General features: G+C 43.1%; 5 protein-coding genes across 7 annotated transcripts; 3 read left to right on the top strand and 2 right to left on the bottom strand.

The window, feature by feature from the left end:
• The first annotated feature begins 659 nt into the window (after nt 1-659).
• etnk2 (ethanolamine kinase 2) lies at nt 660-24,940 on the top strand. Its single transcript, XM_054783499.1, has 9 exons — nt 660-1,047; nt 4,847-4,984; nt 5,053-5,174; nt 5,633-5,773; nt 6,570-6,712; nt 7,798-7,881; nt 9,553-9,713; nt 9,782-9,855; nt 12,127-24,940. Exons 1-9 carry the CDS (start codon nt 901-903, stop codon nt 12,197-12,199), a joined length of 1,083 nt encoding a protein of 360 aa, XP_054639474.1. The 5' UTR covers nt 660-900; the 3' UTR covers nt 12,200-24,940.
• Nucleotides 18,999-60,637, bottom strand: LOC129185881 (transcription factor SOX-13-like). Of its 2 annotated transcripts, none has more exons than XM_054783492.1 (13): nt 60,319-60,637; nt 37,921-38,141; nt 37,027-37,129; nt 34,698-34,870; nt 34,391-34,459; nt 34,193-34,307; nt 33,511-33,575; nt 32,747-32,912; nt 31,061-31,206; nt 28,398-28,503; nt 26,262-26,426; nt 24,330-24,546; nt 18,999-22,420 (listed from the first exon to the last, which is right to left on the bottom strand). In XM_054783492.1, the coding sequence occupies exons 2-13, from the start codon at nt 38,137-38,139 to the stop codon at nt 22,132-22,134; spliced, it is 1,833 nt and encodes a 610-aa protein (XP_054639467.1). In that variant the 5' UTR covers nt 38,140-38,141; nt 60,319-60,637; the 3' UTR covers nt 18,999-22,131. The 2 variants fall into 2 exon arrangements, with proteins under 2 accessions (XP_054639467.1, XP_054639468.1); XM_054783493.1 differs by having other exon boundaries at nt 34,193-34,304.
• Nucleotides 60,638-76,504: 15,867 nt separating this feature from the next.
• snrpe (small nuclear ribonucleoprotein polypeptide E) lies at nt 76,505-80,832 on the top strand. The gene is made up of 5 exons (XM_054784226.1): nt 76,505-76,845; nt 77,138-77,164; nt 77,243-77,305; nt 79,637-79,715; nt 80,613-80,832. The coding sequence occupies exons 1-5, from the start codon at nt 76,792-76,794 to the stop codon at nt 80,666-80,668; spliced, it is 279 nt and encodes a 92-aa protein (XP_054640201.1). The 5' UTR covers nt 76,505-76,791; the 3' UTR covers nt 80,669-80,832.
• A 383-nt stretch (nt 80,833-81,215) lies between these two features.
• Nucleotides 81,216-96,759, top strand: cdc42 (cell division cycle 42). Of its 2 annotated transcripts, none has more exons than XM_054784223.1 (6): nt 81,216-81,347; nt 86,692-86,832; nt 87,005-87,077; nt 88,559-88,668; nt 89,706-89,903; nt 93,284-96,759. In XM_054784223.1, the coding sequence occupies exons 2-6, from the start codon at nt 86,728-86,730 to the stop codon at nt 93,371-93,373; spliced, it is 576 nt and encodes a 191-aa protein (XP_054640198.1). In that variant the 5' UTR covers nt 81,216-81,347; nt 86,692-86,727; the 3' UTR covers nt 93,374-96,759. The 2 variants fall into 2 exon arrangements, with proteins under 2 accessions (XP_054640198.1, XP_054640199.1); XM_054784224.1 differs by lacking the exon at nt 93,284-96,759 and adding an exon at nt 90,653-91,376.
• A 9,180-nt stretch (nt 96,760-105,939) lies between these two features.
• Nucleotides 105,940-135,881, bottom strand: wnt4 (wingless-type MMTV integration site family, member 4). The gene is made up of 6 exons (XM_054784964.1): nt 135,382-135,881; nt 114,817-114,898; nt 113,829-113,982; nt 113,616-113,747; nt 113,058-113,200; nt 105,940-112,817 (listed from the first exon to the last, which is right to left on the bottom strand). The coding sequence occupies exons 1-6, from the start codon at nt 135,456-135,458 to the stop codon at nt 112,347-112,349; spliced, it is 1,059 nt and encodes a 352-aa protein (XP_054640939.1). The 5' UTR covers nt 135,459-135,881; the 3' UTR covers nt 105,940-112,346.
• Between the last annotated feature and the right edge of the window lie 72,319 nt (nt 135,882-208,200).

The raw sequence follows: 208,200 nt of genomic DNA, 5'->3' as shown, positions 1-208,200 counted from the left end.
CACAATTAGCATTTATAAATGCAATAAATTTGACAATTTGATTTCATCTTGCTTAGGTTAATTGAAGACTCTAAATTGCCCATAGGTATGAATGTGAGTGTGAATGGTTGTTTGTCTATATGTGCCTGAGTGGACATAGGACAAGGACAAGTGTGGACATAGGACAAGGACAAGTGTGGACATAGGACAAGGACAAGTGGAATAGAAAATAGATAGATAGATAGATGGATTTCATCTTGTTAGAAATTTCTTCATAGGATAAAATCTTGTCGATTAAAACAAGGGTGTCCACCCAGGGTTGCGTAGTGAAAAATCAATGGCTGCAGGGGGCCACTTTGATAATTAAAAATACATATATATTTTGTAAAAAGGCTAAAAAAAAAAGTTACACTGTATATACTGTACAATGTACTGCACTGCATATTAAAAACATTGTGTTATTAGTTATTCGTATCACCATTTATGCATTTTCACTTTACTTTCGTTTTTTCTTTTTCCCCCTACAGTGTGAAATAAAAAACAAGTTGCGGCCCGCACTTCGGACCGTTTTAAAACTTCGGCAGAAATCGGGTACCTTCGGAAATACACGGAAACAATGGGCGTGCTCAGCCTGTGTCGTTTCAAATGGCGGTACAATCGGATGATCCCGAATGGGCGGAGCCAAGTAGGAGGAAGCGGTTACAGTTGCCTGACAGCTTCTAGGAACCTGGGTCGAAACCTTTCAGCACTTTCTTCATTGCTGCTCACCTTATCACCGAAGAAGACACTGCTCGGTGAAAATTGTCACTGTCAAATATATCGGTAAACCAACGTACGTGCAGACCAGGCGACACTTGTATGTGATAGTTTCTACTAATATCTGTGAAGGGCCCGGGGACTTAACGGGTAAACGACGGAGGGATGGAGACGCAGATCCATGTGCCTGTCGGCTCGCCGGTTATACGAAGAATTCCCATTTTTGTAGACGAGCACGACGTGACGGAAGGGGCAATGAAGCTCATTAAAGAGCTGCGACCGGCGTGGGACAAGGACCATGTCAAGACCAAGGTACGCCTACCGGGAAGCTAGCTGTGCGGTGTATGCTAGGCTAAGCTACCACTTAGAGACTTTAGCATCACAAGGCGCCACAGAGAGTAAAGGAGGAGGCTCAGAGAAAATGCACTTTAGTGTGGCTTCGTCATTGATTGCAATATTTAAATGGGGATGGATGCGTAAAAGCTCAAGTGGTTTTGGATGGGATCGCTGTCAGTATGCTGCAAACAATTAGAGTCATTAACAACTCTTGAAAGACTACACAATTGACCAGACGAAGACCAATTATGCCTGCAGTTATAAATAATGCATCATAGTTCATGGGAATTATATTTAATGGGTGATGACAAATAAGTCAGTGTCAGTCGAGGGTGCATTCACACTAGTCATTTTTAGTGTGAACACACTCCAGGACCAAAAGGACCGAATCAAACAGGGGGACCAGGACCAGGGGACCACCCCTCAGGCGGCTGAGGGGTGGGTCTTAGACTTCGGTCCTGAATGAGACAAGTGTGATCGCCCACCGCACCAACAGACCAAAACTCAAATATGAGGTCACCAAATGTGACTATAATGAGTTATTTGTTATAACTCCAGACATACAGGTCCTTAGATTTATTTACTGTATTGTTATTTTGAAAACTGTACCCTTCATTATTGCATACTGTTTGTGTGTCGTCTTGCAACAGCGAGTACCATCGCACCAAAGCCAGGCAAAAGACCTCATATTTGGACGCCAGTTTTTGACTAGGACAGCTGCCAGCTGAAATGCTGTGAGGCGTCTCAAACAAGATATTTGTTTTCTTGCACAGTTGCACATGAGGTCCTCCCACTTGTTTTTTTCTCCTTAGTCATTTTGTGTTGCGCTCTGAAGGTCGTACTTTAGTTAGCAACAGCATGGTAAGGATTTTTAGGGTCCTCGCAATTTCTCACACTGACCAGCCTTCCTTTTCTAAGCCGCAGACTAATGGGTCTCTAAATTCAGTTAAATTCTGTCTATCTGGTAGGGTTGGGCATTGATGGCAACCAGGACTAACGTTCCTGGGTTCGTTCAAATTTTTAAATTTTGATTCCTATTTTTGATGCCCAGTTCGACCACAAGAGTAGCCTCGAACACTAACAAAGAAGAAGCCAGCGAGCACCAATGAAGAAGCAGCTACAAAGTTTGGGCTAAAGGGGACTTATTATGTTTTTCCTCTTTTCTGACCAATAAATGTTGTTACAGTGTTGTATTCCGGTGTTAAACAATGCCAAGGTTTGCGTATTTGGAAGCGAGACCTGAAAGGCGTTTTGGACGGCGGCACGCTGTGTTTTACAGAGTTCCACTGACGTCAACGCAACCCGGACTTCCTTATATGGGCATCCCCAGCACCTTCGCTCTGTTCACGGTGTTAGCACGTGGAGCAATGGCTCCCAGGAAATGTTTGTTGGGGTGTGCTGAAAGAGGCAAGCATCAGGTAGAAGTGGTTGGAGTTGCTGATTCCCGGCCAGCGAGAGAACAATCTGCTCATCTGTGAACGGCACTTTACGCGGGATTGTTTTGTAACATGGGCCCTCGTTTAAACCACGCAAACTTTTTTGACGCTGCCTCTTAAAACATCAGAATCGAAAATCGTTAGGAGCCGGAATTGAAACGAGGAATCCGAATCGGAACCGGACTCATTAAAATTCAAGCGATGCCCAACCCTACTCTCTGGCCATTTTGAGTCTGTAAACAAACAACTTCTTATGCTTCAGACAAGGGTTGGGCGATAATTTTGATATGCCGATACACCGATATAAATCCTTCCAATGATAAGAAAATGACGAATACCGTCAGGAATGATCTTTTCAAACACAGAGCTGATGTGTTTTTTTCTGGGTGTGCCGCGGCGCACTGTACTGACACGTTGGCGCATCACGTCTACCACAGAATGGTCCAGCGATGGCGGAGAAAGCAGAGCAGACAACAAAACAACCAAAAGAGAGGAAATGAGCATGGCTGTAAACGGAGACTCTAGACTTGGAGAAATTGTTGGTAAACGTGGAGGTACCTCTGTAATGTGGAAGTGGTTTGGTTTCCATGTAGTGCAGACGTGAAGTAGCCCAGCTACTCAACCATATATTAGCCTTACGGTCCACTACATAACCAGCGACTGGGCTTTGAAGTCTTCCTGTCTCCAGACAAGGAACACACAGGTGAAAACATCGCAAGTGAGTTGAAGGAGTTTCTTCAGGAATGGGACTTAGATGAGAAGTGTGTGCAAGTGGGGCAGGGAAACAATAGTTATGTAAGGTCTACATTCTTGAGTCTTTCAACCAACATGCTGAAAACTGAATGAGTTTGCTCGTATGTTGAGCAATCTCTGATGTCTGTTAAAATATCGGGGTCGGGGTCTTGTCGTGACCTCACCATGTACTATGATGTATATTAACTGTTCTGCTCATGTGACAGTTTAGCCCCACCTGCAGCAACTGGATCTCTGTGGACGACACCGATTCCCCACACTTGCAGCTGGCGTTTTACGTGTTTAGCGCCACCTCCATTCTCGACCAGGTCACACGCGCACAGCGTTTCTGAATGACAGCCATCACACTGGATCCTTTTGTGTGGCCACGGTCAGGTCTGGCTCTGTCACAGCAGGAAATATCACTCTAGTGCAGTCTGTTTTTACCTCCTTGTTATTGATTTTTTTCTGTTTCATTGTTAATAAATAAATACATGCTTTTATTGACCCGTACAGATGTATGGTGTTACTGTCCTCAAGAGCTTACACCATCTCAGCCCCGCACATGAACCTTGGCTCAATGTTTACGTCCGTCTGGGTACAAACATTTTGCTGTCTGTGGATGCATTGGTCACCGGTTTTAGCGGTGTATTGTGTGGCAGGCGGGGGGGGATCAGTCATGTAGTAGACAACTGTGTTTTTGCCAGTGTGTCTATGGTCATAACAGGGATGACTGCACGGCCACCTTTGTGGTCAGCCATGCGCGGAATGCCAGATATGTGTGAGGGAGCGTCTGTGATGAGAGATATAGGCCATGTGCGTCTGTTGTGTTGACTGTGGTGAGATGTGTTGCCCTACAGGTTTCCACTGGCATGTTTCCATCTCTTAGACGTTTGCACATTTTGCTTACCTTGGTACTTTTGAGTAATTGTACACTGCCCAATAACTAGAGCCGCCACTCCCTACATGCAGAACACGCGCGGAGTGTAGGGCCCCAAGACCCATGAGGGCCCCATTTCTCGGGGGTTGCATTTTCTGCAAATGCGCACAGGATGTGCAAGGCTGCCGTGAGGCAAAGCGCATCAAGTCGGGTCGCTCGGAAATTCCCCTGCTGGTGGTGTAATGGTGCAGGTGCTGCCTTTCAACGCAGAGGGTGCACATTCGATCCCAGCCCTGAGCAGTTTTTCACATTCTGTTAAGTTATTTTGTACCAAAAATACGTTATTGAACAATTTAACAAATAAAATTCTGCTTAGGGCACCAATTTGGCCAGGGGCACCCCTGCCAATAACTGAGTTATTGCGTGCCAGTCATTTCATAACCTTTATACGAGTGCTTTACTTGCATATTGGCCATTTTAATAACCTTCATTTACTTAATTTGCTGTCATTTCCCTTCAACTGATATTCTTAAGGCAGATGAATGCAATATCTGTTTAACTTTATGATAAATATGCAAACTGCACCAGTTTACAGCAGTGTTTCTGTGGTTCAGAACTCTACAAAAGCGTCATTTGTGCCCTGAGCTTTGCAAACCCTCAAGTATCTCTCACTCCAATTTCAATCATCTACATGAAGGTTGCTCATTTTATATCTTCCCTCCTTCAGTTCTTCACCGACGGTACAACCAACAAACTGGTGGGCTGCTATATGGAGGACAGCCCAGAAGACGTGGTCCTGGTCAGAGTGTACGGGAACAAGACTGAGCTAATTGTTGACCGAGACAACGAGCTTAAAAGCTTTCAGGTAGAAGTTTCATTTTTTTAAAGTGTCCAACTGGTTTCCAAATCTTTTGCATGTTTGTGTCCCACCAGGTGCTGCATGCAAATGGTTGTGCTCCTCGTCTGTACTGCACCTTTCAAAATGGCATCTGTTACGAATTCATGCAGGGGGATGCTCTCGGGACACAGGACGTCAGGGATCCTGCTTTGCTCAGGTTGGGGATTTTCACTCTTCAGTGCGCAGCGGTTCAAGAGTAGGAGAGTTAGCTTACACAAACAAAGACGATAATGTCCAATTTTTCCAAATGGCTGTAGAATCTACAGTTCTCCTTTGCAGATCTTCACTGAGTTCCTTGAACTTTCCAGTTCGAGTGTTAGCCAATCCAGTGGGTGCTCTCAAACAAATCATTTTTATGCTCTCAAAGAAACTCAGCTTCAGTCAATCATGATCACCCACGACAAGCTAATAGGGCATTCTGGCATCTTCACCTCCGCTTATTGAAGGGATTTTGCTGAATTTACAGATGTATTTGAGCCTGTGTATAATACAGTAATTTTAAACATGGGCAAAGTAATGCACGTATGTATATTAGGAATATTGAATGTAATTTGTGTTGTGCTTTTACTTGAATGGGAACCATATTAATATTTCCACGCACACGTCTTCCTACAGACTGATAGCCAAAGAGATGGCTCGTATCCACGCAATCCATGCACACAATGGATGCATCCCTAAACCCAACCTCTGGATTAAAATGAGAAAATACTTCTCACTTGTGGCCACAGAGTTCACAGACCAAGCCTCCAACATCAGGTGAGATGTTGCAGTGATTGTCAACCATTGTGTTAATACGGTGTCATTATCCTGTTCTTTTTAAAAGAATATATGCTGATAGCCGACCAAGCAAATCCAGACTAACCTTTTTCCATCGCCTCGATGTAGAAATGACCCAGTACAGGCAGGCTCTTGCTAAATTTGGATGGTTAAATGTAGGTGTTTTGTATATTCGGTTGTGTTGTTTGGGTTGTAGGCAGGAAAATGCATCTCTTGACTCGGAACTGCTAGATAGACAAGGTTAAGGCAGATATCTTGATAGTAGTGGCCCTTGCATTAAGCCTAGCTTGATGCTTGTGTAATTGTGACAATCAAACCAATCTGGAATCGGACGGCAGGGCAGCAGATGTTTGCTTAGCTTAGCCTATAAAATCACTTTATTGTTTTCCTTAGTAACGGGAACAGCTTGTTTCCTGGATGCACAAGGAGCAGACGCTTGCTGCACAGCTGCCTGAAGCTGAAAAATATGTAACCCCATGCAAAGTAAGGTGTATCAGGTGCCTAATCAAGACATGCGTGAGTTTCAGTCCCCCTGGGAGTTCATAGAGCACGCCACAGGTGGGGAGAAAGAACCTGCTTAGAAGGGATGCCGTTGTGAATAGGTGTGGCTGACTGTATGATTAACTCCCACAATCCCATTACAATTAGCTCAAGTCTCGACTCAACATTCTGTGTATCCATGGTAGTTATCCTTTGCTGAATTGACACTCATTCATTCCATAACAAGATTTTATTGACTGTCGTCCATTTTGCTGTCGCTGCGTCCCCAATCTAGAATCCAGAAGGAAGTACCTAGCAAGGCGGTGCTGGAGCAGGAGATGGTGTGGATGAAAGAGCATCTGTCCACGCTGGGTTCGCCTGTGGTGCTCTGCCACAATGATCTGCTCTGCAAGAACATCATTCACAACAGCAAAGAGGGTATGTACGGTTGTGGGTATGTGCTGCAGCTTTGAGTTGGAAACACCCAAAAACACAAACAAAAAAACAACAAAAAATGCTGGAGAATAAACGAATGTTCCTGCGTTGGATAAGATGCATGTGTTCTAAATACATATATTTTGTTTGAATCACACAATTTATCAGTAATTTCCGTATATAAATTGAGTTATTGGTGATAATAAATACATTAAATGTGCTTCTTTATATTGTTGAATTTGACATAGTCTGTATTATTGTGGAGTTATGGTTTGTGATTGTTGACTTCCAGCTGCGTCTGTCTCTGAGAGGATGTCATCTTCAATGTTTGTCCAGTTTCTTGATGTGCTTGACAACAAGTACTTTGGCTTCCCCCGGGCCTCCATTTAACCTGATGTAGTATTTTGCAGCTGGCGCTCCAAGTGCCTCAAATCCTCCACTGCTTCCTTCAGCCTTTTTGCGGACGTCAGCGTTGCGTACTGTTAGATGCTCAAGACATAAAATTGTTTGCTCATAACGGCCTGAAGCAGCCTTTTAGTATTGCTACATTATCACCTGTGGAGTTTTATATATGAAGTCGTATGACGCTTGGCTGGCACTTGGACGAGTAATCGCCGCCACAGACTCTGATTACAAGCGCTTGATTATATTACATGAGGTTCATTAGCTGATTAACTGGGCCTCTTTTTTTTTTTTTTGCTACATGGAATGTCTCCTTGAGCTGGAGGTGAAATGAAATCTGATTAGTCCACCTTTATTTATACCACTGTTTGTGAAGATGGGGGCTGCGCTGCAAAGTGTGCTTGAAAAGAGGTCACTGATCAAGGCTACTGGTTTGCTGTAGCAAACGCAGTGCGACACGACTGAAAATCCTTTTGCACAAGCCGAAGGTGAAATAAGACGTGCCAGTCATTTTTCTTATTTCATTTTCAAATGAGCATGTCGCACAAGGACACGAAAACCAGCTCAGAACCAGCCAATGACCCACAGCTCACCGAAACTCCAAAATGTACTTTGTGCTGCTCTGTCGCTGATTGGAGGTTGTCGCATCCGAAACACACTGACCGCCTCCTTGTTTTGTGTTTCAGCTCATGTTCGCTTTATAGACTACGAATACTCCAGTTACAACTACCAGGCGTTTGACATTGGCAACCACTTCAATGAATTTGCAGGTTTGCAAGCCTTTTTTTTTTCCCCCCACTGGATTCAGTGTGGAAGTGTCTAAAAAATATATAAAAAATATATTAATGTTTTGGGGTTGAATATGACTTATTAGTGAAAAACATGCTAGTTGAAGCAAACTTTCCAGATATTTGCCGAAATTAAAGCATTTTCAAGCATAAAAATGGCTAAATGAACTAAAATACAAAGTCATCCCTCGCTGCATCACGGTTCGAACATTGCTCCGTCACACTATTGCGGTTTTTCAAAAATGTTTTAATAAATGATAGCCGTTTCACGGTTGAATACAGCCTATTATGCATATTTAAGCAAATTGTACTTATTCTTCGCCTAAATTAAGCATTTTTAATCATAAAAATGGCTACATGAACAAACTAAATGAATTAAATACAAACACAAGGCAGAAGCATTCGACTTGTGAATGTAGTACTGTGTTCTACATTGGCCACTAGGTGTCAGTAATTGTTCGGTGAGACAGGTGCCAGATTCGTCGCTAAGGTTCCCTCGGGAACATATTTTATTGTGACACTGCTCCAACAGGAATTTTAATTACGTCGTAAATGGCTTATTTACTCTAGTTTTGTCGACTGTATCGGGTCAAAGCCATTTAAAGCCTCCATTACAATACATTGATGTATTTTAATGGCGGACGTACGTTGGACGTACGCTGTCCAGTAAGAAAACAAGGGACTGCTAATATGTGAGTCTATGTCTAATATGTCTTGTTTTATCTGATTATATCTACTATATTGGGGTCATACAAATGTAAGGTAACTATATAGGTGTTAAGGGTCTGATCTTGAACCAATTAACCGCGATAAACGAGGGACAACTGCATAAGGCATCCAGAAGACTCATTCAAAGACGCTGTGAATAAGTAATACTCTACACTGGTCATTAGGTGTCAGTAATGTTACAAATGTTGAATGAATGAATGTTCAGTGAGACACACAAGCACCAGACTTGACGGCTGGAACAGCAGGCTGTTACTTCAGGTTTGAATGATCTCACAACAAAGTAAAATGATGAAAATACTGTACCTAATGAAAACACGGTTTACTGTTAAGAGCTGTAACCCATGCCAAGCTAAAACTCAACTCAACCACAGACGTCACTTCCTGTCCACCTGCCACTCTGCCCTCCTAGCACTGGAACACATTTACAGCAACACACACAAGCATTAGTTTTATTTACATCTTAATTGCTTGTTTTCTGTTACTATGTCAACTATACTGGGTAATACGAGTGCAAAGGTGACTCTACAGGACTCTAATCATGTTAAAAACCATATTTAGAAAGTCGTAAACACGTTTTCTATGCTAACTACAAAAATATTCCAATTATAAATAAGGAATCCTATTTTGCAGAAATTGACTTACGTATCCCAGTCCAATCAACCGTGATAAAGGAGGGATTATTGTTTGTCAGTGAGTTAATGGAGCCAAAAGCAGGCGTATTCTAGCTGAGCAATGTTACAAGCAATGTGGCAATCTCCCAATGTGGCATTACTAAGCCCTATAACATGCCTGATCAATGCAATGTTGATACAAAATTTCATTTTACCAGATTTTTGATTCAGCTTAACTCTTGTGCTTGGTTTTCATTCGGTTGGGATGCGGCAGCTTCTTATAGACTTGATTCAACTGAGTGTGTGTGAATAGGCATGGCAGAGCTGGACTATGGGCTGTATCCAAGTCGGGAGATGCAAATGGGCTGGCTGAAATTCTACCTGCAAGCATACAAACTTTTCACCAAGAAAACCGAGGAGGTCAGCGTCCAAGAGCTGGAGACTCTCTATGTGCAGGTCAACAAGTTTGCTTTGGTAAGGAAGACTACTGTGGCATACGCACTATTATGCACACGGAACTGAAATCTCATTTCTCTTTTAAGGCTTCTCACTTCTTTTGGGGTTTCTGGGCCCTCATTCAGGCGAAATACTCCTCCATTGACTTTGACTTCCTTGGGTAAGCGGATGTCTGTGTGTGTGTGCGTGTGTGTGTGCTCGAAAAAAAGATGCGTGTCGCGATACAGGAAAAACAGTGTTCTGTGTGGACTATTTGTTTTGTCTTCTGATTATCAGTATTGCATGCTTGCAAGGTATTTTTTGTGATCCAACCTGCCTAACTTGCTTGGTTGACTCCACTTTATGTAACACAAACTTAAAGAGGTTACACATGACACAATCCAATATATAAAAATAAATCAGTAATTTTCTCTTTCAAAAGACTATCATTTGCATTTAATTCCAACAGCAGATGGCTAGCTGGGCTAGGAGCGTTGTTGTTGTCAATTTTTCCTTTTTTGTTTTCAATTGGTGCCCCCTCGGGATGGAAATAATATGGTAAACAAACCAACAAAGTCGTATGTAAAGATTACAGGCATCAGAAGCGAGCCATAAAGAATTACACACATTCCGCCTGGTACAGAGTGTCCGTGGAGACGACGTGTCAATGTAATGTATGTGACGAGAGGGCATTTGCTGTTAAATTAAATAAACGTCGGACAAAAATCAGCCACAATATAGTAGTATGTTTATTATTGTATAATTTTATGAATGACTATCTTAGCACTAACTTTTTCCAAAGTCACTATTTGAATGATGATTATTCCACATGCAAGAACAGCGCACAACAGCGCTCTTACGTCACGTCGAGCTACGAATATGCTTGTTTGATGTGACGACGTTTGAAACCCAGCAATAACAAATCTATTAGACCTTTTTTAATTGATCTTATTTATTGTAAAAATGTGATGTTTTAATTTTTTTTGATCTTGTATTTGATCACATCCACCAAAACACATTGAATTAGTTTTGTAATGAATACCATTAGAGATTTGAACGATATACAGTCGCCCCCCCGTGGCTTCACTCAAAAATATATTCATTAATAACTCGTGCTGTTTTATGTGGTTGAATGCAACCTATTAGTCAAAACATTTGCATACTTCAGCTAATGTTCCATATTCTTGGCCTAAATAAAGCACTTTCAAGCATAAAAATGGCTAAATGAACTACAATACAAATATAAGGCATTCAGAAGACGCAAAGACGTGGGCGTAGTATTCTCCACTGGTCACTAGGTGTCAGTAATGTTACTGTAATGTTCCGTGAGAGGTTCAATCACAGGAACAACAGGCTTTTATTGCAGGTTTGAGTTAGTCGTCCCACGATTATAGGGGTTCATTGGTTCCAGACCCGACTGCGTTAAATTAACTTCCCCGACATAGGATTCAATGTTAATAAATAGAATATTTTCATAGTTAGAGCATAAAAAGCCTGTTTATGACTTTCCAAATAAATTCTTTAACATTAGAGCCCTGCAGGAATGAATTAACACCCACGTAATCCCCTTTACACTCCGATTATTCATTGTTTACACCCCATTGCAACTCTTATGTTGCAGGGACTCGGCCCGTAGCCTCGCATTTATTTCTTCTCAACTTACAAAGCCAAAAACTTACCACCTCCACACATGATTGGAGGAGAATGGCTGACTTCATGCAGTGTTCAAGCTAATGTCTCCGTGTTGTGAGCATTACTGCCGCCTAGTGACCACAATCCTACATATCACTTGTATTTCATTCTGTTTTGACTAACAATAGACCATAGTCTACCACGAAACAGACATCATTTATTAATGAATTTCTGAAAACCCTGCGATATAGTGAGGAGGCAATAACTGAACCACGACATTGGGAGGGATGACTATCGCACAATAATCCCTAATAAAAACACGGACTACTGTTGCGGCCGTAACCCACGGCAAGATGTCACTTCCTGTCCACCTCTTTCAGGTCCCTCAGCAACACAAACAGGCACCAGTCTTATTTATGTCTTAAATGGCTTATTTACTCTTATTATGTCTCCTATATTGGGTAATAGGCGTGTAAAGGTGACTATAGGGGTGTTATTTCATGCCGAGAGGGCTCTAATAAGGTTTTCTATGCCCTAACTACAAACATATTCCGCTTATCAGTATGGTTCATTCCAAATGTACACCACTGCAATCTACAATCACAGTAATAAAAATATTGTTAAATGAATACCTCTCTGGCCCTGTCAATTAAAAGTGACCATCACAGTCCCTCTCCTAGGTTTACTCACAACTTTGTGATCGCTTTTCGGCAGTTACATACTGTATATTAACCCTGACCTTTTATCAACAAAATCAACAGACAAAATAATCCATCTTGCATGTGTTGATGTGAGACCTTGTTGCATTGGTGTCTGACAGGTACGCTGTGTTGCGTTTCAACCAATACTTCAAGATCAAGCCTGAGGTGATGGCCTTACAGATTCCAGAGTGACCAGACAGAAGGGCGTGCACGCTCTTCTCTTGGGGCCACAGCACATATTCGGACCACCACTTGTTCTACACGGCACTTTTCTCTTCAGCAAGCCTTAAAATCTCTTCATTCCTCCTGAGTGTAGCTCAACATCTGTCACAAGACTAGCTCAAGAACTGTTGGAACTCCCTGAGATGAGCGTGGATGTTTGTGTGAGTTCTTGCTCGTGTGTGTTTGTCCTACAACACTGGATTGTCTTGCTTCCAGGCAACTGAGCCTGAGTCTGGAGTTTGGGAGCGATCTCGCCGGCTATAAAGCATCGTAAATCGGTAGTGAGCGCCACAGGAGAAGCTCGCTTAGTCGCTTTGATGCTAATCCTAACAAGCACCATCCGAAAACTGCGGAGGTATTGTACTGTGTAGTGGAAAAGAAGCATCTCTGTGTTCTGTAGCGTCTTCAGTGCTCAGTGCTCTATGAATCAGTGCCTCTCCAGCCGTTGGGAAGTAGTGAAAAATAACAACAGATGCTTTTTGTGCGAGAATCTTTCAATCAACAATACCACGGAGTGTGTGGTGACACCGTTCCTCCTTTTAATCGTGTCGTCCTATCACTTCCTCTCTGGTGCTTTTCGCAGTTTTAGCTGCTACTTCTCAGTGTGTCAGCGTTCCTTTAGAAAGGCTTGCCATGTTTGGGGATTCTGCAGAACACAAACGCTTCCACCGCCTCGTAGCCGTCGGTGGAAGACAGTAGTGTGTGTGCTTGCGTATTTATTTCAGGACTAAATGGATTGTTCAACATCTCAGGTTCGGTTTTGGGATGCACTATATTCGATGGGACTTACCTGACCTTCCCTACTTGACTTTTATGCTTGCTTCGAGCTGCTTTGTTGAACTTTCCATCTGAAGTTTCCAGACCTCATGGAAAATCACCTCACCACCTCAGCCTCACGCCTCTGTGTCCTTCTCGAAAAGGACACTTTCCATTCTCAGACAAACCCCCAAAACATTCCTGCTTTATCACACGCACACGTTTTATCAGGAAAACAATCAATACAAATCACCTTGGATTTGGACGCGATCGCCAGGAAGACAAAGAGAAATGCTAGATTGCCCGGCTTAATGCATCTTAAAACCACATTTAGTTATGTTTGCTTATTTAATTTCATTCCAAACCTGAAACGGTGAAAGTGAGTCACGAGGCCAGTTGATGATCCGATTGGTTGAATCTAGGGTTGCACGATCACTTTCGGGCCGATATGAGGGGAGTTATGACATCATACCGATAAATCCAACATTAAAAATAGCTCCGATAACTGATCATTGGTGCGGTACAGCACGGGTGAGCAAATCAAGCGCTCTTTTTTTCCTCCTGTCGTAACGTCCCCTGAGCATACATCCACTTTCCGACTAAGTGTGCGTGCCAGTTGTTCCAAATGCCAAACAAACCCATCGAACACACAAAAAACCTTATCAGACACCTGAAACGCCAGCGCCGCAGCGTTTGAAAAGTGTAAAAGGTTTTACCTCCGTGGCGTGTAAACCTCTTCCGCTCTATATTCTGGTTCTCCTGACCTCTGTAGTGGCACACGGGCTGCTCGGACCATGTGCCTGAATACAGAGCACCTTGCTGGGCCACAGCAGGTGGCTCCCTCGGCTCGATACTCTGGTTCCCCTGATAGTAGTGATGTGCTAGTAGTAATGTCATCATATCTAATTAGAACAAATCAACAGGTACAGTTGGTACAAATCCAAATTTGGTTGAGTCCTTCTTACCTTCAGGTGTGCACAAGCTGCAGTTAAATCTAAATTTTAAAAAGTTATCGGTCTTGAGAAGCAGAAAGTTATCGGTTTGGAAAAAAACAGATACCGTGCATCTCCAGTTGAATCAGTGATTTTACCTAACGGTGCATTCACACTTGCCATTTTTTTTCCGGGTTCACACAAAGTCTAGTCTTGTAGTTGCTCTGCTGGTGCAGTTTTTTCGGTGAAACCCAACCCCAGACCGGACCAAACAGGCTTGATTGAGCATGACTTGGTCTGCTGACTGAACCAACCGCACAAAAGTCACCGCCAAGCCCAAAAAATAAATCCAATAATAAAAACAATTAATAAAAATAATGAATAATAATAAAAACAAAATACAACCTGATAATAACGTCAAAGACCACCAAGTATCTTTCACATTTTTGGTCCGGGCCACATCTATGACAAGTGTTTAGTGTGCCTCACTTTGCATCAGACACTTGCCCGTAATTAAAACTGTCACTTTGTTGTTTCATCTCAGTTTTTCTCATCTTTTAAGGCTGCTTCAACTGTGTCACTGGTCCCAGTGCCGAAAAGTCGTAGTCTTAATGCAAAACTTAATGACCAAAGTTAACATATGTACACTATCTATAACTGGAGGGAAAGTCATATTGAAAATGCCCTCATGGAATTGATAGAGGGTTAATCTGCTTAGTAGATTTGCTGACAAAGAGCTAATTAGAGAGCTTTCCGTAGACGCCAACTCTAATACCCAAGCTGGACCAAGCCTTTGCACTAAAGAACTTCTGTTAGTCACCAGAATGGACCTCATTTGTTCATTTCAGGCATTTATAGGAAGCGTGTGCTTCCTATAAAGTCCTGTTTAAACATGTGATGTTTAAAAGTCACAATCGCCACGCTCTCCTTCAAAAAGTATACTCCCTGGCCGCACCAAATATGTTTTCTCTTCAAAACAGTTATGTTCAATTGTTAAATGAGACACTGGACCGATGGCTTCCATGACATGATGATGCGTTGTCATGGAGATGCCTGAATGAGTACCTATATGCAAAATTCTAACCAGTCTTGTATAGTAATAATTTCAGTAGCGCTTTCTCCTAAAAAAATATAAATATATATATATTTTTTTTTTTTTATTTGCATTGGCAGTCATTTATTTTTGACTACATAAAGATGGTTTTGCTTTACGGGGGTTCAGGTGACAAATTCAGTTTAAGTCAGTAACAATACTCACATTAGTCGCAGTCTTTTTGGAGATTTTTAGATGATTTGGTAAATTGTCTTTGTACGCACGGTGGAATCATACTGAAACGGTTCATTTGGGTGCGTTGCCATTCTTTGGAGAGTAACGTTTTGGATGGGATGGCTTTTAAGAATCACTGTACAGGTAAAGGTTTTTTTTTGTTTGTGTGGGGTTTTTTTGTGGTAAATTGGCACAGATAGCTATGTGCAAAATATACCCATGAACTGCTTCAGGGTACGCTTAAAGATGGATGTAAAATAGTGTACGAAATACTGTGAAAATGTTTCTGTACAGTGATCCTTTACTGTAGGACTTGCAAAATATATTTAACAATTTACTTGGTCTGTTACTTATTAAAATATGCAACAACAAAAAAAGTGCATTTGAGTGTTTTTTTTTGTTTTTTTTTAAACATTTGGCCCTTCACCAGTTTGATCATTCTTGTTAATCTGCGGTCTGTGCCTCACCTCACATTGAGAAGGGACACAGGTGGCATTTTATCAAGATACAGCTGGCATCATCAGCGGAACTCTGCATCATGCAAGAATCCAATAACGAGATGATGGAACTGATATTGACTCATCGGGTGACTTCTTGCTCAGTCAACAATGTACCATATTAACCCGTCTACAGCGTACAATACTGATATCGATACAGTTATTGCCGTAAACAGTGTTTACCTAATCCTTGTATCCTTTTTAGTTCTACCTTTTGTCTATTGGTGATGGGCCATACCAGATTTTTTTTTTTTATTCGATACTGATGACTTTTGGGGATTTTTTTCCCCAAATACCGATACTTTGTGCGATTTTTCTCAACTTTAATCTGTATTTTTCATAATAAATTACTTTTTTTTTTTTTTACACAATGTAACCTAAATAGTTAAATTGCTACCGTCTTCAAAAATCATTTTTCATATATTTTAATCAAAACACAAATTATATCAAGTAAATATCTGGTATTTATGATTGAAGCTGAAGTTGATTAAAACATTTGCTTATGAACAAAGTAGGTTACACAATGTAAAAATAGTAGTTTGTGCTTGAAATCACAACCAGTTTAATTTAACACTAGTTTCTCATTAACACGTGTAGTTGTGCTAGTCAACAGTCCCCAGACCCCATCTGTGTTCTTAACTGTGTACTTAATGTACTTATGTCACAATACGTCTTCTTTGCATCCATTGCTTATTAACAAAATAGCAACCGGAAATGGAAGTCAGCTACGTCGCCTGTCTATGGCGTCATCGTCGGTTGACTAAAATATTAGCAAAAAAACCGTTGAAATTCTAAATGCATATAAATACCTAATCATGTTGAATGAAAGGGATAAATTCACATTCAAAGATACTTTTACCGTCGTTGAAGACGTCTCCAGAGACACGATGTGGCAGAGAGACACCACACAGACACCTTCTTCCCAGCATTTGGACGAAGACTGTTAGAAACACTATTGACTTTAAGAAATAACTCAAGTTACAACAGGAAGCCGGTGTCCGTGTGGTGTCTTGCTGTCACATCGTGTCTTTGAGACCACTCACGTCAAGAAACACGTCTTCAGTGAAGGTAAATGTAATCTTAAATGTTCACTAATCCCTTTCTTCGTCATTTTCTATGCATTCATAATTGTTTTATGCACTACAAAAACGTGACTTTTGTTAACGTTTTTGAGAGTCAACCACTGATGACGCCATAGACAGGCGACGTAGATGACGTTCGGTTCTGGTTGCTGTTTTGTTAGCAAGCTAAGGATGCTAACAAGAACTTTTGTGCTAAAAGTATGCATTGAGAACATAGTTGGACTCACGCAGTGTATTAATAACACGACAAGACGCAAATGTACGCAAACTGAGGCAAATTTCCTAAATTTCCCACGTTAACCGATAAACACTCTAACCGAGATGCCACTAGTAATTATCTGTACAAAGGACTGTATGAGTTGCTGGAACCAGAATTGCTCAAGCATGTGTAAAGATACCTAATGCTTTCCCCCCCCCCTCATCTTGCAGTATTGGGTTTATGCCCAACTAATCATAATATTTTAGAGAGGTTGGCCAACAATCAGTGTTTAGTTCTTTGGAGTCTAGCTTAGGATTTAGCAGTTTGTGTACTTTTACCTTTACAGTTCCCCTTAAAAACTTTATTTTTTGGCTTTTTTTTTTGCTAGTACAACCGCACATGCGTGACGCTACATTTTTTAAAATTGTAACATTGTCTATTAACACAAATCACACCTTGTAATGAGGAGTGTTGTCAATCACACTAAAACCTAAACTCTGCTTGGTTTGATTTTATTTATTGTAAAAATGTCACGCAACAAAGTTAAATGTAGCGACATACTACAGTAGTTATTTACCTTCAAAGTCAGCCGAGGCAGTGTGCCACAGGCCAATAAAAAACAAAAACAACAATAACTTGGAAGTTCCTGGTCCAAGTTCTACACGGCCGCACACGACATGGGTTTTTTGAAGTAAAAGAAACATTGCAGTCCGATGACTCGTTTCTTGAGGGCATGGCTCTGTCACCAGCACATGACGCCGTCTCTGAATACCCGTGGTCTGATCTCATGATATGTTCTCTTACTGAAGATACAATGAATCTCGATAAGGCAGGAGTCATCAGACTGTAAAAAAATGTCTCATGTGCCTGATGAAAAATACAGAGATACTGGCCTTCAAAATGTTTTTTGGAGCAGGTACACTTTGTATTTTATGTTGACCTACAGTTAAAAAAAAAAAGAAAAAGTTCAACTTGACTGCTTTTTAATAGTTTTACACGAGCTGAGTCTCAATGGACGCACTTCTGTACTGACAAGTGTGACAAAATGCAGTGTGCCTGTCAGTATGAGGGTGACAGTATTTTGATACCGGAAGTTGATGCCAAAGATGCCGTATCATTTCAATACAGTCGTCCCTCGTTAATTGGTTCCAGACCCGACCGCGATAAATGATTCAATGTTCATAAATTGAATATTTTCGTAGTTAGAGCATATAAAACCTGTTTATGGCTTTCTAAATATGTTTTTAACATTATTAGAGCCCTGTAGACATGAAATAACATCACTATAGCATCCTTTATGCTTCTGTTATTCATTGTTTACACCAGATTGCACAACTATTATTCTACATGGACTCTATCTAGTGAGCTAACCAGTTAGCCTCGAATTTATTTCTTCTAAACTTAAGACAGTATATATTCTTAGTCAATGATTAAGTACCATCGACACCAGCTACTTTAAGACTTGCACGTCTACTAAAGTATTTTTCCTGGAAGGCACTTTTACTCAGGTATGGCTTCTGGGTACTTCATACAAGCATCGGCAGTTTTTGATCCAATGCGGTGAACTCCACATTCCTCCTGGTACTGCTGGTTCTCCAGGTCCTTGAACACCTGAGTTTGTTCAGACATGAACATGTGGAAGTCAGCCAGCGGGGATGCATACGTTGTCACTCTTCTCATTAAAAAAAAAAAAAAGTCTCGCTGGCACTAGGCAGGTTTTCTGCTCCAACTACGGAAATGATTAACACTGAATCCTGTATTGCGACTTGAACCAATTAACCGCGATAAACGAGGGACGACTGTATTCGAGTTGCGTCACGTAATAAGTCGTAGAAGCTGCGCTACGCAATGCAATCAGTGTAATATGGTTGATGAAATAGGATTTATCTTAACTGATATTGGCAATATGATTTTAAAAATTATTCTGTCCTTAAAAATGATTTCCAATTTTCTCATAAACGAGTCAATAAAGTCCCTGCACCAGCCAGCAGAGGGCACCAGAAGCACACAGTGACAAAGGAAAGCAAAATGCAATAAACACAACCAATTTATTTTATTGCAAGAATAAAACCCACAAAACAGTAAAATGTACAACTTTAAATTACACAAGCTCTTATAAAACAAAATAAAGTATCTTTCTATATTTACATCAGCAGGGGTAACGACCAAAGACTCAGTAGTATGTCTCCAACAAAATAAGAAAGAAAGTTTTCCTCTGCTGTCCTTTTCAGCGCAGCATGACTTAGACGGGTCCCAACCCTGAGCTTTCCCCGTTTTGCTTTTGTCAATCTTGCAGTTATTCTTTTCCCGGTGGCTACCGGAGCGGTCAAATCAGGACCACCTTTACGTTGCAGAAGCTGCTTTTGTACTGCATGGTTTCTTTTACATTCACGTACACGACGGACTTACATGCTCACTGTGCTTCATTGCATGGATGATCAAGAAAATGAAGAATACACGTCCAGGTTTGGTTTTCAGCATCAACTAGCGTATCGTCGGCAGGTATACCAAATCCTTTGACTGTCAGAAAGTGCTGACATGGAGTCTAGTGCAAGTCTAATGCTGCAAGGTACTGCGGTACGGCGGAGTTTTACGGCCACATTGAAAAAAACTCCCCCTCAGATTTCAAGAATAAAGCCGTAAATTTAGGGAAAAAAAGTAGCAAATTTACAAGAAATAAAGTCATAAAATTATAAGAAATAAAGTCTTAAATTTACGAGAAATAAAGCCGTAAATTTATGGGAATAAAAAGTAGTACATTTACGAGAAAAAAATGTCATAATATTACAAGAAATAAAGTCGTAAATTTGCAAAGATGAAGTGGTACGTTTGCGAGACTAAAGTTGTAAATTTATTAGAAATTTGAGAAATAAAGTTGTAAAATTACAAGAAATAATGCTGTAAATTTATGAGAGTAAAAAGGCGTAAATGTACGAGAAAAAAAGTCGGGAAAAATTACGACAATAAAGTCGTACATTTACAAGAATAACGTGTGATGGTGTCGTACGTGCCAGAGGGAAAATAGAACCTAGGTCTTCAGGAAGGAAGGAAACGTTCCTCTTCCTTCAGGCAAGCTTTTATTTATAACGTGGCAGCAAAACAGCAGTTGAGCACAAACAGATTAGCATGGCTAGCCCTTTTCACTTCCACCTTCCTTACCCCGCCCTGCCCACATGCCCAAGGCCATAGGTCACATAAGTCCCCCCTTTCAATAGCTGTCTCAGGCAATGCCTGTAACGTAGTTACTATTTTTTTCTTGTACATTTACGACTTTATTCTCAAAATCTCCAATTATTTTAATACTCTGTCGCAACAGGCATTGCCTGAGACAGCTATGTAAAGCGGGGACTTATGTGACCTATGGCCTTGGGCAAAGGTAATATTATGACTTTTTTTCTCATAAATGTACGACGTTATTCTCATAAATGTATGACCCTTTTTCTCGTAAATTTGCAACTTATTTTCTCGTAAATGTACGACTTATTTTTTCATAAATGTACGACTTATTTTCTCGTAAATTTACGACTTATTTTCTCATAAATGTGGGAGGTTTTTTTTGTAGATTTACAATGTTATTCTCGAAATCTGAGTTTTTTTTTCCCAGTGTGGCCCTAACACTCTGTCGTACTGTGGTTCCCCCCCCCCAACTGGTTCAGATGCCTTGCATTGTCCCAGGAACATCACCATAGACTTGATTTGTGATGGATGTCTATGGAATAATAATAATAATAATATTAATAATAATGATAATATGGCATTCTATTGAGTGATCAGTGATCAAAGAATGCCTGACTGGACTAATTTTACTTTGAACTGTAAACTCTTTACCCACCAATTTCGCACAATGGCAACATTACCAAAATATTTCAGAGGTAATTAAAAATAAAAATAAAATAAAATCGATACGAGTATATGCGTTCTGTCTGAAGTGTGTGAAGCTGCATCGGCACGAGACGTCTGGATGTACCCGTAAACTGGCTTTAAAATAAGATCAGTTCCAAGGAAATTAACTTTAAAAAACCTTTTTTATTACAGATTATTGTGCCTGTTGTGAGACAATTCAAACTTGGAATAGGCTGGTGCTTGTGTGTCTCACCCAACATGACAGTGTAGAATACTTCATATCATCCACGGGGTCTTGAACGAATCTTCTGAATGCCTTATATTAGATATTCATATATATTGTTTTCAAAGCTATAACTTGCTGCTTCTCTACACTGATATGGTACTGATAGCCTTTTGATAGCTACTTAAAACAACAACAACTGTAGTTTAGGCACACCTGGCGGTAAGGAGGAGTGGAACAAATGTATCTTCCTCAGAAAGTGAATGTTTGTTTACAAGCGAGCTCTGTGGAAGTTACAACAGGCCGTTACCGCCAAAGGCAGGAGACAAAAGGAGCACTTGATTTGCTCAGCTGCACGTTACGGGTAATCTCGCCTCATTGGACCGTTTTTTTTTTTTAAAGTGGAGCTATTTTTAATTTTATCGGATTTATCGGTATGATGCCGTAATTCCTGCATATTGGCCTCGTGCACCCCACCTTGTATACAGTAGTTACTGTATTTTAGGTCATTCTTATGCTAGAAAATGCTGAATTGAGGCAAAAAATGCACAAAATTAGCTTTAACATGTTTTTGTTTGTTTTACTAATAGTAGGCCGTATTCAACCATGAAACAGCAGAACTTATTCATATATCTTTGAAAAACCGCGATAAAGTGAAGTCTTCCATTTGAGACACAGACTTAGGGTTCGTCTGTGTTGTGATAACCCAACTCTACCAGCAGGCGGCAGCACCGCCACATGAATAGGACAGCCCCGTTTAAAACCCATTATGTCCCAAACGGGTGCAAACATGGATTGTTTGTCCTTCCCTTTGCTTCCCCCAAGACTTCAGAGGCAGGTCAGATACAAGACAAGACACGTTTCCACCTCTGAGATCATAAATTAACATTTCCTGCTTTCAAATGAAAATCTTTTGACATGAAATGAGTAAGGTAAGAAGAGCTTGTCTTTCATTTACAAGGGACTATGCTAAACGGGGAACCGGCTTTCGCTGTACTCAAAGCGCTTTGACGCCGCCACCAGTCATCAGAAGCGACTGCGGGGAGGAGGGACCACTCGCCAACCGGCTAAATCCCGTCTTTTTCCCTAAGTTTTACTCCTTTTCAATCTGTCAGGAGCACCAGTTCTCCCTCACTTCTTTCCCCTCCGTCGCTTTCCTCCCCTTCGCTGTACGGCGCCTGATCTTGCCGGCTTTCCTTCTGTCTCACCCCGGGTAGAGAGGTGGGCGTGACCCGGCCCTCGACTCGATGCGACGTGGGCGGGGCCTGTGGCAGGTAATGCTCCAGTAAGGAGGAGTGGAAGGACATGGCCGCCACGGACACCGAAGAGCCTGCACCGCCCGGGTACAGGGCGTCGCTGTGCGAGTAGTGGATGGACTGTGGTTCTGTTGGACTGAACAGCAACATTTCCCATTAGAGTAATGCTTATTTGGTACATTTACATGCAGTGCAGACATCAGCTAAGAGCAGCTCCTTAATCTGATCTGGTCGTGTTGCACGCTTTAAATCAGGGGTGTCCAAAGTCCGGCCAAAGTGCCATTTGGGGTCCGCAGCTGTTTTTTTATTGGCCCGTGGCACAGTCGAAAAATGTAATGTAACAAGAAATCTACACAAAACAAACAAAAAAAACCAGCAAAATTGGAAAAGTCATTAGTAATTTTACAAGAATAAAGTAAAAATATCAAGAAAAAAAGTTGTAATTTGACGAGAATAAGTCGCAATTTTAGGAAAATAACGTGAGAATATTATGAGGAAAAATAACATCATTACAGTAGCATCAAGTTCAAATGTTAAAAAAGTAGTATTATGAAAAACAAAACAATAAAGTTGTACATTTTGGGAAATTGGGAAAAATGTATAATGTTACCACAATAACGTCAAAACATTGTGGGAACAAAATCATATTTACGAGAAGAAAGTTGAAGGAGTTGGAAACTACAAAAAAAACAGCTGTAATTTTAGACAATTTTGACTGATCTTTCAAGGCGCATAGAATATTGTGTTCTGTGGTTACAGAAACATGGAACCGACCAAAGGAAACATTACACTCCCCTCTTTCATCACAAAGTTTGTTTCTACTTTTTCTGTTCTCTGGTAATCAGCAGTAGAACATAGCTAAGTTTCAGGAAAATATCAGTTCCCGACTAAAAAAGGGAGAAAACCAGCTTTTTGTGAAAAGACACATTTCAAGCATAACTTTCACTTTGACACCAATATTTTCCTTTTGTGACAGCTCAAATATCTAAACAACTACACCACAACGTAAACAACACAAAAAAGGGTTGTTTTACATTAAAATAACTATTTATTTACAAATTATAACACCATGAACTATTTACAATTTTCACATTTGGAGCTAAACTGTGTGCGTGCATGTGTGCACGCGTTAAAATTTCCCTACAGTGCATAACCTTCTGCACGCTACACTGCTCCACGCTCTTTCACTTCCTCCTTGCTGCCGAGTGTGTTTGTGCATGCAAATGATCCATGCCGAGCTCTTATCAAATGCACTTCTGTCACCCTGAGGCCGTTTTCATGGCTTACACCTGCTCTAAAAGTGACATCTATTAGTGCGCACTTGCGCCATCACGTCCTCTTGCGCAGAAAAAACATAAAAGATGTACAAATATGTCTGGGATCGGGCGTTCAGGTTTATAAAAACGTATAAATACGTCTGGTATTGAATGAGTTTAAGAAAAAAATATTTTTTCAAAGTTGTAATATTATGAAAAACAAACAAAACAGCAAAATAAAGTTGTAATTTTTGGAAAATTAGGTTGCGGAAATTTTTAATAAGCGAATTAAGTCAAAATATTATGGGAATAAAGTCATAATATTACAAGAATGAAATTTAATGAGATTACTTAAGAAGAAAGCTGAAGTATTTGGAAAATGTAAAAAAAAAAACCCCAGCAAAAACGCGTGAAAAAAAAGAGCAAAGTTCATACTAACAGGCTTCTTCCACCGCCATCACAAAGGTGAGATGCAGGGTTTTTTGAAGTATATAATGTATAACGTCTTAGTATATTTACATTGTTGCTTTACAGCCGTTCATTTCCAAGTATGCGGGCCTTGATGGAAAAAGTTTGGACACCCCTTTTGGACATTAAAAATGTTAAAACTAATCTACCGTAGGCAGCTTTTTGGCCCTTGACCGTCAACGCAGGTTTTGCAAGCTTGGCAAAGTGAAAGCGTTGTGGGAAAGACGTGGGTTCCAATATTCAGTTCACATCGCAACAGGCCGAAATGATTTTTATGCTCCTATTCTGGAACAAGACGTGAAGCACGTGGAGTATTTCTACCTCCGTGTGTAGGTCGCCCTCTGCTCCTGTCGGCGACTCTTCATCATGGCTTTGTATTCGCCCACCCTCAGCCTGCGGCCCTCCACGATGCACGTGCGTTTGGGCCGAGGTTTGTACTTGTAGTCGGGGTAGCGCTCAAGATGCTGCCTGCTCAGCCTGGCTTGTTCTTCGTAGTAAGGCTGCTTCTCCTGGTTGGACATGGACTTCCACCTGGAACCTAAAAGCAAAGACACGTTTCCAAAATGAGGAGGCGAGTCAGTGGCGGTGACGTAAACTGAATGTTTTTCCGATGTCTGCTTGTCAGTGGAGACCATGTAAAACTGAAATTCCCTTCCCGGACGAGCTTACGCTCGACAAAATGCTATAGTTGGCATGCTAACTGTTAGCATGCGTACACCTGGCTGGCAGGACAGCGCTAAGTATCGATGCAAGTTCAATGAAAATATGTAAAAAGCTAACATGGTAACTATTAGCATGCTAGCAATGCTACCACCCGCAGCACAGTTGAAATGTAGAATTTAACAAGAACACACAAAAAAAAAAACAACTGCAAAAATGGAAAAATCAGCAGTAATTTTACAAGAATAAAGTCTAAATATTAACAGAAAAAAGTTGTAAGTTTACGAGTATAATGTCATATTTATGTCATATCTAACAAATCAATTAATAAAGTTGTCACTTTTGGAGCGTTAAGTCAAAATATGATGGGAATGAAGTCATTCACGAGAAGAAAATTGTTGAAAAATTCGGAAAATTTAAAACAGCAACAGCAGAAATGGAAATTTGACAAGAATGAAGTCAAAATATTAAAAGAAAAAAACGAGAAAAAGGTTTTCTCTTTTACTTTTAGTTTTTGTAATATGAGGAAAATGTATTTCATTTTGTTAGCATAGAGGTGAAAATACAGGTGAAATATTAAAGAAAAATGACATTTTCAAACAAAGTTGTAATATCATGAGAAACAAAACAAAATAAGGCAGTATTTTTTTTAACGTTACTTTGGGGAAAAAGTTATAAAAGGATGGGAATAAAGTCATAATATTCAGAAAAGTTATGAAGATTAATGAAGAAGAAAGTTGAAATATTTGAGCAATAAAAAAAACAACAACAGCAAATATGGGGAGAAAAAGCACGAAGACTGAAGTTTTATCACCTACATCACAAAGCTGACGTGCAGGTTTTTTTAAAATATACATTTAACTTCTGAGCATATCTGCATGATGTTTACAAAATACCAACATGGCCTTTCCATTTTATTCATTTTTCAACATGCGGCCCTCTGTGGAAAAAGTTTGGACACCCCTCATGTAAACATTACTGCCCTCTGCAGCATAAAACGTGAATGACAGCTCAGAACTCTGACGAGCGATTCAACAATCGCACGGCGTGGCCTAAAACTGTTAGTAAACTAAATAAGGTGAGCGTTTTTTTTTAATGGAATGGTTTGTATGTGAGAAATTTCCAATTGAAAAATTCGGAATCGCGGAAAATGTGGGGATTATTTGGGAGAATAATTGTAGATGGCACTCGTCTCCTGAATGTCAGACACACGTGGCATCTATGCACAAAGTTTCATGGAAATCAGTGGTGCAGTTCTTGCATCTTGGGGGCCAAAACAATACTTCTCGTGCTCGGCAGAGCGACCAAAGCCGCCGCAGGAAGTTCTGATTCCAGATTGAGACCTAGGAGCTTGTGGCTGTGAGGTTCTCTCCGTCGTGAGTGTGGATAAGAATCATCTGTGTATGTGTGCCCATGTGCAGCGGAAGTCTTAATAACTTTCCTCGCTATATCTGTCGTAACGGGTTGCTCTGTGGCCTCTTTTCATTTGGCGAGAGGAGCAGGTGGCTGAGATGCCCTCATATGAATTAGCAAGGCGGTGTCTCAGAATAGAGGCACAGAGTGAAACCCACCCCTACCCAGTGCTGGGCTCACCCAGGATCTTGCTGATGGAGGAGTTGTGCATATCAGGGAAGGCCTGCAGGATCCTCCTGCGCTCGTCCTTGGCCCAAACCATAAAGGCATTCATAGGTCTCTTGATGTGGCCTGACGATGGAGGGGGCCGGGCTTCGGGGTAGCTGCCATGGCCTGGTAGGGTACCTAGATGACAGAGAGGTTTGTTTAAGTCCACAACCACGAGCTCCTTACTCATTCCATACGTCATTTATAGGTACTTTCCAATGTTGTCTGCATGTTAAATTATAATTATTCTCTAGAAAATGTTTTTTTTGCTGAGATTTTTGCATGCCTGGAACAGATTTCTTATTGGAAAAGTGTGTTGCTGGCCATACAATCTGTAAAAGTGTCATTTTCTTTGGCAAATGGGGATTTTTTTCAGTTGGAAATGACATTTTGACAGAAAGTACCGTGTTGAAAATGACTTCAATACAATCCCCAACAGAGTCGAAATGGTCCGTAGGTATGAATGTGAGTGTGAATGGGTGAGTGTGAGTGTGAGTGTGTGTTTGTCTATATGTGCCCTGCCATTGCCTGGCCACCAGTCCAGGGTGTACCCCGCCTATGCGCCCTGCCATTGGCTGGCCCCAGTCCAGAGTGAAACCAGCTCCAGTCACCTGAAACGCCAGCGCCGTGGTGTTGGAAAAGTGCAAAAGGTTTGCCAGACGCCTCCGTGGCATCACACCGGCTGCTCGGAGCATGTGCCCGAATACAGTGCACCTTGCTGGGCCCTGCTGTGGCCCCCTGCACTCTATACTGTGGGTCTCCTGGTAGTAGTGATGTGGTAGTAGTCATGTAGTAAGAGATTTTAACATTACTTTTAGTAAGTGCAACGAAAAAATATCAAAAATATATGACAATATATTGTGTATGCTGTGTGTATGCTAACAGCCCCCGCCTCCACACAAACGTGCCAAAGTGCTGAAACCAATGCATAGGCCGTCACAATAATCGATAAAACGATTAATCGAACGATAGAAAAAAATGAGCTCGATAATTTTGACGCCTGGATAAATGGTCATGTGTGACATGTACGTATGCCTGTTCCAGGGTTCACTCTGCTTGTGTCTGAGCGCATTGGTTGTATAGTCAAATTAAGGGAAGGAGTGAGCCTCCTGTCAGCTATTCAGCATCTTTGTCACAGTACGTGGAGGCGGGGGCTAGCTGCGTAGTGATTGAATACACAGAGTGCTAGCTAACAGTTATCAAGCAAATGTTAATATGAACGAAAGCACAAAACGATAGTTTCTAAGCCGAATGCCACAGGTCCAGTGTGGATGTGCTGTGGGGCGTTCATCCCAGCGGGTGTTTGATCGACACAGTGATCACTGAATGATAAACTTAATGATAATATGGTCTAAAAAAAAAAAAAAGTCAAAGTATCTATTATCGTCGATAATTTATAGCACAACTTTTGACCAGCAAAATTTGTTATCATGACAGGCCTGCCAATGCACAGAATGAACTCTCTTCCTGCCTGTTTGGACAACAGACAGGCATGCACAAGGGTAGCAAAATTATCGAGTTTGTTTTCATTCCTTGTGTGATTCATTTATTTATTATCGTCCCAGGCCTAGTGCCCACGAACCTTGTCACGTTTTAATCTCACAGGATCTTGTGACACCCCTAACATTCATTATATCTCACGCGGGAAGATCAGCTTTCACTTAATTGCCGACTTCATGCGTTTATGCAACACACCCTTCACACTCACACAATTGGAGCAAATCATTTCAAAAGGCATGCGCATGCATTCGCTTCAACCTGCCAGAGATACTGAGTGTCTATGTGGCCACTTTCATTGTTGAAGTGACGCAGACTGCTTCTCGGTTCCGCGGTTGCCACAAGGATTGCAGCTCCTGAAATCTGTGCAGATTTAGCGAGGACGACACCCTCCTCGTAAGGTGAGACACAAGGTGTCACCTCAGGGGCGAAGTTGTGCGGAGGAAATGATCATGGTGCCAATTCTTTCTTGTTAGTCTGGTATTGTTTGCTCATTAGTACACCGTTGTCAAACGTTTTGTTTGCTTGTTTGTTTTACATTGCTGTTCTCCCACACTTTGGCACGGCTCCCACCAACAAAGATTTAAGATGCGCCGCTAGTGTGAGACCTACACTCAGAGTCACTGCTGAGATGGTCGTCGGTGGTCAGCAGGGCGCGTCTGTCTTCACTTGACTCCAAGGGAAGACGTCTCTCACCGCACGGAGGATATTTGTTCTCCTGAAGACAAAAGAAACACACCTCAAGTCACATAGGCGCTAAATTGTATACCTCTTGAGCGTTGTTTGAGCGCAATAAAAAGGTGCAATGTTCCGAGGGCGTGCTCAAGGCGTTGCACATGTTGCAGAGTGCTATTTAGAGTACAGTATGTACAGACATGGCACACCCGCGACATCAGCTGCTGTTTAAAATGAGACCTGTAAATGCGGAGAAAGGAAATGACAACACAAGAGAAGACAGAATGGTGTTTATCGCCTGAGAGGATAGCTGAAGGAGACAAAGCAGACAGGACACTAAAGCTACAGGATTTTTATTGGTGTATGTTAAATGATAGTTTTTGCTATAGCAGTGTGCGACCCGCTTGCAGCAGCATGGAGACCAGGTGGATCAGCATCATCTCGTAGGAGGAGGAGGAGTACATGAGCACACAAAGAAAGAGGCAGGTGGCTGCGTCGATGCCACACTCAGGCCTTTGTGGCATTGTGTGCGTGCAACAGCTGTGCTTTCTGCCCCAGACCGAGCCCAACACTCGCCTCAAAAAAGGAAAAGCGAGGCAGAAAATAGACTTTTTCCGCATATCGCACACGGCATGTGGGCTTGAAACGGGTCTGGAGGAATAACAACAGGAAATTTCTACCCGAAGCCCCACATCAAACAAACAAAAACAGATTTCCTAATGCGTAAGCTACGTTTACAATGGTAAAACCTGATACGGGCACGCGTGGCGGCCACGTGGTTTGCAGCGTTGGGAGTCACATCGTTAAAAATAACGTCTGTTATTGTTTTCCAGTCAAATGTTACCAACAAACAAATGTGGTGTGTTATGCATTCCCTAGGACTCCCTAGGATGCGACCATCTTACTCCAGCCGCCTACTGTATGTGCAGACCTTAGACTAACAACTTCCAGCCTCTCAGGCAAGTTGCCGTCATCTTCACTCGAGCGCATAGGTCTTCCTCTTGCTCCTCCAGTTGCCTGCGCTGATTTATAGTGCCAGTCTGCTATCACACACCAAACACCAGCACTCACTGGGTTGGCTAATACCTGCATCCATGGAAAGCCTAAGCAATACAATGGAGGCAATACCCAACTGCCCCGCTGGAGCATACGAACTTCGCTAGGTATTGCCAGCCGTTGGTTCTTTGAGACAACTCATTCGCCTGTCAAAGGAGGGATTGCTGTCCAGGGTTGTCTAAACTAGGCAGTGCACAACAACTGCAATCACCGTATCCCTGGCATGGGGAGCTGAGGGGCATACTTGGGGTATGATGTGTGTTATGCATTGATAGCTACTGTATATCAATGGATGCTGCTTCAGTTGCCGATGTTCACTGCTACTACTGCTATAACACAGGAAGTTCAACTGCTAGTCAACAAAAGTTGTATTTGCAAGACCATCCCTCATTTTGGAAAAGAATTACAAGTTTAGAGCTCAGCCCTCATGCTCTTCTCATGAAACATCTGTCAGGTGGGATAGCACTTTGACGAGGCCAATCCAAAGTCTTCAGCCATTCAGAGGTGGACTTGTTGGTGTGTTTTTGATCATTGTCCTGCTGCAGAACGCAAGTTGGTTTCAGCTTGAGGTCACCAACAGATGGCTGGACATTCTCCTTCAGCAGAATTCATGCTTCCATTTATCACAGCAAGTTTTCCAGGTCCTGAAGCAGCAAAACAGCCCAGGCCATCACACTACCACCACCATATTTTACTGTTGGTATGATGTTCTTTTTCTGAAATGCAGCGTGACTTTTACACCAGATGTCATGGGACACACACCTTCCAAAAAGGTCAACTTTTGTCTTGTCAGACCACAGAGTATTTTCCCAAGGGCATGAATGGATGAAGCCTGCTCGGATGAGAAGTGAAACGTCTTCTAAGACAACCTGAACAGTCCCATTGCAATCGATTGAATGGCCTGAGAATACAATGACAACATTCACGGGCACATGTAGATATGTAAGAAGTTATATAAAGTATATTTGAAGAAAAAACTGCATCTCAGCTTTGTGATATTGGTGAAAAAGGAAATGATCAGTATCAACTTGGCTCTTTGCTCTTTTTCCCCCCCATTTTTTCTGTTTTTTTTTAATTTTTTTATTTCTTCTTCAATAGTCTTTGTAAATGTTCTTGTAATATTATGACTTTATTCCCATAATGTTTTAGCTTTAGTCCCATATTATTCAAACTTCTCCCCCAAGCTAATTTTTTCAAAAATTGCAACTTTATTTTGTTTTGTTGCAACTTTATTCTTTAAATTTTGTTTCTCATAATATTACAACTTTGAAAAAAAAATACTTATTTTAATCTTAACATTTCAATTTTATATTTTTTCTCTTAATGTTATGATATAATTCTCCTAATATTTAGTCTTTATTCTTGTAAAAATACTGCCTTTTTTCCATCTTTGCTGGGGTTTTTCTTGTTCAGTTGTGTTTTTACAGTGTGCCAAGGACTACAGTAATAAAAAAAAACAAAAAACAAAACAGCGATGGGCTGTAAATGGCCCCCGGGCCGCACCTTGGACACCCCAGGTTTAACACATTTGCAAACGGGCTCACCAATTTTCTGTTCTCTGTTGTCAACATTTGTCTGTTGTCTGTTTCGCTGTCTCGTTCCCTCTCTTGGCTGCCGGCGTTATGGCTCCTCAGGAGCTGCTGGGCATCATGGATGGCCTGGGTGACCACATCACCGTCTCTGTGGAAACCTAAAAATAGAAAACTTAGGTTCATATTTTGATGAAAAAAACCCAGATAAATGGGGAAAAAGGTGTCAAAATGAGTTAAACTCAATGTACAGTGGTATGAAAAAGTGTTGGCCCCCTTCCTGATTTATTTTATTTTTTTGCATGTTTGTCACACTTAAATGTTTCAGATCAACAAACAAATTTAAATATTAGCCAAAGATAACACAACTGAACACAAATTTCCATTTTAAATGAAACTTTTTATTATTAAGGGAGAAAAAAATCCAAACCTACATGGCCCTGTGTGAAAAAGTGATTGCCCCCCCTTTTGCAACATAACATAACTGAGATTAGTTGAGATCCATCAGTGTGGAAAATGTTATTAAGCCATTTCTAAAGCTTTGGGACTCCAGCAAACCACAGTGAGAGCCATTATCCACAAATGGCGAAAACATGGAACAGTGGTGAACCTTCCCAAGAGTGGCCAAACAAAGTCGTGCAGCGACGACTCATCCAAGAGGTCACAAAAGACCCCACAACAACATCCAAAGAACTGCAGGCCTCACTTGCCTCAGTTAAGGTCAGTGTTCATGACTCCACCATAAGAAAGACACTGGGCAAAAACGGCCTGCATGGCAGAGTTCCAAGACCAAAACCACTGCTGAACAAAAAGAACATTAAGGCTCGTCTCAATTCTGCCAGAAAACATCTTGATGATCCCCAAGACCTTTGGGAAAATACTCTGTGGTCTGGCGAGACGTAAGTTGATTGATTATGTGGTGGTAGTGTGATGGTCTGGGCTGTTTTGCTGCTTCAGGACCTGGAAGACTTGCTGTGATAAATGGATCCATGAATTCTGCTGCCTACCAAAAAATCCTGAAGGAGAATGTCCGGCCATCTGTTGGTGACCTCAAGCTGAAAGCAACTTGGGTTCTGCAGCAGGACAATGATCCAAAACACACCAGCAAGTCCACCTCTGAATGGATGAAGACTTTGGAGTGGTCTAGTCCAAGTCCTGACCCAAATCCTATTGAGATGCTGTGGCATGACCTTAAAAAGGCGCTTCATGCTGGAAAAGCCTCCAATGTGGCTGAATGACAACAATTCTGCAAAGATGAGTGGGCCAAAATTCCTCCTCAGCGCTGGAAGAGACTCATTGCAAGTTATCACAAACGCTTGATTGCAGTTGTTGCTGCTAAGGGGGGCCCAACCAGATATTAGCTTTAGGGGGCAATCACTTTTTAGCTTTGGATTTTTATTCTCCCTTAATGATAAAAAGTTTCATTTAAAAACTGCATTTTGTGTTGTCATTGACTAATATTTACATTTGTTTGATTACCTGAAACATTTAAGTGTGACAAATCAGAAAGGAGGCAAACCCTATTTCACACCACTGGATCTGTCCAACTACCAAGACGATGTATGACACCCGTCTGATTTATACGATGCATAACAAGAAAGACATTTGAAAATTATGAGAAGAATTTGACTCCGTAAGAGTTGACATTCCTGTTTGGTGTTGACTTTGTGCCACGGCAGTACACGAGTCATCATAACTCACTGAGGGCAGATCGTGGTGGGCTGTCTGACACGTCCCGCATCCGATCTCTGTGTCTGTAGGAGCCCTGCATGGCCAGGGACCCCAGCTCCAGGCACTGTGGACTGGGTGCTTTTCCCATCTCCAGCCCTTTCGGCTTGGACGTCAGATTCAAGGGCTGACCGGCTTCCTAAACGCAGCGTGAGAGAGTAGATAAGCACGCCGAGTCAATAGTTAGGATGTGTGTGCATTCCAGCTCTGTGGTGCTAATCAGGCATGTCAGAGCGTATCTGTCACACCCTCTGTAGTATCTATTTCTTTTGTCTGTGTTTTTCTAACCCTTTTGTTAAATTGAGCTTTTGTAATCCGTCTCTACCTTGAGAACCTGCTGTGCAAATAAAGTTCACGCACACACGCGCGCTAATAAACCCTATAAAAGACACAAACCTTTGAAAACAAGGTGTGGTCTGTTTGAAAATAGCTATAATGTCCTCAACAGCAGAATAAGTTGGTCTGGATTTACGTAGTATAATAAGTCCGATAACCAAACAGGCCACAAACACATCATTCACAGCTTCTTCAATAATATCGTAATATCTTTAAATCATGGCTTCATTCCCACGTGTATCGCATGCATAGAAGGATTCCTGACATAATTCTCTCATTTTAATCAATGAATAAACCACATCTGCTTTGGCTCTTATGGAAGTTATGGTGCTCTTCAGAAGGCATATAGAAAGATGGTTAACTGCTCCTACAGTGTCTGCGATACTGAAGCACACACAAACCTGCCGGATGGAACCACCGCTCCGCTTGACAGGGGTGGGTAGAAGCTGCATGGGATATTCCACAGCTAGAAAAGATACAACAGATGCGTCACCCTGCACCAATCAGCAAACTTCACGCCCTCAAATCGCACAGTGCAGGCGTCCCTTGCTCGCCACTTTGCGGTTCGAACACTGGTCTCTCACGCTATCGCGGTTAAAAACAAAAAATTCTAAATGATCGCTGATCAAACGTGATCAAAACGTGAACTGAACTTAAATTTCTTGGTGTCGTTGAACGCAACTCTCCCTGGCTCATGATGACAGGGTTTTTAGTGATTCACTGTAAAATCCATTAGTTAACCTTACTTAACAAAAACATGCAAACCCATTGCCTTGAAGAAAAACCAAGTAAATGGAACTTAGTCACAGTCGACCACAAGAGATGTTTACGTTTTACGTGGTGCACTTAAGTGGGATCAACTTAAATAAAAATAATACATTTGTTCTACTCATTTATCTGAGTGGAGAGTGCTATTGGATGTTACAGTGTAGTTGCAAATGGTGATTAATCACGAATAAGTGAAAAAATGTGATTATTGATTACAGTTTTTAATCATTTGACACCCCTAATAAAATGACATGTCGTGTACTAATAATTGATATTACAAAAATGCTTGGTAACATGCGAGAGGGGGCGACTCACCTGGTTTGCACGGGATGGGTTGTAGCGGCAAACTCATGGTTGGGTCAGAGGGGACCGAAAGGGACTGGGCGTTGGGGTGGAAAGCTGGAATCATCACGTAGGGCATGTTTACCTGCTGGGCGGAGGTAGGACAGTCCAACTTAAGTGACAGGCAGGCCTAAGTTGTGCTGAAAACGAAAGGTTGTGTGTGAGCTTGACCTGAATCTGCTGCTGAAGAAGGTTGATCTTGTGCTGCTGCTGGATCAGCTGCTGCTGCTGTTTAGCAATCTGAGACACAATACATGCGATTGTTACACACACACGGCATTCTGTGTGCCACACAGCGATTAGTGTGCACAGTCTTACTGAACCGGATCAGGAACTTAATCAGGACCTTAAACTGTGCAAGGCTGTCACTGCAATACGGTCTATATGATGTCGTCTCAGTGAACAGCTCATTCACAGTCACAGTTCAATTCGTAGAACAGATCACTTCACCCTGACTGGTCCGACCGGGAGGCTCTACCTGTTCTTGCTGCTGCCGGGCCAGCTCCATCTGCTGTTGCTGTTTCTCCAGCAGCAGGGCGGCCATGTTCCTCTGCTCGGAGTGGGCACCCAGGAGCTGCTCCCTCAGTCCGCTCAGCTGGTTGATCATCACCAGCAGCTGGAGCTCCTTCTCTGCCACAGACTCTGGAGTTCCTGGGGGTCGCGATCACACATGCGCTTATTTTTTTTGGAATTAACATTACATACACCTTACATGTTGGTATGGAGCTCCATTGATCCCATCTTTATGCTGTAGCCTGGAGACACAGCCTAGCCTAACAGTGCCAGTGCCCAGCCCACAGGTAAATACCCATATGCTAATAATAAGTAATAATAAGTATTTGATATGTGGACTAACTCCATCCACCATTTTCTATGCCGCTTATCCTCTTCAGTGTTGCGGGTATGCTGGAGCCTATCCCAGCTGATTTTGTGCGAGAGGCGGGGTACGCCCTGGACTGGCCGCCAGCCAATGGCAGGGCACATATAGACAAACAACCATTCACGCTCACATTCATACCTACGGACAGTTTAGAATCTCCAATGAAGCTAACAGGCATGTTTTTGGAATGTGGGAGGAAACCGGAGTACCCGGAGAAAACCCACGCACGCACAGAGATGCCCAATGGAGATTCGAACCAACATGCTAACCACTCGGCCACCATGCGGCCCTGTGGACTAACTCAAGTTAAACAAATCAATTACGTACAGTAATGCAATACACAGTAAAGTAACTATTTTTTTAAAATAACTAAGAAGCGGACTGATTTCTGTAGTGGAGCTGATGAAGCAAAGCCATCAAACAGCACACTTTTTTTCCACATAACTAGCCTCTACAAGTCAACAGATAACTTCTGTTACAGATACAGGTGCAGGCATCCTACCGCTGACCTAGTTTACCCCTAATCAGAATAATAAAGATGAAAGTGGCATCTCCGTGTGAAGCTTGAAACGCCACGGGGCACGCCCCATTTGAAACCCTTTCTTAAGTTTAGGATCAATAAATTGGAGGCTAACTAGTTAGCTTGGTAGCATACTATGTTTAAGGCGGCGCTCATCCGCGCATTAGCAATGTGGTGTAAACAGAGTAACAGGACTGCAAAGGTGACTATAGGCGTGTTATTTCATGTTTACAAGGCTCGATTAATGGCAAAAATTGTATTTAGAAAGTCGTAAACAGGGTTTCTATTCTGTAACTACGAAAATGTTCAATCTATTGATATTGAATCCTACTTCGTGGAAATGTACTTATCATGGTCGGGTTTGGAACCAATTAACGGCGATGAGGAAGTTATGTGTGATGTTCAGGGTTCTGTGCGTGTGCGGCGCTGCATGCTACGCATGTTCGCTCATATTCTTCTAGCTACATTTGCTGGTATTCTTTTGGCGTGGTTTCATATTAACGCAAACAGCTCTGGCATTGGAACTGTAGCAATATCTGCAGATGTCCACATCGGGATCACATCGGAAGTGGACCAAATGTGGCCACTATCTATTCTTAAAGAGTAAAAGTGTTAAAAACCCAGTCTTTGCCTGGAAGTTGGACGTAAGAAACACTCAACAACAAAGAACACAATGGGTTTTGGATTTGGTATGAAAAGTGTAGCATGTCGAATAAAATCCACCTGACACTGAACGACTCGTAAGCCTCTCTGCTTTTTGAAATGGCTTTAAAGTTTTGAAGAAAGCATACAAAGCGTAGAAGGTCAGAGGTTTGTCTGTGAAAAGATCAATTTTGGGTAGAAAATAACAGCAAGCAAGCAGAGAAAGCATTTGAGTGTAGGCTGGTGAAAGATTTGTTGGGAGAAAATACTTTGAGACTTGTACCATATCCACGTTTGATGAACGGACCAACACTGGCAGAATGTATAAATCATTCAAAAGACAATCTTTGTCGAATTCATTTAAACAGAAACAGGTCCAGAAGGATGGAGGGGGGTGCACGTTTACACCTACAGTCACTCTGGCAGTGTGAAGCTGAGCCATGTGAACCACTACATCGCCAGTAACAAACGTACAAACGTCAAATACTGACAGCGCATTCAATACCAAAGACGTGTTTATATGTTTTTAGAAAACAACAACGCCCGATCCCTACAACGGATTTGTACGTGGTGGTGCAACTCTCCACTAATGCATGAACATTTCAGAGCACGTTTAAGCCATAAAAACGGCCACAAGGTGGCAGAAGTGCGTTAGATAAGAGCTCGGCAGGGATCGTGTTAACGACAACTCACACGTGACAGGAAGGAGGAAGTGAGAGAAGTCATAGGAAGTCTGCACATGCAGTGAATGACATTTTGACAGACCTTCCTTCGAATTGGCCGGTGCTTTGGAAGGATCCTGGATCTTGGTCTCCTTGAGCATCCCTGGGCTTGGTACGTGTGGCAACTCCTTACCTGGAGAGCTCTCCTGTCAAGACATACAAATCATCAACAAACGCACGTCTCAGTACACACGTCCTCGGTTTACGCACCGCCATGAATTCATGAAGAAATTGGTTTCCAGCTGAAGCGGTTGATTTGGTAAATGCAAGACTATTTCTGCGGTACACTGATGGCAGTGCGCCAAGGAAAAGGAAAGCCACTGCCACGGAAGTGACAGCAGACATTGCAAAAATGGCCAGAAAGGGGAGAAATGCAGCTTGCCCGGTTCAAGGTGCTCTTTCATATCCTTGAACATGTCAAAGGATCTACCCCTAAGAAAACAGTGATAACGAATGTCTTTTTATTACATTTTCATTTCATTCTTGTACTTCATCTTTTTTATTGCTGAATTTGATATATCCTTTACGTGTTCTGGAAGACGCAAGTTTTATTTAAATGGTTTACTTTCTGTGATTATATCTACTGTATTGGGCAATAGGAGTGTCAAGGTGACGATAAGGCTGTTATTTCATGTCTAGAGGGCTCTAATAATGTTAAAAAACATATTTAGAAGGTCTTAAACAGGTTTTCTATGCACTAACTACAAAAATATTGAATTTTTGAATAAGGAATCCTACTTTGCGTAAACTCACTTCACTGGAAATAATGAACCACGATAAACGAGGGCATACTGTATTTGTCTTCATTTTGGAAGCAAAGAAATGACTTTCCTTGGGCGACAGCAACAATGAAAAGATCACCAATTTGAATCAGTATGAAGGAGAACATTCAGGTCGTATTCGGTGTGTTGCGCAACTCCGAGCGGCCGTCCCTTACCAAAGGAGAGCAGGAGAGCGGTGGCGTAAGTTGACGAGCTACAAGTTGTTGATTCCCTGCCCAGTCATGAGTGGGAGACATCTTTAGAGCCGATGCGGTGTTGGTGATGAGTCCAGCCCCTCTGGTGATCTCCTCCTGCTCTACTTTGACACCAACACATGCCATGCCGACATCCACACCGGAGCGGAGGTGCAGCGCTGGAGGGCTGGGCTCAACCATTCCTTTGAGACAAACACAAAGCAATTAAGTGTCGTCGGGTGTGGCCATGTTTCAGATTCAGTTCTGATTTGGTGTTGACGGTTTATCTCTATATTTATATCACATCTCCTGGAGACAAGCAACGTGAAGCATGCGGACCACTATTTCCACTCACAAAGTCAAGGTCAAGGTTGACACTTGAATATTTCCTGTGATTAGTTTGTTATTGAAAGTTTGTTCACTTCCTGTGTCACCATTTTCTAATTACAGAGGGAAAGATAGGGAATGTATAGCAATGGGTACGCTGTGTGTGTGTGTGTGTGTGTGTGTGTGTGTGTGTGTTTATATTCCCCAGCTCTGCAACAAGGAGAAAGAAAAGCACATCAGACAGCAGAACAAAACAAACACAACACAAAGGGCAAAAAAGTGCACATATATAAAGAGGCAGGAAAAAAAGGCATTGTTGGAGCCGGGGAACAAAGGAAGCCGGGACAATGGGGGAGAGACTGACAAAAGCCGCCGGCCGCAGGAAACAAGGCGAATAACAATGCCAACGGAATGTGCCGACCAACTCAGGAACACGGTGAAAAAATGCGAAGCGCCACCATTCTGCGTAAAGCATAATAATGATTACGGCCGCACCCCCCCTTTCTGAAAAAGGCCATCTGCCTGCCAGGGTCCAAGGTTCCACACCTGTGTGGTATATTAGGTGGGTGTACAACTTGCAAGATAAAATACAGGTACTTGTCTCAGGTTCTCTTCCATTGAACACTTCTAATTACGTTCGTTCTCTGAAGGCAGTAGTTTTGTTTCCTTGACACCCACCATCTCACTGAATGGTTGGTCTAATGAAGTCATTTCAACCAAAGGATTAACTTCTGTTAGAGCCTTCACAGAGCAAATCACAGCTCTTGAAGTATAAACTTCCACCGGAGCATTTTCCAAGTTTTTCATTCCGGATCTGATCCGGAGACTTTACTGATCCCCAGCGACTTTGGCTTTGTTAAAAACGACCAGCGTTGTGCTTGGCAACTCTCTTTTGCCACTCTATGGTTTCTTTCCCCAACGAGCAGCGGCAGCTGCGGGGCTTCTCCCCCCGTCACGATCACTCACCCTTGAATGGCCAGCAGCCGCCACTGATCGCTGGGTAAAAGTGAGGTTAAATGTTCATGTGTCCTCGTCATTCATCAGTTATATGCATTTCTAGTTGTTTTTCTGCATGGAAAAGCTATAATTGGACAATTAGAAAAAAGTGTTTTGTGTTAACATTTTTGGGTGTTCGGTGTCTGGTTGAATTTGCAATATTTCTTATGGGAAAAAGTGATGCGGTGAGAGTATGTTTCGCTTTGAGTCGTCCCTTCTGGAACGGATTAATACAGATTTTTGCTATTTGCGAGGTTGCGTTCCAATACCTCTCGCGAATAGCAGGCTTCTCCTGCTGTGGTGTGGTGGGGCGGGCAGCACGCAAAGTGTTAAGTTATTCCTGGGTCTCCCAATCCGAAGTTCCAGAGGCTCAAGTGCAGAGCTGCACTCACACGCCATCTGATAGGTTGTCTCTGTGTGTCACCCAATGCAGCGGTACGCACAGAAGTTTTGTGGCCTACAGGGCGGGCTGACGGCCAGGAACGTGTCAAGGTACGGTATGTGTGTTTTAAACAATGCCGCTAGTGTCTTAGCGACAACAATGTAAGTCAGACAATGTTACTTCTAGTTAAAGACACACTTAGCCTATCAGCAGCTGACAGCAGCCAGGAGGAACCTGATCTTTACTTAGCATGTCTGCACATGTCAGTATTTGAATAGCATTGCCGTCTTATATCGGACCTCCCACCTGTTGACCACCTAAAGTTGAGTTCTCACAGACTATCACCACAGGCTTCTAAGAGAACTCCACACAACAAAGCCTGCTGACATAAATCAGACACGTCCAGCTATTTACAGCACGACTGACGTGGATGTGCAGTCAAGCCCCGCTCATTCGCGATTCAGCATTCACGGCCCCGCGAATTCACAACTTTTAGGTCCAAACTTTCTTAGGCCATTTTCCCTGGAAACACATGTCATTCTCCCAAGGCTTTTTTATGAATAAAAACAGATCAAATGCACAGCATACAATTGTACTGTGAAAAAAATCCCACATTTTTATGTTTATCGTCAAGTGTTGAGATTTTGCACTTTGTTCGGTGGTCCTTCAACGCACCGTATTTATTATGAGCTGTAAAAGTGCAACATAGACACATATTTACAGTGGTGTGAAAAAGTGTTTGCCCACTTCCTGATTTCTTTTTTTTTTGCATGTTTGTCACACTTACATGTTTCACATCATCAAACAAATTTCAGTATTAGCCAATGACAACACAACTCAACACAAAATGCACTTTTCAAATGAAACATTTTGTTATTAAGGGAGAAAAAAATCCCAACCTACATGGTCCTGTGTGGAAAAGTGAAAAATTCCTCCACAGACTCATTGCAAGTCATCGCAAACGCTTGATGGCAGTTGTTGCTGCTAAGGGGGGGCCCAACCAGTTAATTGGTTTAGGGGGCAAATCACTTATATACACACACCTGTATATAAACCTGCATACATTTTGCAGTGTTCAATCACCGCCACATAAAAAAAACATAAGATAACTGTACAATGTTATGTTGATGAAAAATGGTGGCAAATTAAACCTTGCACTCACAAAACATTCATATCAACGATAACAACGGTGATGAGGACGCCACATGATTTGTACATATTAATAAATAATTAACTCAACGTTTTATTCACGTGGAATAACACGGCAGCTTAGATTCTTGCTTTGTAGGCGTTCATGGCACTTCCCACGCTAATTAACGCGTGCGATGGCAGTGGACACGAAAGGCAACGATTGTTATTGGATTTCCAAAGTTCCTGTATTCCGTCAGTATTATCTGTGCAGCAGAAATTGTGTGTGTGTTTTGCAATAATAATAATAATAATAATAATAATAATAATAATAATAATAATAAACTTCATATTACAGCCACGTAATAAAACCATCATATTCCTGTTAGGTTTTTGTGTCCTTGTTTTTTCCAATATCCAGGATGAAATCATCAATCGAGAAAAGAGCAAACATCACCTGAGACTGATTTGATCATTACCACCCTTCAATCACAACCAGAGAATTTCCATTTCACCTCCAACTAACAATGTCAACTTCTACACTGAACAGAAGATCCTTGAAAAGACCTCCGCCGGTTCAGACAATGTGTCTTATACGTCTTCAGCATGCATAAGCAGGTCAAAGTACAAACATCACTGGCAAAAAAGGCAAACAAAAGGCAGCGGTGCAAAAAGAGATTACCAAAGCACTGCGAGGCAAACAAGCAACAACAGCGAAGAAGAAGATACAGGAGATGCAGCGGGGAGCATCGAGGAAAAAAAAAAGTTACCCAAGACAATTGGAAGGAAAACAAATGAACCAGCGACCCCATGCTGCTGCCTCTCTGTGCTAAAAAGCCCTGCTGATTAGCATTTGGCAACAGGTGCATTGCGCTGCTCTGCCAAACCACGGTAAACGGGAACCGTAACAAAATAAAAGCACAGAACCGAAAACAAAGATCAAAACAACAGCCCAAACGATCATGCAGAACATCACAATGACAGTATGACACTTTGACATAAAATGGCTCGTATAAACGCCGTGTTGCCAAGAAACAGACATACCTGTCATTTGAAAAGTAGGAGGATCAGAAGAAAAAGCATCAAGTGCATTGGGAGGACTGAACTTCAACATAATCATTGAATGACTTCCTTTACTACGACTGCAGACTGAGAACTACTGAGGTGGGATGAGAAACAGAAATCAGTGCTTTTCTTTGAGCACAGAAAGCATCCTCTCATGTCACAAAAACACTTTACAAGCTACAAGCTCAAACACGCCAAACCTACATTTTTTCTTTTTCTTCCAGCTGGGAATCGGCAATGGGACTCTATTCAGTTGTCCTCTCTTTCTTTCGCTTTTATGTCTTTCTTGCAGTGTTTTTCCCCACCCAGCATGAGCAACTTGTTGGAATTACATCGTCTGCTCTTGAGTGCCTGAGGCAGAAAAGCACAACAGAGAGCCGGAGGGCCGAGCACCAGGAAAGTTGATGTTGTTTTCTAAATCTAAATATGTTTACCTGCTCGTCAAATGAAATCACTCTTATTGCCAAGAATGCACAAAGAGAAAAGGAATTTTAAAAGCAGACATTCTGACTACCAAACATGACTGGCAGACTCTAATCAGTCTCCCGAGGATTTTGCGCGTCTTTTTTTGGAGTTCCCAGATTTTGTAGCAGGAACCGAAAAGGGACAGGTCGTTTTTTTTATATATACAGTGGAACCTTGGTTAGCATCGTGACTTTGTTGCAAAAGGTCGGACTCTAATTGAAACCGACTCTAACCAAATCCGTTCTAAAAACCAGAAAATGTTAACACAAAACACGTATTTTTAGTTTTGATGTGCAGAAAACAATCCTAAACGCATATAAATACATACTGACCTTTACTTGTCACTTATACAGGAGGTACAAACTAAACTGTCACAAACAATCACCCGTCCATAGATATACAACATGACACCATACCAATACCATACAATATGACGGGGGGGTAGACGGGACAGGATGACTGGGTGATAAAAGGGGGAGAGGAAAGGGGAGAACAAGAGGAGAGGGGAGGAGAAAAAAAAGTAACTCCAAACTATGCTCCTATGGGGGAGTACAGTGTAGGACTAGAAAAAAAACCTGGCAACACAGGCACAAATAAGCACACTTTACAACATAAGAACTCAAAGACTTGCACTGAGGGAGGGTGAGAGGGAGGTGGAGGTGTTCCAATGCAGGCCGGCAGCCAGCCACTCGTCCACAGGCCTGAGCCCTGTACCCCCCTGCCTGTCAGCACTGGATGGATGAAGCGGCGAAGGCGTGGGATGGGTGAAGGGGTGAGTGTAGCATACAGTATGTGCATGTGCATGTGCATGAGTGTCCTTGGATGCGTGTGTGTGTGCATAAGCCTGAGAGTTGCTCCATCTAGCATTAAGAAAGGGATAAATGAACACTTAAGGTTACTTTTACCTTCATTGAAGATGTGATTTTTGTTGTGACTTGTTGTTGTTCCCAAAGACACGATGTGGCAGCTTGGCACCACACGGACACCACCGTCCTGTTTTGCCATGAGTTATTTCTTGAATTCAATAGTGTTTCCCACCTCAATAACCCAAAATAGAGTCAAAGAAAGCTGGTGAGAAACACTCTTGAATTCAACAATAACTCATGACAAAACAGGAAGGTGGTGTCTTGCTGCCACGTCATGTCTTTGGGAACGGTAGTCTTCAATGAAGGTAAAGTTCCCATAATGCTTACAGTGCCGTACTAGGAGGTAGGTCTGAATTAGACCCTACTTTTGCAATTTTTAGAAGTCATACGCAGCGATCGTGTTTTAAATCTGACAAATCCTAAGTAACTTTGATCAAATGTAGAATTACTACAGCTTCTGCTTGGACATGAAAACAGCAACAGCTGTTGAACTCGGGAAAAAACCCCCCAAAAAACAGCCACACGTTGCGAGCGAGTTACGCTGGGAATGCTGGGTGCAGGTAGGATTGTAAGGTTTATAGTGCGCGTAAAGCACTTAATGCACGCTTCCAATCCTCCCTCCCGCACTGCCACTTCCATATTACGTGTATTATCATGCACAGTAGTTGTGCCACAAACCTCTGGCCGCACTCTTCCAGTGAGACCGATTTTCTCTAAATGACAATTATTGTCGTGTTTTAATCTTGTGACACCCCTAATTTTTAATACTGCACAAAAACGAAAAAAATAAATATTTTAATGCCTAGCGACTGTACTATACTGCGGATAGATGTCGCCTTTTTCCCCCCTTCATTATGTCTCAAGGCTGAGGAAGACTCTTCTGATTGCAATGTGTCAAAGGCAAGGAAAGTGAAAGTGAAAATTGACGTGGAATTAAACATCTTCAAAAGCTCAGGAAGTGGAGAAACGCCAGTCAACCATGGCTGCATGCCTGGTCCAAGACGCTCAAACATGGCGACCATCATCAAGGATGTACTGTGTATGGTATCTCTGAACCTGTGAAAGGATCTCTTCCTATGAAATGGACAGTGATAACTAAGCAGACTTCCTCCCAATAAGCCTGTCTCTCCCTCCCTTGCAACGCGCCTTCTAATGTGTAAGCCATCCACAAGGATGTTCTCTCACTCCCAGTTGTTCCTTCATGTATTTTGTGTGCAGTCAGTGACTTACGTCTTAATTTCGGTAGAAGTTCCGATTTACACCAAAACTCAACTTACGTTGCCGTCGTAGGAACAAAACTGGGACTCGGACCGCCGACCTCCTGTATAATATTTGTCGACATAATGACAACACATTATGTACTTTGAGTCCCGAGGAGGAATTCAATTCCTAATTTGGGTCTTGGGAAACCACCATCAGAACCCTTTGATATTACAATTACAGTCTCTCATCCCACATCAGTTACCTGTGACGTAAAACTCTTAGACACACAAGAACCGGTGCAGTCATGTTACGAAGCCAAACCCGCGTGTTCACAGAAGGTGTAGGAGCATTGAAAAGAGTTTACAGGTCTTTGTTGCTGTGCCAGCTTCTGGCCGTCTGCCCGACGACCGGCTTGTGCCGATCCCAGCACAGAACCAAAATACTTCACGGAAAGAAACCACCGTGTCACCGCCACATGTCTTTTGAAATTCTCATCTGAATTAACATATTTCCTCTTTCATAGAAGACTGTCGAGAGATGCTAGGAATCTGCCTCGGGAAAGTCTATACTGTAGTTAACGACGTCTTAGATGCACTCGATACTTAGAAGTAATTAACAAAGTCAAGGCTGCCTTGGAACACTTGAAACAACCACATTTTACATTTCTGCAAACAGTCAATTCGTTTTTATATTTGTGGGAAAACCCAGCCATTTGTGGTTGTTCTCTCTAAAAATAGGCCTTTTCTTTCTTTTGTTTTTGGCAGAAAACCCATCTCATTTACTTACATACTTTTATATGTACGATATTAGGTGTCACGAGACGCTCGAGACGAGACAATGCACTCAACTGAGATGAGACGAGATTTGAACATTGCTTTTAAAAAAAGTACAATGAAAAAATACCAAACATTTGACAATATATTGCAATCTACTAATTTTATTTCTATTATGTTGTACTCTTCTGCACTCTGTGTGTATGCTATCAGCAAGGATACCGTATGACTGACTCTATGAACCCGTTCATGCCGTTGTTCTATGGAACAAACACGCCAAGGTGCTGTAACCAATGCACAGAGTGAACTCGCTTCCTCTCTGTTTGGAGCCGAGAGACGAGGAAATCGACACGTGCACATGGCAATATATTGAGGCCGGCAAAATGATCAAATTGATTTTAATTGATTGTGTGATGAATTAATTCATTTATTATCGCTCCAGGCCGAGTGGCCGCACGGCATTTTTTTTCTGAACGAGAAAGTTTTAATCTCCCAAGATTGGCGACGTGAGATCTTGTGACCCCCCCTCGTGATCATAAAGCTTAAAAGGTCAGCATAATAATACAGCATCTCTCGCTCACACTGCGATCAGCACAAACACAAGGCACACACGCTACCTTGCCCTTCTTGCCGGTGGCGCCACATCCTCAAGAGCACCAGAAACAAGTCATGACGCTACGGCACCTAGACGCAGCCAGCAGCGTAAAACAGGCTTTATGGGTGTGCCAAAAATGTACTTTGCAGGGATCTACTGTAGTCTTGCAATAAAGATGATTGCATCATCACTCCACCGTGACATTTCTGTTGGCACAATATTGCAATAATGTCCTATTGCAGGTTACTCCGCGATTCTAACCTCAAACAGGCTTCAGCATGTTGCTGAAGATCATCTTCACGGTAGACCACTTTGAAAATAGACGCTATTGATGTGACATTTTGGGGGGAAATGCATTTTTCAACAGTTGACACACGCACACGAGTGCCAGACAGTACAGCAGACAGAGTGTTGAATTGACAAAAAAGGACTAGTTGAGTTCTGACTTCGTTCTGAGGGGATGCCTTTTACCATGAACGTAGTAGTAGCTGAGTAGGATACAGATATCATAGTTTTCATAGACAGCTTTCAGGTGTTCAGCTGGGAACTTCACCAAATGATACCAGCAAAACTACTGTGGCCTACTTTTGAATACTGGAGATTTAGGCAGCGATGCGGACTCTGCATCGGTCAGTCGTGGTGAAGAGAGAGCTGAGCTGAAAGGCAAAGCTCTCAATGTACTTGTCGATCTACGTTCCTACCCGCACCTACGGTCATGAGCTTTGGGTAGTGACCGAAAGGACCAGATCGCGGGTACAAGCGGCCGAAATGTGTTTTCTCCATAGAGTGGCTGGGCTGGGAATTGGCCAACGTGGAATCTCGCGGAAATTGACGTAATGTGGGGCCCTATGACTTCCGTGCGGAATCGCGGACGGAATCGGGGAATTGACCAATAAAACGGAATCTACTGTTAAACATGGAAATGGACAGTGTGAATGAAATGCTGTAACCGTGAGGAGGAGGAACGTTAGTGTGGGGAAATATTTCCCCAGCGGACCGTTGATTCATAGCGGCATGTCCTCGCAAACACTAACCAGGCCCCCTCCTGAACTAAACATGCAGAGTTGGCAACCTGAAACACCGGCGACGTCGACAAAAAAAACGTTGAAACTCCCGTCACCAATAGCCAATGGAAGATGGCCCGTCTAATAGTGGTCATAAAATACGGGGGTCATTAAAAATGTGTGTTTTACCACTTGTTCATGCAAACGAGCGTTTTGCGGTGCCCGCTGGCGCCACGCAAGTTCTGAGTGAAACAAAAATGAGAGGCACGTTGCTCTCAGCTCGTCTTAACCGTCATCAGACATTCTCAACACACACAACACACTTCTGGCCTTCAAAGTAAGAGCGTTTTTTTGCCACATACTGTCTAATTGTGTAAACAAAATAACGGTGTCATAACGGTGTCTTTGATTAATGACGCAACTGGAATTGCATCGGTGGCTACGTCTTCTTCAACTGCAAGCACGAGCATTACAGTTTGTTGAGAGCTCGTGTGCAGAGGCTGGCATTTTATGAGAAAAGTTTCTGAAATACTGGGAAAAACTGGCCAATGACGTATTGCATCAATAAATGTAAGGATTTTGCATTTCATTAACAGACATTTTATTTAGTGTCATGAAAGTACACACCCTATCCAGGTAAAATACGTGTAAAAGGTAAAAATGAATGAATTAAAACGGGCCCTAGAGCCCTAAGAGTCGTGTCCCAATTGCTTAAGATTACCAAAGGATTTCTATTTGAAAGGCCAAAACTTAAAAATGATTACATATTAAGGATTATTTGACAAAATGGTCACAGCCTATTTCCTGCCGTGATGCATCCGGAACATCATTTTATATTTTACAGTTGGAACATCGCAATTGTTTGCCAATTCATTTACTGAATTAAAACAATTTTGGGAGCAGCACGGGCCGCACGGTGGTCTAGTGGTTAGCACCTTGGCCAACACAGTAACAGCCTGGAGATCGGGAAGACCTGGGTTTGATTCTCCCTTGGGCATTTCTGTGTGGAGTTTGCATGTTCTCCCCGTGTGCGTGTGGGTTTTCTCCGGGTACTCCGGCTTCCTCCCACATTCCAAAAACATGCAGGTGAGGTTAATTGGCGACTCTAAATTGTCCATAGGTATGAATGTGAGTGTGAATGCTTGTTTGTCTATATGTGCCCTGCCATTGGCTGGCGACCAGTCCGGGGTGTACCCCGCCTGTCACCCGAAGTCAGCTGGGATAGGCTCCAGCATGCCGCCGCGACCCTAATGAGACGAAGCGGTATAGAAAATGGATGGATGGATGGGAGCAGCACTGCAACCCCACTTTGTCTCATTTTCACCAATAACGCGTAAGTCTGATGTATCGTGCCTACTGTCACGTGTCTAACCTGCCGTGCATGTTTTTGGACTTTGAGAGCTATTTGTGACAGCTGCTTTGTAAACTAAATATTAGACAGAGGTTTAGACACACACACACACACACACGTACACACAAGAACAGACACACACTGTTTGGAACAAAGCCTCCTTGCGTTACTGCCTGGGCCTCATTAGAGAATGAGCTCTCCGCTCCGGAGACACAAAAGCCCCACTCTCTTCTCCCTTCCTTTCCCTCTCTTCTTCTGTTCTCCCAGCCTTTTGATGTCAAGGGTACTGAACCATAGTGCACAGTCCGAAGAATAAACTCATCAGGAGTAGACGCTCGCTCTCCAAATTCCCCTCCACCGATTCTGCTCAACAAACCTTACAAGGGTGTTGTGCGTTTGCTGCTCCGTGGATGGGTGTGATGGAGGCATCGTAAGGACCATATACTGCAATCCCTCTTCCCCATTAGCTTCAGGGGTTGGTTCATTTGGTTAGTCCCGATTCCATGTTGTGAGATTATTTGCCCCAAGGGAATGACATTTGAGTGACGGACAGTTGACCTGACCAACGTCTACTTGTTGTACGTTGTGTTTGTTTTAGGTTGGGGGCCATTATGGGGGCTCAACCAACCCAGGCTTTGTGCTCAGGATGCAACTCAGCAAAACATCATAAATTCCCCAAAACAGAACTGGACGGTAGTTCGACGCTGGTTATCAACTTGCTTTGTCAAGTCGGGTTTTCGGCTCTGCGCCAAGTGCGCGTTCACGTGAAAGGGGCCGTTTGACGCCATATTATTCCAGCCGGTGTGTTTTATACAAGACGAGCACGTAATCATTACGCGGATTATGATTACGACTGCTGAAAGCAACACTGTCGCCAGGGAGGCCCGTGAATGCGCAAGTTAACACCGATGTGTTCCACTAAGTACACCCCACGAGTCTTTTCGTTTATCAACGCTCAGCATTGCACTTCGACATACTGACACTTTTCCATTTAAAAAATAAATACATTGGAGCAACAACTTTGCTTTTTCACGTTACATTTTCATGGAATATTTTCAAATGCTGTAGCTTGTTGTGACCACTAGATGGCAGTGTTTAGACTGGGACGTGTTTTTGTTTTTTTTTCCTTGTTATTTCAGTTGATTGATGCCTCACAGTGTTTATTCCTCCAGCAAATACAGTAAGAGAAGAAGGCTAACGGGCTGAGTACTCACGCAAGAACCCGTGTAACACCGACATCCGCTAGCATGGTTTCACATCGCCTTTGGTTCCTGGTGCTCGCCTCAAAAAGCCAGCATCTATTTCGCTTCTAGATGGATAATGCCATCACAGAATGATCTTTTTTTTCCTTTTTTTTTTACTCCACGTCCCGAACAGTGGCTCTTTCATAGCCGATTTGAAGCTGAAAGCCTGGACATAACCTGGACGGGACCAGGTTATGAGTTTAGCCTAAGTTACCATGGTGATGCAGCGGAATGCCCACCTTTGTGTTGAACTGTTTTAAAAAATATATATATATATATATATGTTGAATAAACCAAAAATTGCATAAAAGCAAACATTATCCCGTCTCATGTTGATAGGAGTACTAAAAACGTTGATCTTCCAAAAGGTACACTTGTTATAGATAAAAACGTCCATCTGCGATTAATTGCAAGTTAACTAATATGATGAAATTAATCCCGATTAAATATTTTAATCAACTGACAGCCCTGCATGAGGTGAAACTGACACGTTTCCATGATATATCGTATAGAATCACGAGAGAAGTCAACAAAGTTGCATGTCTTCCCCCCCCCCGCCCCTAAAGAAGATGTTTAAATAGGCTGATAGCTCGAGGCCCCCCCACTCGGGCTTTAGTTATGTCTCTCTACGTCTTCTTTTCAGAAGCTCATCTTAAAAAGCAGCCATCTTTCTTTTCATGCCTGCGTCTCAACCCCCCCTCTCACCTAAAAAGGTCGTCCATTGTGATGGCTAGCGAGAGGCTGCTGTGGCATTTATAGAAGGCTGGAGGAGGGGAGAAGACAAAACGCACTCCCAATAAAGACAGAAGAGAAAGGGAAGAAAATATGTGTATGAAGGCCACTTTTTTTTTTTTTTTTTTTTTTTTTTTTTTGCTTCCTCCACAAAGTGCCCTTAACCCCCCGCCCTTTCCACGCTCTGCTCCTTCAGGGTAACACAGACAAAAGAAGCCCAACTCTCACAATGTGCTCTCTTCCTTTAGCCCGGCACACTTTATGTCCTCGGTGCATTCACTGGTTCTACCGGAGAGCCCCCACGTGTGCATGCGGCGTTCCAAATAAGGGTGGCGGGGGTCTATGTTTGCTGAGGATCGTATAGTGCAAGGGGCCAGGGCTCTGAGGTGTTACTATAGCAACGCCTTTGAGAACAACAGGTGATTCTACTGGGGGCCTGTTCTCCTCCACAGTGAGAAACTACAGGAGGCCATTAGTCTTTGTGTGGGGGTTTATAGAAGTACGTATGCCACAAACAACTTAGTGCCACAGGTCTTAACCAGCTCCAATCACACCGAGATCATGTCTGAAGTTGCCGGCTGACCGCCTTAATCACACACTCCCCGCTTTGCACACACGTCCTGCCCTAGACGCGCTCACTCGCTAACGTTCGTAGTCGTCACGCAAGCGTAAAAAGAAGCAAAACACTGTTGACTACAGCTGCAACGATTAACAACTATTTTGGTATTGGATTCATCTTTTCCTCTGATTTCTATGGAAGCCCGTTTCCGCCACTGAAAGAAACAAAAATATTCCAATAGTAAATCAGAACTATGATTGAAATTCTAAATTATGACATAAAAAGTCAGAATTATGAGATAAGAAAGTCAAAATGATGAGACAAAAAGTCACAATTACGAAATAGAAAGCCATAAAAAGTCATAATGAGATAAAAAGTCATAATTATGAGATTAAAAAGTCAAAATTCCAAGATAAAAAGTATCGCTGTTTTCATAGAAAGCAAACTTAGATACAGTTTTGCTACAGGTAAGGCACATGTCTCAGCTGCTGGACTGTCAACTTTTGGACCATATTTTCCGTGAAAATTAAACTTCAAGTTCTTCAGTCCCAAGTGTCCACTATGAGCAAACCGGACTTGGTTCTCCAGCACTTGTGCGTACAGAAAGCCCATCTCCTGGACCTCGGCGGACTGGCTGTGTATTTAGTGTGTCACTCAATGGCATGTAAAATAATACACAATTAGCAACAAACACTATCATCTTTGCAAAGTCAGAACATCCACCTCTCCAGAATAATGGCTCGAGAGAGATTGTGCACGTGTCCAGAATGCCGTGGCCGCTTGGGATGTAAAGCACATAAACCTGCGCAGACATGTCTCTAATACAAATAAAGGGATGAGCATTATGAGTAAAGTGGGAAAAACGAACACAGCTAGCTCCCAGCAAAAGCTTCCCTTTCAACGTTGTGTTTAACGAAACACACCTTAGTCCTGTAGGAGCTTGTATTCAGAGGACGCACACCTTCATACCGCATTAACCTTCAGCACAATCACGCAGACGGAGTAGAAAAAACATGCCCGTTTTGTCCGGGGATTAGAAAGTGTTGAAAAGTGTGAAAAAGCAGTTAAAAATGACGATGTTAAAGTTGGAACTTTCTCCACCAGGTTGATTCATCTTAACGGGTCTGGGTTGTGTCGGGTGTTATGGGTGACGCATCCCAATGCAAACGAGGCAAATGAAGAACCCTTGCCAACATGAAAGAGGGTTGCTGAATGTCCTGTGGAACAGAAAAAACAGCACTTTTGTTACGTGACTGTGTGTATGCGTATTTTTAGTGTTACTGTTGTGTTGTCGTTTGTTATTAGTTTCTTAAATTGGAACACCAAGACTGCCTCACTTCCGTCCCCACCCTGTGATGGTATCATGAATATCGATATCAATAAGATGGTTATCAAAATTGACGTAGTATCAGTAGTGGAGGGCGTTGATGATCAAGTGGTTGACTGCCTCACTTCTGTTCCCACTCAGTGATGGTATCATAAATATCGATATTGACAGGATCGATGTAAAAGTACTGTGGTATCAGCATTGGTGGCCACTGATGATCACTGACTTCCATCCCCATTGAGTGACGATATCATAAATATCACTATCAATAGAATGATATCGAAAGTACTGTAGTATCAGTATTGGATGGCACTGATGGTCAAGTGTTTGACTCACCTGACTTCCACCCCACTCAGTGACGATATCATTAATATCGATATCAATAGGATGATATTTAAAGTACTGTAGTATCAGTATTAGATGGCACTGATTGTCAAGTGGTTGACTGGCGAGACTTCCATCCCCATTGGGTGATGATATCATAATATCGATATCAATAAGATGGATATCAAAAGTAGTATCAGTTTTGGATGGCACTGATGCTCAAGTGGTTAGCTTGCCTGACTTCCATCCTCACTCAGCGATGGTATCACGAATATCGACATCAATAGGATCAATACCAAAGGTAGTGTACAAGTAGTAGCAGTACAGGATCAATACTAGCATGGTGAAATCTAGTTTTCAGTTCTCTTCTGTGTTTACTTCAACAAATACGCGTGTTTGTTTCATGTTCATACTGTGTATGTACTTCATCTACTGTTTGCAAACACAAACTCACCCCAGGGAATATGTCCTTGCACACAGGAGCTCTTTGGGGGGCAAAAAGCCAAAGGATTTCAATGAGAGCCAAGAGTAGATTTTGCTTTTGTTCGGTTATTTTTGCACTATTGACTTTTTCGCACGTAAAGACGCTCCGCTACGAACATTTGAGGTATGAATATACGACATAAGAACAGACTGCCCCACGCCGCCTCACCCCCACAGCGTCTCGGCGGTGCACAGAGAGGGCGCGCAAGAGAGACACTAAGGAATAGTCAAACGATAACATCAGATAAACGACAAAATAACAACTTTCTGTGATAAAAGGTATCATAACTGGCCTGGTGTTGAGTTAGTTTGGAACACGCTTAACAACGTTACATTGATGCACATCACATGTTTACACATTCAACGGGTCCAAAAGGAGTAGTAGTATCAGTGGAAACAGAGCTTATTTATTCTTCTCCATGCCTCAGCAATTACTGATAGTTTGTTTGTTCACTTCCTGGACGGGGGGGATGAAGCAAAAAAATAAACCAAAAACAGCCCAAAGACCCATTCAGTCTCAGCCATGCTTTAGAAAGAGATGCATTTTAACAGCTTACTCTGACACCTTCAAGAGCTCTGCTGATAAAAATGTGAATGAGCAAAAGGTTCCGCAGTGTAGGGCAGTTTTAACACATGCACACGCGCGCGCACACATGCACACACACCTTTTTTGTGTTGCTTATGTTGGTATAGTTGTTTCGATATTCGATATATAGCTGTCACAAAAACAAAAAATATTTGTGTCAAAGTGAAAGTTACGCTTGAAATGTATCAAAGCTGCTTTTTGCCCTTTTCTAGTCAGGAACTGATATTTTCCTGAAACTTACCTATGTTCTACTGCTCATTACTCAGGAACGGAAAAAGGAGTGCAATGTTTCTTTTGGTAGGTTCCATGTTCCTATAGCCTTAGAACACAATATTCTGTGTGCCTTGAAAGATCAGTCAAAGTCGTCTAAAACGGCCGCTACTGAAGGGGTTGTCTTTTGAAAACACAGAGTGCAAAAGAATGTAATTTAGTCCAAATTAAATTAGTAAACTGCAATATATTGTCATATTTTTTCATTGTATTTTTCTTGAATGTAATGTTAAAATCTGGTCTCGTCCCCGTAGACCCGAACCGAGTGTCTCATGACACCCCTAATAAATAAAGAATAACAAATAAAGAATAAATCACTTCAAATCCATCAAACAGTGCATAGCTTTCAAAGCTATTAGCTGACTTCATTATTCAACCTGCACCACCTGAACCATGTTGTAGTCACTATGTATTCTTTACACTGTACTCTTTACTTGCGTATCTTGCTTGCTGCTGTAACAAGTGAATTTCCCCGCTGTGGGATAAATAAAGTACAAATACAATACAATAGCTTTCAAAGCTATTAGCTGACTTCATTATTCATGACAAAAACAATGTATGCACTTTGTGTTTGAAACTCAAAAGAGTCATTTTTAGACCGTATGACAAAACACGATGAAAGCGGAACGTATGTATTTAAAATAAATAAGTAACTGAATTCTTTCTAAATAAATAAAATGCAGTTGTCAGTGCAGTCTACTGTGCTTCATCCTGCAACTCAAGTCATAACACAGTCGATATTTCAAGCAAAATGCTAATAAATGCAATCACAACTTTATTATTTCCTAGTGGCAGGTCACACTTTTCCACAAACCTCCACAGAGTGACTTACAGTCATGGAAAAAATGATGAGACCACTCTTGTTTCTTCAGTTTACTGATCCATTTTAGTGGCTGGTACAACTAAAGGTACATTTGTTTGGACAAATACTGCATCATGATGATAACAAATAAAGCTCTAAGAGTTTAATTTGAGAACAACGTCCATGCTTTTCTTGATAATAACCAAAATCACTTAAGTTCTTACATGACTAGCTATAGCATTGTACTGCCAAAAAATGTAACTCTTATGAGCTATTTTTGTTGTCATTGTTATATTTGTCCACACAAAGATACCTTTAGTTGTATCGGGCATTAAAATGAAGAAACTGAAAAAACAAGGGTGGTCTCATCATTTTTTCCATGACGGTACGATATATATCCCATTACTTTATCCGCAAAGTGAGTTTAGACAAAGTGAAAGTCAAATATGCGCGCAAATTTGTTTCATTTAAATTCAAAAAGCCGCAAAAATAAATCAGTCAATTCTATTCTTGAAATAAATATAGAAAATACAAAATGTAATCATCAGTCTTCTTTATGACAAACCTTTAGCTATGCTCCAAGCCTCAGCTAATACCAAAAGCACAAAAGAACGAGACGTGAAATAAAATCTCCCGTTTAAGAGGACATTTTTAAATGTCAGCAGCGACTCAAAAATACTTTACTTGGAAAAAAAGTGAGTAAAACACCCTGATTATGTTTAGAAGTACAAATAAACTTGATTCTCAGTTTGTTCATTCAAAATTGGCCATCACTTCATCAAAATAAAATAATTTTAATATTTCATTTTGGCTAGCGCCTCTCAAAGTCTAGACAGCGTAATAATTACATCCTTATCGTTTATTTATCACACATCCTTCTTCCATCACACGTTCTGACACACTGACAGGTAGGGGAGCGAGTCCGAATGAGGCTCATTAGGGTCGTGGGGGTACGCCGGAGCCTCAGCTGACTTCGGGCCACAGGCGGGGTACACCCTGCACTGGTCGCCAGCCAATCACAGGGCACATTTCAAGCATAACTTTTTAAAAATGTTTTGCTTTTGTGAAAGCTAAAATATCTAAACAACTATACCAACATAAACAACGCCAAAAAAGGGTTGTTTTACATCAAAAATAACAATTTATTTACAAATATAACACCTTGAACTATTTACAATTTTCCCATTTGGAACTGAACTGCGTGTGTGCATGCACGCGCGCGCGTGTGTGTGTGTGTGCACGTGTAAAAATTTCCCCACAATGCGTCGCCTTCTGCAGGAGTCTAAGAATAATGATCATACTCCTAAAGAACGGCGTGATTTCTTCAACATGTAAGCACGCGGGCCTGAGCACGGTCTGTGTGTGCGTGCTCGTGAAAATATCATCCCAGTTAAACAATGAAAGGGTTGTCACTTTAACATTAGTCAGAGATGCGATAAAGCTGTCAAATGTCAGCTCGCTGGTCACTCAAGTCAGCCTCACGAGTTTCTAACCTTCACATTCCTCGTGGTTCTTTCAGGAGAGACAATGCAGTCCGTGGGTTTTATTTAAAGAGATCACAGGGCTTCCGCGAACAAGGCATTGTTCTGTTTGATTGGCTTGGCCTCACACCTCGCAAAAAGGACTGAAGGAGAGGTGGGGATACAAACACACACACACACACGCACACACAATTATACTCCTTTGTGGCGTTCTCTGTGGACTCTTGGTTCAATGGAATCCAGAGAACAATGTCCAAGGGACATAGGAGGTCAGGAGGAGAAATGTGGTACAAAAAAAAAAAAATAAAAAATTATATCGGACACAGAAACAAGCATCGTTTTGCCAAAAATAGCACATGGTCATATTTACAGTCGGCCCTCGCGGATCAAACATCGCTCCCTCACTCTATCGTGTTTTTTTTCAAGAAATAATTAATTAACTCATTCAAGGTATTTCAGGTATTTTTCAGTAGCGGCCATTTTAGACAATTTTGACTGATTTTTCAAGGCACACAGAATATTGTGTTCTATGGTTATATAAACACGGAACCTACCAAAAGAAACATTAGACTCCTGTTTTTCATCAGAAAAAAAACTTGGTTTCTACCCTTTTCCGTTCTTTAGTAATCAGCGGTAGAACATAGGTACGTTTCAGGAAAATATCAGTTCCCAACTAAAAGGGAACTGTGAAAAGCCTAACTTTCACTTTGACACATTTTGACAATATTTGTTGCTTTTGTGACAGCTCAAATATCTAAACGACACAAAAAAGGGTTGTTTTACATCAAAATAATTTATTTACAATAATAACACCATGAACTATTTACAATTTCACATTCGGAACTGAACTATGTGTGTGCATGTGTGTGCACGCGTGCATGTGCATGTAACCTTCTGCACGCTACACTCCTCCATGCTCTCTGAGTGTAAAAGTGACTATAGGGGTGTTATTTCATGTCTAGAGGGCTCTAAGACTGGTAAAAAAAAAAAAATCATACTTAGAATATCAAACAGGCTTTCTATGATCTGACTACAAAAATATTCCAGTTATTAATATTGGAATCCTACTTCGCGGAAACTCACGTATCACCATCGGGCCTGGAACCAATTAACTGTGATAAACGAGGGATGACTGTACTTTAAATAACAATGCAACTGACTTGGAAATGTTACACTGCTGTTACACTTCAGTGAGGTAAAAGGTGAGCTAACAAAACAGTCAACATTCTTCCTACGACTTGCTACTTCAAACACCCCAGTTAATTAAGCACATCAACCCACGGGCGTGTTTGGGTTGGGGGAGCAATTAGTCAGTCATCTTTCAACCAGAATGAACCCGCTCACCTGGGAAGACAAAGCTTCCTAAGAAAGAAAGAAAGGTGGCGGTGGGGTGGGGGCGGGCAGAGGTGAAGGGTGACATACCTACCGCTCCTTCGGTTATCATGTGTGCGTCTTGGAGTGCATCCGTGTGTGAGACCGACTGGTTATGGACAGACTTGTTTGACATTTTATTCTTCATTTTCATGGAGAGGACCCGAGAAAGAACGCGGTCGCAACAGGGCGTAAAGATGGCAGTGAAGAGCGAAGGACCGAGTAGATCGACGCAAACTGACAACTACAAGTGCTCTGTTTGTGACCCGCGCAGCACGTTTACCTGCACTAAAACAGTCAGATTCCCGAAATAGTTCTCCATTTGTCACACCTCTGTGTGAAGTCCCAGTACAAGCACGCTCTCTAATTGATTGGTGGGCCAAATGCTGTGTGCCTCCAATACACTAGGGGGCGATGATGGTCAATGTGAGAAAAGGCTGTCGGTAGCGTTTTAATGTGCGTTTAAAGGACATCTGCTTTGGTTCTTTGGTCCAATAACCATCAGACGGCATCTGTGAGAGAAGAAAAAAAGGCTTTGTCTCCTTCAAAGCTACAAAATTGCACGTTTGGAATTTGTAGGAGACCACCAAACATGGGCCATTGAAAGGTGGAAGAAAGTTTTATTCTCTGATGAGAAAAAATGTTAGCTTGTCAGTCCTGATGGCTTTCAACGCTACTGGCGTGACAAGGAGATCCCACCTGAGATGTTTTCCACATGGCACAGTGGAGGGGGCGCCATCATCATCCTTCAGTGGAACAATGGAGCTTCAGGTTGTGCAGGGGCGTCAAATGGCGGATGGCTATGTGGAGATGTTGCAGGGGCATTCCTCAAGACCGAAGGTCTTTGTCTGTGTGGTAATGATTGGCTTTTTCAACGGGACAACGCAGCAGTTCACAAAGGACTTCTTCCACAGGAATAAGCTCACTCTTTTGGACCGTCCTGTGTGTTCCCCTGATCTAAATCCAATGGAGAACATTTGGGGATGGATGGCAACATTCCTACCAGCCTCCTGGAAACACCGGCATCAAGCATGCCCAATTTTGGGGGTGATTAACAAGAATGGCGCAGCTACTCATTACTGACTTCTTTGCCTGAAAATGTTATTTCTATTTTTCAGGGTTTTTTGTTTTAGCTACGGCCTTAAACTTTTGATCAGCTGATGAACAGCCTATTTCACTTCAATGCTTGTTTGCAATAAATTGTTTACCAAAAATGTTTTTTGTCTTACTCTTCTTTTTGCATTTTGAAGCTCTACTTAGAACCTCTTAGTCTTTCTCTTTTCTGTGCGTTCTAAAGATATAAAAAGAGACAGCCAATGAATGCACGTAATGCATTCCGCCTGCAATGCCTCCAACAAGGTTTATGTTTTTATTTCCATGCTGTGAGCACGTAGTGACAGGCACATTCATGATAGCATGGAGTACTTACAGTATTTTGCCCTATTTTGGTCATTTTTAGGCATTACCGGAACTTCATATGATTTCACACAACAACACAGAAAGGAACGCCACACCTAGCGTTAACGTTTACGAACTCAAAAACAGAAACACAGCAGCAGCGGCAGCAGCTCCGATATGTAGCGTTACCTTTCCATAGCGGCCTGACGCGCCTGTAAGCGAGTGTGTGGTGAAGCTATTCGCTAGCCGGTGTGATGTGGCGAGGTGGCACTACGCCAGTAACGTAGTTCTTCGGCGTAACAACGTTAATAACAATACTAATAACAATGTCGCTGTAGCTTGGTTAGTATGCAGGTCACATTATGTAAATGGTGCCTTGTTGGAGCTTTTTGGAGCTTTTTTTCGAAGCCTTTGAAGGCAGAATAGGTGCGTCCCATTGCGTGCATTAATTAGCTGCCCTTTTTTATCCGTTTTTACATCTTTAGAACGCACGTAAAAGAGAAAGACGTGTGTTCATGTCTCACATATTTGATTGTGGATAATGGGCACCATTTTTTTTTTTAATGCAATTTTCAACAGTGCACAATGAAATTCTTGCCCTATTTCAACTTGCCTGTTACCTCTTACATACAAAGTTCACGGCTATATCGACCTTCAGGCTGTCTGAAATCCCACGAATGATCAAAGGACATCAATGACATGTCTTATCAAATAACACGGCGAGTTAACCTTGACCTTCACAACTTAGTCAACATCATCTGGCAACACCGCTTCAGGTGCAAAGCTGCCACCCTCGGGCTCATTCAGATGCAAAAACAAAGATGTGACAAGTTGGCGGATCAATCCAAATAGGATAAATGATACTGATACCACTATCAGACCAATGCTAGCGGGACGACATTGATATTTTCAGTTCCCTCCTAAGTGTACTTCCAGAAATATCCGTGTTTTGTTATGTTGTCCTATTGTTACATTGCTGATATTATATTTATACATTGTTTACGAACTCCGGCAATAAGTCATTGGCACACAAGAGGGCAAAACGCCAACAGGTGTGAATGAGTCAGTAGCAGTTTTTGCTTTCGTTTTTGTGATTTTGCTCAAGCAATTGTGTACAACCAAAGGGAAGAAGGAAATGGTTTTATTTGGATGATATTGTTACATTTTCTTTTATTGTTATTTATTATTTTGAGATAATATTACTCAATATAAAATTGTAACATTTGAAAAAAAAATACTCGAAAGTTCAATATCCCAAACGACTGCTTTGCTCTCTAATTAGCAAACGAACTGCAGAAATGTCCTCTTAGTCTGAATGAATCAAATTTATCAAATAACGTTTGTATGAAGTTCTAGTTTATTGCTGTATATTTTCAAAGTAAGAAAATCATACAACGATCTTGTCAAATTTCAAGTATCGGCAATACTGATATCGAAGCGATGCCAAAACGTGCAGTATCGCCCACCTCTAACATAAACTGGATCATTTATTTTTGCATGACGGCGACGCAAAAGAGGAGAATGAAACAAACAATCACACGCGCGGATGACAACAATAAAGACCAACATCCACGCACACGAAATGTGCAATTTGACACAGCATCGTTAGCTTCCTAAGAATGAAAAAGTGATCAAAAGTGACACTCACCACGCAGTCCCGGTGCGTCCTGAACTCCTCCAGAAAAACAAACAAAACTTCCGTCGCCCGCCTCTTCCTCGTTTATTAGTTGTGTTCAACGCTGGCAAGCCAACTTGGTTGTGGGCACCGGCTGTTCGGTGTGTTCCGGTGCTTCTTCCGAGCAGGATGTTGGTTGTAAACTGACAGCCGGTGTGGAGTTCACGCTGCTTACACCTTGGCTCTGTGCGTGAATGTCGGCGGAAAGAGAGCGCCGTCCTCCTCTCATTCACAGCCGGGGGCTTCACGCTCCCAGTCCGCAGCGACCCACAGCTGGCCTCCCACTTAAAGGGGCAAGAGACTGGTGGCTGCTCCACGCAGTGTTGCCAAATTCCTCAGGAAAGAAAGTAGCCATTGGCTGTCCTAAAAGTCGCTCGAAAATGACGTCATCGTCTAATTTGCTTTATTTTCAGATGGTGACGGAGTATTAGGGCCACATTGGAAAAAATAATAATCTGAGATTTTGAGAACAAAGCCCTAAATTTACGAGAATAAAGTTGTACGTTTACGAGAATAAAGTCGTAAATTTACGAGAAAAAAATTCGCACATTTATGTGAGTAAAGTCGGAAACGTAAAAGAAAAAATGTCGTAAGTGAGTAAAGTCGTAAATTTACAAAAAAAGTCGCAAATTTACGACTTTTTTGTTGTTACTTTACGACTTTATTCTCATAAATTTATGAAAAAAAGTCATAATATTACTCTTGCCCAAGGTGCAAGGTCACATAAGTCCCCACTTTTCGTAGCTGTCTCAGGCAATGCCTGTTCCGAATGTTAGACTAAAGCCGTAAATTTACAAGAATAAATCCATAAATTTACAACAAAAACATGTCGTAAATTTACAAGAATGAAGTCGCAAATGTACGACCTTTTTTCTTGTTATTTTACGACTTTATTCTCATAAATTTATGAAAAAAAGTTGTAATATTACCTTTGCCCATGGCCGAAGGTCACATTAGTTCCCCTTTTCATAGCTGTCTCAGGCAATGCCTGTTCCGAATGTTAGAATAAAGTCGTAAATTTACAAGAAAAAAAGGTCGTAAATTTATGTGAGTAAAGTCTTACATTTACAAGAAAGAATGTTGTAAATTTCTGACTTTATTCTCATCAATTTACAACATTTTTGTCCCAAATGTGTAAAAAATGACACAAATTTATGTGTATAAAGTCGTAAATTTATGAGAAAAAATGTTGCAAATTTACCAGAAAAAAGTAGTCAATTTACGAGAAAGAATGCGGTAAATTTACAACTTTAATCTTCTTTTTTTCTTGTTGTTTTACGACTTCATTCTCGTAAATTTATGAAAAAAAAGTCGTAATATTACTTTTGCCTAAAGCCAAAGGTCACATTTTGTGTGTAAAAAGTGTGTAAAAAGATGTCACAAATGTATGAGAATAAAGTTGCAAATTTGCAAGAATAAAGTTGTAAATTTATCAGAAAAAATGTGGTAAATTTACATGAGTAAGGTCACGGAATTGGCGGAAGTGAGAAGGGCGAGACATGCTAATTTGTTTGCTCAACTGCTCTGTTTTGCTGCCACGTTATAAATAAAAGGAAAGGTCCCTTCCTTCCTGAAGAGCTATGCTCTATTTTCCCTCTGACACGTAATAGTACGACTGAACTTAACGACTTTATTCTCGTAATATTATTACTTTTTTTCCCGACTTTACTCTCGTAAAATGACGACTTTATTCTCATACATTTACGATGTTTGTTCTCGCAAATGTATGACTTTTTTTCCATAAATTTACAAATTGTTCTCATGAATTTAGCACTTTTTCTTTAGAAAATTTACGACTTTACTCTCATAAATGTACAACTTTTTTCTCGTAAATGTGTTACTTTTTTCTCGTGAATTTACAACTTTGTTCTCATGAATTTAGGACTTTTTCTTTGTAAATTTACGACTTTATTCTCATAAATTTACAAGTTTTTTTCTCATAAATGTTTACTTTTTTCTTGTACATTTACAACTTTATTCTCGTGAATTCCCGACACGTTTTCCCATAAATGTACGACTTTTTTTCTTGTAAATTTCTGACCTTGTTCTCATAAATTTCCAAGTCTTTTCTCGTAAATGTATGCGTTTTTTTGTCATAAATTTTAAACTTTATTCTCATGAATTTTGGACTTTTTTCTTCGTAAATTTAGGACTTTATTCCCGTAAACGTATGACTTTATTCTCAAAATCTCTGATTATTTTTTTTACAATGTGGCCCCAGTACTCCGTCATAAGGTGGTGTACAGCCCACCTTTGCAAACTCCTCAACCAATTTCAAATCATTATTGGCAGTTGTAACTCACTGATTAATTCCAGCTCCAATAACAGTCCCATCTCTCTTTAATTGCCATTGTTTGCTAACAAAGAAAGAAGCTAACAAGCTAATAGGTCAACAAGAGTTATTATTGACTCTCCAGAAAACACTGCTATTAGTGTTTCGGCAGAGAATTGCCCGGACGGTTTAGTGACTAACGGCAATTTAGAGTCTCCAGTTAGACCTAACATGCACGTTTTGGACGTGCTAACCACGAGGTCGCCATGCGACCCAATAAAAAAATGAACAGTCCTTGTGGCCCCTTGCGTTTTATTTCGAGTACATACATAAGTAGTTGAAATAAAATGGAACACAAGGACCTGAAATTAAAAAGAAACAAAATGAAACGCAAGGACTGCTCATTTTTTTAATGAGCTGACAGATCACGGGGGTGAGTTTTGAAGTGAGTGAGGAACAAGCAGCTCACGCAGTTGCTTGTTTACGCCACGACCTTAAGAAATGTTGACACAGAGTATGACATAGACAACAGGCTCATGCATCGTTTTATAAGCTTTTATTTTGAAGGACTAAAGCACAACCTTGTGTTAGCTTGCTCAAAATAATTGACTCATTTTTAATGTACGACTCTTTCAAAATTGAAACGAGAAAGCCTGGATTATGCTGCTGCATTGAGGTGCCACCGTGCCAGGGTTCTCCAAACTCATGATCTGATAAGCAAAAATAAGACGTAATAACTCGCCGTTAGCATTGGGAAAGTTCCTTGTTGTCGTATCTCAAACGTAATGTGGATCGATCGCACGTGGCATTAAGACAGAAGATGGCCATTTACATTACGATGGCGCAGCATCACAGGCAACTGGGGTTTCAGTATCTTGCCCAAGGACACTTCCACACAATCACGAGAGGACGGGGGCTCAAACCCGCAACCTTGAAGTCGGGAGACGACCGCTCTACCACCTGAGCCATGCCGCCCCCAATTTATTTATTAAATGTGAGAATGGGTTTGAAACTGAGTGGGGAAGAAGGGCAAAATAAGCAGCCAAAAACGTATCACTTCCACACAAAATAATAGGCCATAGTCCCCCGCGAAACAGCGACCGTGTATTAATTCATTAATTTCCGAAAAACGGCGATGGAGTGAGGGAGAAATGTTCAAAACGTGATGTAGCGAGGGCCTATTGTACGCACTTTAGCCCCATAACATGCCTCACACACTTATTAAACACATTTGAAATGATAAAATCCATCACCACTAATGAATGAGCCGTCAAAAACCATTTTCAATATTGATGTTTATCAGCGACTGACAAGTGCGAATATGAGAAAATTCTTCTATTTGCTTTGGATAACCTTTAGCTAAGAGGTGAATTATCTCAACGTACTGTAATTGATAAGAATATTGAGCGAAATTTTATATCGTTTACCTCTTTAAAACTGGCGTCTTTGTGTTGAAAAGCGTCGCTCTCAGTTTCATCTCTAGAACTACTGCATTCTCCGCGGCAGACGCTGACAGCAGTGCTGCGGTCGTTGTGACTGAAAACCTGGTTTCCTCTTGCCTTCTCCTCTTCTGGGGGAAGGACCGCACCAACAAGTCTGTTTTCCTGCCGTCTTCCTGCATCAATCTGCACATTTTGAGATTTAGGGGCGAGCGGTCGATAGATTCCGCATTTTGACGTAGTTTTGAGCATGTGAGTGAAGACTAAAGCAGTAATATGTACTTTAAATCAAACGGAAAAAAAATCAATATCCAGTTTTTATGAGACGTTTGGGGGTCCCTGAAAATCCCGGGGCCCTTCGCAATTGCTTGTGTTTGCCAAATGGTAAGTCCGCCCTGGTTTGTGTCAAATGTCAAATAGACAAAAACAATTACCTGTTCTCTTTGTTGAATGTCCTTTGATGGTTCAGCGTCTTGCTCAAGGATACTTCAACATGGCCACGGGGGACTGAGGATCAAAGCCACAACCTTCAGTTTGGGAGACGCCCGCTCTGCCACCTGAGCCATGCTGGCCATGGACAATCTGCTCAAATTGGGTTGGACTCTTTGTCCCGCTTCCATCAGCGTCATCAAGGACATGGTGCACAATGGTTGCCCGAATTTCAGCTGCAACGACTGTTCTTGGTCTTCCACGTCTTCCATGTTTCTGTTCCTTGTGGATGGACGTACATGTGCCACCCGTGCACTCGGAACGGACTTTTATTTTGCCCAATCGGTCCGATCACATCAATGGAAACATTCGTAATCACTTTGGCCGTTGTAGAACTTTTATCTTGCGTATACAGATTGGTGTGCCCAGACCTCAACAAATGGAGGACGTCCAGCGGGAAACATTGTGGTCACCTACGACCGTGCATTTCTACTTCTTTTCAGAAAGTGCGAGAGGATATCCCCGATACAGCTGCCTGTGTTGTCAAAAACACGCTTGTGTTATACGGACGGCGTGTGCAATACGCTCATGTGAGTGAAACGCTGCTGCTCATGAGGGGAGAGAGAGCAGAAAAACATGCTTGCAGAGCAGAGCGACAAACACTGACGACCTAATAGCATGCAAGAAAGACAGATAGAACGTGTGAGTCAAGGGAGTGCACGCACTAACAATAAGATCAAAAAGAGGTGAAGCTCAATGGGCGCAGAGCAAGATGGAGGGAGAAAAGAGGAGCGAACGAAAAAGAGGAAGAGAAAGAGGTGGAGAGAGGTTGACTGTGCTTTGGGATGGATGATGTGCCATTTCTAATCCCTCCTGTTCTTGCTTTGAGCTGGGGCCCAGCAGGAAGTGGGAGCTGGGCAGACAACAATTAACAAAAGAGCTGCGAAGAATACAATTGGCCATCAATGGCCAGCCATGAGCCTTTGTGCCAGTCACCATGGAGACGGCACAACACCACCATACGGCGATTACAAAACCCTGTTCAGCACCTCATTTTCTCTTTCCCCTTCCCTGTACCCTTTCTTTTATCTTACGTTTTCAAAGCAATGTCCATTTGTTCCCTCTTCGTTTCTGTCTTTTCCTCTCTCGCAGCCACGCCTTTTGTTCAAAGATGGCCCTCAAGACGGGAACAAGTGATGGTTTTCAGTGTATGTTCAGGCAGAGGTGCTCGTGTTGCGTTCCGGACAACATCATGTGACCAGCATTCACCACGTTTACATTCAGTCAATATTCGGGTTTCTGAAACATTCAGAATAACTCGTTTACGTGCACGGACAACAACTCGACGCACGGAAAATGTCATGATGCCGGGTAGCAGTCGCCTTCGGTGCTGGTACCGACCCACCAGCAGGACTTGACACTATTCTGTCTCATTTTCTTCATTAATGGAAGGCGAGAACGTGAACAAATAGCAAATGCAGCCGGAGCTGTGCCATCCATATCCATGCTACCCGTTTCCACCAGAGCCCCCAGGACACTTTGGATGAAGGTGCGTTCGTACAAACCCTGCTTCGCGTAACGTCTTCTGATAGATTTCGCTGCCGCGGTACTTTCTACCATCTATGGAAGACATCATGTTCCTGTCTTTCGCCACACTAACGAGGTGGCTTGTTTCCTCCTCGCCCCAAAGGTGTGCGGATTTGCGTGTGGCCATGTTTGCAAGTAGTTCCTGCCAAAGACACAAGATTCCTTTCTCATATCTCATAGAACATGCGCAGAATACAAATGAATGTTCCTTTCCATCGGGATATCCTGATAGGCGGATACATACGTGACCCAATATTTGGGTTTGAAAAGGAGTAACACAGGGGTAATAGTCAGGATTTTAAAAACTGACATATGAGCGTAGTCCGGTTTTTCAAAAGGGTTATTGGTGTTTACATGCAACCTCCTCCTCTGTTTCGGGATGGCCATTTAACCTCAATTGACTTCTTTCAATCTCAGCTAAAAAACGGTACCCGCAACTTTCGGGTTGGGATTGAGGTCTTGCCTCAGGTGGAGGAGTTCAAGTATCTCGGGGCCTTGTTCACAAGTGAGGGACGACTGGAGCGTGTGATCGACGGGCACATTGGTGCAGCGTCTGCAGTAATGCGCTCGCTGTACCAGGTCGTAGTGGAGAAGAGAGCTCTCAATTTACCGGCCGATCTATGTTCCCACCCTCACCCATGGTCATGATCTCCAAGCGGCCGAAATGAGTTTCCTTGGTAGGGTGGCTGGTCTCACCCTAAGAAATAGGGTGGGGATGTCGGTCAGAAGGGAGGATCTCAGAGTAAAGCCGCTGGTCCTTCACATCCAGTGGAGTCAGTTGAGGTGGCTCCTGCATCTAGTCTGGATGCCTCTTGGACGCCTCTCTGGTGAGGTGTTCCGGGCATGCCCAGCTGGGAGACGGAGACTTAGGACATGGATTACGTCTCTAAGCTGACCTGGCCTGGAACTGTAAGAGGTGGCCGTAGACCAGGAAGTCTGGATTTCCTTACTTATCGGATATGTGGAAGAAAATGGAATGGGATGGACTTCTTTCAAACCTCAGACAAACATTGTTGACCTCAAAAGAATGTCTGCTTTTTTCGAGATGCAAATGAACTGCTGACTCTAGGCCCAAAGAAGCTACTCTCCTATGTTGTGCCATGCTTTTGCATAAGGGTTCCTCCATAAGGGTCTTTCCAACGTAGAGGGTCATTACACTCTTCACTTCACTGCACTGCATAAACAACATTGCTGAGTTGTCTGGATTTTGTCTTTGGAGTGTTGATGTTTTTGTGTAGTGGGAGGAAGCTGGAGAGCATAGCGATGTTCCAATGGAGTCAACCTGGGACCTCATCTTTAAAAATGTGTGTGGAACTCAAGCTACGCCCTTTCCACGCCTCCACTTCACCATAGAAGGTCAATGCAAAGCAACTCATGAATGTGGCGTCCATATTTAAAGAGCCTTGATTTGGAATCACAGCCGGTGGGAAGGCGACAAGGATGGAGAAGTGGACTTTCACGGAAATGGAGGTGGAAATACTGGATAAAGTGTCATCTCTGGGCCACACGGTGGTCTAGTGGTTAGCACAATACAGGAACAGCCTGGAGATCGGGAAGACCTGGGTTGGATTCTCCCCTGGGCATTTCTGTGTGGAGTTTGCATGTTCTCCCCGTGTGCGCGTGGGTTTTCTCCGGGTACTCCAGCCTTCTCCCACATTCCCAAAAACATGCAAGTGAGGTTAATTGGCGACTCTAAATTGTCCATAGGTATGAATGTGAGTGTGAATGGTTGTTTGTCTATATGTGCCCTGCCATTGGCTGGCGACCAGTCCAGGGTGTACCCCGCCTGTCGCCCGAAGTCAGCTGGGATAGGCTCCAGCATGCCCCCGCGACCCTAATGAGGATGAAGCGGTATAGAAAATGGATGGATGGGTGTCATCTCTGGAAGACGCAGCCGTGGCATAACAAAATAAAGATTGAGTGACAGCACATCCGCTGCCGTCTGTAGGCACACATTTCCATTTTTAGTGAGCATGTTTCTACATTTTACCCAACTGATACCACATTTTAGTTGAATATAAGCTGAGCAAAATCTCTTTCATTTTAAGGTGGACGCAAAGACTCAAAATGGGGATGAAGTTACTGTATGTCGCAAATCAATTGCTTGATATTTTAAAAATATTTAACTTAATGATGACATTAACATCAAAATGTGAGGAACTAATTGTTGTGATCGCTCAAAGCAAAGCAAAAGAAAAGTGGAAAAGGAAAGAGTAAATTCACGCGCACGGCCCTGACTCTATCCACACAAATAACGGCTGCACGTGGGAAATAAATGTTGATGCCATACTTGACATATGCAACCAAAAACTGTCTCAGTTTTTGATCAATTGTCTAAAGAAAAGCGGACATGTTAGCTCTGTGTCTGGTAAACAACCTGATGTTTGCTATAATTAATATTAACCAAACACGCATTATCATGACTACAAAGTCAAATGATGACGTATTCAAGCGCCGCGTTGTGTTTTTCATGCATCTTTTAGTCAGGATACAATACACTGGTGCGTAATGGTGTTTATGATAAACCACAAATGATATCCATCAGTGTCATGTCCAAGCAACACTTTCCACAAGTGTGTTGAAGCCAATAATGGCTTGATGTTGTCATGCAATGGTAGATAAATCTTCTATTGGCTTCCATTGCATGTTTACTTCGAACATTTCACTTCACCACTTCAAAATTGCGCACGGCAACTACACAAGCGGCGTAGCGGTGCGCACATGCTCACGTCAAGTTGGGTTTTTATAGGTGCCGTGCTTTGCGTGGAAAACGCAACTTTTCGGCCCCATTTTGTGTGTAGGCAAGTTTTATAAGTAAAGCCCCAGATCTTTGATGGTAGCTTTATTGTAGTCGAGAGAGACGAAAAGTAAAACAAAAGAAACATAATTCATTGATCCCTCACCAAACAGCAGGCATTCCGACTCTCACGGACTTGTCTTGACTGACCTTTGATTTCTAACCCTAATTTGGAATGTCCCCTGCGCACTGACAACGACTGTGTGAGATAAACACCATCAGTGTCAAAAACCTCAAAGTTCGCCTGCTTGGTCCTCCTCCAGTATCACTGCAATCTGCTTGAGCCTAGCAGATCTTCACCAACATGCAAAAGGCAACATCCACACGTCAAAAACGAAATGTTTTGTGATCGTGTCGACGTCAGATAAGACAAGTTTGCATTATTTCCTAGAAGTGAGCGCGCTACAACACCTTACACTGCGACCCCCCCGTCCGCCAAATGCAGCAAAGCCACGCAGCGGAAGTGTTTTCACCCAAAAGCGAGAAAATGATTTGACAAGCGTCACCCCGCAGAGATACAGCGACCGCAATGAACTGATTGAGCCGATTGCAACGCCTGCGACATTGTGCACAAAGTCTCCAGGATATGGGGGAGTGGGGGCTGTGATCAATGCGGGCAAACACGGGCTCACCTGACCGTCACACGTCAACCGGACAGGTAAGATAGTTCCGCCACCCATCATCTTTCCAAACACTAGCATCAGGCGCGGCTTCCACTTTGCCCTTCACTGATGGAAAGCAAATAACCGGCCGCATAAAAGGTGTGTTTGTCAAAACACACGTACGCGCACAAGCACTCATAGGACAACACAAGATAACAGAGGCCTCCACGGAGGCCGGGGTACGATGGCGAGGGATTCAGGGTGTTGAGGATGGAGAAGGGGAAGGGAAGTATGGCACTGCCTCACACAAAGGCAGCCCTGAAATAGCCCCCTCTCACAATGAGACCTGCCACTCTGTCTATCAGATAATGTCTAATTGAAAACACTGCCGCTATTGTGCTCCTGTCACCAGCTCTATGGTCCACATAGCCTTCTCTCCCCCACCTCCTTTTTTTCCATTGACGCAGCGCGATTGTTCCTTGCCATTGTGGCAAGCATACTCTCATGCTTTGTTTCTCTATCTCTCCCTCTCACTGTATTGTTATAATTTCATCACTTGTTTTGTTCCTCTTCTCCTTTCACTCCCCTGCAGACCTTTTGTTCACCACATTCAGCCACTTCATTCGGACCTGCTGCCAATGGTGTGTGTCCGCCCGAGCAGGTGTCAGTTTCACAAGTATGAAACAAGATGAAATGGTTCCCGGAGATTAATTAAATCCATTGTAGGCGTCACAGTGGATGAGATGTATCTGTGTGCTTTCCTTGAACGGATCATTGATGGCTGGATCGCGTCAATACACAATACAGTGGTGTGAAAAAGTGTTTGTCCCCTTCCTGATTCCTTTTTTTTTTTTTGCATGTTTGTCACACTTGAATGTTTCCGATCATCAAGCAAACGTAAATATTAGTCAGTGACAACACAGCTGAACTAAGGGAGAAAAAAATCCCAACATACACGGCCATGTGTTGCCCCCGAAACCTAATAACTGGTTGGCCCCCCTTAGCAGCAACAGCTGCAATCAAGCGTTTGTGATAACTTGCAATGAGTCTCTTACAGCGCTGGGGAGGAATTCTGGCCCACTCATCTTTGCAGAATTGTTGTCATTCAGCCACAATGGAGGCTTTCCCAGCATGAAGGTCATGCCACAGCATCTCAATAGGATTCAGGTCAGGACCTTGACTAGGCCACTCCAAAGCGGAAAGCATGACTGCCCCCCCCCAACCCCAAGGTGTGCTTTTCTTTACAGGCTTCGTTCTTCCTCCTCCAGACATATCGTTGAGCCATAGCCCCAAAGAGTTCCAATTTTGTCTCGTTGCTCCAGGGGGCAGCATCCCAAAACCTTTGTGGTTTGTCCACGTGTTTTTGGGCCTACTGGAGTCTACTCTTAGCATGCGCCTTATAGTCTAGGCTGAAACCCGAGTACCTCCCTGTGACAAGTCCTGCCACAGTTCCTCAGCTGTCACCCGGGGATTTTACTCCACCTTTCGCTTCAGGTACCGGACAGCAGTCGCCGACAGCATCCTCTTTAGTACCTTTAGCTTTCAATTTGCAAATGAAGCTTCCACTTGTGTCTTTTGAAATGTTTAACGTCTTTGCTGTCTTTTTTATACCCACATCCTTGCTTAAGAAGAGAAATGAGCTCCTCCCTTGACTTCTCTGACCATTCCCCGGACTTCACCGTGTTGCAAAGACACCATTGACTGTCCAGAAGGAGCTGAGTATCGCAGTCGTTTTAAATCTGCTGGCCTGCTGTTCGTTATGGTTCTGTCCACATCTACAGGTGTTTTCAACACCTGATTGAAAAGATTGAAACCTCTGTTTATATAAGTGGTAATGTTTAGTGTTAGCGTATTAGAAAAAGTGTTGTTGTCATTTTACGTGCATTTATCTAATTTACACGACCTTGTAAGATTTCATTATTGACATGATTCCGTTTTTTGATTTTATTTCCTAAAACCCTTTCCGACAATGGGGCTTGAATAATTTTGAACGCAACTGTAAGCTTACAAAAAAACCTGGACGTAAGCTCTTCTTTGCTAATGTGTCCTGTTGTTTCCAAATGAACAAAAAGGCAACATTGTTACATCATCGCATTAAAGCTGTACTTGCCAAAGAGTTCTGCATAATTGAGCCCAGATAAACACAGTTTTTCTGCCTTCACTGATTGTCTGAATGAACTTCAGCTAATGCACCCAGCCACTTTCGGCCCTGCCAACTACATTATTAAAGCGGACCTATTATGCTTTTCGCTGTTGTCCACCGGCCGTGCAACTATTGTTGACACTGTCCATCTGTGCAGGGCAACTGGAGCCCATCCGACAACGGCAGCTGCCAGTGGGAAAGAGGTGGTGGACACACCATGCAATTATTCAACAGAACAACACTGTCCACTGATTTTCGCAAAGAGGAGCATCCAGTAAATGATGTTTGATAAATCGCTTTGTCTAAATGAATGTGCAGCTTTTCTACAGCGACGCATGAGATGTTGTATTCAATGTGAAAGCGCAAACACCTGAGGATGTTCACCTTTCACAGGACTATACAAAGTCAATATGAAGGGAAGGTTCACGAGGGAGGGAAGGTTCGAGCGTGAGGTCGACAGGCGGATTGCAGTAATGCGGTGGCTGCACCGGACCGTCGTGGTGAAGATTTACCGATTGATCTGTGTTCCCACCCTCACCTATTGTCATGAGCTTTGGGTTGTGGCCGAAAGAACGAGCTCGCGGATACAAGCGGCTGAAGTGAGTTTCCCCCGTAGGGCGGCTGGACTCACCCTAGGAGAGCTGCTGTTCTTTCACATGGAGAGGAGCCGGTTGAGGTGGCTCAGCAGCTAGTCTGGACGCCTCCAGAACGCCTCCCTGGTGAGGTGTTCGGGGCAAGGCCCCGGGGCAAGGCCTAGGACACCCTGGAGGGATTATGTCTCACAGCTAGCCTGGGAACACCTTGGTGTCCTCCCGATGGAACTGGAAGAGGTGGCCGGGGACGTCCTACTGAGACTGGTGGCCCCATGATCCGGACCCGGATAAGAGGAAAAAAATGGATGGATGTATAAAGCATGTGGCTCAAAATGCTTTGAAAGACATGCTAGCATACATGTAATACAAATATCCTCAACTTTTATAATTCGACAAATGATTTTGTGGACGTATTTTTAATAGGGCTGTCAAAAATAACGTGTTAATGGCGGTAACTAATTATTTCATTAATTACGTTACATTTTTTTGTGTAATTAACGCATGCGCACAAGAGCAAACACGCCTCTCTGTTATGATGGCAGACTGAAGAACAGTGGAGCGTCTGACGCTCTTTCATAACCTCATTCTGACCTGAACACATCAACAGCAGTGCAATCCCAACACCGTACACTGCATGTGTCTCCAACTCACACACGTCTCTAGTCCCTTCATCCTGGCAACGACACGTCCTTGTTGTCATCACATGTGCGCATGGGTGCATAAATAACAGAAAAACATGAAGTGGATATTCACTTGTGACTCACTTTGTAACTCTTAATTTGGATGTACAATTTGCTTCATGTACGGTAAGTATGTTGGAAAATACACTGAAAACAAGTACATTTCCCTTAAATTACGTGATGTCTTTGAACGCAACTCCTTGGTGCTCATAATAAAACGGTTTAAAGAGTGATTAAAATGTTCTGCTATGAACTAGTAAAGAGACTATAGACAAATAAACAAATAGATTTTTAGACTAGTGTGTTATCTTTTAGCTTGATTGACATGTTCAGTTCATTTGGAGCTGTCAATACATTCAAATATACGCACTCCTGTCCTGTCATCTGTCTTTCTGTTCATGAAATACAGTAAAAATGGGCATATTTCAGACACAGTTGCTAATGGTGGTTAATCATGATTAATTACCACGCTGTATGTGTCTGTTATTGTACTGGCTACTGCTACCAGTAGAGGGTATTGTATACTCATGTGAGAGCTGAAGACAGAGCCACAGCAGTCCTGATTGGCTAAGGGTGAACCCGCCCATTGTGTTCTGCGTTCTGATTGGCGTAGACCATTGTCAGTCCATCTCCTTCGTGCAGGACTGCCTGTTTCCTAGCAGCTAGCTAGCGATCATACATGCTGACTGAAGGCAGAAGATACATACAGTCATGGAAAAAAATGATGAGACCACCCTTGTTTCTTCAGTTTATTGATCCATTTTAATGCCTGGTACAACAAAAGGTACATTTGTTTGGACAAATATGATGATGATAACAAATATAGCTCATAAGAGTTCGTTTAAGAGGCATTAACAGGCATTAAAATGATCAAGAAAGTGAAGAAACAAGCGTGGTCTCATCATTTTTTCCATTACTGCATATAATATGTGTATAAAAATATAGTAGGCTACTTCGTGGAGTTCACTTATTGCGGGCTATTTTGGGATCCTAAACGAGGGAACACTGCATCTCCAAAAAATTGTTCGATCCAGCAGAAAACCGCCAGTATGGAAGATGCGATTTTTGTGAATAACTACTGAACTGATGATGAATCCCATTGCTAGTGGTATGTTTTCATGGTCAAAGAATCTAAATATGTAGATCAAATAAATGTAGGACTAATATTTATGTTGTAAATCACATAATGGGGGGAAGTATAGCGCTTGGCGGGGGTCTGCGCTCTCCGAGTGCTTTTCTAGCTGTGACTGTACCCATACGGAAACAAAAAGGCAAACAGAGTAGAAGTGATTACTATCCAAGGGTGCAATGTGGCGGCTTACCACCAGTCCTTCCCCTCCACACATTGACCCGCCTTCCCCGTTTTGGCTGACGTGTTGATCAGATCCTCGTGTTGCAACCAAGCTCACAATGACAAATGCCTCCACATTTCCTTAGTTCCACAAACACCATTTGAAACAAAAAGCTCTTATCAGACCTGCGTATTGCGGGGGGCAGTGTTAATTGGAGGGAAAATGCATGTATTGTGCATCTCGCCACTGCTGGTAAAACAAGATAAGAACTTGCATGAGCAAATCCCAGAAAGAGTCCATTGAATGAATTGTTCCGTCAAGAAAGTGTGAATTATTTTATTTTTGGCACGAGTTGGATACATATGACACTTATCTGTATTTTTTAGCGCTTTATAGGGGCACCCTTTTTGTAAAGTGGCACCAACTAACCTACACATAACTGTCTGATACCAACTCTTCAGGAGGTGGCATTATATTGGCAGACAACCACCAGTGGAAGTAACTGCATTTCATGAACATCCTGTCAGTCAGTGCAACAGGAAACAGAGTCTGGCAGGCCTGTGGGGGTCACGTTTGTCAGGTGAGGGTCAAGCAGGTGAGACAGACAGGAGAACAAAGAACACAGCCCCCACCCTCACACCCTTTCCCCATCCCGTCTGCCTTCCCTCTGAACAATCACAAACAGGAACAGGAAGTGATGTCGAGAGGAGGTTTAGCCTCTGGCAGGGTTAGATGAGGGAAGTAACGGTTGGAAAGACGGGCGCGGATATTAGAAAAGACACAAAACAAGATATCCTGCTTGGACATGACTGGAGGTCTATTTTTAGGATACTCCGCTAGAGCTGGGTGTAGAGTACCACTTGCAAGAAAATCCATCCATCTTCTATGTCGCTTATCCTCACTTGGGTCGCGGGGGTATGCCGGAGCCTATCCCAGCTGACTTTTGGGCGACCAATCACACTCACATTCATACCTATGGACAATTTACAGTCTCCAATTAACCTAACTGCATATTTTGGGGGGAATGCGGAAGGATATCCAGATCTTCCACATCTCCTGACGGTGTGGCCCACATGCTAACCACTAGGCCAGTCATTCATTTGATGACTATGTATTGCTTTTATTTTGCTCACACAATTAAAAAGGAAATCATTGTCTTATTTTGTTGTTATATTTCTTAAATGGTTCACAAATCTCATAAAAAAGAAAGACATTCATTGAATAACATGCAATTTAATGATAAGAGAGTGGAGTGGCCACTTGCAAAGATGTTCTTTAGTCTGAGTTTCTCCTGTTGTCTGACTCATGTGCACAACAACAATCATTGTCGCTTCCTAACTGGTCAGGATGAATTTACTTCAACATGCCCGCCTCACTTTTTTCTAATATGGGTGGTAACATTGCTAGCATTGCCATTCGCCTGATGAGGGACATGCGCTTCCATGAGCTGCAGCAAAGGGTGGCGAGGCCTGAAAGAAGACACCAAAGCCTTGCTTCTTTTCTTTCCTTGCACTTGCAGGCACTTGTCTATCCTCAGAAGCTAATTTCCGTCACACTTCTTCTAAGAATGACAGTGCTGTAAGTTATTGTAATTTATATTACCAGTTAAAAAAAAAGAAAAATAGATTGGCAAAGATAGCTACATATATTATTATTAATCTTGTGAGGGAAATGAATTCAAAAACAGAGTGAAGAGAAAAAAGCTTGCAAGAAAAGGAAGTCAGATCGGTCATTAAGAGCGTGACGGTATTTTCTGGTCAAGCTAATTGTACAACAGCACCATCTGCAGGTTCAATGGCCCCTCCTCCATGTGGGCAAAGATTGTTAATATTTACAATCATTGTTTTTTGGCACTCTCAATGTGAAGATTGAATTATGCTGTGTAAGAAACGAAATTATTAGCTTAGAAATATTTATCTTTACTGTTGTCACATTACTTTCTACAAATGAGAAAATTACGTGCATTTTTACGGAGCCCCCGGTGTGACTTGGAGGAAAAAAAATTGAGCGCTCGCAAAACTTTTGCGAGATAACGGAAAACTGGTTGCGGTGAAACTTCAAATTAAGAGAAGCTCTTTTCAGCACTCTTTGAGCACTCTTTTAAGTACTGGCACTCGAAAGGAAATACATTGATTAACCATACATCGGATTCTTTCAATTGTGTGCACTGCTTGTCCTATGAGTAAACAGTCATATCAAAAACTCAACGGGTGTGCTGCTCTTAATATGAAGTTTCACCACAAACATCCGCTCTCAACACGGACGTGAACACGGAAGTGCAAAGCTCTTAATGCAAAGTTTTGCGTTATCCTAAATTCGTCCTTTTTTCTTTTTACCCATCAGTTTTTTTAATCCATGTCTCCTCGGGGACTCCGGAGCATTTACTTAAATCTCTCATCCCCAGAACAATTATAAAACAAACAGTCAGTATTTGTTTATTGATGCAGTAATGACCTCCTACAACTACGGGCGCTGTTGACACTTCTGATGCACTTTTACCGCCACCACAAGCAAACGGAAGTCCGGTTTTGAGGGCGATTCGACAACGTGGGAATTTCGTTTTTGTTGCTTTGTACAGAGATTTCATAAACGTTTCGTCGTACGGTGAAAGGATGGCGTACAGAGGACAAGGGCAGAAAGTCCAGAAGGTTATGGTGCAGCCCATTGTATCCTTTTCATTGAAACAAACGACACGGAACTCACCCGGTTTACCTTAGCAGCTAAGCTAACCCTTTCACGGATTGTAGCTAATGTTAGCAGTTTGATTAAGTTGATGCCTGGTGTGCATATGAACCCGTTAAAAGTCGCGTTCAGTGAACGTTCAATGAACAGAGATTTAACGGCAAAAATGTGTAGGTCAGTTGCCTTTATTGCGATTTTATTGTCTATGTAAGGGTGAGGGTCTGTTTGGTTTGTATCGGTGTGCTTGGGAATGCTTTCCTTGACCACGTCGATCAGAACCTAATCTTCCGGTATCTACAAAATGTAAGTGTTAAACTTTCCCCTTTCTTCGCTGTTAATCGTTTGTGTTGAGATTTCAAAGTTCTGTTTCGTAATTCACAGCGCTCAAGGATCCAGGTGTGGCTGTATGAGCAGGTCAACATCCGAATAGAGGGCTGCATTATTGTAAGTCACTGTTAAGCATCCCCATGTATTATTGCTGTTTAGGAATTATCTGACTGTATGATCAAGCGGTGTCAGATTTATTTTATGTCCTTTAGCTGGAATAAGAAAATTACTTCATACGTTTTAAAACTTCCTATCTAATTGCAGATGATTTACAGTAGTTGTGTTGTCCCGTATGTGAACTGTGGCATGCAGTACAAAACACACTCCCAGCCTGTAGTCTCCCCAGGATTTTGCCATGTTGCAGTCACAGCATACATGATGCTTGAATTTGCAGTGGGGTGCTATGCACTATAAATTTTAAAGTGTTTTGCCCCCCCCCTCTTATGAACAAAAAAATTTTAGTCTTAATGATTATCCTTTTGGAATGCAGGTGCAATTTGTTATGATTTAGTCAGTCGTGGGATTTTTGTGTTTCTGCTCTGTAATAATTGTCCATTCGATGCGTCTCATTTAACATCCCTGTTATAATGACACAGAGGGAAAATTGCAACTACTTACAGGAATTATTTAATATTTATCGTGGTTAATTGGTTCCATATTCCATATATTTTTCAACATTATTAGAGTCATCTAGACATGAAATAACACTCATGTAGCCTCCTTTACATTCATATTACCAAATATAGTAGATACAATCAGATAAAACAAGCCATTTAAGACGGTGTACCTTGAAGGGGAACATAATCGATGGCGGACAGGAAGTGATGTTGGGTGTTCAGAGTTGTGTTTTAGCTTGTTGTGGGCTATGGTCGCAAGAGCAACCCGTGTTGTTATGTCATTGTCATTGTGCCTCCTGTGAGATACTTGAAACCTGCAATAGAAGCCAGTTCTCACCGAACAGTTACTGACACCTACACCGTGTTCCAAATTATTATGCCAATAGGATTTTAGTATCATAAACACATTTTTGTGAACTTAGTTTTCACTTAGTTTTTTTCAATGAAAATCACGGATGTCATTGTGTCTTGGGGCTCCTTGGATTACTGAGATCAATCTGGGACAACTGTCATCATTAGTTTGCCAGATGAGCCCAATTCAAAGAAAGCTACTTAAAAATGATGTTCCACATTGTTAAGCATGCCACAGATTTCAAGCAATATGGGAAAGAAAAAGGATCTCCCTGCTGACAAAACAGCGTCAAATAGTGCAATGCCTTGGACAAGGCATGAAAACGTTCAGTAATTCACAAAAACTTTTGTACGGTGAAGAAATTTGTGGCTGATTCAGAAGACGGGATTGTGCTGATAAAGGCATCATGAGAAAGGTTTCTGCCAGACAAACGCATGGAATCAAGACAGTGCCTGCTGAAAAGGCGTTACAAAGCAGCAAACGGGTGTTTGAAGCTTCTCGTGCCTCTGAAGTCCCGTGAACCTAAAGGTGTAGGATCCCCCAGAGGCTTGCAGTTCTGCATAAACCTACTATTGGGCCACCCCTAACCAAAACTCAATCAAAGGTGTTCATTATCCGCTGTGCCGGTGTTGTTGTTGTTTTTGGAAACAGGAAGAAGAAGCGGAAATGACGCGCATTGTGTCAATGATGTTTTTGATGTCAATGATGTCGAGACGTGCGGGTTTTTTGGGTTTCTTTTCATGTCGCGCATGTAAACGGGTTATCCCGAAGGTTTCAGAAACCGGAAAATTGACTTTAACCTGAATATTGACTGCATGTAAACGTAGTCAATATGTGCTCTGCGATTGGCTGCCAACCAGTCCATCCAGGGTGTACCCCGCCTCTCGCCCTAAGTCAGCCGGGATAGGTATGTACAGTTTGCTTAAATACGAGTTTTTTTTTTTTGTTTGTTTTTTTTACCACTAATAGGCTGTAGTCAAATTTATCCCAGCGGACACCTACAAAATCATCCATCACAGTTTTTGAGGGCCATCTAGTATAGTATAGTCTGTCTCGGGAGCAGTATCTGATTTCCATGTGACAATAAAATGAATTACCACTTTGGGAGAGCCTTTGTTTCATTATTATTGTAAAATACTTGGAATGCAGTGAACATATTTGCACAAACATCTGCACTTGAACAAGGCTGTGTAGAATAAATGCAACCACTGAACTTTGATGCCTTGTTATTATGGCAGGCATGTCCTCGTGGTGCGATTTAGCCCTAATGTGATCCATGATTAGAAGTGGATTTGCACACTTGATTAGTTTATTTCTTTACCTTTTTGGTCAATAGTTGGGATGCAATAAATACTGAAGCTTTTTTTCCCCCTTTGTACTAAACTACCGCTGATGATGTTGATTCTTTGCACTTCTTGGTGCAGAATAACTTGCCTAATTAAAGGCTTTTCACGTCGAATGTTCTATCTTTGCCTTTAGGGATTTGATGAGTACATGAACTTGGTTCTTGATGATTCAGAAGAGGTCCACATGAAGACAAGGCACAGAAAGCCACTGGGTGAGAGTATTCTTCATGGTCTTGTGTTACACTTGTCACACTTTTTGTATCTGTCATTTTTTTAAATTTAGATTTAACTGTAGTTTGTGCACACCTGCTGTTAAGAACGACTCAAACTGTTCAAAAAAACAATGCTGCAAACATGACATATGAAATGGAGAAATGAACATGATTTTAACATCATTTTACCTGTAGTGGACACCCTTGGACAAAAAAAAAGAAACCCACCATATAACAGCAATTTCTTCACCAAAAAAACATAGTGCTGCTGTCAAAATACAGAAGAATAACATTCAACATTCAAGTTCCACCCATGTGTGAAGAGGAAGAGCTAGAGACTTTATGAACTGTGAAAATGCCCCACATCATTGATAAAGAACCAAGAACGCTAAATGCAGAATGGATTCCAGACTTAAAATCTATTTTGTTGGCAACACATTTGTCCAGCAGACCAACATATGTTGGTATGTCAAAAACAAGCACCTTGCCTTCTCTTTAATCGACGGTCTTCTTGTAAGGTGTAAAATTTGTAGGTCTTGCACCCTTATCTCGGTACGATCCATCGCCTTTCTCTTTTGTGCAGTCCCTGTGTGTGTTTACGTTGTGTATCTGTCTCTGGCAGCAGCAACTCCGATATAAACACTGGTGCCCTAAAAATGGCTCTCGTGGGCCACAATACAGTGCGCGATCACGTGCAAGTATCGCAACATTTCGTCTTGGGCGTGTAAACAAACTGCGCCCCATATTGTACACTAACCAAACGGGTGAATGCAAACCAATGTTGGATGTTAACCGACAAACGCGCTATACAGTATGTCCACATTACAAGGAATGTGATATTTTTCTCTCTTAACCAGCCTTAGCTCTTCTGATTCCCCTCTACCATCTGTTTCTCAGGGCGGATCATGTTGAAAGGAGACAACATCACCTTGCTGCAGAGCGTGTCCAACTGATCTGACGGGGACGTCAACAAATCTTAACCATTCATAGACCATGCATAGAATTGTTTTTTTCTCTCTACTTTAGTCTCTACCTTTTGTTTATTCAACACAATTATTGAAATTGTCAATTCCTGCAGCATGTTTTCATTTTGAAAATAAATGTTTTCTTTGTTACAGTTTCATGACAATTTGTGCCAAAAAAAGTATCTCTTCTGACGTTTGCATAAGAATGTGGGTCATTGGATTGCACTGCCATCTAGTGGCAGACAGCTGTAATGCACTGAATTTATGTAGGTCAAACTGCTCATTGCAAATACAAAAACGTCTAAAACAAAAACAGTTAAATGCAACATACAGCAACGCCCCTTGCATTTCATTGTGGGATTGTTTTCCAGCATTGCAAAACCAATCCTGGAAATACAAAAAGTTCGTTTTTTCTGACTTACGACAAACTTATTTTGCGTTCAATTGAAAATACAAATGTAACACCATAGAATCCCCAACGCACTGACACACAAAATGCATACAGTTTTCCCACTAGTTTGACAAAGATCCTGCTTGAAATGAAATAAAATCACGTAATTACGTGGTACAGTACTGCGTAAACCTAAGTGTCCCTGTTCGGTTGACTGGGAAGCCCCTAGTGCGGAGCTGCCAACGCCCGACGTAAAAGACACAAATATCAGCTTGGGTAAGGAAAACACTATTTATACATTTCTAAATACTTGGTTGTTGTCTTTATTATGTAACGTGGATAACCACGGTTGTATGTTGGATTTCTGCAAAAGAATGACTACGTGCCCTACATCGCTAGCGTCCCTTTGAGGTTAGCTCAGTCACTGCTAGCATGCTAATTTGTGTATAGTGTTTGCTCCTAAGTAACGACCAAAACATTGCTTTAACCGGTAAAGTAGATCAAACGGAGCAATCTGTCGACAATACTTGACTTGCAACGAGTTTAGACCAGTATTATGACAATGGGGCTGTGTACAGATTCGGCGAGAAACCGGGCAATGGCTTCCGTTGCTCGGGAAGCTGCTAATCATTCGCCCGTTATGGCTTCATGGTTGTACACATTAGGTAGGACGTCTGATCGTAATCGTGAAATGATAACGTCGTTAAGGTAGCATAGTAATAAGGTGGGTTTTTAGTAACTGTTACATTGAAGTTTTTATAAGTGCAGTGCATCCGACAGGAAACGGGGCCAGACTGACGCCAGTGATGTGACCGAAATACATCAGTTTGTGCAGTGAAGCTAACGGTAGCTGTGCTGTGATCTTTGATGGTTTGGACGGGTTGTCAGACATTTTGCGACAACAGTCGGTAGTTAACAATATATTTCTCCGGTCAGTCATGACCAGTTATGGCTTAGTGTAGCTTTGCTTGAGCAACGCAGGTGTAGATCTCAAATCTTTTGATTTTAGGAAATAGTACTACTCGGTAGTACCCGCAGTACTAATGTTACTTTGTAAATGACAGTACGGGCGTTATAAATTACAACTCCATGACATCACACGAATCACTCAGACGTATCCCACATCCAGGTTTGCAAATGGGACCCCGTGGCTTTAAAATGGCTTGCCTTAAACATGCTTCACACTGGGCATTTTTGGTTCAGTTAAGGCAAACTGTAGTGCATCTGCCCGGCGAATGCGGTTGCTGTGGTCCAGTGTGAACACAAATCATTCCAACCTTGGTGCGCCCCAAACAAGCAGACCGAGACTGCTTGAGAGATGAGGTGGCTCTGAGACCCGTCTCTCAAGCCGGGACTCTGTGGGCTGACTTTAAAGGCGAATTTGCCTGCACATTTGTTAATATTCATGTCAATTTCGCTGCCGTGCCACCGAAGGAGTGCGCTTTCACTGCGTACCCATTAACCCAGGCTAGAAATATCAACATAAATCAACACCGATCAAGGTTGGCAAGTCTGCAGTAATACATAAATGTAAGTAAATGTTTTTTATTGCTTGGCAGCAGTTGCCAAATTTGGCCAGGAGATTGTGGATCTTCAAAATTCCAGAAGTTCAGGCGTAACTCATTTAGGGGTTATCCACACGGAAACGTTTTCTGGTCAAAACAGCAAAGTGGTTTGTCGTTTCAGCCCGTCATCCACACGGAAACGGTTCTTGGTGCCCTGAAACGGTATTTTTTTTAAACGGCTTTCACAGTGGCTTGTGGTTTCCATGAAGACAAGCAAATCCGCTGCTTTTTGAAATCGATGACAGCACTGTCACGTGACCAGAATTGAGCTTTGACGACAAGCGAGTATAATATGCGACTATCTGGACTGGCATGACCCACCACAGTTGACATTCTCCTGGTATTTTCTCGTATTATACTCCAAAACGACTCGCAGAAGTGATTCCACTTTGACGTAAGTCCAGACGAGCCTTGGAAAGTGGAAAACAATGGATTTCTGCCATGCATTCTTTCTTCTATGGTTTGGTGTGTCACGTGGGTCCGTCTGTGTGTCTGTTAACAGCGCCACACGTAGGTGTGCCTTGTGTATCACATCACCGTTCCCTTCTGGATGCGACTATTTACCAATCTGGCACAGTTTGGACGCAAATGGTTTTTAACCCACTAAAAAAAGCTAATTCCAGGCACGTTTCCGTGTGGACAGGGCCTTAGACATCCGCCGTGGACCAGAGCAGATGAAAAAAAAACTTGCAAGATGACAGCTTATTATAGAAAAAGTCTGGAGGTTGCCGCAGCCAGCGTCATTAGGACCGTTGAATATGTCCATAAATTAATCTTACGTCTCGCGCTGATCTCCTTTTTGTTGTTTCCTAATAAGAGACTTAAGATTGGAGTAGTTTTTCTGGATTTTTTCCCCATTCTGTCTGTCTCTGTTAAAGTAAGCCTGACATAAAATGGGCTGTTCATATCTTTATAAGGTGGCAAACTTACAAAATCACCACGGGATGAAATACTGGTTTTCCACACTGTCCTTGAAGCTAGTGAAAGAGTTCATCTAACACACTTGGAATGCAAAATAGCCAACAGACTGTAGTACTGAAGTACTGCATTTATTAGGGGTGTCGCAAGACACTCGGTTCATGAGTCGAGATGACACAAGATGCGATTTTAGCAGTACTTGTAAGAAAAGTACAATGAAAAAATATGACAATATGGTGCTATCTACTAATTTAATTGAAACTACGTTACACTCTTCTGCACTCTGTATGCTAGCGGCCCCGCCTCCACCCACCGAGACCAAGAGACTGTATGACTGACAAAAGGGCTCGCTCCCTTCATACCGTTGTTATGTGGAGCAAATGCACTCTCGTTAACTCTCGTCCTGCCTGTTTGGAGGCGAGAGACGGGGGAAACACACACGCATGCACGTGGCGATATACCGATGATCCAGTTTCATTTATTGTGATGAATTAATTGATTGTTGTCCCAAGCCTAGTGCCCACCAGTTTTTTTTTCTGAACAAGAAACCTTGTCACATTTTAATCTCGCCAGATGAAATGATCACGCAATACAAACGCGTAGAAATAAAAATGTCTTCCTCATGTGTCCTCCGCCCGTCCTGGGAATGTGGTCACGCTGCTGCCGAGGTTGATCCCTCCATGTCCTGCGAGGGCTTGACGCGTCCGTCCCTCTCCCTTATTTCCTGGAAACTCTGCACAGAAACGCTGCCGACAATGTTTTGTTCTGCGTTAATTGAGATGTTATGCAGCACCACATCATAACAGAACTAATTTAAGGATGCCATATAGGACAGGTCTAAACCTTGTTCTTTTATTAAAGTAAATAGCTTTATCTTCTTTACACGACAGCACGTCATTTCTGTCCGTACATGATCGCCCTTTTACAATTTCTTATCTGCTCTCTGCGTCGTGTGGAAGAATGATCCCGTTAATTAAACGAGTGGTGTGTGAGGCGCTTTGTGGATTATTTTGGAGTCTTTGCTTTCTATTATGAAAGATTGTGAAATGGAACTGTGGAAGCGCAATTGAATACAGTCAACTACGTTGTGCATGTGCATGTTTGTGCATATTTGGGTCAACATCACTGAAAACCGAGCAGAAACTCCCATTTTGGCGGCACTTCCCACGGTCCGAACACAGTTACGGGGAAAGTTCCGGCGATGAAAAAGGGTTTTTAGATTCCCAAAATTCAACAGCTAACTCACACAATTCATCACACCCTATAGCTTTCCTCTGCCTCAGTGGTGTCTTGGCTCAAAACATACGGGGCCTGTGGGATGTATGATGATGCATCACGATCAGCTGCAAAGCGGCCAGATGTGCTGACATTAGACTTTCCACAGATCTAATTGGCACACGCATTGTCAGATAATGTGCCTAAGTATTTTGGTGAAATCTGGTAAAAAGTTAAATTTGCTAATCTGGTAAAATGTCGCAAAAACAATTTCCCCCACTCCAAGTTTCATTTATTTATATATGGGAAGACACAAGATGTTTTCAGGGTACACTCTTGCAGTATGTCAGTCATTTGGGAGCTTTAATATTTTGGATATTTATATTTATACTATAGTCTGTGCCACGCAATACAGTGCCTGACAAAAGTCTTGACTATGCCTGTTACAATAACAAATTTTGATATCTGATCACGTCGACCTTTTTTAGACCATATCATTACGTTTATCATTCAGTGATCACTGTGTCATGTCACATTTGAGCCACTGGATGGTACTTAAGTGTAGTGTATCTGTGTGAGGCGCATAAGATGCCTACTATAGCAGCTTACGAATTGCGGGGCGTCACCACTTCACATACCCTGTGTATCGCAAGGTCGTGCTGCCCGGCGCTATACATTCACTTCCAAGCAAGCATGAACGCCCCACAGCACATCCAAACTGGACTTGTGGCATTCGGCTTAGAAACTGTCGCTTTTGTGCTTTTATTCATATTAGTGTTGACTTGCTAATGGCTAGCTAGCACTCAGTGTATTCAATCCCGACGTAGTTAGCCTCCGCCTCCACGTACTGTGGCAAAGATGCTGAATAGGTGACATGAGGCTCACTCTTTCCCTTAATTTGACTATACAACCAATGCGCTCAGACACAAGCAGAGTGAACCCTCTTGTCATCCAGCCTGTGTGCTACAGCAAGACCAGGAAATGGAACAGGCATACGTACATGTCGCACATTTCAATTTATCAAGGCGTCAAAATTATCAACCAGTTTTTTTTTCCATCGTTCGATTAATCATTTTATCGCTTATCGTGACAGGCCTAGTCTTGTCACTTATCCAGGTTTAGGAACAATAAATAATAACTTGACTTTTAACGTGCTCAATCCTGTTCAGGTTTGGTGACTGGGCTGGCCAATCCTGGAGCATCTTGACCTTCCTCACTATCAGGAACTTTGATCTGGAGGCTGAAGTATGAGAAGGAGCGCCAGCCACCCCGCTGAAGAATTTGCCCTCTCTTGTGATCTGGGTAGCAAGAATGTTTTGATGTTGCCATCCACTCTGCACATGTCTTGCACACCCCCATACTGGATGAAACCCCAAGCCATGATATTCCTCCACCAGACTTGACTGATTGGAATGCAGTTTAATGAATGATTAAGCAGAAAAAAAAATCAACCTTCTGCCAGTCTTCTACAGTCCATTCTTTCTGCAAGCTGTGGACCTTGGCAAATGCGACACAAATGTTTAGTTGTCTCTGAATTCTTGCTGCCGTTTACCTTTCAAATCCCAAGAGAGGGCAAATTCTTCAGCAGGAGGGCGTTCTTTCTCATACTTACGCCTCCAACATCAAAGTTGAGGATAGTAAAGAAGGCCAAGATGCTCCAGGATTGGCCAGCCCGGTCATCAGACGTGAACATTACTGAGCGTGTTTGAGGTTTTAGGAAGGAGGAGGCTTGGAAGATGAAACCATAGAATCTTGATGAAGTCTGAGAGTCGTGCAATACTGCTTTCTTTGCCATTCCAGATGATTCGATCAATGTTATTGATGGAGTGCTCCCAAGTTCACGGGAGTCATACGCAATATTAAGTTGATTAATAATTATTATGAGAAATAAGTTAATCTTTTTTTTCCCTTTCCTCCTTTAGGTATTGAATGAATAGTGAACCCTTTAAAAGAGCGATATGCAGACCATTAAGTGTGTCGTAGTCGGGGACGGTGCGGTGGGTAAAACCTGCCTGCTCATCTCCTACACCACAAACAAGTTTCCCTCTGAATATGTACCTACAGTAAGTATTTGATACTCATGTGGATAGAAGCCTGCCATTGTATGTCCCAATTTCCTTGACATACTGGATGGTAAGCTGTATTTCCATCATGGTATAGTTGTCAAATATTCACATGATTTGGTGTCCATAGTAAGAATGAACATGGCTAACATTTTGATCTTGTGTTTTCTAGGTGTTTGATAATTATGCCGTAACTGTAATGATTGGAGGCGAACCCTATACTCTGGGATTGTTTGATACTGCAGGTATGTATCTAATCAAACTTTGCATTTGTGTTCGCCCAGGACATTTTTGTCCATTTTTTTTTATTTGATGTCTTGGGAACAGCATCCCCGCTATGTAGTCAAAGGCGTGTCACGAGACATGAGTTCACGAGACGTGACGATACAGAGAGATATTAACGTGACTTTTAAGAAAAGTACATGACAGTATATCACAATCTACTAATTCTACTGTTATACTCTCTGTATGCCATTGCAGATTATGTTTTGTCGTTCCCTCATTTACATTAAGGCGACTACATTGTGCAAGAATAGCATGAAAATGCCACAAAGGACACACTCGAGTCAAGTGTAGAGGGACCGACTGTAACCGTGTCATGTATAGAGACCTATGAAATCCGTTTGATTTTCTCCCAAATTCCCTCATTTTTGTTACAAATTCTGCTTTAAAAATGTTTTTATTTTTTTTATTTTACCAACATAGGGTGTGTACTTTTGTGATAATAAATAAAATGTCAGCAAATAAAATGTCCGCTAATTAAATGTTTTAGTCCTTTTCATTTATTGATGCAATACATCATTGGCCAATATTTCAGAAATAAATGTAACTTGGCTAACTGTTCTCATGGAATGTCAGCCTCTGCACACACAAAATCCTCAACAAACTGCAATGCCCGTGCTTGAGTCACCAATTGCGTTATTAATGTAAGATATTTTTATGACCTTTTTATGAAGAGTGCTCTTATTTTGAAGGCCGGAAGTCTGTTGAGAATGTCGTGTTAATGGCTAAGACTTAAGCGCTGGGAGCAAGAATGAACGCGCCTCTCGTCCTTATTTCACTCAGAACTTGCATGATGCCAGCGGGAATCATAAATGCTCGTTTGCATTCACAAGCGGCAAAACACACTCTAAAACACACCCTTACATGCAGCCTGAGTTACACGCGCACACACACACACACACACACACACACACACACACACCCGCACTCGCACTAGCATGCTCTGCTAAACCAAGCTAACCCCACAGGCTTCCATTCACGTGTGGTAAGAGATGAGTTACATTTTTTTTCTGCAACTTTTGCCAGCGTTTCAGGTCGCCGTTTCGACATGTTTAGTTTGGGAGGGCACGGGTTAGTGTTTGTGATGAGATTCCTCCAGGATTGAGAGGTCCGCCAGGGAAATAATTCCCCACACAAACGTTCCTTCTCCTCACGATGACAGCATTTCCTTCACATATGTCAATTTCTGCGAGATTTTGTGTTTAACAGTAGATTGTTTTTTTTTTGTTTGATTCCGTGAACGCGGAAATCACAGGGTCCTCGATGTCGTCTAGTTTTTTTGTTTAACAGTAGATTGTTTTTTTTTGTTCGATTCCGTGAACGCGGAAATCACAGGGTCCTCGATGTCGTCTAGTTTTTTCTATACTCGTGCCGTTTGTATCAAGGCTGGAAAGTCGATGGCCAGGCGTGGTGTTCTAAACATGATTGTATGTCGTTTCTCTAGGTCAGGAAGACTACGACAGGCTACGACCTCTGAGCTATCCCCAGACAGATGTCTTCCTTGTGTGTTTCTCCGTTGTCTCCCCCTCATCATTTGAAAATGTTAAAGAAAAGGCAAGTGTCTCTCTTGTATTGTCTTTTTTTTTTTTTTACTAAGTTGAAGCAATGTCAATGTTGGTAGCTATAGTGTAGCGTATGCCAGCTGTGCTCAAAAGGTGGTTTATTTTAGCATATATGTTCATTTTTGGTCCTTGACATATATATATATATATATATTTTTAAGAGTATTTGTATCAGCAACCTCAGGAGAGAATAAGTGCACTACTAATCCAATGAGGTTCATTTGGACTAATATCCATGCATTCTAAGCAGTTCTTTTTACAGGCCGGTGTTAGCGAGTTATTTTGTACCTGACCGTATCGACTGCCCACTTTAGTCTTGCTCACAGTGGTCATGTGATGTTCCTGTGACGGGTCATGTCAGCTGATTTATACAGACATCGCAGCGACAGCGTCATCCGCCGTCCGACTTCTTTAGGACCACATCCCAGGTGTGACCGGGCACACAACGTAAACACACCGATAAAGGAACATAAAAACTACAACTGCTAGTACATCCAAATGATAAAATAGGAACAAAAAAGTAATGTCGTATACGAAATACCCTGCATGTCTTGCAATAGAATATACATTGGGGAACCAGGAAGGGAATGTAACACAAGAAAGAAGGAACATAGGACAGATTGTGAGACTGAAACAGCGAAGGCGTGCACACGAGCAACCACACACAAAACAGAGCAGGAACAACTCAAATCCCCCATTTCGGACCATTGCAAAAGAGAAAAACACATTCTGGATTGTAATAGAGCAAACATCACTGGGACAGAGGACAACAAACACCACTGATGGATCAAAGAGGTGATTTGACATCCGGAAACGTGCCCATAGGACCATAAACCGGGACGAGGGGGCCTTTGCGCTCTCTCACACCTGGGATGTGGTCCTAAAGAAGTCGGATGGCGGGTGATACTGTCAAACTAGCTAACTCTGGTGTGTCAAAAGAACAGTTTAGAAAGTGCACTGCTAATTTGAAGACACGTCTTGTTACAGCAGCAGTTTGTCGGCTAAGAAAGTGTGTCTTTGTGTGTCCAGTGGGTTCCAGAAATCACCCACCATTGTCCAAAGACCCCCTTCCTGTTAGTCGGAACCCAGATTGACTTGCGAGATGACCCCTCCACGATAGAGAAGCTGGCGAAGAACAAGCAGAAACCTATTACTCCGGAGACGGCGGAGAAGCTGGCAAGAGACCTGAAGGCTGTGAAATATGTGGAGTGCTCCGCCCTTACACAGGTAACATCTGCTGTACACAATATGTTTGAAATTGCATGGATTTGGAGGAAACAAGTGCATGTGTGTCTGTCCCACCCCTTGCCCCTGTGCACACTATGGATATAACGGGACAGGTATTCCTAATCAGATTTTTCAGTACGGTACAGAGGCGTACCAATTTCTGGCTAGCAATTAGTGTCAAGGAGAAAGCAGAGCTTCAAACCCCTCTTCCTTCTCTAAAGCCTCCCGTGTGGGACCACATCGCCTTCCTGGTGAAGTGGGTGTATGCATCTCTGATTCACATACAGTATATAATAATTGTTAGTTTACATACACTGATCATGGCCAAAGTGACTTTTGGCCGTCATTGTGGACAACAGACTCGGGCAGAGAACAATAGTGTTGATAGAGCTGCCTCCCACCTCTGCTCCTTCCTTCTTATCACCCTCTTGCCCTTGCAAAGCTGTTGCATACCTACTGATGTAATTTCCTTTTTCCGGTACATCGTCTCAGCCCTCGGGCCTCATCTCCTTTTTTGAAGCTTCCTTTGCAGTGAACCTGGACGGGCAACATATTTGTACTTATTTGTCTTTGTGCGTGCATGCGTCTCACTCGGAACGTGCACGTATCCTCTGAAATTCACCACCTTACCCTGTCCCACCATCTGCCAGATTTCTTTCTGTTCTCTACTTTCACATCTTCCTGTTTGTGCTGTGCTGATGGAGATATTGTTGTCTTCCCGCTCCCGCCATGCTGTCCTTTCTTGGTAGCGAGGGCTGAAGAATGTATTTGATGAAGCTATCCTTGCTGCCCTAGAGCCACCCGAGATGCAAAGACAAAGGAAATGCTGTATATTTTAATAAGTGTGCTGCCGCCATCTTCAGTGACTGCTAATTGTAACATATCTTTTTTTTTTAACATTAACAAAGCTTTAATGTTGCCTGTTTTGGTCATAATATTCTTCTACCACAAATAGTGGTATCATGATGCCGATCTGATATTATGTTTTAATAAGCAAAACCAGCCTGTATTGAGAATGCTTCAGTGATTTGTCTTATTCCACTTTATCTATTTGTTTATGGTTTGTATGTTAATTGTAAACCAATTTTTACAATTGTTTAATTAATCATTTTTTTTCCTGCAAAAAGATACTGAATTCCTGTCCTATACAGTATCTAAGGAAAGCAAAATCAAATGTGTTATTTACTTTTCGAAGTAACAATTACATACAGTATATACTGTTATTTTGGTTATGCAAGTGATGTATTTTAAACAAGAGGTCTTAAAATAATGACATGTTACCTTTTTGTTCTGTTTAATTCAAGCACATGGGGGGGACACAAGGAAAACCCACCAATTCCTAATTTTCATCGATGTTGTAGCCATGTTCTTGAACACACACACACACACACACACACACACACACACACACACACACACACACACACACACACACACACACACACACACACACACACACACACAGATGGGAAATTAGTTCAGCATGCGCAGTATTCATACATACACATTAATAACATAAATTGCTGACCTCGGCTCTTAATCGTTTAAAAATGGGGCGCATGCAAGTTATTCTAATATAAAGAATATTATAAAAATGAATAAAAGCATATGTGAGCTACATTTGCTCCTGCGGCTCCATCTTTTTTCCGGTGCTACTCGACTAATGTAGGCTTGCTGCATACTTGACATGATGAAGCTTGTGGCATGCAGTGCCTTTGGCTTTGTTGCAACTGGCTATATAAAGTTAACAGTGGGGACGGGACTGATCTGATCCAGTATCGGCTTCTAATACCAGCGTAACTTGCCAATAAGATTTCCGATCCATGAGCCATTCCTGTGCTTTAATGTTGTCAGCAAAAGTGGCAAGAAGAATATCAGCAAAGGTAGCTGATTCCACCCATGCATCGCACTCGCGGCGAATACACTGGCAAGCGTTCTGCCTGACGCATTCACGGCCACAAAACAGTCAGACAACTTCCGGGTCGGTACACTAGAATCAATTCGCCAATAATGATAATGTGGCGACCCGGACGTTATGAGTGACGTTAATATGCCGTGTTGTCTGACTGCCTGCATGTGTGGAGCCCAACTACATTTGCTGTTATCCTTTTGTCGTGGTTGCATATTAAGGCAGTATCGCAATTGTATTTGTTATCAGCAAAGATCCAAATTCAGGTGTTGGGATCAGATGGGAAGTGGAATAAATGTGGATCAGTGCATCCGTAGCTGACAGATCCCGAGTGCAGCGCTATGCAATGCGAGCATGAACGTATGATGTCCTCTGACACACAATGGTGGATTGTTGTTGCCAAATCCATTTTTGATGGGTTGTTTACATGAAACATGACACACATGACACAGGGCTTTTGCACTGTTTTTTTCTTTCTTCTGTCAAACTTTGATTTTGTCTCTGCACTTCACTTCCTATTAAGTCAAAATACATTTGAGGAAAAACAGTACAGTCGTCCCTCACCACTTTTTACGACCTCACTCTATCACGTTTTTTCAAAAATATATGAATTAATAAATCATGTTTTGTGGTTGAATATGGCCTATTCAAAATATGCATATTCTACAATTTTTACATATTGTTTTGCATAAACTAAGCATTTACAGCATAAAAATACCTAAATGAACTAAAATACAAATATAAGGCATTTGGAAGACACTGCGAACGATAAGTAGTATTCTAGATTGGTCACTAGGTGTCAGTAACGTTACTGTAATGTTCAGCGCTTGATCGCTGGAACAAGAGGCTTTTATTGCAGGTTTGAATTATCTCACAACCGGCACAATAATCCCTAATCAAAACACAAGATACTGTCGGCGGCCGTAACTCACGCCAAGCTAAAACTCAACTCTCAATCCCCGACGTCACTTCCTGTTCACTCACCACTCTGCTCCCCAAGGCAACACTTTTATAGTGTAGTCTTAAATGTCTTATTTAATCTTATTATGTCGACACTATTGGGTAATACGAGTGTAAAGGTGACTATAGGGGTGTTAGTTCATGTTTAGAGGGCTCTAATAATGTTAAAAAAAACTATTTAGAAGGCCATAAAAAGGTTTTCTATGCTCGGACTACAAGAGTATTAGAATATTTACTTGGAGGAAATTGACTTATCATGGTCGCGTCTGGAACTAATTAGCCACAGTAAACGAGGGATTACTTTAGTACTCGGGATCAATAAGTCAGAATTGATCCAACAAATTTTTTATGTGTTGTCACTTCTCGTTTCACTGACACTTTCTATTTTTTATCAGCTGCACGCATCCAAAAATACCAAGCTATTTTCACCCCCACTTAATTTACTTTTGTTTGACCTCTGCATGTTTGCACTTCCCCCTTATTTAGCCTGTGTGTTTGTTTTTGTTCACAGAAAGGCCTAAAGAATGTGTTTGATGAGGCGATATTGGCTGCATTGGAGCCCCCAGAACCCAAGAAGAAGCGCAAATGCGTGCTGCTATGAGATGCTTCTTCCTTTCAAAGCAGACACACGTTACACATAAAAACACACACCTGATACATGCCCCACCCCAGCCACCCTTCCAAAACATTTCCTGTTGCTAGACAGCATTGTGCAGCCAAGGGATGACCACAAAGACGACGGCATATGTTCCACATTTTTCTCTGCAATAAGATTCGTCTCCCTTAAATTGGATTACTGAGGGTAGAAGATAAGCCTGCTCTGGCCAACAGATTAGCAGTGGGGGTTCTGATACCAAGCTTTACGTACATGTGGAATTAAAGTTGATGAGCTTTTAACTAGATTGATCTAAATGCAATCAGTGTTGAGGCCTGATCTACCATTCTAATCGTCTTCAGCCAGTTTTCATGATACAAGCCCCGCCCCGGTCCTCCTTAGTTGTTCCCAGCGCGTGAGGTAATGATAATGGCATGGTGCACCCCAGACACATGACACTCCACACGTTTAACCACTAAGTTTAACAACACGGCCACGCTGAAGTTGAATTCTTAAAATGTTGCCATTCCTCCGTTCCGTTTCACACTGAAGTTTTGCGGTTCCTCCGGAATATGATTATTCAGGGATGAGTCGCCAAACTTCAATTATTGCCACATGAAATGACCCTTACATGCAGGGAACCTGAACAGTGTTAGAAAAAAAGTGTCCTCGCTATGCTTTTCCTGGGACCAAGTTACAGTGCAGCAGGCTCCTGGTTCAATGTATGCCTCACATTACACGGGTCACTTTATCAGCTTTGCTTAAATATGTTATATATGGTTTGTCACTATGTTCTATGTTGTTAATTTTTTGAAAGCGAACGGCAAAGTAGTAAATTACATTTCAAGTGCGTGGTGGGAAAGATTGCAAACATCGGTCTCGGAAAGGGGGCGTTTCTGGAAGTGGGTGAAGGTGTATATGGCTATGGGCACAGCGTAAACAAAGCTTCTAGACGCGGGTCGTCGACTTCGTTTGGTTTAATTTTCATCAAAATAGTAGTCATGCCAAACCGTTGTTGCCACTGGCTGTCCACAGTGTCCCAGTGGTACTGTAAGTTTGTTGTCTTTTCCAAAAGATGAATGTTTAAGACGACAATGAACGAAGCAGCTACAGAGAACGACAGCCAAACGGACGAATCACCTCGCATTCTGTTCATTTCACTGAAGACTGCTGTTAAAGAACACCTTTACAAGAAGCCTTTGGCTTGAAAGTACAGTATAAACGCATTTGGGATGCCAGGATGCTATTCCTGATGCAATGCTACACAGGAAGCGACAAGACAAACCATGTCAAAGTTGCCGCAGAACAGTTAAATCATTTTACATATTGTAAACACTATGGCACCATAGTAACAAGCATTCAAAGCAGAAGACATGTTATAAAAGACATTTTCACAGCGATAGTGAGGATAAGCAGCATACAAAATGGATGGACGTTTGGGGGCAGCGGCGGCAGCAAAATACAGTTTTCCCTCCTTTATCGCGGGGTATAGGTTCCCAAAATAGCCCGCAATAAGTGAAATCCCTGAAGTAGTCAACTATATTTTTGTAGAATTTTTGTTTTAAGGCTGTAAAACCCCTCACCATACACGTGGTACACTTTGCTCAGACGGACATTAATGTTTTATCACATTCTCCTGTTTAAACTCTCTAATTTTGTGTGAAATTTAATGATTATCTTACAAGAGTGGACACAAGAAATTAAGTGACTCACGCATATTTCACTCCTCTGATCGTGCCTTGTCCTGATGCCACGAGGCTGTAGCGTTTTTGTATCCTTGTTAAAACGTATTCCTCCTCCTCGTCCTCCATGAACCGAAGATGCATTTACTGTATTCCAGGCGCCCTACAGCCACGTAACTTCTGCCTTCATTCAGCATGTATGATCGCATGCAGCTAGCGATTGTACAACAGGCAGTCCTGCACGAAGGAGATTGATTGATTGACAATGGTGTCCAGCCAAACCAGAATGCAGAACACCATGGGCGGGTTCTCCCTTAGCAAATCAGGACTGTTGTGGCTCTGTATTTACGAGACGAACTGGACACGTACAGTACACAAGATCATTCTAATACACACGATGCACGTTCATACGCTGTAAAAAAAAAAAAAAAAAAAGTACAAAATTGCACTTAAAAAAATGTGCGCGTCTACGAAAGGTGAACTGCGATGTAGCGAGAGAACACTGTACACACTAAAAAAGGCTGTAAGGACCCCTTTAAGCTCATTCAGAAGCCAATTTAAAACAATCATTGAAGGATAAGCAACTCCAATGTAATTTACACTTAATTCTCCATCTCCATGTTTCTTCCTTGTCCGACACGCTAGTTTCATCGTCGGTGGCTCAAAGAAATACGGCTTCATTCCCTGTTCTGCAAGTTCTCCCTATTTCATCTGAAGACGTTTCTTCCTCCTCGAACACTTGTTGAGAAATCGTTCAAATCTTGGCTAAAATCGTTGTAAACATCCTCTGTCTGGTATGTCGCTGTGTCTGTTTACGTGTGAATGTGCCTTCACCAACGTCACTTCTGGAAACGCCCCCTTTCCAAGACCGATGTTTGCAATCTTGCCCGCCACGCACTTTAAATGTAATTTTTTACAAATGTACCGTTCGCTTTCAAAAAACAGACAACGTCGAACATAATTCCAAACAATATAGAACCTAAGTTGATAAATCATGTCAGCGACCCTTTAAAGCAGGGGTGTCAAACTCGTGCCATGGAGGGCCGAGACGCTGCAGGTTTCCTTACCAGCCAGTCACTAAAGCAGGTGATTTTAATGATCAGCACCTTGAATTTGAGGGAAGGAGCTCATCAATTAAATCACCTGCTGGAGAAACTGGTACTGCAGTGTCTGACACCCCTGCTTTAAAGGAATGCTGTGTTATGTGTACTGGCAACAATTCAAACGTGAGGCTCACTACACGTCTTTACAGTGTCGTGTCGGCAAACAAAATGTGATTATGAAGGCAACATGTCCGCTCCGTCGTAACCTTTTTGACTGTGGAGTGGAGCATGTGGCCCAACAGATGAACTATATTGTCAGGTGGCACTCCACTTTTACCAAAATGTTTCTTTTTATTCATTTTGTTTGTTTGTGATATTTACTGTTGTTGTCCTCCATCTCTTAGTAATATAAAACATTCAAAGTTATACTTGTCGGTTTATAACAAGACGACCACAGGAGGTTACTGGAGTGGTTTTGCCCAATAAAACCTCTTAATGGCAGAGAGACTGTTGAGTGAAGATTTGGTTGGCTTTTCTTTTACTGGCGGTAAAGTCAGTATCAATTATAACTTGTAGTTGTTTTGGTGAAAAACCAAATGCTTTTGTCTAAAGTCTTTGTTCTTTGTATATGCATTCTTAAAAATATTAAACTTATACCTTAATTGCCTTTACCACGTCGCCTCCGTTTTTTGATGATTGTTGCTGCAAAGTCACTTCAGGGATTACACAGCTTTGAATTAATCATGAGAATTCAAGAAGGCTCATATTTATCTAACTGAACATTTCACACTGGCTTCATCACAACGTGGCTCCCAAGCAATAAGAAGCCAGTAAGAGGCGCTGTCGAGCCATAAAAAGCACCTTCTTCTTCCAGTATTGTGTTGGGACACACGGCAACCTCACGTTATTTGCATGTAAATGTAAGTTTAAGAAGGGATAGTTAATTGGTTTAGGTTAAATGAAAGCAGGTTTTTACAACACAGACAAAAATAAAAAATAATAAAACCACATTAAATATACCAGAAATGTTGGGAATTGAACTCAGCTCAACGGGCAGCCTTTGGTTTGCCGTCCTTGACACAAAGACCGTGGTGCGAAGAAGTATCGGCTCCTTTGCTGATTATTATTATTATTTTGCATGTTTGTCACACGTTTCACCTCATCAAACAAATTTAAATAGTCACAGATACTGTATTACACTTCATATCATGTCATTTGAATGGCTTATATTTGGATTTTCCTTCATTTAGCTATTTTTATGCTTGAAACTGCTTCATTTAGGCCATTAATACATACAATTTGCTTAAATATGTACAATTTGCTTAAATGACAACACAATTAAACGCAAAATGCAGTTTTTAAATGAAACTTTCTATTATTAACGGAGAAAAAAAATGCAAACCTGAATGGCCTTTAAAACATGAGATCTATCAGTTTGGTAAAGGTTATAAAGCCATTTGTAAAGCTTTGGGACTCCAGCGAACCACAGTGAGAGCCATTATCCACAAATCTTCCCAGGAGTGGACAGCCAACCAAAATGACTCCAAGAAAGCAAAGAACTGCAGGCCTCACTTGCCTCGGTTAAGGTCAGTGTTCATGACTCCACCGTTAGAAAGACACTGGGCAAAAACGGCCTGCATGGCAGAGTTCCAAAACCTCTGCTGAACAAAAAGAGCATTGAGGCTCGTCTCAATTTTGCCAGAAAACATCTTGATGATCCCCAAGACCTTTGGGAAAATACTCTGTGGTCTGATGAGAGAAATGTTGAACTTTTTGGAAAGTGTGTGTCCCATTACATCTGGCATAAAAGTAACCCCGCATTTCAGAAAAAGAACATCATAGCAACAGTAAAATGTGGTGGTGGTAGTGTGATGGTCTGGGGCTGTTTTGCTGCCTCAGGACCTGGACCTTGCTGTGACAGATGGAACCATGAAATCTGCTGCTTACCAAAAAATTCCTGAAGGTAAATGTCCTTCATCTGTCATCTGTTGGTGATCTCAAGCTGAAACCAACTTGGCTTCTGCATAATGGTGCAATTATAAACATGATGAACTCCAATGGAACTTTGATAATTAATATAGACTAAACACTTATTACCATTATGAACCTACACGCATGCAACTATGCAGACATTTGACAGTGTGAGCAGTGCTGGTGGTAAAAAAAAATAAATGGCTTTCACCCTGTGACCTGCATCACTTGCTACGACTTGACGGTCAGTCCCGGGTGCTCCCGCAGCTACCCCCATAGATCTCTGAGGGCTTCACACATTCCCTGCGTTTCTCGAGTGCTGTCAGCACCTTCTTGCACTAAAGAGACACTGACAGCCATTAATTATCACGCAGGCTGAACGGAGGGCATTCCTGTCTGCTGGAATATTTCCGTGTGCGCGCATGTATACGTTCCGTACACACACTTGTGGAGGGATAACACCTGGACTCCATTGGTCTTCATCATGTTTGACAAATGACTCTAAATGTTTTGTCCTCTGGGAGAGGCCAATCATCATTAAGTCTGCTCTCAGCAGGCGTGCTCCAGACTCCTCAAACATGCACAAGACTGGTGAAGATTATTGTATTGTCCATCCTGTATGTGCTGCCCCCACCTGCATGTGACAGAAGAGGCAAGCGTGCTGATGTATCGGAGTCTTGCAGTACCGTAAGTCAGTTCAACTGCACCTTTTATTGTGGCCATCCAAAGTCACACCCGTGCAATGCGCTGGCCGAGCTGAATTATTCATTCTGAATGCTGACTAACACACTTAGAGAGATTTATGAACCGTATTTGGCAGAGAGAGGCCGATAGTGTACATAGAAAATGTAGATCTTTTGAGTTCAGCTCAAAAACGAAAGCGTTTGTATTTTTATTGTGTGGAAAAGGAAAATATGGCAAGGACAGGCTGGCTATGCATGTGTTCACATGCATGGACAACAGAAAAACACCTGCAAAGACAGCCTGTCCAGCAGGTACGCAACTATGCACATCGCTTGCAAACACGTGGAATGAGGTTTTCCTCTAAATCAGAGCTCTTCAACTGGTGGCCTGCAGGCCAAATGTGGGCCAAGAATGACGTCAGACCGCTCCTCAACTTCAGTTCAAGACTTTTCAGGGACTTAACGTTTTGCAGCAGATTCCTGAAAAACAGCAGCGCACTCTTGTCATATAGAGAGGCTACTTGATTGGCATACAGTGTCTTTTTGCAGTATGTCCTTAAAAACAGCAATGTTCCTGTCAGATAGGAGACTTTTGACCAGTGTTATTGCTGTTGCTCCTACGTACAGCCGGGCTCCTGTCATTTTGAGGATCTTCGACTAGCATTCCCATATGTTGGTTGTGGTGTAGAGGTGTAATTTAGGTTGAGTGCCCGGTGTGGTTCCAGCTTGTAATGTAATGTTTACAGTTGGCAAAATAAGTATTTGATCCAGTCCATATTCCATTCCATTTTAACACAGAATCTAAACAAATAATCCGGAGAAAAGCATCAAAGAAAAGCTGTAAATTCATTTGTATTTGATTGCGTGACGTAAGTATTGAACATGATTAGTACTTGGTGGAGAAAGCCTGCTAAACACAGACATAAGAAGTTTCTAGTTACTATAGCTGGTCTCCTGGATTATGAACATCTCAGGAGGGATTTTGCTCTCCTTTTTACAGACACTTTCCAAAGCCTGATTGTTGAAGGGGTTTGCTTGGCAACTCGGAAGCTTGACCTCCATTCAAAGATTTTTTATGAAATGAAGGTCCAGAGCCTTGCTAGACCACTCCAGGGTCCTCGTGAGTCTTCACTTGAGACACTCCTATGTTGCCTTGTTTTTGGTCATTGTCATGCTGGAAGACCCATCCATGACCCATCCTCAGTTGTCCTCCTGAAGCCAGGAGGTTCTCATCTCAAGAGTCTACGGTACATGGAACCCTTCATCAGCCTGATCGTCTTGTAGCCTTAGCAGAGACGCAGTCCCATAGCAGAACATGTCCACCTCCTTCGACAGAATGGATGGTGTTCTTGTGGTCATGTCCAGCATTTCTCTGCCTCCAAACATGTCAAATCGAGTTGATGCCAAAGAGCTCAGTTTTGGTCTCATCTGACCACACTATGTTTTCCCAAGTTGTCTTTGAATGCATCCATCCATCCATTCCTTTTCTTCCACTTATCCGGGTCTGGGTACAGCAGTCTCAGTAGGGAAGTCCAGACTTCCTGGTCTCCGGCTACCTGTACCAGTTCCACCGGGCAGACACCGAGGCGTTGAGACAGCATGTCCTCGGTCTGCCCCAGGGCCAACTTGCGGCTGGCATGCCTGTAACACATCACCAGGGGGGTGTCCGGGAGGCATCCGGATTAGATGCCAGAGCCACCTCAACTGGGTCCTCTTGATAGGAAGGAGCAATGGCGCTACTCTGAGCTCCTCCTGGATGACTGAACTCCTCACCCCATCTTTGAATCTCTCAGTTAAAATAAACCTCCCATAAAATTATGGACTGACCAAGTCTTTGAAGAGAGTAAACTTCAAAAATCAGTAGGAGATCAAACAATTTCCTCCACTGTAAGTTGGCATCTTGGTTTTCTAGCTGTCTTGCGCTTGCATTTTAACATCCTAAACTGGAATACAAGCGTGAAATCGCTCGATTCAATGCGGCCAATTCAGTGCTCTGATCGCAACTGGACTGTCAGAGGACGTTTCATCTTACTTATCCTAGCAGTCTTCATCAGTTCATGCTCAAAGACCAGATAGGACAGCCCTCAGACTAGACGTCTGAAGCCTCCCATGATGCTACGCATTAAGGCCTTACAAAGTCTGTTTTGTGTCTGTTTCACACTTGGTTGAATTCCAACCTGAACAACTTTATGGGCACAATCACCAGATGTCCCGCTTTCTATCCTTTACTACAACCTGTAGATGGTTCAGACTGAGCACTTCTGATACAAGGCAGCATATATCTGCAGTGTCATTGCTCTATCATGCGCCACGCATCTGTAATACTGTAGGTCTGCCTCTAGCTTCTTATGAGCACGGAAAAAATCCCTATGTTCAGCCGTAAGACGATGCTGTATGTTTCCCAGATGATCCAAGAGGGGGGTTAAATCGTTTATTTAGATTAAGCAGTTGGAGAAAACTCAACATATGAGGGAACATTTAATCCTCAAGTTTATTAAAAATATTCCCAACACCAAATTTGGAGGTAAAGGCTTTTCACTCGACAGGAGGGGTCAGCCAAATGCAAGGGTAACGCTTTAGTTGATGTCCAGCATTCATAACAACGGTACATTCAAGCACACTTCAACACGTCCAAAAAGGAGTAGGAAGAAATACAGCTTATTTAATCGCACCCCTTCTCTGAGTCTGGACTTCCTGGTTTTAATACGTTCCCAAGACTAAAATGAACTGTGGCTTTTATTTCAATATAAACTTCACCAAACTGTGAATGAGCTTTGCATTGTTGGCTGCATTCACCTCACTGAACTGTGGCTGCTCGCGCTTTTAAAACACACAACTGGGTGTTGTGTGAGTCCGCTGTGTGTGTGTGTGTGTGTGTGTGTGTGTGTGTGTGTGTGTGTTCGACAGCCAGGTGGCCATCAGTGACACTTTTACTGGTCACTGCAAGGATTATTTTGACACGGCGGGCTGCTGTCGACTTAAAGACACATGTAACACACACGCTCCGACACCCCTTGGTTTCCCTGCAGACAAGCACGTCTTCAGGTGGACGAGTACATTTAGTGTCCAGGTGTGAAGGGAAGGTTCTTTGTAGTTCATGCGAAATCTCAGCGATGACAGACACGCGGCCACAACAACGTGTGTAGTGAGAGGTGAGCTGACGGTGAGCCTCCATTTTTGCACGCGGAGATGAAGTCACGGGAGCGAAACCCCCCATCAACACTCTGAGACACCTCGTCACTTTCACTCATAAGACATTCCTTCTTCTCCCTCTGATCGATCCTAATCTCCTTGAGATGAGGCCTTTACATGTATTTGTGTATCGAACTGCATTTGGCCCGCCGTGACATCCAGACCTGTTGAGGGAAAGGCTTCTTGAGACGTCATCTGTACTTCTGTTAAGAAAGTGTCGAACGTTTCGCTCCTCATCCGAAGAGCTTCGTCAGCGAACTAACAAGTGCTGGTAGCCTAGGCCTTAAATACAGTAAGAGTGGGCGGAATTGGTGTGCCAACACCCTCCTCCTATTGGTTCCTGACACTAAGCCTGGGCGGAGGTTTGGTATAATCCTCTCCTGCCATTAGCACCTCCGATAAAAGGGAAGTGTAGCTCCCTGTAGTTGGGTATGAACGACTCTGATACTGGCTAGTTAGCATCTATTGTTCTGGCTTGGCCCTGGCTCTACCTCATTTGCAAGACTTAAGAGCTGTGGGTTTTGGTCTCAGTAACCTGCTGAAGACAGGGTCCAAATTAAACCTCAAACCACCATTCCGATTCAATGATGGGTTCTGTTGTTTCACAAAAATAGCTTCCTTTACTCCTCTTTCAAACCATCTGTTTTCTTTGGCCAAAATCTTTACGTCGCTGTCCTCAAAAGAGTGATTGGTTGCTTTAAGGTGTAGATGTACTGCTGATTGAGGACAATTCTAGTGGTCCTCAATCAGCAGTTGAGGACAATTCTAGTGGTCCTCAATGGACAACTCCTGTATGACTGAGAGCCTACACAGACGCGATCCAGACCTGTTTGAAATTCACATTCATGATGTCACAAAGTACAACAGAGCAGTTTTGTTTGTCTTTTGACTCCGGGCCAGTTCTGGTCTCCTGTTATTCTGAACTAATCAAAGTCGGGGTTATTTATGAGAGAACAGTCTGTTTTCTAAAAGTGTCCTCGTGAAGAACATGCAAGGCTACGTTAATGTGTGGCATGTGTGTTCTCACGGAAATTGTGCCTGTGCAAATATACAAAAACGTGGTTCATTAGCAGCAAACAGTGGTGGTTATTTAGGGCCTCCAGTAAATGAGGTATCATTACAGACAATTGTGTGCAGTCAGGGCCCGCAATGCCTTCTCTGCTGGCCTAATCCCTATCAGAAGCATTGACCTACCTTTATTCTGGGGTGTCTAAGAATAGTCGACTATTCGATGATTCGATTCGGATGAGTGCGGTTTGACTATCAATCTCGCAGTGAAATCATTTTCTCAAAATTGTTCTATTCTGACGACATGGGGGGGTGCCCATGGCTGCTGCTGAGCATACATTTTGACATAGAATGTATTTGTTTTTGTTACAAATTGCATATTTTGATGCAAATTCAGCCCAATTTGCGTTGATGTGATGATGAAGATGATGTGCGTGTTTAACAGACGCCAGCCGTGGGCACCCCTGCAGCTTCATGCAGCGATGCGGTCGCTGTACCGGACCATCCTGGTGAAGAGAGAGCTGAGCCGGAAGGCAAAGCTCTCAATTTACCGGCCCGTCTATGCTCCCACCCTCACCTATGGTCATGAGCTTTGGGTCGTGACCGAAAGAACGAGGTCGCGGACACAAGCGGCTGAAATGAGTTTCCTGTACGGGGGGGCTGGACTCCCTAAGAGAGGCTGAGGAGCTCGGTCATCTGGCCTTCGTATTGAGTGGCATGCCCAGCTGGTAGAAGGCCCCCTGGGGCGGACGTTGGCTTGATGCTTATGCGTGATGTGTGAACGTTAACCCAACCGAACTCAAGTGTACACTTAGCATCTTTTATACAATTTTTGGTTCGGACCAGAGTACCGTACGACAAATGTGAACGCACCCGAACACGGATCATCACTTGGGTTTGTAATAATATAAGCGGAATTGTCAGTCAGTAATTATTGTTGAATAATGGAGTTAAACCTGGCAATCTTGCTGGATGTACGACCTCAGCCTCAGTCTGTTGGTAGACTTTGCTCTCCGTCCTCCACCCTGCAGAATGTGGTTTGGCTTTTGTCATGCTGGAATAAGCAGATACTGGAGACCCGTGACCACAACTTCTAGAGTCTAAAACATTGTTGCTCCAAAACCTCCATGTACATTTGAGCATGGATGGGGGCTTGCCATATGTGCAAGTTGCACCCACGTGCACCCACACCATCACAGACTGAACTCCATTGTCCAGTTGTCACAACATGCACGATGTCTAAGATCTTTACAGACTGTGAACACACCACAGCACACACACACACACACACACACACACACACACACGTTCCCTCAGGACACAATCCAGGTTTAATCCCTGAATATGCCTCACACTTATTTAACACATTTAAAGTATAAAATGTATGACGAGATATGATGATGTCAGATGATGGATGAACGAGTGGAAGTGGAGAGACAGCGTAGCTCGTCACAGCACACAACTGTGGTGCCTTCAAGGACGGCCAAAGAGAGTGCGAAATTTCAAGGCTTGGCCAATAAAAAGCATAAAAGTAGGGATGCTCCAGTCAGAGTTTTATGCTGCCGATACCGATCATTGATGAGTGAAATTACCGATCATGTGGATTCGTTATAAATTGTTCACTTTGTTTAAGATGAGCGATATTGGCCAGGGGTGCCGTATGGGCCTCAACAACTCACCGTACTCCGTCAGTTGTTGGTCCTTCAGAAGCCGTGTTCAATGAAGCAGTGTGAAGGAAAGTGGGGGGAGGGCGCCACCCAAAACACTACGCTGCACGCTGTTATCGTACAAGCCACGGGCGATCAGCTTTTGTGATCGGTGTTGAAAGGCGAATCGGCCAATATTCCTCAGTGGCCGATCGATGGGAACATCCCGAATAAAGACCGAAACATGTAAAAACAGTGGCACGTGCCTGCTGTACGTTTACTGCATGACTTACGGTGAATGAGATGCGTTTCCTGAGGAAAAAAACTGTCTGTTTTCGGAGAGAAAAAGAATATTATATGCTGACTCACGAACGCGCAGGGTTCCACTCTATTGCTGAATAACTGTAATCATTTTACTTTGCAATTACAATTTAGTGTTTTCGCTTGCTTCATTGATTGGCATGCCTGCGTAAGGTAACAGCGCATAATAAGACCGTGTGAAGTCGTGGTGTGATTAGAGTATATTCAAGAAAACTGAATAAAAATGCCAAATTGCAAGCCAAATGATTCTAACATCAACTTTTCCGCCTGTCGCCAATACACGCCCCTGCGCCACTCCGCTTGTTTTGCTCCGTGTGACAGCAAAACGGAAAAGAGACAGAAAAGCGAGAGGGAGAAGATTGTGGGGGTTGGTGGGGAGCCGGGGGGGAATGCAGCGCAACTGTCATCACAAACAAGAACCATCTGTCTCATTTGTGTAACTTGTTTTCTTTTAATATGAAAACTATGTCTGAGAGGATCTGGGAGTTTGAGAGGGGCCAAGGAGAAGGCTGGTTTAAAGCCAGCCTGCTTCTGGGTTCTGAGCGAGTGGCATTAAGATCCAGCCAACCTGCACGCTTAACCCCTTGGAAGCGGCCCCTTGCAAACGGAAAAAAAACAAAACGCACACTTTGAAACCGTATCGGCGCCCTCCACTCGTGTGAGAAAGGAAGAAATGCAGAAAACCACAGACATGGGGGGGATATCGATACCTTCTTCACTGAAGTCGTGGGGGGGTTAGTGCAGCGGTGCCTCGCAGCAGGTCCACTTGGTTGGGTTCTGGGTTTCAGCTGCCGTTTGTGCCGTTGCCCTTCATGTCTGAAAGTTGAGAGTTGGAGCTTCGGGGTAACCATGGTGACAATAAACGCTCATTTTGTTTCCGATCCGATACTAAGTAAAACTCAGGCTGGTGTCGGTCATACCAGTCCGATACGGATGAAAAATCCACCACAAGTTTCTGGTATTTTAAAAGTAGTGCTTTCATATCACAGCATTAATTAATGAAATAAATTAATGATTGAATCATTCATGTAATTAATTGATGCATTTATTTTAAGCCCTGAAGTATAAGTAAGTACAACATGTAGTACTTACATGGTTCCATTTAGCACAGCAAGTCTTCAGGCCATCACACTACCACCACCATATTTTACTGTTGGGATTTTTCTTTTCTTTTTCGTTACTTTTAGGCCAGATGTAATGGGACACACACCTTCCAAAAAGTTCAGCTTTTATCTCATCAGGCCGCAGAGTGTTTTCCCGAAGGTCTTTGTGATAACATGTAATACTTCCATTATTTTTTCCGTACTTTGGTCATCTTAGACATTAACGAATTGCTTTCCTGGTGCATTGATATCACAGAGCCCTTTGTTAGGAACTAACGCTACCTCCGTCGGCAATAGCGGCATAGAAAGTAACTACTAATCATGGCAGACTTGGTGAGAGCCGCCGCAGACCACTACTTTTGAACAAATGAGGATCCATAACCTTATCTTTTTGGGACTAAATGTACGGAGGATGAGCCACAGGTTTTAGAAGCTGAGCCCGCGAGAAGAGAGCAAAACGGGGGGGGAAGGCATTACACCCGCACGACTTGGTGGTGTAAATGTGGAGCTTTCCAAGCCATGCCGACAGAAATGGAGTGTTCCTGCTGCACTGAGTGGCACACGTTGTTAGCATCAATGGAAAGGGTGATCCGGATCAGCGTCTGGATTCAGGAATTTTTTAAAGGATTATCGAACATTGCGTGGTAGGACCAATTTCAGGATTTGTGCATATAACTCCACACAAAAAAAGGTCAGAGCACTCAGGACATTTAGCCTTCCCAATACATTGCGCTATCATGCTAGGTGTTAGCATGATAACATTAGCATACTAGCATTTTTTGCTATTTTCATGGGTAGACACTATTATGCTGGGTGTTAGCATGCTAACATTAGTATGTTAGCATTGCTAGAATGCTAACGAGCTTAAGCAGACACCTAACGCTATCATACTTGTTAGCATGCTAACATAATTACACTGACATTTTTAGCATTTTTAGAGGTAGGCACTTATACAAACAATGGTAGTTGTTAGCATGCTAACATTAGCATGTTAACATTGTTACATTTTTGAAGTCATTCAAACCCTTTCATGGTATGTTTTCATGGTGAATGAATCTAAATATGCACATAAAATAAATGTAGGACTAATATTTATGCTGTAAATCACAATGCTTTTTTAGTTATTGTATTGTATGTACTTTATTTATCCCACAGCGGGGAAATTTACTGTGCATGTGTTTCCATGATGACAGGCCCTCCTCTGACCGTACATCACTGCCGCACACCTTTGGAAAATGTTACTGTGATAATGAAATAGTCCGCCGTGTTAAAACTCGACTGAAAGCTCATGAAACTTATTTTTTTTTTCCACTCTGTGGCACGAAAAGAGCCTCGAAAAGTCTGTCCTTGGTATCAGCACAAATGAGCACAGTGTCAGCGTGTTTTATTGCAGTAGCGTATTGGGTTTCTTCCACTCATGTTGATGTATGTTGACAGTACGTGGTCAAATCCTGGTGTCAGTCTCTTTCTAAGCCTCACGCGCACACACACACACACACACACACACGCACACTTTTATTCCCCCATCGGTGTGGCCACCTCCCACCTGATTTCAACCATCTCGGGAGCGCTTACAAACACTTTGTTCTGCAGTGTGGGAATTCAAAAGGAACCGATGTCATCCAAAGAACATAGCTTGTGTGCCTGCGTAATTTCGATAGGAACAGATGCAGAAAAAAGCTCGTGCCACGTGGTCTGCATTTCTGTTCTTTCGCAAACCCGACGCAGACTCGACTAGCGAGTGGCTTCCTTGCATCGTCCAAAAACCAAACTGCTGTCTGTGGTTGGCACACCGCATGACGGCATGACAGTCACTCTATTGAGGTGATCATGCTGGTATCGGGGGCACTTCAAAGGACCTTGTGTGCACTCACACACACACACACACATTGTCCAATTATACCAAGTGTGGGGGCCATTTTTGGGACATTTTTTGTGTCCAGGAGTGTGTTCTCTGCGTGGGTAAAAAAAAAAAAACGGAACAAATCTTGTGCTTTTATTCTAAAGTGGTTCCAGACTGAAATAACGGTGAGCATCCCAAGAGGCCGCCTGCAGGCGCCTATCAGCACAGATGTGAATAGCGTGTGCGTTTCAGCACTTCTGCTCATCGTGCTTCATTGTCCCGCTTGCAACGTCCACCGTGCTGCAGTTTGGAAAGGACCAGTCGGCAGGCATGTTTGACACAGCATATATTCAGCATGAACATACATTCAGAGGCAGTATAATCTTCTTCAGTGTATAAGTCCTTACAGATCTACGTTATGATCGTTATAAAGGTAACACATGATTATGAGGCAAGCGTGGCGTCTTCGGTGGTACGGGTTGGCCATACGTGGTCACGTGCTGCGGGGTGAGGGCTTTATGTGCGGTTGGAGAGAAAGTGCTTCAGTCATCATGCGTGGTGAACGTGCGCAGCAACCTGCCGTCAGACCCCAGAAGGTTTTCATTATCTTGGTGTTTGCATCGTGTCTGCTTGATGCATGTGTTTGTGCGGGACGCCAGGAGGTCAGCATCCTGGGCTGATCTATCCGATCTGATGGATGTTTACGTAAAAGCCACATTTTCACATAGCAGGAGAGTTCAGTTCAATTTGGAACAGTGATGTGTGCGTGTGTGGTGGGGCATCGTAGCGACGCGACACCCGCCGATGAGTTTGGTTAGTTCAGTTAGGGCCGCAAGATTCTGCAAAAAATATGAATCACCATCTTCTTACTTCGAAGTGAGATCACGTGACGCACGAACACACGTCTTTCTCTTTTCTGTTCGTTCTGAAGATATCAAAACTTGATGAAAAAGAGGCTGCTAAGAATGCACGTAACGGGACGCAGCTATTCCGCCTAAAAAGCCGACTGAAAAAAACTCCAGAAAGCGCCAACAACGCCCCGTTTGCATAATGTGGCCTGCATATTAACATTGTTGCTATTATGATTGTTATTAACGTTGTTACGCCACACGCTCTCACAGCGCCTCAGGCCACCAGCGAAAGGTAACGTGACATAACGGAGCTGCTGCCGCTGCTGCTGTGTTTTTGTTGTTCAGTTTGGAAAAGTTGACGCGAGGTGTAGCGTTCCTTTCTATGTTGCTATGTGGAATCAATGCACCCGGGAAGGAAGTTCCAGTAATGCTTAAATTGACCAAAATACTGTAAGTATTCCATGTAATCATGAATGTGCCATGAATTACCTCCCTCTTTTTAGCTGTTTTATATCTTTAGAACGCACAAAAAAGAGAAAGACATCCAGTGGTGCAAGAAAGTGTTTGCCCCCTTCCTTGTTTTTTTGCATGTTTGTCACACTTAAATGTTTCACATCATCAAACAAATGTAAATATTAGTCAATGAAACACAACTCAACACAAAATGCAGTTTTTAAATGAAACTTTTTATTATTAAGGCCAAAAAATAATCCAAAGCTACATGGTCCTGTGTGGAAAAAGTGATTGCCCCCTAAAGCTGATAACTGGTTGGGCCCCCCTTAGCAGCAACAACTGCAATCAAGCGTTTGTGATAACTTGCAATGAGTCTCTTACAGCGCTGGGGAGGAGTTTTGCAGAATTGTTGTCATTCAGCCACATTGGAGGCTTTTCCAGCATGAAGCGCCTTTTTAAGGTCATGCCACAGCATCTCAATAGGATTCAGGTCAGGACTTGGACTAGGCCACTCCAAAGTCTTCAGCCATTCAGAGGTGGACTTGCTGGTGTGTTTTGGATCATTGTCCTGCTGCAGAACCCAAGTTGCTTTCAGCTTGAGGTCACCAACAGATGGCCGGACATTCTCCTTCAGGATTTTTTGGTAGGCAGCAGAATTCATGGATCCATTTATCACAGCAAGTCTTCCAGGTCCTGAAGCAGCAAAACAACCCCAGACCATCACACTACCACCACCATTTTTTACTCTTGCTATGATGAGTATTTTCCCAAAGGTCTTGGGGATCATCAAGATGTTTTCTTGCAAAATTGAGACGAGCCTTAATGTTGTTTTTGTTCAGCAGTGGTTTTGGTCTTGGAACTCTGCCATGCAGACCGTTTTTGCCCAGTGTCTTTCTTATGGTGGAGTCATGAACACTGACCTTAACTGAGGCAAATAAAGCCTGCAGTTCTTTGGATGTTGTTGTGGGGTCTTTTGTGACCTCTTGAATGAGTCGTGGCTGTCATGTTTTCGCCATTTTTGGACAATGGCTCTCACTGTGGTTTGCTGGAGTCCCAAAGCTTTAGAAATGGTTTTATAACCTTTTCCACACTGATGGATCTCAGTTAATCTCAGTTATGTTCTAACAATCACTTTTTCACACAGAGCCATGTAGGTTTGGTCTCCCTTAATAATAAAAAGTTTCATTTAAAAACTGCATTTTGTGTTCAGTTGTGTTGTCATTGGCTAATATTTACATTTGTTTGATGATGTGAAACATTTACGTGTGACAAACATGCCAAGAAAATAAATCAGGAAGGGGTGAACTCTTTTTCCACGTGACTGTATGTGTTCATGTCCACAGGATTGTGGATGGTTGGCAAAGTAAAAAAAAAAGTGCAGTCTTCCTTTAAGTAACATTTCAAGTAACAAGTGACAAAAATTGGCATCGTTTAGAAATTAAATGGCATGTTAGTGTCAAGCGATTTTTTCAATGCAGCCCTAAAGTCAACAGGGAACAGTAAACGTCCATCCATCCATCCATTTTCTTCTGCTCATCCGGGACCGTGTTGGGGGGGCCAACAGTCTCAGAAGGGAAGCCCAAATGTCCCGATCTCCGGCTACTAACGCTAACATAACCCAGTTAGCAAAGGGTAACAGCTAGGCATGCCGATACGGCCATGAAATGAGATATTGTTTCATATCAATGTTGGTTTTTCAAACTTCAAACTTCACTTCCTCAATCTATCACGTTCTTTCAAAAATATATTCATAAATCACCGTTTTTGTGGTTGAATGCAGCCTATTATTAGTCAACAAAAATGCTTATTTTACAAATTGCACATTTTTGGGCCTAAATTCCAAACAGAAAAATGGCAAAATGAACAAAAATACAAATAGAAGGCATTTGGAAGACGCATTCAAAGACGTATTCTGTATTGTGCGCTGGCCACTGGATGTCAGCCGTGTTCCACGGACGAGACACCAGCCACCGCATGAAGCACCGCACGGAAACAGGAACAGGAACAGGAACAGGAACAGCAAGGAACTCTCCCAATGTGAACGTGGGAGTCCTGTGTTCTTTATTGTCGCTACTATATTAGGTCATACGAGTGGGGCTGTTACTTCCTGTCTAGAGGGCTCTAATAATGTTAAAAAACGTATTTAGAAGGTCATAAACATGTTTTCTACACAGCAACTACAAAAATACCCTACTTCACGGAATTTCACTTATCACGGTTGGGTCTGGGACCAATTGAGTGCGATAAGCAGGGTGTTGCTGGATGTGTTTTATTTTGCACAAACAGTGTTTATTTGTGAAATGCATCGACTGGAATCACCGTCAAAGGAGGATCATGTGTTCATTCATGACCCAACATGTGACCCGACGCTAGTCCGAGGGATTTCGGCCCAAAGCTTCTCTGTTCCGTTCCAATGTTGATGAAGTGTGTTTGGTACGTAAATGGAAGCTTGTCATCGATGGACAATTTAGTTATTTTTGGTGCCCCTCACAAATTTTGACAATGGAAAAATGGAACCCAACTGTTCTGCTCTGTGAAAAGCTGGCGTATGCTGATGAGCGCTGACCTTTTGGAGTCGTGTGTTTGGAGTGTGAGTGTGTTTTGTGGCTCACGCTGCGAGTTGACGTCAAAGCAGGAAGGAGCTGATAGTGGAATCATTTCACCCTCGTCTGCACGTAAGCGGAGCTCAGTGCAGCTCAGTGCGCTTTGACACGCAGAAGGTCCGCGTGTGACTGCGTCAGTCTTTGCGGTTCGTCCTTTATGGACGCTCCCTTGAAGTGCAGCACTCTGATTGAATCTCCGAAGCGGCAGCAGCAGCAAGGACGGAGGGCCATCAGCCCTCCTCGAGACCCAAATCTCAGAACCCCACCCATCCATGGGTGCTGTTTATCCCTCCTTATCTCTACGTGTCGACCCCCTCCTTAGTCAATCCCAGATAAGCTCCTCAGTCTCAGCAAATAAGTTAAACATTACAAAAAGGAGTGGAGAAGGGCTGTGAACGATGCATTCTAATTGAGAAGACACAAACAGCATTATGAGGAATTTGGGGTCCGTGGACCTCTCAGCTACTCGGTCCGTTGGTGGTGTCCAGCAGAGGTGGCGTCCTCAGTGCTTTCTCCGGTTTCCATGGGGACCGTGGGGCATTGTGTTCGTCTGCAGTGCCCTCTGCTCCCGCTCGGTTCATCACCGGCACGTGTGCATCTCCACCATTTTGCGGCACTGTTTGCATTTGACGTAACAGCACCAGTGGAACTTGCAGCTGCACCTGTCCACCACCTCAACCTCCTGCGTCTGGAAGCCGCGGCCGCAGCACATCAGCTCGCAGCCGTCGATTGCCTTTGACGTTCTGTTACACTGGCGCCCCACTGTGCCCAGCATACCCGGCGTGCGTGGGTCATGGTCGCAGAAGTCCGGACTGGGCTCCAAGTAGACCAGGTCCTCATCAGTGTGAGGTTTGAACTGGGAGTTGCGAGGCACCAGGACTTTGGCGGAGCCCATTTTGCGCTGCTCCACCTCAGTGGCGCCGTCAAACTTCTCCTTGATGACATTGCCCACCTTGCGGAAGGGCGGCATCGCTTTCCAGCAGGTCTTCACCTCACAGGAGCCCGACACGCCGTGACATTTACACTCCACGCGCATGTGAGCCAGGATGGCCTGGAAAGACGACACAGAAGTCGATTAGCAGACGGAAGCTTCATTCAATAACATGACTTTAGCAAGGGGCCGCGCGGTGGCCATGTTGGCCACGCAGTCTGGAGATCGGGAAGATCTGGGTTGGAATCTCCGTTGGGAGAACAAGAGTCAATAAAAGGAATCAACTTTCCCATCACTAGCGGCTGCTATTCATAGAAATACTAATGCAATAACAGCGCATGTAATGCCAGGTAGAGTTACCTTCCTTCCAGCCTCATTGTTGTGTAGGTTCATGAGGGCCCGACTGGAGGACTGGCCTTTACTCCTCTCCCTCACATCCACGAAGGACTGAGAAAAAGCCACTCCGTAAGCAATGTTGTCGCTGCAGCCAGACCACTGGAATCCTGTGACAAGATATTAGAATTGCTCTAATATGCCTTTTTTTTCAAAAACACGATATCAAATGACACTGCGAAATGTCTGAGGTGATCCTCGTAGTGTTGAACCAGCAAAGCGTTCGCCACAAGTCAGCAGCTTTGCATTGGACTTATAAGAGGTCTCATTGTTTTGCTGCCTGGCTGCAAGTTTACTAACCGCAGGCTGACACCAGCACAGCACCGACTCAGTGATCAGAATAATAAATAATCACACAAGCGCCACTTTTACTTCAAACACATGGAAGGAAGAAAAGGCTGTTTTTCCTCAGCTTTTTCACGGAACAGCAGCATTTCATGAACTTTTGCAAATGAGATTCACCTTAGATTCTTGCTGTGTCGCTGCGTCTGGCTTTGTCAGAAGAAGAGAGCGAGTGGTACTTACCCTCTGGGCTGACTCCATGCACGTTGTGGTCGCAGCCGCATTTTTCCAGCTCTCCACTGCTGCAGGCCCGCGTGACCGCAAATGCCACACTGGCTGCTGAGATGGCATACACGAAGGCAGCCTCGCGGGTGCCTAACACACAAGCAACGGGCGGAGAGGTGAAGAGGTGTTAAAAGTGACATAGATTGTGCTTGCTATTTGAGATAAGGGTACCCTGGGTGACCACTTTGCCGAACACAGGCATGCTCTCCAGAGTGGAACAATTCCACCGACGGTTGCGGAACTGGAACTGGCACTCGTCGATCGCCAGCTGAGCGCCGCGGCGCACCGCATCCATCACCTCCACACTGCGCTTACAGATCTGAACCTGCACAGCAAACACAAGGTGTGGATCATGTTGGCGCTCAGGACGCTGCAGCCACCATCATGACCCCCTCCCCCAAATGCAAATTGGGTAATTTGTGGCACACAGAAACCATACACTACTTCCTGTTTTCACACCCTGGCCTGACATTCCTGTTTATTTAAGGAAGTGATGACGTTGTCCTGGAATTATCGTTTTTCACTGAATTGATTGGCTTTCGAGCACTCATGTGCATGTGACGTAATCCCTGAGAGCCTGCCGAATTAGTGTTGCCAAAAAGCCAAAGAAAAAGCAAAACATGCACAGAGTTAATCCTCTGATGCTCAAAAAATTGGGGACATCAAACACAACGGGGGTAAAAATGTCCAAGTTCAAACAACTTTCTATCCATACAGAGGAGGCCTACTTTCCATGCACTGAAATTATAAGGTGTTCTGGGCATGCCCAGCGGGAGGAGGCCCCGGGGCAGACCTACAACACATTATGTCTCACAGCTGGCCTGGGAAGGCTTCGGTGTCTGGACTTCCCTACTGAGACTGCTGCCCCCGTGACCCGGACCCGGATAAGCGGAAGAAAATGGATGGATGGAATTGATACGGCATCTTTGAGTATCTCATAGCGTGACCAAGTGTCCTGGTTTTTGCTAATCAACAATGTTTTTATTGGTACTTTTTATCTCCGAAAAGAGGCCATTGTTGCCGCAGAAGACACATCTCATTTTCGTTCATTTTTAGCGGCGTCTCCATTAATCGTGTTTTTTTTCCACCGTTTGCTGGTAAGTCTGGAAAGGACCCCCCCACGTGAAGCTGGGATGTACTGTGTTGCTTCTCTTTGCACCTGTCTTTGGATGAGGCCTCGTAACCTCTCACACGTTTCTTCGTCCCGGATGCTTCCTACTGATGACAGCTTGGCCAGGTACCTGACGGGACACAAAGTAGCACAGAACTTCTCAATGAGCAGACGATAAAGAGAACGTACCATTGACCATGCATTGAAAACATCGCATGTTCTTGTCTTAAGAAACCAGAGGAATCATTTTGGACATTATTGTTAAAATGCACTGCAAGGGCTCCGAACTCACAGCCTGCGGGCCGCAACCATACTTTGTGGCCTCCTACTTGCCATCAAAGTTTTGCATTAGTGTGGCCGGCGCCCCCCAGGTGTTCTGTACAGGCGTCCCTCGCCACCGTCACGCTCGTCGTTTTCCCAAAAGACATTCATGAATAAGCTATGATGCTCTGTGGTTGAACACGGCCCATTAAAAGTATGTTCACATTTCATCAAATGTTACATCTTTTTTGCTTGAAATGCAAGTGATAGGTCGTATTCTGGCCACTAGGTGGCAGTAATGACACAAAACATTGAGACATTACCTTACTTTACATTACCTTAACACGGCATGAAGTCATGACGTCTGACATGACAGAGTGAAGAAAGGTTCTCCTCCCATTCCGTGTGGAAGTGGTAGGTTTTTGGCCTCTTAAGTTTAGAAGAAATAAATTTGAGGCTAACTGGTTAGCTTGCCAGTTTGCCGGCTTGTTAGCTCGCTAGCTAGCGGCCGTGCCAAGCCCCCTCAGTTGCGCAATGTGATGTAAACAATGAGTAATAGGAGTGTAAAGGTGACCATAGGCGTGTTATCTCATGTCTACAGGGCTCTAATAATGTTACAAACCGTATTTAGAAGGTCATCAACAGGTTTTCTCTGCTTGAACTACTCAGCATCTTCTTCAAGATGCCCTGCGAGAACCTCCTGCCCGTGACGTATTAATATGTTGACAAGTCTCCTGCATGATGTCTTTGCTTGCTGTTCAAGTCCGAGCGGGGGGGTGTGATTTAGCTTAAAATCGGCAATCAAATGATGCAGGGAGGGGTTGAGTTGCCATGACGTTGTGAGAATGTTTTGGATGAAGGTTGTGAGCACACTGAGAGGAGGGGAAGTGGTTTATCACGGACACCACCTCGAGGCCAGACAGGTCAGAAAGATATCCTGCACACACACACAATCGAAGACGTGTGAGAGAACGACATCGGTCTCGATGACCCGACTCCCCCACGCACACACCTGCCCCAACTCACTTCACTCCCATATCTCCAGGCCAGCTGCGCTCACAGAAATAGGCGCTCACACTAGCCGGCACTGAGCCGCCCTTTGAGGTCGGAGCCTCGGCGATGTACCGTCTACAACTGCTCAAAGCTTCCTGACGTGTCGCTTTCGCCGCTTGTTGAGTCTGAAATGAGTCAAGTGCCGAATAAATGGTGTCGAACCAAATGTGCAACAAGGCCAAACGAGTCGTGATTTAATGCTTACCGAAAGCGGCTTTGAAATAAATACTTGCAGCGAGCATGAGGACGAAGTGGCGCAAGTCTGCCTTGAAAAACTGCCCTCAAATGAAACTGAATGCTACCATTCCGTCTGAGCAAACATTGTTTGCCCTTAGGTTTGTCAAGCCCTTTTTATGAGTCCGAGGTTATGAGTTCCCAAGACCACACATGCCTCTGCAAAGCCCTCGTGTGTCCGTCTCCGTGGAGCTGTGGCACATATCCAAGTCTGGCAGGATTATGGTCAGATTATGGACACCACTTTACGGGATAACCATTTTGCATTGTATTTTCCGTAGTGTTTGGTACAGCAAAGCCGAAAATATTCTGACATGTAATGCCATTTGTGAATGTGGTCCTTAACCTATTGAACCCTACGGACCCCAGGCAGGTTGAGTCTGTGCTGCAATGGAAACTGCCAAAGAATGTCAGCTAAAATCGCAAGAAAACCATTGAAAGAACTTTTAAAGCACTTACAGTAAGCAGGCAAATGCAAAACAAAAACAAGCAAAAGGTACAGCTTATGTCATGAATAATTCATAAACCAAAAGACGGGGGTATGATGGGGTAAATGTCCATCGTCATTTACACACACCCAGTAGCATAGATAAACGTGCATTTCCACCTCCACAGCAGCTGAAGTTTACGTTCTTTTTTTTACCAGGATCGTCCATGTCGAGCTGAGTTGCATACAGCAGCAACAATTAATCAGTCTGTGATTAATCGATCATCCAATTAATCGACAACTATTTTAGTATTCAATTCATCGTTTTTTGAAATGTAAAAATGCAAATAGCTTCTGATTTCAGCCTCTGAAATGTGATTAAAAATTCCCTTCGTCATCCATGAAAGCAGAGCTACTATTTTTGTGTTTTAGGTAAATCAGGATATTCACACACATTAGCTTTGACTTTGGAAAGCATTGATCAACATTTTGCCTTTTTTCTGATATGTTGCGGACCAAACCACTAACTGTTTGTGTTTGGTTCATATTGACTTGATCCGTCGAGGGCCTGGCTGATTACTGGATTAATCGAAACAACAAGCTTCAGATTAATCGACTAAAAAACAAAACGTCGTTAGTTGGAGTCCTACAGTTGAGTTTTTGTGTTTGTTTATTGGTTGATGAACTCTTTTAAAGTAGAGCCCCGCAATTCAGCGTTCACATTTGCGGATTTTTGGTCAAAAATGTTTCTTTTTTTCTCCAAAACAAGCAGAAAACACATCTCATTTACAATAAGGCAGTAATATATTTGAAATATGTAATAATGCAGAAAAATATACAGCATCCGTGTACCACCGTTTAAAAGCCGATCGTTGTTTTTTTTGGCGAGTGTTGAGATTTCGTGGTTTATTTGGCGGCCCTCACCACCGACCTCACCATAGTTGTATGCTGTGAGACGCAAATGTTTGTTGGGCTACGGAAGAACTAGCTTCGACAGTCAGTCAGGCAGCGAGGTGAACACCAGTTAAAATGTGATCGGGAGGCGTTCCAGGAATTACAACAGGCAAGCAGTGTGGACGCGGCTGGGAGGAAACGCCTGCTAGCCTCTCGTGCGAGCCTGACAACCACACTGAAGGCTACACCGTCAATCAATCATTAGCAGGCAATGCTGATCCATTTTGTACTGTAAATGTTGATTAATCCATATTTAGGGAGTAACCCGGGACAAAAGAGAGAACGGGGAGGGTTCCGGAGATGAATCGATTGTAATACAGCGCTGCCTTGGTTGACGTCATTAATCTGTTCCAGAAGATCCAACACAAACCCAAAATGGGTTCTAACCAAAGCACATTTTCCCATAGAAAATAATGTAAATCCAATTCATCCGTTCCAGACACCCAAAAATGTTAACACAAAACACATTTTATAGACAATAATTATAGTTTCACATGCAAAAATAACTACAAATGACAAATGAATGGACAACTGAACATTTAACACCACTTTTACCTTGTTTTTTGGAACAAAACCCCCCACAAAACCACCAATTAACAGAATAACACAAAATAAGCACATTATTACCAGAGCTCTGGTCCGGCCGCTCCAAATGTGCAACAACGAACATCAAATAAAGCCAAATAAAATCTTTGGAACAGGAGAAGAGTATCTTACATTTTTCCCTGGCAGAGAAAATCTGTTTGGCGTGTAAGTGCGTCTTGATCAACAATACTATCTGCCCCGATGGCTGGACAGGACAACAACAACAACAAAAAATCATTCTAGAACCCATAAACACGTATGTCGGCGTTTAATGTAGGAAATGCCGGCGGCAGTGACGTTGCGCAAGTGAGCCGGTGAGGTGGTGACGAGTGCTGTTTGACTCAGGGTTTGACTCAGGGTTGCGAGTTTAATTTTCATATTTTTCTTGTGGGAACTTCATTTGTAAATCCGAGCAAACCGCATCTCGCAGCATCTTGTGGTCTGTACTTGGTGGCATCATATCACACATCATCCTTCCAGACGTCTGGCGGGCCAAACACCTCCTTCTTTGCTGTTAGCCTCTCATCTCCTTCTCTCAGCAGTCCAGATAATCGTCCTCTCTGCCGCTTTGAAGGCCAAGTCTACCCAAGCAGACAATGTCAGTACTGGCCACTTATCACAGTGATAACCCTGCTCTCCGCCACTCCACATCATCAGCTGTATCTGCCAACTTCCACCCTTGGTGGTGACCTCACACATTAATGAGATTTCCTCTGAAACCTTTATAAGGCGACCACACAAAATAATAGATTCATAAGGGAAATGATCATCATGACAAGTTAAGACGTGTTTTGCACACTGGAAAGTGACAGAGGCTCCAAACAAATGCTGTGATACGCAATGATACCATTCAGTTGCATATGTACTCTACTGATTAGGCATAATTGATATCGGATATCTGATATCAACACATTGACCTGCATCTCAAATCCTTTATTGGCACTCCGATACAAGCAGTTGGTTCCAGACTCCACCCAGCATGCAGTCTGTCCAGCCCATGTGATCATTAGCAGTGTTTGCTAGCGTGCTCACCAAAGTAGCAAAGAGCAGGAGTGATGTCAGCCGTGTGGCAGTAAAATGACGTTGTAGCTGAGTGCAAAACTTGTCCTACAGAAGTTTCCCTTGGGGGCACGAAACCGGGGAAGTTTAATACGACCGACCTCATCGCGCATATGAAGCGGCATCGCACTGGAAACTTCCAGAGGACGGCAAAAAGTCAGTAGCTTAAAGAGAAAAGAGCGAGCCCCTGTCCGTGGTGAGTGATGTCGGGGTTTAAATGCTTCATTGAGCACCTCGAACTTTGCCATATTATTGTTTCTCTCTCATATAAGTTCCTATTGTTTTATGGTGAGGCAAAGGAACGGCTGGGATTTTTTGTAGGACTGCTGATCGTTGGTGGAACGCAGGTTGCTGTCCCTTCCCCATAAAACTCAGCTGCTTCTTTCATGGAGACGTTGCCGGTGGGCTCGAGGAGGTCAAGTCCTAAATGCACGGACAGGAGACACTGCAATACACGGACGACTGTGACCGAGCTGGGATAGAACCATGGACAGAGAGGGCTCAAGGTTAAAAGGTTAGCAATTGTTTTCTGGAAATTGTCAGGAAAAATAAGAGAAATTCCTCCGCTCCGATATGGGAATAATGGAGAGCCTAAGCACGGGTAGCATCATCTTCCCACCAGCAGGGAGAGGATTCTTATTTTTTTGTTTGACGATTGTGAAATGTGGGGAAAAAAGGGAGCGTTGACAGATATTCTTCTGCACCTCAGAAGGTTCTTCAACAAGTTTAAGTAATTAGAAGAAACATTTGAAAGTGAATAGGAATGAATATGAATTGGTAAAGAAACAATCGATAAGTTGGACAGGAGAGCATTAAAAAGTTGCTTAAGTTCATCTAAATCAAGTGAAAGCAAGTACTTATTCACGGGGAATGTTTATTAGAAATATGAATTCATGAAAACAAAAAACAAACAAAATGTGACATTTCTCATTTAAAAAATGGTATCGTTGATGCTGAAGCCATCAAGGAATATTGATTGATGCTGAACAAAAAAGTTCATGTTTCAAAACGTCCTGCAATTCTAGAAAAATAAGCAAAGTGGATCCTTTTTAGGACGCGTGTTTGTGTGGACACTCGTGGGAAAGGAACATACGGACCTTGAGCGAGGGTGTTTCTTTTTCAACCCTCCTGTTATCTGTTCATTCCGCGGCACATACCCTTTGCTTCCGTGAGACGAGGTTAACAAAACACCTCATCCAGGAGACGGAGGAGTCAACCCATAGAAGGGCAAGTCACAAACACACCATCAGCCCGCGTCTCAGCCCGTCTCTCCCTCCCGCTTTCCTCTCGCAGCCTCCGCTGCAGAAATCCCAGGGCCTAAACCCGGTGGAGCCGGTGGCGTTGTAGAGGCCGTGATGCGCAATGCAACACAAACACGCATTGGCCCGTGATTGCACTGCAGTCCAGGTGGAATGCACCGTGCCTCCCACTGAGAGCCCCCCCGCAGCTTCACAGAAACCCAAACAATAGAGACATTTATGACACATGGTTGTTATCTGGGACAGGAAATACAGACAGACAGAAAAGTGGTCGGGCACCAAGGGCACATCGCTGCTAATCTACAGTTCAAGCATTTTCATGATATTTAAAACCGTCAATTTTTATCAAAAGTGTCTCGACCCATTCATCTATTCTGGAAACCAGTGATCTTGTGTCAGCTTACGAGGGCATGGAGCCTATCCCAGCAGAGGTTGGAGTGCTGCACCCTGGACTAATCAGCACCACCTTCACACCGTGAGCAGTTTAGAGCACGGGTGCCCACGGGGATCGAACTCACGACGTGAGCCAGTGTAGAAGTAAGAGAGGCCCCGCCTTTGGCACGCTACGTCCGACGTCCTCGAAGCGGTCGGAATCAACATGCAAGTTTATTCATGTACATGGCACGCCTCGTTTGCAAAAATCAAGACACCTTCTCAACACACACAACACACTTCCACCCGTCAAAATAAGAGCACTTTGCACTACATCCTGTCACTTGTGCCAACAAAATAAGGGTGCCATAAAAAATAGCTTACACCAACATTGAGGCAGCAAAGTGTGCTGGTGCTGACGTGGTACAGTAGCTCACCGGAAGGAATCATTGGGAACCACAACCAAAACAACCAAAACAATCTTTCAAATTCAAAAGAAATTCAAAGCAAGTTGCGAATGCCAGCAACTTGATGAGGAAGGTGAGAAACACGATTCGAATTAAAGAAAACAAATCATCATCAAGTACGCACAGTCATGGAAAAAATGATGAGAGCACCCTTGTTTCTTTAGTTTCTTGTTCATTTTACTGCCTGATAAACTAATGACACCTTGGTTTGGACAAATACAACAATGGCGACAAGAATAGCTCATAAGAGTTGAACATTTTGGCAGTACGATGCTATAGCTATCCATGTAAGAACTAAAGTGTTGCTAGATATCAGCTCTTAGACTAAACTCTTATATTATATAATATTCACTTAATCATGTCATTTGTCATTTATCACTTCCCATGAATATCTCATCCTATAATTATTATTATTATTCAAATGTATTTTTTTATATTATTTCCTATGGGAAAACTGCTTTGGTTTCGTAAATTGAGTTTTTCGGATCTTTGGAAGAAATTGGTAGACGGTAAAGGGTCTTTCACTTGCATAACGCTTTTCCACCTCCACGGCACTCAAAGCGCTTTGACACTGTTAGCACATTTACCAAGTGATGACGCAGCATCAGGAGCAACTGGGGGTTCAGCATCTTGCCCAAGGACGCTTTGACACGGATCAAACCTTGGGGCTGCGACCACCTGAGCCATGCCACCCCAATTCCGAACAAAAACTGAGAGGTACCACTACCATTCAGTTGACGGGTTATGAGATTTTTTCTGCAGAAACCCCCCACCCAGTCCAGTCAATGCAGGCCATGTTTGTAATCCAAGCCTGCAGCACATACAAGACTCCCAGAGACCTGCAGAGGGCGCAACATCCCAAGCTTGCAGGCTTTGACCCCCTCTTGTAAAGTGGAGTACTGGGAGAACATCTGCCCTGCTGCAGCCTCTGAAAGCAGGACACTGTGAGGTGCAGCACGAGTTCATCTGAGATTGAGATGAATGAGGGTATGTAATGTACAAGGTCAATTGTTGAAATGCGTCTAAAGTAAACCAGACCAGACATGGTGGGGGTCAGCTTGTGTGAGAGGGAAACTGTGAGGCAATGCTGATACTATGGAAATGTGTTTGTTTGTTGGTATGTCTACATATGAGAGCGTCTGAGTGTATTTATACGCTGGTGGCTCCACGAGAGCTCATTGCTCCCTAAAAATAACATGCTCTACCAACACCACAGCCCTCACACACACACACACGCACACACACACACACACGCACACACACATCCACCGTTTCATGCCAATTTGGGAAAAGAAATGAAAGACAGTAAAAGCTCCTGCCTGGTCTTAGTGCCATCGCCCAATAAGGCTGCGAATCGTTTAGTGTACGCTTGGGCGTCATCATGTTTTCATGTTTTCATGTTTTAATGTCACGACAACGAAGCCTGCAAAGGTCTTTTGGTCTTTTCGCTCTGATGAGGCAATAGCCATGACCGGCTGAACTTGGCCACGCCTTGTACTTGTGACCATTTGTGTTAGAGATCATATGAGTGAACTGACGTGATGGGTTGCAGCACGGGGGGGTCGTATCAGTTTTGAGCAAGCTTGTCTATAATAGCGCTGGCACAAGGGAGGCCGTTCAAGGCCTCATCCTTCACTTCCTTACATCTCATATCAATGCAAGACTCTGCCATGGCATAAAATGTTTACTGGACCCAATGGCTAACATAATTACAAAAATAAAGTTGCTGACAATGTTAACACTGCTCAGAGATCTTCTGGCGTTGCTTATCGCGTGTGGAGGAATTTGCTGCAAAAATGCTGTCCATCCATCCATTGTCTGTCGCTTATCCTCACGAAGGTCGTGGGGGTATGCTGGAGCCTATCCCAGTGAGAGGCGGGGTACACCCTGGACTGGTCGCCAGCCCATTGCAGGGCACATATAGACAATCATTCACTCTCACAATCATACCTATGGACAATTTAGAGTCACTAATTAACCTACCATGCATGTTTTTGGAATGCGGGAGGAAACCCAAGCACGCAAGGGGAGAACATGCAAACTCCACACGGACGTGCCCGAGCGGAGACTCAAACCAAGAGTCCCAGATCTCCTGACTGCGTGCTAACCACTAAAACCAGCTAATGAGCTACAATGTGAAACAGCTTGTGACTGTAGTAGTATTCTACGTTGATCAATAGGGGTCAGTAGTTGTTTGGTGAGACAAGCACCAGACTTGACTGCCAGAACAAGACTTTTATTCCCAGCAGCCACAATAATGACAACATAACAATAATAATAATAATGCAGGTTATTGTTGTGGCCGCAGCCCACAGCAAGCTACAATTACAATCTGAACCCCCAACGTAACTTCCTGATTGCCACCCCCTTACAAGCTCCCCTACAAGGTAAACTGTCTTACAAAGCCGCCCTGAAAACCTCCCCAGGGAGGCGTCTGAGGGGCACTCCTACCGGATGCCCGAGCCACCTCATCTGGCTCCTCTAAATGCGGCGGAGCAGCGGTTCTACTCAGAGTTTCTCCCGGATGACAGTGCTTCTGACCTTATCGCTAAGGGACAACCCCCCCCACCCTATGGAGAAAAGTCATTTCGGCCGCTTGAACCCGCGATCTTGTGCTTTTGGTCGCTACCCAAAGTTCATGATCGTAGGTAAAAGTAGGAGCGGAGATCGACTGGAAAACTGAGAGCTTTGCCTTCCGGCTGAGCTCCCTCCTCACTTCAACGGGCCGAAGCAGAGTCAAACCCCAAAATATCGAAAGCGCTGTGGTGATGCCCCCGGTCCGTTACTGTGAACTACATTACATCAATAAACACTGATGAGTGGTAATGATGGCTAGAACTGAATTGAAGATTAAACAGACATTATTTCTCAATGTTGCCGCTCGCCAATCACCGCAACGTCCCCACAAATATTGGCCAATCATTTTTCTCGAATTTTTTCCCATCATATTTGTCCCAGAGTAGCGTCTAATCAACAAATGTCTCTAGCAAGTAATTATCAGGACTTTCATTTTCTCAGGCAATTTAATCAAAAGAAACACTGCAACTTCCGACTTCTGGGAACTCTCCTGTGGAATTTAGTGGCATTTAGGCCTGCGACAATCTCAAACGTGGCACTGCAAAATTCTAGGGGGACTGAAAAAGTGCTGTCAGGCCCTCTCCTGTTTTGACATGAACAAACTCCAGTACCCGCGTCCCTTTTCCACGCGCACCAGACTTCATTCATGCATCCGTTTTCTTTGCTGCTTGTCACGGGTGAGCTGGATGAGCCTGGATTCCACCAAAGTAACTAACAAAACGCACCCACTTAATTATTTGTATTTTTTTGGATTGTTAGCCACCGGAAGGAAGATTTGTGCGTGCATGAAAGCATAACCGTCACTGTAGTCAAGATTTGAAACACAATTAACGCAGCAGCGCTGTTAGATAAGATCATAGCGTGTATGAAAGTAGCAGAATGGAAATCAAAAGTGCACGAATGGAGGAAAACAATGTCAAATATAAATCATTTATTATCACAATTCTCCGTATGTTGAAATTCACACCTGCGCCCATGTCGACGTAGCAGGTCCCATCACCATACAAATGCAAATACGTTGCCCCTTGCACTGCGTTCCAGCGGTTTCAAGAGTTACGTCGTATTACCGCCCTGCGATTGAATTCCGGCCACTGTGAGGTGCGCCCCGCCTCTTGCCCAAAGTCATCCTGGAATAGGCTGCAGCTCACTCGTGACCCTGAACAGGATAAGTCACAGACAATGCTTGAACGAAAAGTCATATTATTCATGCTGTCACCTCGAGGAATGAAAATGAACCGTGTCTCATGAATGTGGCATTTCTTTGCATTAATAAAGCTTTTCTGGACTGTAAAAGACGCCCATTCATTCATTGGGGAGATGAGGAAATGCACTCACTTGTGCGATCGTTCATGCAAAGTGGGCAGGTTTGGACACACACCATCAAGCTGGCTGTTTACACAGTTAGCACACATGTGTAAACTATGTGTTGTACGCACATATTTGGATGTATAAAGAGCTCTCTGTGTAGGAGGCTAGAATACATATTTGGTGCTCGCCTCATCACCACTGAGTCTCCTCCTTTATACTTCTAGCCTTTTCCATTTTAGATCAAGATGGAGGTCGTGAAAGGGTCAGATGGTGTGTTCACACACCAATGGCAGCGTAGACTAGTGTGCCATCCGGCCATTTCCTGTCCTCATGAAGCAAACATACTTTGTTGTTTGACAGAATGTGTTGCATTGTCTGATAACGTCAACCAAAGCCTGCATGTAACTTTTCAATACTCGCAATTTATTTTATTTCCAAGGAGATGAACTCCTTTCATCCCTCTGATGTATACACAGCATGTGGACAAATAAGACAGCCCAGATAATCCTCTCCAGCATGTGCTCGTTCTACTCCGGGACCTCCCCCGGGTTGGGCATGCCCAGAAGATCAGCTTCTCAGGGAGCAGGGGAGGCCTCAATTGTATTTTTCCCGAGGGGAAGCTCACTGTGCCTAATTTTGAAAACCCCTGCCCTATATTAAATTAAATGAAGATTTATTTCTTTCATATGAAAGGCACAGTTTCACAGACGGGCAGGGCTGCGTGTGCCATCAGCATGGATTGAGTTCACCCGCATCTTGTTGAGCTCCTGAGCCACAGTTCGTCCTCATCCTACATCGTTGGCTGTATTCTCATCCATCCAGGTCATCGTATTCTCATTGAATCGATGGCAACTGGACGTCTTAGAAGACGTTCTGTCTCTCATCTGAGCATCAGTTGATGCTCAAAGACTAGTTGGGACACACACCAGTCAGACTGGATAGGACAGCTGCAGTCTGAGAACTTGGTGCAAGATTCAGTGTATTTATGCGCTAAAGGAGGAGGCATGCCCAGACAGGAATGATTTTGCTTTCAAATGACGCTTGTCGAGATACAATGGTGTGGGGCCTCTGCCCGCCAACGATGGTCGTTTGGGTGGGCTCACCTTCGTTAGCATCTCATTCAGGTAATTATGGTCATGTTCATTTTTTTAGAGGCTAAATGACTAAATCTTTTCGAAAGGGATGAAAGAACAGCGTTGTATGACAGACAAAGATGGTACATTAGATCTTCCACCAAGTTGTCCGACTAGAGCTGTCCTATCTAGTCTGAGTAGTGTACCATCGCTTGCTTGGATGAGAGGCGAACATCTTCTCAGACAAACTGAACAGTGCAGTTGTGATCGATTCAACGCTTTGAGAAGACATTGCTTTTGGTTTCCAGCCACATTTGTTCCCATGACAGGAAGCTGCGGTTTCCATGTCGTCCGTGAAGCGCCACCTGCGCCCTGACCTCCGTGTGTTTCTTGTTTCCAGTTTCTGCCGCCCTTACGCCGAGGTGCTTTGGAGACACTTGTTCTATTTTCATTTGTTACAAGTCATTTCTGTTACCGTTTTCATTTGTTATTTCCTAATTTTCCTTCTTTGTTCTCCCAGCCGTACTTTCATGCTTTTTGGACTTAGGCCTGTGGGCTTATGTGCTCCCCCAGTGTCAGCTCACATCTCTGCACGGGGGGTCTAAACCCCACTGTTTGCCACAAACATGACTTTCACATAAAACAATTCCTCGACTGTGCACTGCTATGTTTTCAGTGAAAGTCCCAGCTCAAGCTACTCGGCCGTTACTGCATTCAACAGATGGCGTGGTGTGCGGGCCAATTGCAATCAGCTGTTCACATCCATTGTTGTCGGCAAGCGTGAGCCCTTCGACGTCGCCACCAGAGGGTGTGTTATGTCTCCGGAAAGCCTCTCGCACTTCTCTGCGGAGTGCCACAATTGTATCTCATCTTTCAGTGAGGCCGCCCGCTCCGTTCCCTGTCAGTTTGATCTGTCCTCAACTAATCCTAATCTGTTCCTCCTGAGCGATTCCCCCTGCTGATTCAAGTGTGCCACGATAATTGCACACACGGTGGTGACAAGAGGGCTTGAAATAACATGTTGCAACCTCGTTGCAGTCATGTGGATGTGAAAGAAGTGTGAGGCGCCAGCGTGTGCCGCCAAGGTCTCCGCTTTCTCTGGTTACGCTGCCATCTCTTCAGCACCTCACCACGGTTATCCGGGACATTTGCTTGAATGCTCACACACGTTTGAGCCAGCAGTGACAAGCGAAACACCTCAGTGGCACTCGGAAGAAATGATGCATCATATTCACTATCACAGCATCGCATCACCATCGGTATGACGCCAATCTGTCCAAGTTGCAGATGATGGCGACGACTTTCACTGATAAGAGTTTGACAGCCAGTGTAAAATGTGCTCAATGGAATTGAATGAATTGAGTTATTAGATCAGCCGCCACCCATGAAATATGTAAGGTGGGGTGTTATTTATTTGATTGGTTTTTCATTTCAGCACAAAAAAGACACAACCAATTTCTAATCACTTTGTGGAGGAGTGGTGCGTGGGTCAGTAAAACAAAAAAAGTTAAACGAAATGTGGTCCAAATAAAGGCACGGCTTGAGAAAATTGTCTTGCACTTTTTGACGCTTGCATTGGCGCCAAGTGTACCTCTGACCCGCCCAAATGAACCAAACGCACTCCCTTGGCCATTTTTGAAGGTGTAATGTGCATTACAGGTTTCTACATCATGAGTTTGGCCGAGGGCTGCTTTTATGGACTCCCTATATCACAGTTCCATTATCGCTCCCTCGCTATATCGCGGTTTTTAATGAATGAGTGAATTAATGGTCGCTGTTGCGTGGTAGATTATGGTCGATTATTAGTCAAACATATTGAAATACAAGTGATATGTGGTATTCTGGTCACTAGGCGGCAGTAATGATGTAACGGATGCCAGCCAGTGCGAGTGTATGTTGGTAAAGCCTCACGCCCTCGGCCTTAAGAGCTGCGCTGAACACTGGGTTGACAGCCCGGGCTTGTGGCCCAACGGTCTCGTTCCGAAGGTCTCGTGTTCGAGCCCAGCTGTCTGAAACAGGCGACTTGCAAGGACGTAAAACACTGAAACATCACATTACCTTAACACTGCATGAAGCCAGGAAGTCAGCCGTGGCATGTCCCACATCATTGAGTGAAAATAAGTTATCCTCCCATTCCGTGTGGAAGTGGTAAGATTTTGGCTTCTTAAGTTCAGAAGAAAAAAATAAATTTTAGGCTAACAGGTTAGCTCACTAGCTAGCGGCCGTCTCGAGTCCCTGCAGAGTTGCACAGTGTGTTGTAAACAATGAATAATAGGAATGTAAAGGTGACAATAGGCGAGTTGTATCATGTCTGCAGGGCTCCAATAATGTTAAAAACTGTATTTAGAAAGTCATAAACTGGTTTTCTATGCTCCAACTACGATAATATTTCCGAAACATGTATTGCAGAAATTCATTTATCGTGGTCGGGTCTGGATCCAATTAACCGCTCTAAACGAGGGACGACCATACTTTCTAAATTCTTTACAATGAGCTTTATTTTTTTTTCAAAAATATCTGGGATCATGTATTTTTAATATTTTCAATTAATGTTTTATTTTTACCATTTTTCTAAGTTTAAATGTGCCCCCTTAGGGGACACATAACACAGACATAGACTACATCCAAAAACCTTTTCATACCGTGTTGGTCAGACGGTCTAATAACACAGATTGTGTATCTGCTAGATTTACTTCAGCTGCTTTGCCTGCATTCTGAAACATTATTGTTACGTTTTAGATCCGGCTATCAGGGCGCTGCCGCTTGTGCCCTTTCTTTTCAGTGCCCGTTTTTGGCCTTCCCGGGCAGAGCATATTTGCCTAAATTAAGCATTTTCAAGCATAAAAATGGCTAAATGACCTAAAATACAAATAAGACATTCAAAGATGTTGATACGATATGTAGTATTCTACGCTACTCACTAGGTGTCAGTAATATTACTGTAATTTTCGGTGAGACACACAAGCACCAGACTTGATCGCCAGAACAGCAGGCTTTTATTGCAGGTTTGAATTATCTCACAACAGGCACAGTAATCCCAAACACGAGCTTCTGCTGCGGCCGTAACCCACGGCAAGCTGAAACTCAACTCTGAACCTCCGAAGTCACTTAGTGTAAAGGTGGAGAGTCAGGACTTGGTCTGTGCCACCGGAACACCTTTATAGCAACACATACCAGTACGAGTCTTATTTATGGCTTATTTTCTATGATGACTTATATTGGGTAACTCCAATGTAAAGGTGACTGACTATAGGGATGCTATTTCATGTCTAGGGGGCTCTAATAATTTTGTCTTTTCTTTTTCTATGCTCTGACTACGAAAATATTCCATTTATAAATATAGAATCCTACTTTGCAGAAATTCACTTACCACGGTCGGGTCTAGAGCCAATTAAGCACCATAAGTGAGGGATTGCTGTATTTGAAAGCAACAGGCCAAGTACATCAGCAGTGTCTGAAGTGCAGTACCATCACACACATTATGCGGGTACTCACACCAGGCAGTGACCAAACACCTAAACACAGCAAGCACTTATTCAGGTAACCGTTTCAATACCAGTTTCAGCAATGAGGGAGGATCTTGGAGGAGTACTTCCAGCAGAGCCGTACATGCACAGACGTCTTATACACGTCTATAAGCAGCATATACAGTATATGTGTTGATACTGGGGCTTTCAAATGATTACAAACTTTAATCAGTTTTCAAATTAATCATGATTAATCACCATTTGCAACTACATCTGACATACACCAATTTTTTACTGTATTTTCTTTAAGAAAAGATAGGACAGTGTTATATATATTTGTATTATGGGTGCTCCGATCCATCGGCCACCGATCCGTATCGGCCGATTTCCGTGAAAAATCACGAGATCGGCATATATAAATGCCTTTTGAACGCCGATTACAAAAGCTGATACCTGTGGCTGGCACTACTGCAGCCCGCAGCGGTCCTTTCGTGCAGTGTAGGGTCTTGACCTACCTAACGTCTTTGGCTGCGTCATCCTCCAGTTTTTCCCTGCAATAACAATCATGTCTGCCGTGCGGAACTTAACTACCAACTCACGCCACGTGGGGGTAGCACGTTAACATGGCACATGAAGAACAAACAGCTGACGGAGTGTGGTGAGTTTTCGAGGCCCACGGTGTGATCATTAGCCAAACGGCAGCTAATGTGGCCATGGGACTTAAGTTGAATTCATATGTTTTGAGGTTTGTTTCCTGGGATTTCCGAGCGTACGTAAATGCAGCAAACTGTACTTCCTTATTAAGAGCTACAAAGTGGGTCATAAGACTATCCACTTATTTTCTTTGCCTTTCTGGTTATTTAAACCACACACACGCACATAAAGATGTTGTGATGTTCAGAGTGGCCCTGAACGCATCTCGCGGTCATCTAGTGACAGTGAGGAAGTGTCGTTCTGAGGCTGAACGGACGAGAGACGTGTTTGTGAATTGGAGATACATAGACTGTATAGTGTTGGCATTGCACTGCTGTTGATGTGCTCAGGTCAGGATCAAGTTAGAAAAGAGCGTCAGACTCTGTGTGGAGCTACACTGTGTGCTGGCCATCATGTCAGTTACGCTAAAATATGTAACGCAATTCATGAAAGAAATGAGTTAACGTGCCATTTTTGACAGCCCTTATTAACACTGCAACGCACACTTAACTACACATTTACATACACTATTTAACCACACACACAATGACTTAGCAGCACACTTGAAGGTAAATGTGCAGGTCCTCGCTGACTCTTACTGTATGTCTCGCTCTGTGCACCGCAGGAAGATTCCTGCGCAGTCGTTGCTCTTGCATGACTGAAACAGGGCCCTACAGGTCCAAATTCTTTTTCAGCACAGCTGTTACCTGCTCTAGACCAGGTCCACCCAACATTTACACCTCCTATTGTAAAAACAACTGAATTTCTTCCGTAGTAAATCACCACATTTTTGAGTGAGCTCCCCTGCCAGTACATTCTCCAAATTGTTGATTTGATTTCAAAGTGCACATGCAGTGCGCATGCACACACGCACCCGCACGCACACACGCACACACACACACACACGCACACACACACACACACACACACACACACACACACACACACACCCCTTCCATGTTCCCTCAGTGTAATGTGTGCTCACCTGTTTGCTGGCTGTTACTTACGAGGCTAAGTGTTAATTACTGTGTGCCACAATTAACGATCATGTTTAAACAAACACACGCACGCACGCACGCACGCACCATACATCAAGGGTGCCCGTCATGCTGTGTAACAGGAGAGAGAGCGCCAGGTGGGGGAAAAAAGGGTAATAACGATGAAGCATGATTCGCCGGCAGTGATCATTTCCAGTATAACTGATTATGTGCAACATGGACTGGAACTTGGCCTGTCACGATAGCAAATTTTGCCGGTCGATAATTGTGCTATAAATTATCGACGATAATCGATAATTTAAACCTTTTTTTTTAGAAAGTATTACCATTAAGTTTCTCATTCAACGATCACTGTGTTGTGTCACATTTGAGCCACTAGATGGTACTCAAGTGTAGTGTATCTGTGTGAAGGACAGAAGATGCCTGCTATAGCACTTACGAATCGCGGGGTGTCACCACTTCACATACCCTGGGTGTTGTGAGCTCGCGCCGCGCGGCACAATACAGTCACTTCACCGATCAAACGACCCAGCAAGCGCCAACAGCAGGGACGAACGCCCCACAGCACATCCACATTGCAACTGTGGCATTCAGCTTAGAAACTGTCGCTTTTGTGCTTTCATTCATATTAGCGTTTGCTTGCTAACTGTTAGCCAGCACTCCGTGTATTCAATCACTACGCAGCTAGCCTCCATGTGCTGTGACAAAGATGCTGAATAGCTGACAGGAGGCTCACTCGTTCCCTTAATTTGACTATACAACCAATGCGCTCAGACACAAGCAGAGTGAACCCTCTTGTCATCCAGCCTGTGTGCTACAGCACGACCAGGAAATGGAACAGGCATACGTACATGTCGCACACGTCAATTTATCGAGGCATCAAAATGATCTACCTCAGTTTTTTCTATTGTTTCATTCATCGTTTTATCGATTATCGTGACAGGCCTAATGCAACAAGCCGAGCGCAGTCAGCTCGGCTTGTTCCCGTTTATCATTTACAGTGTTCCCTCGTTTATCGCGGGGGATAGGTTCCCAAAATAGCCTGCAATAAGTGATATCCACGACGTTGCCAACTTCATTTTTTTACAATGATTCTATATGTTTTAAGGCTGTAAAAGCCCTCACCGTACAGCGTTTTTTTTGTATCCTTATTAAAACATTCTGTTGCAGTCCCCCTCCTTGCAACCAAACATTCATTTACCAGCCAGCAAGGCAGCGATGACACAGGAGACACGGCAGGGCGGCAAGAAGGAGACTGATTGACAACGGTCTACAGCGAGTCAGGACGCAGAAAACAATGGGCGGTGCAGACAGACGAGAGAGGGAAGAGAGAGACACTCAACTTCCCACAATGCAATTCTTCTTAAAAGGCCAGGCTCGGCCCGTAACAGCGTTCATACGCTGTAATAAAAATAAAAAAACAAGCACAACAAAAATTCTGCAAAAAGTGCACCGCGATAGAACGAGGGAACATTTAAGAATTTATACCGTGATATAAAAATGATCGCCCGACCCTTGCGTGAATGAATTATCAGTAATAGACACGGAGAAGGGGTTAGAATACATAAGCTCTGCTTCTTCCTACTCCTTTTCAGACATGTTGAATTGTGCAAATGAAACCAGGTGATGTTCCCTAATGCTCGGTTGTATGCAGTAAAAGGGAGCAATGGTTAGATTGTTGATATATGGACTCTGTATCAGCTGGATACCAGAATTTGCAGTATCACCCACCCGTAGTTTACAGTCCACAGATTCGTCTCCGCAGAGTAATCCCACTGAGCGGCCTGGCAGCTCCGCAGCCTGCCCGTACATGCCTGCTGTCACCACGCCTTCCGTCACAAACAGCACAATTACTCTGCACTCTAGGACAAGAGTTCAAGGTGTTTGGCCAAGCTTTCGCAGGACTTCTTCTGTATGCAGCGTCAGGCCGCTGTCTTATCTTAATGTCAACATGAGATTAGGGTAAAGCTTACAAGCTTTCAGGAGAACTAACAAAGTAGGGATCGTTAACTACAAATTACAGATCATGAGGTCACAGGTAGGCACGGCGTGTGTGATTCATACTTAGATGTTGTGATAAAAGTCATGTGTGGCTCCGATTAAGTCACTCCGCCAGGGGCGTGATTTGCTTTTTTTCTACAAGGTTCTACCTAAATGATGGACGCAACTCGTAAAAAGTGGGGAGATAAGAGGTTGAATGGCAGTGCAAAATGGAGCGAAGCCTATGCGGAGGAATGCACCCAACCGCCTCCCACAGAGAGCGGCCTGCTAGACGCGGCGGCAGTGTGCAGGCTGCTCAACTGCAGCTTTCCTCACATGCAACATATACCGTACACATACCAGATTTGAATTTAAAAGGTAGCGGTTGTAAACGATTACACACTACAACGTTCCTGTGCTTGTCAGTTTGGTGTCCGCTTGCAGAATTCAGGGATAAACCGACGGCGTACTTTATTTCCAGTTGCTGTGAAATGAAATAAATGAAAGAAAGTACAGGTGAGCTATTTGTGTTTTATTTAGATTGAAATTGTGCTTCTGTCATTTAAAGAAAGGCAGAGTCTCAATTGAACAGTTACACAAATACTGAGACTTGAAGCAAATATAGAAATGTGTACTGTTGGAGACCCCCTGGATTATATCACGCCAGGGGTGGCAAAACTATTCCCACTGAGGGGCCGCATGCTGAAAAATCAAAGGATGCGGGGGCTGCTTTCACATTCTTCTGTATATTTTTTTTTTCAATTTTGTAAAGTCAGAAATAAAAATGTATACACACACAAATATTATTTAAGGACAAACCTTTGTGTTATTGGTGTCAACCAGCGCTACAGCCCATGATTGTTGTCATCTGAAGCTTGTTTCGATTAATCGAGTAATCCAAGTCAATGTGAACCAGACACAGACAGTTAGCGGTTAGCTGACGTGTGTGTGAACATCTTGTTGTGCCTCAAACACAAACATAATGGGTCTGCTTTCATGGACGAGTCAGGAAATTAAACAAATATTCACATTCATTTTTAAACCAAAAAACAATTAATCGTATACCAAAATAGTTGATTAATTGGACAATTGATTATTGGTTGCGTTTCTGCTATTAACATTTCGGTCTTTACTCTTTACATTTTGCACCTTTTTAATTCTATTTTTCCCAACAATGCTGTTTTTTTCCTTTTTAAAATTATTTTCTATTTTTGCAAAGTGCCCCTCCACACTTGACACCCTCCTGTACGTTTTGCTCATTTGATGCCTTGTTTTCCCATCGCTCCAATCTTAAAGCACATCTCCAACTCAACATCAAAGTCTGTCTAGATGAGTGGAATCCCCCTCCCAAAAAAAGTGAAGAAGTGCTCAATTTCATGGCGTTTCCTGCCATTTTCGTATTTAGGATTTATGGATTTAATTATGCTGTGCATATTTTCCCATTGTCTTTTGTAGTTTGCTGTTGTAAAAGCATCCTCCGATGAGAGCTATGCTGGGGCGGTGCAAGGGACCTCTGCACCCCCCGTTTGACAAACGCTCCTTCCAAATAATAAATAAGACCGCATACTGGATGTGAGTTTGGCACTTTTGCATGCAAAAACGGTCAAGTCATCGTGGTAATAATAGTTTTGACATGTGACTTGCTGACTTGTGCAGCTTTAAAACACGCGTGTCTGCAAGGGGGATGCAAGGATGTTAGTAAGTGATTAAGTCTGGAGTGTGTGCGTGTGTGCGTGTGTGCGCGCAGTTTAACAATTAACCTGTGCATGCAGGGTGATAAAGATGATGGAGGAGGAGGCACGAAATGGCTAAAAGTGACATTTTTGGATGAGGAACTTGCACTTACAGCCAGTTGCTGGCGTTGGCGGAGAGGAGCGCGCAGCACAGCATCAGCACACACCGCAACACACACTCCTCTGTCATCTCGGCTTCCAAACGACAAATAATCCCGTGATGGAGAGGCGGTGTCAGGACTGGGAACTAAAACAAAATGAAGCAGCGGGCAGGGTGTATGGATGGGGCTGCTAATCCATCGCATCCAGCGGTTCGGCCGCCGTGCGGGCGCGCAGGTTCCCCAGTCCTCTCTCCCGCCTTGGTGCTCCACCGAGAGAGTCGATGATGCTTGAAACGACAAAGTCAAAACTTTACGCTTCCTCTTAGCGTCCGCTTTGCAGAGAAAAGTGGTGAGCCCCGAGGTGTTTCAGATATCCAGAGAGCATGCATGCGCTGAGCGTAATTACGCACAGAACCTCAACACACACACTCACACACGCGCGCGCTCACTCACGCACACACCGCCGTTTGTCGCTGCGTCTGGCAGAGAGGAGAGTGTGTATGCTGTCTTTAGTGGAGGGGCGGTGCGAGGATGTGGAGGTATGGCAGAGAGATGGGAGTTTTAGGGGGGGATGAGGGAGGCGGGTTCATGAGCCTGTGTGTGTGCGTGTGTGTGTGCGTGTGTGTATAGACGGGACTGCGTGTATGTGTTTTAGAGGTCTCCAGGGAGGATGCAATAGCACAGCCATTCACTAATGGCCTCCCCAGCCATCCCCACTCCTCTCCAACACTCACATAAACACGCTCGCTTTCACTTACACGAGCGCGCGCGCACACACACACACAGGCGCGCGCACGCCTCAAACCGCTTCTTGGCAGCAGCTCACGCTCCCTGTCACACACTCTACCACATTTTCTGCGGTCAACAGGCTATTTAAAGCTTGGCTGCAAAATGTCTGCATTGGAAACCTGCAAATCCCAAATAACATGACAAATATGAGCGGCACACCATTGATTGATGTGCGCAGGATACTCGTCACGTGACCCGAACGATCCAGGAAGAAGACATAGAAAAAGTTGACTTGCCACGTTTTTATTTTTGCAGCAACACCAGTGAGGATCCCCAACCTTTCCAAAATATACCAGATATGCCACTTGGAATTATGAGTAAAATGACCAGCAAACATGTCCAAGCTGTCTTTTTTGATTTTTGGAGATGGTGCATAGACCAAGCCCTGGCCTGAGACGTTTTCAGTATTAGCAGCACTGGAATGAATACAAAGAGTGACAAGCAGGAACTGAAGTGAATATGCAGAACACCATAAGAATTCAAACAGGCTGTTGAATTGGTGAATGTTTAAACACAGTAAAAGGACCGACCCAGAAACAAAAGTAAAATAATACCATGATTTTAAATGGCTGCCAATTCCAGAGAAGCACACTGTAGTGAGATTGCAGAGGAGAATTATTCAAATCCATTGATGGTAATGCCACACAATGTGTGGATATTTAATTCATTGTGTCAATGGACCCCGACTTGTTTATCTGCCACATTGTTTGGAATAATTATGGTCCGGTATGGTTTACAGCCAAACCTTGGTTTGAGAACACCTTAGTTTTGGTATAATCCGGTTTAAAATGTGCCAAAACAACCGACCAGATCTTCCGTTTTGCCCGTACTGTTGATTCTGCGGAATGGAGTGCCCAGACAAGGCAGCCTATGGTTTGCTGACTCATCCTGTCCTGCATTTTGTTTCTTGAGTGTGTTGCTCAATAACCTGCAGTGGCGACGAAGAAAGTTGCGAGTGCCGGCAGTTTGATAAAGAAGGTGAGAAACACTATTCCATTCCTCATCGTCTTCACCAACAGGAGTCTTCAATAAAAGTAAAAATGATGTTAAATGTTTACTCTTATAGGGTTAGGCAGTTAGGTTACTTCATCATTCATTATTTTTGCGTTGTTTTCTGCATGTAAAAACTCTATCTTTATTCTCTATGAAATGTACTTTGTTAACATTTTTGGGTGTCTGGAAGGGATTCATTGAATTGATTCAGTTTTCATCTGAGCTTTTGGAACGAATGACCAAAAACTGAGGTACCGCTGCGTTTGTTTCGAACACGCCGAACAGCATCGGGTTCACACATGCACAACGTGCCTGCAAAGGAGTAAAGGAAGCAGCAGTGCTGATTGAATCCATCCCTTTCTCCGGGTCCACCTGCTAATTAATTCACACCATGTGTTTAACTTAAGTAATTCATTTTCATTCATTAGATTTTGTCATTAAAAGTGTTCAAAAAGATGAGTGGAAAAGAGAAACCTTGTGCAGTGATAAAGGAAATGAAAAGAAGAATAAAAGTTCACCTAATCTTTTTTCACTTACTGGGTTTTAGAGCGCTAAGAATGCACCCTGCTGGGTTGACACACGCGTGAAGAAAAGGGCTGAGTCTGGACAGTAAAGGTAGCGTATAAGAACAATCTGGGTGGCGTATAGAAAACCAAAGATTCTCTAGACCGGTGGGATCTGCGGGCTCATGCAGTCTGGTGAGGCAGCTGTCTTGATCTCACTTTACCAGCTTTTTCTACACTGACGCAAATTGCACATGCACTTCACTCAGTAGTGCATGGACTCAAACCTGCCAGCCTGTAGGTTGTGCCAGTTATCAAGTGATTCAATGGGAAAAAAATGTGCAAATTTACTGTATTCTGTACTGGCTGCTGTTCCCCTGAGGTCACGTGCATCAGCTGTACTGCCGACTGGCCAACAGAGGGAGTAAAGCATCTCACTGATGGGAAACTGGAGAACATCTAGACTGCCTGGAGGATCTACATCATTATCAAACCAGTGAATTACAAATGCAAAGGAAAACTATGTCACAATAACAAAGTGCATATCGATACCACAGTAGAGTGTGGATTTGTGAAGATGCAGTAGTGTCAAAATAAATACATTCAAAGGCAAATGCAAAAGTGCCACGATCATCAACAAATTCTATAATTCTTATCATACAGGGATGCAAAATGACAAAGTCCCCAATTCTTACCTCTCACCCTAACCTTAACCCTTAACAAAGGTCCCACAAAGATGCTTGAAATCGTGCCTCGTTACACTCACAACCTCTGAGGTGATTTTCCCCCGTGTTCTTAGAACCAGGACTTAAAATCACCGTTAAACATGACGTCATGTGTGACGTTTTCTTCTGTCTTCATCTTCAGTATCGTTTTACCGCCACAGAACTTACTGTGCCTTAACAGTAGCAAGTCAAGCGATGCAACCGACACAACACTAACCCTAAACGAAACTCACATCATCGCCCCTCCCCCCTTTCTCATTTCCAGGAAGTCAGGTGGGGGTGGTTTAGCGACAAGCTCGATCCAGTAAGATAGTGATAAATAACAGTTCTTCCTCGTGCCCACCCTTGCCGATGTTTTGAGGGATGGCACTACCGGGCTCAGCTTTGTGCGAAGTCCAGCATCCTTCAGAACACCTAATACAGATGTGTTGGGTCTCTAGGGGTTTCCTGTACCACCAATAACCCCTGGAATGAAGACTTCCCCCCCCCAAAAAAATGAGAAGCGGGAGAAGAAAATATAGACCAGTCGGCTTGTGTTCGTATCCGCGAGTGTTCGCTAGTCGGGTGTTCGTAAGTTGGGGACCTAATGTACTTCGGAAAATCCATAACCCCCTGGAAAAATGGACAATCCCGTTCCATGTTCCAAAAGGCTGCCATATAGTCTCTGATTGCTATCGGGCGGCAGATTTTTTAAGCCATTTCCTAACGCTGATCTACGTCAGACACACAGGACGAGACGGAAGACTCACACGCACCTGGTCTAATGTTTCCTGCGGCATGGGGAGGGGAATTTGGTATTCGAACGAGGGCAACCAGGGGGAGGGAGGAGTGGCGGTGGATCAAAGGCGGATAAACTTATAAAAAAAGCAGGGGATCAAATACTTATTTCCCCTGTATTTTGAATGTAGATATACCATATATAGATAGCCTTTCTCTGTTGCACAACAGGAATCCATCTTTGACAGGCTCTCTCAACTTACAGGAAAGAATAGTGACCAGAGATTGAGAGGTCACCTTCAAAAGGTGTTCTTCTATCAGCGCAGCAACACAGAATCCTGATCCTTGAACCTACCATCCAGCTTCTGTGGTAGACTCTTGACTGATGGCTGAACATGATGGTCCTCTAAATGTTACGATTCCAGCGCAGGTGTTGCAGACAAACGGGCAACAGGGTCAATAGTAACAGCAGAATAAGCTGTTTGACATTGGTAGTGAAGATGTTGGCACATTTCACAACATGCACACTGATCCCGCATCCTGCTTTGTCGTACTGTTCCTAGCAAAAATGCACGTTCCTAAAATGGAGCTTTCTATCAGCACCTGTTCATTAAAAAAACACAGACTCTGCGCTTATTTTTTCCTTGTCTCGCGTTCTCCTTTAGTCCTCTTTTTAGAGTAAAAGATGCACACCTTAAGCACAAAAGTATTGGAACACTTTTGGGGATCTTACTGCTTTAAATGAGAGCCTCCTTAGATTTGTCAGGTTTAATGTGAGGTCACTTTCTTTAGCATGTTGAAGTTGATCGTGTTGGGTGCTTTCGCATTGTGTTACTGAGGGAGACAAAAGCTCACACACACTGCAACACAGACTGCACTGGTTGTGAAAGAAACTATTATTCCCTACGGAGCTCCAGATCTGCTTGCTTCTGCCAGTAAGCAGGCAGACCATGCATTTGTCCGTTTGTTGGACACAAACAACTTTTAAATTGGGTTGTTTCTGTATAGGTGACAATATATACTATTTTTAGACCATTTTGGAAGCTTTCATTTGTGGCACCGTGAACTTTGTTGGGCATAATGAGAATTTTGTTCTGAATACCATGAGATTAGTTCTTGTAAATATACTTCTTGGTGTACGTTATTGTAGGAGATGGATAAAGAGAGTAAGAGAAAGACAGACAGGCGCATGCATGGGGTCATGAGAGAGGAGAAATTCTGAGTCAGGATGTGTTACCCTATCGACCTCCCGTCCCCATAGCAACAGGATCTGGCGCGCACACACACAGCCGGCACAAAGGCATTCTGGGAAAGAACAGGTTTTATATTGCTGCTGGCTTTGCACTCCTGGGCCATCACCCTGGCAACACCAGTGCTTCTCACACCGCTAACATTTACTCTCTTGCGAGACACACAAACACACACGTGCACGCAGATACACAATACGTGAACATAAGAGTTATGTCAGTTCTGCCAATGTCTTTCACTTTCTTAGCCTTTCCTGGTGTCAGTCTTTTCAAATTTCAATTTGTCACTTTCTCTCACTGCAGGCCCCCTCTGACCTTTGGATGACTTCTGTTCTCTTTATGCACCATACAGCATATCAGGGGTCGCCAACCCGTCAACTGCGAGCTTCTGGTCGATCTTTGAGGCTTTGCCGGTCGATCGTGAGAATATTACAAATATTAGTACATCAGTGCCCCCCCTCCCGGAGAGTGATCAACAGGTACGCATTTTGACCACTGAACACGCCGGTACGCAACCTGCAAGCTCCCGCCAGGAGCCCAGTCCCCAAAACCCCACCGGAGGTATCAGCGCACGGACACCAGATTGCCTCGCCACATGAAGCGGTTAAGTGAGGGAGAAAGAGTGAGTGACAGAGCGCAGTGACGCACCTGTACACACATCAGCAGTTACGGGACGTTAACATGGCTCAATATCTGCCTACCTCAAAATTAAGGCACAAATATAACTCCATAGACGTGCACCTCCAAAAACATCTTTGAGCTGCGGCTCATTAGAGCTGCGTTGCGCTGCATTGACCAGTCGCTCTCTCCTCACCATCGCTCGCCTACGACACTGAGCCAACACGCCGAGGTGTAGTTTGCTCATAGAGCCAACGCCACAAGCCAGACCCCGACCAAGAGCAGCGAAATAGGGTCAGCCAAAGTGCGGCTCGGGGGCCATCCGCAGGCCATGGCTCATTTGTCATTGCATCGCTGCAGAAACAAAATAAAATTTAAAAAAACAGCAAAAATGGTAAAAATAGAGCAAAAGTCACAATAAGAAAAAGCTGAAATTTAAGATTTAAATATGTACCACTTTTTACTTTACTTTCTACAAAATAAATATATATATATATATAATTATACATAGAATTTTAATATGGTTGGGGGGTAGATCTTGTGCAGGTTCACAGCTGAGACCAGGGATCCTGGCCTCAAAAAGGTTGCTGACCGCTCGCATGCTGCTGTACTACTTCAGTGTTTCAAGGTTTCCCCTTCAAAGATCAGCAGGTGTCCGTCCCTGGGGAACCTGGGCAAATGGGGCACGAACAGACAGTTCTTGAGAAGTGTTGGGTTCCCCCACGAACTCTGCTATCAGGTTCATAAAAAATACATAGCAAGGCCTGGACAGTATCACAGTTTCAACATTTCATTACACCCCAGTTTTCCTTAATTTGACCCACAAATTCCATAATATGCCACATCTGTGGGAATCTTGTAGGTAATTCACAATTGCCTCTCCACATTTTTGCCTTGTTTTTTAGCTGAACTCAGCTTTCTGATCACTCGAGTTCATTTTCAACATAAACATTTATTCTATAGCAGGTAAAACATTTCAGAGTAATTTGACTTCACTCCTTTGGTCCACAAATTCCTGGTCCCTGTCACTGAAAGACCCGAACCGAACTGGAGTGTTTCCTAAATTTTATTTTACAGCTTTGACAAGAGAGACTCAGTTTCTGTCATCCAAATGAATCCGATTTAAACGGGGCTCCTGACCCCCTTTCCGTCTGTTTGTGTGTTGTATCTAGCGTGTAGTTACTCATTAGCCAGGGTTGTTGTGTCCTCTGACCTTCCCAATGGCACACCAACAACACAGAGGTCAGAGGTCAAATGGCCTTTGGCCTCCCCCTCCCTTACACTGCCACCCCCTCCTCTCATTCCCCTGTTGACTTCATCCTCTTTTCCTTTTCTACTCGGAAGATGTCCAGTTTTTCACAGGGATGCAGTGAGGTAGAAGGACGTGATTTTTATATATGTGTGTGTGTGTGTGTGTGTGTGTGTGCGTGTGTGTGTGTTACGTGTCACAAGGTTGTCAGGGGTTAGGTCAGTAAATGAACAGCTGAGAGAGGTGATTTAGTCTGTATAGAAAGCAGACCAACTGTCATAACAAAGACACAATCTGACAGCAGGCCAAGCAGAGACAAAGAGGAGTCACTGGGCCCTGGGAGGCACACACATACATACACTTACACAGACAATGGGGAGTCAACGGAGGGTTCCCAGAGGTCTTGTGAAGGTCCAGGGGCCAGACTGAGCTCTGCTGAAAGGCCCCAACAGGTGTCCATTACAAAGCCTGCCAGGCGTCACAGGACCACGGCAAGCGAGATTGTCTTGTCATCCGTGGACGGGATCGCTAGCAGCATCAAGTATTAGATATTAAGTACATGGCTGGGGGTGTCCCGATCCAATCTTCAGGATTGGGATCGGCTGCCGATCTGCTGTATTTTGAAGATCAGATAATATCGGCTTGTATATCCGGTTGCCGTATAACGTTCGTAACTGTGGGCCGCACTCCAACATGGTAGGTGCGGTAATGCTCATTAAAGCTGGTTGCCACTCGACTCCCGCCACCCGCAAGAAGAAAACGCAACATCACCACGCAGACATGTCCGCGGTGAAGTTGGATGTTTGGCTCCGTAGCTACAGCGGTAGTTTCCCCTCACTGTGCCTGGACTGCTGTGTCGTGGTGCGGGGAGCTTGCATGGGAAGTGCCGCTGGTTGATTATACTGCGGACCGTCAATAAATTACTATTGCATTGAAAAGATTTAAGTTAAAAAAATGTCATATATTCTAAATCACACAGAAATTGGTTTATAATCATGTCAGATGATTAGTCCTACCGTAAAAGTATTTTGCCCACCCATTTTTTCCAGTTTTGTCTTGTATTGGATCCTTTATTGGATTAAGGACCTGACTCACAGAGGTTTGTTACAAAAGCCAAACAATATTGTTGGCCATGCTGTGTAATAAAAATGTACATTCAGCAATACTTTGGTTGCATTATTTTTAATGCTTTTTGAAGAGCTATTTTCATAGGTTCATTCGGTAGCATTGTTATTCTTGTATTGTAGCATTTTTTTTGTTTGTGACTTATGTTTTTGTTGTGTGTTTTATATTGTACTTCATTGTGAGTGAATTTTTGTAAGCCGTGTTGGAAGACAAATTTCTGTTCTATAGAACAGACAATAAAGTTCTATTCTATTCTATTCTATTCTATTCTATTCTATTCTATTCTATAACCACATTCAATTCCACAAATTCATGTGTGGATGGGACATCCTTTACGTGAATATACTCTGAAGATCATACACTACACGTCTGTCAGCCCGATGAAAACAAAATAAGATAAAAATCAAACGTATTTAAAAAAGCAGCAGACTAAACAGTTGTGACTGCAATCCCCCGTTCATCGCAATCAATCGGTTCCAGAGCCAACCGTGATAGGTGAATTTATAGTTCTGATGGGATATTTGCATAATCTTGACCTGAAATACAGAGCAAAGTATTTGATTCACCATTGCTCATAAAAACTGTGTTCTCCTATTTCCTCTAATCCTAACCCTAACAAAATACAGACCATTTAGACTTTATTTGCTGTTATTGCCAGGTTGCCAACCCCAGGTGTGAGCATTAGGTCACACACTTTTAATGTTACTTTTGTAAATATTTTTGTAATCCCTCCATTTTTTTTCAGTGACACATGCATGAAGTCTACTTCCTAATGTCTGATTGGTGCAGGATGATGGGTATCAATGATGTTGCACAATGTGACATGTTCTGACAAAAACCCTGGAGGGCACGGAGTGACTTCACTTTTGAAATGATTGATTTGAACATAAAACATAAAAAATGAATAGAACTGAATTCGCAACCAAACCGAAGCCCAATAAATATCGGCACGGTGCAGCCAAACGTCCGTTGGGAGAAGTGGAGAAAACGAGCCGCCAGAAACGCAGCCTCATATTTCCTTGGAGGGTCATCACAGGTGCTACAGCCTCGGTCGTTTGGGCATTGGATGGGCTCCATGGAAACCTCAGACAGAAAGCGAGAGAGAGAGCGAGCACATTAGTAAATGTGACACACCTGAGGTCCCCTCGGAGCTTCAGCAGGGCTGTCAGAAGTATCTTTCTAGTTTCAGGTCAAGGCATCCACCCGTTATTGTTGTTGCACAAGCGGCTGCGCTTCCAAACCACACAGTCCCTGAAAAAGTGTCAGATCAGAGCTGAGGAGTTTCATTTTTAACTTTACTTTTGCATTTTCATGAACAGCATACGATCTAAAGTATTTATCTTGCCTCTGTGGTCTGTGCGATTGGTTTTCGGATGTCTTGCAGTCCTTTCCAACCTCAGTAAAAAGGCAAGTGTGCCCCCGCCTATTAGGTTCCGATTAATCAACCTTTTCTTCAGAGTCGAGGAGCGTGATGAGGCGAGGCATTGAGCCTCCTGTAATCCACGGCCCCCCCGTCCCCCTCTTCTCCACACTGCAACCCATCCACCTGCTGTGGCTTTGTCTGCGGCTTTGGAGGAGCTTTGGCTTGTAGTAAAAGCCAGCACTGACCACACCACTTCCAACACAACTGCATACTCAAACAGGCCGACATGACGGATGGGAAAAGAAATATCAGCTGCTATTTGGTGGAAATGGAAAGTCTACACTGGTACTGATTCCAAAAAAACCCAACGTTGCAAAAACCCAAAACAAACAAACAAACAAAACAGCAGAAGCTTAATGTGAAATATGTCTGGTCCATTGCAAGCTGTCAATGAGTACTATACAGTATGAGGCAAATGGAATATTTTCATAGTAAGAGTATAGAAAACCTTTTTACGACCTTTGAAATACAGTTTTTAACATGAATAGAGTCACCTAGACATGAACTAATACCCTACAGTCTTCTTTTAACCTGTAATACCCGATACAGTAAACAAAATAAGAGTACATAAGGCATTCAAGACATAAACAAGACTTGTGCTCATGTGTGTTGCTATAAATGTGTTCCCTAGGGAACGTGCGTGGCAGACGGGCAGGAAGTGACGTCGGGGGTTCAGAGTTGAGTTTTTGCTTGGCGTGGGTTATTCCCGCAATAATATTTTGTGTTTTTATTAGGGCTGTCAAATGATTTTTAATCAATCGGTTTTCAGATGAATGAATCCTGATTAATGACTATGTCTTTAATATGCCCATTTTTACCGTATTTTATTGAAAGGAAGATAAACAACAGGGCAGGATTATATATATTTGCATGTATTAGCAGCTCAAGTAAATCAAGTTCAGAGATGGCACACACGTCTGAAAATCTGAAAATCTGAAACTGATGGGCTTTCTGAGCATACTCAAATGCAGCAAATTGTACTTCCTCATTAAGAGGGAAAGGCTTCTTGAGACGTCATCTGTACTTCTGTGAAGAAGGTGTCGGACATTTCGCTCCTCATCCGCAGACCTTCGTCAGCGAACTAACAAGTGCTGGTAGCCTAGGCCTTAAATACAGTAAGAGTGGGCGGAATTGGTGTGCCAACACCCTCCTCCTATTGGTTCGTTACACTAAGCCTGGGCGGAGTAGTGGTATAATCCTCTCCTGCCATTAGCACCTCCGATAAAAGGGAAGTGTCGCTCCCCGAGTTGGGTATGAACGACTCTGATACTGGCTCGTTAGCATCTATTGTTCTGGCTCGGCCCTGGCTCCACCTCATTTGCAAGACTAAGAGCTGTGGGTTTCGGTCTCAGTAACCTGCTGAACACAGGTTCCAAAATAAACCTCAAACCACCATTCCGATTCAATGATGGGTTCTGTTGTTTGACAACATTAAGAGTTACAAAGTGAGTGATAAGAATTAGAGCTGCAACAATGAATCCATGGTTAATCGGTTACCAACTGTTTTGGTAATCGATTAATCGTGTTAATTGATTTTAATATGCAAATATCCTCTGATTTCAACCTCTCAAGTGTGAATATTTTTTAATTTTCTTAGTCATCCATGAAAGCAGACCTGTTATCTTGGTGTTTCAGCAAACAAGATATTCACACATACCAGCTTTGACTTTGGAAAACAATGATGGACATTTGTGCTACTTTTCTGATATGTTGCGGACCAAACCACTAACTGTTTGTGTTTGCTTCATATTTAATTTGGGCCATCTATGGCCTGACCGATTACTTTATTAATTAAAACAAGCTGCAGATTAATCGACTAAGAAAATGATCATGATTGTATTTTCGTGTCTGTGTATTGTTTTTGCTGAAGCTATTTGACAAACATTTCAATATTTTATTATTTATCATTATTTTAACAGAATATTCAAACGGCAACTTGGCATGCGTGCACTTATTTGCTGTTTGTCAGTTGAAATCTTCTATTTCTGAATAGAGAAATGGAAATTAAAAAAAATTTCAAGAAAATCAGATTAATCAATTAATTTGAAAAATAACCGACCAATTAATCGTCTATTAAAATAATTGTTAGTTGCAGCCCTAATAACAATATCAGCGGATCCCAAGGCGTTCCCAGGCCAATTGAGAGACATAGTCTCTCCAACGTGTCCTGGGTCTTCCCTGAGGCCTTCTACTGGTTGGGCATGCCCTGAACACCTCCCCTGGGAGGCGCCTGGGAGGCATCCTGACCAGATGCCCAAGCAACCTCATCTGGCTCCTCTCAATGCGAAGGAGCAGTGGCTCTAGATAGATAGATAGATAGATAGATAGATAGATAGATAGATAGATAGATAGATAGATAGATAGATAGATAGATAGATAGATAGATGCTATAGTAATCTCAAAGAGAAATTCACTTTTCGACTCCACTCTGTTTTGATAAAGAATAATAAACAATCAAGGCAAGACAGGCAAGACAAAAGAAAAATAAGAACATAGAATAAGAATAAATGCATAAATAAATAAATAAAGCAGCACTCACACACGCCGCACGCAACACAAGCACACACTCATAGCACTTTATTTATTTATTACTTATTTATTTGTATATTTATTTGTATGAATGTCTCTTCTTTTTGTTGCTGCTTAATTTATTGGTATATATGTTTATGTGTTTATGTTCTTATTCTTTCTTGTGTTTTCTTTCTGTTCTTGGGAGAATGAACAGAATAAGATTTTCATTGCATGATATAACTGCTGTTTTACTATGCACATGACAATAAAACTCTCTTGAATCTTGAATCTTGAATCTTGAATAAATAACAGGGGACAGTTGACTTCCAATTTGTACTGCAATAATACATAACAATAATAATACATAATATTTGTTCATGATAAGGTAATAAGTCCAATCCTGTCCAATCCTCCTCGGTTGTGTTGAAAAGCCTCATGGCGTGTGGGAGGAATGATCTGCTCAGTCTTTCAGTTGAGCAGGGCAGTGATAGTAATCTGCCACTGAAACTGCTCTTCTGTTGGGAGATGATGCTGTGCGTTGGATGATGCTGGTTGTCCACGATGGTGAGGAGCCTCTTCAGTGTCCTTTGCTCTGCCACAGACTGGATGTCAGGCTGTCCAGCTCAGTGCCAATGAAGGCTACCTGCCTTCCTCTCCAGTTTGTCCAGGCGTGCGGCGTCCTTCTTCTTGAGGCTGCTCTTGAGATCACTAGCTAGCATAGTCTGATGGAAGATCTGTAGCAGCAGCTTGCATACGTTGAAGGACGCCAGCCTTCTGAGGAAGTACAGACGGCTCTGCTCTTTCCTGCACAGAGCATCTATGTTGGCAGTCCACTCCGAGTTTCTCCCAGATGACAGTGCTTCTGACCTCGTCTCTTAGGGAGAGCCCACCCACCCTACGGAGAAAACTCAGTCAATGTGAGTGCAAATGTGTGTTTGTCTTTATATGTGCCCCGTGATTGACTGGTGACCAGTCTGGTGCGTTGTCCACTTTTGGCTGAAGTCGGCTGGAATAAGCTCTGGCTCCCAAGGACCCTGGGGGTCATGGATGGAAATCCTTCATCAATGCTGGAAAATTGGGATTGTACTCCAAATTGCAAGTCTGCTAGGGTATAGGACTTTACAAGTTCCACCGAACCTTCCAATTTTTACAGCATCGACAAATAGCAAGTGCGTTATGTTGTTTTAATTTTGTATTTCCATCATTTTTATTTATTTTTTGTTCATGCGCAACGTAGCAAAGAGGAGCACACTGGTCTTCAGTCTTCATGACAGTGAGAAATGACGCAGTTGAGCACACTAAGAAAACAGAAGAATGAACCAAATAAAATTTTGCTGTGTGTGTTTATGTGTGGGCCATTGGCTTGGATGGCGAAAGGAAACCCACGAGTCCCGGCAGCCTGGAGCTGTCGACTGTTGTTTTTACACAGCTCCTCCAGTGTATGTCTGGAATACTTGGACAAACCAGCTGAATACAACTCCATTTCCTGTCCTGAGCAGAAAACGACTCGTTGGAGAACATACCCTGAGGATGTGCTTTTACCTTGTAATACGGTCCTTCTAGCCTCCACGCCGTTTCTCCTGTCAGTATGCACACAGGAAATTGGAACTTTGTGCCGTAACACACAGTCATCCTGCCCACGTAAACACAGTTATTCTCACTTTGCCTTCACTAGTGAGAAAACATTATGCTGCTGAGTGATGCTGAGGAGTAAACACATGCATAGCTGTGGCTTGTGTCTAAAAACAGGGGAAGTCACAGCCAGTAAACTTGTGGGAGGAGAGGACTGACCAGGGTAGTCAACTGCATCTCACTTTATCCTATTTTTTTAACTCGCATTAAAACAAGTCAGTTCCTTCAGGATTTTGCATGCCTTTTTTTGAGATGGCTGCGGCCTTGTGTGTCTGATTTTGTGGAAGTTGCCGTGTTCGTTTGATAAAATTGTGTGAGAAGGTGAAAGTTGCGATAAATAGTTGCCATGTCTGTGGACAGGGACATTTGTTTGAAGTAATTCTTGTACGACGAAAATTAAAGAACAGAGACACCGAGAAATAGGCTTGTAGATCTCTTTGAGAAAGACGATTAGTTTGGCATCAAGATACACGGGTTAGGATACGATTTAAAAAATGATATATTTTAAAAACAGCGATTTAGATGTGATTGGAGTCAATATGATTCTACAGTTAGCATTTGTTGATGTAGACATTCATCTTATAGTTGTGAAATAAAGAAGCCAGTTCTGTAAAAGTGACATTCTTACAGGATGTACTGGAACTCCCCCTTTATCCATCCAGGAGGCTGCTGCCGACACAGTCGCATCTCTGGCTTGTCAACCCGGGCATCGGGTCGCAGTTTATTGTTCACAGCCTTACTGAGAAATGACCCTTGCAGCATCTTGCCAGTTTGGGACACAAATGATTGCCATGGTTACACAAAAATGTAGTACCTGTAAAATTGTTATTTAGGAAAACCAAAGTGCACCTGTCTTCCAAAACACTGAATCTCACCCTTCATATACGAAGTAAAATTAAGAAAACTGACGGTTAAAAATGTAAAATTCACATAATCTCACGGCAACGTAAGCATCCTTTATACAGTCCCTCGCAACATTGCTCCCTCGCTGTGTCGCTGTTTGTCAGAAATTAATTAATAAATGATGGCTGTTTGGTAGTGGACTGTTTTAAAAACATGTTGAAATACAAGTGAAGTGTAGTATTCTGGTGGCAGTAATGACACAAAACATTGAAGAGACATTACCTTACATGACATTACCTTAACACAGCATGAAGTCATGAAGTCAGCCATGGCATGTCTGACATCATAGAGCGAAAAGAAGTTCTCCTCCCATCCCGTGTGGAAGTGGTAAGTTTGCTATTTCCCTAGCTTGCGGCCGTCTCCAGTCCTTGGCGCATAAGAGTTCCAATGTGGTGTAAACAATGAGTAATAGCAGTGCAAAGGTGACTAAAGGCATGTTATTTCATGTCTACAGGGCTCTAATAATGGGAAAAATTCTATTTACAAAGTCATAAACAGGTTTTGAAAATATTCCATTTATTAATATCAAAGCCTACATCGTGGAAATTCATTTAACGCGGTTGGGTCTGGAACCGATTAACCCATTTAAAGAAGGGACGACTGTAGTGAAGATGACTAAACAATGCAAACTCAAAGTCGACATATGGCGGGTGGTATAGTAACCACTCGTCTCTACGCCGCTGTCTATCTTTGTGTTGGGCAATCAGCAGACGAACTGATCTTTGATGTATGAGATCACAGCGCTGGCATTCCCAGTCAGCCTCACAGCACAGAAGAACGTACGTGTCAGTCAGATGATCCCCAATTACCAGCACATATGCTCTGACAGCTAGCCAAACCAGTTGCACATTGGCCAAAACCATCTACTGATGGTACAAAACAATGAGTACATTCATGCACACCCACAGGTAACGGTGCCTCCATCCATCATCTCATCATCTTTCTATGATTAGAATATCAAATTGGGGCAAAAGTATTCTATTATTATGTTACATGGCTTTAAAAGTTCTCACATACTGCAGCACAGACACACACACACACACACACACACACACACAGAAGCGAGATCAGTTATAAAACCACTGGGCTCCAGAGAGAAAAGCCATGTCAAGCTCTGCTGGGGTCCTGTCAGTGATCCCTACAGCTTTAGAGCACACACACACACACACACACACACTCCCTCACACAGACGGGGCCACTGCCAGGGTTTGTGGATACATACTCCCACACACACACACACACACACACACACACACACACGCACGCAGCGGTGTTGTATAACTCACAGGCTGGGTGTTAAGGCCGAGCTGAGCTACTGGCGACAGGTTGGACAGGGTAGATGGCTCACTAAGCCTAATCACACGGGGGAATGCTGTCTGGGTCACCTGACCGTCAGACCGTCTCAGGGTGCGTTTGTGAGCATACTTGTTCACTTACATGTATATTTGCATGTATGTTTGCATGAACTCCCAGAGAGGGCACTCATAATTGGGGCTTATCACCTTGAAAGGGGCAGGAGGAGAGGTGCCAGAGCAGGATTGGGGTCGTCTGACTGGAGCAGGAGTTGAAAATAGAGGCTGTGATGGTGGTAATGAGTCATCCAGATTTGTATGATGAAACTCAGAGAGGATATTTGAACACACGCCCATCACCTAATACACGGATTTACACGAGTCCCAAAAAGATACCGGGCTACTTTTTGCACAACTTGCTGTTCTCTGACAAGGAGCTGAGCAGCAAAATTCACAATTTCAATGTTATGCATGTCCATTATCCATTATCCCCTGATTTATAAACCATCAATATAATCCTCATCATCAATATTTTCGTAGTTAGGGCATAGAAAACCTGTTTACAACCTTTTTCAACATTATTAGAGCTCGTATTACCCAATATAGTAGACATAATAAGAGAAAATAAGACATAAATAAGACTCATGTTGCTGTTAATGTGTTCCGGTGCTAGGGGAGCGGAGTGGGGGGATGACAGGAAGTGACATCAGGGGTTCAAAGTTGATTTTTAGCATGGCGTGGGTTATGGCCGCGACAGTAGCCCGTGTTGGGGTTATTGTGCCTGTTGTGAGATAATTCAAACTTGCAATAAAAGCTTGTTGTTGTGGCTATCAAGTCTGGTGCTTGTGTGTCTCACCGAACATTACAGTAACATTACTGACACCTGGTGACAAGTGTAGAATGCTACATGTCATCACAACGTTTCAGAATGCGTCTTCTGAATGCCTTATACAGAGGTGTTTGCCCCCTTCCTGATTTCCTATTTATTGTCACACTTAAATGTTTCAGATCATCAAACAAATGTAAATATTAGTCAATGACAACACAAATGAACACAAAATGCACTTTTTAAATGAAACTTTTTATTATTAAGAAAGGGAAAAAAATCCAAACCTACATGATGATTGCCCCCCCGTTAAAACATAATTTAACTGAGATTAATTAAAATCTATCAGTCTGGAAAAGGTTATAAAGACATTTCTAAAGCTTTGGGACTCCAGAGAACCACAGTGAGAGCCATCATCTATACATGGAAAAAACATGGGACAGTGGTGAACCTTCCCAGGAGTGGCCGGCCAACTAAAATGACCCCCAGAGCGCAGCGACGACTCACCCAAGAGGTCGCAAAAGACCCCACAAGTGAGGCAAGACCTCACTTGCCTCAGTTAAGGTCAGTGTTCGTGAATGTGAACGTGAATGACAACAATTCTGCAAAGACGAGTGGGACAGAATTCCTCCCCAGTGCTGGAAGAGACTCATTGCAAGTTATCACAAACGCTTGATTGCAGTTGTTGCTGCTAAGGGGGGCCCAACCAGATATTAGCTTTAGGGGGCAGTCACTTTTTTGGAGGTTTGGATGTTTTTTCTCCCTTGATAACAACAAGTTTCATTTAAAAAGTGCATTTTGTGTTGAGTTGTGTTGTCATTGACTAATATTTACATTTGTTTGGTGATCTGAAACATTTAAGTGTGACAAACATGCAAAAAATAAGAACTCAACATAAGCACACAACACTGTATTTGTATTTTAGTTCATTTAGCCATTTTATGCTTGAAAATGCTTAATTTAAAAATACAATACAATACAATAGAATACAATACAATACACAATACAATACAATTTGCTCAAATATGCATGATTTTTAATTAATAATAGGCTGTATTAGGAGTGCAATGGTACAGAAAATTCATGGTTCGTTTCAATTGAATATTTTAGTGCCATGGTTCGATAATCTTTCTTTCCAATGAAAATGTATGTGTGTGTGTGTGTGTGTGTGTGTGTCTATATACACTACTGGTTAAAAGTTTTAGAACACTCCAATTTTTTTGGAGGAAAAAGCTACATTTTTAAGGGTTAAGGTGGTCAGTCTCCCTTCCATTGTTAATTCCCTGTTTTCTTGCCATTTTTGCAGCAACAAATGACTTTCTCCAGTACATTCCAGTTCCACTGGTGTGTTGTTCACGAGGGTACAGTACCACAGTGTGTTTCGAACGCTGTTTTTATGCAGACTGAGGAGGTTGCAAGTACTCCAGAACTTGGAACACCAGCAGGAATTCTTTGCACCAACTGCCAAGGCTTGATCAACCTCCATTTCTGCAGAACAGCTTTAAAATGTTGACCCATTTTGTGGTCCCTGTATCATTCTGAAATACACATTATTTTCCAGTTTTGGGTAACCTTACCTTTTTTTTTTTTAACTTTTGGCACTTCACCACTTTCCTTTTGTCCCATTTCAAGCTATTCATTGGACTTGAAGCACTTGAATTTCAATAGATAACTGGAGAAATAGGGGTGTTCTAAAACTTTTGACCAGTAGTGTGTGTGTGTGTGTGTGTGTGTATCATCAGGAATTTATTTTTAATATGCAAACCAATGGTATTCATTGATCGTATTCACGTTCATTTTCTTGGACTGATCAAAGTGGTGACCGGTGCCAGCTGTATATCAAATCATCGCCCCATTCTAGCTCAGTCTAAACGTAGACGTACATGTAACGTAAACGTACATAGCTACACCTACACAGATACTATTTTGGGAAAACATCCTGGTAATGACGGATGTGGACTGATGTCTACTGTCTGTTTACACTTTCATTTCAGATACTCTGATGCATTCAGGCAACTCATTAAAATGAAATCTGACAGAAAGACATTACTCATCAAGTATGTGTAGTCTTATCTTTGTGAACAAGTGCTTTCATGATAAGATGGCTAGTCATGTTATCATACAAGTGTTATCATTATTGTAACACACACAAGCACGTACTGTAGTCCCTGCATGGACCGTTTTTATGTATTCAATATCTAGTCCGCAACGTCTGGATTTTCTCTCTTGCAGGTCCTCCAGACCTCTGCTCAAACTTTGCTGTCTTCATATGGTAACAGCCAACACTTTCCATAGTTGAATCGGGAGAGATTTCAGACACATCCTTGGACCCAGTTGGAGGATGCATGCACAGTAAAATGTCTCTGCAGAAACAAACAGCCTGGCCAAACACTCCTCAGTGGGGTTGAAGCCATTAGTGTGGTAGTAATTTCAAGCTTGCACACATCAGACTGTGGGATAAGTAAACACTAGCTACCCCAGCACCATTTTTAAAAACTTACATAGTGCAGAGATGTTTTACAAGATATGTAGAGTTTCTTCAGACGGGTGGTAAATGCCAATGAAGTTGCACCAACCAACATTTTTGGGGAAAAATACCACACTTAAGTCACATGTTCGTATTCAGATGACTCATGGTGCAAGATTTTCACCCTTGTGGTAATGGAATGACCCAGAGGAAAATTGGATCATCAAACACACCGAATGAACAGAGAACCCAAATGCAACACAACAGGCTAACAAATTCAGGTTGCAGACTGGCAGAACCTAGGGAAGCTGGGACAAATGATCTGGAAGGCAGGTGCTGGGGCAGGAGTGATCTTTCAAGGCTGCTTTAAACCTCTCCTCAAGCACTCAGATAAGGGAGGCGAGCAGTGGTTGGGTCTGGAAATGGAGAGACCCCTTCCCACTCCTGAAACTGGCAGGACAAGTCACCTGGCTTCAGGTGACGCAGGAGAAGAAAAGCGACTATCTAGCCTGGTGTCCATTGACTCTCTGAGCGGATGTACCCAAGGAACTTGTGGTCCGACCACTCCAGGAATGGATCTTTGGTCGTCTCTAACCAGTGGCACCACTCCTCCAAAGTTTGGTTGACTGCTCGCAGCTCACAGTCGCCGATGACATACTTTCTTTCTGCAGGTGTCAACAAACAACTTGAAAAGAAGGCACAGGGAGGGGACCCCCACCAGCCTCCACATCTGATGCATCCCCCTTCACCACAAGCTGTCGATTCAAGTCAGGATGCGTAAAGAGAAAAAGCGGGCCTTGAGGCTGTTGCACTTTCAAGGATGTCAGAGTTGTAAGGGGAGCCGTGATGGAGCCACGGACAATCCGCAATGAAAGTTTGCACATCCAAGGGAAACAGTGCAGCTGCTTGCGATTCTCCATGACAGGCCACAAGGTAACAGCTGTGACTTTGTTGGGTCCATCTCCATGGTGCCTTGTACCTTGTACCCCGAACGTACATATAACTGCATTCACAAATACAGCAAACATTGCAGAACTAACTGGACATGATAGATGTGCTCTTTCAGGGTTCTGGAGAAGCTCGAGATGTCATCAAGGGAAACAAATACTTGGGGATCAAATCCCAGAGGTCATTATCACCCAAAGCTTGGATAGCTGTTGGAGCTTTGGTGAGACACTTAGCAAAACCAGACATTCTTAGTGACTTGTGGGGGTTTTATGGACTCAATTGTCCATCTATTTATAGGTTTGTACATTTTGAAATAGAATGATTGGGAAATGAACAGATGAAAAGATATACTAGCATTCATATACTGATTTTATAGAATGTAAAATGTAAGAATGTGATTGCAATGAGATTTAATAATCGCACGCCAACACTACAGAAATGTGGTCTTATTTAGAAAAGGTCAATAGTCAGGTTATTGCTGTCCGTGGTAATGTAGCCGGTGATCATCATGCTCTGTTGCAAAACACACTCCAGGGATTAAGGTTGAGAGGTTTTGGAAGGTCAGCCGCATCTCACACTCTATCCTTTTAGTGAAATCCTTTCAACATGGCCGGATGTTGCAGCGAGCAAAGGTGGAGGCAGAAAGCAGAGGAGAGGTGGATTTTTTACTTTTCCTGGTATCCAGCATCTGGAGAGCCTCACTCAGATTGCATGGGACTTTTATTGATTGTCCTTTTTAAACACTCGGCTTTCAGCAGCTTCTCTCCTTCCCTGACAAGTTGAGAGGATTTTTGAGAGGAATTCGGTGATTAAAGCCCGGAGGACAGTTTGGTTGTGGGTGATAGCAATTGTTGGAGTTGGTCTTGGCTCTTTAGGGAGGCGAGGCACAGAGATGAACTTTTTTAGGTGTTTGCTGACGTGATCCCGAGGTAAACGGTGGGGAAAGAAATCTAATCAAAATGCTGACACCAAACATTTGTCATAAAAGCTTGTTGTTTATGCTGCTGCAATCAAGCTGACACTAATATTGGTCACACTTTACAATAAGGTACACAAAAATACAGCAGTTACTCAGGAACTAATGAAGACCTAATGAGGAACTAATGACTAAGGCACATACATTTACACTAGTTACTGAGGAACTCATGAAGACCTAATGAGGAACTAATGAGTACCCTAGTTACTGAGGACCTAAGGCACATACATTTGGAGTAGTTACTGAGGAACTAATGAGTAAGTAATGAGCAGTGGTTAGGGTTAGGTAGCTTCCGCCCTCATTAACTACTGGAATTTGGTGTACCTTATTGTAAAGTCTTACCCTAATACAGTAGTACCTCTCATAGCAAACCTCCTTTTACATAAATTCCACTGAACATTAAGAATTTTTGTAAAGTTTTTGCTTCGTATTACAGAAGAAATTCCATATAACATAAAGCGTCAAGTCAGAGCAAGTCTTTTTTTTTTTTTTCCCCAATCAACTTTATTAATGCCTCAAGTCAGTGCAAGTTCAGACTAACTCTTGGTGACGCCTTCTGACGCATCACACTCTCATTGGCTGATTTCCGGGGCACCGCCTCCGCTCTCATCTCATTGGCTGATTATCGGGGCACCGCCTCCGCTCTCATCTCATTGGCTGAGTTATACAGAGCGTACGTGAGTTTGTGTGAGAGACAGGCTTCTCCCTTCAACCGCCTTCCTCTTCGTAGTCCCCCTTAAACCAACTTAAACAATTAAGTTAAGTTACAAATTAACATTTTGCACACAGCATTATCGTGTAGTGCGTGTGCGTTGGTCTGTGAGACCAGCTGACTCTTAGACTCTTTGACTCGCGTTTCGACTCAGGCTAGACCTCCTCCTCCTTCCTGCCTCCACTTGCGCTCCTGATCAAGACATCTCGTGAACGGTAGGATTGTTTTTGTTTTTCAGTTTTATTCATTTACAGTAATCTTATTACCTTATTTTATATTGGAATGTTACTCTACTATGTTTATGCTAACGTTTTCTTATATTTTCCCACCATATTTGGTGGACTTTGAATATTTTGAAGGGCCAAAGGGGTGAGTTTGGGAAGATCTTGGAACGGATTAGGCTATTTACATGTATTTTACGCTTCGTATAACATAAAAACCCTATAACATAAAGGTTCTCAGAACGGCTTATTTACGTTGTAGGGGCGTCTACTGTATCTATAAAAGAACCACACTGACATTTGTTCAGTAAGTGTTAACTTTTCAGTGTTAGAATGCAAAAAAATATATCTGCATATATGTATCTACCATCCCAATTTGATATCAGTTCAATCCCATTTGACCAGTTATCAGTAAAATGAGGTACGCAAATTGATAGGTGTGTAACGCTTCATTTTAATAACAATTAGATTCGTAACATAGTTCATGGCTGCCGATACGATTCAGGGACGATGTTGGTTCATTTAGAACGATACAATCCGAAAGGATTCAGTAACTTTTTAGCCAAAAATTCAACCAATGTGACTGTGAAATAAATACGTGCTGCAGTGCAGGTGAAGTTTCCTAGATCCCCGTTGTTTTTTGTTAGGGAATCAGGTATAAATGAATCATGGATATAAACACACAAGTAAACAGCAATTAATGGCGAATGCATTCACATTTTATTTGACTAAACTTCCACCAACACTTCAGGTGGATGAACAGGAGGTTAATCTTTTCTGCTGTCGTTTTCAGTATTCAATGCAAGAGCCAGACGTGGCTCTTATGACGACAGCCTCTGGCTCCCAGACATGTGTTGGCATGATAACATGTATTTTGAAATGAAAACATTACAGACATCACACTGTTAAAAATAACGTTCAAAATATAAAACTTTCTCATGCATTGTAATTAGAGATGCACGATACCGATACAGTATCAAACCGATACCGATATGGTAACGATAACCAATAACTTATCTGTTATATCTGTTTTGCATTTTCTCTATTAGTCTTTTCTTTTTTATTTAAACTCCTCCGTCCTTCCCTCTTTTACGCCCTTGGGTAAACAGACTCCACCTGCCTGTAATGGCGGCTGTACGGCAACTTTTTCAATGTAGAACCCGAGGCATGAGTGAAAACAAGTAACAGTGTTCTTGTCACCCCCAGACCCAAAAGACCACTCATTATTGTTCTGCGCTGTGGTCCAATTCTGTAGTTGCCTCTTCCTGTCACCAATATGACTGTGATTAATCACTCTAAGGGGTAATCATTGCCCCCCTCCCCCTGTTTTCCCACTCATCTTCCACGGGCTCCAGATGACTGATTTTGTGGCACGAGACAACAAGATCCAGATGTGTGATCGATAGCGGACAGACAGTGTTCATAAGGTATGAGGCATTGCGGTTTAGGGTTACAGATACACGGGCTCATCCGCTCGCCGAGTCTGACTTGCGGCTGCAGGGGTGATTAATGGGACTTTAATGGCGGTGGGAAGGACTGAGACACAGAATAATATGTTCCATGAAGCACGTAGAAGGTGTGAGTTCAAATGAATTCATGAATGCATATTTTAAAACCGACTCAAGCCGTTACAATGATGAGGTACGACTGGAGTGGGGCAGGACGGTCCTGGAATTCATGGTGTAACATCCAGTAAGTCATCATGTTTGTTTTTTTGTATCAATCAAGGATGTTGGGCCAGGTTTTGACCACATCGCATCCCTCGCGGTGCCATCCAAGCCTCTTTAACCGACTTATTATTGCTGTGGATCAAAGCGTGGGGCTGCTGCACGGCACTGTTTGCAACGGCTTCGTGGAAATATGCTGAGCAGATGTGGTTTTATTGAATATCGGGGTGGCCCTGGAAGATCTTCTTATGATAAGCAAAGGATCACGTCTGACTGTAACTACAGATTTTTGTTTTTACTTGCAATAAATCTGCCCGTTTGACATAGTGTAATAATATGTTGAATGTTGTGGATAAATCACAGCCATAGCCACAGCCTGATGTACAGTTATTGTAACAGCTAATAGCATGCAACATGGAGCTATTTAAATATGTGTCTTTATTTATGGCTTCAATACACCTCTTTTGTACTCTTGTTACTAGGGTTCCACATTTTTTGGCTTCTGATGCGAGTCTTACCGATCCAATCCGGTACCGATCCTTTTCTTTTTTTTTTTTTTTTTTAAATAAGATTTTGTTACAGGCATGAATTTGTGGTCCCCAGAAGCCATAGCTGTCATGGAGCAAGCTCCCATCCCGCACCCTCCACATACTGCCTGCTTTTTAAGCCAAGTTGGCCAAGTAATGTACGTTTCGCTAGCGAAAAAGGACCACCTTCCAGGAGGCTAGCAGCACAACGAGGTAACGTAGCACGTCATCCTGCCTCCACAAACAATACGCCCATCAACAAACAGCAGCAACGATCTTAACGTCGGGACCCAACTGTTTCTGTCCAAAGTGGACGGGGGGCCCATTTAAATATTACAACTGTTGCTTTGATTTGTATTCAATAACGAAATCTAATCCACTTACAGTTTAACAAGCGAAAACCTTGTCAAATAAATGACATGATACAATGTGGTCATCGCAAAGAAATGTACTTGCTAGTCGGTGACACAGCACATCTGCGCATTTTTCTTTCTCTTGAAAAAGTCTGTGTGCGTTGGATGTGTGCTTCCTAGATGCCGCTTTGGTTTTGAAGGCTTCATTCCTTAATCAAGAAACTCGGCTCTGCCTCGTTACCGAGCCATTCTTCATGCCGTCAGGCCCCCAGCGTGTACACGAATAAAGGATTTGGTATTTGCAAAATGATCTCTGAACCAGGGCTGTCTTCAACTAAGGATTTTCATAGTTGAATCTGATTCGTTAGATTTTGTCCGTGGTGGACTAATAGTCGAAGGTTTTTGGTTTTTTTTTTTTAACAACAGAGCCACTGGCGATCCTGACAAACAGATTTTACCTGCAGCTTTTTCCACCTCACAGGCTCAAACACTCAGACAAACCAAAAAACATGGGAGGTGAGCAACAACAGTACAGTACCGTAACTTATTTAGTGACACAGAAAGTAAAACGAACAAAACTGAAACAAAGTCGCTGTCGGCACACATCAGAAACAGGAGCAACGTGGCTTGAAAAAACAACAACTTGCCAAAACGCCTTAGAATTCACCGTTGGGATATAAAAGGAAGTTCGCTGTTTTAAATGCTGCTCTGTTGGTTTGTGTCACGTGATACGTGAGAAGATGCTGACACAAGCTGCATTTCACTTTCTGGACTCATCTTTAACTTTCCAAAATACTTGCACACGATGGATGATTTTTCAGTAGCCGTTATGAGCCAATAAGTCGGTGATGTTGATGGTCTCACCTCAGCTCCTTTTGGATTGTGCCACTAAAGCGCATGATTTTGTTCATGCGTGGTAAGCACAGGTCGTCTGTTAAACCTGCACGTCATTTTCAATTCTTTATTAACATGAATGAGGCTGTTTGTGTGTCACAATAGGCTATTCATAACAAAAACGAAGACGTTCTTTGTAAAAATGCATGCTCGGCATCAGCTGTGGCCACCCCTCATGTAGTCAGAATGGTACAGTCTTGATCACATGACATTGTCATATGATTCGACGGCGAGATTGATAGTTGAATCAGACTCCTCCGAATGGAACAGTCGATGATTCCGAGACACTTGAACTGTGAACCATAACAGCAACAAGGATGTGAATTGTAGCACAGCATTTTTTTATTTGGGGGGCACATGAGGCGGCTGGTCGTGTCCAAAAGTCCAAGATCGGCCAAAATGAGTTTTCTTCGTGGGGTGGAGATGAGGTAAGACGCACTGTCAACCGCTGCTCCGCCGCATTGGGAGGAGCCAGATAAGGTGGCTTGGGCGTCTGGTAGGGATGCCTCCCGGACGCCTCCCTGGGGAGACTTTGTCTCTCAACTGGCCTGGGAACGCCTCAGGATTCGCCGGGGGGAGCTGGACAAAGTGGCCGGGGAGAGGGAAGTTTTGGCTTCCCTGCTTAGGCTGCTGCCCCCGCTACCTGAACTCAGATAAGCGGTAGATGATGCTTACATTAGGTTTAGCCCCTTTACCCTGGACTTTAACACCAAGACACTCAGCCTCCCAGTACATCAGTGACACGAGCTACAAGTCACATTTAGGTTTAGCATCGCCTGGTCGCATCAGATGCTCCGAAACGCTATCAGAGAAATTGATGTCATTAATGATGTCATTAAGATACGTTTAGAATATTCATGAACAGCTCTTCCACAAAGGCCTCACTCATAAAAGCGATCGACCACGGATATTTTCATTTGAGACGGCCATCATTTAAAATGTGTGTTTAGGCCTCTGGTAAACACCTGTGCTTACGTTTTTGATACGCCTCAAGCTCGTAAGCCTCGAGCACAACAAATTCATTTTAGAATAGAGTTTCCCTCTTTGGGCAAAAATGCACGAGTCTCCTGCACTTTCCCGTGAGGACGCAGCGAAGCATCTGCACGCTCTCTGCATCCAACCGGCGTCTGGCTGAGGTCACGCTTTCAAACAATCAAAAGGTGTATTGGGAACTGCCGTTAGATGGCGGCAACAACAACGTTTTTCATATCGACATGTCCCTCAGACCTTCATAGCTGCCGTAGTCTTTCCATTCTTTTTGTGTCATTTTTCCGTGTTCCAACTGCAGCATCAACATTTCCTTTCGCTGCTCACGCGCCTCAAATGGTAATCCGTGCATGTGAAAGGGAAAAGCTGTCACACTTGCAGGGGAATTTGATTGTTTTCCAAATAAACCCAACTCAAGCAGTTTTTCTTTTGGATGCTGCCACTGAACGATGCTCAGCATCAGGGTGCCGTTGCTGTTCTGCGCATGCGCCCGTGCTCACCGTGAAGGAGCAGCAAGACACTTCTCAAAAACAAACATGATTTCCAAATGCAGACCAGGTAAATGTCCAATTCAGCAGAAGAGCGGTCAAATACCAACAAGATCCAACAGTGCAAAATGTACATTCTTGCAATTTTTCAACTGGTCTTAAAGTTTTGATCGGGAGTACGTGTGTAACGAGGATGGTTTGATCTGGATGGGATGCCCTGGAACAAGCGCCCACACTAAGCTCTAAGGACACGGGCGCCTGTTTTTCCTTACTTCTCATACATATTTTTCATTCCAGCCACTGTACAAGATGTTTTAATCATCATTATTTTTGAATGGAATAATGTGTAACAGGTACAGGTGGAGGGCGTCTTTACCTTTCTATTTATTTTCGTTCCTGCTTTCCTTCAAGAAATGGTCCGGCCGGCCAAGACAAACAGCACGTGTATGAACTCAGACACTACAGTACGGCTTTTCAAGGGTGACATTGTCCGTCACATGCAGGGATTTCACTCATAAATGCTTAAACCAACAAGAAGCGAGTAAACTCTCACTGTATGAGGGAGGCAGCTCAGGTCGGAGCGTTAACACTGCAACCACAGACCACCCAACATCTCCACACATATGAGGTCCCCAAAGTGCGGGGTGAGCTTTTGCGCAGGGGTGGGCAGCGAGTGCACCTGGGCAATGAATGCATTTTCAGCATTTGTGTTAACACCAGCTTTGGGCAGTTTTTAGTTACTTTCCCAAAATGAATTGATTGTGTAACGGAATGACTTCCTAAATGTAATGACTTACCAATACAATGGTGGCGATGTAGCCTCGTAATGGTGTAGGCTGTTGACAGAGGTTTTGTGGGTCTAGACTGAGGGCTGAGCTCGTGACTTGCAGTTCTCTACTAAAACACCAAAACGTGTTTTCTTGACAATGAGGTCTTGTTGACTGTTTAGCTTCCTGTGTCGTCGTAGTGAACAATGGCGACGGAAGCGGCATCCAGATCATTGATATGCAGTAGATATCCGTGCATTAAAGTGCATTAAAGTGCATTAAAGTGCCACAATTCACTGGCAGTAATGAAGTAGTGATGAACTTTTTTGTGGTGCTAACGCCTGTAAATTAACAGTTTTTAATCGATTTTTTTAACCTTCCTGCTGAGTCAGAGTAGGCTTTTTTTCCGTTTTTAGGTTGTAAATGCTGAAAAGTGCAGTTTATCTGGTTGGTTTTGATCCAAATATACGATGAGATTGTAAGACAATAATTAGTGGCAGACACGTGTCAGCTCACAAACACTGGCAGCCACTTCCTGCCAGCTCCTGCTTACTGCGTACTCACACTAGACCGGTTGCACCATGCGTGGGCTCACTTCACACGCTAAGCCCAGCACGTTTCGCTAGTGTGCCCACACTGCTATGCGCCCTGGTGCAGGCAAGCCTGACTACATTTGACAATTTTTACAGGTATGCTGTAAAGCCCAAAAATACTTTAAAAAGTAAAGTAAAAGTAAGTGAAGTAATTAAAGTGAAATAATTCATTTTTTTTTACCTCATTTTACTTTATTTTACTTCGACAATCTTTTCATGGTGTAAATTCAACTTGACACGACTACAGTTTATTCATCGCAAAACGTCAAATTTTTCATTCTTAGAAAGTAGGGATGCTCCGATTGATCGGCCACTGATCAGTATCAAAATCACGCCGATCACAAAAGTCGATCACCTGTGGCTAGTACTATTGCAGCCGCAGCGATCCATGCGTGCGGTGTAGTGTCTCACCAATGTCTTGGGCATCAGGCTCGACACTTGATGGAATATGGTGAGTTTTCAAGGCATGCTCGTCAGGTGTGATCATCCATCAGACGGCAGCTAACGCAGCCGCGTGGACGCTCACCCGTATGTGCGTGACAGTCAGGAGGCTAAGCTAATAACGCGTAAAATAACTGAATTCTTCGGACGAGATGACCGGCCTTTCTCGGCGGTGGAAGACACGGGGTTCGCCGAGTGCTTTGTCACTCGTCTGGAAGTCCTGCTAGAGCTATTTTGACGTTAAAGCCCTAACAAAACCCCTGAAAAAAACGCCAACAGTGTTCCGTGTTCTGTGTTTCAATAACTGACCTGATATTAACCAAGCTGCAGCGATATTGTTATTTTAGCAGCTAACACAAAAAACTAGATTTATCTGGCCGAGCAACGCGACGCCTCGCAAGCCGCTAGTCTCAGCATCACTCACAACGCCGCAAGCCACTGCAGTGTGGATACTACTGGCTCTCAATTTCGCTACGAAGACTCAACAAGATGCTCGTTTGCTGTCAGCATTTTTTCACCTGAGGACTGGAGCACAAGTCCTGTGCTGGAAGACACAGGAAAGACGTTCCGGTATTGTTTTAAATCAGCAAAATACGGCAAGATACTGTAAGTATTCCATGTTATCATCAACGCACGTGTTAATGCAGGATCACAGCATGGATATAAAACCATAAAACCTTCTTAAAGGGTTTTTTAGAGGGCTCCATAGTCGAAATAGGTGCCTCTTGTGACAACGTTAGCTGGCTCACACTAACTCGTTTTTTCTCCTTAAAAGGGAATGAAGGATGTGTTCATGCTGCACGTAAGGATTGTGGATGTTGGGCAAAATTTTAAAAAAGTGCAGTTTTCCTTTAAGATGTCGTCTCGTCCTCCGTTAGTTTCAAGAGTGATGTATGTTCTCTTGTCTAAATGAAGGTGATTTTATGGTGCCTTTTTTCATATCAAATGGCCAATCGAATCATTAATACGTTGAAAAACGTTGAAAAACGTGAAAAAAATGCAGAATTAATAATCCATGTTATTGGTATCGGCCGATTTCAGTCCTGGATGACCGGTATCAAGATTGGCAGCATAAAACCCTGATCGGAGCATCCCCATTAAAAAGTGCTTGTGCACGTATGCTTTGTGTGTGTGTGTGTGTGTGTGTGTGTGTGTGTGTGTGTGTGTGTGTGTGTGTGTGTGTGTGTGTGTGTGTGTGTGTGTGTGTGTGCTGCTGGGGAGTCCAGTGTTTTGAGCTGCGGGTGTTTTGGCCGAGCGTGTGTTTTGGCTTGTGTACGGCCTCAGGCAAGGGGAAAAGAGTGGGGGTTAGTGTGTGTTTTGGGGTCACTTTGAGGGTCTCGGATGGAATTACCCACCTCACACATTCTCACACACACACATACACACACACACACACACACACACACACTGGATACTCACTGATTCCTGGTCAGCGTGCCCACCGCTACACAGAAGTTACACTTGATATTGGTTGAATCCATCACTTAGATGTGACGCTGCACGTCTATCAGTGTGTGTGTGTGTGTGTGTGTGTGTGTGTGTGTGTGTGTGTGTGTGTGTGTGTGTGTGTGTGTGTGTATGCATGCTTGCAAGTGTGTGTAGGTGAATTTTGCCACCCAGGATGAGGCGAGCGTCTTAAGAATCCGCCCCAGGCGTACTGTGTGTATATGTGTGCGTGTTTAGGGTGTCACACAACTCATTCTCTCTTTGTTGTCTCTCCCACCTGCTCTTGCTATCCCGGCGTGGAAGCGGCGAGGGTGTTTGTGTGTAGGAGCATGTGTGTGGGTCACAAGTGTTTTGGCATTGGCTGTGTTGAGATGTGCGATTTTATCTGTGCACTTATGTTTGAGTGGTAGTGTGCGTGTTGTGGGCCTGTGGGGCAGCTTTAGAATTACTGATGTGTTCCGAGCATTGCTGAGTGACACCCGAGAGACTTCACCGTGCAGATGGATATCACTCAATACGCCATCAATCTCTCTCTCTCCCTTACACACACACACGCTGGTAAAATCGCTAATCAAAATGAACAGGAAGCAATGGGATGGGATGAGGCAGCGGGCGAGAGGGGGTAGGACACAGGGGAGGAGGGTCGGACATGCATGTCAGCTCGGAATGTGTGTCAGGCAGGTGAAAAATGAGGAAGCTGTTTTGTAGACAGAGTGAGCGTAATTAGTACCACACACGCACTGACACATACTCACACCTTTGGAGGGGTCTGGGCTCACTGAGGATTTCATGTGGTTGAAATTTTGTCAAACACAAAAAAGTTTTTTATTGTTTGGTTTCATCTTGACAATTTGACCAACTTTGTGTTTCGTCCCAAACTTGCAGGGATCTTTCTGTTTTACGCATATTTTCAAAATGCTTGTTGTGAAATGGAAATTCCATGGTTGCAATTGTTCCATTATTGAGGTATATTGAGGATCAAATTAGGGATGTCCAATAATATCGGCCCGCTATGACATAAAAATGCAACGTTAAAGATTTTTCCCTATAACGAAAGCCGATAATAAACACAATCCTATGGGCTCCCGTATTTGCTGGCGTGCATATGATGACCTCATCACACTGCCTCTCCAGCATGTAAACAACCGTGGGTGGCTAGTAGCAAGCTAGCTTGCTCCTTCCATTCCATCCATCGTTTTTTTATGCCGCTTATCCTCACTAGTAGGAATTTTACAATTCCCGGAAGTAAGCGACGGTAAAATACGACAATGAGAGCTTGTGGGGACGCCCGTGAAAAATGTTGCTTTTTCATACGATATCAGGGGTTTCATTTGTATACATGTTTGTTTGGTAGATTACTTCTTCCTCTTCACTTTCATGCCAGATTTAGAGTGTTAGACTACCTCGACTCATACGATGGCTTAGAATGTTAAGTCCAACTTTAAGCCTTTCTAACTCATGGATCAGAGCTTCAGGACAAGATAAAAGGTATGTCGGATATAAATCCACTTAAATATCTATCTGCAGATGACATTTCATTCAGATCTGATTCGTTGTTGCCCGGAATTACTGTCTACATGCAGTTTGTAGTGCAGCTATTTGCTGATGCTGTATCCATTAGCTTCACGACAGATACGTGTTCATTCCGCCACAGGAGATATGTGACGTTAACACGATGACAAATTTTGCTGGTCGATAACTGTGGTAAAAGTTATCAACGATAATAGATCATTTGGGCCTTTTGTTTTAACCATATTATGATGTTTATTATTATGCAATAATCATTTTGCCATGTCACATTTGCGCCACTAGATGGCACACAAGTGTCGTGTATCTGAGGCACAGAAGCCGCCTACTTGAACGCTCACGAATCACCGGACCTCAACACTTCACATACTAATCCTACTTATGGTGTCAAAAGAACTACACACAGCAACAATTGTGAGCTAATCAATATCGGCATATCGGATATCAGCAAAAAAGCCAATATCGGACAGCACTAGATCAAATGAATCTTGGATAGTGTTTGATGTCAAAGTACAGCCATCCATCCGCACGTTTTCTTTCACTTATCCTCGTCCGGGTCACGGGGGCAGCAGTCTCAGTAGGGAAGTCCAGACTTCCAGTCTCTAGCCAACTCTTCCCGTTCCACCTGGAGGACACCAAGGCCTTCCCAGGCCAGCTGTGAGACATACTGTAATCCCTCCAGTGTGTCCTAGGTTTGCCCCGGGGCCTTCTCCCGGCCGGGCATGCCCGGACTACCTCACCAGGGAGGCATCCGTACTAGATGCCCGAGCCACCTCAACTGGCTTCTCTCGATATGAAGGAGCAGCCGCTCTACTCTGAGCCCCTCCGGGATGACCGATTGTTACCTTTTCTGTCTACAGCCGTCACACATGTTAATTAGCATAGGAAGCGCCTTGAACGCCTTCTGTAAATTAGCATAGGAAGCGCCTTGAACCCCTTCTGTAAATTAGCATAGGAAGCGCCTTGAACGCCTTCTGTTTTGCCTCTAACACGGACCAGCTGCAAAGCAAGAACCCTAGTTCTGGGGTCAAATTACTTCGCGCAAATAAAACATGAATTATGTATTGATAACACGTGGCGTCCAAATCATCATTTTTTGTTATGAATAACCTATGTTTTGGTGGGTGCAATGTTGGATTTGCCACAATTTTTCATGAGTCAATCCCATTTTTCAATTTTTCAATTTTTCTTAACATTGCACGCTCAGGTTTGTCAGGTTTTTAGTCAGCAGGTCCGGAGAACAGGTCATATACTTGGATTCATTTTTATCATTTAAGAGAAGGCAGATGGCCACCCACAATAAAAGTATTCCCGCTACTTTCATTTTCTTAGTATAACACAAAGACAGAGTTCCTGGAATATCTAACATTTGCCAGAGCTTGATAAACACCACATGACTTTTCAGGCAGATGACTAAGGCAAATGCAGTTTCCATCGACCGTGTTTTTGTTTTTTTTCTAGGGGAATGCTAATTTTGAGCCTTATTTGCATTTATCAGCAGTGACTTGTGCAGAGCCTGAGACTTGAACGGAAAGCTGATAATCTCTTCTTTACGCTTGTATGACAAGGAAGAATGTTGTTGTTGACACTTGTAGTCCTGCACAGTCGCCCCTCGTTTATCGCGGTTAATTGATTCCATACTCAACGATAAGTGAATTTCCACCAAGTAGGATTCAATATTAATAAATGGAATAGCAAACCTGTTTATGACTTTGTAAATACGGGTTTTAAAATGATTAGAGCCCCGTAGACATGAAATAACACCCCTATAGTCGCTTTTACACTCTGTTATTCTTTGTTTACTTCACATTGCGCAGGCTACAGGATCACTGCAGGGACAAAACAGGCGGCCGCCACTCGCATAGAAAGGTACCGAGCTAACTTGCTAGCCTCTCCAATTTGCTTCTTCTAAACTTAAGAAAGTGTTTCAAATAGAGTGGAGAAGAAAAACAAAGAAGCCAAAAACTTACCGCTTCCACACAGAATGAGAGGGGAATCTTTTTTCACTCAATGTCAGCCATGACATGTCGGCTCGGCTCTGCTGGCTCAGTAGCCATTTATTGTGTTGATCATTAAGGTTTATCATTAAAATTCATACAAAGGTTTGCACTTTTTTGAGAGTGTTTAAACAAGAGAGAAATGTGAGAAAATGTTATTGCCTGTTGGAGAAAAGTGTATAAAGTGTATGGTGGGGGCTTTTACAGCCTTCAAACATATATAATCATACATTTCAATCTATCATACATGAGGTCCTTTGGTGTGTGCAGGACTCTCTCACGGACCTTTTATGACTCTGTGGTGGCCTCAGCCATCTTCTATGCTGTGGGCTGCTGGAGAGGGGGCAGCACGGACAGGGACAGGAGCAGGATCAATAGGCTGATCAGGAGAGCGAGCTCTGTCCTGGACGGTCCTCTGGACTCCGTGGAGGAAGTGGGGGAGAGAAGGATGTTGGCTAAGCTGACATCCATCATGGACAACACCTCTCACCCGCTACATGACACTGTGGGTTCCCTTAGCAGCTCCTTCAGCAGCAGACTGTTACACCCACGGTGTAAGAAGGAGAGGTTCCGCAGGTCCTTCATACCGACCGCTGTCAGGCTCTACAACACCTGCACCACCTGAACCATGTTGTAGTCACTATGTATTCTTTACTTGCGTATCTTGCTTGCTGCTGTAACAAGTGAATTTCCCTGCTGTGGGATAAATAAAGTACAATACAATACAATACAATACAATACAATACAATACAATACAATACAATACAATTTCACCTATTGCTGGCTATTTTTGGAACCTACAAACGAGGGAACACCGTAAAGCAAAGAACAGTCCAAGGAAGACAGCATTCAAGAATGGATTGGATTAGACCTGGCAGAGCCCCAGAGGGCAGCGGAGGCCAGAGGGCTGATGGCATCGTCTTGAAATGCGCCCCAGTGAGTTCTGTGGAAGTCTAGGGATAAGTGAAGTGAAGTCAAGTCTTGTATTGGCCATTCATCATGTTAAGACTGAGTGTTCATCTAAAAATAACCCAAAATAAACACTGCTGTGTGACAGTTAATAAGAGTTTCATGATGACCTTGGAACCGAGTATTTCCTCCAAGGAAAACTGCTTCTAAACCGGCAGTGATCCAACCCATTCAGTCCAACCTCAGAGGCTCCACACTAATGACGTTAATTTCACAGTGATTCATTGAAACATCCTAAAGTGTGTTGATAAATGAGTGAATGTGTCTCGTGTGGATTTGGTGTGTGTCAGTCTGTGGTGTTGTGTCAACAAACCCCAGGCTAAAAAAATGACAGACTGATGGAATCGGAGGGGGGAAGAGAATAACGGAGTGATTACTAATTCTCAACAAATTGGCTTCTGGACATCGAAGCCTCCTGATGACGTTGACGTGAGGACGTCTTTTGGTTTCCACTTTTCTCATTGCCTCCCTCTAACTCATTCGCATTCATAGACACATTCCTGTCTCAGGTCAGCTTTGCATGTCTTTCAAGCGGGGCCTGCAGTGGCCGTGATATTGCAGTGACACAGGCCCATTCACTGGCAGACACCTGACACTGAGCCACTGCGCTCTCACACAGATTAACACTGGCATTTGTCCATGGCTCTCATAGGAATCCTCCCCACTCAACCACACTTTTACCGCTTTTCCGGCTTTGGCTAATTTGCCTTATTATACTTCATTAGTTTGTGGTGAAGAGAGTAATGAAGTAAGACGTACCTAATCTACTGCATATGAATATCTTTTGATAGTTTTATATCCAACGCTAACCATCTTGCGGTTGTCCGACAACCATGAATGATCAATTACTGTTTTTCAGCAACAAGAAGAGAAAAGAGATTTATCAAACACGCGCATACGTGTTTGCACGTTACACAAATAAAGTCTTGCTTGCTTTTCACAGGCATATCTAATGTTTTATATTATTTATGCAGATGGAAAATGTGTGCAACAAAAGTAGGCTGTCAGAATGATAACCTTGGACAAAATAGCACGGCTTCACCGTTTTATATTTTGTTGTGTATATTTATATTGTGTTATTTGGAAATATCTTTATTAAAAAAAACAGTGACATTTACACACTTTCTTAAAAAGGCCATTTTTGCAAGACAAAGCGATCATTTTTACAAGATAACTCAAAGGTTATTGCGTTATCTTGCGTCGTTCAGTGCTTGTTAACGTTGCCTGTAAAATATCTAAGGTGTAAGCGATACAACTGCATTGTGATGTTTGTACGACACAGGAAATCGGTTACTGCTCGTACTGCACAGCTGCAGCGGTATAAAGAGATGTTGTAACTATAAGAAAAAAAAAGTCGATTTCCCAACCGAATTCTTGCAATAATTTGGATTTATTTTTAATTTTTTTGTGCACGTAGTGACTGGCAGTGGGAGAGTTTCAATCACGTGCTGCAAATGGAAGAAGACCACTGAGAATTGCCTCTGTGGCTCATCAGCCTCTTTCTGTCTGTTAGCACCTAAACCGTCTGCCGAGATCTTATCTGTCAATCACTGCATGCAGCACATTCCTGTTATCTGCACACACACCTGCATGCTCAATCCAGAACATCCAAATATGACAGCAATCTCATGTTGCTCTCAGCTGTGATTGCTACAGGCCCCGCTTCTTTTAGGAGCCAAACTAACACTTGCTGTGGTACTTTTATACTTTGCTAAAGATTTCTGGCACTAGACACACTCCAGTTATAAATGTAGTTGAAAATGGGAAAGCAAAGGGACATATTTCACTGCACTGCATTTACTGATGCAGCGAACTGAAGGCTTGTTTCACCACAGCTCCATCTGCTGGGTCTGGCGGTTCATGGCCCCAGTGGACTCCACTCCAGTCCAGTCCACGCCTTTAATTGGATATGCCTTCAACTCCTTCAATCCCAGCCATTTTTCTTTTTTCAAAAGACAATTTTGACTGATCTTTCAAGGCACACAGAATGTTGTGTTCTATGGTTATATAAACATGGAAAGACTCCCGTCTTTCATCGGAAAAAAAGGCTGTTTCTACCTTTACCCGTTCTTTAGTAAGCAGCAGTAGAACACAGGTAAGTTTAAGAAAAGATCACTTCCTGACTAGGAAATGGAGAGAAACAGCTTTTTGTGAAAAGATACATTCCAAGCATAACTTTCACTTTGACACAAATATATTTTGCTTTTGTGACGACTGAAATATGTAAACAACTATACCAACATAAACAACACAAACAATGGGGTTGTTTTACATCAAAATAATAACTATTATAGCTCTTATCCAATGCATTTCTGCCAACTTGTGGCCGTTTTTATGGCTTAAAATTGCTCTGAAGTGAAATGCATTTGTGGAGAGTTGCGTCATCACCTTTTTTGCCTCTCTCCCAAAAAAACCGTAAATACTTAAAAACGTAAAAACGTTGTTTGTATCGGGCGTTTGGGATTATAAAAATGTGTAGATACGTCTTTGGTGTTGAATCAGTTATTATGGAAATGCAGTGGATTTGTGAAAATAAATCCATTTGAAAAATAACAAATAATCGGCATAATATTCTCACCATTTTTGCCCTGGGCGCTGGGAACAATTCGACAACTCAACTCACATATTTTTACCAGATGACTCAGTAACAGAATACCCACCCAAAGGTCATGCATATTGAATGCCACGTTGAAAGCAGATGTAAGAACCCAGCGGTGATTTTGTCTATAGAGAGCCCAGAGTGTTGTAACACTTACTCACGCAACACGCCTCTCTGTTTGAAGCATTTGGGTGTCCACAAGTGCCGTAGTGTGTGTCTTTCTGCATGCCGCAATATACTTATCAATCATGTGTGAGTCTGACGGGGATGCCGTGGGAACTGGGTGGTGTAGTGGCAGCTTCTCACAAAATATCCAAAACAAAGTTGGCGAATTCAGTATCTGCAAATGGTCTCAGTCATGCATTCAGCATCGAAGCCTCTAAGCGACTGACCAACGAATTCGTTTTCTCTTCCAACAAATGTCATGTCAGACGTTTATAGCTACGTCCGCCCAGTCATGCCATGTTTACAAGCAAATGACCATGCAAGCACGAGAAAAATACAAAAGGTCAATACAAGCACATGCACACACTGAATGGACTGACGTGACTGTTGAGTAGCAGGATTATGGTAACAAGGACTCCACCAGGCTACCTGAGACGGATCAGTCATGCACTGTTCATACTGGCCGTGGTCCCAAAAGATTTATAGAGAAATGCCCTGAGGTTAAAACATAAAGCGACCCTTCAGCACCTCACGCACATTAACACAGGTGCTCCTCGGTTTTTGGCGTTCTGTGTTACGGCGCTTTGTGGTTACGTACATGCTCCCATAAATGAATTAGAAACCTAATTTTGCGCCGTAAACACAAGCCTTGCTCGAGATCTAGTTGCTATTCTCAACACCTGACTGTCGCGACCATCATGAAGGACAAATGTTGTATTTTAAGGTCTACCCGGACCTCGCAAGGAAGGCGAGGGGGACAAAACAAAACAGGCCGCTGTTCGTTGGAAGAGAAAACTAATTAGTTGGTCAGTCGCTCAGAGGCTTCGATGCTGAATGCATGACTGAGACCATTTGCAGATACTGAATTCGCCAACTTTGTTTTGGATATTTTGTGAGAAGCTGCCACTACACCACCCAGTTCCCACGGCATCCCCGCCAGACTCACACACAAACTGCCGGCCGCAACCACGCCAAAACAACATCAGCAAACTCAACTGTCTCCTCTGCACGGAGCCATCCTCTTCCTCTGGCACGCACACTCACACTCATTCACAGACAGTCGGAAATAGCGATGGCCGCACTTTTTATATATATTTCTAATAATTTTCTATTCTAAATATATGCAATTGGGGTGCCTAAATATTCCTCCCTTCCATAGTTGATGATTTGATTGTCTCCCTCGACAGTCTGCTCTGTTTTATCTCCACCAGCCTTCATGGGAATGACTTTAAAGTGTCTTAGCTCAAGTTGGAAAAATGCGCCTTCGAGTCAGCTCCCCTTTTTATGGAACTTATAATGAAATGTTTAATAGCAGCGTGTCTGTCCTGGCAAGTGGAGCTAATGATGAAGGATGTTGCAGCAGTCTGCGTAAAGGTCTGTGTCTGCTTTGATTTGGCAATACGGAAACAGGCTTGGGCTGTGGTCCCGTTGCTTCCATTAAGAGCAATAACGTGATTTCATTTTTTATTTATTTTTAATGGTGTGGCTCCGACTTTTCACTTGTTTCCAAAATACCGTGCATTGGTTTCTACATGTGGAAGTATGAACTGGCACAGTTACACAGCAAACAAACCCACCAGCCCAACTACATGGACGTACGTTGCAATCAAAGTCGATGAGATGTTTATCACAATAGCATTTCAAGCGAAGTGTTGAGCAGCTGTAACGCATTTCAACTGTTATGTTCTCAGGTGCCAAACTGATGTGACATTCGGTAAACAAAATCCCATCTGCAGAAAATTAGGCAAGCTGGAGAATCTAATTGGATTGTGGTCAGCTACTGATGAGGAAAACCTTCTGACTTTCCATTCTATCTTGAATGGACCGCTGGGGCCTCTGTCAATGACTTTTGACTATTATTTTGACTTAGTTCATAATTTCCAGAACCACACTTCAACAATTATCGTTGGAATGTAAAGCTGCGGTGGTTCATGATGAAATTCTGCCAGCAACTGATTTCAAACCAATGACGACTAAAAATGTTGACTAGAATGTACGCACAAGAAGGATCCCCTCATGAAAAATTGGACAGTAGTGATGGGGGACTCAGGGGCCCCCAACCACCTTTCCGTGGGCGGGGTCGAACCGGGCCGTGGGAAGCTTTCAGGTGCAATGATAAAAAAAGAAAAACACACTTAAAAAATTCATTTCTAAATAACTACATTGAATTTTATGTCAATGCATATCAACTTTGGAAATATGGGCCATTCTTTTTTTTTAAAACAATAAACAGTTACAAATCCCATACTTTTTGCATGTAGACAATGTTTGTTGCAAGCGGCGACCCGTCCCACTTGGTTCGACGGTCATTGAACGCACCATTGTGCGTGCGCTAACGTTCTCCCACGCTGCACAGATCGAGTTGTACTGTATTTTTCCCTATTTCCTTTCACCTCATATTTGGTCCCATTTGCTGATACTATGTGGGAATGCATAAAGGTACGTTTTAAAGACATTATTGAGTGCTAATGTGCACATTTGTTGGTGCACAACCTCAAATTAATTCATGCTAGCACACTGCCGTTTACCACAGGCATCAAACAGTGAGGTAATAATCTTCTCTCTGAAAAACACATTTGAAGTTCTAATTTTTAATTTGATGTTGTTACTGTCTTAGCTCTCCACAAAGCAACAGACAGAGAAGGGGTCCAGCTGTGCTGTGACGGACAGAACAGGGGAGGAGATAAGACGCAGCTGGTGCCGAGCACTTAACGAAAAGTCTGACCCAACCGACTTCTTATCACCATTTCAACCGCAGAAAGACATTCATTCAAATAACACCGTGGGGACATTAGAATAACACCATGGGGACATTCGAATAACACCGTGGGGACATTCAAATAACACCGTGGGGACATTAGAATAACACCGTGGGGACATTCGAATAACACCGTGGGGACATTCAAATAACACCGTGGGGACATTAGAATAACACCGTGGGGACATTCGAATAACACCGTGGGGACATAGAGTTAGGGCCATCATCATTTTGACCGATGGTTCCCAAACTTTTCACCGTCCCGTCAGACATCTGACCTGCAGTTCTGTACCTCCTGCTTCTGCACACTTCTGCACATAAACCACAATAAAACATCTCACCCTGAATTATTTCTCCCTGTTTGATATATTTAATTTATTATGATATAACTTCGATATAATTAGGGTTTTTTTGGCTGCACGGTGACCGAGTGGTTAGCATGTTGGCCACACAGTCAGGAGATCTGGAAGACCTCCGCTTGGCAACTCTAAATGTGTGAATGATTGTTTGTCTACGTGTGCCCTGCGATTGACTGGCGACCACTCCAGGGTGTACCCGACCTCCTCCCACCCAAGTCAGCTGTGATAGGCTCCAGCATACCAGCATACTCGCTCCCCGCGACCCTAGTGAGGATGGGGTTTTTGGGAAAAGGAAGTAGAGAGTGTCCTCCTTAATTGTCCCTTCATGAATGTACATAAACCAGGTCCCAGGCCGGCTACACGTTGACTCCTCCGGTCCTGATAAAGCTGACTAGAGGTGTGAAATGGTACGCATTGTCTCCAATAGTATTGGTGCTTCTCTCTTTTCCTCCCCAGATAACTATTTCATCCACAGCCTCCTGCCCGTGTCCTTCCCTCATGTCCTCCTCCTACTCCTCCTCGTCAGCCCTGCATGTCTAAGCCTGTGCTCACCGGTGTTTGATGTCACTTAATTTGAAGCGGCGTTGACAGGCACAGGGATTGTAAGCAGAGCATGCATTATGTGTTTGTTTATGTATAGATTTTCATGCGTGTACTTGTGTTTGCATGCAAGTATGAGTGTGTGATAGAAAAGATGGGAGAGACGGGAGAGCGAAAGTGGGTGTTTAGTATCGCGGCGTGAATCATCAACTCTTACGAGAGAGGTAAACACTATGTGCCGTAAAGGACGGCGTGCATGTGCCGATGCGTGCAGGTTCCCAAGCAGTTCACTGTCGTGTAATTGCTGCATCTGCATTTGCTGCCCTGGATTACCACGATCTAGTCCCCCTGGAGTAGCGAGTACTGTGGGAAAGCCTTAAGCATGAGTGCTCCAGAGCACGTGTGCATTGCTGTGGGTTTCTACTCTGTGGGAAAGGTGCGCAAAAAGTGGACTTGTTCAAGACAAGGGCACAATACAGCCTTTTCTCTGCCATGCATGTCCAAGGAGTCATATTAAACTCACTCAGCACAAGTCTGGTGTGCTTTAAGCATGCAGGAATCTATACCTGTTCATGCGGAGCAGGTGGTGTTACAATGACCAGTGTGTATGCCAGCCGTTTATCCATGCAGCTCTGTGTTACAGCTCGGCCTCATTCACCAATACAGTTTTTTCCCAGTACGTTTGGCAGACGGTGCTTATGTCAGCGTCATTGCGAGATTTTAAGTGGTATTTTGCGCTTCGTGTTTGAATCGGGTTCGATTACAAGTCTTGGCTGCAAGAATGATCCTGCACAGTTGAAGCACAGTTTATTTTTTAGAATTCCCTGACATCCTCCAAAAAGTCAGTGATTGGCTCCTGTCAAATAAATGGCTGCCTGGTTCTCACGCAATCATGCACACCACAATGTGCCGTTTTATGATGTGGACACATGCGGTTCATACACTGGTGCGGCTTATACACCGGAATTTACGGTACTTTGTTGCACGCAATGCTTGGCCGTGACGATAGCGGTGTCACAACATCTCGCGAGATTAAAATGTGAGATTTTCTGTTCAGAAAAAAACGTGTGGGCACCAGGACAGGGACGATGATAAATAAACAAATTAATCACACAATAAATGAAAATGAACTCATTAATTTTGCCAGCCTCAATATATTGACATGTGCACGCACGTCTGCTTTCGCCCGCCTCCAAACAGGCAGGAAGAAGGTTCACTCTGTTTGTCCCAGAGAACAACGGCATGAATGGGGTGAGCCCTTTTGTCAGTCATGCAGTCTCTTTGTCTCGGTGGGTGGAGGCGGGGCGGCTAGCATACGCACAGAGTGCAGAAGAGTGTACAGTAGTAGAAATTCAATTAGTAGATTGCAATATATTGCCATGTTTTTTCTATACTTTTTTATTGTACTTTCCTTAAAAGTAACGTTAAAATCTCAATTTGTCTCGGCCTCTTGGGCCCAATCTCGTGTATCGTGAGTGTTCGTGACCCCCCCATGAGTTGATGTACAAAAACTGCAACAAAAGTTCAACAAAAGTTGCTTTTGAAAACAGAATCATACAAAAATGAGGGCGTGCAAAAAGTAAGGTTCCAGTTTATATCTTTTAATATCTTTTTTTGTCTACTTTTTTAAGATGCAGAATGCTTAACGATGCCAGCATGCTTTTGTGACGCTATCGTTTGAAAATCTTATTTTACATACTCCGAAAGCAATCATGAAATTCAGTATTTGGACACGTATTTTATTTGCTTAGGCATGTCCGCCTGGAGTTTACCGCTGAGCACCTGAATGATGCGGAGAAGGCTTGGGAGAGTGTGATGCGGTCAGATGAGACCAAAATCAAGCTCTGTGGCATCAACTTGCCATGTTTGGAGGCAGAGAAATGCTGACTATGCCCGTCAGAACACAATCCCGACTGTCAAACATGGAGGTGGAAACAGTCTGTTTTGGTATTTATGTACCACGGATTCATCATACGGATACATCCATCATGGACAACCAGCGGCATCCAATGCAAATCTATCCATCCATCCAACAATGTAATGTAGAATCTTGGATGGGAACCTCCTGGCCTTAGCCTGGAACACCGAAGATGAGTCATAGATGAGTCTTTCAGTGTGACAATGACCCAAAACATATGGCCAAGGCCTAGCCAGTCTCTGGATCGTAATCCCATGGAAAATCTATGGAGGGAGCTGCAACTCTGAGTTGGCAAGCGCCAGGTTTGAAACCTTTAGTGTTTGTGGAGTATCTGTAAAGAGGAGTGGACTAACATTCTGGGAAGTGAGCGTTTTTATGACCTTATTGTTTTAGGGTTATAACACGATGTTTCCACAAGATGCCTTGCTGTCTGTTACAAATGGATTTTTTTTAAAGGACCTTGACAAACACACAAGAATAAAGGTTGCAACTGCCTTGTGAAGAAACCTGGGAATAGTTCCAAAATCACCCAGGACTCCCCGGCCGAAGAATTTGTGAAATAAATTTGCATATGCTCGTATTTGTGTGTTTCCTCAGCCATAAGTCTCTGTCATCCGTTTCAAACCGTGTTGGGTAAACAACTCCTGTGGTGACCGGATAAACATCCAAAGTAATTGCTCACCATTCTACGCAGCTGCTGCCATACCAAAACAATGAGTCTGTTAGGGTTCAACTAATGGATCCCTTGTGACTAAACTCATGTCCAGTACTTCAGGAGCAAAGGTGGACTACTGCTTGTCCAAGGCAAACATTTATCTAAGTGTGACCGTGAAGAAACTCTGGTATCGTTGGAACTGAATTCGTAAATTTGTGATTCATTTGCAGTCAAGCCAAGGAGTTAATTGGGACGGCAGCCGCGGAATGTGTTCCACACCAAAGTTAAGTCTCTAGTTTTGTTTGTGACAAGGTTGCCAAACAACAATTTTGTTGGTATTTAGGATGATTGTGTCATTAACGGATGCTGCTCCAGTTGTAAAACATTCCATTTACATAGCGTGCATTGTATGGCAAAGAATTCACCAGTGTGAATGACTCGTGCCTCAGCCAATCAAAATCTAGAAGGTACAGCCTTTGGTAAAAAGGTAAAATACAATTCAGTAATGTAAATTACCGACTGAGCGCACCGAATAAAAGCTGCACCCTCCAAAGTTAAAGAGAACCTTTTTTTGTCCATATTCACGCTGCTGTCTATAAGCTGCAGGTGTCCACATTGTAACATGGCATATTTAGAGAAAGACACACTTTAAACCTTGCAATCCTACCTGCACTCGGTGTTCCACTGATGAGACACTTTTTTTCAGCTGCCACGGTCCAAGCAGTCCAAGCAGAAGTTGTAGTAATGCTACAATTGATCAAACCTACTTAAGTCAGATCAAAACACGATTTCTGTTTTGGCAGTCACAGCATCATGGGAACTGTAGTTCTTTTAGCCATAAATTAGTCGCATCATTGTTTAAGCTTCAGGTGTCAAAGCGTGTGGAAAAAAGTAGCGGCTTATAGGGCGGAAATGACACTCATTTAATTCATGTCAGGAAATTGGGCATGTTCAGAAATGTAGACCAGCATTAAATTAGCTTTCTACTGACTGTTATAACTATTTTGCAGACTGGAAAAGGGAGAATGTGGCGCAGGATCTGTACTTTGCAAGGTCTGCATTAGACCCTCAGGGAAAGCTGTTCATGCTGAAAGCTTTGTGGATTACAGGTAGGCGTGTGAAGGGAACCAAGTTATCTATTCAAATGTCGAAGACATCTGAAAGATCAAGACCTATTGCTCTGGTCATGTCTTCATTTGTCAAGCTGTCCGTCTGGATACTCACTGACAGGCATAGTTTGGAGAAGGACAACCGACCAGATTGAAGTCAACATACCTGATTACATGTGGAGGTGACCAGCCGTGTCTGCGTCCATGTTTTCCTCCTCACCATGGCTTGACATAGTGCCGTTATTTAGTGCTGTCCATGGTGCTGGGACATCAACACATCGCAAATGAGACAATGTGTTTTTTAGACTCAGCAAACCCCGATTGAGACTTTTGTCAAAGTTTTACTTGATTGAATTTTATTGTGGGTCTTTCAACGGTGCAGCTGTGCCTGGTGATGTTGGACAGTGAAGTAAAAAGCAGTACGATTGCATCATTTCTTCCTTCAGGGAGCACAGTGTTTGTTGCACAGTTGGAACTTTGTGGGTTTTTTATGTCTATATTAAGCAAAGTTCATGCATGCAAATCTATTACGATCGCGAGAAAGGACGAATGAAGGTTGGAACGTTTCTGCAGTTCATGTGCTGATTAGAGCACAAACCAGTAGTTTAGAATATTGAACTTTTTGACTGACAATTTTTCACATTTTATGAGATACTAATTTTTTGGGGGGGGTTTCTGCCATACAGTATATTCTGCCAAATGGTTGACAACATGGCCGCACGGTGGCCTGGTGGTTAGCATGTCGGCCACGCAGTCAGGAGATCAAGAAGATCAAGGTTGAAATCTCTGTTTGGGCATCTCTGTGTGGGTTTTCTCCGGGTACTGTTGGGTCCTCCCACATTCCAAAAACACGCATGTTAGGTTCATTGGTGACTCTGAATAGGGACGAATGTGAGGTGAATGGCGTACCCTCGCGACCCCCGTGCGCGGCATAGAAAATGAATGAATGAAGAACAGGTTTTTTCAATTATAGCTTACATAATCATCTAAGACATGCATTCTTCTTTACTTCACCCCGTGTCTAGCTAATCTAAAGAATATAAAACTTTCACTTTTTGAACTGGCTTTTATTCATTCACTAAACTAAGCTACGTAAAAATCAATCACATTTTCCATTGAAAAGAGCGCCTTCCTTTAAAATACTTAAACAACAAAATAAAACGACTCCATCGCCTGCATCTCGTTCTAACCGTAAGATTGATGAGGAGACTAAAAAAGTCGGTCATCGACCTGCAACCGAGGTGGTCCTGATGGACATCTTTATGCTCAGAAATGGTGTTTGTTATGGACACAACGTGGTTAGCCAGAATTCCAAGACCGTCACATGCTCTCTAGCATCCCCCTGAGGGTAGTGGAGGGGTCACCCACATTGCTGAGCGCTCTGCGGTTGAGGCAGGGCCGTTCCCCAAGCCACAAGTGCAGGGCAATTACCCTCTCCTTCACCGGGGATGCATAGGTGAGACAGCGGCCTGTTAATAACCCGACATTGCTCTCTGTTTTCTTGCTTTTTTATGAATCCAGGACCTTGCCTGGTACTGCTAGTAACAGCAATGCAGTCATTGATGTTATCTTTATATCTGAAGTCCAGGTCAACAACTCCTGCTAATAAGCCTGAGGGAGACTAATGGTTCACTCCGCATTTGATTTACGGCCTCCTTAATGAGTCCCTTTCACTTGCGTTTGAGCCTTAACATATCAGCCTCCTTAAGTTTCATCTTTTTTTATTTGACTGGCATGAGTTACACTGAATCACTTGCCTGACTTCTGTGCAGGCGGTGTACGTTCAGTCCCAACCAGTGTGAATGTGAGTGTGACTGATTGTCTGTCTCCTCGATTGACTGGCGACCAGTCCAGGCCGTAGCCCCCCTTTCGCCCGAACGATCACCAGTGTTCTCAACTAAACTTCAAGGGATAGTTGAGAGTTCTGGGCGGCGTTCTGGTCGTATTTCGGTGAGGAGGAACATAGTTCCGGTTAGTTGCTGGGCTCACTTGAGTAAAGAGTTTGGCTTCTCAAAACAATATGTGTTCAATACAGTAATGTTTGTATCACACAATTGTGATAAAAGTGGGGTGTGAGTCACTGTTGATGCACTACACTGCTGATGGGGATGTCATCCAACTTCCATCCATCCATCCATTTTCCTCCGCTTATCCGGGTTCGGGTCACAGGGGCAGCAGTCTCAGTAGGGAAGCCCAGACTTCTCGGCCCCCAGCCACCTCTTCCAGTTCCACTGGGACGACACCAGCGTCCCCTCCAGCATGTCCCAGGTCTGCCCCGGGGCCTTCTCCCGGCTGGGCATGCCCGGAACACCTCACCAGGGAGGCATCCAGGAGGCATCCGCAGTAGATGTCCGAGCCACCTCAACTAGCTCCTCTCGATGCGTGTACAGCGACCGCATTGCTGCAGATGCTGCGCCGATACGCTTGTCGACCTCACACTCCAACCTTCCCTCACTCGTGAACAAGACCCTGAGAACCTCCTTCCCAACCCGAAGGGTGCAATCCACCCTTTTCCGGCTGAGAACCACGGCCTTGGATTTGGAGGTGCTGAGTCTCATCTCAGAAGCTTCAGACTCAGCTGTAAACTTCCCTGGTAAACCCTGAAGGTCACAGCCCAAATAGCAGAGACGAGATCCTGAGGCCCCCAAATTGGCCTAGAAATTCTGTCCATGAAAATTCTGAACAGAATCGGTGACAAAGGGCAGCCTTGGTGGAGGCCAACACACTCCGAAAGCAGGCTCAACTTCCTGCTGGCAATGCCAACCAGGCTCCAATTTTGCAGTATCTGTCATAGGTCATCGTACATTTGCCTCTTAGCGAGGAGGTTGAAGGTTGTGGGAGTTTGCAAGTTCTCCCCATGCATGCATGAGTTTTCCACCAGGTACACTATTTTCCATTCCATTCCAAAAACCAACAGTTATGGAGACTCTGCATCGCCCGTATTTGTGAATGTGAGCGGAAAATGTTTGACCGTGGATCATGACTAGAAAAACTGATTTTTGCTCAACAAAGCTGATCAGGTTTTTTGTGTGCTTGATGGGTCCCCCCCCCCCCCTTCGTGGAGCATTTGGTACAACTACCACACGAAATGCCTTTCTTGGAAAGTGAATGTTTGTTTCCAAGTGATCTCAGGGGAAGTTACGACGGGCCGTTTACGTCACAGGCAGGAGAAAAAAGGAGCGCTTGATTTGCTCACCTGCACCGTACAGGTAATCTCGCCTCATTGGAGCGTTTTTTTTTAATGATCAGCTATTAGAGCTATTTTTTAATGTTGTTGGATTTATCAGTATAATGTCATAATTCCCGGTCCGATAATTATCGTGCACCCCTAATTTTAATTTCTCTGTACAAATCACTGCATGAGTTGCTGGTGCCAGCATCGTTCAGTATGAATAAAGACACTAACACACCTGAAGATATTTTATGATAATAGTCCCCCCTGCCTCTCACGTGTCCCCCAACACATCAGCGCAACCCCCCAGGAGGGCTCGCCCCACCATTTGAGAAGCGCTGCATTAAAGGGTGATTGATGGTGGTTCCCGCAGCCAAACCAGTTGAGAACCACTGCTCTACCTGCCCGTGTTTTGCTCTCTTCTTCAAACCTGTTTTATCTTTCTTTTTCTGTCGAAGTCTACAGCAACTCTGTCAAATAAATGCACTAGCTTTCCAGCGCTATGAGGGGAGCCCTCTATGAGGGGAGAAACGGCGTTCTTTAAAGAAACAGGCTGTGGCAGGCATTTCCTCAGACTGATGAAGTCTGTTGTCAGACATTTGTCACAAAGCCGTATCAACAACACGGCATCAAACCTCGGGCGCCGCAGCTGCAGGTCAACGCAACAGGATAGGCAATATGTACTTGTGCAAAATGTGCTGGCGCTTCCCCCGCTTGTGCACAGCATTGCTATGTTTTTTTTATTAGTTCATTCACTCATCACGTTGATTTATAGAGTGCATGTACTCATGTGGAGATGGATGTGTTTGAAGAGAAGTCGAAGGTATGCAGCCCAAGTCCTCTGTCATAAATTCTCAGAGTGGCTTGCAAGCTTCAGGACCTCACACTAAGGAGGGCGTTGGAGCAGGGGGAGACCTGTGTGTCACAGAAATACATTTTGTCGAGCTGGGATTCGATTTGATGCATTACTTGAGAAATGTGGATGTTTTTTTTGTAATGCAAAGCTCCATGACATGTAATAGCCAGTCATAGCCACCCTTTCCACAATGTAGTATGGATTGTTGACCTGCACGAGACTGCATTATACTCAACAAGAAGCTTGGTGAGGAAGAGACAAGCATTCCTGCAATCATTCAAGTGAGGAACCAGCCCGTAATTACATGGGAGGAGCTGGTTAATGATGTCAAGGGAGTTGGGAGCACAGTCAGCAATAGAAGCGTTGTTAAGACACTTTGCCGCAATGGTTTGAGATACCCCCTGCTCAAGGGGACACATGTACAGGTCGTCCCAAGTTTGGCAAGCAACACTTGAATGATTTAGACATGGCTTCACCCCAGTGACCCGCGTCCAGGCGAGGGAAAACTAGGTCCAATGTTTTGTCTCTTCATTAGCATCTTTTGAGCCACCCTTTGTGTGGTCCCTCGCCTAGGACCTGTTTGTCATGGGTGACCCTACCAGGGGGCATAAAAGCCCCCGACAACTTAGGTCCTAGGATCATCGGGCAGATGAGGTCTCCTCCCGGTTGCCTCCCTGGGGAGGTGTTGAGGGCACGTCCAACCGGTAGGAGTCCTCGAGGTAGACCCAGGACACGTTAGAGAGACTATGTCTCTCTACTGGCCTGGGAACGCCTCGAGAGCCACGGGGAGGAGCTGGATGGAGACTGCTGCTCCCGCGAATCCCGACCTCAGAGAAGCGGTAGAAGAAGATGAAAAACCGCAAAATAGCAAGGGAACGATAATCGAACTGTGAGGGACGACTGTTGACCAACTGTATATGCATGGAAAGGAGGCATACTTTAAATGTAATGAAACGACAAAGCATCTTTCAGTCAACTTGCGTTTGAGCATCTCATTGCCGGGCCGAGTGTCCTGGTGTTCTCTCATCAAAACATGGTCACCCTGGTGTTACTAGCTGCTATATGCTGTTGTTTGTGTGTGCTTTGTTCAGAAGTAGAGTGTTTTATACGGTGGTTTACTTTTTTGAAACTTATGTGACAGTAAAGAATGTTAAAAGCATTTTACTCTTGTCATTAAAGTTAACAGCGTGTTTAAAGAGCGTTAAATCATTTGAACATTTTAATATTACCAGCGGTTAAGCCTATTCTGACAGTTGATTGACTGTGAATAATGTTAACATGTTACTTTGAACATTTCCTTCACAGCTTTCATAAACGTTTTATCACCGTAAGAGTTTGACCTGGGAATTGCTGATTTCTATATTCATGATTTCCAAAGGGGAAAATAACTTGAAGGTCAACCGTCATCCTGGAACAGATGTGTACGTGGCCGAACGTTAAAAAAGAAACCATTTTTCACAAAAGCCTTTTTCAAATTGATCGGCCTCCACTGCAGTTGCCTTCCTTTAAAATAAACTTCACTTTCATTGTGATGAAACCCCATCTTCAGTGAGAGAAGTACACCTCGTAAAAGCCCCTGGGACTTTACTCACTTCAAACACAGGCAACGATTAAAAGGTCACGTGTGTTTACTTACGAGCCTCTCTGCAGCTCTTTAGCTTCCCAACACTTCCTAATTCAATTACCGAGGGAAGTCGTAGACGAGCCTCAATCATCCCAAGTGTAGAAAGGGAATGACGTTCAAACCGTGATGTAGCGAGGGGCAACTGTACATACTGTATATATTTTTTAACTAATAATAGGCCGTAGTCAACCGTGAAACTGCAATAATTTATTCATGAAATTCTTTTGAAAAAGCCGCAAAATTCGAACCGCGAAGTGGCGAGGCTGGACTGTATTCTGAACTGTTCAGCATAACATAAAAGTAAAGGACATATTCAGCCTGGGGAGTACTGGCCGCCCTCCACTGACTGTACATTCTCATTTGTACAGTTTTTGTGCACCTTACCATGTCAACAGATATCAAATGTGCACTTACTCTAACAGATTTAATCAAAAAGCTGCTGAGAGCCGCTAGAGCAGCGCACGTCTGTATTCAAGCAGCTCTTTGTTGTGCAGCGGCAGCAGGCCCGGATTTCGTGGTGAGTTGTGGGTAGCGTTCAGATCTGCGACAGCCCACAACAGCTGAGAAAACACCGCTCACATGTAGCTCGGTGAGATGCTTGTATGGATCACATTAGCATAGCTGCTGTTTACGCTGTGCTGCAGTACAGCGATAGAACACACACACACACACACACACACACACACACGCTGCAGCATCTGCTGCATATCCTGTGTTTAACAATATTAGAGCCAAACCAAAATTATTTGGAGCTGCTTGCAAGTGAGACCACAGGCTGTTAACCTTTAGACACAGAAACACACACATGAACACACGCGCAAGATGGTGGATGGTTTAGTAAGAGGGAACACACTGTAGCTGTGGCAGTGCAGCAAAGTGAACTTGCACCTCGAGTAAATTCTGTATGGGTTGGTGCGGGTTTCTTGGCTTGGTCGGTTCGCTCCATTCCATGTGTTGATACTGACTTGTCATTCTGATTTGCATCAGCGCCGTTCGTACAGAAGGGCGTGGTGCAACAGGGATGTAATATTCCCAGCCTGAAACTGCTGTGTGAAAGGCACTAAAAAGAGGGAGAGAAAACGGCTGGTTTGTCATTACTCTCTCCGCACTGATGGAGGACGATCCAAACCGCGTATTTAGTGATCATCTGCAAAGCAAATTATGCACTGCAATAAATTCAGCATTTGTACTGGCCTCGTGTAAGCCAGTATTAGGCTGTCAGAGCGTCTCCTTTGCTGTCAGCAGGAATAGCAGTTGATGACTGCGTACAATCATTTACCTGCGGGGGAACGAAATCTCAACTTTTGAAAAAGCTTCTGTGTCATCAGCGGGAAGGCTTTACTATAAGGTACACAAAATTACAGTAGCTAACGAGGAACGAACCTACCTAACCCTAACCCTAAGCGCTACTCATGAATTACTCATTAGTTCCTCAGTAACTACTCTACTCATTAGTTCCTCATTAGTTCTTCATTAGTTCCTCAGTATCTACTCTAAATGTATGTGCCTTAGTTCCTTAGTAACTACTCTACTCATTAGTTCCTCATTAGTTCTTCATTAGTTCCTCAGTATCTACTCTAAATGTATATGCCTTAGTTCCTCAGTAACTACTTTACTCATTAGTTCCTCATTAGTTCTTCATTAGTTCCTCAGTATCTACTCTAAATGTATATGCCTTAGTTCCTCAGTAACTACTTTACTCATTAGTTCCTCATTAGTTCTTCATTAGTTCCTCAGTATCTACTCTAAATGTATGTGCCTTAGTTCCTTAGTAACTAGTCTACTCATTAGTTCCTCATTAGTTCTTCATTAGTTCCTCAGTATCTACTCAAAATTTATGTGCCTTAGTTCCTCAGTAACTAGTCTACTCATTACCTCCTCAGTTGCTCAGTAATTACTCTAAATTATTGTGCCTTAGTCATTAGTTCCTCATTACGTCTTCATTAGTTCCTCAGTAACTGCTGTACTTTGTTGTACCTCATTGTAAAGTGTGACCTCATCAGCATTATGTAAAATGATGGTCGCATGTCATGTCATCATTCAGTCACTTGTAACGCTGTGGGTGAACCACAAACGTTGAATTATGAAACCCGTTTTATTTTTCCCCAAATTCCGTCTTTTTCCTGTTTTATTTCTCAGAATTCTGTTTCTTTACCAGCATAGAGTGTGTGCTTATTAGTGAATAAAATGTCCCAAATGTAAAAATGTGTTTATTTATTTATTGATGCGATACATCATTGGCCCATTCTGTCCAGTCATTGAGAAATGGATGTAGCTTGGCTAACTTTTCTACTGCCAGCCTCAGCACACGTTGCTACTACACACTGTAATGCCCGTGCTTGTGTACTCACCGATGTAATTCCAATCACGCTATTAATGTAAGATCTTTTTATGACACCCTTTGTTTTTTTACACACTTGAACAAATGTGACAAAGAGCGCTGTTATTTTGAAGGCCGGAAGTGCGTTGTGTGTGTTGAGAATGGCAATTGACGGTTGATACGAGCTGGGTGCAAGAATAAAAGTGTCTCCCGCCTTTTTTCACTCAGAACCTGCACGTCGTCAGCGGGCATTTTAAAAGCGGTAAAACACAACACGGTGAAAATACACTCATCCAGTCGCGCACACACACACACACACACACACACACACCCCCACACACACACACGTACACACACACACACACACGCACACACACACATACACACAGCTGCACTAGCACTCTCTGCTTAACTAAGCTAACACTGCTAGCTTCCATTCCCGCTCCGTAACAGAGGCGTTTCATTGTCACTTTCCACGAGATTCCGCATTTAACAGTAGATTCCGATTTTATTGGCAAATTCCTCTATTCCGTTAACGCGGAAATCATAGGGCCCTACGTTGAATAGAACATAGAATAGCGACATATTGTTGGTCGCTTCGTGGCGTCTCCGTCTTGACAGAGAGTCACAGAATGGGACTGATGCCAAAATGGGATTTACCCTCTTAGTCAATACAAATTTTACTGTGGCGCGCGATAACTTAGCTTGTACCAAAAGGACGACAATGAAAATACACATTCGCATCGCTCAGTCAGGTCAGACCGCAAATTATCTTCAAATGAGTCATGGCAGTAGTTACTGTGTATGTATACATGCATCATATAAATGAATGAATGAATGGCTTTTACTTGTCCCTTATACAGAGGTACTTATGAGAGGCACAAGCGAAATTGGGCATTACATCTGCCGCCATACATTTTGATTGGCATGACTCCCAGTAAACATTTTGCACTAGTTTTGGTCACCGATTTACGCTGTGTTTGCCGTCTGCTTCGTCAACCTTGAGTGTTAGACATTGCAGGCTCCGTGTCCTCTTCTTCTGTGGTAGCATTCACAGTCCTCAGCGGGGATGTGTGAATGGAAGTATGACTGCTTGTTCCCAAATGTGCCAAGCGCCCAAGTTGTCCTGTCTATCTGACAAGACAAGGTGGCATAGCAGTTTCCTATTCCCACCATTTAATCAGCGTACATCAGCATACCACAGTCGCTCTGGATTGTTTGTGCTGCAGGGGAGTAAGCGTTTGTAAATGGAGGCAGAGATGCGCTGGTCTGAGAAATGTCACGGTCTCAGATCATTCATCAAGTGGACGGAGTGCCGTCTTACATGGTCCCAATCAAATCGTAAACTTACTGAATGCAGGAACGATGAGTTCAGCTCAACACATGCATTCACACAGCAAACGTGATGAGGTCAAAGCTGAGTGCTTCATTCATGAGGAGGTCCTGGGGGAGATGGGTTGTGCCCTGCTTTCCCATAAAGGAGAATTTATAGGGTGTCCTGCAGCCTGTCGCACATTCTGGCAGCTCATGACCTTTAACACATCTATCTCAGCTCTCAACAGCAGAAATATAACTTTGACAAACGCTCAAGCCCAACTTGCCACACAAGTTCATGGTTGCTGACATTACGGCTACTAAAACGATTTAAGTGTGTCATTAAGTATAAGTGTGGATGCGAGCTGATGGTTTGTGATTGAGTGATGATCAGGTCGAGTCTAACCCAGCTCTTTCCTGAAGTCAGCTTGGATAAACGCAGCTGACCTGTGGCCCTGTACCAAATAATCAGTGTAGAAAAGGGATGCATGTGAGCGGGTATACTGCTTGTCTTCAGCCGAGGTCACAACCGGCTGTTTGATTTTTCTTGGCCGTGCAATTTTTGGAGCTCCGACACACACAGGAGTAGAAGTACAACGTAGGAAGAAATGGACATTTTACCCCAACCTGTACGAAAGACACACGCTGGCCGTACGGACGACGCACAACCACGCATGACCTGCGTACGTTTGTCTCACAACCTGAACAAAACGTAAGCACCTGAGGGTTTGTTTGACAGGACAAAGAACCTCGGCAGCCAGTCTGCGGCCAGTCTACAGCTCAAAAATCACATCACACGTGTTTTTTGCATGACCGGCCGTAGGAGCACGTACGATTGTGACCGAGGCTTTCAACTGCAGTATTTGTTCATTGCAAGTTCAGCAAAGACATACACGGATAAAAGTGTATTCATGTGAATATCTGGCAATCAGTGCCTTGTTTATCCAGTGGGCTACGCTAATCAAGAGAGAAATCTTTGCAGAGATCCGGCCAACTTTTTCATTGAGTCCATTCTGGCAAATGTTCTGCAGTGACTGAAGAGGTGATGTGTTTTGCTGCTCTTATGTAATTTCTAATAATTCAGCGTATATTTCAATGCAGTATGTAGACCAGGGGTCCAGAACCTTTTTGGCTAGGACAGCCATGAAAGCCACATATTTTAAAATGTATTTGCGACGATTCCTCCAAACATTTCAGTACCTCGATTCCAAAAAATAAACGAGGATTTTTTTCTTGCCTCAAGGACTCACTTATGTCCCCAACGTGCTTTACGTCACCCACGCAAGGACGAAGAACGGAGCGTTTGAAGGCAACGGAAGAGAAGGAAAAAATATGTAAAAAACAGACCGAAAATGTGGCTAAACAGCAAGTTGAACAGCGTGACGTGTGTCCAGCATATCTTATATGTTGCATCATCTCCTCCCGAATGGAGCGGAAGATCCGCAACAAGGTTTAATTAACGTAGCGCAAATCAGTGGGATTAAAGTTCATGTGTTTTATATTTTTAACATATGTCACCGGAGTTTTTTTTAAATAAATCAATTTTATTTTTATTCATCAAAAGAGCCACATCCGGCTCTTGAGCCTAGGCCTCATTTGATTTGATGACTTAATTATCATGTTATTTATATTATGAAGGTATTTTAATTACTGTTGTAATGTTCAGACTTGCATGTCACAAAATTCTGAAAAATTAAAAAATGGTATGTTTTCCATGGATGCGGACTCTGCATTGGTCCGTTGTGGTGAAAAGGGGGCTGAACCAAAAGGCAAAGCTCTCAATTTACTGGTCGATCTACGCTCCTACCCTCACCTACGGTCATGAGCTTTGGGTAGAGACCGAGAGGGCACGAAATGAGTTTTCTCCGTAGGGTGGCTGGGCTCTCCCTTAGAGATAAGATGAGAAGCACGGTCATCCGGGAGAAACTCAGAGAAGAACCGCTGCTCCTCCGCATTGAGAGGAGCCAGATGAGGTGTCTCTTGCATCTGGTCAGGATGCCTCCCGGACGCCTCCCTGGGGAGGTGTTCAGGGCAAGTCCGACCGGTAGGAGGCCTCGGGGAAGACCCAGGACACGTTGGAGAGACTATGTCTCAAAACTGGCCTGGGAACACGTCAGGATCTGCCAGGAGGAGCTGGACAAAGTAGCCTGGGAGAGGGAAGTCTGGGCTTACCTGCGTAGGCTGCTGCCCCCACTACCCGACCTCGGATAAGCAGTAGAAAATGGATGTACAGATGGATGTTTTCTATGATTGAAGTACCAGTTCAGGCACCATTTAAGCACCAGCAGTATTTCAAAAGTAGCGATTTGGCACCGGTATTGAATAATGTGTAAACAATACCCAACCTTACCCAGATTATATTTCATGTCGCACCATCATAATGCTAATAATATGCCGAAGAAACACAAAAGAAATCATTTTTCATCTATAAAAATGTGTTTTCAGCATTAGTGTTTATTGTTGGGCTGAGCAGACACCATTAAAGGCGTGATTAAAGGTTTGTCAGAACTATCTATCCAGTTGGCCCATAAAGAGACGTCCTGGTCTATCCCGACTTTTCCATGATTCTGTGTTTTTACAAGAAACTGGAAGCCATCATGGAGGCACTGAGTAGACTGAGTAGAGCAATAGTCCTCTCAAAAGTATATGACACGGAGAGGAGTCCAAAGATCTATCATATTATGGACACATGAAATAGGATTGTAATCGTGACTTTGTGACATATCAAGTATGGAAACTTGGATTCTTAAACAAACATAACATCATGATCACATTTTCTCCTCACTTAATGAGTGGTCCAGAAGAGTAAGGCATTTTGTGAGCAGTGTCCCTCGCTCCCATTTAACGAGCTCACTGACTTTTAACAATCCATTATATAAAGGGACACCTTATTGTTGGATGTTGCGTGAGGTCCGCACACATCACTTACAGATGTTAGCTTTATAGTCAGCCCAGACGCTTAACTCAATCCGCCGTGTTCATAAACGATATGAGGCCACACAATTACAGCAATAAATCATTCGTTTTCTGTCCCAGATGGACTTGTTTGCCAGTCAAACCTCCAAACCCGTAAGTCTTCTCCATACTTCTCTTCAGGATAAGATAGTAAACATTGCATCATGCATGTAAAAATGACAGTGGAGTCTTCAAAGTCTCTTTTGTGATGCTTTTGTGTCACTTCCAAGTTGTTTTCATGGTAAAAGAATTGAATTGAATAAGGTGCAAATTAATTCTGACGCCTGACAGAAACATAAAAAAAGAGGGAACAAACAGGAAGGTGTCTGACGAGCAGTCCTGCCGTCTAAAGGCGTTTGTATGTAATCCTCGAATTTGTATACAGTCGTCCCTCGTCACAGCAGCGTCACTCGATCGCGCTTTTTGCAAACTACATCACGTCATGAATCATGCTGTTTTGTGGTGGAATACGACCTATTATTAGTCAAAACATACACGGACATAAGCAAATGTTACGTATATTTTGCCCAAATTAAGCATTTTCAAGCATAATATGTCTAAATGAACTAAAATGCAAATACAGTAGTCCCTCGGAATGTCACGGTTCGATTATCACTGTTTTCTGTTTTTTCAAGAATTAATTCATAAATGATCGCCGTTTCATGGTTGACTACAGTGTATTATTGGTCAAAAGATATTGAAAGACAAAGGTGTGGTAGGTGTGGCATGTCCGACATGATCGAGTGAAAAGACGTTCTCCTCCCATTCCATGTGGAAGTGGTAAGTTTTTGGTTTCTTCGCCCTTCTTTCCCACTCTGTTTTAAACCCTTTCTTAACTTTAGAATACAGTAAATAAACTGGAGGCTAACTTGTTAGCTCTCTGGTAAAAGTCTAATCACTCTTACACTGACTACTAACTCTTCATTTCTGGTGAGTACATTATCTGTACTCACTCATTATCAGTTATTATCTATTTGTTTCTTCCTACCCCTTTTTGGACATGTGGAAGTGTGAATTGTACTGTGTGACGTACTCCAGTGTAACTGTAGGCATTTTCGAAATGAATGAAACCATTGCCATTGCCAGGCCATGGCTGTCTCTTGTGTCCCTGCACATTACAGTTGATCAATGTGGTGTAAACAAAGAATAATAGGAGCGTAAAGGTGACTACAGGCGTGATATTTCATGTCTACAGGGCTCTGATAGCGTTAAAGATTGTGTTTTGAAAGCCGTAAACGTGTTTTTAATGCTCTAACTATGTTTCATTGATTCATATTGAATACTTTGCGGATATTCACTGATTGTGAACCTGTCTGGAACCAATTCACCGTGATAAATGAGGGATGGCTGTATAAGGCATTCAAAAGATGCATTTACAGATGTTGATTCTACGCCGGTCACCAGGTGTCAGTACTGTTACTGTAATGTTTGACGAACCAGACTTGCTTGCCGGAACAACAGGATTTTATTGCAGGTTTGAATTGTCGCACAACAAAATAATCCCGAATAGAAACACGGGCTACTGTTGCGGCCGTCACCCACACCAAGCTGAAAGTCAACTCTGAACCTCCGACGTCACTTTCTCAGCTCCCCTAGGGAACACATTTATAGCAGCACACACAAGCACGAGTCTTATTTATGTCTTAAACTGCTTATTTACTCTTTATTATGTCCACTGTATTGGGTAATAGGAGTGTAAAAGTGACTGTAGGGGTGTTATTTCATGTCTACAGGGCTCTAACAATATTTAAAGGGCGCAAACAGGTCCCCTAGGCTCTAACTGCAAAAATATTTCATTTATAAATAAGGAATCCTACTTTGGGGAAATTCACTTATCACGATCGGGTCACGATAAACGAGGCATTACGGTATTGCAAGTTCCATTTGCAGTTTTATGCTTATCTTATGTGTCTTTTTTGCCATCACAAAAAAATGAAAGCAGAAACAGCAAAACACGCTAGTGTAAATGTCTTATTTTCATTTTGAGGCATATTTTGCCTGAATTTTGTATGTTGGACTCCAAATAGTTGCAAATCTGTTTCTGAAGCTTTGATGCTATGTAAAACATCATACAGTCATCCTTCCTTTATAGCGGTTAATTGGTTCCAGACCTGACAGCGTTAAATGAATTTCCGCAGTGTAGCATTCCATGTTAGTAAATGCAATTTTTCGTAGTTAGAGCATAGAAAAGCTGTTTATGACTTTTTAAATACTGTTTTTACCATTATTAGAGCCCTGTAGACTAAACTAACACCCTTATGGTCACCTTTACACTCCTATTATTCTTTGTTTACACCACATTGCAACTCTTACGCTTCAGGGACTTGAGCGAGCTAACAAGCTAACCAGTTAGTTAGCCTCAAATTTATTTCTTCTAAACTTCCATCCATCCATTTTCTGTGCCGCTCTTCCTCACTAGGGTTGCGGGGGTATGCTGGAGCCTATCCCAGCTGACTTAGAGGCTATCCAAACGGAAACTTTTTCAGGTCAAAACGGCAAAATATTTTAATCTGGGTGACCTCAAATGGTATTTTTTGAAAACAACTTCCAGAGTAGGAAAATCTGACAACGCCGGCTTGTCGTTGCTGTGTATACAGGCAATACGAAAACAATCAGGTCGCTGGGCCTTAGGGCGAGAGGCGGGGTACACTCTGGACTGGTCGCCAGTCAGGCGCAGGGTTCCCGCCAAAAGATTACCACTTCCACACTGGATGGGAGGAGAACCTTTTTTTAATTTTATCATGTCGGACATACCATGGCTGACTTCATGACTTTATGCAGTGTTAAGGTAATGCCATGAAAGGTAATGTCTCATCAATGTTTTGTGTAATTACTGCCGCCTAGTGGCCAGAATACTACATATCACTCGCATTTCAATGTTTCACTAATAATAGCCCATAGTCTACCACCAAACAGCCATCATTTATTAATTATGGTAATTAAATTACGAAAACAAGGCAATATGGCGCGGGAGCGAGGGGCGGCTGTAAAGAACGTTTCATTTTAAATCATTTCACTGGAACATCCTCTTTGTCAGCATTTGCCACATTCATGTAACGTGATGACATAACTGCTGAAGGCTGCCAGTTCCTATCCTCCACAGCATTTCAGTTGGCTCCATCGCTTGGGTTGTCATTCTGAAACCCTTCATTACGTCTCTGTTGAGTCATTTCATGGTGTCCTGTGTGCTTACTATTATTTTCCCCTTGAGAGAGCCATGTCTGGGTCGCACCGTTCAAACAGATGCTCACTCCATCCGCTCATTGTGCTCCACATCTTAGATGCACAGTTTTGGGTGAAAGTGCTGCTGGCATTAACCTTGAAGGACTTGCATTTTTATCCAGAGTGAAAGCAACAAGTTGAGCACGGACCTTCCTAGCCGACTGCATAAAAGCCATAAAAACCACGCCAGACACACGCAGACATGCAAGCAAGGAACGATCCAACAGCTAGTTGCAATTTCTTTCATCTCAAGCCTCACATCTTAGCATTTACTGTTTTAGTAGTGGTGTGTTGGGGCACCAGGGGGCGCCAACTATGGAGGGCGAATCGGTGAATTAGGCTATCAAATATAATTGGTAATTATTGAAAATACTTCAATTATCAATTATACTACAGAAGGATGTTTTCATTTTATGTAAATCACGGAGAAATAGACAATTCACTACACTTATTTTCTCTTTTGTTGTTTCATAAGCTTGAATTTACAACAAAAAAGTCCTAATATTACGGGAATAAAGTTGTAAATTTACGAGAATTAAGTCATAATGTTACGTGTCATACGTGTCAGAGGGGAAATAGAGCGTGGCGATGCCTGTGATGACGGAGTATTAGGGCCACACTGAGAAAAAAAATAATCCGATGAAAAATAAAGTTGTGAATTTACAAGAAAAACCTTGTAACTTTGTTACAGGCATATGACACGTAATATTATGACTTTATTCTCGTCAATTCCCGACTGTATTCTCGTCAATTTACAACTTCTTTACTTGTAAATGTACGTTTTTTTGTTTGTAAATTTCCGACTTTTTTTCCTCAATGTAAATGTACAACTTTATTCTAGAAATCTCAGATTATTTTTTTTTTCAATTTGGCCCCAATACTTCATCGTAGGTCCAAGCTGCTGCTACACGAGTTCTAAACCAAAATCTAAGTTCCTTACATGGGGATACTTGCTAAGATTTTACTGCAGCTATCATCACTTGTTTCTTGTTTGTGGTTCTTAAAGCCATCACTTTTATCTTCAGTAGGCCTGTCATGATAACAAGTTTTGCTGGTCGCTAATTGTGCTACAAATTATCGTCGATAATTGATTCTATCTGCAAAGTTTTTTAGACCATTTTTCCATTAATTACTGTCATGAGAGGTGTAATTCGCATTTGGACCATTAGATGGTACTCAAGTATAGTGTACAATGTACCTGTGTGAGACATTAGCTTGATGCAGAAGTTGCCTGTATGTATGTTTTTGCAGTGTAGCCAGCGACACTGTCTGTGAGCCCGCACCATTTTGCACTGTTTTGTTTATTGTCGGGACGAAAGCTCCGCTGCCCGAGCACCTCCATCGGTAGTTTTTTTTCCCAGTTTCGAAAACTGTCGGTGCTCACCGTCTTTGTTCTGTTTAAAACCGAAATATTCCCACACTGTGGCTGTGGCATCTGTTTGTGCCGTCACTCACGTTAGCGTGTGCTGAGACGAGACGATCAGATGACACATACGCATCCATGCACATGTCAGTTTATCGACCTGTTTTTTTTTAATCGTTCGATTAATCGATTAATCAATTATAGTGACAGGCCTAGTCTTCATACACCATTTACTTTCTGTAACGGCAAAAACACAAAAACTCGGACTGTCCAAATACTTTAAGCCCTAAATGTATGCTGTGGGGTGTTGACCGACATTACCGTCCTCCACTCGTTCCTTGATTTTGGCTCAGCGACAGCATCTCTCAGCAGCCACACACAACATGTCCTCAGGGAATTGCAATTTCCAGTTAAAGCATGCCTTTTTCAATGTTTATAGTGAAATACAGTTTATCAGATGGACCGCGTGATATGTTTAACCTTCGAAACTTTTTGCGAAACACCGCCCGGATTTGAAATGGAAAAAAAGAAAAAGATGGAAAGCCCTGACGGCTCTCGCGATTATCACTCTCATCAGAGGCGCGATGATTTATCGTGGAGAAGTACACAGAGAGCACAGCCCTCATGTTGAATATTGCCTTACTGTAAACTGCATGATAAGCAGAAGGAGAGCGGGGGGGGGAAGGGCAGCACTTTATTCAGAACAGGTGGCCGTGCGTGCAAAGGCAGAAATGACAAGCAGCTGTGGTAGTTCGTGCGCCAACAAACACAGGCGCACATGTACAGCTTCGAAACACGTAAACCCTCCAATGAATGTCTTCTTTTCGTAGATGACCGCACTCTGTGGGACCTCGTTTGGCTTCACTTGAAGCGCCCTAAACATGGAACCCAGTGATCTTAGCAGGCTTATCGTTGCGTTCAATGCACTAATTGTGCTCATGTTCCATTTGATGGCCTTGATTGCAAGGGTTGGTCTGCTACGACGAATGAACCAATGAATTCCGGATAAAAAGGACAAGCATTTTATTGCTCCATCTATCTTAACCATGTGACAGCAAAGAAGGTGCTGAGTCAGCGAGAGGTTTTGCTGAGCCCATATCAACTACAGTGGCAAATGTTTTGAAATGCTGGCATTTGTTTGAAAATAAACCAACGCAAACGATTGAGAGATGGAACATCGCCCCCTCACTATATGGTGTTTTTTCCACAAAAAACAATGATGGCCTGTCGTTAGTCACAAGTTATATGTGGTCTTGTGGTCACTGGGCATCAGTCATGTTATGAGACATGATGTTGGATTACATGACCTTTCACCCTGCATGGAGGCTGGCTACTGAGCCAGCAGAGATGAGCTGGCATGCCATGGCTGAGATTGAGTGAAAAAAAAGTTTCTCCTCTCATTCCGTGTGGAAGTGGTAAGTTTTTGCCCCCCCCCCCGTTTCAAACACTTTCTTAACCCTTTAAGCACCAAAGACAACACTGCTGAATTTAACAAGTATATGTGGTGCCTCGTGTGGGTAATACTTTACGCACTTCTATGGAAAGTTTTGAAGTTTATAGACTTTGAAGCCCCTTGTGCATGCGGCAGCGAGTCCACTTGCCATGGCAACATACTCTTAGCTGAACTGTGTAAACATTGTGGTGGTGGTGGTGAAAAAAATGCAGAAATAGCGGCATACGTAGTACTATCCGCGGGAGACCCCTCACACCGCTAATAGATTGATATGACCTGAGAATACAATGAACTAGAAGAATGACAATATCACAGGCATAATAGATAGATAGATAGATAGATAGATAGATAGATAGATAGATAGATAGATAGATAGATAGATAGATAGATAGATAGATAGATAGATAGATAGATAGATAGATAGAAAGTATCTATCTACAAATTCTGAGCCTGGTGACGTCATGATATGCACATTAGATGAATAAAGTTACTCCCATCACAAACTTTGGGTCACACTGATGATTTTCCTCAGTATGTCTTTATCGCTAAACATTTTCATGCTACAACCTTTTGAAATATGACATCAAAACTGAAAAAAACTCTGGTGCCTAAAGGGTTAAGTTTCGAATAAGTAAATCGGAGAGGCTCCCACGTTAGCTCGCTCGCTTGCCATGCTAGCGGTTGCCGTCTGTTATGTCCCTCCCCGTGATCCCATCACCTGTGAAATTTATCAATATTAAATCCTATTTTGCATAAATTCACTTATCGCGGTTGCGTCTGGAGCCAATTAAATGAAGGCCGGCTGTGTATTCTTTGGTTAGATTTCTGATCTGATGTTGTGGTGTTTTGTGTGGGATTGTGGTGAGGAGGACTTCTACAGCATCGGCCGTTACTAACGGCCTTCCAAATGTAGGGCAAGTAGCCATCATCCCATTTTGCAGCTACCTCTGGTTTTATGAAGTTGTGAGAGCTTTTATCTTGCGTCGTGAGGGCTGTGGCCATGCATCAGCGCCAAATACCCCTACGAGAATGTGTGACTGTGCCTTTTGAGTGCCACACTGAGCATCACTCTAACATCAAATCACTTTATCAGTTCATTTGGCTAATGGGCCTCCCCGCATTTCATGCTGAATGATTCATGTGGCTCTCCCCCCCGGCCAACTCTATTCTTCAAACCGTCAGCAAAAACATTACGTGCAGCATTAGTGAGCTTTGTAAATTCTATCCAGGCAATGAGTTACAGTCTTTGCAGCTGACTCACTGGCTGTGGTTAAATTGTGTTCCAACCGAACGGCAAATTGTCATGTCGTGGGTGTCCCTAAAGTATGGACATATCATAAACACATATAATATACATATGTTACGCAAGCAACGTTTCATTTAATCAAGAATTCATTAATAAACAAACATATAGAATGAATTAAATCAGGAATTATTTAAAAAATATAATTAAATAGTGTTCACAATTGTATATAAATAATACATTGTTATAATTAATACATTCAATCAAAAGTTTTATTTCATTAACACTTAATTAACACTAAATTAAATGAATAATGACTGAAATAATGCATTAAAAAACACAATTAAATAAGGTTGAAATTTTTAAAAATGACTATAATAAAATCATATAATTAATACGTTAAATAAGAAGAAGAGCTTATTATTAATTTTATTAAATATAGTCAATAAAAAATTCAAAATATTATTTTTTTTAACACAGTTGTCCCTTGTTTATCACTGTAAATTGGATCCAGACCCGACTGTGATAAGTGAATTTCCACAAAGTAGCATTCAATATCAATAAATGGAATATTTTCATAGTTAGAGCAGAGAAAACCTTTTTTTGACTTTCTAAATACGTTTTTTACCATTATAAGAGCCCTGTAGACATGAAATAACACCCCTATTGTCACCTTTACGCTCCTATTATTCTTTGTTTACACCACATTGCGCAGGCTCCGGGATCACCGCAGCTACACAAGAGATGGCCGCCGCTTTAAGCATAGCATGCTACCGAGCTAACTAGTTAGCCTTCACATTATTTATTCTAAACTTTAGAAAGGGTTTCAAACGGAGTGGGGAAGAAGGACAAAGTGAGAAGCCAAAAACTTACCACTTCCACACGGAACAGGAGGAGAACTTGTTTTCACTATGGCATGTCGGACATGCCTCGGCTGACTCCATGCATCGTGAAGTAATGTTTCATCAGTGTAACATCACCGATGACTAGTGACCAGAATACTACATTTGAGTCCACTTTCAATATTTATTGACTAATAAAAGGCCATAGTGAACTAAGAATTCATACATTTTTGAAAAACCTCAGTAGAGTAAGAGAGCAATGTTCAAACCGTGACGTGGCGGGGGTCAACTGTAATTACATAATCACATTTTGGGCTGTACGTCCAGATTTTAGGCGCAGCCTGTACAACGACCACCTCACCTGCAGTGGGGGGCAGCTTGCCGCACGTGGTGGAATCGTCGCCTCCCAACCTGAAGGCTTCTGGTTCGAACCGCTGTCTGCGGTGACCATTTTTTGGACAATATTATGTGTACGACAGGGCTATCAAATGATTCAAATGCTGAATCAGATAAAACATAGGACCACTGTGTATTGATTTAGATTGGTCACGATAACGAGCCTTTATTAGCTGTTGCTACTGGCAAGGCATTCACATTTAGGAAATATTGCGATGATATGATATTTACAACAATATTTTAATTCATGACATTCATCATTGATTGCATCTTGCAGCAAGCAGCATTTGTCAGGTATGTATTATTTAATAGTAAAAGACATCCTCATACATGTTCTGTAACAATATAGAAATAATATGCATTTTAGAATGGATGATGCAACGCTCTTCAATACTTTTCTCGTGGAGATTAATAAAGTATCTATTAGAGATGTCCCATATTGGCCGATATTGTCCAACTCTCAATTTCCGATGCCCATATCAACCGATACTGATAAATGTAACATCACATATCTCCTGTCGTGGAATAAAACACATATCTGTTGTGACGCTAAAGGATGCAGCATCAGCAATTAGCTTCTCGACGTGGCGCTAAACAGCAACATTGTACAAACATGTAAGAAATACTTGCGACCGGGCATGGCAGAGCGTGGCTGGAGGAACTCCACAGCTTTGTGGCAGGAGCGGTAAGGTATTGCACGGTCATGCAAATAGATTAACGCATTCATTTTGACAGGTGTGGTTCATGGATAAACAAGCCAATACCACAAATGGTTGTTGTGATGGCACTTACGTACAATTTCATGTGCCGAATGTCCGGTCAGGCCTGTTGTGCTGTGCCAAGAGTAGCTGTCTGAAGCAGCTCCAATGAAACTATGACTAACATGAACCACCTCCACCATTACTGAGCTGTCAACCAGGAAATACGAGCATCAGGAGAAGACCATTATCCAGATGTGTTTTGGTCCCTTGTGAACATTTACGCTAAAACAACCATCTAAACATATAATGTGTTATTTAAAGCCACTACATCCTTTTACGTTGACATTAAACCCTATATGTGCCGTAAAAGTACGATACTTTAGAAGGATTTCAAATATTTCCCAAAGTCTTCGACAAGTTGAAGGCTCAGATAAACCTCGTTCCTTCCCTATTTCCTTTATTTCATGTCCGAATGTGTACACCTGCTCATCATAATTACATGAGTTCAAATGGTCAGATTCTTCAGGTTTATATTTAATGTGAAAGCCGCATCAGTAAACAGGACAGGTGGTGCAGATCTGTGCTGAGCGAGCCGCGAGTCATTCAATGCGGGCACTGTTAAGTTTGAGCACGATCCCTCGCCTGCACGCAGGCCTGGGCAGCACCTCTCCAGCAGGCAGCGTAAATGGGCCATGGATTAGAGGGGCTCATGCTCAACCTGACTACAGATGCTAACATAGATTACACGCTGGAAATGTCCTGACGAATCGTTTTGTCCTAACATTTATGGGTTTCTTTCATGCTGCTAATCAACTTGGTTCCAGCAACTCACTAATGCCACATTATGCGCACAATTTGTACTTACAGAGGTGGAAAGTAACAAGTTACGTTCGCTCATGTTACTGTGTACCTGTGCAGTACTTGCAGTAAGTATGTTTTTTTAAGTATTGTACCGTCGCCCCTCGCGACATCGCAGTCTGAACATCGCGCCCTCACGCCATGGCTCTTTTTCAAAAGTAAATTAATAAATGATCACTGTGGTAGTTGAATACGGCCTATTAATAGTCAGAACGTATGCATATATAAGCAAATTGTACGTATTCTTGGCCCAAATTAAGCACTTTCAATCATAAAATGGTCAAATGAACGGAAATACAAATATAAGGCATTTCCTGTAGAAGATGTTATAAGTAGCGTAACATCAGTGACGCTGTGTGCGCCTTTGAGAGGCGAGGGATGTGTGTGACATCAGCTAGCCACTGTAGACTTGCTGAGTGTTTAGTACGGTTAGCAGTGTGGAGAGTACCAGTGACTGACGTGAGTTGTGGCTGACAGCAGCTCCTGTGTGAATGCTTCATTGTGTGGCCACTTGGTGTCAGGAACATTACATTGAGACAATAGCCACCAAGTATGCTTGTCATTGCTAACGTGTGAGTCTATGTATGTCTTATTTATGTCTAAGACGTCTTACTTTCTATTATTATGTCAACTACTATATTGGGTGATACAAGTGTTAAAGTGACTATAGAAGTGTTATTTCATGTCTAGAGGGCTCAATAAAGAAAGTCTTAAGCAGGTTTTCTATGCTCTAACTATGAAAATATTCCATTTATAAATAAGGAATCTTACTTTGCAAAAATAGACTTATGGAGCGGACAATCACCTGGTGGTAAATTCTGCAGGAAGAGGATGATTTCTTTTCGCACTTTTACCTCATCGCCATATGTTTGACTCGTGCCACTGCTCCCTTTTTCTGCAGTCCACATGAAACACCCTGAAAAGGCAACTTGGAATTTTTCTGTTAAAATTTGCTGTCTATTCTCAGAAATGTTTTCACATATCGTAAATTGTATGAGTATAGTTCTCCTTGCCTCTCATGCACCCCCCCCACACACACACACCTCACCACTCCCCTCCAGGGGGGCCTGCCCTGCTATTTGAGAAGCACTGCTTTAAGTACATTATTTTTTTTTTACTTTGATCTGAGTAACGAACAAAATAGCTACTCGAAAAAAAGGAATGCGAGGCAGAAGGAGTTGCTGCAGCGAAGTAACAAGAATGGCAGGAAGACGAGGGAGCAGAGGCAGAATATAGACGAGAGTAACGCCACAAAATAGGAGCAGCAATACCAGACCGTGGAAGTCGTAACAGGAGGGGGACAAGAAGGGACACTTGGCGAGATACAAAGTAGAGGAACAATCCGGCATCTTCCTGCCGCAGCCGCTGTGCTTCAGAACTAATTTAACTGCCAGAGCGCCTTGCAGGTGTAGGTGTGCACCTTTGTCCCACATCCTGCACATGGCAAGTTCAGAGGCGCACTCACACTGGGCCATTTCTGTTTAATCACATTTCAGCGTGATTACCCCTCTTTCACTGCTTCCCAGCTGTGCCGCACTCACAGTGCGTTGCACACCTTTGCAAGAATTCATGACAGCGGCCACCTTGCACAAAATAATCACAACGACTCAAAATAAAACTGGCAACAATCCATGTTAGGGATGGACACTTTTTGTGTTTGCTGTTTTTCTTGTGTTTTCAGCTGATTGGCCCCGCCCTCAGTGGAGCGTATAAACATGTGCAGGTGTGCTTTGCTCTCGCTCTGCGCTCCCCGCTCTGCTCGTGATGCCTCGTCTGCTGCAGGCTCGTCTCCGACTCCTCGTCATGCTTCCCGGGTCACTCAGCTGCTTCTCGCTGGCTGCTGTGACGCTGAGCAGCGGCTTTTTCTTCCGTTAGTTTTAGTTTCTTGTTTGTCCTGGTGTGACCGGCTGTCCTCTGTTGTGTTTTGTTGAGGGTTTAGTTGGGTGTTTTTTCTCATTCGGGGGGACAACAGCCCTGTATCGGATTGGCCTGTTCACCTCACTATCATTTTGCATCAAGACCTTTTCTTTAGATTTTTAGTTTATTCATGAATAAATTTGGGTGAGTTGATTTTCCCGTCTCCTGTGTCCTTATTAAATATGTTATGTTACAATCCACAACGTCAGGGAAATTGCAGTAAAACATCAGAATGGAAGTGATGGGACAAGCAAACGGACCGCGGCTCGAGTACTGAGTGTGAGTGAAAGAGCTGAGCGCTGTTCAAAAAGCTGAAATGTTAGTGCGCCCTAACATTCAAATTCTGTAGTAATATATCAACGCATGCACCATCGAAAGACTATGGTCGTCGTTTCATAAGTTTAAATAGGCCTGTCCCGAAAACACATTTTGCTGGTCGATGATTGTGCTACAAATTATCGTTGATAATGGATGTTATTGACAACATTTTTTGAGACAATTTTTAAATTGATTATATAGCATAAAATGTATACCATATAACCGTATTGAATGGTTGCATTTCTTTTGCAATGTAGCGAGCGACACTGTCTGTGAGCGCGCACCATTTTGCACTGTTTTGTTAACATTTACTTTGCCGACCAAACGCCTCAGTAAGCATTGGCTGGCGGAACGAAGGCTCCGCTGCCCAAGTCACCTACATCACACCTACATTTTTTTTTTTCCCAGTTGAGTAAACTGTCCGTGTCGGTCGTCGGTGTTCATGCGCTCACCTTGTTCATTCTGTTTACAACCGAACACAACGCAACTGGGGCTGTTGCATTTGCCTTAGAAACCATTGCTTCTGTGCCTTCATTCATGCTTTCGCACGAGGCTAATTTGCTGCTAGCCTACTGCTAGCACTCTGTATCCACTCACAAGTAGCCTCGCCTCCGCAAAGAGGCTGAATGAGAGGACGGTTCACCCTCTCTGTTCATTCCACTATGGAACCAATGCACACAGACAGATACAGAGTGAACCGTCTTGTCATCAAGCCTGTGTGGCACAGATAGACGATTAGATGAAACACACACACATACATGCACATGTCCGTTTACCAAGGGCGGCATAATTATCGGCTGTTTTTTTTTTTTAATTGTTCGATTCATCCGTTATAGTGACAGGCCTAAGTTCACATGTTAACTTTCCAACGCACTCACATACAGGAGAGCCTGTAAGCGCCCTCCTCAATTATGTATGTTTAGCTTCAGCGAAAGTGTGCCGACATCAGCTCCCTTGAGACCGAGCCGCCAATCTGCCTGAGCAAACACGTGCATGCGTACGCTGTCTGCCCTCCGTAATGAGAGTGAGACTTACAAAATGTTAACCCCGGCTTGTAGAAGAAAAATAAGTATCTTACAAATCAGGGACGTCACTGCCTCTGCCATCAACCCTTGCCCTCACTTATCGGCCTTGTCTGTTTGAGTTCTGCTCAAATTAGTGACTGCGTGTTTGTGTGTATCTGTGTGTGCAGGTGGCTTATGCGCCGCTCGTTTATACAAAGACACCTGGTTGTCTTGGAGTGCATAATTCTTTGTGTGTGTGATGGTGTGTACATGTTTTGACAGCTGGCTCTAGCCAGGCAGGGCCGCGTCCTCAGACGTCCCACAGAAACCATAACCTTTTGACCTCACACGCTTCTCAACACACGAGCAGCCTCACACCGCAGCGCAATTCAGCTGCGACTTTGTCAAAGCTAGACAATAGCTATATTCAGGAGCGTTTGCGATGGACGAACATACGTGCTCACATGCAAGCCACATAGAAGAAATCAATAGTACTGTATGGTCTCCTCACTTTTTTATGGAAAAAGTTTGGTATTAAAATTAGGACCGTCAAAACCAGCGAGTTAACGGCGGTAACTAATTTATTTCATTAATTAGGTTAAAATGTTTAGCGTAATTAACGCATGCGCACCATGTCAAGCCACCACACAGAGTCATGGGAAATATGACGAGACCACCCTTGTTTCTTCAGTTTCTTGTTCATTTTCATGCCTGATACAAGTAAAGGTACCTTTGTTCGGACAAATGTAACAATGACAACAAAAATAGCTCATAAGAGTTACATTTTTTGGCAGTACAATGCTATAGTTATTCATGTAAGAACTTAAGTGATTTTGGTTATTATCAAAAAAAAAAAAGTTTCTACATATCAGCTCTTAAATGAATCTCTTATGAGCTATATTTGTTATCATCATTGTATTTGTCCAAACAAATGTACCTTTAGTTGTACCAGGCATTAAAATGGATCAATAAACTGAAGAAACAAGGCTGGTCTAATCATATTTTGCGTGACTTTAGAGTCTGACGCTCTTTTATAACTTTATTCTGACCGGAACACATCGACAGCAGTGCAATTCCAACACCACATATGTATCTCCAACTCACAAACACGTCTCTAGTCCTCCTCGGAATGACACTTCCTCATTGTCACAGCGAGGTGCATTCAAGGACACACCGAACATCAAAGCAACGTCCTAGTGTATGTGTGGTCTAAATCAGGGGTGCTCACACTTTTTCAGCCAGCAGGCTACTTTTAAAATGACCAGATCCCGAAGAGTTACTATAAATATAGAAAAAATATATTTACTCTCTTTATAAATATGAGTAATTATGTATTTGTATTTGTATTATGTAATTGTGTATATCGGGGTGCACCCACTTTTTCAGGCTAAGTTATAAGTCGGCATGATCTATCTCTTACTATAAAACATATATACAGGCTGGGCCAATGAAATATTACCACTTTTTAATCATACACAAGTTTTTGTAATGAGAATGAATTCAAAAATATTTACAGATTTGTAATAGAAACATCACGTTAACATTTGATACCAAAGGTTTCCCACTTTGTCGGTTGTTTTCTACACAATTCAATAATTGATGACATGTTCAATCACGCTCCTCTTCTGTGGATTACAGCTGCAACACACACACTGAAGTTTGTGATGACATCTCAAGAGGAATTCTCCGAATTTCCTGACAGATGTTGGTCTTCAGGGCCTCAGTGGTCTGTGGGTTGTTGCAGTACACGCTCTCCTACAGGTATCCCCACAGAATGTGTGGCAATGTCATCACAAACTTCAATGTGCGTGTTGCGGCTGTAAAAAACTTTTAAACTGCTATACTAAATACTGTACTAAATACTAATGATTAATATTTCATAATTCCCCAATAGTTGTGTACATAAATAAGTAATATGCCAGTCAAAATAGCTACGTAGCGTTCATTAGACACATACTTCATTTATTACGTCCGGTTATCATTTGCTATCAAACGTTCTTAATATACAAGAAATGAAAATGATTATGCAAACGGAAATGCAGCTGAAATCAAGGCAACATATTAAAAAGCTTTCAACAACGGGCACATTTTCCAATTCGTCATAAAATAATAGTTCAAGAAAGGGAAGAGTAGAAAAACATGTGGAGGTGCACTCAAAAACGTGCTTATTTTGTTATTTTATGTTCAACTACTGCCACATCATAAAAAACATGCAAAACAATAACTGTGCAATGTCAAAGTTCATGAAAAATATTTGCAAATAAAGCCTTCCACTCACAAAACATTCATGTCAGTGATAATAATGGTGATGATTTTTACATATCAATACATAATTAACTTAATGTTTTATTCCACTGGAGTCATTTGGCCCAACAACTATAGTCTTGCTTTGCAGTTGGTGTGTGTTGGAAGCAAAACAGAAGGTGTTCAAGGTGGTTCCCATGCAAATTAACGCGCGTGACGGCGACAGACACAAGAGGTAACGATTGTTCCTGTACTGCGTCTATGTTATTTGTGTAGCAGAAATTGTGTGTATACTTTGCAAACAGCACATCTATAATTCATTTCCATTGCAAATCATTTTACAGGATGCAACTGCAGTTAATGTACAGTAAGAGCCACTTAATAAAACCACGG

The sequence above is a fragment of the Dunckerocampus dactyliophorus genome, chromosome 8, assembly GCF_027744805.1.
Source record: "Dunckerocampus dactyliophorus isolate RoL2022-P2 chromosome 8, RoL_Ddac_1.1, whole genome shotgun sequence".
In the NCBI taxonomy this organism is placed as follows: Eukaryota; Metazoa; Chordata; class Actinopteri; order Syngnathiformes; family Syngnathidae; genus Dunckerocampus; species Dunckerocampus dactyliophorus.
Note: the sequence above shows the minus strand (reverse complement) of the source record. Positions and strands in the feature narration are given on the sequence as shown.

What these genes read in the sequence shown, in the direction of transcription:
- etnk2 (XM_054783499.1), top strand. Translation starts at nt 901, where the DNA reads ATGGAGACGCAGATCCATGTGCCTGTCGGCTCGCCGGTTATACGAAGA. An exon ending in ACGAGCTTAAAAGCTTTCAG is followed by an intron (nt 4,985 to 5,052) that starts GTAGAAGTTTCA and finishes GTGTCCCACCAG; the next exon opens with GTGCTGCATGCAAATGGTTG. An exon ending in CATTCACAACAGCAAAGAGG is followed by an intron (nt 6,713 to 7,797) that starts GTATGTACGGTT and finishes TTTGTGTTTCAG; the next exon opens with CTCATGTTCGCTTTATAGAC.
- wnt4 (XM_054784964.1), bottom strand. Translation starts at nt 135,458, where the DNA reads ATGACAGAGGAGTGTGTGTTGCGGTGTGTGCTGATGCTGTGCTGCGCG. An exon ending in GCATGGAGTCAGCCCAGAGG is followed by an intron (nt 113,201 to 113,615) that starts GTAAGTACCACT and finishes ATCTTGTCACAG; the next exon opens with GATTCCAGTGGTCTGGCTGC. An exon ending in ACAATGAGGCTGGAAGGAAG is followed by an intron (nt 112,818 to 113,057) that starts GTAACTCTACCT and finishes TCGTCTTTCCAG; the next exon opens with GCCATCCTGGCTCACATGCG.
- snrpe (XM_054784226.1), top strand. Translation starts at nt 76,792, where the DNA reads ATGGCGTACAGAGGACAAGGGCAGAAAGTCCAGAAGGTTATGGTGCAG. An exon ending in GAATAGAGGGCTGCATTATT is followed by an intron (nt 77,306 to 79,636) that starts GTAAGTCACTGT and finishes CTTTGCCTTTAG; the next exon opens with GGATTTGATGAGTACATGAA. An exon ending in AAGGCACAGAAAGCCACTGG is followed by an intron (nt 79,716 to 80,612) that starts GTGAGAGTATTC and finishes TCTGTTTCTCAG; the next exon opens with GGCGGATCATGTTGAAAGGA.
- cdc42 (XM_054784223.1), top strand. Translation starts at nt 86,728, where the DNA reads ATGCAGACCATTAAGTGTGTCGTAGTCGGGGACGGTGCGGTGGGTAAA. An exon ending in CCTCTGAATATGTACCTACA is followed by an intron (nt 86,833 to 87,004) that starts GTAAGTATTTGA and finishes TGTGTTTTCTAG; the next exon opens with GTGTTTGATAATTATGCCGT. An exon ending in TTGAAAATGTTAAAGAAAAG is followed by an intron (nt 88,669 to 89,705) that starts GCAAGTGTCTCT and finishes TTGTGTGTCCAG; the next exon opens with TGGGTTCCAGAAATCACCCA.
- LOC129185881 (XM_054783492.1), bottom strand. Translation starts at nt 38,139, where the DNA reads ATGGTTGAGCCCAGCCCTCCAGCGCTGCACCTCCGCTCCGGTGTGGAT. An exon ending in TTCTTCAGCAGCAGATTCAG is followed by an intron (nt 34,308 to 34,390) that starts GTCAAGCTCACA and finishes ACCTCCGCCCAG; the next exon opens with CAGGTAAACATGCCCTACGT. An exon ending in AGGGCGACCTACACACGGAG is followed by an intron (nt 22,421 to 24,329) that starts GTAGAAATACTC and finishes GTTGCTGTTCAG; the next exon opens with TCCAACAGAACCACAGTCCA.